The following is a 265,119-nucleotide window of genomic DNA, read 5'->3' as shown; positions in this document are numbered from 1 at the left end:
GAACTGTCCAAAAATTACGGCATGGCTGAATGGCGAGAGGATGTGAGGAAGATCATGATGAAGGCAGGCCTTCAAAGTCTACCCAAGACCTTCCTCTTTGTAGACACACAGGTACAGGACTATTTGTATGGTGGATTCCATCTCAAAAAGAGTCAGAAACACATCTCTAAGCTCAATAAATTCCCCTACAGGGTATTAAGGAACTTGACAAAACCAGACACAACTTGTATTTCTTCAGCAGCCCATATTCATCATCTTATAAAATAGCCCCAGGGAAACTAGAGGTGGTGCATTTATTGCTAGAGGGTCTGTAGAGCTGTGTGTGAGTGGGTGGAGTCTTCTCTTGCTCAAGGAAGCTTCTTTCAGCTCCATCCAAAGGTTTGGTAGGCACATAGATTTCAGCTGCCTGAAACTAAGCACTACTGGCCGCTGGTATTAGAAGTCCTAAGTAAAATTATTCTTTCCCTTTTCAAAAAGGGAGTAGATTTAGGACCTTACGCCTGATGGTTCCACAGGATAATGCTGGCTGTAAACTGTAACTTGCTAATGAGTAGGCCAATTTCCACTTCTGGAGTCACAGTTATGTTCCCCATAGGCTTTTTTACTGCCTTCATTATCATAGGAACCATTCCCTTGTGGCAGAGCCCTAAGCAGTGAGATGAGCATCAGTCAAATGCTACTTGTTCTTGCAGCCTTTTCCCTGCAGTGAGAAGCATATGTGGGAGCAAAGGGGCCCAGGAGGATGCATTTAGTCAAGGAGATGGATGTTGTGTATTTCTGATGTAGCAAAGGTGGAGAGGTGAATGTAGCACTGGAGGGAGATCGTCCCACAGCCTGTGACACATCCCTACAATTACTCTGTCTCCCACATTGATAAGCTTTATTCTAATAATGAAGTGTTCTGTGCTGGAGGAACGAAGACCTGGAGCAACCAAGGTGTCTGGGGTCTGGCTGCAGAGGCAGGGAAAAAAAGCCTGAGCTCAATTTGGCTGTAAGGAGACAGGGAATGGGCAGAAGGATGGTTGTTCTCAAACACAGCCTCCCACCCCTGAAATGGCTGAAATACGGCTTTTTAATTGGAAGTGCTGGACAAGAATCAGGGTGTGCCTTTCTGGAGCCAAATCATCACAAAAATTGTTTCTTTTAACTGAGGCTGAGGGCTGTATTTATGCAGAAATTATCTCCATGGCATGTGAGACATGAGTGTCTTCTGACTTAAGAAACTGCCTTTTCTTTTTTTTTTCTTTCTTTACCATCTACTTAGATTAAAAATGAATCCTTCCTGGAAGATATCAACAACTTGCTCAACTCTGGTGACATTCCCAACATTTACAGTCCTGAGGAACAAGACCAGATCATGACAGCTATGAAGCCCATTGTTCGAGATCTGGGCCAGCAGCCCACCAAGGCCAATTTGATGGCTGCATACGTAGCACGGGTCCGCAGCAATATCCACATGGTCCTGTGCATGAGGTACACTTCAGCCTACACCTCCATGCTTTGAATGCTAATTACTCCCTCCTTATCCTTTGCCTTTCATCACTGTGTAATGGGATCTTTATTTCCAAGCCCCAGCCTTTGGAGAAGGAGGAAGAATAGGAGATAGGAGTACGGTTTGCATAACACCTTCTCCTAGGACTAGAATTTTCTTTTTTTTTTTTTACTCTTTGCTGGTCTCAAGACTAAGTTTGAATTTTTCAAGAGTATGATTATGTGTGATTCAGATGAAACACAAAGTACCTCCTCCTCTCTGCACCACTGAGCCATTTGTTACAGACATATCTTGCTTGAATTTGGGGCTCAGTTGCACCACGTTTACTCATTAATCCAATGCATAGTCCATAACCAGCTTGCTCCCCTGCAGGAGGGATAACAGAAGGTACAGGGCATTCTCAGTGCAAGAACAAGTAGAAAAATCAGGGCCATGGTTATGGTTTGGTGATGTGATCTTTGCACGCACCTGCTTGAAATAAACTTCAGAACACATTAATTTTTTTATTCCTTAAGTTTGTCCCTAGAGAGGCACCCATAAAACATCACCCTACTACTATCTTAATACTTCCAGAATATCCTGAGCCAAGGAATGAGCCCAGACATGCACCTTTGGGCACACAGCTCACTGCCTGAACTGTCATTCCCCTTTTTCCTCCCTCCCTGGGTGTATTCCTGTCCCTCTTGCTCCACAAAGTATCAGGGTGGTTCTGCAGAAGCAAAGGTATTTTGTCCTGTCTGTAGAGCCAGCTGTAACACATCTTCTCTGCACGCCTTGCCCTCAGCCCCATCGGAGAAGTGTTCCGTGCACGCTTGAGGCAGTTCCCCTCTCTGGTGAACTGCTGCACCATTGACTGGTTCAATGAGTGGCCTGCTGAAGCCCTGCAGAGCGTGGCCTCCTCCTTCCTGAACGAGCTCCCACTCCTTGGCAGCGCCAATGAGGATACCAGCGGGATGGTACGTGCCACACATGAGAATACTCTGCTCCCATGTGCTCAGTGTGCTGTGTCTCTGCATACACCAAGGCAACAGATCCACGGCTTACCTTCAGAATTGTCCTACCCTGGAGCAGAAATGTCCCATGGCAGGATCATTCAAATGCAGAGCTGCATAGCTTTTGTATGCCTTGAAACAGGCTTGGCCACTTGTCTGCCCTCTGTGGCACTAAAGCCCACAAACACACGTGAGCTCTGCTGTGACTGCATGGTTTGGTCCTTCATAAGTCCCTTTTGCTCTCTCTAGGCATAACATAGATTTGCCCATCACATCTTCAGTACTGACTGTTTGTTTCCTTTCTCCTTGTAGATTCAAGTATGTGTAGCAATCCATCAGAGTGTGGCAAAGAAGTGCCAGTTGTTCCTAGCAGAATTGGGCAGACACAATTATATCACTCCCAAAAGCTACCTGGAGTTCCTCAGCATCTTCAGTTCCCTTATTGGAAAGAAGCAACAGGAACTGAAGACAGCCAAGAACAGGATGCAAAGTGGCCTAGACAAGGTTTGTCCTTCATACCCAGGAAGGTTTTGGGCCCACCCCTTATGCAGTGCGGCCACCCTCTGAGCAGTGTATTTACAGCTGCAGAGATGCAGTGAGATGTCCTACACATGTCCTGTGTAACAGGAAAAAGCTCAGGCTAAAGCAAGGGAGAGCTATGCCTTCTGCCAGGGCCAGGCTTTCTGAAGGTCTGAGTCTGTAACAGCTCTAAAGAGTAATGATCCCCAGTCTTTGGGGACCACAGGCCTCTGTGTAGCTCAGCTCTCAGGATGTTCCTTATTAACCTTGTAATTGAAAGCCCTCTAACAGAAACATTGTTCTGCTGCCTCATTGCCACCAGCTTTACGAAGTAATGCCTGACACGTGCAGGCAGCATTAGGGACTGCTGGTTGTAAGCACACCACAGTGTCAGATTGTTGCTTAAGCAGGAGCCAGGGCAAGACCTGTGCTTTGCACAGCCCAACGCCTGGCAGGGAGCACCCTCCAGAGCAGCACAGCCCTTTCCTAGGGCTTTCCATGGCTGCTGCCCCTGCTCTGAGCTCTGCTTTGCTCCCACAGCTCCTGCGAACAGCAGAGGATGTAGCGAAGATGCAGGAGGAGCTGGAGTCCTCCCGCCCTCTCCTGGCACAGGCAGCCAAGGACACAGAGGCAACCATCGAACAGATAAAGGTACTGCTGCAGGCAGCCCTGCACTGACTAACTGACTGGACACCTGGACACAGGTGGAGGGGCCTGGCAGGGATTGTGCAAAATCCTGCTTGAAGTAATGGCATGGCAGATTTTTGTGCAGAGCTGCAGGTACAGCACAAACTGCCTCCTGCTGGGGTCCTGCTCTGCTGCTGGTGAGCACCAGTTGCTGCAGAAGCAATGGCTCCCATGCTCCTGTCTGAAAGCACCACCCAGGGTCAGTCAGCCCAGGCCCTTGCAAGCACAGTCTAGCACCACTAACACAATCCTGAGGTGGCCTGAGCAGCTCTAAGCCAGGCTCATTCCTCCACATCCCATCCCCAGGGAGCTGCCCCAGCTGCAGCCTGACCCCAGACCTCAAGGACCATCACACAGCCACTCATGTCACTTCAGAAGAGGGAACTGTTCTGTGTTGGCTGTCACTGCCTTCTCTCCTTGTGTTCCTCCCTGCCTGTCTCCTGCTGTGAACAGGGACACTAACATAATACAGCTCTGAATGCAGAGTGGAAAGACTCTGCAACCACCTCAATTCCCACACAGCAGATAAGGATTTGGCTATATTCCACATTGTGCTTCCTGGTGGTGTTTTAACCCTTGGGGTATACAGAAGTGGCAGTTTTAGAAACAAACCCCTAAGCAGATCTTCCTATTCCTCCATCTCCCTACAAATTTTGCAACCCTTTGCATCCTCTCCTTGTGCCAATAGGAAAATGGGCAGAGCAGCTAATTCCTGCAAAACTAACATCATTTCAGGCACAGTCAGAGCTGGAGCTTGTGGATGGTTTATACAGGCTGACAAAAAGCTTCTCCCAGTATGGTGCAGGAAGGGCATCCCCTGCAGCAGTTAGGTCCCTGAGGTCTGCTGGAAGAAGACACACAAGCTGCCAGGACAGCTGTGATCCTTTCCTGGCAGTGCCAAGCCAAGCTCTGCCTCCAGCAGGCTCCTGAGGCTGTTTCTGTTGCAGGTAGACACAGCTGTGGCTGAAAAGACAAGAAGTGCTGTGCAGGCTGAGGAGGCAAAGGCCAATGAGAAAGCTCAGACAGCCCAGGCCATTGCAGATGATGCTCAGAAAGACTTGGCTGAAGCCCTCCCAGCCCTGGATGCTGCTCTTGCCAGCCTGAAGAACCTCAACAGAAATGATGTTACAGAGGTAACTGTGTCAAGGGAGAGGGTGGAAGAGCTGGGTCTGGTCAAGGACAGCCATCTCCCTTTGCAGCAATTCCCTTTCAATAGGCTTGCAACATCCCCAGCCTTTTCCTCCATCCATCCATCCATCCATCCCCCTGGGCAGCTGCCCATGCAGCTCCTCACCCTCCCTCCTTCAGAAAGGCAGTGAGTGGCCCCAGGGTATTTTTCTAGCATGTCCTGGAGAGGCTGTGGAGGAGGGCTCACCCCACATGCCTGTCCACAGGGGTAGGTACCACCAAGCAACCCCAAGTGCTGACTGCAACAAAGGGACAGAGCTGGCAGCACCCTGAACCTGCAGGCTCTTTGAAAAGGGATCCACCACAGGCAGAGGAGAGGCAGCAGGCTGAATTCAAGGAATACTGGCTTGAAATAGACTAGTGAGAGAAAGAAGGGTGATTGTGAACCTGCAAGCATCACAGCCAAGACAGCACACTCAATGAGTACAGATTTCACCACACAGGCACAGGCTTATTGCTCTGCAGTTGTGAGTAACAGGCCTTTTTATTCTCCCAAAACCACACAAAACCCCCTTACCAGAAAGTGGGGAAAGACACAGACAGTGTTGGTCCACTTGCCCCCAGCAGCCATCCTTTTGTAGAGCTGGCACAAGAAGTGTCTTGTCTATCCAAATCTTCCAATGCCACAAGATGCATCAATTTCTTACACGTCATCTAAACCAGCCCCCAGAAACTCTGTATTTAAGGATTAAGCTCCTAGCTTCTTTTAAATCCAGCTGCCAGGTCATGACACCAGAGCAGAGACCACTAGAGTTCTCTCCCAGACCAGAATTAGGGACCCAGCCCAAACAAAAGAGGACACCACTACTGTGGCAGGGAGCAAGGATCCCTTTGACCTACTCCTTTCCATAGGGCAGCTCCCTCGGGGGTCCCTTGGAGGAGGCTGATGCCTGCTTCTCCAGCTCCTCCACCTCCTGCCTCAGCCTGTCCTCATTACAGTAAAAATGCACATAAAGGCTGCGCTCTGCCTGCAGGATGGGGTCCTCCAGAGACCTGCGCTTCACCTCCAAGTCACTCAGGAGGTCTGCCAGCTTTTGGTAGAGGTCATCCTCCACAATGATCAACTGCTGCATCAGCTCTGAGATCTCCTAAACGACAGAGCCCAAACTCTTGTGAACATGGAGAAATAAGGGGATTTTCCTAATACCTGTGGAACAGCTCAGCCCCCCAAAAACAAACTACCCACCCAACTCTGGCCTCCAAACCCTCCCAGTGTAAGGGGCAGAGACACCTAAGGCAATCACAGTGGGACACCTAAGGCCAATCACAGTGAGAATCACCTTTGTCCCATAGCCAGACCCTGCCTCGCTGGAGGCTTTTTGGGACAAGGCAAGGATCAGGCCCAGCTCCCTCCCTTCTGTGGCTGAGAGGCAGCGAGGTGCCCCCCTGCACCCAGGGAGGATGGCAGGGGGTCCCCAGTGCTGGCCCTGCCACCCTGCAAGGCCCAGGGCAGGGGCAGTGCTCCTTACCGGCGAGGAGAGCTGCAGCTGGTTGGAGCTGCTGTACAGCTGGTGATAGAGCACTTCCATGGAGGACTCCAGGGCAGACACCTGGGGCAGAGGAGCTTCCAGCTGGGCTTCCAGTGCCCTCTTGTCCTGAACCAGCTGGGAGCACTTGGCTGCCAAGGCTGCATAGCTGCGGAAGGGCTGCTGCTTCTTCTGATCCTTCCCCATCAGCATGTCCCAGAGCCTGTGAAGGGGACAGCCAGCCAGAGCTGTGAGTGCAGCACCAGTACTGAGCAAGAACAGGGCTCTGTGGTGGTTGTGCACTCTAAGACTGGGATGCAAGCTGATGTGTGTCAGCAATGAGAAGACAGCCACTCCTGGTGAGCATCCCATGTCACAGAGCTCTGGGAAGAGCTCCCTAAAGGAGCAGGCTGGCTCAAGAGCCAGTGTGTGATTTCTTTTTGGCAGACAATAGCACCAGCTGCTCCAAAACTGTGTAGGGAAGACTGAGAAGACCCAGTCAATGCAGGACACCTAGTCAGAGAAAGGTTTTGCTCTAAGCAGCTTGTGGTTTCTTGTGGCCCAGCTCTCCTTCTCCATGGCTGAGGACTTGCCTCTACACTCTCTACCTTAACATTCTAGAAAACACTTCTGTTCTCTGTACTCATTCCATTCTCCAAGCCCACACTTTGCTTCATCAATCCAAGCCAGCCAGAAAGAAGCAGGTCTGGGGCATTTCACACCACCATGGAGTCACAGTGGCTCTGCACTGGCAGAACAGCACTGCTAGTCTATCTGGTAGCTTGGGTCTGCTCCCTGTCTCGGCCATTCCCACACCACTGTCCCTACACCCAGTTTGTTCTTCAAGCTCAGACCCCCCAGGCCCTTACCGTACAGCAGTGAGGTCTTTGGGGTCTATCCATTTGTGTGGATGACCCTTCTGGGAGGGCCTGGCGCCTCTGAAGTCGATCTGCTGCTTGGGCAGCCTGGTCTGGGATTCCTTCATGACGGATTCGATCTTCTCCAGCCAAGCAGCCTTGTGCTCCAGCTCCTTTCTCTCCCGTTTCAGCTGGAGCTCCAGCAGCTCCAGACGGCTCTGCTGGCTCAACAGCCACGCAGCCGCCTCCTCCTGCCTCCTGGCAGTGTCCTGGAGCCGGGCCACTTGCAGGCTGAGGTGTCTGTGCAGGATGGGCAGGCGCAGGCGGCGTGCCTCTGCCCGCAGCAGGGCCGGCAGCCGCTGTGCCAGGGCGTGCGCGATGTCGGAGCGCAGGGCGCGGAGCTGCCCGGGCAGCACGGCAGCCTGGCTCTGCAGCTCGGCCTCCACGGCCTGCTGGGCAGGGGACACAAACACACAGCCCGGTGACACTGCGCTGCCTGCCCCTGCCACCCCTCCCAGCTCGTCAGCAGGAGGCACAGGCAGACCCTGCTGCAGAGCATGTGGAGGAGTGGGGGCACTGGCCTACCTGGTTATCCTCAAGAGCTTCCAGAGTCCTCTGGGCCCACTCCAGCGCAGCACGGGCACCTTCCACTTTTGCTGCTGTGACTATAACCTCCCTCCTGGCACAGATATGAGCTGTCTCTATTTGGCTCAGCTCCTTCCAGAAGCTGTCTTGGTCCTCCAGCAGCTCATCTTCATCAGTCCCAAGATTTTTTGGGGTTGATGTTTTCTTGGTGTCCCTTCTCTCTGTGACTTCTTGACTGCCATCTCTCTCCTCACTCTCCATGCTCAACTTGTCTCTCTGATTCCCTCCCTCTACTAGGAGCTCTGACTTTGAGCCTTGGACCAATTTTCCCCAGCTTGCTGGTGCCCCCCCACACAGAGTTTTTGTGCATTCTTGATGAGGAGCTCCTCTTCGTTCTTCTGGTATTTCACAGTATGAGTCCATTTGTGTCTCAGCCTCCAGACCTTCCTTCAGGCTCCTCTCTCCCTGTGCACTGGCTTCCCAAACATCTGGAGCCTGAACAGTCTCTGGTAGGACCTGCTGTATGAAGCTCTCAAATGCATCAGTGGCCTGTTGTTCTTGCTCCAGGTAAGGAGCAAGATCCATCTGGCACAGCAGTGTTGGCAGCTGGCCCATCTCCATGTTCTCAGGACACTCTGACAGCTGCTTTGCAGCCTCACTGACCTGGCTCAGGACAGCTCTGGTTTTGAAGATCTTTGCTTTCAAGTCCATATGAGCCACCCTCAACTCCTGCTTCACCACTTTCTCTTCCTCCTCCAAATACTTCTTCTCGTGCTGCAGCTTATTTGTCCAAGCCAGCAGCTTCCTGTACCTCCAGAGCTGGCGGTCCCGGTGGTGCTTCAGCTCCTGAAGCTCCTGCTGCAGGGCCTCTTGAGAGGACCCCTCATCCACTATGGAGCTCGGGAGCTGCAGGACCTGGCAGCACATCTGCAGGGCCTCCTCCAAGGCATCACCTTCCAGGATGGGTTTGCCTGCAGCCAGCAGGGCCTCATAGGCCTCCACCTCAGCTGGGCTCAGCACGTTCTCCTCACCCACCGTGCTGCAGAACCACTCGAGGAACTGCTTTGTCTCAGGGCAGTCAAAGAGCCACTCAAAGTCCTTCTCACAGAGGGTGTCTGCGTGGGGGTAGATCAGCCTCAGCTTTGCCATAAAGTCTGCTGCTCTGTTGACAGTGTCCAGTGGGAAGGCCTGGGAATACCTCCAGCTGAACATGGCAAGGATGGTCAGCACTAGAAGGGAAAAAGCAGGAGTCATCCTCAGAGGTCCTGACACCCACAGTCATCCCAAGGGTGCTGCAGCAGCACTGCTAGGCGCCTGCTTGAGGGGAGACTCAAGCAGTCTCTCCACAAGTGCTGAAGATCAAATCATTGCTGTGGTGGGGTACAAGACAAATGAGAGCCCACAGAACAAGGGAGAAAGCCTGTGTCCCATTTCCATACAGCCTTCTCCCTAGGGCCATACAGATTTATCTCCTCTGCCAAGACATATTCAGCCCATAGGGACACACCTATTACAGTAGCAGAGCAGGCTTTTTCAGCCTATGTTTGGTTTGCTCCATGCCCTTTCTGATAACCAACTTTCCCTTCAAATGCCTCTCTCCTTCCTGCCTGTGTATTGCATCCTTGAAGTGTCCTGCCTCTGGTCCCAGTGTCCTCTGGCCCAGCTGAGAGAGGGATGAGCACCCCATCTCCCAGAGAATCAGGTTAACCCCCTGTTTCCCATTTGGGTTTTACAGGTACGAGCCCTGCAGCGGCCTCCCCCTGGTGTGAAGATTGTGATTGAAGCTGTCTGCATTATGCATGGAAAAAAGCCCAAAAAGGTGGCAGGAGAAAAGATAGGCACCAAGGTGGATGATTACTGGGAGCCAGGCAGGGCCCTTCTCCAGGACCCAGTGCAGTTCCTGAACAGCCTGTATGATTATGATAAGGTAAGCAGTGGCAGAAGGAAGCTGTGGCTGGGATCAGGTATTGCCTCACACACCTCTTCTCACAGCAGTAACAAACTGAGCTCCTTGTGGGCAACACCCTTCAGCATGACCAAGGACAAGGGTGTATTTGGCCTGGAAGGCGTCATGTCAGTTGGGTACACTGCATTGCCCTGGGCAATGGGACCCAGACACACAAGTCTTCACATTCTGTCCCCCTGCTCTTTTGTGGGAAGGAGCTAGATAGAAGTGGTATGGGAAAGGATTTACCCAGTCCCACAGTTGTGTCTCTCAGACCTCAACATGCAGTCATTTGATTCCTCTTGCTCCAGTATGATGCCTTGACCATCCTATCAGGTCCTGGGTCCTGCTGCCTCTGGGGGAAACTGTTAGGAGATCAGTGATGAGCATGCTAGAGATCTGACTGAGAAGAGTCTCCTTCTCTCCCACCGTTCCTTGCAGGACAACATTCCAGACAGTGTGATCAAGGCCATCCAGCCCTACATTGACAATGAGGAGTTCCAGCCAGCTGCCATTGCCAAGGTCTCCAAAGCCTGCACCTCCATCTGCCAGTGGGTGCGTGCCATGCACAAGTACCACTTTGTGGCCAAGGTCGTGGAGCCCAAGCGGGTAAGAAACTGTGACTCAGTTGCCTTTGGTGTTCAGGAACACAGCACTGGCAGCTCCCTTCTGCAGGAGCTGCTGGGAATCACTGCATTCTGCAGGTCAGGATGCAATACCTTCGTCATCCAGGGATTGGATTGACTGAGATATTGAGATATCAGTAGCTAGCACTTATCAGCAAGAGCTTTTAAGGAAAACCAACTCTTGCTTCAAGATCTCTGGCTTTTGGGGGAAGAGCCTGACCACATTCCCACTGTTTCCTTGTGAATGTCCCCAGCAAGCCTTGCGGGAGGCAGAGGAGGACCTGCGTGCCACCCAGCTGGTCCTTGACGAAGCCAAGCAACGCCTGAAGGAGGTTGAAGATGGCATTGCTGCCCTGCAAGCCAAATACGAGACCTGCAAAGCCAATAAGGAGGAGTTGGAGAGGAAGTGTGAGCAGTGTCTGGAGAGATTGGCCCGTGCTGATGTGGTAAGGGACAGTGCTAGCTTCTGCCTGCTTGTGTGAGGCAACTCAATTCCAGATCAAGCAGCACAGTGGTGAAAACATCCATGTGCCTGCAGCTCATGACAATCCTAGGCTGAAGCTGCCTGGCCTGATCCCAGCAGCTTAACAGGACTGGAAAGCTAAGCTAGCCAGGCACTGATGTAAAAAGCTGCTGTCCTCCCATGCACAGCTTCCTCAGCTAACAATAGGTCTCCAGGACATCTGAAAGCAGCCCAGTAATCCCAGGACTGAGTGCTTGAAGCCAAACAGAATTCAGAATGTGTCAGGGGCCACCCCAACCTCTGGTCACCAAAGTCACCTGCAGCATTACCCAGAAAGCAGCAGGTCCAGGACACAAGGTTAGACCTCAGAGAAACTCTCACACGTGCAACTTCTCCCACAGCTCATCAACAGCTTGGCTGACGAGAAGGTGCGCTGGCAGGACACTGTGGAGAGCCTGGATGACAAAATCACCAACAGCTCTGGGGATGTGCTGTTTGCAGCTGGCTTTGTAGCCTACCTGGGCCCTTTCACAGTAAGTGTGCAGTGGTCAGCATGCAGTTTACAGCTCTGCTGTCCTGGCCAGGGAGAAAGGAATAGGACACAGGGCTGCGAGATCCCTCCCGGATCTCTGTCCACTTGTGCAAGAGGCTGCACAGGGCCCATTTGAATGGGAACAGGAGGGTTTAGATACTCACAATAGACTGGGTACAACTTAAAGAAGGTCTGAGATGGTGTTTCTCATGGCAGGGAGACTACCGTGCAGCACTGTCCAAGGAGTGGATGGAGGAGCTGGCCAACAATGACATTCCCCACAGTGAGGATGCAAGCCTCATCAGCACCCTTGGAGACCCTGTGGAAATCCGCTCCTGGCAGGCAAGTTTCAAAAAAACCCAAACCAAACAATACTTGAGGAAGAAGGGGCCTCAGGTAAAGTCCAAAACTGTCAGCTCAGCACTCACCAGGATCCCCTGGACCAAAGGACAGGCCCCCACACCAAGCAGCTGGATAATGGCCACACTGCGGAACTGGAATTGCTGCTAGGCCTGGGCAGCAGCAAAAAGGGGATCAGCCTTGCCCTGTAAGGCTTGTCCTTGGCCATAGCCTGCCCAAGCCTGACCCCACAGCACAGCCCCACCCCAGGGCTTGGCTGATAGCAGAGGTACCTTCACCACCATGCCCTGTCCACCCACTGGAAGCACTCGGGGCCAGGACAGCAAGGGCTTCTCTCTGGTCACCTGTGTGCACTACCAGGTGTGCCAACAACTTTTTCTATTCTGTTAGATTGCTGGTTTACCCAACGATGCCCTGTCCGTGGAGAATGGGGTAATAACCCGGTTCTCCCTGCGCTGGAATCACTACATAGACCCACAAGGACAAGCAAACAAGTGGATCAAGAATCTGGTAAGAGCTGTGGGGAGGAAAGCCAGATCTGCCAGGACAGGGGAAACAGCTTTCTGTCATGAGCTGTGCAGAGCAACCTCAGGCTTTGGGCTCTAGAGCTGCAAAACCCCATGCTGTGCCAGCCCAGCCCAACCAGCACCAGACAGTCTCCACACCCACATTCATCCCAGGTGGATTTCCCTTCTCAGGGAAGGCAGCACAGGGCAGGAAGAGCCCTCATATAAGCAAACAAGGCAGCAAGCAAATCCCATTCCCACTCTGAGGGGTGTCCACTAACATTCTGGGAACCTTCACCTCACAAAACAACACCAGCATCTCCCAGAATGGTTTTCAGTTTTCTAGCACAGAGGGATGAGGGAGGCATACCTGGCTGCTGAGTACATTCCCTACTGCCAAAGTGCTGAAGACACTGACCAGCACCTCTTCTGCCCTTTTAAAGGATCAGGCAGGAAGCTGAGGCAGCTGCTCCTGTTTTGCTCCCTGAGAGCTTTTCCCACCCACCTGCTCTTACTTTGTAGGCTCTGACCTGAATTAGCAGTGTGAGGCTCCAGAGGGGTATGGCTCTGTGAAGGAGCTGGTCCCTATTTCCCCCTTTTCTGCTACCTCATTCAGCTGTCTCTAGTTCCTGCTGATGTGGGATAAACTTCCCAAAATGGCCAAAGTCTAGCTGAGCAAGAAAACCTATTATTTCTGCTGCCCAGAGAGTTAAATCAGGCCAGTGAGAGGTGTACTGTGCACCAGAGCTGGATGTGAAGGTGGCAGGACACCACAGAAACCCTGCCCCGCCCTGCTGCCTTTCAGGAGAGGGAAAACAGCCTGGAGGTGGCCAAGCTGAGTGACCGGGACTTCCTCTCCACTCTGGAGAACACCATTAGCTTTGGGAAGCCCTTCCTGCTGGAGAACGTCGGCGAGGAGCTGGATCCAGTCCTTGAGCCTGTCCTGCTGAAAGAGGTCTGGTGTCTCCCCTTGGCAAGGGGGGCAGGGGGTGCCTGGCTGAGCTGTAAGGGCCCAGCTGGCCAGGGTGCCATGGGGTGGGGTGCATTTGTAGGTCTCCGTGGGCAGACAGAACTCACATGGATGGGTGAGTCCCATGCCTTGGCCAGGGCTCCAACACCCTGACAGCCTCCTGCTCACACTGGTGCTCTGCCAACAAGCACCTCTGCTGGGAGGCAGGGCCATGAAACAGCTGCTGTCTTCATGTTTAGGCCTTTAGTTCCACAGGGAAGCTTGGAGCTCCTCTGTCCTGAGAGCCTTCTGACTCTCCTGACTGTAGAGTCCAGGGCAGAGCAGGATGCCTTCCCTCACAAGAGGGAGCCATCCCAGCTTTCCTGTATTTGTCCTTCTCTGGTACAGACCTTCAAACAGCAAGGCAGCACTGTGCTGAAGCTGGGGGATACAGTGATCCCCTACCATGATGATTTCAAGATGTACATCACCACAAAGCTTCCCAACCCTCACTACAGCCCTGAGGTCTCCACAAAGCTCACCCTCATCAACTTCACCCTCTCACCCAGGTACCTGCTTTTACCCCGTTAGTTGCCCATGCTGCTCAGCCTCATTCTGCGGTCCTCAGACCCTCGGGCATGTTGTCCCCTCACCTGCCACCCTCATTTCCATGGCTTTTGTTGCAGTGGCTTGGAGGACCAGCTGTTGGGAGAAGTGGTGGCTGCAGAGCGGCCTGACTTAGAAGAAGACAGAAACCAGCTAATTGTCAGCAACGCCCAGATGCGTCAGGAGCTAAAGGTGATAGAAGACCAGATCCTCTATCGGCTCAGCACTTCTGAGGGAAACCCTGTAGATGACTTGGAGCTCATCAAAGTGTTGGAGGCATCCAAGCTGAAGGCGGGAGAGATCCAGGTCAGAAGTGAAAGGTGCTGTCCCCCCTGCAGCTGTGCATCCCCTGCCAGCACTCCACTAACCATGACATCGCTTCTGTCCTCCAGGCCAAGGTGGCAGTGGCAGAGCAGACAGAGAAGGACATCAACATCACCCGCATGCAGTATGTGCCTGTGGCTGTCCGCTCGCAGATCCTCTACTTCTGTGTCTCAGACCTGTCCAACGTGGACCCCATGTACCAGTATTCCCTCGAGTGGTTCCTCAACATCTTCCTCCTGGGGATCCGTAACTCTGAGAAAGCAGGTGCCTGCCCAGAGCAGCCCTCTCTCCTCTCCTCTCTCCTCTCCTCTCTCCTCTCCTCTCTCCTCTCCTCTCCCTCAGCCCACATCTGCACCCGGTCTGTGTGTGAGAGCAGCATCTGTCCTTCCTGGGCAGGGTGTGGGTGTGCCTCTGTGACCAGGAGCCCAGAGGTGATGCGAGGGCACCCTCCACATCCCCCATGGCACCTGCCATCCTTGTCTGGTTGTTGCCTTTTTTTCAGACGAGCTGACGGAGCGGGTGAAGAACATCAACAACTACATCACCTTCAGTCTGTACTGCAATGTGTGCCGCAGCCTCTTCGAGAAGCACAAGCTCATGTTTGCCTTCCTGGTCAGTGCCCGGATCCTGATGAACGAGGGCAAGATCGATATGGTGAGCAACTCACCTCAGTCCTTGAGGGGATCCCATCAGGGCAGCTCGGGCACAGCCTGTTCAGCCCCTAGAACTGTGTGCTGGGTGGGAAAGGAGCCTTGTTCCCTGGGGTTAGTGACAGGCTTGGCAGCCTGCTGGACAAACACAGGGCCTCTGTCTTTATTCAGCTTTCCAACTGTTCTCTGTGTCTACATGCAGAGCTGCCTGAATCCCCTGCAGCTTTTGCCAGTTTGCTGCCTGACTGCTGCAAAGGTTAATGAGTTTAGAGGGAGCAGGCAGGGGTTAGCAGAGAGTGGCAGCTGAGCAGTCACTATGTTGATCTCACCAGACCCTCCAGCTCAGCTACTCCTTGACACACACACCTGGCAGGAGAGCAGCCAGAAGGATACTACAGGATTTTAATTGGATATGGCACCCTGTGCCGTGGGCTCAGGTGGGTGGGCTATTATCCATGACCAAATCCTATCCTGTTCCCAGGATGAGTGGCGGTACCTGCTGTCAGGAGGGGCCATAAAGGAGATGAAGGAAAACCCAGCTCCAGCCTGGCTGAATGAGAGAGCATGGGGAGACATCCTGGCCTTGAGCAGCTTGAAGAATTTCTCTGGCTTTGACAACGATTTTGCAGGCAGCCTTGAAGGGTTCAGGACCATTTTTGACAGCCAGAGCCCTCACAGGCAAGTGTCCCCTGCTTTGTCAGCTTAGGTCTACTGCCCATGACATCCCTGGGAGAGCAAGAGGAGCTGATACAGCCACAGTGCCAGCTCTGCTCCGAGTGCGGGGCCATGAAGGGAAAGGATGAGGCACTGCCTTGTCTTCTCAGGGGTGACCATTGCCCAAGGCAGAGCTTTATCCCAGCAGAATTTGCTGTTTCCCCAGTGGAAGCAGTTCTGGCTTGCCTGCTGATGGTTTCAGAGCTACAGACAACAACTTCAGCCAAGGGACTGGAAGGTCCTTGTCCCTTATGAAGCCCCAATGGCCGCTGCAGGCAACTTGAGTACTTCTTGTGGAGTGTGGGATCTGGCACATCCCCCCAAAATGCACCTAATTGCTTTGCAGAGAGCCTTTGCCTGGGAAGTGGGAAGATGAGCTTGATGCCTTCCAGAAGCTGCTGGTGCTGCGGTGTCTGCGTGGAGACAAGGTCACCAACGCCATGCAGGACTTCGTGGTGCGGAACCTGGACCAGCGCTTCATCGAGCCACAGGTAACCAGCCAGGAGCAGGTGCTGCTGGGGACAGGAATGGAGCAGGAGGCCTCAGGCTTGTGAGAAATGGGCCACCCATTGCAGTGAGGGTGCTCGTGGCCCTCTACAGCCACAGTGTTCCTCCCACAGCTGGGGAAATACCTGTGTCTCAGATGAGGGATAGCCTTTCTGCTGCCCACCAGTTAAACCACACCAGGAGGGGGCAGATACTGCAGGTGTACAAGGGAAGAGTTCAAATGACAGATGGGAAAGTGGTTCATGGTCTGACCATATTGCAGCCAGAGGAGAGCTCTACGTGGTTCTCACTGATCATGTTCCTGGCCTTGGCACCCAAGAGGACACTGGAGCCTCGGAGCTGGAGGCCAGGAAGGTTGAGGAGGTGCTGAGGTGTGTTCCACTACAGCCTCTCCACTCTAACTCTCAATTGCAGACCACTGACCTCTCAGTCGTGTTTAAGGAGTCCACTGCCACCACCCCCCTGGTGTTCGTGCTGTCCCCAGGCACTGACCCCGCTGCCGACCTCTACAAGTTTGCTGAAGAAATGAAGTTCACACAAAAACTCTCTGCCATTTCTCTGGGCCAAGGACAGGTAAGCTGTCAGTGCATTCCTGGAACAGCAGTGTCCTGGCACTCATATCAACTTCACCAAGCTCCAAGTAGGTCAAACACTTGCAGCACTATGAAAATACCCCCACGCCCCAGGACCCTTACTCACCAACCTTCTGCTTCTACCTCCTTGGGGTGGGAGCTGCAGCAGCTTGCACTACAGTGCCTTCTAACTTCCTAAATCCATCTGTAGTCCTTCTATTCCCTCCACCCTCCCTCACAGGCTTATAAAAGCTGTAAAAAAACATTGCTGTGCCATCAAACAGCAAAGGTCCAGCTGAGCCATGGGGGCAAAGCCAGGCCATAGCTCTGGACAGAGGTCCTTCCAGCCAGCTCCAGGGAGCTGCCTCCCTGTCCTGTTCAGCACAGCACAGAATGCCATGGGAAGGGTCTCCGAGCTCTCCCTTTCTGCCTCTGCAGGGCCCCCGTGCTGAAGCCATGTTGCACAGTGCCATGGAGCAGGGCAACTGGGTCTTCTTCCAGAACTGCCACCTGGCCCCCAGCTGGATGCCTTCACTGGAGAGACTCATTGAGGCCATTGACCCCAGCAAGGTGAGATGTTTAACTGAGCAGGTGCCCACTCTGAGGATAGCAGGCAGGAGGCTGGAGCCTGGGAGGAGCCCAGCTCTAGTTCAGACCCATCCATAGGCTCCTTGTAGAACCAGAGGGTCAGTGCAGGAGCAGCTGCAGGGGCTATGCCTGCACCCTCTGAGCACTTGCTGCCTTCTGGACCTCCAGGTGCATCCAGACTTTCGCCTGTGGCTCACCAGTCTACCAAGCAACCACTTCCCTGTGTCCATTCTCCAGAATGGCTCCAAGATGACCATTGAGCCTCCCCGTGGGGTCAAGGCCAACCTGCTCAAGTCCTACATTAGTTTCAGTGATGACTTCTTGAATTCTTGCTCCAAGGTAAGACCCAGATTGTGCTTTGGCTTGCTGTCCCCATTCTGTGCCTGCTCCAATCTATGCTTTCCACCTGGGAAGCTCCTCTCTAGGCATAGATCTTCCTCCCCATTAGAGAATCCATGTGCTAAAGGAGGTGTTTCTCATAAACTCACACCTGTAAAGAGCCACTTGGAAGTTTTACTTTGAGAAACAGAAGCAACAGTATTTCGGAGGCCTGGCATAAGGCACTTACAAGGAGTGAGTCATGGACTTCCCCAGCAGAGCACCAGTGACTGAGGTTTCCCCCTCTCCAAGCTCCAGTTGGCACTCCTGAATTGGCACATTTGCTCTGCCAGGTCCCAGCAGGACTCAACTCCCTCCAAGGATGTCTCCTCCCAAGCTGAGCAACTCTCCCTGTTTCCCACAGGTCACAGAGTTTAAATCCTTGTTGCTGTCACTTTGCTTCTTCCATGGGAACATGCTGGAGAGGAGAAAGTTTGGACCTTTGGGGTTCAATATCCCCTATGAGTTCACAGACGGAGACCTCCGCATCTGCATCAGTCAGCTGCAAATGTTCTTGAACGAATATGCAGAAATTCCCTACAAGGTGAGAGCTGCCCCTCCTGCGAGGGAACAGGCTCATGATGCAGACATGGATCAGAACCATGGATCAGAACCATGGTGGGGTCTCTTGCAGGTTCTGAAATACACAGCTGGGGAGATCAACTACGGCGGCCGCGTGACCGACGACTGGGACCGGCGCTGCATCATGAGCATTTTGGAAGATTTCTACAAACCTGAGGTTTTAAGTCCTGACTTTGCCTATTCAGAATCAGGTGTCTACAAGCAGATCAGTACCTCTTCTGACCTCAATGTAAGTACTCAAGTCACAAATTGCAGCTCATTGATCCAGGGGGATTGTCACAGTGCAAAGGGGATCTCTCCTCTCTGAAACCCATTGCACTTTCAGGTCCCTGGGGGAATATAAGTTTGTAAGAACCTAGGGATTTTCAGCTGATCTTGGTCCCAGAGTCTTTGTGGATTCCTCTCCAGGGCTACCTCCAATATGTCAAGGGCCTGCCTCTCAATGACAGCCCGGAGCTCTTTGGTTTACACGACAATGCTGACATCACCTTCGCTCAGAACGAGACCTTTGCACTGCTGGGGGCCATTTCACAGCTGCAGCCCAAGACCATCTCACTGGGAGGCCGCAGCAGGGAAGAGGTGGGTGCCCCAGTGCTGACAGTGCTCTGGCAGCCAGTGCCCAGCGTGGGCAGTGAGCATAAGCACCAGCTCTCAGCAGGTGCCACTCTGCCTGCTGGGTGCCAGCGACGGCACTGCCGTGCTGGCATTAGCTCTCCTCCTTCTCAGCAGCCCTGGGGCTGGATTAGAAGGATGCTGACACTTGCTGCTTTCCTTCCAGATTGTGGAGGAGACCTCCAAGGACATCCTGGCAAAGCTGCCTGACACCATGAACGTGCAGGAAGTGATTGAGAAATACCCGCTGCTCTATGAAGAATCCATGAACACAGTGCTGGTGCAGGAGGTGATCAGGTAAAGCTCCTGTGGGATCACGTCCTAGGGAACAGCAGAGATGTGCAGGCCCCTGCTGCCACCCACCTTTGGGGAACCTCAGTACTGAGCACAACAGTGGGGTTGGCAGTCACACTACCAACTGTGTTGTCCCAGCCACGACCTTTGGCTGATTGTGTCTCCATCTGTAACAGTCAGCAGTTTAGGGCTGGGGGAGCAGCTGTGAGACCCTGTTGAAGAGGATTGGGGCTGGGAGTTACATGGAGGAGCTTCACTTGTGTATAAAGATCCACACCCCCTCTGGGCAGACAATAGGTGATAAAACCACTGCAGAGAGTCACTCTGCTCCCTCTGCCCTTTCTCTGTAGGTACAACAAGCTCCTGGAGGAGGTTGCCTTAAGTCTGAAGGATTTGCTGAAAGCTCTCAAGGGCCTGGTCGTGATGTCCTCTCGGCTGGAGCTGATGGCCAGCAGTTTGTACAACAACACTGTTCCTGAAATATGGAATGCCAAGGTATGTACCCCAGCCAGCCCAGCTGCTGCCAGAGCTCACCCAAACCAGAGGAATGGGTTATCAGCTGCTGCTGGACTGGGCTGTCTCACATGGAGCTGGCTCTTGCTCCCCTGGCACGGAGGTGTCTCCTGCCTCGTGCAGCTCCCAGTTGTTCCCAGCCCCTGGGCTCTGGGCAGCTCTCAGAGGCACAAGGTCTAGGCTGTCCTTGAGTGCATTCAGCACCTCCCTCTGTGGGTTCCCCACAGGCCTATCCATCCCTGAAGCCGTTGGCATCCTGGGTGAACGACTTGGTGCAGCGGATTGAATTCCTGCAGAACTGGATCAGCCATGGGATCCCCTCTGTGTTCTGGATCAGTGGATTCTTCTTCCCCCAAGCCTTCCTCACCGGGACACTGCAGAACTTTGCCAGGAAGTCTGTCATCTCCATTGATACCATCTCGTTTAGCTTCCAGGTCAGTAAATCAGGTGGAGAGTCTGAATTTATTTGGAATCTCCTGCTAGAAAGCCACAAAGGCCACAAAGGCCCTGACCTGCCCAAGAGGTGAAGCCACCAGGCTACCCAGCTGCCTATGGCTCTATCATCCTCTTTGTGCTTGGATACACCAACCCACCCACATTGCCAGATACCTCCCCAAGGCTGGCAGAGGCTTCTGCTTCCAGACCTGCCCCCATGCCCCTCCACCAGCCCTGTCCCAGGCTGCCCCTCTGAGAGCTGTGGCACGCTCTCTTTTGGCAGCGCTGGCTTAACTAAGGGCTGCTTAAGAGGCTTCTGGGGGCTGAGCCGCCAGGGACACGCCTTGAGCCAGGGCCCGGCGGCCCCTCCCCGTGGCAGGTCATGAAGGAGTCGGTGAAGGAGCTGACGCAGCAGCCCAAAGTGGGCTGCTACATCCACGGCTTGTTCCTGGAGGGCGCCCGCTGGGACGCGGCCGCGGGTAAGCTGGCCGAGTCCCGCCCCAAGGAGCTCTACACGGACATGGCTGTCATCTGGCTGCTGCCTGTCGCCAACCGCAAGCCTCCAGAATCCGGCTCCTACCTGTGCCCCATCTATAAGACTCTCACTCGCGCAGGTAGGTGCACTAAAGGCAGACTTGCAGAAGCAGGGGAGCTGCAGGAGCGGCTAGGAGGGGCAGCAGGGAGTTCCTCCTACCATACATGGGCACAGAGAAGGCACTGCTGGCAGTGGCCAGCCAGGGAGAAAAGATTTCTCCTGCTGCGGTTGAGGAGATGGAGCAGCAGGCCCCCTGGCTCTGCAGCAGTGCCCATGGCCAGGCTCTGCTCAAGCCCACAAGCCTGCTTCCCCCAGCCCTGCCCAGCCAGTCACCGGGCTTAGGGTGGGGACAAGGGCTCCTGGGTGGGGGCAGTGTGCAGCAGCACCACCCTCTCACCCTTGCTTCCCCCATTACAGGCACGTTGTCAACAACGGGCCACTCCACCAACTACGTGATTGCTGTGGAGATCCCTACGGACAAGCCAGAGAAGCACTGGATCAAACGGGGCACAGCCTTGATCTGTGCCCTGGACTTTTAGCCAGAAAATGCAGTGAGCCAGCCCAGGAACCCACTGCAGCTGAGGGCCTGAGCTGGGCTGCTGCCCCCCTCTCCTCCTGCCCTCCTTCTGCTGAGGTGAGTCCTGCCCTTCCCCTGTTGAAGTGTCAATAAATGGAGCCTGGTATTGTTGCACACTCCCCATGATTACTTCAAATCTCTAGACCAGAGATGAGCTGCCAGCAGGGATAACGGGGCCTGAAGCTGGCACATGGTGCTCCCAGCCCCACTGCCCTCCACCTCCTTCCCTCACACACTTCTTCCATGGCTGGCCATTACAGACAGGATAGCTTTATTCCGTCAGATAGATCCATTATTTACAGCACTTGATATTAGACACAGCAAGAGACAGAAGGATTTTCTTTCCTTCAACAAATACCAAAAGAACTGTTTCATAGTCAAGATCTGCACACATATTGAAAAAATTCAGTCCTCTCCTGTGGCAGCTCCACCTCAGGACAGTGCTGGGGAGCAGTGCTCACCTCTGATATCTCATCTGATTTCTGCCAAGCTCCTGGGGGCTGGCAGGAGGCAGCCAGGCTGTACCAGCAAGCTCTGGTTAGCAGCCAGCCAGGGGGAAGAGATGTGGGGGGGTCCCTCTGCTGCTGCCCCCATCCCAGCAACCCTGCCAAGAGGCTTTACCAAGCCACAGCCAGAGTCCACCCTCATGCCATGCCCAGCACCTGATCTGTTCACAATTCACGGGATTTCTCTGGGGCCTGGGGCTGGTGCAATGCTGTGTGACCCATAGGCATTGCCAGGGCCACAGAGCTGGTTCCAGGGAGAGCAGCCAGGGCAGGAAGAGGCACAGGCCACTCCCAGCACTGCCACAGAGGGCTGGGGACAAGGCCCAGCTCCACAGATGAGTCTACCCACCCTCATCCAGCAACAGAGCTGCCATGGCCTTCTGGGGAGCCAGGCTACATGGGGAAGGTGTCACCACCCCCAGGAGCTCAGCCAGCACCAGGCACTGCAGTGTGGGGTGGGTGCAAAAGTGGCTCTGTCCTGGGGCCACCTTGTTAAGAATGGCCAGAGTCTAGGTTAGGACCAAAAATCAGTGTGGAGAAAGGAGGGAGAAGGATAGAAAACATGAACATCATGAAAACATGAACATCCCAGGGAAGCACAGAGCTGAAGGCCCGGACACAGGAGGACACAAGCCACAGCCAGCTGCGGCCAGCACAGCCTCACGTGGGCATTGCCAGCGTTCCCACAAGGCCAGACCCATCCCCAGCTGGGTGGGCTCCTTCCCTCCAGTCACAGTCCTCAGCCAGGGCACTGAGACAGAGGTGACAAGGTCTGGCTGCTGCCATGGCATGGTCAGGCAGCTGAGCACTCCAGACTCCCTTCTGCTGCAGGGACTCCTCCAGACAGGTTCTTGCCTTTCACAACTTAGGTGCAGAGAAAACCCGATTTCCCTTTGTCCCCAGGCTCCACCTGGGCAGAGGGCTTGTCACTGTGGTCCCTCTTCCTTGGGCAAAAGCTAACATAGATGCAAGTGCCAGTGCCCAAAGCCCCAAAGCCCAACTGCTGTTTGCCAGCCTTGGCTACTGGCGCTTGGCCTTGTAGGGGCGGGAGCGTTTCCGGCGGTCCGGCTTCCTCTGCTTGTGCAGGCGGCCGATGCTGACTCCCTGCCGCCGGCGCACCGAGATGTTCTGCTCCACCAGGCTGGCCAGCATGCCTGCAGGGAGAGCACACACACGGGCCTGGAGGGCTGGCACTACCCCTGCCACAGGGCAGCCCTGCCTCTCTCACTCAAAAGCCATCAGTGGGTACCTCTTGGGACTATAAAGTGGAAGGAGAAAGCAGAAATCTGTGGCTCCCGAGATCGAGCCTGTGCCCCAGGCCTGGCCTGAACAGGAAGCCAGGCAAGGCGAGCAGCCCAGGCTCCCAGCTGCTGCTCCATCACGCTGAGTGCCCCAAACCCTCTGCCCCATGAGCACAGCTCACCTTCCTGGGCCAGCATGGATATGAAGGTACAGATGAACTCATCATAGTTGTGGGTTCTCCTCTGGTCATCGATCTACAAAGACAAATCCACAAATAATCCACAAGCAGGGGGCAGGGAGACGGGAGAGTTTAAGGTTAACAGGGGACAAAGAAGTGGCATGCCTGGCACAGCCCATGGACTAGGGCGACTGAAGCAGGAAGGCACCCACCTCCCAGCCTCTCTTGGGCCAGTGCACAACTGGGACTGTCTCCATCCCAGTTCAGATGCCAGCATGTTCCACAAAGAGCAGCTGGGAAGGGGTGAAGGTGGACAGAGGAGGTATCTCTGCTGACTCTCCCAGGCCTCCTATCAGTGCTGGTGTCCATCCCAGCACTGTATCACCCTCCCCCAGGCTGCCAGTGCTGGCCCAGGGCTGTGGTCTGTCCTGGTAACAGCTCTGCCCCACTGGGCTGTTTGGTAACAAGGAAGAGACTCTGAATGTTCCTCATCACCATTCTCAGCTGAACCACTCTCCCTCCATTTTTACAAAAAACCACCCCAGACAAAAGCCTTTGGGAAGCTAAATCAGCAGTGCAAACAAGCCAGCAGCACACCTTGAATTTCTTCCTCTTCTCTACCTCCTCCTTCAGGCAGGCCTCGTAGTTTGCAATCTCTGCTTCCACACACTTGAGCAGTGCCAGCAGCTCCTACCGGGATCAAGCAGACCAAACATGAGCACAGACCCAACCACAGCCCAGAAGCCAGCAGGGTGAGCTGGCAGGTGCTCATCTCTGTGTTAGGAGAGAGATGATTCATCAAAGGAAAAACACTTGCCAGGGGAAAACAAGGAGATCAGTTCATTGAAGGGAATTCACTATGGCTAACCCCAGGCAAGGTGAGTTCTGCCCCAGCTCCAAGGTTTGGGACAGGGGAAGGGCTGCCTGTATCCCAGAATCCACCCCCTCACCCTCCACCCACAGGGCCTGCTTCCCCTCAAAAACAAAATCTGAAGACTTCCCTTTAGAATAGCAGTTTCTACCCAGCTCTCCTCCAGGCAGCCCTTGGTGCCCTTGTGCTGCCTGAGCCTGCTGGTGCCCCTAGCTAGAGGGCACAGACAGGCTGTGAGTTACCAGCAGGATGGGACTTGGGGTGCAGGATCTCACCAGCTCCTGGCCCAGAAGAGAGCATAGCAAGCTGAACGTCTCAGCTGCAGAGACAGGGTCTGTGCCCACTACCAAGGCAAAGGTCCCCGAGATGACGCAAGGCACAAAACCTGCACTGCCCTGTGCCTCGAGGCACAGCTGCGACGACACGCGAGGGGACACCGTGCACATGCAGTTCAGTCACTGCCAGCGCTGCTGCGCCTCCGGGTGAGCTCCACGTTCCCAGGGCTGTCGCAGCACAAAACTCACCTTGGGAGAATACTTTTCCCCCCCAGGGTGATCACTGGTCCTGCCAAGTCCCACCTTCTCTTTGCTGTCACTGGCCTCACTGCCCTCCTTCTCCTCCAGTTTGATCGCAACCGGGGCCTCTTCACCGGGTTTGATGGAAGAGGGGGAGTTTTTCCCATCTACACACAGGGGAAGGAAGCATTAGGAGCCACCACAAAGGACTGGCATCACCCCCGAAGTCAAAGGACACTGTCCTGTCAGCCCAGGCAGGACACCAGCCCCTAGAGCAGGCAGTTACCTGCAGCAGCCAGCGGGCAGAACACGCCATCCTCGGTGAGGTGCAGCAGGCCGGAGCTGACGATGGGCCCCAGGTCCCTGACGGCGCGGTTGTAGCGCAGGCAGTCGAGGCGCAGCAGCCCGTCCTCCTCGCCGAACAGCACCTTGGAGATGTGCGAGGTGACGGGGCTGGAGGGGCGTGTGGGGTTGGCCGAGCGGATTGGGGAGCGCAGCGGGGAGTTGAAGGCGCTGCCGATCTCGGAGGCCGTGTCCGTGCTCTCGTTGCTGGGCGTGGGGGACGGCTGGGAGTGCGTGACCACAGCCACGGCGGCGCCCCCGCCGCTCGTCTTGATGGACAGGGGGATGGAAAGATCCTTCTGAGATTCCTTCAGCTTCTCAGCCAGGACGTTGATGGTGTTGGGCTGCAGGACAGAGAGCTGGCCATCTGCGGCCCCTGCCACATGCTCTTGCTTCACTTTCCTCTTGTACCTGCCCAGAAACACAGCAGGGGAGGTGAGTAGCTGGTGGAAAGAGGTGGGGGCCCACCAAGGACACTGCCAGCTCTGTGCTCAGCAGTCCAGGCTGCCTGCTGGCACAAAACAAGGTCTGAAACATTTCAACATCATTCCCAGTGTCACCAGCTTCTCTTGCAGCACCTCAGCACCACTGAGCCACTCAGCCCTGGGGATCCCTACACTGCTGGGGGGCACAGGGTGCTCTGTACCCCCTGCTCTTCTTCCAAAGTCCCCAAAGCTCCCTTGCTGCGACCCCAACTTCCTGGCCTCAGAAGCAGTCTAAGCACACCAACACTGTCACCAGGAGCAGAACTGGCAATGAGCACTGTGGAACCAAGGTTCTTCAAAACCCCAAAGCCTGCTGCCAATACACAGTTACTCTCAGGAAGCTGAAATTCAGAGTTGGCTGTAAAGAGCTACAGAAGAACTTTACAAAACCCAGTGAGTGAAAAGTAAAATGGCAGGTGAAGAGAAGAATGGAACTATCAAGATCTAAGGAAGGAGGTTAGGGAAGTCCTTGCTGATGGTTCTGCAAATGTCAGCTCCCAGCCCCCACCCACAGCTCAAGCTGTCACCTGATGGCTGAGTTGGTGTTACGAACTTCCTCCTCATCATCATCATCATAGTCATCCTCATCATCCGAGTACTGCTGGTGCTGTCGGACTGGGACCCGGTTGCGACCCACTCCTGCTGCAAGGTCTTCCTCCTCCTGCAACACACCACTGCTGAAGGCCTGCTGGCAGCAGGGCAAGGAGGAAGAACCCAGAGGACTCGTCCTCAGTCCAGCCCAACACCAGGACTTGGCTCTTTTGAAACAGGGACCCTTCCCCATTTTTGTTCAGTTGATCCACATTAAGGTAAACCTCCTTTGTCAGGTCAGTCTTTATTTACCCTCTCCCCTACCAGCCTGGGTTAGTGCTGGGCCAGGGTGGCTGCAAGGCAGGGCCAGGCTTAGGCCAGCTGACAGCTGTGGTCCCACAGAGGGAGGGGGTGCAGGCAAAGAGCTCAGCTTGAATCAGCTGTGCTGCTAGCCTGGCACTCCAGCCTACCTGCATGGGGGACTTGGCATAGTTGTGGTTATCCAGGAAGGCTGGCAGTCTCTGCACAATGGGGTTGGGGTTTGCTGGAGGGGCCCCATTGATGCCGCTTGCTGCTGTCTTTGGCACCGGTTTGGATTTGCTGGGCGGGCTCTGCGTGGCCGTGGGGTGGCCCTGGCTGGTGGCTTCATCAGTGCCATCTGCCACACAAGCACAGCACTGCCTTTCATCACCAGCACTGTCCCCTCTTACTCCTTTACCGCCCCTTACTCACCCTGGTGAGAGAAGAGCTCTTGCACTCTCCCAGACCACCACAACCACCTCCATCTGTCACCACTGTCCCCAAACTCCAGCCCTCCCACTTTCAAGATTCACATCCTCCAACACAGCCCCAGGCACACAGGCATCACCATGCCCCAGGTGAGCCAGCTGTTGTCACCACCCTGCACTCACTCCATGGCAGGCCAGGCTGGCAACACTGCTGGTACAAGGCCCTACCTGGATGAGTGCTCTCTGGAGTCACGGTCTTGCTGCTGGCTGGCTTTGCCTCTTCACCAGGCTGAGACTCCTGAGACTTCTGGGTCTGGATCAGCTCAGGCTGAGTTACTCGGATAAGCTGTAAAGCAAATAACAGAGAAGCTGCATGCTGGACCAGCAATGACCCAAACCACATCCTTCCCACTCAGGCACTGCAGAGCTCATGAGGGTGAGCCAACACCAAGTGCCCAGGCACACAAAAGACACAGGTGAACCACCTCCCAGGTGAGCAGAAAAAAAAAATGGCCAAGCAGTGAGGCTGGCTATGTCCTCTTCCCACAAGATTTTTCCCAAGGCCAAACCAAACCCCTAACACCAGGGCCCTGGCAGCACAGGTAGATGCCCTGACAAAGCCTATTCCCCACAGCAGCCCTGCACTCCCTCAGGGGCTGGGCTGTCCTACCTGCTGCAAGGCCTCCAGCACAGTCTGGCGGTTCATCTTCAGGATGTGCAGTTTGGACTCGTATTTCATCCTCCGGTCAGGCACCACGGCCATCAGGTTGAAGCGGATGTCATGGTACGGCTCCCTGCAGGAAGGGCAGCAGCCCTCAGCCACAGGATTATGGTGACAGCCCCATCCCCACCTCCTGCCAGGCACTGAACACCAACACACCCATGGCTTCTCCCCAAAACTAGGTCAACCTCACAGTGGCCAGTGAAGCAGTACAAGGTTTCTTCAGCTACCACACAAAACACTCTCAGAGTCACAGGTTAGCTGAGGTGGGAAGAGACCTATGAGACTCATCTGCTCCAGGTCCTGCTCCAACCATTATCACCCAGAGTTAGTCACAGGACAACATCCAGACAGCTTCTGAATAGCTCCAGAGATGGAGATTCCATCTTTAGGCAACCTGTGCCAGTACTGTCAGCCTCATGCCCAAGCATCCAAGAGGCCCAGCTCAAGACCAGAAGCACCACTCCTTCTCCTATGGACTTGAGCTAACACAGACCTAACCAGGCCACTCCTAACGCTGTGCAGCATTTGCAGGGACTCTGCATCATACAGGGAATGCATGCTCTGCAGGCAAGAGAAAGCAAGGAGCAGAGCACCTGCACCTCTCCATAGGCAACCTCCACCTCCATTTCCACAACCTGCCACTCAGAAAGCATAGGACAAATAATCCAGGGGAATATGGCAAGGGGCCAGCGCTTGGCCCATGTGCCAGGACATTACCCTGCAGTGGCCAGGCCAATGCGCTCCATGATCACTCTCCTGGCTTTGTCCGTCCATTCCTCATCATCTGCCCACGGCCCTGTGATAACAACACACAGCTGGACTTAGCAAAGCAGGCCATGCTGAAGTAAACCAGGTACAGGAAGTGGGTACCTTACCAAAGGGACTGACAGACAGAAACCTGGCAGGGATAAATAACTGCCTGAATGACAGAACTGAGGGGTCAAGTTGTAAGAGAAGGGAGTAACCTGGGCAGCCCAGTGGGATCTGTTTGGACCAGCTGTCTCAATACATAGTGGTTATTTGGCACAAGGAGATAAATTCTCCTTGCTATATGAAGTTATTTCAGAGCTGAAGGACCTTATGGCCCTGAGCAAGTGGGAGGAAAATGGCAAGGCTGGAAAAACAAAAGCAGTGCATTTAGAAATAGCTGCTTTCTAGGCACAGTCCCCAGCACACAGGCTCCAAAATTAGCTGTCAAAACTCAGGAGAAATCTGGGAGCGATTCTCCACCAACACCAGTTAACACTAAGAAATGAAAAACAATACACTTGGACACCCCAGGGTGCTATTCACCTGTGTCAGCAGGCAGGGCCAGGTGGCTCTTACCGTGGTCAATGGGATAGACCTTCAGCCCATCGAGCTCAAAGAGCCGTCCCTTGATGGGCACGTAGCTGACAAAGTGAAACGCCTCCATGGTCCGCACGGCGCTGATCCCGTTCTGCTTCTCCGGCAGATGCCGTGGCTCCGGCCTGCGAGGGACACAGGCCATGGAGAGCCTGCCTCCTCCAGATGGAGGCAGCTGCAGGCCCCTCACTCACCTGGCATGGCTGTTGTGGGCCTTGGCCAGCTCCGGGGCGTTGCCGATGGCATAGCCTTTGCTCTGCAGCCAACAGCAAGAGAGGAGAACAGCTGAGAAGTGACAGGGAACAAATAAAATGCTTCATCTTCCCACTCCCTCCCTCCATCTACCCACAGGAGCAGGACAAAAACCCTCAGGCACATCCTCTACTCTTCTGAGTTACAGGTAAAGTCCAAGATGGAAAAAGCACACCATTTCTACTGAATAAATTACAGCTGGAGAAAAACAGACTTCACAATTGGTCTGAAGGGAGGAGGACTTTTGCTTACAGGGAGTAAATGACAGAAGGCTCAGAGCTGTGCCCAGCCTAAAGAGACCAAGGCTCTGAGCACAGCAAGGCAGGAATATGAGAGAGAAGAGGCAGTTCTGCTACAGTGTGCAGCCACAGAGGCAGGGAAGGAGCCAGCTCATGAAGAGCATCACCCCACAAGGGGAGCAAGAGGCAGAACCACCTGTGCCACCCCTGCACAGCCCTGCCCGACCCTGCCCCTACCTCAGGGCTAAAGCCTTTGGTGAAATCCTTCATGCGGCTCAATGTGGGGCCCAGGTCAACATTGTTGCAGTTCAGGAGGACGCTCAGCAGGGCATGGGTGGCACAGGAATTGGGGATCAGCTAGAGAGTAACACAAAGACCAACTTAACCAGCAGAACAAGGCAGCCTTTCAACAACCCCTATGTTGACAATAATCAACTGAAAGCACTGATGCAAGAACCATCAGCACTTGTGAGAGCAGCAACCTGACCTCAGCTCTCACAGGAAGGAGGGAAATCAGTATCACTTAGTGAGCCTCACCATGCCCCATGAGCATCTCTGCTCATAGTGCAGGCCACAGCCTCCCAGCCCTCACTGGATTGCCTCCAACCTGGAGCTCAGGAAAGAGATGCTGCCTTCATGACCAGCAAGATCAGTGCAGCCTGTCAGTCCCACACTGCTTCCCTGAGGTGTCACAGGAGACACCCCACATGCACCTTCCCCCTGCCTGGAGCCTACCTGGTGAGCAAAGAACATGTTATTGACGATGTCATCGTCGATCACCGACGTCTCGTCCACCAGCGTGGAGACCTTGCGGCGGGAGCGGCGCTCCTCAATCCACTTGAACAGGAAGATGAACCCATACACAGGGCTGCACAGAGAAAGCAGCAGAGCTCTGCACCAGCCACACCACTGGGGCTGCTCTGCCCAGCATCAGAAACCTCTGTTTCACAGCACAGCAAAGAGAGAGGAAAAGCAGAACAACCAGTGCCATCTTTCTGGCAGTGACCATCCCTGCCACAATCCCCCAGCCCGACACTACCAAGGACACTCCTGCACTGATGCTCCTGGCTCAGCCTACAATCAAGCTTGAAAACTTTGGAGATTGACAAGTCTTAAGAGGCTGAAGACAAAGAAATGGGAAAATCCCCTCTGGACACTGACTGGCCACTGAATGACCCTCCTTTTACACTCACCTTGGATTCATTTCTGAGAGGCATTCAGCAATGGCTTTTAAGAAGTGACAGCCTCAAAGCCTTTTCACAGCACCAGGACAGGGAGAAAGCCCACACTGCAACCACACCACCTCTGCATGATGACAGAGAGTTAAATCCCTTGGATTCAGCTGCCCCAAACCTGAGGAAGGCCTCCTGGTCCATCACTTACATCTCAGATCTCCATGACAGACAAGCCCACACAGCCCCTCTGAACACCTGGCCATGAGTTCCCAGGCCCACAGACCACTCTGCTCAGCACAACTCACACTCTCAGGCCTCTGACTCACCCTTGGCATTTGCTCTGCAGATCATAGATCTCCTCTACCTGCACTCCCTTGACCCCTGCAGACAAAGGAGAGAAGCTGGTGTAAGGCCCACCAGGAAGGACAGGGTAATGTCAGGCACAAAACCAACTTCTCAGAAAGGTTTCTAGGACTTACCAAAATCTTCAACCAGGAGTGTAAAAAGACCTGAAAGGAACAAAACCAACAGGTTACTTCTGTCTGAAGAGAGCAGAGAGGAAATCCACTGCCATCATCCCCTGAGAGTCCCACATGGTCCCAGGCCAAGGCACAGCCAGAGAATCCACAGCAGAGTGGCACCAGGATCACACCCAGTCCCAGCAGTGAGGCTGCTGAGCTCAGAGTGCTCCAACTCCCTTCATCCCTCCATCCCCACTGACCATCCTCTTCCTCAAGAGGACCTGAACCAACTCTTTCCTGACAGAGCCCACTGCAGCTGGCCTGCCAAGTGAGCAGCAGGGAGCACCTAATTCACACACATACACTTGTAACCAGAGAAATAAATGACTGAAGATATCACAAGATACTTTAAAAAAAATATCATTTCTGTTCATGTTAGTGAAAATCATGAGGGGAAATCCAGATCACAGCAACAGGGCTGCAGGGAAGTCCAAGGGCTGAAAGAAGCTCATCTTCATCTCCCTGTCTCTCTGGGGGGAACCAGATCCAACAGCCTGTCTCTAATGGCTACAAAATTCAGGAGGACATAATCAGGGGCACAGAGACAACCACAAGCAAACAAGGATTATCAGATATCTGAGCAGCAGCTGCCCCTCTGATGCTGGAGCAAAGGCAGTCAGCCCAATTTTCAGGCAGTCACTCTGCATGTGGAGGAAGCGAGTTCGAGACTGGAATAACAAATCTGCTTTTTTAGCTCCCTTAGAAAGGCTGCTGAAAGCCTGGGAGGAAGTCCAGGGAATACCAATAAGAAGGATTAAATCCAGAGAAACATGTCTGTAAGCAATGAATTTAAGGACCCTGATGTATGTGACTCAATTAAGAAGAGCCCAAGGGGCTTCCACACCGAAGCTGAAATTATTAAAACAGGAAGGAAACTCCTGGGAGCAAAAAATCTTCATTAATTGAGCAGAAAACATTGTATTTCTTACAAAATGCTCAGTGAGAAGCAGTATGCTGTGGAAATAGCATGCTTCAAACCAGTGGGAGGCCAGGCCATTACACCACACCCCATCACCTTCCTGGCCCCTTCCAACCCCACTTTTTTCTCTGGCATATTTCAGCATTTCATTTTTCCTCAGCACCCACAAGAGGCACAGCCCTGCTGCTGACAGCTCTCCTGGAACACTCCAACACCCACACCACATTATATGGCTTGGCTGGACACATCCTGGTGTCCCCAAGCTCACATAACACTATGCCAGCAGCCAGGATGTCCCCAGGGCTCTCTTCCCCACCCAAACCTGGATCCACCGACCCTTCCTGACCAGTAAAGCACCCGCAGATTCCACCCCAAGCCCTACTCAGAGCCAGTGGGGAGATATTCACCTACTGGGATGTGCTGGAAGCTGAGAGCAGCACATGGGTCACTCCTAACATCTGTCCCAGCTGCCACCTCTGCATCCAGACTGCCACATAGCCAAAAAACCCTGCTTGTGCCCAGAGAGACTGTCCCCCAAGCAAATAACCTTCCCTCCCAGCTGTGGGAATCCAAACCATGTCCTGGGACATTTTTCCAAGATGAAGGCCAAGAGGGGAATGATTTCAGCCTCTTCCAAGTACCAGTAAAGAGAATAAAGGACAGCAAAATTGGGGGTGACTGGGACACCGACACCAGACAGAATCCTTTGCCGAGTGCAAGAAACAAGGATAACTCCAGAGGTCACATTTCTTCACCCACAGCCCCAAAACCTCACCACCCCATCCTAGAGAGCAGCTCCCAGCCTTGCACAGGACAGCCCCATTCCACACTACAGGGACTCAGTTAAAACAACGGGCTAAAACTACATTTCAGACAATACCAGCATCGGCCCTGAAATCCCAACCCCTGAAACAACTCCATCACTCTGCCACAGCATCCACCCCAGGGCAGCGGGAAGGGGACACCCCTGATTTGTGCTCCCGCACCACCCCAGCCTCACCAGTGCACCCGCAGCCCCAGCCCCCCAGAACTTCACCTGCACACCCCATACCCGCACCCCCGCCAAACTTTACCAGCTCACCCGCATCCCCAGCCCCCCCAAAACTCCAGCCATACACCACAAGTCCCACCGCTAGCACCCCACACGTGCCCCCACACCCCCAGCCCGCCCCTGCAGCCTCCCCGGCCCATCTGCCACGTCCCCCCCACCCCGGCCCCGCCGCCCGCGTGTCCCTCAGTGCCCCTTCGCCCCCCCGAGCTGTGCCTCGGCCCGTCCTCAGCCCCGCCCGCTACACGGTGCCGTGCCCGCGCTCACCGGGGTCGCTCTCCAGCTCCAGCCAGCCCTTATTCATCTTCCCGCGGGCCGGGCCGCGCCGCCATGTCCGGGCCCCACTGCGGGCCCCGCCGGCGCTCGCTGCTCTGCGTCATCGCGCGCCGTGACGTCACACGGCCGCGACACGCGGACGCGGGGGGACGAGAGCGCGCGCAGGCCCGGGAACGGCCCGGGGATGGTCTGGGAAACTGCTCAGAACAGGGGCCCGGAATGGCCCGATGTTCCCTGGAAAACTGTTCCGAGCTCTTACTGCTACCCATACATACTGTAATGTTGGTTTTTCGCGAATATTAAAATGGATTTTACATGTGTGGTGTTAAAGCAACTTTGTTGTAAAGATACAGTTTTAACTTCTGCTGTTAATTGAGCTTGGTGAAATAGCTGATGTGAGTGTGCCTTTGTTAAACTCCCTGCTGGGATGGGATAACATCCCATGGACACAGGATGAGGACACCTGTACAGATGTGCCAGCCATCAGCACTCCCCTTCTGAAGGCACTGTGGGCCAAAACTGCAAGTGGTGATAAAATGGACCAAACCCACAGCCAAGGAATACACGTGCTCTAAAAGGGTGGCACTAAGGAGGAGCCATGCTAAACAGTTCTTGGAATATGTAAAATAGTTCAGGGAAAAGTTTACTATGTATAATTGTTTATGCATATGTAACAGGCTGATGCCATAGAAATGGTACATAAAGGGTGTTTCCAATAGAGCAGGTGTGCTCTTGGCTGAGACATGCCCGGCCATAACAATCTTTGCTTTATGGGCTTTGTCTCCTATTGGCCTTCATTAAACTGTTTAAAATTTCACAGGACAGTGAACGTGTTTTTCACATTCTTTCTGGCGCAGGGTGTGCAGGAAGGATGGATGTCTGGAGCTTATTGCCTCTAGAGCAGTAGGGTTTGTCACATCTCTCTGTGATTCCTGGTGACTGATTTCCAGCCTCTCTTCTCTCCCTTTCCTCACTGTATGCTGCTACTTCCCTTTATTGTCTGGGGAGTTCAGCTATTGGCACATGCTCGTCAGCTTTATGCCTGCAATTCTCCAGACATTTTGATACTCAGTGCTTGTTCAGTTCTGCCCTGTGCCTCAGGGACCCTCTGCTCACTGTGACACTCCACAGCACTGCTGGGGGACAGGCCTCCCCCAGAACAGCAACCTGCAGGGCTGCAGGATGGAGCCCATGGCCAGTGCTCATAACAGGGGCTCTGAAAATGTACATGTTGGGAGGAAAGAAATAGCAAAAATGATAATATGGGTGCATCTGCCTGGTGGAGTTGTTTTGTCTGTGGGGCTGTTTGGGGATGATGATGGTGATGGGGCTCAGGCTCAGCAGCCCGGGCTGCCCTGTTGATGAAGGGCTGCACTCCCCAGCCTCTCCTCCCAGCAGCTAAAGAAGGATGAGAGGGACACAGTCTGCAGCTGCACCGGGGGAGGTGTTGGACATCAGGAAGAATTTATTCACAGCACAGGTGATCAGACCTTGGAACAGGCTGCTCAGGGAGGTGTGGGGTCACTGTCCCTGGGGGTGTTTAAGGCAAGGCTGGCTGTGGCACTCGTGCCATGGTCTGGTGACACAGCGGTGATGTCGGTCACAGGTTGGACTCGGGGATCTCTTCCAGCCTGGGGGCTGTGATTGTGAACCGAGGTGTGAAGGCTGCTGGTGAGCCTGGGGCCAGCCCTGCCTGGCCAGCAGCTCCACCGTGGCCGCCCGGGAAGCTGGCAGGCTGCCAGGGCGAGCGTGCGCCCCTGGATGCACTTCCTTGGGAAGCGGGATAAAAATAGGAGTGGCTTTGTTCTGGGGCCGTTCCCACGCCTGGCCGGCCCCAGGGATCCCCTCACCCACCCTGCCCCAGGACAGTGCCCAGCCCAGGTGGGACTGCTCCCCCTGCAGAAACCGGGGTGCCCGGGGTGCTGGACCTGCCCCGGGTGCTGCCTCCTCCCAGCCCCAGGTGCATTGTACTGCACGTGTGTTGTATTGCACACGGATTCTTACACATGTGGGTGTGCACATGGCTGCCCAGCCCCTCCCTGGAAGTTTCTAGGGTCACAGGTTGCCTCAGCTGGCTGGTGATCACCAGAGACAAGGCTGCAGAGTGCAGCCCTGACAAAATCTCTCCTGCTCCAGCCTTAGTGGTAAATCTACCCAGGAGGACCAGGCTCAGCTACCCCAGAGATTTACTGGGAGCAGGGACAAAGCACCCCCAAAAGGAGGGACTGTTTGCTCCTGGTGTCTGTTCCTGCTCAGTTTGAAGCCTTGCTGGCCCTGGTGCCACCTCCAGCCTGTCACAGCTCACCTCAAGGCCAGGTCCCAAAAGCAGCAGAGCCCTCAGGGCCCCTCCAGCTGCCTCCCCCAGTGTGGGCAGCCCAGCCCCTGCTCCATGGGGCACAGGGGTCACTCGGGGCAGAGGGGTGCACGGGTCAGTGCAGGCACTGCAGAGCTCTGTAATCCAGGCCCTGGGGAATCACACTCCTGTCTCATTCCAGGCTTTTCACCCAGGTCCCTCCCTGTCTCTGCTTGCTGGCTGTTGTTCACCTGTGCCCCCCAGGCCTGCAATTATCCAGATCCACGTGCTTGGCTCCTGTCTGGCCCCATAAATCAGCGCCACCCACACCACTCTGCTCCCTGCAGAAAATGTCCCAGCCTGCCTGCCCCACCACAGCTCTCCCATCCCAGGAGGTTGCAGGAGAGGTGGGACAGGGAGCAGGAGAAGCTGGAGAAGAGGGCCAGGACCCCCAGCCCATCTCTGTGGGATGGGGCCGTGCTTCTCCCAGGGAGCCACTGCTGCAGCACAAACACACACGGGGAGGAGAGATGATATCATGACCTGGCTTTGTGTGAGCTATTTAGGGCCTTTTAATTATTATTATTATTATTATTTTTCTTTCCCGTTCCTCCAGCTCTGAACAATGCCGGTCCCGGCGGGGCCGTGGTTCACACCATTGTGTGGGGCTGCCCTGCCTCAGGAAGGGGCAGATCTTTATCACCCCGGGCTGACTGAGTGAGCTCATGTCGGCTGAGGAAAGCAAGGAACACCTTGCTGGCAGCCTGGAGGTGCCCTCCATGCACCTACCCCCAACCCCTGCGTTTGGGGGAGGCCCTGGGTGCTGCTTTAGCTCCACCAGGCAGCAGGAGCCCACCCAAACCAGCCCTGCAGGGCCACCCACCAGCAGAAACCACCCCAGGTGTGCTGCAGCCCCCCAAACTCTGCTGGGGCTGCCCTCTGCCTGTCCCTGCTCCCACCTGGGCACAGTGACAGCGGTGGCATTAGTGCCTCTCCCAGTGTTTACCCAGGAACAGGTCTAACCTGCCCACAGCCGTTTGCTTCTCTCCCCAGCCCTAAAACTGTGTCTGTGGGGCGGAGAGAGGGGAAGTGGGGAGCTGCACCCAGAACAGCTGGCACTGCTGAGTGCGTCCCAGTGCCAAGGGAAGGTAGGCAGGAGCCCCGTCCCCCAGGACATACCCTGGGTGGCATAGCACAGCTCTGGCTCCCCAGGCACAGCATGTGACAGAGCTCCTCCTGCACACAGAGGCTTTTGGGGATGATGCTGGCTTTCCCCCATACAGATGAGCAGGCATCATCTTCCCCAGGCTCTGTGCTGGTGTGGGAAGAGCCTGGAGCCATCAGCCGCTCCCCATGGCACCACACATGGCCCCAATATTCACAGAGGGATCCAGGCAGCACCTGGGTGACAGCAGGGCCCGGGTGGCACGGTGCACTGTGCCCCAGCCCACCCAGGCACCACGGCCCCCACCTGCTGCATCACCTGCAAGAGCAAGGGGGGCCAACGTGTCCCACCTCACTGCCTGTCTGTGAAGTGACCCTGCAGCCCCTGAGGGTGACAGGGACCTGCCCATCCACTCCAGCCAGGGGGATCAGGCTGGCAGCACTGCAAGCCACCCCGCAGCAGGTGAAGAGGCCCCAGCAGCAGCACAGGGAGCTGGTCCCTGCCCACGGCTGCCCCACGTCTGTCCCCTGCCGTCCCTAAGTGGCCGGTGCGTGCCGGGGCACACGGTTCCTCTCGCTGTGGGCTTTGCCTGTCCGTCCCTTCTTGGCCACGTCCACGCCGGCCAGGACCAGCTTGGCCTGGGCCAGCTTGCTCTTGCGGTGCTGAGGGCGGCTGCTGCACCAGAGGCGGGCGCAGTACTCCTCCACGCGCCGTGGGTTTGGGGAGCTGACCAGGTGCATGATGTCCTTGAACCAGCTCTTGGGAGCCTGTGGCAGCAGCCGGGGCTCGGGGCACAGCAGGGGTGGGAGCTCGTCCCCTGGGCCCCGGGGGAAGGAGTGTGCCAGCTGCTGGCTGGGGATGACCCGCAGGGCGGTCTTGGCCACGGTCTGGGTGAAGCCATGCTCCAGCGTTTTGCAGTAGTAGGTGCCGGCGTCGTGCCGGTGCAGCCTGCGGAACAGCAGCCCCTGCTCCGTCTGCAGGATCCGCTCGTCCGTCTTCACCTGCGGGCCACCGGGGCGTTGGGAGGGTCCAGGTGTGCCCCCACGTCCCTCCCGTGTCCCCACATCGGGAGCAGGGCAGGGGAGCCTCACCTCGTCCCGCTGCTCGTCGGGCGGCCTCTGGACAAACCACTGCACGCTGGCCTGCGGGGAGCGAGGCACGCACTCCAGGAAGGTGCTGTTGTCCTCTGCCCCGTAAAGCACCTTCTCCTCAACGCTCTCAAAATCGTCCACTAGGGCAAACACAGGCACAGGCTCGCAGGGAGGGCAGAGCCAGGCTTCCACCTGCCCAGGTGTCAGCCCCCTTTGGCCACTGTGTGGCTTCATTCCCTTCTCTCCCCGTGGCCAGCCCCAGCCCCAGCAGCACCCACCTTCTCTCAGGGCATGCCCTGGTCTCTGAGACAGGCAGATGAGGGTGCCCACATGGAAGGGCCACAAGCCCCTCTGTGTGCGAGGGCTGCACATGTCAGGCCATCTTGGGGCACTGGGAGGAGCCCCCCAGCCCTGGGGTCCCCAGTCTCTCACCGGTCAGGTTCTGGTCCAGGCACTGGTGGGCAGGGTTGGGCTGGCGCGTGTCCTGGCGGCGCTGGCGGCGCTTGCCCGAGGGCTGGTAGTGGGTGCAGGCAGTGCCATCCCAGGCACAGTAGGGATCCCTGGCCAGGCAGCACTCGGCACAGGCAGTGCCATAGGACTCACACTGGTGCAGCCGCACCTGGGCCACGCCCAGGCTGGAGCCCACGTAGAGCGTTTGCTGGGGGAACAGCACCAAGGTGGTGAGGTTGGCAACCCCCATGGGCTTGGCGCCTGGGGGCCCAGCCAGGACACACCAGGGCACACATCACGTGGCTTTCGGAGGCTGGTGACCACAGCTGGACACCTGCCTGGTCCCCAGCCCCATGGCCAAGGTGTGTCTGTACTCACACGTTTGACAGAGATCTCCATCTGGGTGATGGGCACAGGCATCTGTAGGGGAGGGCAGTGGACATCAGGCTGGCATAATCCTCACCACAGACAGCCCAGCTCATTCAGAGCCACCAGGGCTTGGCAGAGCATCAGGAATGTTTTGGGGAGGGTGAAAATACCCCCAGCCGGCCTCTGCCCTCACAACCCTGAGACCTGCCAGTGATCAACAATGCAGTGACAGCCCTGACCCTCCATCCCACATGTCCCCAACCTGAGCCCACCCCATTGCCCCCTCCCTTGCGAGTGGGGCAGTAAATGTCACCTTAAAAACCTGCAGCTCCTCCAGGATGACTTCTTCAGTCACGGCTGAGCTCGTCTTCTGCATGACCACCACCTTCAGCACTGAGCCAGCATCTGGGGGCCAAGGAGGATGAAGGTGTGAGCACCCTGCATCTCAGAGCCCGGGGGGTGCCCACTGGGACCCCCAGCTCTGCGGCTCCTTCCTGCACTCTGCCCCTGCTGCTCACCTGTGCCGAGGAAGAGGACGTCGTGCTGCCCGTCCTCGGCCTCCACCCTGTCCACCACGAGCTGGCGCAGCCGCTGGGGCAGGTCGGTCTTCACCAGGAGGGGCCGGCGGTGCCGGGGGAGCACGGGCTGGAACATGAGGGGGTGGGCACGGGCAAAGTGCAGCACCTCGTCAGGGAAGTCCTTGGTGGTGCCGTACTGCCGCCGGGGCTGGTTGGTGGTCTTGCTGGGACACTGCAGGGACAGGAGGGGACCAGCTTAGCCCAGACACCCCAGCACCCATCACTCCTTCCCCCTCCCTCACCCCTCAGAGATGTCTTGGGTCCCCTCTCTGCCTTCTAGTTTGGCATCATCTCTTCCACCCCTGTGCCAGACCTTGGCAAAGCACCAGCTGACCTCTCCAGCAGATGAGAAGATGGGGATGGCTCCATCACCACCCCAGAAGAGCAGCTGGAGGAGGAGAGGGACCTGGAGCTCCAGGGAGTCACTCACCACGCCCGGCCGTGGGTAGGGCACCCTGCCCTCGTAGGCAGCCCACTGGTGATGGGGGCTCTCCCGGTGGGCAAAGGGCCCGTTGAACACCTCCCGGATGTCGGCCATGCGGTACACACAGACAGCAGAGCCCCGGAAAACGTGGCTGCAAGGGGACAGAGAGTGGGTTGAGCAGAGCCATGCTTGGCACTGCAGGCAGCAGGGACACTGACATGCCCAAAAGACACGGGGAGTAGCCAGCAACCCTTGGTGACAGTGACAGTGAAAGGGCAGGTCATGGGCAGCTGCAGCTGGATGTCCCCAGAGGCTGGAGCTGGATCACCCACCTGACAGTGCTGAAAAGGGCATAGATCTCCGGGCTCTTCCCATCCTTTGTCCTCAGCAAGAAGACATCCTCTGGAAATGAAAGCATGGGCTTTTTCCTGAAATCCAACTAAGTGACTAGCCCCAGTGAGATACAGCTCCATCTGTACAGAGCTGTATCTCACTTACCCAGCTCACACCTTACCCAGCTCATCAAAGTAGGTGTCAATGCCATCAGGGCCAGGGACCGAGCACACCAGCCGGGCCTTGTTGAAGGTGCTCCACTTGTTGACCAGCACCCTCTGGCCACCAGCATCATTCTGCAGGGACAGGGAGTATCAGGGCCACTGCTGTGACTGGTGCATCCCTGTTCCCCACGTCCCCACCAGCATCCTACCACGCAGACACGCCCCACACGGCTGACAATGGCGTGCTCCTTGCTATCTGCCTCCACCACCTTCTCCGTGAAGAAGAAATAGGCTTTGTCATTGTCCCGGTCATTGTTGTCTGGGATCAAGTGGGCTGCCACAAATTTGGGATCTGCAAGCAAGAGCTGGTCATGTCAAGTGGGGAGAGAGGGCACAGCCACCAGCTCCAGAGCCCCAGTCCATGCTGGGGCTGGATGCCAGCCAGCAGCACCCCCAGACCTTGCTGTCCTGGTGCCTGTCCCTGCCCTTAGCTGGCATGGGGGATGCTGCAGCATGGCCACAGATGCTCTGGCCACCACAGGGTTGGTGGTGCCTGGCTGGGGGAGAGGGAGGGGCAGAGGGCAGCTGTTACCATGCAGTAAGCGCTGGTCCACCTCCGTGCGCAGGGCGGAGCGGGTCCCCATGCTGCGGAACACGCCGGGATCACGCCCCAGGAAATCTGCCGTGAGGCCGGCGTACAGCTCCCCTCCTGCAAACACACCCAGCTGCTGCCACAGGAACCATCCCTGGGACACCCTGAGGCTCCCACATCCCGAGGAGGGCACCCACCGATGACGGTGCTGGCGAAAGCGCGGCTGGGCTCGTGCGGGCACCGGCCCCGGCCGCTCTCCACGCTGGCAGGGTCCAGGCTGAAGGTGTGCTGGGGAGAGGAGCAGGCAGGTGAGCCCTGGGCCATGCAGGGGCCACCTTTGGTCCCTGCCCAACCTGCACCTGACTCAGGGCACCCAAAGGACCATCTGGAAGCAGCATCCACGCTTTTTGAGGCAAGACTGATCCCACAAGGGTGTACAGCAGCTGAAGGGGACCCGCCAGCCCCATTGCTTGCTTGCCTGCCTGGTCAGAGTCATCATGGTACAGACAGGGCCAGGCTGTGGGGAGGGCTCTGAGGGGTGTCCTGCCATTCCACCCCAGCCAACTTGATTTGTGAGCAGTGAGCTGGAGAGGAGAAAATGCCACCCCCACCTCAGCCCCTGGCAGGACACCAACCCCTGGGGACACGTCTATAAAGGGGATCCCAGGCCAGACATGTGGGAAAGCTGGACAGGGAGTAGCAGAAGGACAAAGGGACAACAGGGAGCTGGTTCCTGACATTTCCCCCCCCACCAGTATTCAGGTTAGAGCAAACTGCACATCCAGCATCCCCATGCAGTCCCAAGGCCCCTCGGGAGAGAGGCAGGCAGTGGGGATCTGTATTCCAGGGCTGTCCTGCTGGGGATGCTGCCCTACCTCACCACGGTGCCCCACGTAGACGAAGGTGCACATGGGGTGGAAGGCGCCTGTCCCGCAGGCCAGCAGGTGTGTCCGGTTGTAGGGATGCAGCACACGGACATAGTTGGCACAGTCAGTCTGGGGGGACAGCAGGGACAGGAAGGGTCACTGGGTATTGGTGCTGTGCCCACCCCAGCTCCCTGCCTCAGCCTGGGGCCCTGCCACAGTGGGTGAGCCCCAGCCCTGGCTCCCTGAGCTCCACCCAGGCTCCCTGCCTCCCCTGGGGCCAGGGATCTGTGGTGGCAGCTTGTGCCCACTGACAGGGCTTGTATGGACTTCATCTGGGTGGGCCCCAGCCCACTGCAAAACAACAGGGCTTTTTACTGATCCTCCTGCTGCCCAGAGCCTCCCAGGGGAACCGCACAGGATCCAGCTGCCACCTGGGCATCTGATGCCCACAGGCACCTGTGCACTCACCCTGTGGCACAGTCCACGCTGGCCAGGGCAGCAATGTCACCTGCCCTGCAAGCTGCAAACCCGGCCCCGAACCCCTGGCACCCAGGACGTGACCAGATGCAGGGACATCCTTCCCCGTCACATTCCTGCTTAGGCCAGGGATGAAACAAAAGGAGGAAACAGTGGAGACAGACAGAGACCCACAGGCATCCTGGGCTGCCTCCAGAACAGCCCTGGTCGCTGCCATCTGGAATTGTCCCCTTCTCTGAGGGACGGCAGCAATGACATTCCCAGGGCTGGAGACCTGCCACCTCTGACTTTGTGCATTTTCTCCCGGCAGTTCCCATTGGAAAAGGGCTCCCATCCTTCTCCACCATTAGCTTGGCAGCTCCCCTGGCCAGCACCAGCCCTGCCTGCCCTGCATTGTCCCCTCCACAGCGGGATGTGAGCCCCTCCTCTGCTGGGAACACCGCTGCCCAGCCGCCCCGGGGGCTCCCAGCCTCCTGCTGTTTATTTTCCCTTTGCAAAGAGCCTCTAAAATAGCAAGGGAAAAAAAATATACGTTCAAGAAAAATAAAAAGTTGAGCCTGCCCTGGCTTGGATCTGTCGGTGAGAGCTGGTAAAATAAACACAGAGAGCAGAACAGGGACTCCTGGGAGCAATTTGTCTGGGCCAGGGGAGCCTTGGGGACTTTCTCCCCGCCACAGTCCTGTTCCATATCGGGCAGGGGGATGCAAAGAGGGGTAAGGTTTAAGGAACAAGGTCACCAAACCTGAGCCAGTTACAGATTTCCCACCATCAGGGACAGCCAGGATGGGGCAGGCAGTGTTGCTGGGGTCTGGAGCACAGCATGGGGGTTTGGGTCCCTCCAAGCTCCAGTTCCAGAGCCCAGCTATCCCTGCCTGCTTGTGCAGCCACATTGGGACACACTGGCCACCACTCTCTGGCCACAGGGCTGAGCAGAGCAACTAAGACAGGATTTCCAGAGCCTGGAGCAAGACTATTGCATGGCCAGGACTGGCCGCAGATTCCCTGCCTCAGTTTCCCTCTTGCACGAGGATTAACTGGCCCCTGAGCCCCAGGGCCACCCCTGGCAGGTGACATGGCACAGCCCCAACATGGGAGGAACCATCTGTCACAAGGGGACCCATCTGGCATCCCCCAACTCACAGCAGAGCACACATGGGGAGAGACTCACCCCTGGGTCCTTCCCCTTCTGGAAACACTCCTGCGTCTGCCCAGGGCGGGGTGGCCAATAGATCTGGAACACAAAGGGTCTGTTGGAGCAGGGAGGGGGGACAGCAGGCACCCAGCCATGCAAATCCACATCCCCAGGCTGCCAATGGCAAGCAGATAGAGAGAGGGACAGAGAGAGGAACCACAGCTCCCTGGAGCCCACCCAGCCCGGGACTCCCACCCTACAAGCCCCGAGCAGGACCCTTCCTCCTGGGCAGATGCATCCTGGCAGTCACAGCCCACAGCTGGGCTGGATTTGGGTGGTCATGCTGGGAATGGCTGGAGCTGGCCTGGAAGGGGGTGGGCTTGTGGGTGGCCTGGGGAAAGGGTGCCCAGGGGACAGCAGGAATGATGGAGTCCATGTCCCCCACAGCCTTTAGCAGCTCTTGGACTGAGGGCAGCTTGGGTACACAAGCCCTTGACCCCACTGCAGTGACCCAGCTCGTTGAGGGGCACTTCATTTCCTCCCCTCCTCTCTTCAGCTAGAAACAGCCCAGAGCCATGTTTGAAAAACAAAAAGTCAAAGTGGAGAGGGTGAAAGAGGAGGGGAGCCACCACCCAGCACCATCATTCTGGTCCATCATCTCTCCCACCAAGGAACTAGGAGAGATCTGGGGGCTTTGCCAGGTGAACCCTGGCACAACTTCTTGCAGTGATGGATCCCTTTAGCTCCTTGTCTCTGCAGAGTTTCAGGTGAATATGTGGCCTGTGAAGGGAATGCCCAGATAGGGATGGGCATCACTCCATCTCCCAGTGGCAGTTTTTTAGAAGAGGGGGGTCCAAAACAATGCTCACTGCCCAGGAATCACTGGTGAGCTGCACTACCAGTCTCCTAGGCTGATGATCATGACTAATTACCAGCTAATTTCCCTCCAGCCACCTCAGCCAGCCTGCCCTTGCCAGGCACTACAAGTTTACAGAATAATTTCGAGGCACTTGAGATGAGGCCATGCCCAGGGCAGGCCTTGCTGCAGAGTGACTTTGCCCGGCTCAGTTGGACACTGACAGGTCCACAGGGGGCCAGGGTGGGGACAGACACCCCAGATGCTCAGCAGCACCCAGCTCACCTCCTTGGCATCTGCAGTGGCCCCATCCAGGAGCAGGGAGTAGAGCACATCCTTGCCCCCGAGGAAGAGCCGGTCGCGGTACTCATCCAGGTAGAGGCAGCGGAAGCCCAGGGAGCCGCGGTGGCCAAAGAAGAGCACGGAGCGGTTGGAGCCTAAAAGCTCTGCCAGGAAGAGGTGAAAGCATCAGCAGGAGCCATCCCAGCCCCAAGGGTTCCTCGGAGCTGCTGAGTACCATGGAGCTGTGCTGGAGTCAGCAGAGCTGCTCACAGCCACTCCAGCCTGCAGCATCTGCCTCATGGGCATCCCAGCCTCAACCTGGCTGGAGTGCTGCTCTCCCTGCCAGCCAAGGACAAAGCTGCAGAGCCAACAATCAGCAGCAGGGTCCCAGGAGAGGTTGCCACCCCCAGCAAGGTTTGGCTGAACCACCCCAGACTCCCACGGTGGCCGTGCCACAGCAAGCTGGGCAGTGCCAGCAGCCCCAGGCTGGGATGGAGGCGAGACCGGACACGGGGTGGGTGCAAAGCAGGTCCTGTCCCTGCTGGGTGCCAGCCAAGGACACAATAGCAGGCACCCAGCCAGTGCCATGGGGAAACTGCCACGCCAAGCCCGCTGCTGCCAGTGCCACCAGAACTCATTGACAGGATGGCTTCCTCCATGGCACACACAAGGCACCTGGGGAGAGGCACCAGCATGGGGGTATCCCAGGGATGGACATCACATCCCAAACAACAGGGTCTGACAGTCAAAGCCCCCAGAGCAAGTCCAAGCCTGAATCTCGTGCAATGCCTCACAGTGATGACAACACGGGGGCAGTGGCTCAGCTGGTTTCCAGTAGGAAATTACTTTCAGGGTCATCGAGCCAGCACAGTGGTGCCCACAGAGCTGCCACAGCTGCCAGAGGGAGAGGGCCAGAGGGAATGGCTCAGCTTCACAGGGCTCTGAGAACCCACCCCAACCCCAGGCCAGGCCACTGTGCTTGCCAGACAGAGAAGGAGAGGACAAAGCACCATTGATGAGCACAGCTCTGTCCCCAAACACCCTCCAGCCCGGAAGACTGCCAGCCTCTGCAGCTGACCCCAGGGTAAAACCCAGCCCCAGCATCTCCCACACATGTCCCCAGAAGAGAGGAGGTGGTGCTGGGACAAATGGAGCCACCACAGGTCAGGACACTGGGCTACCAAGTCCTGCTCTTGCTGGGGGGACATTTGTCACTCCAGCAAGGAGGTGGCCAATGACATAATTCCCATTCTGGTGGAAATGCCTCTTCTAGGCCCTGCAAGGGAGACAAGGTCCATCCCTAGCAGGGGACTACAGACACCTTCAGCCCACCACACACCCTATCCCTGCTCAGGGGCAGTCCCAGTGCCCTGGCTGGTGGTGGCAGTGGCACGGGGGATACAGCCCCAGCGCTCCATCCTCATTGGAAACACCCCTGTGCCTGCAAGCAGAGCTGGCTCCAGGCAGTGGTGGTCCCTCCACCCAGTCTGGCACCCTCCTCCCTGTGTCCTCCCAGCACCAGGTCCTCCCATATCACCGGGGCCAGCCCAGGAAAACGCTGTCGTCTCCTTCTATTCTTGCCCAGCAAAAACATTTTCCCAGCTCAAAACAACACTGGCAAAGTCGGCAGGCTCCTTTTATTGTTTCAGGCAAGGCTTCCCCTTCTCCCCCAGACCTGGAGAATTCCTCCTGCGCCTCGGGTTACACTGGCTCAGGGCGCCTTCCCCTCCAATCCCCAGGGACCAGCCCTTTGCCATGCCCCATCCACCCCTGGGACACCTTCACCCCAGGGTGGGGGTCCCTCAGGACAGCAAAGAGCGCAGGGCAATGCTTCTGGTCCTCACAACAGCAAAATGCTCTTTCCCCTCTCACATGAGCCACTGCTGGAAGTTGAAACAAAAGGGAAAGAGTGGCTGGAAGTGTGAGGGAGAGCTGGGTACACAGCCACCACTGCACCCACAGCACAATGCCTGTCCCTGTCACCCCACAGAGTCACCTCACAGAGCCAGCAGCCACACAGAGCCCAGGTCGAGGAGCTCTGCACAAACAGCTTCAGCTCACCATGGTTTTAATTTCAGAGACTCTAATGTCTTTAATTGACATTTTCTATTTTTTTTTCTTCCCCCGGGGAGAAGGCGGTGGCAGAATTTGTTTCATGGGAAATTTCAGTTGCTGTTTCCAATTTGGAAAACGAATGGAATAATCAGCTTAAGGGGAAAAAAAAAAAATTAAAAAAAAAAAAAAAAAAAAGCAGCTTCCAAAGGTGGCACACTTCCCGCGGGAGGCTGAAGAGCTTCCACCCCGCCCCGGGCAGCTCCTCACACCTGGGAAATGGACTTTGTGCTAGAGAGGATCAGACACTGAGCCAGACATCGAGCCCCACGATTCACCCCTGCTGAGACCCCAGATGTCCTCACCCTGTGCCAAGGCCAGCCTGAGGACACCGGGTCGCATCCCGGGGCAGAGCCATGAGCCACGCCGGGCTCCCAGGATGAGGGGATGGGGGGCACTGTGTGCCTCAGTTTCCCGTTCCACACACAGAGAGGCAGCCCTGGGGTCATCTGCTGTGCCCCAGGACAGAGCAAGGGATGTAAAAAACCCAGGAACCCCCAGCCCAGGCAGCAGAGGAGCAACTTTCCCTGGCACTGCAGCTCCCGAGGCTCTGCAAGTGCTGGGCTGCCCAGGTCTTTCCCCCTTCTGGGAAGGAATGGGGAAGATATACATGATGTAATTTATTTTATGTTGCATTTTTTAGAGCAGGTTATTGCTTGGAGGCCGGGAGGAGATTGGGGCGCCCCAGGCTCTGTCAGGTTTGGCTGGAGCAGCCCGTGGATTAAGCTGGCAGAGCGGGGGATGCGGCGAGCCAGAGCAGGATCACAGGGAGAGTTTTAATTAAACCCGAGCGCTGCCCCCGCACCCCCGAGGGGCCCCGGCACCCCGGCACCCGCACCCCAGGGCGACGGGGCTCGGAGGGGGCACCGGGACCCCCAAACAGCCGGGGGCAGGGTGCTGAGCACCCAGCCCGCTGGGGACCACCCGCGCACCGCAGCGCCCACCCGGCACAGGAGCCAAAGCGTGCGGGGCCAGAACAGCGCCGTGCCTCAGTTTCCCCGCACGCCGCGTGGGAGACGAGCCCCCACGGGCAGCGGCGGGGCTGGCGCGGAGCCCGGCGGCACCGGCACATCCCCTGTCCCCGTCACCCGTTCCTCTCTCCCTCCTCCTCCTCCTCCTCGGGGGGCCTCTACGTCCCCGTGGGGAGCGGAGGGTGCAGAGCAGCCACCCACGAAACCCCAGCCAGCCCGAGCCCCCAGCACAATTTGCCCACAATCAGCACCAAAACCCCGCACTGGGAGCAGCTCCCGCAGCTGAGGCTCCCCAGGTCCCCAGCCTGTCCCCGAGGGGGCACCCTGAGCACGCCCCTCCCTGGCCAGCCCCTGCCCGTCCCGCAGCAGGTGCCCCCGGCCCGGCTCACCGCGGTAGGACAGGCGCAGCCGGGGCAGGCTGCGCCCCGCCGCCCAGAGCCAGCACAGCGACAGCGACACCGCCACCGCTGCCCGCATCCCGCCGCCGCGCCCTCCGCCCGCCGTGGCACCGAGCCTTTATGGGGCCGCCATCCGACCGCCCCCGGCCCGCCCCGGCCCGCCCCGGCCCGGCCCCGCCAAACCCCAGCCCTGGGCGGCGGGGATGCGCGGGGGGACGGCCCCATCTCCCGGGGGGACCCGGAGAGCTCCGCACACCTCAAAGTGTCCCTAAAGCAATGCTTTAGACCTTACTGCAGTCCCCTTCCCCTGAAGCGACCCTGCCAGCACCTCGGGCTCATCCCTGAGGATGGGGAGCAAGGCAGGGAAGCTCTGGTCCCCCAGCCTCGCACTGCTGGAGGAGTAGGAGAGGCCATACAGACCTGCCCCCCGGGAAGGATGCTCGGCGTGCTGTGATCTCCCAGCATGAGCAAGCACACAGCTGTCAGTCCCATCTCAGTGCCAGGCAAGCTGGGCACAGCAGGCCAGCTGGGGAGGGGACTGAGTAGGGTCGAGAGGGGCAAAGGGTGCCACAGGTAGCCTGGCACGCCCACAGGGCAGGGGAAAGCAAAGGTGCCAACACCCTGGGCAAGGATCCTGGCCAGCAAGGACCCCACGGTACCCACACCACTCTTATGCCATCCTCCCCCAGGGCTGCTGGGTCACAGGATGTGGTTGTATGACACCTCAGAGAATCCACGCTGGCTTCCCCTGGGAGCCTCATCACATAGCAAGTGTGTCCTGCACCCAAAAATGTTGGACTTTCCCCTGCACTGGATGGAGGGGAAGGAGAGGAGGAGCAGGTGGCTTCTCCCTCAGTGCTTCATCACCATCAGCCTCATCTCTTCTCCCAGCCCAGCACAGGGCACCCTCATTATCCCCAGCCCCCCAAGGGTTCCAGCAGCTTTTTTAATTAAAACAGAGGTCAGGAGCCCTGGCTCACCCCCACCTTTTGTAATGGAGCAGCTCTGGCAGCCTCCTGAGCAGTGTAAAACCACCCCAATTCGCTTGGCGGGCCCTTGGTTTCCCCAGGAAGCCGCACGGCTGGGACAGATCCCACACCCCAGGGCACTGAGAGCCACACAGGGCTGGGAACGAGCAGGGAGGAGGAGCAGCCAATGCAGCTCTGGCAGGTGAGCAGAGGTGCCTGCCCAGACCTGCACGCTGCCTGCCCTGACCAGAGGGTCTGTGGAAGCAGGAGAAGCTCGGGAGGGAGGGAAGGAGGGAGGGAGCAGGATGAGCCCCAGCGCCCGTCCCCCGAGGCTGATCGGGAGCAGAGGCCCTCAGCCTGCCCGGGCAGGATCCTGCCTGCACTGCTGTCATGCAGGCAATGAGCCCAGGGCAGGAGATGCACCCCAGCAAACTGCACTGCACCAGGAAATCTGCAGTGCCTCGACCCCGTGGGTAGCACCAGCATGGACAGACAGACACACTGCCCTGCTCCAGGCTGTGCTTACCAAGATTTATTGATAGGGAGAGTGGGCAGCACTGGCCCCAGCTCCCCCAGCAAGCGGGCAGGGAGGCAGGACAAGGCATGGGGAGGCAGAGTGGGGCACTGGCCAGCCCCTCACCACCCAGCCAGTGCAGCCAGAGATGGCACAGGGAGAGGGGGAGGCACTGACAACACCAGGAAAGGCTGGAGGCACCTGGGTACGAGGCTCTACTGTCATCTGACCAAGAGGGGCACAACCCTGTGGGTGTCCCCATCAGGCCAGCCCTGAACACAGCCAACATGGAACGATGCCATTACATCCCCAGCTCCGCAGCAGGTATGTGCTGTGCCCAGAGCCCCTGCCCCTGTTTTTAAAGCCTTGTGTCTCTCTGCTTGGCACTCCCTGCCCCTCGCCAGGCGCTCAGCCCTCGGCGGGCAGCGGGGGCACTGAGGCCAGGGCAGTCAGGAGGCGGGCGTAGATCTCGATGCCCCGCAGGAAGATTTGCTCGTTCAGGAACTCGTTGTGGTCATGGAGCAGCACCGGCGTGCGGTTCATGGGGGAAAAGCCAATAGCAGGGTGTCCTGCCTGGAGATGGGGACACACAAAGTGAGGTCACAGCTGGCACGGGCACCATATGCCCCCTTTCACCTGCACACAGCTCCTGCTCGGGGCTGTGGTCCCAGCCCGGGCGAGGCCCTGTGGCAGGCTGGCAGCACACTCACCGCTCGGATGTAGCGGCTGTCGGTGGCAGCTGGGAAGATCTCCAGCTTGAGCTGCAGCTTCCTGTCAAGACAGACCCTGTGTCAGCACAGACACACGGCCAGCCAAGTCCCCTGTCCTACTCATACCCCGTGGGCAAAAAGACTGTGCCAGGACATCCCTCAGCCCTGCAGGACACTCAATCCCATCCCTTTTGGGGGGCAACTGCGAGATGCTTTGGCAAATCCCCATCCCAGCCCCTGACATGACCTCAGAGACCCCTGGGGAGAACCTGGCTTCCAGCAGAGGATGTCCCTGCCCTTCCTAGGGACATTACTTACATGTCCCTACAGACCCCACTGAAGGCCTTCCACCACGGGTCTGACTCCTCAGTGGAGGTGATGTGTTGGTCCATGCATTTCTGACAAGAGGCAGAGGGCAGATGAAGGGATGAGGGGGTGGCATTTGACAGGGGAGGGACAGGGGAGGCCAGGTAGCTGAGATCCCTCACCTGGTGGAACTCACAGGTGACACCTTCCCCAGCATCACGGCACCACGTGGCCACCTGCTTCTCGAAGGCCTGGGGCAGAGACCAGAGGAGGGCTGTGAGCAGGGTACCCTCATCCCACTCCTCTCCTGGGTGGGGCTGGCACGGTGCCCACCTTCAGGTCCACGGTGGGTGGGATGCGGATGTCAAAGCTGGCAGCCATCTCGGAGGGCACCACGTTGAAGGAGACACCCCCCTCCAGCATGGTCATGTTGAGAGAGGTGACATCCCCCAGGGTCAAGTTGGAGTCAGACTTGAGCCTTGGGGGATGCAAGGGACACTCACTATCTGCCACCTGGGGAGATGTGCTTCCCTACCCTGCCATCACCCAAAATGGGGAAACTGAGGCACAGGGCAGCAGCACCAGATCACAGCTTGGCTTGGGATCCCAAGAGCCCCTTCATGGACTGAACTAAGCCACTGCCATCCTGCTGCCCATCTCCTACCTCTGCTTCTCGCTCTCCCTGAAGGCCAGGAAGGAGTTGATGACTTTGTGCTGGGGAGGGAAGGGCAGCGGGTGAGGACCAGCCCCATGGGCAGGGGCCTGGCAGCCCAGGGCAGGCATGGGGGTGCACAGGGGGTACCCCCTCTCTTACCATCTTCTCAGCCGCCGTGTTGCTGATGAAGCGGGACCCATGCCCGGGGCTACCCGTGCACTTCACCTTTATCCCTGCAGCAGCAGGCGTAGAGGCAAGGGTTGAGCAGAAAGCCTGGGATAGCATCAGTGCCCCAGCACCCAGCAGAGCCAAGGACAGGGCAGTGGACACACAGATACTCACACCATGGGCTCCTCTCTCCATAGAAGACACTGAAGGTGTCAGATGGGCTGGCCAGGCCTGTGGTGGGCACAGACAGAGGGTCAGTGGAACATGGAGGTACCAAAATGCTGTTCTGTCCTAGCAGCATTTTCCTCCAGACTGGCACCGTGTCCATTCCCCACTGCCCAGGGGAAGGATCCCCCAAGGGGGTCCCTGGAAGCATGTGGGGTGCTGGTGCCTGGGGAGTGATGCCAAGAGGAGACACATCCCAATGCCAGCCCTACCAATACTCACCCTCATCCATGGCAAAGCCCACGTTGAGTGCTTTAAACTCCTGGCGCTGCACAAACATCTCCATGCCCTTGTGTCCGCCCACCTCCTCATCTGTGGGGGAGAGCCTGGCATGGAAGAAGGAACTGGGGCATCCCCCAGCCCACCACCTCTAGTCCTCCTTCCATGGCAGCCTGGACGCCATCAGCACACCTGATGTCCTTGGACATGGAAACCTCTCCAGCCTTGAGCTAGGAGAGGGCAAAATCTGGGGAACCTGGCTGCCATGGGAGACTCCACAGCACCACCCAGCTGCCAGCCCCTCTGTACCTCCTGAGAGGGGACAGCCTGGGGACTCACCAGGCACAAAGGTGAGGTGGATGGTGCGGGCAAAAGACTTCCCTTCTGTCTTCAGCCTCCGGATGGCCTCCAGGTACCTTGCAAGGGAAGGTAGTGTACGGTCATTGTGGAGGAGAGGGGCTTGTGTGCTCTGAGCCACCTCAGGGCAGAGGTGGCACCTCTGGCCCCAGGGACCCTGGGGATAGTTGCATCCTGTCCTGCATCACTCAGGGGCACCACCAGCACCGTGCTCACCCAGCAGGTGCAGAGCCCTCCACTCACTGGATGGAGACGCACTTCATATCCTGGGCACCCCGGGCGTAGATGTTGCCTTGTGAATCTTTAACTGCCTCGAAGGGTGGGTAGGTCCAGTGCTCCTGCAGGGAAGAGCATCCACGATGGCAGAAGGGCACAGAAGGCTCCAGCTCCCATCCACCCTGCCCTCCTCTCCGTGCCCTTCCCACCCCTCGCTCTGCTCCAGCACCTCGAAGACAGGCACAACGTCAGTGTGGGAGTTGAGGAGGATGGAGCGCAGGCGGGGGTTCGTGCCCTGCCAGGTCAGGATCAGCACCACACGGCCCTGGCACACCTGTGGGACAGAGGCAGGATGTCACCAGGGTCCAGGATCAAGACAGGAAGGCTTGGACCAACAAGCTGGAGCCAAAAAGCATCAGCTTGGGCAAAGTTTCTGGATACCACCTGCCACCCCTTTCTCCGCTGGGAGAGGATAAGGCCTGCCTGAACCCCCACAGCCAGACAGAGCCTGGCTGCAGGTGCCAAACCTGGCTGAAAATTCAGAGGAGGGAAGACAAACCCAGCATCTTCCCCTGGTGCCTGGGAGTCTCCCAGGACAGCCAGTGCTCAGCAGGAAGGATGGCCCCAGCCAAGGTGACGCTGCCAGCTCTCCTGCTAATCATAGCACAGGCAGCTGCAGAGGTCAGCAGGGAGCAGCCGGAATACCGGCTTAAGGAAGGGCTCAGGTCAGCAGAAGATTACAGGCAGAGGGGTTCACTCCTGTCTAGCTCTGGGTGCAGGCAGAGGAACATCTTGGTCACTGAGGACCCAAGCACAGGTGGATAGATGGATGGATAGGTGGGTGGACAGACTGAAGGCTGCTTCTCGGCTTGCTCACCTCCACTTTTTGGCAGGCCAAGCCCAGCTCAGTGCCGACACGTTCCAGAAACTGGACAGCTGCATCTGGGGAAGAGTGGGGATGCCCACAGTTACACTGGGGTCTCCCATTGCAAACCCCCAGGCACCCCAAGGCTCTGTGGGGTTCCCAGAGCAAGGAAAGAGGTGACAAAAGTGGACAGGTGCTGCAGGTCCTGGACACAAGAAGTGGCCATGAACAGGGATGGGAGCAGCTCATCACCATCCCTTTGGGGTGAGGACTTGGGAAATATGAAAAGAATAAAAATTGAATGGGGGTGGGTTCAGGGGAAATGTTTCTCCAGTGGAGTTTAGGGAGCTCCTCACCAATAAAATGCACTTTAGCGGGAAGACATAAATGTTAACAGAAGGAGATTTACACAGGAGATCACCCGTCCCAGGGCAGCACGGAAAGGGGAGCAAGGGGCACAGGGCTAGAACAAGCAAACAGCAGCTCTGAGGGCACTTGAGATGTGCCTGCCCCAACCAAAGGCACCAGCAGAGATAAGGCACAAGGAATTCACTCCTTAACACCACAATCAAAACAGCCCCAGTACAGGACTTGGGCACCCAGGTCCAAAGATCAGAGCTGCAAAGCTGCATTACCCAGACCCCACATGGCTCCCCATCCTGTCCCCCCATCCTCACCATAGTCAGGTTTAGGGTGGACAGTGTCAATCCTCAGGTACTCCCGGAAAAGCGTAACCGAGGGGTTCTCTGAGGCCCCTGTGCTCTTCCCAGGCTTCCCAGGTGCCATGTCTGGGAGCAGGGCTGCAAAGCTCTGGGGAAAGAGCTGCAAGATGGTTAATCACCCACCAGCCCCTCCAAAGTCCGCCTGCACGCTTGGTCGTCACAGAAACCGAAGGGAGATGGGGCAAAGGTCTCCACCATGGGACTCCTGGGACACTGCCACCATGGGAGAAATCCCCCCCACTTGGGTACAGCGCAGGAGGGGGTGTGCCCATCATTCATTCTTCCCCCAAAACACATGTTCCTGCCCCAAACACAGTGCCAGGACAGGCTATGATGCCCAGGCAAGGGGTGAAATCCAGGGAAGGGCTAGCTGGGAGGAAAGGGGGGCAGCTAGGTGGGGGAGTATGTAGAAGGGTAAAGGGGAAGAATGGTATGTTGGGTAGGGAGATGTGGTAGTTGGGATTATCCAGGGGTTAGAGGTTTGTGGGAGTGCTAGGGCATGCAGGCAGGGAAGGCAGGATGCTGTGTAAGGGGGTGCAGGTGGGGAAAGGGGGCTACTGCCTGGCTAGGGGATACAGGAGAGCTGCAAGGAAAGGCTCTGGGGGTGCAGGGAAATGAGGATGGGGAAGGGGGATTGAGTGTTAACAGAGGATAGAGGTACTGGGGGACCACATGAGGGTGACAGGCTAATGTGGGAGCTGTTTGGGGAAAGCTGGGTGGCTGGGGGAGCAGCAGGATGTGGGGTGCTTAGGGGCACATGGGGATTCAGCAGGAGGGGTCAACGGGGGGTATGGGAGCAGGGGGTGCACAGAGGCCATGAGGGGTGCAGTGGGACTGTGGTTAGGGGGGCAGGGGTACGGTGGCTGGGGTGCCAAGGGGCACAGGTGGGGTACAGGGGTACCATGGCTGGGGGGCAGGCAGGGGACACAGCGGGGTGCAGAGGCACTGCAGCTGGGATGCAGGGACACCATGACTAGAGCTGTGGGCAGCGCAGGGGCACGGGCAGGGCAGCAGGGGTACTGTGGCCAGGGGGGTACGGGGTGAAGCAGAGGGCAGGCAGGACACCATGGTGAGGGCTGCAGCAGCTGCGTTCCTGGGGTGCAGGCGTAGAAGTTACTGGGGTGCATGGGCAGAAGGGCAGAGGGGTGCTAGATAGCGTGGTTAGGAGTGCATGGGGTGCAAGACACCATGGCATGGGGTGCAGAACAGCGCGGCAAGGGAGTGCAGGACAGGAGAGGAGGGGTGCAAAGGGGGGTGCAGGGTACCTCGGCCCGGGTTTAAGGGGGGCGAAGGCACCGGGGCACCCACCCGCGGGGTGCCCGGCCCCGCTGCTCGGCCCCCGCCGCCCCGGCCCTACCTCAGCGCTGCCGCCGCCGGCGCTGCCCGCCCGGCCCCGCTCCGCCCGCCGCGCTCCGCCCCGCTCCGCCCCGCTCCGGCAGCAGCGGGCAGGAGGCGGGCAGGGGCGGGCCGGGAGCGCAGGAGGGGCAGGGTGCACGCAAGGGGCACGGGGCACCCTCCTGGCCCCACACTCGCGGCAGAGATGGGGCTGGAGCTCGAGGAGCCCCGCGGCGCTTGGGGACACACGCAGAAACCAGAGCAGCATCAGTTTATTGGCCTCGTGACAGACGACACCCTGTCCTGCCAGCAAGGGACACCTCCAGTCCCACCCCAGTCATCCTGGGGATACCCCAGGAGGGAACAGCATCCCTCATGCCAGCTGTCTGTGCCTCCCAGCCCCCCGGACGCCCCTCTGTTGGCAGGGAGGAGGCAGTGCTCACTTCAGCTGGCGCAGGAAGCCCAGCAGGGCCCGGTGGAAGTCCTCTGGCTTGTCCAGGTAGCAGGCATGGCCAGCACCAGACAGCACGGCCACACGGTGCTTAGAGAGGTGCTGGAGGTTCTGCAGGGCCTGGGGAGCCAGGCTAGTGTCACGGTCACCATACAGGATCAGGGTGGGCGTCTTGGTAAGGGGAGAGAGAAAACAAGAGCAGCTGTCAGAGGGGTAAACGGCCACCACACCGCCCGGGCTGTGCCCACCCCCATCCATCACCACGGGGGGCTGCAAAGCTGAGGGGAGGGAGGTGCCAGTATCCCCATGAGGTGGGGGTCACAGATCCCCCTCACTCACCCCAAAATAGTGCCACCCTCCACATCACCCTGCAGCCAGCTGGCCCACAAGGCTCACCAATACCCAGGACAGCCCCCAAGAGCCCAAAAACCCACCTGGACTGCACGGTATTGCTCAGCAGTGAAGTCCTTGGTGCCCACGGGTGCGATGGGCACAAAGCCGGCCAGCCGGTCCCCGTGTGCCAGGAGGAAGGGCAGGGCAAAGCGGCCGCTCATGGAGGGGCTGATGAGAACAGGCCTCTGCATGCCCAGCTCCTGCAGGACACGGTCCAGGAATGCCATCCGGCCCTGTGCTGTCAGCGCCATCTCCACTGGGGGAGAATCCCCATAGCCTGGTACAGGGAAGATGGCATGGGGTGGTCAGGGGGCATTGTGCAGCCTGCAGTGGTCTCTCCTCACCAGGGTTCAATGGCTTGGCAAAAAATGGACCCTTGATCAAGCCCCAGGGTTCTACAGTCGCAGCAATCAATGTCCCAGGACACAGACAAATCCCAGGCACAGTGCCCCAGGGATCACCAGCAGCTACCCAGACCCCTCCTGGAAGAGATCCAGAGCCCAGCAGTGACTAAGGCAAGGGACTGCAGCTGCCCAAAGAGATCAGCTAAGCACAGTGCCATGCTCCTACCGGGCAGATCTATGGCAACCGCACGGTAGCCCTCTCCAGCGAGCAGTGCCAGTGTGCCCAAGGCCTCCCACGTCTTGGAGGTGAACGCCTGGCCGTGCAGGAACAGGACATCAGGCCTGCGGGGGGAAGACAGGCGGGAAGGGGTTCAGGAAGGCTGCCGTGCCTGCAGCATCCAGCGACCACGGGGGCTGGTGAAGACCGGCTCGAGGGCCTGCCACCCCCACCTGCCGGCGGGCTGACCCACCTCCCGGGGCCCACAGCTGCTGCGGGAGCCTCCCTGTAGAACACGGGGGGTTCTCCCGCAGCCATCCCCGTCCGCACGGTGCCGTTGGCCGCCCGCCAGGCCCGCTTCCCCTCGTCAGGCCGTGAGCGCCGGGCGGCCGGGAGCAGGAGGTACAGGAGGAGAGTGAGGAGGGCCCCGAGGAGCAGCAGCCCCAGCCGGCTGCGGGCAAGCAGCATCTCCGCTCCCGTTGGAGGAGAGCGGCTGCGCGGGGCTGCGGGATCCCAGTCCCGCTGCTGCGGGGAAACGGTCCCGGTCCCCGCTGCTCTGCTCAGCTCCGGTCCAGCCCGAGCCCCCGCCCCGCTCTGCCGGCCCCGCTCGGCCCCGGCCCTGCCGCCCCCGGCCCGCCGCGCACGGCGCCGTCGCGCCCTCGGGCCCCGCCTGGCGGCAGCCCGCAACACTACTGCCCCGAAGGACACAACGGCCGGGGCCCGTAGCGGAGCCTGGCAGAGCTCGGCAGAATTCGGCTATGTTCGCCAAGAGCTCGGCGGCTCTCGGCACAGCTCGGGCAGGGCTCGGGTTGGGCTCAGTACTGCAGGGTAGAGCTCGGGCTCTGGTCTACAGCGCTCGGCTTGGCTCGGTAGAGTTCGGGTAGGGCTCGGTTTTGCTCGGCAATTCTCGGCTTTGCTCGGGAAAGCTCGGCTTCGCTTGGCGGGGCACGGCCCAGCCCGGCGCGGCCCCAGCGGTTCCCGGGGCCGCCCCGGACCTTGCGCTTCATGACGCGGTGCCGCCGTTCTCTCGCCCGCCCCGCCGCTCTTTGGCCCCGGGGCGCGGCACCCCCAGTCCCGTGGTGCGGCGGGGAGGAGGCGAGCGGCGGCCTGCCCCGTGTGCGGAGCAGCAGGTAAGGGCTGCAGGTCCAGCGATGGACGGAGAAACTGAGGCAGGGGCGGGCCCGTGAGGCCACCTGGCACATCAGTGACCCCGGTGGTGCCACCACAGTAAGGATGATGCCGGTGTGACCCTTCACAGCCCTCTTGCCTTCCTGCCACCACCGGGCCTCGACAGGGCAGAAGGGCCGTCAGCCATCCCGTTCCCACCTGTCACCCCAGTTAACAGCGCCCCGGCCTCCAGGCATGGCCACCCCGCGGGTCACCGAGAGCACCGTCACGGTGCAAGGACAGAGCCTCTTCTACCGCCGAGCTGAGCCAGCCCAGGCAGTGCCCAGGCTGACCGTGCTGCTGCTGCATGGCATCCGCTTCTCCTCCGAAACCTGGCTGCAGGTGGGGACACTCGCCACGCTGGCTGAGAATGGCTACCGAGCCGTGGCCATCGACCTGCCGGGTAAGGTGTGGTGAACACAGCCCTAGAGTCAGGTGGGGTAGCCACCGGTTTGTGGTGGCAGGATGGCAACCCCGGTGTCCTGCTCTGCTGTGCTGGCTTCTCCCTGTCATTCAGGCAGTGTGGAGCCTGACAGGGCCACTTGTGTCTTGCACGATTCAGGGCTGGGGCGCTCGAAGGATGCTGTAGCCCCAGCACCCGTGGGCCAGCCAGCACCGGCAGCATTCCTGAAGGCAGTTTCAGAGGCTCTGGACCTGGGTCCAGCTGTGGTGATCAGCCCATCGCTCAGTGGCATGTACTCGCTGCCCTGCCTCTTAGAGCACAGCCAGCTGTTCAAGGCCTATGTACCTGTGGCACCCATCTGCACTGAGAAATTCACGGCGCAGCAGTATGCCCAGATCAAAGTACGGCCTGGAAGGGCACTGGGGAGGGCAGGGAACTGGGAGGAGATGGTGCAGAGGGGATCCTGGCACCGGGGTTGAGCAGGGGAAAGGCCAAACAGGCCAGGAACCCTGTTGCTACTGAAAGAGGAGAACCTGATGATGAAGGAATGTAAAGGTGGGGTAGTGGGAGGTAAAGAAGGGACAACTGGAGACCCAGGAGTCTGAGCTTCAGTTTCCCTTTGTCATACTGGGTGGGGGAGAAGGGCAAGTGACTCCCCTCCAGGGTGTCCCTGGCAAGGAGGAGCAAGTGCCTGCCTGGGTGATACTTGCAGGCTCAGGGTGCTTTCCCCCTCTACAGACCCCCACACTGATCGTGTACGGGGACCAGGATGCAGAGCTGGGGCAGACCAGTCTGAACAACCTGCAGCACCTCCCTGAGCACCAGGTGCTGATGCTGGAGGGTGCAGGACACGCCTGCTACCTGGACAAGCCAAATGAGTGGCACCATGGACTCCTGGCCTTCCTGCAGCAGCTGAAGTGAGCAAGATGGGACCACAGAGCAGGAGGATGTGACCAGCCCACACACCCCTCTGCCTGCACATGCACCCTTGTGCCAACCCGGGCACTCACACTGCACTGGCCCACACCAGCACCCACCTCTCTTGAGACCAAATAAAACCCCAAGTTCTGCCACTGCTTTGCTGCCACCTTCATCCTGCTTCTTTTCCACCTTTCCCACCTCGTTCTCCCATCCCTACCTCCATGGCTGCTCTTGCACACAGGTTTGGGGGGTGACAGCAGGGAAGATGCAGCCACTGAGGGATGGTACACTTAGGGATTGTGGATGGGTGAGTGCCAGCCTTGCTGGAACCCACCCATCACTCCTGATGGGACCCCCATGAATCTCAGAGGGTTCCCAGGGAGCCCTGGGGCTGTGTTCAGGGACAGGTAAGTCCCCCAAGGCAGTGACATCCGTGTCCCCAGCCGGCCAGCCTCCTCTTCATCCTCCTCTTCCTCCTCCTACCCCTCCTGGCACGCACCCAAGTCCAGGGTAATCCACAGGGGCTTAAAAGGGAGCTACCAGCCCTGGGAGGCTCCTGCCCATGTCCAGCACCCAGGGGAGGTGGGGGGTGATTTACCAAAGAGTGGCTGCCATGGACAGAGGAGGGGGCGGGCAGGGAGGCCTGACAGACAGGGGACAAGACCCCTGCCTGCCACCTGCCTGCTCTGCCTTTGGTGCTGCTGCACCGGGCACTCGGGGGCACAGATGGAGCCGGCAGCAGGGTGCCCCCCCAGTGCCCCCCCTGCCCCAGGCTTGCCTGGGCTTTAGCTGCTTACGCCAGGGCCCAGGAGGATTTAGTGGGGGAGGTAAGGGGGGGGGCACTTTTCTGTGGGTGCAGGATGCCCGTGTGGGGGACACAAGGCAGTGCCAAGGGTGCAGGAGCTGGTCTCTGCCCTGGCAGTCTGGCAGCACCCCTGTATGGAGCATCCCTGGCCCCCCAGATGGCTCAGGTCCCCTGTCGCTGTCCCAACCCCCCCATTCACGGGCACCTCCTGCCCCTCCAGGCACCACCCTGCAGCAGCAGCCCGGGGTGCCAGCGGGCCTTGGGGTGCCAGCTGCCCCATCCCTGCCCGCTCCGGTGTCCTTGAGCCCTCGAGCTCTGCCAGCTGATCGGCTTCCAGGAAAAAAACCACGCAATTACAAAGAGGGGCGATGTGTGAGCCAAAGGGAGGGGGGGCCGGGGGGGCCAGGAATGTCCCCAGCGGTGGCAGATGGCCTTACCCAGGGTGCATTGTTCCTTTTAGTGTCTCTTATCCGCTGTAATAGGATCCCGGAGGGAGGGATGTGGGAGAGGGGAAGAGCGAGGGGGGCCCCGGCGTGGACCGGGGTGGGGGCCGGGGCTGCCAGCTTGGCCCTGGCCTGTCAAGCGGCTCATTGTTCCTGCCCCGGGTGTCACTGGGCGCCGCCGGGGACAATGTGGCACTGAGAGGGGCGGCCGGCGGTGGAGGGACGAGGCGCACGCAAAGGTACCCGCCCGGCCCCACTCCCGCGGGGACCAGGGGGCTTGGGGCAGCCGGGAGGGCGAGAACAGAGAGGTTTCCCCAGGGACGGGGTGGGGGCTTCCTCCTGTCGTCCCCCCTCCCTTTGTCACCCGAAGGTGCCCCGAAGGACGGGCGGTGCCCAGCTTGGTGGCTGTCCCAGTGCCAGCCATGGCAGGTGGCCTGTGCCCATCACCGGGGCCTTTGCCGTCCCTGCCAGCCTGCCTCACCTGGGGGAGAGCCCCCCTGCCCGCACACCCCCCGGGCGTTGTCTGTGGCAGCGGGGGGACACCCGTGGCCCTGCAGCGTTCCCCCGTCCCATCGCCAGCCTCATCCCTCTTCCCGCGGCGGGGTCTTTGTCCCTGGCGGATTCCTGCTGCCATTCATCCCAGGGGGACTGGGGACCCTGGCCGTCCCTGCGGGCACCCCACACCTCTCCGGCTGCCGCGGGCAGGGTGCATCCCTCCCTCGCTCCCCCTCCGCCCCACTCCGGGCTCCCCTGCACCAGGATCGGCAATATTCCCTCTCTGGCCCTCCACCTTTCCCCAGCCCGCGGTAACGAGGGGGTGCAGACGGGGCGCTCAAACCCCCCGGGGGTGCGGGGCACAGCGCTTGGGGGCTGCGCCCCCCCGTTCCCCTGATGCAGGAGATGTGCTGTAGCGGTGATGAGTCCTGCCAGCACCTAAAATAGCCGCCCCCCCCCGCCATGCCCGCGGACGCGGCCCCAGCCTCAACACGGGTGCTTTGTTTCAAAGCTGCTTGGCATCGCCCAGCTCGCCGGGAGCCAGCGGTGCCGCAGCCGCCCACCCGGGCCTGCACACACACTGATTGTCCGGCTCCCAGGGGCCCTGGCCGCCCACGGCCGCCCGGGCACAGGGTCCGGGGGCCCTGGGGTGCTCCAGGAGGGGACACGGCGTCAGTCAGCAGGCATCATAGGCATCATGCTGTGCTTTGGTTGGGGTGGTCCCCGTCTGGGAATTTGCATCAGTGTTCCCTGGGACTTTGTGCATGGGCACGGGGAATGGGGGGAGGAGGAAGAAGGTGGCTTGCATAGCCCGTGAGATCATCCAGGCCACCTCTGTTCTCCCCACTGTTTGCATTTGCAAACAGAACCCTATCCCACAGCCACGCTCCACATGCCTTGCCTCCTCCCCCTGTATCCATCCAGTTCTGACTTTGTGCAGCTCAAGCACACACATAGCATGGGGTCCCTTTTGGGGGTGCAGGGTGCCTGTGGGGTGCCATGGGGCCATGTGAGCCTCTCCTGCCAGAGGAGTGCTGCCTCTGCCTCAGTTTGCCCATTCCCCAGCCATAGGATATTGAAGCTGCAGATCTGGGGGTGGGGGGTTAGCTGGGGCATGTCCCCTTTCTGAAGACCACCATGTCCCACAGGCTCATCTTGCCCTCCCGCCATGGCATCGCCGGACGGAGCCAGTGGCGTGGGCGGCAGTCCCGAGGAGACAGAGCTCAGCATCACCCTGACCCTCCGCATGCTCATGCACGGCAAGGTAATGGCAGGGGGCTCAGTGCCACTGAGGGGACAGCGATGCCTGGGCTGAGGGGCCATGCTGGAGCCCCAGCTCCTCACCATGCCCTGTTTTCTGTGCCCTGTTTTCTTCCCATGCTCCCAGTCTCCCCTGGGAATAGCATTCCCAGAACGATTTCTCTCCCCATCCTAAGCCAGGGAGGGGCACATTCCCATGCCCCAGTGTCACTAGTTAAGCCACCAGTGTCACTGGGGCACGGTCTGCCTGTTGCCAGGCTGTGGGCAGAGGAGGGATGTGGCATGCAGGGAGCCACCTCCTGACAGTGCCACTCTTCTCTGTCTTTTCAGGAGATTGGCAGCATCATCGGCAAGGTAAGATTTGGGGTCCTGTGTGTTGCCAGCACTTGGCTCCCCTGGATCTGACCACCCACTCTGTTCCTTTACCTGCAGAAAGGAGAGACCGTTAAGAGGATACGAGAGCAGGTAAGGGCATGCTGGTGGGCTGCCAGGTCCTGCTGCCTGTCATGCCTGTACCTGGCAGCTCCCACGTGCCTGCCCCCCTAAATCCCAGGTGGAACCAGGGAAAACAAAGCAGCACCCCAGGGAAGGCTGCCAGGGGCAGGTGGGAAGGCATCAGTATCCCCCTGTGAGGCTATCCCTGGGGGAATTCATGAAGCACAGGGCTTATGATGTCCCTAACGGGGTGTGACACTGTCCCCAGAGCACTGCACGCATCACCATCTCGGAAGGGTCCTGCCCCGAGCGCATCACCACCATCACCGGCTCCACCGATGCCGTCTTCCGCGCTGTCTCCATGATCGCCTTCAAGCTGGAGGAGGTAGACAGCCCTCCTAAATCCCCACCAGGTGCCCCCACACCCGCGGGATCCTGGGGTCTGACGCTGCATCCCACATCCCTCACAGGACCTGGGAGCAGGGGGCGATGGGGTGTCAGCAGGCAGAGCCCCGGTGACCCTGCGCCTTGTCATCCCCGCCAGCCAGTGCGGCTCCCTCATCGGCAAGGCAGGAGCCAAGATCCGGGAGATCCGGGAGGTGAGCCTGAGGGGAGCCTGGAGGGGAGATCCCCTTTTCCCCCTGGGGGCACAGAGCCCTGGGTGTGGGGGCTGACACAGTCCCACAGGGGCTGAGGGAGGTGATGCAGGAGAGGGAGCGTCACCCTGCAGGTCCTGCAATGGTCCCTGGGGGCTCAGGAGGGGGACAGGGGAAGTGTGAGGTGCTGGTTGGGGAATGCCAGCATCTCTCTGCTTCCTGCAGAGCACAGGGGCACAGGTGCAGGTGGCTGGTGACTTGCTGCCCAACTCCACTGAACGGGCTGTCACGGTCTCGGGGGTGCCAGACACCATCATCCAGTGCGTGAGGCAGATCTGCGCTGTCATCCTGGAGGTACCTGCCAAGCCCCTTGCCCAGCCCAGAGGGCATCTGCTACCCACCTCCCCCTCCCTAAGGCTTCCCATGCCCATCTGGACCCAAACACCAGGGTTCCCCTGTGTGGAAACCCATAGGAGCACCCTGCCTTTGTAGTGCTGGGGCTGTGCCCAGCTTGATGGGGGCATAAGGGGGCAGAGGGTCCTTGGGGCTACAGGGGCATTCAGCTTCATCTCTCATCTCCTCCACCTCCTTCCTTCTGTCTCTAGTCGCCTCCGAAGGGGGCCACCATACCCTACCACCCTGGTCTCTCCCTGGGCACCATCCTGCTCTCTGCCAATCAGGTAAGAGGCTACAGCATCTCCGAGGGCATGAGGTGGCCAGGAGGGAAGCCTCTACCAGCAAGGGGCAACTCTGGTGGGCTCAGGGTAGTCTCTCTGCCCCAAGGTGGAGTCATCTGAGACAATGGTCCTCACCTGGCTCCCCACTGATGCCCCATTTTTCTCTCCCCAGGGCTTCTCCATGCAGGGCCAGTACAGCGGGGTCTCTCCTGCAGAGGTGAGTCTGTCTGTGTGGCAATGGGGTCTGTGCCCACCAGGATGGGTGCTGCTGGGAATGCCTGTCTTGGGAGGCACTGGGGCACAGCTGACTCTGCCATCACCCCTAACACCACCTTCCTCCTCTTGGCACTGTCTGGGCAGGTGACGAAGCTGCAGCAGCTGTCAGGGCATGCGCTTCCCTTCGCCCCCCTGGGCCATGCACCCACCATGGTGCCAGGTGAGCATCTCCCATGCTCCCCCGAGGCTGGGTGTGCCCCTCCTGATCCACCCTGACACCTGGCCCCGACGAAGGGGTTTCCCTCCTCTGCACCCTTTCCAGTCCCAGCCCCCCCAGCATGTCTATCTGCCCCTCCAGCACAACCTTGTCATTGTTTTCCTGGGGTCACTGCACCCACCAGTGCTCCCCAGGCCTGCAGTGGGAGAGCACCAGCACCAAATTATGACTTGTGTCTGTGCCCTGGCCTCCCTTCCTTGCCCCAGCAATCCTTCAGGTTTGTCCCCAGGGCCACTCACCATCCCAGTATGGGGCTGGGGTAGGGGCACAGAGCTACTGGAGAGCTGCCCTTTCCTTGCTGACATCACTGTCTCTCTCTTCAGGTCTGGATGCCAGCTCCCAGAGCAGCTCCCAGGAGTTCCTGGTGCCCAATGATGTATGTATTGATCTGGGAATGACAAGGTGGACCACAGCTTGTCCCCACCCATGTGGCACTTTCAGAGGCCAGCACCCACTGATGTACACAGTGGAGGCTCTGCCAGAGCTTAGGAGCAGGAGGGAGTAGCTGGGGCAGAAGAAAGGGAAAACTGAAAAACAGGACAGTGGGAAGAGTTTGCCAAGGAAAGGCCTTGGCATGTGGCACAATGCCAGCAAGAGTGAGACCAAAAAGCAGGGTTTGCCCAAGGAAAGCATTGTCCTGTCCTCCCAGTGCCTTCCACAGTTTCACCTCTGAGGTGTAGGTGGTGTCTGGGTGAGGCCCTTGGAGCTCCCTGCTTGGCAAGATGCCCTGGATGCTCCTGGCCCATCCCATCCCATCCCATCCCTGCCCTTTCAGCTCATCGGCTGCATCATTGGCCGGCACGGCAGCAAGATCAGCGAGATCAGGCAGATGTCAGGTGCCCACATCAAGATTGGCAACCAGACCGAGGGCTCCAGTGAGCGGCACGTGACCATCACAGGGACCCCTGTCAGCATCACCCTGGCTCAGTACCTCATCACAGCCTGGTAGGTGTCAGCCTGGGGGGGACTCATACTGGGTGCTAGTGAGGGGTGGCTCTTCACCAGCACCCCAAGGCAGCTTTTGGAGGATCCACATCATCCTCAGGAAGAATGAGCTGGGTGGTGCTTTGAGATCCTGAGGTGGTAGGTGCAGGACCCGTGACCCACCAGATTTGAGGCCCAGTTTTTTAACCCAGGATGTGCCATGGATATGTGTGCCAGAAGGGATGGGGTGCGCAGCTCCTGCACGCTAAGCTTGTGGTGGGAGAAGCACTCTGTCATCATGGTATTCACCGTCATCTTTCTCTCTTTCTTCCCCAGCTTAGAGACTGCTAAATCTACCTCCCAGGTGCCACCAGGCCCTGGCTCCATGGACCTCGGCATGGGCTTCTCCCAGCCCCTCGCCCCAGGCTCCGGTGCGGCTCTTCCTGCCGTCGCCCCAGCGCCCCCGGCCCTGCTGGGCACCCCCTACGCCATCTCCCTCTCCAACTTCATCGGCCTCAAGCCCGTGTCCTTCCTGGCACTGTCCCCGTCCTCCGTGGCAGGTCCCAATGGTGGCACCACCACCTACACGACCAAGATCTCGGCGGCCAATGGCACCAAGAAAGCTGACCGGCAGAAGTTCTCGCCCTACTGAACCCCACTGGTGGGTGGGCCAGGGGGTCCAGGGTGCTGTTCAGTAGCAGGGACACCTTCCTGCCACCCACCCTGACCTCAGCCTCTGCCAGGTGCCCCATGTTCCCCACCCCAGGGAAGGGAAGGGTCTTCCTGGTGGCGATGCCTGCTGGAGGAAGGGGCAGTTTTGTTGCCTGCTGTCCATCCCAGCAGCTCTGTGCCCCCCTCCCTGATTTTCTGCACAGAGACCATGTGTCCTAGTATTGGGTGCGGGGGAGGGCTGTCCCTGCTGGCCTAGGGTCCCTTCTCCCAGTGCCCTGTGCTGGTGTGGGACCCCTACTTCCTGCTCCTCACCCTGCCTCCCCTGCCATCCTGCTCATGCCCACACTCCATCTGGCACCAAAAGCCAGGTCCCACTGGATGAAGACTGCCTGGCCTCTCCAGGAGTCCCACTTCCACTGGCTGTGGTGGGGGGCCCTCCCTGGGCCACCCTGGGCCAACCCCATCCAAGAGCCAGTCCCTGCTGGCTTGGAAATGCTGTATATATATGAGTCTATATTTTTCCTCCTTTGTAACTTATCAATGGTTTAATAAAAAGATAAAATTTACAAGAAAATAACAATAATAATAATAATAATAATATTCCCCACCCTGGGTGGAGACTTCCCCCAGAGCAGAGGTGGACCCAGCTCCTGGGTACTTGGGTGGTGGCTGGAAGGGCATCCCTGTGTCTAGGGGGGGATGCTGGCCTTCAGCCCCATCTCTCTGGGAGTCTTCTTGGAGCCCCTCCCTGCCACAGGGCAGTTAGAGAGGCCACAGGGCAGTTTTTCCTCAGGCCTTCAGTTACTTCTGGAGTAGGACATCTCCAACCCACCATGCCAACACCATCCCTGGGACCTTTGTGGGCAGGCAGAGGGGGATGTACCCCTTCAGCATTCCCCAAAAGGGTCCAGTCCCCTTTCCAGCAGTGGGGGGGGGACCCTATGAAAGTCCCCAAGCCCTTCAAAAGCAATGAGACTGAAGAGGAACAGCAGTTCCTGATCCCCTCTGGCTGCTGCTGCCCTGGGGCAGCCCCCACAGCCACCCCCCACCACCCTGTGTCACCAAGGCCAATCCAGCGTGCCCTTGGCTGGCAGCCCAGGCTGGCGCATGGCACTGCTCACCAGGCTTCAAACTGGGCAGCTGTGTCCATAAACAGCCCAGTATGGACCCCCTGACAGCCAGTTCCCCCCCCTCCCTGCCAGCTGAGAGGGACAGAGGGCATGGCCAGGCGTGGCCACGTGCATTGTATGCTGCCATGCCAGCAGGACAAACAGTGACACAGCCAGAGCCAGCCCTGTGGGTGTGTCCCCCGAGCAGTGTCACAGGGAGCAGAATCTCCACACAGACATTAGTTTTGGGTTAAACAGCCAAGGATGGAAGTCTCCGTGTCTGCCATCCAGGCTCAGCAGGGGCTGGGGCCCTGGTGTTACTGGTGTTAGTGGCATTAGCTGGAATGTTGCTCCTGGATAGAGTACAAGGGACATCGGCCCTTCCTGCCGGCCAGGCATGCTCCCACTGGAGCAATGGAGACAGAGGTGCCCCATCCCCTGCCCCTGTGCAGGAGCCCACTGGCACCCCATGTCTTGAGGAGAGCCCATCCCTGGAACTGGGCTGTGCTGGTGGAGACAGGGACAATTCCAGCCTGCAGAAGAGAGATGTGACTTCCTCAGATCTGCTACCTTCTCCCAGTGGAGAAAACATCTTTTAACATAAGCTCAGAGAGGAGGCAAAACCTGCACAAGGACCCCTCCAAATCCAAGAGATTGGGTCCAAGCATGTCTCACGGGTCACTGGCAGGTCTCCTGCCCAGCACCATGGGACAGATCCTCCTTCTCAGCTGCTCTCTTCAGGAACTTGACCTGGGGTGGGGAAGCTTGTTGTGGTCTGGTCCAGTCTGTTCCTGGGGCTGGGGCTGATGCAGCTGGTGTGGGTTTCCAGTGTGCAAGTTGCTCTCTGAAGGAACTGCAAGAAGTTTTCCTGAACAGAAGCCTCTGAGATGGAAAGACAGAGCTCCTGACCAAGTGGATGGTTGAGACAGCTGCGCCGGAGCCGGGCCAGCTCCTCGCGGATTTGGCGGTTCAGCAACCCATAGAAGAAAGGATTAACAGCAAAGGAGGAGTAGGCAATCCAGGTGACCACCATCTCCCCGTGCCCACCGCCCACAGTGGCAAGAGGGACAGAGGAGTGCAAGTGGAAAGCAAAGAATGGCAGCCAGCAGCACAAGAACTGTCCCACAATGAGGACCAAGGTGAGGATGGCCTTGTTGCTTCCCAGAAGGCGATCTGGGATCAGCCTGGGCAGCATCAGGATCCTGGCAGTGAGGATGGTCACCTGGCTGGCGATGGAGTCACATCGGTGTCTGGGTGCCACTGCCTGTGCTGGCACAGGTGCCTGCTGCAGGGACGCAGTCCGGGCCACGCGGTAGATGCTGGAGTAGACAGCGAGGATAATGATGGTGGGCAGAATAAAGCAGGTGATGCTGAAGAGGATCACAAAAACTTTCTTGTGGGCCCCGGGGCTCCAGTAGACCGTGCAGCGGCTGGCACTGGTGGCCCCGTTGCCATGAGGCCATGCCACTAGTGCCAAGATAGTGATGAGAACAGACTTGACCCAAATGAAAACCACTCCAGCCACTGCCAGCCTGATGGTCATCTTAACCTCATACCTCAGGGGGTGGACAATGTAGTAGTACCGCTCCACGCTGATGATACAGATGGTGAGAATGGAGGCACTGATAAAGCAGATGTTCAGGAATATCACGGCCTTGCACTCAGCAATGCTGTAGATAACCCAGTTGAAACAGGAGGAGCTGGAGATGATCCCCAGGGGCATGAGGAAAATGGCTGAGAGGAGATTGACCACGCAGAGGTGGCAGACAAAGATGAACTTCCTGAAAAGGGGCGTTTTGAGGATGATGACCATCACCACGATGTTGGCCACCAGGGCGGTGAGGGTGAGCAGGATCATGCAGAAGAGGCCCACTACCTCCTGGCCAATGGAGTGCTCGGGGATGGAGAGCAGCTCTAGGCTGTCCGTGGTGTTTGACCCCGTCCAGCTCGGCATCCCCCTCCAGGGCTAAGCCAGCAGCTCTGGTGCCTGGGCAGCAAGGGCTCTTCTCCTGTGTCCCAGAGAGGGTAACCCCACCACAACCATGGCTGCTACCTTCTCCTTGCCTGCTGGGATCAGGAGCCAGGTGTGAAGGGAACGAACCAAAATGAAGAGCCACAGAGAAACACAGAGACAACCAGCACACTTCCAAGGTGCTGGAGGAGGGAGAGGTAGCCAGTAAAGTCATATCACCCTGGCTCTCCCAAAGCTGCCACCCAGGCTGTCCCCAGCCTGGCCAGGGATAGCATAGCTAGGTCCTGTGGGCACCCATGCCAGGCACCCCGTCCCCCCTCTCCAATGGCACCAGTATGTCCTGAGGTGGGACAGCACAACTCGCCTGTCCCAACCCTCTTGCTCTGGCCACAGGGGACCCCAGGGTGGGTGGGATTCAGCGCACCTTTGCTCCTGGGGACATGGGCGATGCTCCTCTCCTCACTGGGGTCCTGCTTGCTGGTGTTGCTGGTTCTGTTGCTCCCGCAGCAGAACAGGGCTGCCAGCCCTGTGTGAGGCCACGCTCGCCCGTCCCCGCTCCCGTCACCACTCGTCATCCTGTTTGCCTGCAGCCCGCCAGCTGCGGATGGCACCAGCTGTCACTCCCGGCACTGCCTGCACTGCCTGCACCCGTGGCAGTCCCACGGGCACAGCTGCTGGGTCCTAGCAGCCGGCGGGGGCTCAGGAAGGGGGGATCGGGGTTCCTGAGCCCTGTGCCCCCCTGAATGGCCACCCACTGCACCATGCCTGATCCTTCCACAGGAACACCTCAGCCCTTCCTTGGGCTCAAGGGACAGAGCTACAGGCAGGTCTGCAGCAAATCATCTCCACTGGCACAGGGTATCACAGGGTGACTGATACCCAGGGGCATCAGGGTAACACAGCTGGGAGCTGGCCTTCCCTGGCAGCCTGAGCACCTGGACATGTGCTCAAGGGGCACACGTTAGCACAGAGAGGGGCTTGGCATGGGTGCCAGGCTGGGGCAGGACAGCAGACATGGCATGAGGCATGGCACTAGAGGGAGGGCAAGCACTCGCCCTCAGGATGGATGGATGAAATCGTCCAAGCCCAGGCAGGGCAGCAGATCTTGCTCATCCTCTGTAGCTCTGATGCCACAGGGTAGGCATGAGCTGTGTGCCTTGCTAAGGTGATGAGAGCAGTTGGCTCTCAAAGACACCAGCTTTCATGTGAAGGCTTCAGCCCCTCAAGAGCCACCCATGCCATCCCTTCAGGGACCCACTGACACCCTTCCCTACACCCGCCTTGCTGGGCAGGAAAGCGAGAGCAGCACCCGGTGCAAGGCACAGTGCTTTTATTGACAGTCAAAGCAAGCTCAGTCCCCATGCCAGCCTGTCCCTCTCCAAGCCCCAGGTGGGGTGGCCAGAGAGTCCAGATCACCATGGCTGATGAGTGTCACCTCCTGGTGCTGGGCCATGGCCAGGGTGCTCCCAGGCACCCTCAGAAGCGGAGCTGCACAAGGTAGCGGAGCCGGCACTGGCTTTCCTTGTAGATGAGGTACTCGCTCTGGCTGAAGGAGGAGTCCTTGTAGGCAGGCATGGGGATGGGCTTGCCCTGGCACACCAGCACCTTCTTGCCATCCAGCAGCACCTCGTCATCCTGTGCAGGATCTGGGCCAAAGATACCCAGCACCACATGAAACCTGAGATCTGGCCTCTCTCCCCCCTGCCCTGTGTGCAGCACAGCCCCAGAGCTGCCACAGCCCTCCTGCTCCCAGCTCACCCGGCTCTGTCCGGCCGCAGGCCAGGACACTGTCATAGCCAGCAGGTGGCTCACACAGCGTGGGGTCATCGCGGGTGATGCGGTAGGGCTTGCCCAGGGCCACCTCCGTCAGGAACATGATGCCGACTTTCTTAGATGTACAGCCCACTGCCATGGGAGAAAGGGATGGGAATGATAGCACCATCCCTGGCACTCCCATCTGGTTGTGCCCAAGCCATGCTGGACCACAAGGACCAATCACCATGGGAGGGAAGGGGTTTGGCAAGCCCACAGCTGCCTGGCAGGGGGTATGCAAAGGCAGCCAGACTCACACAGACCCTGTGGGCATCACAAGCAGCCCAGCCCATCCCAGGACCCTCACCATAGCTGGCTGATTTGCTGTTCTCAGAGGCAAAGTAGATGCCCTTGCCCACGCGGCCGCCGGAGTGGGGCATGATGCGCAGCCCGCTCCTCAGGATGGCCGCCACCACCGCCACGCTGGTGCCGTGCCACAGCAGCCGCCGGTGCTCCAGCCGCTCGTGGGCCTTGAAACGCTCATCCTGCAGAGATGCAGACATAAAGGCTGTCCACAGAGGGACACATGGGTGCACAGGGGTGGAGGACTGCCACCCACCTAGCCAGTCCAGCCCCAGTGCCCAGCTGGAGGGGCAGGAGAGTGGGTGCCTGTTTGGCCCTGGCCAGCTGGGCTGAATGTCCTCCTGGGTGGAGTAGCCCTAAAGCAATCCTGGAGTGCAACCATGGCTTCCCCACTGTGACATGGGAGAATCACCTCCTCCTCACCTCACCATCTCGGGCCACCTGCCAGATGTTGAGGATGTGGAGTTTGTGCCCAGTCTGCGTCACATAGTTCTGGATCAGCTGCCAAGGGGGAGGCAAAAAAGCTGTGTCACTCCAGACAGCTATCTCAGCAATGCCCATGGTCCCCCTGGGACTGTAGGAACCTTTGGGGTGCCCACAGGCCTGACATAATTGTTTCCCATTATGGGACACTGTGGCACAAGCAGCACCTGGTATTCCCGGGAAGATGGGTCAAGCAGGGAGAGCTGGCAGCAGAGCAGGGCGTAATCCTGATCCAGTGGATGGGCAACTTCTTTCTCCTCCTCCTCCTTCTCTTTCTGTGCCTGCAGGCTCTGTGCAAGCTCAATGTCAGCCAGCACCTGTCAGGGACAGAGCAGGGACATCCTCAGCACCAGTGCTGGGCACTGTGCTGGGGGACCGGGCAAGCCCAGCCTCCTGCCAGCAGCTCCTGCCCCACCAGGAAGGGATGTCAGGCACTGTGTGCTCTGGCATCTCACCAACAGCATGTCCTTCTTGGCACGCAGCAGCTCAGGGGAGTTGATGGTGGGCGGCCGTGCCCGCCCAAAGTTGTGTGGGACGATGGTGTAGAAGCGCGAGGAGAGTTCCTCCAGGCAGGTGGCCTGGGGGGGCTGCTCCCTCAGAGCTGCCTCCAGCTCCTCCAGTGCCTCAAAGCCCCTCGCGATCTGCTGCTTGCTCAGCTTCCCCAGAGGCATCTTCTTCACATCTACAGGGAAGGACAAAGTGAACCCATCCACCCCACTCGCCCTGCAGCAACCTCCAAGAACCTCCAGTATCACCATGGGCAAGTGTGGGCAGCCAGCATGGTGTGTCCACAGCCCCATCAGGTGCCAGGATATCAGAGGGGATGCTCTAAAAACCACCAGCACCTCTGCTCCGTTCACCTCCCCACCTGCACCCCCAGACAGAGCCCATGCCACCCATCAGCCACCACCTCCTACCAATGTTCATGGTCTGCATGGCATCCCGGAACATGTCACTGCTGAAGATGAGGGACACCAGGTCCTGCGTGGCTCTGTCCAAGGTGCAGGGCAGCACCCGCTGCTTGCACACCTTGTCCCCATCCATGGCATCCACCTGCAGACACCCCACATCAGCTGTGGGCCTGCAAGGGGCTGTGGGAGCACAGCACCAGGGCTGCCCACCTCTGTGAGGAGAGCCCGGTCCTGGGGCAGCAAAGCAATGGGCAGGTGCTGCCTCCACTTCCATGGCCACCCACAAGGCCATGTTCCTCATTCAGGATGCCCTCCCACTCCTTTTTAACCCATTAACCCCAAGTCTCTGTCAGCAAGCTGCTTCAGCAAGCACCCAGACCCCCCTCAAAACCCATCTCATCCTGCTGACCCTCTTGGATGTCCTGGTGTTCAGTGGGCCAGGAGTGCAATGAGGACCATCCCACCATGGTGACAAGCTCTCAGTACTCACCCTGAGTGTAGCCTCCACCTCCTGCCCAGCCCCTGGCTGCACATCAATAAGCGTGTACTTCCCTGGGTGGGCAACAAAATTCTCCCTTGTTGCCCAGCTGTTCTTGGTCTTCTCTCGAAACTTCTTCTCAAAGTCCTTCTTGGCAGCTTCCAGGGAGGCACAGGGCATGAGCTTGGACTGGCCTGGCTCTCCCTGGCAGTGGAGAGAAGTGGTCAGGACCTCCCCTGCATCCCTGCTCCACCAGCCCCATGCCAGTGGAAGCAGGCAGGCAGGAACAAGGGGGGCTGTGATCACAAGGCTGTGGGGCAGTGAGCAGGAATATGCTGAGCCACCAGCAAAGGAAGACACCCCAGGACTCTTTGCCGGGCTGTCACACTCACATTCACTGCAGGGAAAGGTGCCACATGCCCCAGACAGGCTGACTGTGTTGTGTGGGGAAAAGTCCTTGAAGCCCCCCCATTAAAGTGCTATAGCAGGACACTTGGGTGCTTGCTTTGGGACCAGGGACCACTGGGTTCACCCTCAATTTTTGGGGCTCTGAAAGCAGGTGGGGCCATCTGAGGTGCAGGGGATGAGTGTTGCCTGGGTGGACTCACCACACGGCCCCAGCGGCTCCACACACTGTAGGCACCATCATGCTCCAGGAGCTGGAGGATGTAGAACTTGTTGTTGTTGGCACTGATGTTGGTCTGGTTCAGGGTGCAGTCATAGTCCTCATAGACCTACAGCAAGTGACATGGCCTGGGCTGGCACCTGGGAGCGTTTGGGGAAGGAGAGGGTGCAGAAACGTCCCAGTGGGAACACATGGGGTCTGCAAGGGAAATTGGGGCTGCCCCTGTGTCACCAGGGCAGGGGCTGGTCTGAGACTGCCCCAAGCCTCCCACCCCTGCCCCTCTGAGCAGCTCAGCCCTGCTCTCACCCGGGCACCCAGTGCTGAGCTCAGGGGGCACAGCCCATCAATTGTGGCGGGCGGCTTCTCCTTGGGAGCAGTTTTCAGGGTTGCCAAGGTGGAGCTCCAGGTGTCATCTTCCTCTTCCACTTTCGGTTTCTTCTCCCTGCTGTCTGGCTGCTTCGAGGAGGAAGCTTGGCGCTTGGAAGCCATGACTGAGCCCCCCCTGCTGTCACCGGTCCGCACAGCCTTAATCCCCCAGAAAAATCCTTGGAGACAGCAGAGGGAGAGGTGGGAAATGCCATGCTGCCCTTCCGGGAAAGTCCAGTGGGCTGTGCCTTGCTTTCCCTTTGCTTCAGCCCACAGCAGGGCTGGAGGAGGGGATGGGACCTCTGGCCACAATCCTGTCCCTGTGTTCAGGGTGGGTGGAAGAGCCTCTCAGCACCCTTCAGCCCTTGAGGGAACCCAGAATGGAAAGAGCCCAGAGACACAGAGCTGAGGGGGAGCACAGGGGAGCTGTGCCCCCACCTCCCCTCACCAGGAACCCCCAATCCACAGGAGTGTGTCCCCAGGGCTCGGCCAGCTCTGTGCCCCCAGGGACATGCAAGAGGGGACATGCAACAATGCAAACACACACCACCAGACACAAAATACATCCCCCCAGTTGCTCTCACGAGCAGTGAAATGCTCTGATTTGGGCAGGAGGGGGCTCGGACAGCCCCTGTGTGCTGTGTCCCTGCCAGTCCCAGCTGAGGAGGACAGCAGTGGGGACAGGGGGACCGGCTGTGTCCTACCTGCTCCTGCTGCCCAGGGCTGCCTGCCGAGGAGCGGCCGAGAGCCTTCAGGCTGGCTGGGCAGCCTGCCCAGAGGAGAAACTTTTTCCTTAGGCAGCACCCAGGGATGACAGCGGAAACAGCTGAGACGCCTCCAGGCAGCGCATGCACCCTGTGACAGAGCTGCCTGTTGCTGGCTCCACTGCCTGTCTGCTTGTACTGCCTGTACTGTCTGTCTGCCTGCAGTGCCTGCATTGTCTGTCTGCCTGCACTGGCTGCCTGTACTGTCTGTCTGTACTGACTGTACTGCCTGTCTGTCTGCAATACCTACACTGCCTGGCTGGCTGGCTGTTTGTCTGTACTGCCTGTACTGTCTGTCTGCACTGCCTGCTCTGCCAAGCAGTCCGTGGATGAGGTGTGACCCTGACCCCACCCTTCTCTCCAGCCAGCCCCACTCTGCCATGCTCTGAGACTAACAAAACTGTCTTGAAAAAAAATAAAGATGGCACCATTTTGAGTGTTAAATATCCTTTATTGGGTCCCAAGCAAACTCTCAGGGCTAAGAGTCAGGCAGTGAGGAGGACCTGACTGCATTGAATGTGGTTTGGAGGGTTCTCAGCAGCCTCTGCCCGCTCCTGCCAGCACCAGCTGTGCTCCGAAAGGTCCAGGTCCAGGAGGAGCAGCTGTGCAGGAGCAGGGACTGTGCTGGTGCCATGGGAAGGGGGCAGAGGGGCCCTTGGTGCTGAGAATATGGAGAGGACAACGTTGCTGGGGCCAAAGTCTTGTTGGCTTTGCAGCTCCTGGGCTTGGCCATAAGAGCCCAAGCAGTGCAGGCGGGGGTACAGCCCCATGTCCCCCCTTAGGGACAGAAATTATTCACTTTGAATTGAGACAGGGGCTCCCCAAAGGGACCATAGGCCATGACAACTATTTAGCTGTTGACAGGGGTAGGAGCTGGGGTTCCCCACTGTGGGGAAGAGATGACTCCAGAGGGAGCTTAAGAGCCCCTTCCAGTCCTCAAAGGGGCTCCAAGTCGGCTTGAGAGGGGCTTTGGATGAGGCACGTGGTGATAGCACAAGGGAAACTGCTTTAAACTGACAGCAGTTTTGGATGGGACATGAGGAAGAAATGCACTGTGGTGAGGCACGGGGACCTGTTTTACACAGCAGTTGCGGCTGCCCCATTCCTGGCAGTGTCCAGTCAGGCTGGACGGGGCTCGGAGCATCCCGCTCCCATGAGGGGAGGAGGCCGCACTGCAGGGCCCTTAATGGCGGCAACGACCCCCCAAACTACATTTCCCGGCGTGCCGCGCGGCCACTGCGCCTGCGCCCCGATTGGAAGCTTCCAGTCGGGGCGCGAGGTGGCTGCTGGGTACAAGACGGGCGGTCCCTTAGGCGCCATTTTGTGGCAAGGCAGCGAGAGGGACTGTGCGGGTGTGCTTGGTGTGTGGTGCTGGATCGTGCTGTGCCAGGTGTCTGCGGATCCTGGGCGGCGGCATGGGCTCGGACAAGCGGTAAGCGGCGGCGGGAGGGGGAGGGGAGAGACGGGAGGAGGCGGGTAGTGGTGGGGGTCGCGGCGGGCGCTTCACGCTCTGAGCTCGGCCCGCTGTGCCCCGCAGGGTGAGCCGGACGGAGCGGAGCGGCCGCTACGGCTCCATCGTGGAGAGGGAGGACCGCGACGAGCGGGAGTCCCGCAGCCGGCGGAGGGATGACTACAAGAGGTCCAGTGAAGAGCGCCGCGGTGACCGCTACGATGACTATCGCGACTACGATAGCAGAGACTACGACAGCCGAGACTACGACAGCCGCGATAGCCGAGACTGCCGCGACTACGACAGTCGGGACTACGACAGTCGAGACAGCCGGGTCTGCCGAGACTACGACAGTCGCGACAGCCGCGATTGCCGAGACTACGATAGCCGAGATTGCCGCGACTACGACAGCCGGGACAGCCGGGACTACGATTGCCGGGACTACGATAGTCGGGATTGCCGAGACTACGACAGTCGCGATAGCCGAGACTATGATAGAGACTACGACAGCCGCGATTACGATAGCCCCGAGGTGAGCGGGGCCGGGGGCCGGGGCCGGCGCTGCGGGGCGGAGGGCACCGGGAGCGGGTTGGAGCCTGGAGCGCTGCCCGGGGCCGGCGGGCGGTGTCGGTGTCACCGTGCGTTCGTGTGGCACTGTGGGGACACTGCGAGGAATCGCGGTGCCTAACCCTGGCCGCTGGCTTCCAGAGGGAGCGGGAGCGCAGGAACAGCGACAAGTCGGAGGACGGGTACCATTCCGATGGCGACTACGGCGAGCACGACTACAGGAACGATATTAACGATGAAAAAGAAAGCAAGACCATCATGTTGCGTGGGCTCCCCATCACGGTCACGGAGAACGATGTGAGTAGCCGGGCAGGGCCGTGCCTTCCTTGCCCCCGGGCAGGGCCGTGCCGGAGCGGCTGCTGCCATTTTGTTGAGCGCTGCATCATGGTGGCCCGTCTCCAGCGCTGTCGCGCTGCCATTTTGAGTCCTGAAAGCATTTAAACTCCCAGTGTTAAGTAATAGAGGTCAGTTCAATGTTAAACAGTCTCTTTCAGACGGAACGAGCTGTGAATACTCGTTTTTTCACGGATGCTTGCCCTAAGAGTGGATTTTAAACTATCTGCTCTTTGCTGCTTTTCTGTATGGGAGGGAAGAGGCAGATTTTTTTTGCTGCTTCGCTCCACTGCAGGGAGGGGGGAGGGGGACAGAGACAAAGAGGTGGCAATCACCAGTTTTTCTGCTCTTTATCGAGGCCAGAACTTGTGACCGATGGGGTCACACACAGTCACCGAGCTCCTTAGCCGAGCACAGCCCCGCACAAAGCAGCTTTGTGTGGGCACAGCTGTGGGAGTCAAAATGGCTGCTGCCGAGCTGAGGGAGCAAGTACTAACGAGCTTGGTGCTTGCTTGTCTGACGTATTAATTAAAAAGATGTTAAAGCTTTAAGGTTTTCTTATGTATGATAACTTTTTAGGGTTTTTTTTCCTTACTGGGTTATTTTGGTTACCAAGCTATAAGCACTCCAGTGTTATTTGAGGGGTTGAGCTATCCCAGTTTGTTTTCAGTCAGGACTCCGCCTCTGCCTTCGATGTGTATATGCCTTAATTGCTAACACAGAGAATACATCTGCACCATTTCTACAATGGAGATTTTTTTCCTTTGCTTTTTCGTTGATTACTTGTTACCCTCCTGATATTGAGGGGTCCTGATCACCGTATAGTGCTCTAACATTTTCATGAGTGTTTGAAATCAGGTGTAGGTTCTTGCATACAAACGAGACAGCCCAGTCAGACATTACACAGAACACTTTAGAACAGTTCTTGTTTCTGAGATAATGGTGTAGCTCTACAGTTGTGCAATAACTGTAACATAATTTATAGGAATGTTTAATTCTGGACTCAGAGTGTACACAATGCATCTTGGTACGTAGAGTTGAATTCTTAAGTTAACATTAAGTTAACATTGTGTACACAATTTTTTTTATAATTTTTTGTAAGAAAATATCATTTGCATATCTGATATTATTTCCAGTCAGCATAAAAATGGGCAGCTTTAGATAAGCTTGATTCTGCTGAGCAGCCCTTTTGTATGTAATGTAGTTTGAATTCTGTGAAAGCTGCTGAAAAACCTTGTGTCTTCTGCTCTAGATTTTAAAAATTTGTTAGTGTTTGTTTTTTGTCCATGCCTCTGCACAGTGGCTGAGGCTGTCTGTGCCAAAGCAGCTTTGTTAGACTGCAAGAACTGACATTTCTTTAGCTTTTTCTTTGATGGCACGTTCTTCACAAATCTACTTTATCCTGAAAAACCAGTGGGAGTCAGCTAGAGGATGAGATCTTTAGCATGAGGCTTAGGAATACATTCATCATGGAGCTTTGCAGTGCAGGCTTCTTGTTTTTCATTGCTAGGAGCAAAGGGATACCAGCAGTGTTCTTCTTAAAATTGTGGGATCATGCACAGTCTTTGCCATATATATATATATATATATATATGGCAAATATATATATATATATATATATATATATAGCAAAGATATATGACCAAATATTGAGAACACTGACCAATAATCTGAGAACGCACAGTCGTAGGGATTCAGGTTCTGGATGATTCAGTGTCCTGAGCGAGGATTACAGTTATGGACTTGGATGCTCATCAGTCCACTGTTTGGTTCTCAGTAAATGTCATCTTTGTCTTTGAGATAGTGTTAAAAACATTGTTTTGTGTATTTCTTTCATGGTACTGCAAGGTAGGTGGTTGCTGTGACTTCTGTCTGCCAAGCTATGAAAATTTTAACTGTTGGATCAAAATCTCCTGCAGATTCGTGAGCTTATTGAGTCCTTTGAAGGTCCTCAGCCTGCAGACGTGAGGCTGATGAAGAGAAAGACAGGTGAGAGCTCTTAATCCAGTTTTTGACATCACCTTCCTCTTCCCCAGCCCAAAAGAGTATCCAGAATTGTCCCCAAACTGCAAGCACATGCAATAAAAAAAAAAAGGTTTGCCATGGCTAAGGAATGTGGCTTTTTGGAAGACTTAGATAGCTGGTCAACATGTTAAAAGAAGTCTGTCTACAGGGGGTTTTGTTAACAGGTATTGGTAAGTAATAATAGCGTAAACCCCATTTAATAGTATGTAGTGTGTTGCATGGTTACCCTTAAACATGGATCAGATGGAGTGAATGTAGCCAGTTAAGGCAGCTTGGTTCCTTGCCATGGCAAAATAACGAGCAGATCCCAGCAGTTGACGTCGCATTTGTAAAGCTGCTTTGTCATGAAGTAATGAAGCAGTTGGAGAGAGATTCACCTGTTTTAAAGGAACTGACTAACACAAGTATCCCGTCTATATCTGAATGCTGTCTCTAGGTGTAAGCCGTGGTTTCGCCTTCGTGGAGTTTTATCACTTTCAAGATGCTACCAGCTGGATGGAAGCCAATCAGGTTGCTTCACTCACCAAGTCTAGATATTCCTGAAAATGGAACAAGTCTGTACAGTTTAATGAGAAAAAAAAAAAAAGGAAAAAATAGAGGTGGAAGGAGTGGTTTGTTCCATAACAATGATTTAAAGAATAAAAGCTTTGTATATATTAAAATTTGTAATATAGAAGATAAAATTAGGAGAGAAAGTTTTACTTTGGTAAAAGGTGCCATTGTATTAAATGACTTGGTTTCCATTTAATTGGCTTATGAAGATTTGGCTAGTATTCATTAAAACATTCTAGCTTATTTCCACTTGATGTTTCCTTCTCTGTTGTCAGAGAAAGCACCACATCTCTGTGTTGCATTGGTATTAACCCTGAAAGAGAAGTGTCAGTTCTTGGCAATAATCTGTTACCCCAGTTAAAGAGGGGACCTGGCTCTTCTAGAGAAAAAAGCATATTCATTTTAACTAAATTAGGCAGACAGTGAGATCTCACATCTGTTAGGCTCGGTATTTTGGCTTTTTTGTTACTATGACTTGATAAGGAGCCAAAATGCAGTTAAATCCTCTTGTTTGTTTTCCTGTGAGATTTTCCTGTAGCACTGCAAACAGTTTCACTTGCTTTCGCTACTTTTCTGAGTATTCATAACCTATTTTAAGAAAAGAACTTAGAAATACTCTCAAAGCAAGCAAAGTGTCAAATCACAGATTTTTTTTTTTCTTGCACCTGAATACTTGATTCAGCGGTCCTATGACGACATTGACTGGTTTTCTGCTCTGTTGATGTTACAATAAAGAAATGGCACCATCATGGGATTCATGGCAGTTCCAGCAGATGGAAGTTGTCTATGCCTTGTGCTGGAATAGTGTTTCATATGTCCCACACTATGGATGAGATCCCCAGCCAGAGAGCAGCTTTCAAATTCTGTTTTCTGACACGCTGCTCAGTAGGGCAGATGGCTAGAGGGGAAAGGCCAATACCAAGAAATTAATGCTAGGCATATTTTCAGAAATTATTTTTTTTAATATATACAAAGCTGTACTGATGCATAATTTATTGAAATATACTCAAATTCACTCCAGTAAGCAACCACCTTAGTAGTAGGGAAAACATAGCCTGTCCCCAGCAGCCGGGTTGCTGCCTGTTAGATGACAGAACGATGTATTGCAACTATGCCAGCAGCCTTGTTTCTATGTGTGCACATCCAGTGAGTGCTGGGCCCTCCAACCCTCCCTCCTGCCGGTAGGAGCAATGGCTTTGCCCTATTCAGTCGTGCAGAATGTGAGAGCCTTATTCATGCTACGTGCTAGATCTGTGTCAGACCCTGTTATCAGAAAAGCCACTGGTCCTGACACTGATACTCTGCAGAAAGCCAACCTGCTATAAAAATGGTTCTGCCGTTGCAGTGTCTGGGGTGTGGCCTCTAATATGCACTTCCTCACATGTGCTTCCACCTGTTTGACCAAAATATGTTGAGAGCCATATTTTGAAAGGTCATTCTGCATACCCACGCTTGGCAAAGCGTGAGGCTGAGAGTCAAGGCTTCTTAATAGCTGTAAATTCCTAACTCCTCTGAAGTCAGAGTGAGAGGACATGCTGAAAGCATTATGAACTTTTCCTACCCTTGGAGAAGCTTCACGTGCAATCTAGTTACTCATTTTGGAGAGCTCTTGCCTGAATGAAGAACACAAACCTCTTGTGCAGGCTTCCAATTGAACTGATGCAGTAGTCAAATGAAACCACTCTTGAGTTATGTTTCAGTTGATGGCACTTGTAATCCAGCCTTCAAGAAGTCTAAGCAGGGTCCCTTTGGGAGGAATTACTGTATTTTCAAGGGGACACTTCTGAAGTGTGCTTGGAAAAGTAAATCCAAATGTGGTTAAAAGGTCTGGGGTGTTTGGAGTAGGGGACGAAGTGAAGCAGTCACCTAAGGACATGTTTAAAAAGTCTCTCAGTGCTATACCAGAAGTGAATAGAAATGTGGGGGCAAAGAGACTCCTAAAAATGTGTTAATCTGAATGCAGCAGATTAGGACTCTGTCTCCTTCGAGACACTTTCTGGTTCCATGTCAGCGTTTAGTGTTTGGCAGCTTTTTCTACACTCCCTGATTCTGTTTATCTTTGCTCCACATCCCATTCTCTTACTGCCCTCGTCCTCCTCTCTGCAGGATTGGATGGGCAGGGTGTAGGTGGCGGTGGTTGTCCTCCACATCCTCCCCATATGTTGTCCATTTAATTCAGGAGCACTGATTCCTCCGAAGGGTGCTCTGCCATGGGAAAATGGACATGTGTGTCTTGATACAGGAATAATTGAAACCACTTTTTTTGCAGAAAAAGCTGGTGATCCAAGGGAAGCAGATTGCAATGCACTACAGCAACCCAAGGCCTAAATTTGAGGATTGGCTCTGCAACAAGGTACAACACATGTTTCTGTGTGAGAGTTTGTCTTGCTCTAGAGCTCACTGCTTGCTCAGTGGTTTGAAGAAAGTGACACCTAAATCAAACCTGCTCCTGCTCTCCATAAAGTTAAATTATTCCCCAGCATGTGTTCCCTTCTATCACTGCTTTTAGTGACTATGTTGTGACTACACTTGGGATTGTAAGCCAAAGACTACTCAGTTAAAATAACTAATTTGGGATGACTAGGGAGAAAGTAGCTGGGATGTTCTGGAAAGCAGCTGTGGTGCAGATAAGGGTGGCTTTTGATGTTCTGGATTATTCTGGTGGGTTTAGCTTTGTTGTGTTACTTTATGTGACTGACTGGGTTTTGTTAGTGTACAGCAAATGCAGCATTACTAAAATTATCCAAGTTCTTACTGGGCTTCTCTTGTTTGTCACAGTGCTGCCTTTACAACTTCAGAAGGAGGCTCAAATGCTTCCGCTGTGGAGCGGACAAATTTGGTACGTTACCATCATCTCTTTCACGTTCAGTTTGTGGGAAACTCTCTGGCCTATGTAGGAAACTCTCTGGCCTACGTTCTGTGTAGGTTCTAGACTGGCTTATGAAATGCTGAGCTTGAAGTGAATGAACCATGTCCTGACTGAAATATTTTCTCTTCATACAAAGATTCAGAACAGGAGGTACCACCTGGGGCAGCAGAAGCCGTTCAGTCTGTGGATTATTACTGTGATAGTAAGTGATCTTTGACTTACTCTAGAATGTGAAATGTAAACACGCATACTAAAAATCCTTTCTGTACCTCAGCCTGCCAGCTGAAGGGCTTGAAACACTGCAAAGCCATGGTGTGCACTGCTAATGTCATCCTTTTCTCCTCAGCCATCATTCTTCGAAACATTGCTCCTCACACGGTGGTGGAATCCATCATGACTGCCTTGTCTCCATATGCATCTCTGGCAGTCAATAATATTCGTCTCATCAAAGACAAGCAGACTCAGCAGAACAGAGGCTTTGCATTTGTGCAGCTGTCTTCTGCCATGGTGAGGACTTTACTGGTGTTCTGGAGAGAAACAGCTGGTTAACCTCCTTCTCTCCCTTGCAGCATTTAGAGCCCTGAGCTGTCTGAAGGACTGTCCCCCTTTAAGGAGTGTTGATGGATGCAGTGTGTCAAAGCTGATAATATGTAGCTGCAGTTTGAAAGGTGGTGGGATGTTCCGAGCACATTGAAAGTCTATTTTGGTAGCAGAGTTCTGTTCTGGATTGCAGCCTTCATGCTTTGCAGAAGTACTGGTGTGGGATCATACTTTGTTGACAGATTCTAAGATCTGGGGCATACAGTGTGGGAACAGGTGCACAGAGTTAGGCTTCTTCCACCTTGAGAAGAGAGGAGGAGGCAGATGTTGCTCTTCTTGGCAGCATCCAGTGGGAGGGTGTAAGGACAGCAGAAACATTCTCAAGGATACATAGGATAGGGCAATAGGGAGCAGCCATAGATTGAAACACAGGAAATTGCAGAGGTATGAGAAAAGCCTCCTAAGTTTCAGGGAGGTCGTATCTGGTATGGGATCCGTTAAGGGCAGTCAGTCTCTGTTCCTGGATGTGACTCTGAGGGATGTGACATAGTGGTGGCTGGGTTAACCATTGGATTTGATTTTAAAGGTCCTTTCCAACCTCAGTGATTCATTGAGTCTGTGTATCAAACTTCAGCAGCAGTGTGATCTGTTTGCACCTGCTTTAATCAGAGGAAAGGTGGTTGGATTAAAACAGGTGCCTAATCTCAGTCTTTGCTGTTTTCCCATTTGGAGTAGTTTGTGTCTTGATGAACCTAAGCTTCTGGAACATATTTAATACTGACCCAGGGAAAGGCTCAGTATTTTCACATGGGCTAACAGGGGTCTCACTGTGCTCTTCTGCATGTGTGTAATGTGAGGAGATGGAGGGGGTTTTATATTTATAGCTCTTTTCAGTGGCTCTACATGAAAAGGTGGAGTTTGGGGGACTTCTCGATCCCCCTCAGTAAACTGCCCTTCATAATAATGAGTATTTTTTGTTGTAGGATGCTTCTCAACTGCTACAGATTTTACAAAGTCTTCAGCCGCCGCTAAAAATTGATGGCAAAACAATTGGTGTTGACTTTGCAAAGAGTGCCAGAAAGTGAGTGTGATAGCTGTCAGTTGCATTTTTGGTTTTTGCTTTTTTTTTTATTCACATAGCCACCCTTTCCCTTTATATTGGACAGTTTCTTCTTGTCACCCATGCTTTTATTAAGCTTATTCTATTCTAACTCCAAAGTTTTGCTTCCCATAAGTCACTTGTGTTGCATGCATCCTGCTCTTCACTGTGTACCAGGAGAGTCAGAGCAGTGTTCCTTCCATCCTCTGAAGATAACACTGTAACTGTTTGTGTGCACAGCACTTTTGTTTCCTTGGAGACTTCTGACTTGTTACTGACTCTACAACAATGAACCTGAAGTTCCTTTACTTGCCAAGCAATGTTTTGGCTCAAGTTATAAAACATTCCGAATGTTTTAACTGCCAAGGAATCCATGTGTGAGGGCAGACTCCATCTCCTTGCATAGGGAGACCCTTCAGTAAAAGCAGTACTTACTCAAGTGCCTGATTTTTGTGATTGCAGAGACCTGCTTCTCCCAGACGGTAACAGAGTCAGCGCCTTCTCTGTGGCAAGTACAGCCATTGCTGCAGCTCAGTGGTCATCCACTCAGGTATGATTTGGAGACTGTTACTCATTGTCCTGCTTTCCTGAAAATTAAAATGCAGACCGTGTAATTGCCCTGCTGGCCACCTGCTTGGTTAATTGTTTGATGGCAGATTCAGCCATGACAGATCTGGTCTGCACACAATCAGTTTGGAGCCTAGGCACTAGGGTGCATGAAATTATTTAATAAAGTTGTTTACCCGTCCCTGACAAATATTATCTTCCTAAATTTCAGCCACAGACTGGAGAGGGCAGCACCCTTGACTACAGCTATCTCCAGTCAGGACAGGATGGATACTCACAGTATGCCCAGGTTAGTAGTAGAGATGGTGTTATAAGCAGTAGGTTGTCATAATTCGGGTATGCAGATTATTCACCTTGTGTTGTCATTCATTTCCCTTTGCAGTATTCCCAGGATTATCAGCAGTACTACCAAAATCAAGGAGGAGTGTTGGACACAGACACAGCTACCATATCAGGTAGTGCTTCCAGCATCTTAGAAGCAGTTGTTTGTAATTAAAATTTTGCAGTAGTATTTTGCCTATTATTGTTTTGCTGTGCAGAAGACGACTTGGCTCATTTTGCTCTCAGGATGTCTGAATGAGGATGCATTACTAGAGAGCTATAACAGATTTGTTGAAGTGGAACCTCTCATGCAAGATGAGAGAGCAGCCTTAATTTCAGACTATTGACAAAGGCCTTGAACTTATGCTATCAGTGTAAGCAGCTCTAGCAAATGTTCAGCACTAAGAGCTGTAGAGGCCAGGAATTGCTGACTTTGGGAGCAGAATGTTTCCTCCTGAAAAGGAAACTATTCCTTGTCTGGGTAGAAGATACCCACTGTGTATCTATCTCCTTTAGAACGTTTATTGCCTTGTTTGGCTGCTGGAGCTGGAATTAGTAGCTGAAACTATAAACAAAGTAATTTCAGCCCTAGGATGCAGTAGTTTTATAAATTAGTTCGCTTATGCATTGCTGCTCTCTTTTGGCAGGAGCTCCAGTCACTACAACAACAGCTGCAGTCGTGTCCCAGAGTCCTCAGCTGTATAATCAGCAGACAAACTCACCTGACTCTCCGGTAATTACAGCACTGATGAGTCCTTGCTTTCAAAGCCTGGCATATGTGGCTTAGCTGTAGCCTTTGATTTTTTAAGTGGGTGGTACAGCAAAGCTGAGTGTCCGTGGGTTAGTCACCGTGCTTGTGGTCATAGGTCACCTGCCATTTCTTCTCTGGGATGGTTTTGTTCTTTGCTAAAGGTGAGTGCCAAGCATGCTGGTGAGGAGGAGTTAGCTGTCGTACGCGTAGGGTGTGCTGCTCACGCCTTGGCTCGCTGTCCTTGTTTTCTTGGTGACAGATTTTCTAATTGAGGTTTGTGGTTTGGGTTTTTTTCAGACACAATCAGCACCACCTACCACTAGCACTCAGGCACAGGCAGCTCCTCCGACTGGCGTAGTGCCTGGAACCAAGTACGGTAAGTGCTCGGGAGCTGCTCTTGGGGACAGGTTTCTGTCACTGTAGCAGTAAAGCTCAGCTTTGGCCAAGTGCTCCATCACCCTGTCATGGTGAAGCTGCCTCTGGAGAGCGTTGGCTGCATGAGCCCTTTACAGACGTGTCTGCCGTTGTGGCTGCTATAATCTCCGAATTTTACCTGAAATGTAGAAAGATACCTGTCTGAATTCGTCTGGAACGACCATGTCCCACGCTTTAATTTTTTTACAGCTGTCCCTGATACTTCCACCTACCAATATGATGAATCTTCAGGATATTATTATGATCCTATAACAGGGCTCTACTATGATCCTAATTCCCAGGTAAACACAAGTTCTTCCCACATGTCTTAACTGTTAAGGTCCATTAGTTTCCTATCTCTCATCATGTGAGTGACATTTGAAGTGCACAACATACCAAATGTTGCAGATAACTCTCAGCAGTGTGTATAGGGCTGGGACTTGATTTCCCTCTGGTATAGCCCTGCATTTTTCTCTCCTTTTCCTTAATTTTCCTCCACATTTGGCCCATATAGGATTAGCACTTGTCACAGCCACTGCAACTGAGCTATTTCGTTGCGGAGTGCCCAGCAAAGTGCACCCAGCTCTGGGCTCTGGTGGGTCATCTCTTGGGAGAAGCAAAAGATTCTCCATAGTGCTGTTGGGCAGAACCACCTGTGTTTGGGGACAGAGGCTTCAGCCACTTCCTGCCTTTCGACTCCTCTGTGGAGTCTGCAAAACTTGTTTGGACTCTACAAAACGCCTTCCCGTGTGGTGCAGTAGTGTGAATCAGCTTGTTTGGGTTTTCCCGTGGACACTGAGCTTGTGTGAGGTGTTTAACTGTCTGCTTCTCCTTCCCTCTGGCAGTATTACTACAATGCCTTAACCCAGCAGTACCTGTACTGGGATGGCGAAAAGGAGACCTACATGCCTGCAGCAGAAGGTGTCACGTACCAACAGACAGCTACCACAACCACCACCAAAGAAGTGAAAGAGAAGAAAGAGAAGCCTAAAAGTAAAACAGCCCAACAGGTAATGAGATCATAACTGGGATAAAGTCTTCTCTGTGGAAAGGGATATGTCTCTTTTCTCATGAGAAAGGAAATCCTAGGTTATTCAGTGGGGTGCATGCCTTCAATTTGCAGGCACTCTGGGGGGCTGAGGAGAGGTGGAGTTGGCAAGGCTTCAGTGCAGAAATAAGCTCTGCATAGGAGGAGTGCTTATGGAATCCTGCCAGGATCAGTGGGAGTATAACTGAGCCATCACATAGAGGATTAGCTTGATAAGAAGGGTTTGTACAGTAAAAGCAGCAAGCTGTGTTATCTTTGAACGCTGTATACAGGGAAACACCTGCACTGCATCCAGTGTTCTGTGGTTTAAAAATAAAAGGTAGTGGGTTGACTTGTTCTGAAACTGCGTGTGAGATTGAATGGGTGTCATAAGAGATTGATAGCTTTGAGAGGGGCTGTGTGAGCAAACCACTCTGCATTTCAGATTGCTAAAGACATGGAGCGCTGGGCAAAGAGTTTGAACAAGCAGAAAGAGAACTTCAAGAACAGCTTCCAGCCACTGAGTACCAGGGAGGAGGAGCGGAAGGAGTCAGCAGCTGCAGATGCAGGCTTTGCCCTCTTTGAGAAAAAGGTGAAGGTGCCAGCAGTGGTATGTGGTGGGGTTCCTGTGACAGAGAGCTCTGTTCTCATGGCATTCTTGTCTCATCCAGGGAGCTCTCTCTGAGCGACAGCAGATCTTGCCAGAGGTGTTGAAAAATGGAGATGATGAAAATCCACTAAAGGTGAGTATGGTAGAGGAGCTCAAGCCAAGACTTGCTTTCAAACCTGGATTTCCATGGCATTTCCTGTAAAAAGTGGTGCTGATGATTGCAGTGATGTGGTGCAAGTGCAATAGGTTGGGTGACTGAGATACACTGAGGACAGCTGTGATTCTTCTTAGCCTTGAGCTGAGTTGGGGTTTTGAGGCTTCTATGTAGGCTGTACTTAGAAGTATTGTTTGGCTAATGGGAACTGTCTTGCAGCTGCTGTGGTATGTACTTCTTGTGAGTTGCAATACTTCAAAGTGTGGGCCCAGTACTTACTAGGAGAGGGACCCTGCAACAGAGGTGGCAGAGAAGGCTGAACAACTTAACACCTTTGTTTCAGTCTTCACTGCCAAGGCCAGCCCTTAGGAATCCCTGACCCAGGGGAACATGAGAAAAAGAGCTAGCACTGGAAGGTTTCCTAGAGAGACTCCGGAGTCTCCTTTCCTAGACGTGCTCAGAGGTTATCAGGACACAGTCCCAAGCAGTATGTGCTGGGGGCGGACCTTGCTTAATCAGGAGGGCTGGACTGGACGACCTCCAGTGGTCCTCTCCAGCCTCAGGCATTCTGTGATTTCATCCTTAGTAATGGGAGCATGCTGTTCCTCGTGTAATACACATCTGCAACCTTTGTTCCCTCTTTATGCTCTCTGAACTGTGGCACTGTTGCACTCCCCTAATGCTGTCTTTGCTTTTCAGCGTGGCCTTGTGGCTGCCTACAGTGGTGACAGCGATAATGATGAGGACTTGCTGGAAAGAATGGAGAACGAGGAGGAAAAGCTGACTGACTGGAAGAAGATGGCTTGTCTGCTGTGTAGAAGGCAGTTCCCAAACAAAGATGCTCTGATTCGTCACCAGCAGCTGTCTGACTTGCACAAGGTAGTTACATTATGTAGTGAGGAAAACACTGGGGTTGTCATAAGTCGGTGTGTAAACCAAAACCATGAGGCATGTTGCTGTTTGGAAAACTGTTTTTCTTAAAGCAAAAATCTGCAGGTGGATTTTTGCTCTCCCAAAAGTCAGCTACTTCATTTAAGAAGAACTGCTGTGTATTTCATGTTGTTAAAGTGAATCTCTCTTGTTTCAGCAAAACATGGATATCTACAGGAGATCAAAGCTTTCCGAGCAGGAACTTGAAGCCTTGGAGCTGCGTGAGAGAGAGGTCAGTGTTGAGATGAGCAGATGAGTAGCTAATGGAAAACCTGTGCAGGTGATCTGTTGAGCTCTCCTTATCCTGACACACGTCACTTGAGATAATCCTTGTAAGCCAACCCCTTTTCCAGTCAAGGTTCAGAGCTGCCCTGTTAGATGGAGAGAAGTGTCCTGTGTCCCACAGATCTGGCTTAGCATGGAAGGCTCATTCCATGAGCCACTCTAGCTCAGGCTGCCAAACTGAGACTAGAAACCTGCAAGTCTCTTCCTGCCCCAGTGCTGGTTCAGATGGTGCTCTGGGGACTTGGGTCTGGGGCTCTGCCGTCGGTGGTGCTAGAATTAGTGGGCTGCAGTCTACAGCATTCTGTAGTAGCAGGCATTCATCTGACTCCCATAGCTCAAAGCTGAACAAAAGTGTCTTGAAATCCATGCTAACTGTAGTTGCTTTGTGTAGATGAAATACAGAGACAGAGCAGCTGAGAGGCGGGAAAAGTACGGCATCCCCGAGCCGCCGGAGCCCAAGCGCAAGAAGGTCTACGATGCAGGCACAGTGTACGTATCTGAGAGCTCCTCAGCAACTGCCTCAGTGCACCATGAGCAGTGGGGGTGGCTTGTTAACTCTTCTCTTCTTCCTGCAGGAATTACGAGCAGCCCACCAAAGATGGCCTTGACAACAGTAATATCGGGAACAAGATGCTGCAGGCCATGGGCTGGAGGGAAGGTTCAGGCTTGGGAAGAAAATGCCAGGGCATCACAGCACCCATTGAGGTAAGTAAAGAGGGATGTCTCCTTGAGGAGGTTTGGTGCCTTTGTTTTTTTTCTTGTTTAACCAGAAGCACTTACTGCTGAAAAACTGAAGGAATAAACTACCAGCCACTGCAAAGCTGCCTCTATTTATGTTGGCTCCTGCTCATGTTTGTCCCATCAGATGCTGAAGCTGAGGCAAGGCTGTGCCTTCCTCCCTTTGGCATTTGACTCCTGAGGCACTGTGGCCCCAGTACACCAGGAGGGGCTACCCTCCCTCCAGTTACTGCCTTTCCTGGCTTTGCCTGTGCTCCAGCTTGTGCTGTTAGGAGCTGATCTGCGCAGTTGGACTGGGGCCAGAGTAGTGTGAGGTATGGGGTATTACGTGTGCTCCAGTCTCTTGGTGCCCATGGTGGTATTTATGGCTGTAGAGATCCCCAGGGAGGCTTGGGAAGCTGGGTGGGTTGATGGGATTTTTGGTGGTGCCCTCATGGTGGTTTGGCCACTCACTGCAGAGCTGAAGTGTGTCCCTTCCCTTGCAGGCCCAGGTACGAATGAGAGGAGCTGGCTTGGGAGCCAAGGGCAGCTCCTACGGCGTCTCCACGGCGGATTCGTACAAAGACGCAGTGAGGAAAGCCATGTTCGCTCGCTTCACGGAGATGGAGTGACCCCTCTGCCTGCAAAGCACTTCTTGTTAGCAAGAACTGACTGTTAAACTCCATAGCCTTGGTGACCTGGCTGTATCCTGGCTTTGGTTTAGAGTTGACCATTTCATTCCCTTGGACGTTGTTCCCTGCTCAGCATGTAACAAACACTTCCATGAGCAGACTGTTTGAACTGACTCAGCTTCATGCTGGAGAGCTCCTGGTTAGACCAAAGGGGATGGCTGATCTTTATATGGTCGTGTATATAGTGTAATGTATTCTGTGTTCTAGCATGTTGTCCAGGTGCTGCTCCTGCCCCCTGGAGCAGCAGCAGGACCTGTTAGCTGTGCTTTCAAACTGTCTCTGCTCTCCTTTTGTTGTATTGTCTGTCTGTGTTTTTTTGGAGAATTTTCCTGTACATTTTGTATGATACATCTTTGTATAGACTTTTTGAAGACTTTGATTCTAGTTGCCAATTTGGCTCATTTCCAAATGAAATACATCCAAAAATTATCCTATTTCTGTTTCTCGGTGGGTGAATGAAGAATTAAGTTGCCAATGCTACTTGTCCTTTCTGTCATTCTGCTTCTTCCTTGATGAGACTTCATCCTGGAGTCTCTGTTCCATGCAGCTCTCCACTCGCCTCCCTCCTTTCATCCCTGTGCTGTGCCTTGTTCTCAGCATCTTTCTCACAGCTCCAGCCTGGATGGTGGCTGGTGGAGCATCAGATCTCTCTGTAGCCCTTCTTACCATCAGTGAGGAGCAGGAGAAGTGCAGCAGCAGTGTCTGCACTTGCCCAGAGCCCTGGGTGTTACCTGCTGGCCCTTTGGTGGGGAGGGAGGGGGGTGACATGTGTGGCACCTCTGGAAAGATTTGTGTCCTCCACCTTGGCTTCTGGGGGAGCTGCAGGCCCGGTGATGGGAGGATGAGGTTCCCCAGAGGTGTCCTGCAGCTGTCCCGTTACTGCCTTTCTGTTCTCTGCTGTGCTGTGCCTTGTTCGCACTCCTGTTCACAAGAGCCAGGATAATCAGAGCCCCTCTCAGCCCTGAGCTCTGCCTTTGCTGATGCTGTTGGCTGTGGGTTTTGCTCAGTCTCCACACAAAGCTGAGCCAGCAGTGGGCTTTCCTGCTGTCCAGGTGGGAATAGGAAGGGCTAGGATGAAGCAGGAGCAGCTTCACCATCCGTGCTTGGTGCAAAGCCCTTCGAGGGGTCAAGGCCAGCATTCTCTGGCTGCTTTTTGGAATGGGTTAATCCTGCTTTGCTGGCTGCTGCGGCTGCACCTCTGCCCCTGTTGCAGTGTCAGGCCGCTGCCTGATTTTTGAGGGGTGCCTGGCTTGGGATGAGCCAAACTGGGAAATGCCCCCACCCTGCATCAGGACCGGGACCGCAGGGCGTGGGGACCCTGCCGGAGTGGCCGGGCCGTTCCACCAGGTGGCAGGCGTGGCCCAGCTTGACAGTGTCTGTGCCGGGCTGCCGAGCATCGCTGGGGCTCCAGGGCTTCGCCCTAGCCTGTGGCATTCCCTCTTCGGCTCCACAGAGGAAGCCGGGTGGCTTGAAACAACCTAAAAGTGCGGCTGCATGCCCCAGCTTCCCCCCAGGGCGATGACAGGGAAGGCAGCCCTGGTGCAGTGCGATGGGCCCCGTGTGCCTCTGGCAGCCTCTCCCCATTCCCTGTGTGTCCCGGCTGGCCACTGAAGTGCTCTGCTGCTCTGGGCTGTAAATGGGGGGGTTTGTTTCCCAGCAGGTGGGTTCGATGGATCAATAAAGTGCATTTGTGTAGCTCAGCTTCTTCCCAGCCCATCGATCCCTGTCCCAGTGCATCCCCCTGACGAGGGGTGATGCTGCGGGCACGGGGGGAGGGCCTGCAGTGGGCACAGCACAGTGTTCTGTCAGATTCACTCCTTCCTTGCTGCAGCCCAGTGCTGCCCCAGTGCCTGGAGCTGAGCCAGCCCCAGCTGGTACCTCGTGCAGAACAGTTGCAGTGGGGAGCCAGGAGCATGCCATGGGGGCACAGGGATCTGCTGCTGGGGATAACTGCTAGAAGGGGATGCCCAAAGCAGGTCCCTTCCTGTAGCAAGGCTTTAATGGGGTCCTGGGCTCGCAGCCACCTGCTCTCATTAGATGGGTTAAAGCCCACTTTCCTGGGTTAGGCCACTGCTGCTGGGTGCCCAGGGAACAAGAGAAGCTGGGGACAGGGGGCTTTGCAGCCCCCCCACTCCCAGGCAGGCCCTGAACCCCATGCCAGGTGCTGGAGCAGGGCATGGAGGCACCACCGCCTGCCAGCACCTCCAATTTAGGCAGCACAGTGCGGCTGTTCGTGACTGAATGCACCGTGGCCCACAGCCTCCAGAGGGACATGGTGTCCCTGCCTCCCCGGGGACCGACCTCTGGGGGCGGGAGGAGAAGCCCTGGGATGGGGCCAGCCCCAGAAGTGTGCAGTGACAAGGCAGGATCCCCCTCGGAGCAAGGGGGGGAGCTGCCTTGGGCATGGCTTGCAGGGCTGCCAGTGCGCCAATCCCACTGGGGCTGAGCAGCTGAGCCTGAGCCAGGATGCCCCAAAAAGGTGCTGGGCCACTGTCAAAGTGCTGGGGTCTGAAGCTGGTCCCACCAGGAATGCAGAGGGACACAGCATACTGGAGAGAGGCCTGTGTAGCCAGGCAGGGGCAGGAGGAGGTGCACCTGAGTCCCTGGATGGACAGAGCTTCACTGCACGCCCATGCTTCAGTTTCCCTGTGGCTGAGCAGCCTCAAGGTCTCTCTGTGGCTGACAATGGAAAAGTGAAGGCACCAAGCCCCAGAGCTGGTGAAGACCCCAGGCTAGGGAGGAAGGGGGGACACTCATAGGGACCCTGTGCCCTTTGCCATGGGCAATAGGTACATGGGAGCAGGACTGCAGCCAGGGGCTCCTTCCAGGAGCAGGGCAGCTGCAGGATGACTTTTAGGGCCTCGGCTCCAACAGACCTGCAGCTCCTTCCAGCACCTACAATATGCAGAATCTAAGGCCCCTGTTGGAGTAGTTACAAAGTTTGGGATTTTTCTGGCTGGCTTTCAGCATTATTAATATTAAACTCCCAAGGCTGCTATGCCCTGGCTTTCCGGGAGGCCTTTGGAGCTCCTGCGTGCTAATTGAATCGAGGAATGCAGCCAAACCATCAGTGTGAACAGCTTTTCTCCTGAGTGTTCCCTAATCACTGGAGTTACCAACCCATGGCAGAGCTCAGCACTCTGCATGGCTAGCCCTAGGCCTGCCTGGCTCTCCTGCACCGTCACTGGAATTCTGCTTGCAGGCAGGAACACATCCTTGTGCCACTGTTTGGGGCTGCCAGAGGCTCCAGGGCTCTGTTGTGGATTGGGTTGGCTTTCCTGCATTCCCCCTGCCAAAAAGCCTCCTGTGCCCAGCAGGAGAGGCATGGAGAGAGCTGGGACCACGGGCTGTTCTCATGCTGAGTGTCAGCCAAAGCCAGGCACCCACAGCTCCATGGGGTTTGTATCCTGGTGCCAAAGGGACATCTGAAGGGGGAGGTGGTGTTTGCTGCCATGGGAGAGCCTGGGGCAGGGGGCACAGTCAGTGTTATGCACCTGTGTGTCCATGTCTATGCCCCTGCTCCTCTCCAGTGCCTTTCCCCACTTTGCCTCAGGCTGCTTCCCTTTCTCTTCCCCACCATGTTGGTCCATCCTCTCCTGAGTTACTAAATGTGTCCTAACTACTTTGGAATTGCCCTGGAACAGTTTTCCCTATTTTACCCAAATGCCCCACAACCACCTGGCTCTGGTTTCAGCTCTGGTGGGAGGATGGGCAGGGCCATGGTGCAGCATCCTGCCAGCACACCGTGGGTGCTGCTGTGGCACCCTGCCTGTGTGGGATGCTCAAAGGGCAGGAAAAGGTCAGCTGAGGGGGAGGGTGCACAGATAAAGGGGGTTGGGTTGGGAAGGGTGTGGGCACCCTGCTCCAGGTGCTCACTACACCAGCACCTCTCCTGCCCCTTGGCATGGAACACCTGTGGCCCTGCACCAGTGGCAGTGTCATCCTGGACACTCTTCCTCCCCAGCCCCACAGCACCAGGGAGGGTGAGGAAGGGAAGCTGTGTCCCTTATCCTCCCTTATCCCTTGACTACTCTACTTGGATGCTGTTTTGACCGGTTCTGGCTTGGGAACTGCATGGTCCAGGTTTCTCTGCTGGGGTGGAAAAAAAGGATGGAAAAAAAGGATGGTTTTAACTGACTTGCCATCTGCAGCAACGTGGACACCATTTGCAGCCCTGGGGGGTGGAGTGTGGGGGCTCTCGTTGTTGGAAAAAACTAAAACCAGATGGGGGCTGGGATCCTGGAGTCTGGGGCCTGTGGCTACATCCAGCATGCTTATCCCCTATCCAGGCAGCTCACACTGTCCTGAGCCCTTGGGCATCTTCCAATGCCAGGCTCTCCCAGGGGAGCCGCTCCAGCCTTGCAGAAATGCTGGAACGTGCAGATTTGGAGGGTAAAGAAACGGTTTTCCCAGCAGAGACTCTTCCCTGCCTGCGGCAGTGAGCCGTCCATCAGCAGCAGGCAGCCCCGGAGCCGCGCTGAGCCCCGGGCAGCGGAGAGGATGGAGAAAACGAGGGGGCTGGGCGGGGGCACCGAGGGGCTGCAGGCCAGTGCCAGCCTCGCTGCAGGCAGCCCTGGGGACCCAGGGAGAGAGCCAGAGCCTGGCGATGGGGAAAACCTGAGCCCCCGTGAGCCACACAGAGCCCGGCGGGCTGGCAGGGGTGAGCAGCTCAGGCCCTTTGCCAGGTATGGGAGTGGGGGAGGGAGGGGAGTCGATTTCATGTCAAAAACGTTTTCACAGGAATTTGTCACCACCTACAAAAATCTCTTTACCTCCACCCATTTTTTTTTCCCCTTTAGCAGCAACCAGACCTGAGAGGTGTGTGCATGCAGGTGCAATTGAGAAACAGAGACTGGGCCTTTTTTGCTCCAGTTCCTAAGAAAAATGTATTTGGTGTTTGTTCCCCTCCTCCCAAGCCTGGTTTGGGGAGAGAGAAACTGCTTCCTGCAGCACGAAAAACCAGGCAAGAGAAGGACTGCATTTCCCCAGCATATCCTATTGCAGTCCTCCCAGGACCCTGTCCTGGGCACCCCAAAACATCTGTCGGCTCTGGAAGCTGCTTGAAACCCACCGCCCCAGCCCCATCCGTCTCCCCTGCGGGATGTGCCCGCAGCATCATTAGCGCTCGTCTGGTCGCCGCGGCGGCGGTTTGAACCTGTTTGAAATGCACTTGAAAAGGGTGGATTTGATGGGAGGAATGTGACGGGTTTTTGTTCTCCGAGCCCCCCGGTTGAAGCTGTGCGTAATGAAGAGCTGTGACTTTCACTCGGGTTATTTTGGGATGGACTACTTTTTTTTCCGAGCTGGTGGAAGACCATCAAAGCGGCGCTTTGAAAAATGTCCCAGTGTATAAATAACTCTGCTGAGAGCAGAATATCGCGGGCTCCCGCGCGCGGCGCGCCGAGGCAGACGGCATCTGCCGTGCGACGTTGCATTATAAAAAGGAATTATTCATCCCTTCCTCTAATTAACTGGGTACAGCTCCCCCGCGCAGCAGCGATGGCCCGGCATGGGGAGCACTCCCGGCCATGCCAGCAGAGCGGATGCTGCTCCCGAGGTCCCTCCGTGTGTCCCCCCAGGCCCCCCACGCCTCCCAGCGCCAGCAGCGGGTGGGAGCAGCAAGCTGGTGCTGCCCTGCCATGGTGGAACAGCGAGGTGGGCGAGATGGTGCGGGAAAACCCGCCTGTCTGCGGGACTCACTGAGGCTGGAAAACACCTGATCTGCTGCCTCGGCATCCCTCCCACCAAACCCGAGCAAAGGGAGCAGGATGGGGGACAAGTCCTTGGTACCCTGCTAGCTCACAGCTTCCAAAGCTGGGGTTTTTGGTGCCTGCATCTTGCCGGGTGTGTGCGAGTGTTACATGGGGCATCCCCCGAGAAACAGCCTGCAGCCACAGGAGCCACAGAGCTCTGACAGAGACTCAGAGATGCACGGCTCAGTCACACCCAGGGGTGGGTTTTCAGGAGATATGGGAGGGATAGGACCAGCAAAGGGAGCCCTGCGCCCCAGAGGGAAGTGGCCATGGTGGCAGCAGCCAGGCAAGCTCAGCACCACGGCTGTGCCCTGGCAAGGACACAGTGCTTGGGACCTCCCGGGAGGGAAACTAATTTTAGGAGTGCTCCGGAGGGGCTATTTTGGACCCTTTGCTCTGCGTGAGTCACCTGCTATTTTTCAACCCCACTGGGGCTATTTCCGTGGCAGAGTGATTTACACGGACTGGGACAATGCTGCTGGCACTCTCCTGGGGTCTCGGAGCCCAAAGCAATGCTGGGTGCACAACCCACTCCCCAAACAGGGTGCAGAGAGGTCCCCAGGCTGCCTGCTGGAGCTCCCAGCAACTCCTGCAGTGCCAGGGATGCCCACAGCAGGATGGACCAATCTGGAGCCCATCCCACGACCCTGCCACCTTCTCCAAGGACTGCATGGTTGGGCTTGGAGCTCCTTATTCCTCTTGCTCCATTGTTTCTGAGGAGAGATGGACGGGGCGAGGTTGGAAATTGTGGTGGGGTAGTGACGCAGCTGCTGGTTATGGGGAGGGAGACGTCTCTGCCTCGGGTGCTCGGGGCTGAACACCCCTGCTCCTCACCCCACTGGGCTCCTCCCTCCCCAAAACCTGCCGCTTCCGAGCCCGCCAGGCAAAAACCTGTCTGTTTCGGGGTTGTCAGAGCAACGTGATGCACCTTTCAGTTACCACGGCAACCTCGGAGAGAAGTTTTTAAAATTCAGGCAAGGTAATTTCTCCTCGCGCTGCGATTTCGTTATCGCCTGGCTTGCCATTCCCCAGGGAAGCAGCGTCCTGCCTCACTCCTCCGCCAGCAAGGTGGGATCTCGGAGATAAGAAAGGCAGAGTGTGAGGAGGGGGAGAGAGCGGGTGCTCTCCCTGCTCCCCGTGAACAGCTCTGGCCCTAGAGACGTAGGCTGGTAATTAATGAGATTTGGGGGGGCAGGTGATGAGCACTCTGAGCTTAGGGAGAGCAGGGAGATGGGCGAGAGAGAGGAGGAGGAATGAAGGCAAGGGCGGGTGGTGAGGAGGGTTGATAGGAGAGAAGAAGGAGTGAAGGCAAGGGTTGGTGTCTGGTGGATAGATAGGGGAGCAGGAGGGATGAAGATGAGGATAGATGGTGGGGAGGATGCCTGGGTGAGTCATGCCAGGGTACCCTGCCTGTGGAGATGGATGGATGATGGATGGATGGATGGATGGATGGATGGATGGATGGATGGATGGATGGATATCTCCAGCTACCAACCAGATAATGGACAAAGAAACCATCCTGGGGTGGGTCACCAGGCCTGTGTAACCCCAGCAGTTTGCACTGCTGTCCCATCATTTCTTCCTGTGAGGAGCAGAGCTGCTGTTCTCTATCATGCCTTCGTCTCCCAGCCCTCAGCAGACTGCAGGCCTCTCTCGTGCTGCCCCAGACCTACTCCTGTAGGAGTAGGAAGGGGATCCTGCAGCACTGGCAAAGCCTTGACAGCCTTGTCCAGCCCAGCCCCCTCCTGCTTACCCCAGTCCAGAGGAGAAACCCAGGACTAATATTATGGTTTGGAGGGTCAGCGAAGCCATAGGGTTGAAGGTTCATTTTGTGAAGGGGAGGGAGAGGCAGGCATGAACACAGGGCTGCTTGTTCTCTGCCTGCACTGCCCCACGGGCTGTGTGGCTGCCAGAGAGCACATGGGCCTGAGGAGCACGCTGGCCTCAGCCCATATGTTGTTTATCATAAAGAGCTAACAAGCTTAATTAGGGATGTGTCTGTGATAAGGTTATCAACCCGTAAACACTCAGGTCCCCCTGACAGGAGCCCAACAGTTGCTGACTGAGCCCCTCATCAGGGAGCAGAGCAAATCTGCTCAGGGGGATGCTCACTGTGGAAGGTTTTATTCTGCCTGTGGCACTGGTGGCTGGGGCAGGGCATGCTGGGCTGCACTGATGGAGGAAGAGGCAGAAGGCAGAGGGTTGGATTCTGCTCCAGCAGGATCACATCCTGCCTGCAGGACAGGCTCTTGGCCCACCATTATGTTCCAGAGGGATCACCCTCTGGAAGGGACAGAAGGGGCATTCCCGGCCCTCCAGATGGAGATGCCCATAGGAGCAGCCAGGTTCCAAGGAGGGAGCTGTGGACACGTCTTGTGAGGACATGGCCCCCAGGGAGAGGCATGGCCAGCCAGAGAGCCGAAGGGGGAGGGAGGCAGAGTGTGGGAGCTCCTGGCTACGAAGGCGGGGAAGGCTCCTTTCCAGTTCTCTGAGTTTCTTGAGCGAGAATCTGACAGCCCTGAGCAAGGCTCCCCGTCCTTGTGGGCTGTTGGCACAGTCTCACCACGCTGCTGGGAGCCGGCTGTTCTGTCCCCTCTGCTGCATGCTCACTCTGGAACCTAATGGTGGGAGCTGAGGGGGCAGCTCTGACAGGGACGTGTCCCTGCTGGAAGGTGCTGTGGACAGGATGCAAACAGGGCTGTGCACAAGCCACCATCTCCAGGGCTGGGTATCCACTGTAAAGTCTGGCAGATTCATTCCTCCATGCCAGCAACAGCAATTCCCACTCCCTGGCTGCTTTTGCTAATGGAGCTGGCCCTGGGCGAGGGCTACAGCGTGTGGGATGCTCATCTTCAGCCATCTTTCCTGGGGACTCAGGCTGTCACTGTCCCCTGCAGGGGCTGCCATCAGCCCGAGGGGACAAGGCAGCATCTTGTCATCGGTACCTGCTGCAGTGCCTTCCTTAATGACGAGCTCTGCTTGCCTGTCCCCCCAATTAACTCTGCTGTGCCGGCTCATTAGGCGGCACACGCTGAGAAACGCTGCAGCAAAAGGGATGCTGCAGTCTCACAGGCGTGCAGTGCCCGCTCAGGGATGCACAGGGAGGTCTCTGTGTGTCTGCACCCTCTCCTGCTCACACACATGTGCTGGCACACGTACCTGTGTGCCTGGGCACGCACACCCTGCTGACCCCGTGTGCTCCAGCAGCACCCACACCCCACTGCCTGCTCCCCACTCCTCCCGTGATTGCAGCAATGAAAGGCGATGGAAACTTTACAGGGAAAGTGCCTGGAGCTGCTGTCTCTGGGCTGGGGCTCTGCAGGTCCCTGCCCTGCCCACCCCAAGCCGAGGAGCTGCCGTGGGGCAGGATCCGTGGGGCAGGGTGCATGGGGCAGGATCCATGGGGTAGGATCCATGGGGCAGGATCCGTGGGGCAGCATCCATGGGGCAGGATGCATGGGGCAGGATCCATGGGGCAGCATCCATGGGGCAGGATGCATGGGGCAGCATCCATGGGGCAGGATCCATGGGGCAGGATCCATGGGGCAGCATCCATGGGGCAGGATCCATGGGGCAGGATGCATGGGGCAGGATCCGTGGGGCAGCATCCATGGGGCAGGATCCATGGGGCAGGATGCATGGGGCAGGATGCATGGGGCAGGATGCATGGGGCAGGATCCATGGGGGAGCATCCATGGGGCAGGATGCATGGGGCAGCATCCATGGGGCAGGATCCATGGGGCAGGATGCATGGGGCAGGATCCATGGGGCAGGATGCTGCCTCGGGCGTCCCGCTGCCCCCCCTCGGGCCGGAGGACGTGCGGGCAGAGCGGCCACGTCTGGCACATGGGCGCTGCCCGAGGCTCTTGGCCTCGGTCCGGGAGGGCAGCAGGTGACGGAAAGCGAGCCCCGGCCTGGCAGGGGATGAAAGGCGGCTCGCAGCTGCGGACACCCGACGCCACCTGCCCGGGCGGGCGGGAAGGATCCGGGATGTCCTTGCTCCCACGGGCACATCGCCATCCGGCGGAGGCGGTGAGGGCTCTCCGAACGCTGGGTGCCCATCGGGCGGCACAGGAACCGCCTGGTCCCACCAGCTCCGGGGGCCGCAGATGAGCTGTGGCTGGGAATCCCAGAGCCACCACGTCCTGACCCACGAAACGGGGCCAGGCGCCCCCCACCCTGCCTCAGTTTACCCCCTGCCAAAGGCCTCCCCGCCCTGATGTCTCCTCTGGGGAGGACACGCTGATGCCTGGGCCGTGGGAGGAGAGGGGAAATCTGTCCAGACAGCCCCCAGTGAGGACGTACCCTGCTCCCTCCCTGCCGCTGAGCACCAGGGCGCTTTTCTGAGAGCAGACCTGCCCCGAGCCCCCTGCCGCCCGGCGGGGCCATCCTCATCGCCACGGGGGTAAATCCGAGCTCGGGGGAAGGCTGAGGAATTTCTGTGCTGGCCACCTGGGACTCACCCCGTCCTGCTCCGGCAGCCCTTTCCCCTCCGTCAGCGCCTGCCATGTGTGTCCCGCTGCCGCCGCCTCCTCCTGCCTCATCCCCCACTCCATAAATCACACACAGCCCCCGCCCCGAGCTGTCCCGCGGGGCTGGGGTCTGCCAGCGTGTTTGAAGTAGCCAAGGCATCCTCTGAACGAGTTGCCCCCAGCCCTCCAAGCCACGGAGGCCCCCCCAGCTGAAGCAGCACTGTCTGGTGCACCCTGTGTCGGTGTCTCCCCACTTCAGTAGCAGCAGCGGCTCTGTCACCTCCCTGTTTCTCACACCTCCATCCCAGGGCGCCAGTAAATCCCCTGACCCACAGCTGCCCTGGAAATTTTTTCCTACTGTGTCTCCTGCCTTCTCAACACGTTTGACTCCGCGGTCTCCGCTCCCAGCCCGTCTCCTGCCCGCCCTCAGCCCTGCAGGATGCCGGGGATCGGTCCTGCCTGCGGGCCCGGCTCCGGCATCCCGCTGCCGGGCCGCCATCTCCGAAGGGGAGCCCTGGCTGGTCATACCCCCACGCCGAGACATCCTGCTGCAGCATTCCCGTGCTTGAGGGGGCGAGCCAGGGGGGCGGGAAGAAATAGTAAGCCAGTTTTGAAGTCTGTCACCTTCCTGCAAAGCTGGACGAGTCTTAAGATAGCAATGCTGGGAGCTGGGAAATGTGTTTTCTCTGAATTTGTGGCAGGTTTGTAGCTCAGGTGAATGCTCCCGGCTCCGGGTGATTCATCCCAACTTAATTTCCCAGCTGGCTTTGGCACCGCTCGGTGCCTCTCAGCCCCTGACAGCATCTCCCCAAGACATGGAGCCCCCGGGATGTTTTTCTCCTCCATCCCTTCTTTGGTTGGAGGAGGATATTCGGTAAATCACATCCTTCCTTTGCCACGGCCGCCCACGTCCCTCCCACGCTCCATTCCGGAGCTGCCGGCCGGTCCCGGCTGCTTTGATCCGTGCCCTGCGGGGTCAGGTCCCCGCGGGGCGCCGGGACATCCCGCCCCCGCTGGACGGGCATCCCCGGGATCTCCCAGCTCCCCGGGGAACAGCCGGGACAGATGGACCCGTGCCTGCCCCCTCCACTGAGTGCTGTGTCACACCAAGTCCCGAGCAGGCTCTGCCTTCAGACTTGGCTGCTGCCTCCCAGGCATGCCCAGCACGCTGGGGGCAAAGCCCTGAACCCCTGCCTGAGCAAAGGGGGCCCTCTGGGGCAGGAGCCCTCCCAAAGGTGGTGGGGAGCACCTGCATTTCCCTCCACTGGCTCCTCCAGCCCGGCCTGGCGCTCACCTTCGGTGCAGCAGCAGCTCCCCCCACCAGCCCTCCCTGGTGGGTTGCATATTTTTAGCTGACAAAGACAAGGGAAAGAAAAAAAGAGAGAGAAGAGAAACAAAGAGGAAAAAGGCTCCTTTTTTGTGGGATTTTGAAAAAAATGGAAATTACCCTGCAGAGGAGGGGAGAAGGGCCAGGGGGTTTCAAAGCATCATCTTCTCCCTGGAAGTGATATGGAGAAGATGCTCCAGGCCATGTGGCCTTTAGAGGCTTTGAAGTTCAGGCAGCAGCTGGGGAGGGATGTGGTGAAGGGCAAAGCAGGGAGACAGCTTCCCACAAGGCACGTGCCAGCATCAGCTGCCTGAGCCTCCCCTGACCCTCAGCTGGAGCCTGACCTTGGAGAGGTGGCAGCCCCCCGGCAAGGAGCCAGCCCTGGGGTGAGGGGGCTGTGGGATGCAGGGAAGGGTCCCGGGTGCAGGAGGGATGGGTCTCGGATCCTGCATCCCGCTCCTGTTGGGCCTGCCGGTTGCCACGGCGACCCGGGAGCAGGAGCATCATTTCCACGGGATGTTGCTGGGAAAGGGAGACGGAGGTTGTGGTTCTGGGAGAGGGCTGGGGAGTCAGCAGGGGGCTCTCCCACATCCTTCAGTCTCCACAGAGAACCCTTTCACCAGTATTCCCACCACAAACACGGTCTGGGCTGGGCTGACCATCCCTCCTCCACCCCAGGGATGCTGGGGTTGGCTGGGCCATGCCAGGCTGGGACCATCCATCCATCTGTCCTGGCTGGAATGAGGCAGCCACCACTGGACACATCCCAGGGCAGGATCTTGGAGCTGAGCGATCGCTGAGTCATGCAGCCAAAAATCCTCTCCAAGTGCCTGGTGCTCTGTTATCCCTGTGAGCTGATCCAGCTCCCGGACCAACTTCTCTGGGAGGACCCACGTGCATGGACGTGTCCCAGTTTCTTCCAGCCCTTGAGCCATTCCAGCTGCCTCTGTCCTGTCCTTTGCAGCTCCTCTGTGCACGCCAATGCCCACAGCAGCACCACTGACCCACTTACATGGCACACCGGCACGTCAGGGCTGTGCCACAGAGCTGCTGGCCCCCACCCTCTGCCCACTTCCCTCCCCATGTCATGAAAGCCCCTGGACACCCCAGAAAATTGGGAAGTTATCTAAAAACTATTGAGTTATTCAGTTTTCCTTCTCACATGGACAACATTGAGCATCACCCTGTATTTGTGGGGGCTGGGAATGGCTCCAGGCTGCAGTGAAGCTCAGTCCAGGCACTCTGGATGCAGCCCTTGATCTGAGGATGCTGCTCCTCCTGGCCCAGTGGCCTGGCTCCCGGTGCCACCTCCTGCATGGCCACTGCAGCCACAGGACAGTGACCTCAGCCTCTCCCTAAAACAGGAAAAGGGTCTTGTAGCCCTCCAAAATAGTGGTATTCACTATTTGGTGTGCAGGGGGATGTGTTGGAGGGGACACAGCTGCATTGTGACACATCCCTGCCATCCTGTGCACACCCCTGTGCCCCAGTGTCCCTCTACATCAGCCCCCCCAAGCACAGAGCACCCCATGGCAATGTGGGGGTGTTGGGACTGGCTCACTGGGCCCAGAGCCACCAGTGCAGGGCTGTTTTCCATTGGCACAGCTCCTGCCCATTTCCATGGCAGCCTGTGGGGTGACACAGGTGTGGTCCCACGCCATGCTTTGGTCCCACGTGCATGTGAGCCAGAGGGCACCAGGAATCCTCAGGCATGGCCAGGCATGGGCACCATGCTGCTGCTGCTGCTGCAGAGCCTGGGGCTGTGCCCCTGGGGCCAGGCTGGAGGATGGATGAGGTGGGGCTGGCTTCACCCAAAGGCAGGTGATGGCTTCTTTCTGTGGAGCATGGAGAGCTGTGAGGATGGGTGACCTCAGCACTGCCAACCAGACTGCAGGAGTGCTAGGAGTGGGCATGCCACCTGTCCCTCTGGCTTAGAAACCATCATGGGGGCAGAGCAGGATGGGTACCACGGTCAGGCTTGGTGCAGGCAGCACCAGGCACCCTCTGCCCAGGGTCCTGGGAAGGGCTTGTGTGTCAGCACTGTCATCCCAGGCGTCCTGATGGCAGCTGGGAAGTGAAAAGCCTCAGTCCTGGGGGCAATGCTTACTTCAGCAGTTCCCGTTTCAGGAGTCTCAGCCTCTCCCAGCCCAATGCCTACCAGTACATCACACTGCAGACACAGCCAGGCACTCATCTCCCCCCTCACGGTCTCCTGTTGTGCCTGGGGACCCCAGCAGGACGCGACCCCGCCCTTGCAGGCGGCTATCGACCGCCCAGCGCCTCGCTGCCATCAGCAGGAGCTGCTCTTCAAACGCCTTTGCCGCCGGCGCTGGGCAGGACATCGATCGCCAGCCACCTTTCATGTCCTCAGTGCACCTTTCCCGGCAGAGAGGGCTCCCGCCGGGCTGCTCCCTGCCCAAGAGGCTGCTTTTCCCAGTCCTCAGCCTTTTTCCTCAGCCCCCTGTTCCATGGCCCCCCTGCCAGCTGCCCTCCTGCCTCAGTTTCCCCAGCAGCAGAGCTCAGGGCTTGGTGCCACCTCAGCGCCCGGGCTGGGGGCAGCTCTGCCAGCTGCAGGGCGCACCTGGATGGCCAAACCTGCTCTGCCAGGGCTTAACGGGCTCAGTTTGTCCCCATGTCCCCCTCGACACACCCACTGGGTGCCTCTGCTTGACGTCTCGCCTCGTGGGACCTCACTCTGCCCCTCGGGGTCAGACCCCTCTGCTGCTGCCAGGGGTCCCGCAGGGGCACCCGCTCCGGCACAGCCCCCCGGTGGTTTTCCCAGCTCGTCACGGTGCGAGGCAGAGGAGATGACATCCCTGCTCCTGCCAAGACAAACACGGCGCCTTCCAAACACGCAGGGCTTGGCAAGTCCCCGCCTCGGCCATCGATCACCGAGCGCGCCGTGCTGCAGCCCACAGCATCCCATCCGTGAGCAGAGCAGGGCAGGGCAGGGCAGAGGGGGCTTGGGGGGTCTCAACAAACCCCCCGCCTCTCCCCACACTGCCAGCTGAGGGGTGGAGAACCCACACTCGAGCCCTGCCTGGGGCTGGGGCTGGGGCTTCCCCCGGGCTCCTGACGCCCCCGGGGTGCTGGGCAATGCCAGGGGTCGGTCCCAGCCCTGGGCACGCAGAGAGTGCCCGGGCAGGGCCAGCCGGTGCCCGGGGTGGCTGTGCCGGAGGGTGCCCTGCAGCTGCTGGCTTAGCCCCAGGCAGAAAGTTGGCCAGAGCCAGCTCCAGGCTCTTACAATAATAAACCGAGCTCAGGCAAGCATTTGTCACTGGGCTGGAGCGGGAAAGGACCAGATATCCCAAACATCTGGGGGAGGGAGCGTGGGAGGCAGAGGGCAGCCAGGGAGGTCCTGGAGGGCCCGGAGAGGGTCTGTCCTCTCCACAGTGTCCTAAGATGGTGGCAGCAGAGCGTGGCATCACCACGTCAGCCCTTCCAGAGGGCTCAGTTCAGCCTGGAGGGGCAAATACTGCTCCTCCCTCGCATCCCGTCCCCTGCAGTGGTTCCTGAGCTGGGAGCTGCTGAGGTTTCGTGCGAAGCTGGTGTCTCTGAGAGCTGTGGAGGGGGGTACAGGCAGCTGGGGGGGACTGGGGGATAGAGGCTGCTCTCGTGGCATTGCCAGGCTAAGCCAGACTGGAAGAATAGTCTGTGGCACGGCTGTCTCTGTGCATTGAGGTGTGCCCATCTCAGGAGCCACCCTGGGGGGAATCCCGGGGCTACTGTGCCCTCCTGCTTCCTTTGCTGGCCCACATCTGCAAGGGACATGTGCAGCTGGAGCTCTCCCAGGGGCTGGGGCACCCCTAGAATTGCTTTCTACAGTGGGGTGGGAAGGGCAGAGGGATTCATGGGGGTGGGAAGGGCAGAGGGTGATGGGTCAGGGAAGGTCCAGACCCTCATCTCTCATCCCTCTGCCCGCCCTGCAGCCCTCGCAGCGTCCCTGCCCTGCAGTACAGCTCCTCTCTTCTCCCATCCTGCATCCACCATTCCCTACACCCCCCTGCCTGCATCCCCCAGAGCCTGCATCCCCCCGCCCTCCCCAGCCCCACCTCCCAGCTCTCCTCAGGGTGGGTGCCCAGGATGGTGCCAGGCTGCAGGCACCCTGGGGACCTGGGTGGCCACCACCGCTGCCCAGCCGGCCCTGGGGGCGCTGGCAGTGCGGGGGTCACTGCTGGCAGTCAAACCCGCGGCGGGCAGCGAGGGGCAGAGCCCCTTCCCTTCCCTTCCCTTCCCTTCCCTTCCCTTCCCTTCCCTTCCCTTCCCTTCCCTTCCCTTCCCTTCCCTTCCCTTCCCTTCCCTTCCCTTCCCTTCCCTTCCCTTCCCTTCCCTTCCCTTCCCTTCCCTTCCCTTCCCTTCCCTTCCCTTCCCTTCCCTTCCCTTCCCTTCCCTTCCCGCTGCTGCGGGACGAGGAGCGGGGCAGCAGAGGGTTAAGCAGCGTGTGGCGGCGGGAAGGGGACCGGGAGGAGGGGGGAGATGGAGGAGTTTGTTTAATAGCTGGAGACAAGCTATGCAGCTGTGCAGGTCGGACGGGCCCTGCAGCCCCCGGCCCCGCCACCGCTCCCCGGCCGTGCCCGGGCAGGCAGCACAGGCAGCACAGGCAGCACAGGCAGCACAGGCAGCAGGGCAGGCAGGCTGGCACGGGGCTGGCAGCTGGGGAGCCTCAGCAGGGTTATAAAAAGCAGGAATGCTTCCCCCAGAGCAGCACAGGGCAGGCAATGCCTGCCAGCCCGGCAGGGGATGGCGGCACCGCCCGGGGGGGACACCGAGGGCACCCGGGGTGCTGGGGGACACTCTGGAGCTGGGGCCTGACCCAAAGGGCTGAGCAGCTCCTCAGGTCCTTGCAGGATCCCTGCGGTGGGGGGCAGCGGGCTGGTCCCCAGCCTGGCTCAGACGGGCACCAAATCCAGTCCGGGCACTTCTGCAGTGCTCTGCCACCAGCAGTGCCAGCTCCCTCCTGGCATCGTGGCGCTCCCTGGGGACACCCACCCCGCTGCTCCCTGGCATCCCCGGCTGGGACAGGCCAGACAGGGACCCCTGGCCCCGAGGAGGAGGCGTGAGACGACAGGCAGGTGGGGCACAGATGGCCAGAGCATGGAGCTGGCACGGGCTGAGCCAGGGCATCCCAGAGCTGCCAGGGCCTCTGCACCGCCATGCAGCAGGGCCAGGAAGGACAGGGGACATGCTGGGAATGGGGAATGGGCACAGGAACAGGGATGAGGACAACGATAGGGAGGAGAATGGAAATTGGGACAGGAAAAGGGATGGGGATGGGGACAGGAATCATGGTGAGGGCAGGAAAAGGGATGGGAATGGGAATGAGGGCAGGGATAGGGATGGGAACGGGGACAGGAAAAGGGATACAAATGAGAATGGGAGCAGGTATAGGGATGAGAATGAGGTGGGGATGGAGATAAAGATGGGGATAGGAATTGGGACAGGAACAGGAATGAAGACATGGTAGGGTACTGGGTAGGTAGTGACTATCCACCCCAGGCCTGGCAGGGGCTGAGGAGGCAAAAAGCAGCTTGCAGGAGCTGGAATAGGCAGGCAGTCACCTCAACCATGGCATGGATGTGGCCACATCAACACTTCCCATCCCTGGTGCTGGGGGAAGAGCTCATGGAGTGGGGAAGGGTCCAAGGGTCAATGCACGAACAGAGGATGCAGTGACCCACCCCTCAGAGAGGCTTGGAAGTGTAAAGAAGCTGGGGGCCAATTAACCTCACTGGCTAATTAGGACAGGAAGCCACAGGCTTAAACTGCAGCAGGGGAGAAGGAAGTTACGGGAAGGCTGATTTATAACTATGGGGACTTGGGAGAGTTAATGGCTCAGTTCTGGGTTAATGATACACTGGGAGGTCCAGGACCCTTTCCGTGCCAGCAAGCCGTGGATCATGGGGATGAGAGGGGATGGTGGGGGCCCAGCTGCTCCTTTCTGGGTCTCCAGGACACCCACACCCGTTCTGGGGGCCAGGTCTCAGGAAGGTGGCCCGGGGTGGGCAGTCCCTCTCCTGCCTGGCGACACACCAATGCAGCTTGAGGGAGCACCCGCAGCCCCCCCAGCATCAGGCAGGGAGTGCAGGGGCGCTGAGAGCCTCTGGCTGTGGCTGCCCCACTTTAATTCACTGCCAAATGTGTGTCACCACCCCCAGAACTGAAACTGGAGGCTGCACCAGAGCCCAGTGGCCCTGGAGTGCCTGGGGGGGCCAGGTGATCTGCCACCACCACAGCCCTGTGTGTGAGGTGCCGGAGCAGAGGACAAGGTGCCCCAAAGCATCACCCAGCTCACCAGCTGCCAGGAGAGAAAGTGAGACTGGAAATTCAGGACAGCCTTTGTGTTTGGACCAGATCACGAGAGACTGGGGCTCCGAGGGGAAAATAAAACCTCTCCTTAGAAATTCTTTTATCCCAGGGAGCTCCCGCGTATCGTGTTTCGGGCCATTTATTTGTGCTGCTGACTGAGGCCAGTGCTGCTGCCCTCCCGCACACAGAGTGGCTGGTGATGAGAATCTGGTGACAAACTCCTCATTTTTCAGAGGAAGACAGAGCAGATGTGTGAGGGTGAAGGACGGCGCCAGCTTATTTCTGTGGAGCCATCCCTGGGAAAAGAAGAGGCAGCAGGGGGCAGATCACGGAGGGGCTGGGAGCAGACGCCCTCTCTGCCTCCCCCTCAAGCAGCAGCAGTGCCTGGGTGACAAGGTGACCCTGGCGGGATGGAAACCCTGCCCTGCAAATTTCCCCTCTTCCTGTGGGGTACCTAGGGGAATGGAGGGGCACTGGGACGGGGCAGGGGTTTGTGCTCAGGGGAGGAGTTTTTCCAGCAGCAGTGTCTGCTTGTAGGTGGCTGCTGCTCTCCATTCCCTGGTCTTTGTGCTGGAATGCCTTGGCTCCCCCTGCCCTGCTCCCATCCAAGAAGCCTTGGCTCAGAGGAAATGATGGGTCTTAGATCAGGGCACCTTCTGCTCCAGCACGCGTTGTTGTAGTTTTTCAGCATCCTTAACGCCTCATTACCCCATTTGGGAGCAGGTAAGCAGAAGGAGAGGCTGCAAACCTCTGCATGGATCCTCTTAGGCCAAGGGGGAAGGTCCTGTTGGGATTGGGGGGCATGGGGCCAAGCCCTGTGATGCTTGCAGGGGGCTGTACCCACATCTGGGTGAGGAGGCCCTGACAGAGGCCGCCAGCTTGGCAGAAAGAGAGCAGGGGAACTGAGACACACGCCTGGCACTTGGGGGACTCCAAGGTGTCCCCTTCAGGCAGGAAGGACCAGAGCAGAGCTACAGAGCTCAGCTGCACAGCACCTGCCCGTCATTGCCTTGGGTGTGCGGGGAGGACGGTGCTGGGCAGGGATCACCAGTGCCAGCCCGGGAGGGAACGGTCCCAGGAAGGGATACCCAGGAGCCAGCAGGTCCTGGATGCCAGGCACGGGTACTGAGCAGGCTCTAGGGCTGCGGGATGCCGTGCAACCAGAGCGGGCAGGGGTGACCGGCCTGCCCCGGGCTGAGGGCTGGGGTCACCCGTGGGGGTACCCGGGGTGGGGGCGGTAGAATGGGCGAGGTGGGGCTAGGGACGGCGCCCCACTCCCCGCATTTGGAGATGCCGTGTCTGGGAGACGGTTTTGGTTTCTCAGCGGAGCCGGAGCTCTCACAAAGCCGCCGACTCGCCGGGGCTCGGCTCCCCGCAGACCCCGCCGCCCCGGGCCGCCCCCCGCCGCGGCAGACAAAGGAGGGACGGCACTTATTTATCCGCCTCCTTCCCGGGACCGGCGGGAGGCTGCTGGGCTGCGGAGGTGCGGCGAGGCACCGGCGGGCGGGCAGGGCGCGGCGGGGCACCGCCTGCACCCCGCAACAAAGGGCCGGAGCAGGAGGTGAGCGGCGGGGGCGGCGCCGGGGCTCGAACCTGTGGCCCGGGGCGGTGGGAGGGGCCGGGGGAGGGCCGTGCGAGGGACGCCCCCCGCGGCGGGCCCAGAACGGGGCCCAGTGGGGGCCGGCCCCGCCCGGTGCCCGCCCCGCCCCGCCCGGCGCTCACGGGCCGGGGCCGCGGCGGCAGTGCGGCCGAGAGATGGCGGGGGGGCCGCGGGACCCCGGCGCGGCGCTGAGCCCCGCGCCCTCCCCAGCGCCCGGCCGCCCCGGGACCCCCGCGGAGGTAAGAGCGGCGGCGGAGCGGATGCCCGGCGCGGGGGGCGCCCCGGGAAAACTTTCCGCCGCTCGGAACTCGCGCGTGTGGGTCCCCCCCGCCGCGCGCTGCCGGTGAAGCGGGCAGGTGGGGCTCGGGCTGCTGCCGGCGGTGCGGTGCCGGGACCCCAGCCCCGAGCCGGCGGCGGCGCCGGGTGCGCTGGGGACCCCCGCTCCCCGCCTCGCAGCGGGGTTATACCGAGGCGGGGGGACCCTGCCGGTCCCCCTGCTCCCGGGAGCCGCGGCCGGGCGGGCGTGCTCCGGTCCCGCTCGGGGCGGGGGGACTGTCGCAGGGGACGGGGGCTGGTGGGGAGCCCCCGGGGCACGGGGCTTGCGGCAGGGCTCGGCGGCGAGCGGGTGCCCGGGGAGGGGGTGCCGGCGGAGACACACACGCCGGAGAACGCCCGGCAGCCGAAGCAGGCTGGGCTGGCGGAGCCCGCCCCGGTGGGACGCCAAGCCCCGGCAGGAGCCCGCGCCCCGGCGCGCTGGGGCTGCGCGGAGGGCGCCCGGGCGGGGGGCGCAGGGGACAGCCGGCGCTCCCTGGGGACAGGCCAGGCGTGCCAGAGCGCAAAGTTGTGCAAAGTTATTTCCCGTGTGCGCGGGGCCGCACTGGGCATTTAGCGTTATTGTATTATGTTATGTTATTTTTTTCCCCCCCTATTTTCCCCCCCTTCCCACTGATGGCATCGCGCGCCGTGGCCGGAGGTGGGCCAGGCTCCCCTCCCGCTGCCTGTCCTGCCTCTACTGCTTTTCCCTCCCAAAATGTTTCCTGCTCTCTCCCGAGGCCACGGGGAGCAGGCGTGCAGGCAGCCCCTACCCCTGGGTCCCCCCGGGCTTCTCCCGAGGCATCCCCTCAGCCCTCTTCGGGGCTTCGATCCCCAAAAGGAGTCCCTGTTCCAGACGAGAAAACCTTTCCCTAATTGCTTGGGCTCGGCGGCGCTGGGCTGACCAGCCTGGGGAAGGGGGGATAAAGCCGAGTGGGATTTTGATCTTCCTGCGGCAGCACAAGCAATGGCCAAACTTTAATTGCTAAAAAACTCCTCCGAGCCCAGACAGCCCGGGGGCTGGAGGGCAGGAATGTGGCCGCTCTCCCCTGGAGTTCTCCGTTTCCCCCGGGTGCAGATGACCCTGGAAATGGACATTTCCTGGCCAAGGTGCACTCCAGCGGCCCGTTTCCCTTTTTTGCTTCCTTGGAATTTGCCTTTCCCAGCCGGGTCTGTGTGCCCCCCACTCACCGCCGGCCCTTTCCCCTCTCCTCGCCCTGCGCTCGCTGCGCTCCCCTCCTCTCCCTCTTTTCCTTTGTTTGCCATCTCGCTCCCTGTCTCTGACGCGTACGCCGCTCCATCCAAATGCAATAGTAGGATTTGCCAGAATTATTTCCTAAAGCTGCCGGGGAGAGGGGGGAGGTTTGGATGGAGGGGGGTTATTTAACTGCAACCAACTGGAGTTTTGGCTGGTGGAGGAAATGGGGGTGCAGGCTGTCCCGGCCTGGCGCTGATGGGAAGGGCAGAGCCTGGGAATGGGTGGGAGAAGAGGGAAGGCAGCCTGAAAAGGGACCGAATACCAGTACAATGGAGCAGAGCTGGGTGTGCTCAGGGACAGAGGAGCAAATTGAAATATTTATTCATCCCAAAGGCAAGAAGGAGAAAAAAAATACACAGCCCCAGGGAGCAGCGGTGCCACCGCACTCGGGGTCTTGCCCTGCTGCTGGTGACAGTGCTGCTGCCCTTGCCCTGCTGGGGGCTGGCGGTGTGGCTGCTGTGCACTGCAGGAGAGGCCAGCCAGACCACCCGGGTGGGGTGTGGGATTGCTCCCCTTGCAGCTCAGCATCTCTCTCAGGGGCGCCCCAAAGGGTTCCCAGCCATCCGTCCAGCTCTTTGGGTGTGCCTGTCCCCTGCGGGGCTCTGTGGAGGCAGCTGGCAGGGCCCTGGAGGGCACAGCTTCACTGGGGTGTCACAGTGGGGACCCCTGTTCCCACAGAGCTGCCCCCCTTTGGCTGGGCTGGCTGGATGCTCCCCACATGCCTGAGCCCAGCTGGGTGCTGGGGCACAGTGCATCCCACCCCGGCGTGCAGCTCCCTGGGGACACCAGGGGCTTCCCACCACCCAAATCCTGCCTGAGGTGCCCTGCACTCCCCCAGGAGGGTGCTGCCTCGGGAGAGGGGCCTGACCCAGGGGATGTCCAGGAGGGGCCGTGGGGTGCATGGGGGGCACCGTGCCCCGTGCCGGGGTGCGTGTGTGGCTTGCTGGAGGCAGCTTGGTGGACTCTGCTCAGTGCCGGAGCCCCAGGGAGTCCAGCTGCCTGGCACACAGGCAGGGCTTTTTTTTTTTTCCCCTCTTCTTTTTCTTCCTCTTTTATTTATGAAAAAAAAAAAATCCTTTTTTTTTTTTTTTTTTTTTTTTTGTACGTTCTTGGAATAATGAAGTCCAGATTTCCTTCATGTTGGAAAGATTTGATCCCAGCTCTGCTTGCTGTGGCTTTGCTGGGGGCTGGGAGGAGAGGTGGGGAGGCAAGGGCTGGCAGTGGGACCCCTTTGGGTGCTGGGGCAGGGAAAGCCAGCCCAGTGGGGGGCTGGGGATGCTGCAGCTGAGGGGAGGAGTGAGGAGGGATGGAGGCATGCTCCTCACCTGGCCAGCTGGGGTGGAGGAGGGTGCTGCAGCAGCTCTTGCTGTGCTTGCCTCGCCCCGCGTGCTCACCAGGGAGGTGAGGCTGTGGCCCCCCCATTTGTGCAGTCTGCAGAGCGGGGTTCAGCCTCCCAGGCTGGCCTCCACTCCTCCCCGGAGGATGCTGCGGGTGATGGAGAGTGGGATGTGGGGCTTGTACCCCTCGGGGGGTGGTGGGTGCAGTGAACTGACCTCCCTCCCACGTGTGCCCTCCTTGGCAGGCTCGGCTCCCCCAGGCTGCCCTCGGTGTCGGCGCCCAGGCGTGCCCACCATGCCCGTGGTCGGAGTCCTGCTCTGGGCCACCCTGCTGACTCTGGGCTGGCGGGCTGCCCATCCCAAAGACCACGGCTTCGCTACCCCCAGGGTGCAGCTCTCCTTCAAAGGTAAGGGTCTGGTTGTTGGACTGGGGGGCAGGGTGGGACCCCAAGGTGGAGGAAACCACAGGCACCCCAGTACAGGCTCCTCCTCCTCCTCCTCCTCTTCCTCCTCGTTTGGGGGGCACCAGCAATCTGCACCCTCAGAAATCTCTACGGGGATCCATATTCAGGTGTGGCTGAGCTCCCAGTCTGCACCAGCACATGGTGCAGTCTTGGGGGGCTGGTAGCCTGCCTAGTCCCCCCAGTCTGCTCCCTGTTGTGGGTGGGTGGCTCCCTCCATCTGGCCGAGCTGGGTGCTGAGGTGCAGCAGCCCCCCCGGCAGCACCCCGGTTCCAGACAGCAGCTTGACGCCGCCCCGACCCCCCCAGCTGGTATTAACGCCTGGGAGCTGGCAGGGAGCCGGGAGAGGCAGCAGGGGAGGGTGCTGGGTGGGGGGAAGGGGCTTAACCCTTTCATTCCGGGGCTGCTTAGCCCACCCAGCCACTCTAGGAGCTGTGGGGGAACCCCTGGGTCAGCTTTGGGGTGCACATTGGCAGAGGGGTTTGTCTTGAGCTCCTGTTTTGAGGTTGCTGAGCAGGGCAGGCTGAGGCTGATGAGGCAGGTCCCAGGGCTGCAAACCTTGAGGAGAGGAATGGAAATTGTTCCTGCTGGGGGCTTGCCTGCTTGGATGTGTGTCAGGAGGTGACAGACACGAGGAGTCTCGTGTCTGCCTCCCCTTGGGGTTTGTGGGAGAGCTGGGGCTGTGCTGCCTGTGCCCTTCCTTTGCTGTCCCACTGTGCCTTTGCCCTCTGGTCACCTACTGAAGGTGTGAGCCCAGGGATGTGGTGGCAGAACTGATGGTGAGCACAGCAGAGCCAGGCAGGAGGGGCCAGGGGGCTGACAGCAAATGCAGTGAAGCAGCAATAGCCATGGGTGTTACAGGCTGGTCTTGACAGAAAAAATGGCTGGTATGAAGAGTCTGGGGACAAGTCCAGGCTGGAAAGCAGTGAGCAAGTTCCTCCCCAGAGGCAGGCGCCACTTTCTTCTCCAAGCAGTGTTTTTGGAGGGTTTTGGGGGCTGCTGGGGCACTTTAGCTGCTGTACAGATGCTTCTCCACCTCAGCTTAAAACACCTCCTCCTCACAGCTGTGGGGAGGGGAGGCTCCAGCAGTCCCAGCTGGACCTGGTGCCCACTGCCACGGTGTGCTCCAGGAGTGAGATTAATTCTGGATAGGCATGGTTAAGCTTGCTGTGCCACAAGTTAGGAGCTGGTTTGGGGTTGGTTTTTTTCAGCCCCAGCTGGATGGAGCAATGGTTCCTGGCTGTGCTCAGGATCTCCAGTCCTTCTCCCTCCTGCCTGAGGTGGTGTGGCAGGGCTCCCCCTGCTCTCACTGCCTAGAGGGAGGATTTGTGGTGGGAGAAGGGCTGATGTGCACTGGCACATGGAGAAGAAATGCCACTGGTGTGCTGGATCCAAGCACACTGGGGTTGGCAAGGGGTGCCCTTCACCTCTTTCCTGCCTCTACTCTGACTAGGGTGGCAGTGGTGGAGGATTCTCCCAGGGTTTTCCTCGAGGGCCAGCTGGGAGCCACACACCAAAGTGCTGGTGAGCAGCTTCCTGAGTTGATCTTCTGCATACAGCCTCCCTGAAGCCAGAGAACCATGAGATATGGGGTGACAGTGGCACTTGGTGGATGGTCCAGCCCCTTCTCTTGCCTGTAGAGGCAGGGATGATACCCAAATGCCCAGCCCCAAACCTCCCAGTGCAGACACTGGGGTGGGGTGTGATGGGGCTGGGCTGGGGACATTGCTGTGGTGAATTGGGCTGGGCTCTGCTGCCAGGGATGGCTGTGCTGCCACAGGGGACCAGGGGCCGTTTGTGCACCCACAGCTGCTGGGTTGGGCTGCAGGTCTCTAGCACAGCATCCCTCTGGCCAAAGCATCCCAGTGCAGGGGGGGATCAGGGTGCCCTTGTGGCCAGGCTGCTGGGGAAGGAGCAGCCATGTCCCCAGGGGTGTCCCCCGGCGCCGTGGCCGGGTGGCTGTGCTGCCTGGAGCGCTGCCAGCCGCGGGAGCGTCTCTGGGTTTGTTTGCCTTCGCTGTTATCGCGCGCCAGGGGTTTGTTGCAGCTCCCCGGGGCCTGCGTCATTCTCCACGGAGCCCCAGCGTCTGAAAGCAGGAAAAAAATACAGCTGTAAAATACTGAAGTGATAGGAAAGGGGTGGGAGTTGATCTGCAGTGCCCTGGTGCAGGGTCAGTCCTCCCCCCATCCCGTCACCCCTGTGGTCTCTTTACGTCTGTCCTCCTCTCAAGGCTTTCCTGTCCGTGTGTCGGCAGGAGGAAGGTGACCAGCATGGAAAGAACAGTGCTGGGAGCGGCTCCGGCACAGCTCCCTTTTGCCAACAGCTCTTCCCAGATCCCAGCCCAGTGCTGGCCAGAAATAGGGTGGATATTTTTAATCATCTCCGTGCTAACAATCCACTCACTCCCCACACTGCTGTACACATCCTGTGGTCCCCTCTGCTCTGGGCCTTCCTCCGGGCCGGGGGCTCGGGCACCAGAGAGGCTGGCCCATTCCCCACGAGGATGCAGGAGGTGATGGTGATGATGGTGATTCATCCCTCCGTGTCCTGCTCCCTGTCCAGCGTGGGAAAAGCGTGCGGGAAGGAAGGGTGGGCTCTGGCCCCGCATCAGGGCGGGAAGCCCTCGAGGTCAGGGCTCTCCATGGGGCTTCCAAACGGGAGCTGCTCCTGCAGCGAGGGAACGGCCCTGCTGGCACCTCTCGGAAAAGCTGTGGCTGAGCTCCAGCCGGGGGCAGCCCCGGCAGGGAGGGGTGGGGTGAGAGGCAGGGCAGTTCCTGCAGGGGAAAAAAATTACTTTAAAAAGAATGAATTGAGCGTGGAGTCTCCTCTGGGCTCCACTGCCAGCCCCCTGCGTGGCCTCGCTCCTGCCTGCCTCGTGCCTCAGTTTCCCCTCCCACCCCGCTGGCATCTCTGCTGGTGGCCAGGAGATACCGGCACGCTTGATCCGGGCCAGGGGGTGGCAGATGGCTGGAGAGGAGCCCGGACGGGGACCATGTCCTGGGGGCCACCCAGGCGCCCTCCTAAGCTGCTGCAGCTGTGGGCACTGCTTGGTGACAGCAGGATGGGATAAACAGGGGGGTGTGAGCAGGGCCAAAGGCTTAGGGACAGCCAGTGCTGGGAATGTGCTGGGAACACTGGCACTGTTGGTCTCCACCCTGGCCTGAGTGCCCCATGCTGCTCCTCAGACCCCGTAAAGGTCAGGGGATGCCACAGTCCCCTTTGCCGTGCCCGAAGGGGCGGGGACATGGGGCTGAACCCTGTGACCCCTAAGAGGATTTCCCTGGCTGGGACAGTGGGGGGCTGTGGCAGAGCCCCTCCACCCGCTGGGACCGGCTGCTGCTGGGGCTGAGCTCCCTGGCTCCGGCTGCGAAGCTCCATAAGCTCCTTAAACCCTCCCTCCCCCAAAAACCCTGCGCAATTTCAGCCCCCCCAAGCCTGTATCTAATAAGCTAGTTATCCCTCAAATTAACAATGCTCCTTATGGAACAGCATGGCCCTTCCCGGGGTCCTGGCAGGGGTGTTCTCCCCACCCCAGAGCTGCTCGGGCACAGAGCAAAGGGCCTGGAGCAGCCGCAGTTTCCACCCGGCACCGTGCCCTCCCCTCGGGGGCTGCGGAAAGAAATCACGTCCAAACATTAAACAAAAGAGCCCAAAGAGCAGTGGGTTGGGGCACCTCCGCTCAGCACTTTGCTTTTGGGGTGATTAAACTATTTTCTTCTGAAGCCAGGCTCTTTCCTGAAGGGGATTTCGTGCTGCTGGAGCATCCCCCGACCCAGCCAAGAGCCTGGTCTCCACTGCTCAGTGATGCTCGGTGGGGACGGGGTCCCCCTCGCAGCGCTGCTCCTTGGGGCACAGGCACACACCAGCGCTTGGGGCAGGCTGGCCCGGGGATGAATCAGCGGTTTCCGCTGAAAAAATGTGGGTTTTCTTTTTATTTTTTCAATTGTTTTTTGGCTTGCGCCCAAGAGGGCGGGCTGCGATGGCTGCGGGGAGCACCCGGCCGGCACCGCTTTCATCCCGAGGGATCTGTGCCGGGCGGCTGCAGCACCTGTCTGTCTGTCTGTCCTCTGCCGCGGGTGCCGGCACGGGGCGATGCTCCAGGGGGCTGGAGATGGCCGGGGCTGGAAGGCAGCAAGCGGGAGCAGGAGCTATTTCGTCTCCCGAGCCCCTGCAAGGCAGCTTCGGTTTCCTCCCACCTGTGAATCGGTTAAATGGGAAAAGAGCTTGGCTGGGGGCCACGGAAACTCTCTTATTACATGTAATTAGCTTAATTACATCATAAATAACCCATCAAGGGGTAGCGGAGTGACGCTCAAACAAATAAGCAATTCTGCTTTCATCGGACGACCCACCCAGCTCTTTGATCAGCCCCAATAACAACAAATGCTTTAACCACGAGAGGGGACACATCCAGCCCCCTATCCCTCTCCCGGCATCGCTCCCCATCCTGCCCCTCTGACGCATACCCAAAAAGCTGCATCTCAAATTCTGGGTAGGGAAAAAAATTAGTAGGGAACATAATCAAAATTTGGGGCACGCTTTTAAATTTGTGGGATGAAACGCTGCAGGATGGAGATGGGATTTATCCCTGCTGTGCCAGGCTCCCTTGGGATCAGTGCCGGGCTTCTCCATCGGCATTTAAAGTGAATTCATTCTTCCCCATGCAAAGAAAGGGCTCCCGAAAGGCGCTGGCTCCGCCAGCCGGGGTGGGGGGGGGTGGGAGTGCGGTTATTGAATATAAACACGCCGTGTAATTTACATGCTAATTATGTTGAATGCGCTACAAGCCCATAATTAGAATCTAATTAGGTGAGAGCGCCTGTAATTGGTTTTGGGGAATGCAGTGATGGTGCACCTGGGGAGGTGACCCGCGCGGGTTGTAATGGCATTAACTCTTCATGCGGGTGCCCTGGTGATGTTCGGGGGAGTCGGGAGGGTTTGGGGGACTGGGGTGGGGTGAGGAGTCCCACGGGTGCGCGGTTCATCGAGAACCCCCAAAATCTCCCTTTTGCTTTGGAGATCAGCGCCGGTCTCCGTGCCAGCAGGTGATGAATAGGGACCACTCACCCCTGCCCGACGGGGGCCAGTGCTGACAGCCAGCGATGGTGGACAGCTGCCGGAGCCGGGAATGCAGCCCGAAATTGGCATTGCAGGGGGAATTTGGCTTTGCAGAGCATGCAGCGGGGCGGTGGTGCCGCGGGCAAAGCAGAGCATCGCGCCTTGCTGCCAGCCCGGGGCTCCTGGCCGCCGGCATCACTCGAGGGCGCGGGGTAATTACAGCTCAGCGCCCCAGGACACGGAGCGATCGCGGGCAGGCGAGTCCCGGGGGGCTCGGTGGGGGCTCCGCGGAATGCTGTGAGGGAACGGTCCCCACGGAGGCCACCCTGGCTGTGATGCCGAGCGGCTCCTGGCTCCGGTGCTCGGCAATTAAAACAGGATTAGGCTCCCGGCCAGCCGGGGAAGCTCTGCCGGTGCTGGGATTGGCAATGGCGAAGCAGGAGGGAATTTGCTCGTTGGGGCGCATCGGCTGGGAGCGGGCTTCTCCAGCCCGGCCGGGGCCCCTGCCCCACTGCATCCCCAGGGACACGCCATGGCTGCGGGGGCAGCTCTGGGGGCACAGGGACACTGTGGATTAGGCAGGGCGGTGGCGGTTTGGGAGGTCAGAGGTTGTGGCAGGGTCTTGGCTGCCCCACCATTGTGTTTGGAGAGGGCGTTCCGGGGCAGCGGGTCCGGCACCGCCCTGCTTCGGGAGCGCCCCTCTGATCGCTGGGCCGTGGGGACTCAGTGGAGCCGCCGGTGGGGGGCCAGGGCCCTTTGTGCTGCTGGCCCTGTCCCCTGCCAAGCCCTGGAGACGCCCATCCGAATGGATGTGGGATACTTAGGGCTGTCACTGACACGGAACCCTCCACCACCCAGTGTCCCGGTGCTCCAGGATCCCGGGGCTGTTGGTGCTGGTATTCCCAGGCTTGGCAGGGATCACAGATGAGGGGCTGTCCTGGAATGGGGGTTCCTGGTCTCTGCCTGGTCCAGGTGTCTCTGTCCTGTGTGGGAAGCCTGGGCGTGCAGTTCCATCATTGGCAGCTGGGGACGAGCTCTTCTGCTTTGCCTGTGTCACTCAGTGCCAGAGCCACCCTGCCCTTCCCTGGCTCCCGAGCTCTGTGACACCAGCACCACACTGAGGGAGGCACCAGCACACCCCCAGAGTGTGGGGCACACACCTGTACATACACACACCCAGAGTGTGGGGCACACACCTGTACATACACACACCCAGAGTGTGGGGCACACACCTGCACATACACACACAGTGTGGGGCACACACCTGTACACGCACACCTGTACACACACACACAGTGTGGGGCACACACCTGCACACACACACACACACACGGTGTGGGGCACACACCTGCACATACACACACAGTGTGGGGCACACACCTGTACACACACACACAGAGTGTGGGGCACACACCTGTACACACACACACTCGGTATGGGGCACACACCTGTACACACACACAGAGTGTGGGGCACACACCTGTACACACACACACACACACACACAGTGTGGGGCACACACCTGTACACACACACAGAGTGTGGGGCACACACCTGCACACACACACACAGTGTGGGGCACACACCTGTACACACACACAGAGTGTGGGGCACACACCTGTACACACACACACACACAGAGTGTGGGGCACACACCTGTACACACACACACAGAGTGTGGGACACACACCTGCACACACACACACAGTGTGGGGCACACACCTGTACACACCTGCACACACACACACACACAGTGTGGGGCGCACACCTGTACACACCCAGAGTGTGGGCGCACACCTGTACACACCCAGAGTGTGGGCACACACCTGCACACACACACACAGTGTGGGGCACACACCTGTACACACCTGTACACACACACACACACAGTGTGGGCACACACCTGCACACACACACACAGTGTGGGGCACACACCTGTACACACACACACACACACACACACAGTGTGGGGCACACACCTGTACACACACAATGTATGGGCCAGTGGGGCAGTTTCAGGCCAGAGGACAGGCAGGGAGCAGCCCCAGAGTGCCATGGCACAGTCAGGGACCAGCACAGGACAGGCTGGGGACGCCATGGGTGGCATGTGAGCCAGCGCCAGCAACAGGGAGCATCTGGAGCCCAGATGGGGCAGGCAGGAGGAGGAGCCTGCCGTGGGTGGGTGAGCTGGCCCCCCATCCTTGGCACTGCTCCACTGCACCTCTGCCATGCTTCCCCTGCCTGCAGCCCAAATTCCAGCCCTTGTTCATGCCCACCATGCTCATCCTGCCGTGCAGCCCTGGCAGGCAGGCAGGCCCCGAGCCCCCAGGCCAGGAGGGGTTCCTGTCACAGCCCATGATGCCGTTCCCACAGCCAGCTCCCACAGTTCCCACTCCATGTGTGTGCTCTGGCCTCACTGCCGCAGCTGAGCGCGTCCAGATCTGCGCTGGGGCAGCACTGGGGACCATCAACAGCTGCCAGCTGTGGGACAGAGGGGCTGCCCTGGATGGGAGGGGACCCTGGGGGCGCCTGTGGGACTTTCCAGTCCCTTGTGCAGCTGGGAGGTCAGGGGATCTGCAGGCACTTGGCCTCATGCTGGGAATGGAAGCTGGCTGCTGGAGCCCTGCCCGGTGCTGCCTGGGAGCCAGGGTGATGCTTCCTGACGCTGACCTGCAGGACCCTGCTCTGCTCCTCCCCAGGAAGGGTCCCCAGAGCTGCTCCTGGTGCCTCCTGGGACACACTCCACAGGCTGAGGGTGCTCATTGGATCAGTGTATCCGGGATGTGGCACCCGATGGCTGTTGGTGACATCCAAAGAGGATGACAACGCCAAAGAGTATGGCATCGGGGGCAGATGGCATCCCATGAGGGTGACATCCAATGGCTGAGGATGGCATCTGATTGTTGTGGCATCCAAAGAGGGTGACATCTTTTAAAAACATGGTGTCTCCAAAGAGGTTGGCTTCAGAGGCTGATGGCATCACGTGGAGGTGGCATCCAATGGCTGTTGATGGCATCCTAAGAGAGCAGCACCTCCAAAAAGAAGCATATGGGAAAGATGACATCCCATGGGGATGGCATCTGATGGCTTGGAGTGGTATCCAAAGGGGTGACATCCAGGGCAGATGTCATCCCATGGAGGTGGCATCTGATATTTGGGGGTGGTATCCAAAGGGGGTGACACCTCCAAGGGGAGTGGCACCTCCAAAGAGCGGCATCTCCAAAGAGGTGGCCTCCAGGACAGATTGTATCCTGTTGGGGCAGGATGCTCTGTCTTTCTCGTGCCCTGGCCCCTGCTGCGTGGTTCTTGGCACTGGCCCACATCATCTGCAGCACTTCTGCCTTCCATCTGGCTGCCTCGTTGCACTTGTGAATATTCATGACCCTCATTATCCTCTTTCACTCCTTGCTCCCACACTTAGACTAAAAATAACTTTCCAAGGGGGGATGGGGTGTGCGGGGCGGGGGGGAGGCTCATCACCTCCCCTGGAGCTGGTTCCCTGGGGTCCCAGCTCTCCCATCCTAGGAGCCAGAGGCTTGGCTGGAACATGGGGTCACAGTGCAGGAGGGGGATGATGCTGGAAATGTTGAGAGCTGTGGTCTCTGGGCTGAGGTGGCAGAGAGCTCTGGCCTCCTGCCCCATCTCAATGGCATTCTCCACTCCCTGCCGTGGGGTGCTGGATCTCCTGAACCCAGGTTCTGATGATTTCTCTTCTGGCCACTCTTGGTTGTCACAGCTGGCTGTGAGCATCTCTGTCATTGTCCCTTGTCCCGCATAGAGGTGGCAGGATCATGGTGTTCATGGAGTGGAAAGTGGGCACCTCCTCTCACGGGCTGTCCTCCAGACTTGGACTCGGGGATGATACTGGGGTCCCTGGGATACTGACACCTTCCCCTTTCCCCTGTAGAGCTGAAGGCCACGGGCACAGCACACTTCTTCAACTTCCTCCTCAACTCCAGCGACTACCGCATCCTGCTGAAGGATGAGGACCACGACCGCATGTACGTGGGCAGCAAGGACTACGTCCTGTCGCTGGACCTGCACGACATCAACCGCGAGCCCCTCATCGTAAGGGCAGGGCAGGGCAGGGGCAGCAGGTGGAAGGGGGTAATGGGGCACTTTGGGGACCTTTTGGGTGCCAGGGCAGGAGCTCGATGGGCATAACTGGTGCTGGTGGGGCCAGGTGGGAGTCCTGGTCTCCCTGGGTTGGTGTTTCCACAGATCCACTGGCCCGCGTCCCAGCAGAGGATCGAGGAGTGCATCCTGTCAGGCAAGAACAGCAATGTGAGTAACCACCATGAACCCCTTTCTGGTAGTGGAGTGGGGCTGGTGCCTGGCACTGGAGTGAGATTCATGTCCCTGTATCCTACTCTGGAAAAGCCCCCCCCCCCCAAGCATGTACAGCTATGTCGAGATGGGGTGGCACTCTGGGGTGTTGCAGTGTCCTGTCACCCATTCTGTTCCAGCCAGGCAGGTCCTGGAGAGCTTTCTGGGCAAGTCGAGGCCAAACTCCCCGTGCTGCTTCCTCCTACCAGCCAGGGCTGAGCCCTCTGGCTTGCCACCTTGTGGTCCATGCCAGCCTCTGATCCATGCTGTCCCGTGCCACGTGCCATCCAATGACCTGTTCCATCCCATGCCCACACCAACACAGCCCCACAGCAATCTACAGCCCCTGTGCTTGAATTGATGTGTCCTCCTCTGCTTCCCAGGGGGAGTGCGGCAACTTCATCCGCCTGATCCAGCCCTGGAACCGGACACACCTCTACGTGTGCGGCACCGGCGCCTACAACCCCATCTGTGCCTTCGTCAACCGCGGGCGCAAAGCCCAGGTGAGGGGTGGGAGGGATGGGCTGCTGAGCTGGAGTCTGGCACAGGGGTGCTGAGCTGGGGTCTGGCACGGGGGTGCTGAGCTGCTGTGTGGCACGGGGGTGCTGAGCTGCTGTGTGGCACAGGGGTGCTGGGCTGCTGTGTGGCACCAGGGTGCTGAGCTGCTGTGTGGCACCAGGGTGCTGAGCTGCTGTGTGGCACAGGGGTGCTGAGCTGCTGTGTGGCACAGGGGTGCTGGGCTGCTGTGTGGCACCAGGGTTCTGAGCTGCTGTGTGGCACCAGGGTGCTGAGCTGCTGGCTGGCACGGGGGTGCTGAGCTGCTGGCTGGCACGGGGGTGCTGAGCTGCTGGCTGGCACAGGGGTGCTGGGCTGCTGTGTGGCACGGGGGTGCTGAGCTGCTGTGTGGCACGGGGGTGCTGGCACAGCCACCAGGGGACTGCAGTGGGGTGGGTGCTTGGCTCAGCTCTGCTGGCTGCTGGGGGAGGTGAAGGTTGTGGGCGAGGGCAGTCTGGGTGTGACCATGGCTAACAGTGTTGCGCTGCTGAGAGGGGCCAAGCCATCTCCACAGACCAAGGACTTCTCTTAATGCTGGAACTTGGCTGTACTCTGATGGCAGCCTCCGCACAACGTGCCCTCCCACCCTGCTGGCTGCAGCCACTGCTGGATCTCCACTGGGACGAGGGACATGTCAACCCAGCTTCCCACTTGAAAGGCTGCCAGGCTCCTGAGCCCCTCACCATAGATTCCAAGGATGCCAGCACCAGTGCTGCACAGGGAGAACCGTGCAGGGATTGTGCCAGCTCGTGTGGCCATGTCAGGAACATCCCCGGATGGATGTCACCCAGCACCAAGGACCACAATGTGCAGTGAGAGGGTGGCATCAGAGCTGCATGCCACCAGGCAGGAGGTGTGCAGACAGAGGAGCATTTTCAGGACAGCCTTGGGAGGGAGCTGATCTCTGCAAGTAGCAGCACAAGAATCCCAGGGGTCCCATGCCCTGTGAGGTGTCTGTCCCCTCTGCGCCGGAGTGACAGGTCCCAGGCTGTGTCTTCTCTTGAGGCTGGAGAGGGAGTCAGCAGCCCAAACTGATGGAGGATCACGGCGCTGGATGTGAAAGACAGGCATCTGCCTCAGAGCTCCCAAACCTTGCATGGGCTCTGAGAAAGGGGGATGCTGCTCAGACATCCCAAATTGGGATTGGATTGGGACTGAACTGGGGAGTGGCAGCATATGAGGAGGACCTAGGGTGCCAGTGCAGTTGAGGACAGCAGAGTCAGTGTTGGCCAGCAGAGTCAGTGGCAGTGTGGAAGTGTTCAGTGACCCCATGAGGCTGATAGCTTTGATGCTGAGGCATTGCTCATCAACACAGGAGGAACAAGGTGGCAGGTGCCATTTATGAGCCCCCAGGTGTGAGCCCAGCCTAGCTGGCTGTGGGCAACCATCTCTCCACTCTCTCCTACCCCATGCTAAGGGCACCCCAGTTCTCTGGGAGAGAGCAGGATCCATCCTGGAGAAGCTCCTGCTGGAGGCCAGCCCAGCCTGGAGCATGAAGGAGCCCAGGGGGACAGCAGTGCTGCTGCTCAATGGGCATCCATCACCCCATCTCTTGGGGTCCCCTGCTCACCCCTGCCCTGGGGGTCCTTCCCCTGCTGGTGCTAACTCTCTGCCCTGCTCCTTTTCCCCAGGGGTTCCCGCCGAGCCAGCCGGGAGGCCGGGAAAGCAGCTCCACCGACAGCCCCCTCAGCCCGAGACCAGCACAGAGCAAGGTGGGAACGGGTCTGGGAGCCCGCCTGGCACAGGGGCACGCCAGAGCCGCGGGCTCCTCCTCCCACTGGCATGCTTTGACCCTGGGCATGGCCGGGCGCCACCCCCTTCCCTCCCAGCACAGCATCTCCCGGCCCCGGCCTGGCGGCGGCTCTCCTTCTCTCACTAACTCCTTCCTCCCAGCCCATGTAGGATGCCCCCGTGGGGGACACTGTCAGGGATGGTGGCTCTCCACCCACCTCTGGCTTCGCCTACTCCAGGCTTGCTGTGTCCCTTGGAAGTGGGACCGTGTGTCGGCAGAGCCACGGGGCTTGGAATGATTCAGGGGAGGATGCCCAAGTCATGTGCAGAAGGTGTTTGGGTAGGGCCTACAGAAACATTACTAAGAGCTGCTTCACCTTGCCCCAAGAGGGGCTTAGGTCAGCCTGGCAGTCAAGGGCACTCAGGGAGGTGACAGCATCCCAGCTCCTGGGAGCACCCAGTGTGCAGCCCACCCTGACAGTGTCACCCCCAGCCTCTCCCCTCCGGACTAACATGGGTCAGTGCATGGGCTGGGGAGCATGGGGGACATGGGCACCCTGGTGCAGCCTGGGGCTCCCCCAGCTCCTCAGGTGGCTGGGGGCAAAGGGTGATGCTTGGCAGTGAGCATCTCCCAGACTGGGCAGCCCCTGCTGCCATTTTCCCCAGTGCCAGCTGGGAAAAGGCCATTGCCATTTAGCCCCCTCAGGTCACCCCTGCTGGGCAGAGGGTGTGTGTCCCAGCAGGAGCTCCCTGGGGCTGCCAGCATGTGCTTCCTGGCAGCTCTGGTGCATTTCAAGGTGTGTTAGCTTATCAGCAGTACCAGCCCCACAATGGCTCCTGTGTTGCCTGACCAGGAGGGTGGGATGGTGCAGCCAGTACCAGGGCTGTGCTGGAGAGAGAGAGGTTGTCCATGTGAGGTGTTTGCCCACTTCAGGAGTGGGGCCAGCGTTGTGCAGAGGCATTTGTGATGGTGATGGTGGCACAGTCAGCACAGTGCAGTGATGCAGATGGTGAAACGTGGCTGTGCCCATCTCTGGGCCTGGGTGCCCCAGGAGGAGCTGGTGTGAGCAAACCTTCCAGTGGGAGATGCCCACGGTGGGATCCCAGCTCCCCATCCTCTCTTGTTCTTCCCAGAGCCTGGGCTCCACCAGGACCCTGCTGGCCTCTCAGTGGAGGGTGGCTGTCACCATGTCTATCACCCATGTGCCAAAGCCAGGGCACAGGGCCAGTGGGCATCTGCCCAATTTGGTTGCTTAAGGTCCCTGCCCAGGCTCCCCATGGGTGCTCTGTGCTCCTGCTTTGTCTCAGCTGAAGGTGGTCCGTCTGCCAGGGTGAGGAGTGACCTGGCTGGGCCAGCCTGTCCCTGTGTGCCCCCAGCCAGCCCTGGCAGAGGGTTTTGGATGTGCCTCCAGAGGCAGCGTGGGTCTCACTCCTGGCTGGGAATGTGTGATGGTGCCAGGGATGGCCACGGGAAGGCAGAAGCGACAGTAGGGAGGCATCCCATGGAGCAGACATATCATCTCACCACGTGAAGAAAAGCACTGGAAAATGGCCCCTGGCGAGAGAAGTGCAGTGGGTCCCGCAGCCAAGCTGTGCTGAGCTGTGCTGCAGGCCAGACCCTGCCTGCTGAAGCTGCTGGAATCTGTGACCTTGCTGGGCAAGTGGCAATGTGCAGCAGCAGCACAGCCAGCTGGAGTGAAGAGGCAAGGGATGTTTTTCCAGACCTGGGGGATGGATGCCCCACTTCAGCCTGATGGCTCAGCCAAGTCTCCAAGTGGTGAAGGGCATGGAGAAGAACCCAGCACCTTGGAGGAGTCGCTCACAGGAGCTTCAGCTTCTCGGGAGACCTACAGACACCTTCCACATCTGTCCTCGCTGCTGTGCACCGTCCTGGAGGAGGCTGCCTCTCCTGGGGGGCTCTGGGAGCTGTCACATGAGTGGAGGGGTGAAAGTCTAACCAGCTGCTCTATTTGTTTCCTTCTCCAGGATTATATCTTCTACCTGGAGCCAGACAAGCTGGAGTCGGGCAAGGGGAAATGTTCCTACGACCCCAAAGTAGACACTGTCTCTGCACTAATAAGTGAGTCCTGTGGCTCCCTGGAGCCAGTGCTTCCTGCTCTGGGCAGAGGGAATATGCAGGCGGGATGGAACAGCTGCTCCCACCAGGAGCAGGGTTCCTGCTCCGCCACCCCTGCCTGCCTCAGCTGGCCAGGCACCTGGCCCAGCAGAGGAGGGGATCGTGGTTACAGACCAGTGCCAACCTCCAGAACTCTCTGGGATGGCCACAGGCAGTGGCTCTTGGTTGCCTGGCAGCTACTGGCCAGGTCTGGGGCTGGCAATTGAAGAAGGTGGGTGGATGGGATGAGGTGGGGATTCCTGGCTGACCTCTGCCCTCTGCAGATGAAGAGCTTTATGCTGGTGTGTACATCGACTTCATGGGCACGGATGCGGCCATCTTCCGCACCATGGGCAAGCAGACAGCCATGAGGACAGACCAGTACAACTCCCGCTGGCTCAACGGTGAGTGCAGGTGACACTGGCCCAGGTGCCCTGGGGACCTCAGGGCTCCAGGCCTAGAGATGAGACCTGTCATGTGGGACTGACTCCTTCTCCAGAACAGACAGGCAGCCAGCATGGGCGGGTGGGTGATGGATGGATGGATGGATGGATGGATGGATGGATGGATGGATGGATTGATCATGGGTGGGTTGGTGGATTGATGATGGATAGATGAATTGATGATGGATAGATGGATGATAAATGAATTGTACATGGATGGGTGGACTGATGATGGATAGATGGATTGGTGGATGGATGGATGAATTGATCATGGATGGGTGGGTTGATGATGGATGGATGGATGGATGGATGGATGGATGGATGGATGGGCGGGAAGGCACAAGAGCAGGGATAGCTGTGTGGGGCAGTGACAGACATGCCTGGAGCTTTGCTGGGTGGAGGGAGCAGACTGGTGAGAGATGGGGCTGGCCCTGTCAGTGTCAGTGCATGGGTTTGTGCAGCGCTGAGATGTCACCCGTGTCGCCTGCAGTCAGTGACCCCAAACGTTCATTCTGCCCCCTCGGAGCACCCCTGCCTGCGGGGCAGCAGCTGAGTAAACACAGCAGAGCAGATGGGATGATCCTGCCAGGCTGGGGAGCCAGCGGGGTGGTAACCTGAAGAGGGGGAGCTGTCAGCACAGGCTGGGCACGGGCTGATGGATGGCAGGGAGAAGCTTCCTGAGAAGCTTCCATGCTGTGTGGTTCCTTCCTGGAGAAGACTGGTTCCCACCACCTCGCTCATAGAGCTGATGTATCTCTTCAGCCTGTGGACCTCAGGAATGCTCCAGGGGCCCCATAGATGCTTCAAGCCTCTCCTGGTGCGTTAGAGATCACAAGAGACACTCAGAGATGTAGCTCTCACTTTGTGACTGCTTTTCCAGGAGTGAGGTGATGCTTCAGCAGAGGGGGGCTCAGCATCGTGCTATGGCATGGAGCAGGGGTGCCACTGGGCTGATGGTGCCATGCTGTGCTGTGCCATTCCAGACCCAGCCTTTGTCCGTGCCCAGCTCATCCCTGACAGCAGCGAGAGGAATGATGACAAGCTCTACTTCTTCTTCCGAGAGAAGTCGGCTGATGCCCCGCTGAGTCCTGGGGTCTATTCCCGCATCGGGCGCATCTGTCTGGTAGGTGTAGCAGAGGAGAGGCAGGGAAGCAGGCCAGGAGGTGGGCAGGGGGAGAGGCAGGGCTCAGCACAGGGGCCTCACTGTTGCAGAATGACGACGGGGGCCACTGCTGCCTTGTGAACAAGTGGAGCACCTTCCTGAAGGCCCGGCTGGTCTGCTCTGTGCCGGGACCCGATGGAATTGAAACGCACTTCGACGAGCTCCGTGAGTGTGCCAGGAAAGGGATGGGAGCCTTCTCTACCCCTGCAGGCTTGGGGGGCACCCTGGGCAGAGCTGGGAACACCCCTGCTGCCCCCTGCCTCTTGCTCTTCCATGGGTAACTGCTCTGCCTGTACCCTGGTGTCCCTGCCTACCTTCCCTATGGTGACGCCTCCATCTTTCTGTCCCAAGAGGATGTCTTCATCCAGCAGACCCAAGACACCAAGAACCCTGTTATCTACGCTGTGTTCTCTGCTTCGGGGTGAGTGCTGACTCTCCTGGCCCAGTGCAGGAGAGGAGGGGGGTCTCAGCTGGGTGGCTGTCCTGTCAATGCCATGACAAAGGGTGGCAGCAGGTCCTTGCCCCCAGGTCGGTCTTCAAAGGCTCTGCTGTGTGTGTCTACTCAATGGCTGACATCCGCATGGTCTTCAATGGGCCCTTCGCCCACAAGGAGGGACCCAACTACCAGTGGATGCCCTACACAGGAAAGATGCCCTACCCCCGCCCAGGCACCGTAAGTACCGCCCAGGGACCACAGACAGGTGAGCCAGTGCCTGCCAGGCAGCCAGCACCCTCTGACCTGTGCTCGGGCACCAACTCACCAAGCCCCGGTGATGTTTGTGCCACAGTGCCCTGGGGGGACCTTCACCCCATCCATGAAGTCGACCAAGGACTACCCCGACGAGGTGATCAACTTCATGCGCGCGCACCCGCTGATGTTCCACGCCGTGTACCCCACGCACCGCCGGCCGCTGGTGCTGCGCACCAACGTCAACTACCGCTTCACCACCGTGGCCGTGGACCAGGTGGACGCGGCAGACGGGCGCTATGAGGTGCTTTTCCTGGGCACAGGTACCCACGCCGCGCACCGCGGGAACGCAGCATGCTCCGCCGCGGCCCCGGAGGGCACGGGCACCGCCAGGGCTGGCCAGAGCACGGTGCCCTCCATCGCTAGGGCGGGGTACGGGGCTGAGAATGCCCCCCTGAGAGCCCTGCCCCTCCTCCAGGCTCCAGACTGGTCTTTCCCTGGCCCGATGCCATCCCACAGACCCTACTGTCCTGCCTGGTCCTTCCCTTAGCCCAGCTCCTCTCCCTGAAGCCGGTGATCCAGCATGATCTTCCCATCCTCGGGATTCTGCCGTGCAGCCTGGTCCTCCCCCCTTCCTGGTGCCTGTTCCAGAGGCCTCATCATCCAGCCTTATCCTTTCCTGACTTTAGCACCCACCCATTCCTATTGCCCATGTTAAGCCTGTCATCATCCAGGCTTGCGCCTTTCCTGCCCAGTTGCCCATCCCAGAGGCACTGACATACAGCCCTGTCCTTCCCAGACCTCAATGCCCATCCTAGGGCCACTGCCATCCAGGCCAGTGCTTCCCCTGCATCCCAGAGTACCCATGATCCATCCTGGTCCTTCTCGTGCCCTGGTGCATGTCTGCATGCTGCACTGGGCACTCTCTGGCACTCTGGTGGCACTCTCTAGACACAGCTGGTTACCTGAGCTGGCACACTCCACCCCAGACATAGCTAGCTGCCACAGCAGGAGAGAGATGGGGATGGGCCTGGGGGATCCTTCCTTTCCACAGGCCCAGCAGGGACACCCTTCACAGACAGGGAGGGCATGGGTGCCCAGGGTAGCACTGAGCACCTGGGCACTATGGTGTCTTGCAGATCGGGGCACCGTGCAGAAGGTCATTGTGCTCCCCCGGGATGACATGGAGACAGAGGAGCTCATGCTGGAGGAGATTGAAGTGTTCAAGGTAAGGGCTGGCATGTCCTCCACCCTCTGCTGAGTGTTCTTGACCCAGCCAACCAACCCCTTGGGACACCATCCAGCCCCTTGAGTTACCAGTCACTCCCTGGGACAGCAGCCAGCCCCTTGGGACACTAGCCAGTCCCTTGGGATACTAACTACCTCTTGGCCAGCTCTGGAGGGACTCCAGGCTTTAGTCCTCCTGCTTGCTGCCCGCTCACATCTCCCCCTGCCTGCTCTGCCTGCCTCAGCTGCCTGTGGGGGGGTCTGGGGTGCCCACTCCAGGGCTCAGCATCAGTCCAAGCAGTCATCCCTCCATTCTTCATTCCTGCTCTCATCCAGGTGCCAGCCCCCATCAAGACGATGACCATCTCCTCCAAGAGGGTAAGTCATAGCAGAGGCTGGGTGGGCAGATCCCATCCTGGTCCCAGGGTGGCATTGCCCGGCGTCACCACAGCACCTGAGCAAGGTGTTTGCAGGGGCCCTAATGTAGTGGGGATGAGGTAGGATCTCAGCCTGTCCTCCTTGTTCCCAACAGCAACAGCTGTATGTGTCCTCGGCCGTAGGCGTGACGCACCTGGCGCTGCACCGCTGTGACGTGTACGGGGAAGCCTGTGCTGACTGCTGCCTGGCCCGGGACCCCTACTGTGCCTGGGATGGCAGCGCCTGCACCCGCTACTCCGCCTCCTCCAAGAGGTACAGCATGGGCAGGGAGGGTAGGGAGGCACCCCCAGCCACAGGCTGCCCCTCTCAGCTCCCGCTTCCCCGCAGGCGCAGCCGGCGGCAGGACGTGCGGCATGGCAACCCCATCCGGCAGTGCCGCGGCTACAACTCCAACGGTGAGCGGGGCTGGGGCAAGGCTTCAGCATGGGACACCTGGGAGGGGAGGCTGAGGGCACAGGGTGAGCTGGGGACACACAGGTTCCTTGGTGGGGGGATGGTTTTGTGGGTGGATGTAGGGGAAGATACAGGGATGAATGGGTGAGTGGTGGATGAGTGGGTAGTTGTAGGGAGGAAGATGAACATTGATGAGTGGATACATTGGTAATGAGAATAAGCACAGATGAATGGGTTGGTTCATGGATGGGTGAACGGGATGGATGGATGGATACATTGGGAAGTAGGTTGAACATGGATGGATAGATGGATACACTGGGGATGGATGGATGGATGGATGGATGGATAGATGGATGGATGGATGGATGGATATGTTGGGGAGGAGATTGAACATACATGGATGGATGGATGGATGGATGGATGGATGGATGGATGGATGGACGGACACCCACCCTTGGAGACAGAGGGGGCAGGGCAGAAGTGCAGTAGGGTGGGGGTGACCTGGCTGCCCATGGCCCCCCTGCAGCTAACAAGAACACGGTGGAGGCCGTGCAGTACGGGGTGGAGGGCAGCACAGCCTTCCTGGAGTGCCAGCCCCGCTCGCCCCAGGCCAGCATCAAGTGGCTGCTGCAGAAGGACAACAGCGACCGGCGGAAGGAGGTAGGGCAGGGCAGCGCTGGGGGCACGGGGTGCTGGGTGCCAGCGCTGAGCCGTGCCCCCTGTGCCCCCAGCTGTGTGGGGTGCTGGGTGCCAGCGCTGAGCCGTGCCCCCTGTGCCCCAGGTGCGCGTGGAGGGCCGGGTGCTGCGCACGGAGCAGGGCCTGCTGCTGCGCGCCCTGCAGCTCAGCGACAGCGGCCTCTACTCCTGCACCGCCACCGAGAACAACTTCAAGCACACGGTGACCAGGGTGCAGCTCCGCGTCCTCAGCAGCCGCGCCGTGCACACCGTGCTGGTCCAGGCAGAGACCCCGGTCCCCGGCCTGCCGGGTGCCCCCACTCCCCGCTACCAGGACCTGCTGCAGCTCCTCAGCCAGCCCGAAATGGGACTCCTGGACCAGTACTGCCAGGGCTACTGGAGGCACACGGCCGCCAGCCCCCCGCAGCCGCTGGCTGGCCTCAAAGCCAAGGAGCAGCAGGAGCAGAAGAAGCCTCGGAACCGCCGGAATCACCAGCCAGAGACCTATGGGCATACATGAAACCATCATCAGGGACTTTGCTAGCACAGTGGTCTATTTTTCCCCCCTTTTAATATTAAAAATATCTATAAATAAATATATATATATATATATATATACATCCACGCACGCACACACACGCAGCCACACGCGCTCCCCCCTCCCACGAGAGGTGGTATTTATTTGTAGGCTGTACTTAGGCACTGGAGTGGTGCTGCCCCCACCTCCCCGCTCCAGGGAGGAGCAGGGACCCCTGGGGAGGAGCAGGGACCCCTGAGGTGGCTGCAGCCACCATCGCTGTCTTCCCCCCTGCCAAGGACCCCCAGATCCTGTTGTGCAGGGGCCGTGGGTCATCACAGCCCCTCTCCCACACAGCTGGGACACCATGCTGGGGGATGGATGTCCTTGTGTGGGAGGGGAAGATGCCCTGGGGAGGGCAGGGTGTGAGGCAGTGCCAGACAAGGGCTGCCCACTGCAAGCTGGGCATGACCATCACAGTTTTGTGCCTCAGTTTCCCCACAGGGTTATGGAGGAGCAAGTGCTTTCTGTGGGGGAGCTGTAGACCACCAAGCAAGCTGAGGAGAAGGGGCAAGGGTACACGGCTCTGTCCCCTCCCTGGGGGCTTGGCAGGGGTGAGATGGGACCTTGAGGTGGGATCGAGGTGTCCAGGCAATAGTGGGGGCTTGGCCCCAGGGTCGTTGGATGGAGAAGGGAAGGAGAAGGGCCCACGCTGGTGTAAAACCTTGAGCAGCTGCTGGAGCTTGGTGACAGTGGCACCCAGAGGTGTTTGGGGCACCCAGCCCATCAGCCACCCTCTTTGGGCACCCCGGTGGGTGTGGAGGGCTGTAAATAGCTGTCCATGGGAACACAGGGGTGGCCAGGGCTCAGTGTCCCTGCTGCCAGGGGTACCCCCAAATAAACGCTGGCTCTGGGACAGACGCGGGCGCCTGGTGTGCTCTGTAGGGGATGGGCCTGGCCCCACCACGGCATCCCCTGAGCCCTGCCAGGGCTGCCCCTGGGGCTCTGGGTCACTGTGCTGGGGGCAGCACAGGGGCTGTGAGGAGGTGCCACTGCTGGGTGGCACTGCTGAGTGTTGGGGTACACTGGGCTGGGCTGGTGCCACCACTGGGTGTTGCTGAAGGCACTGGGAGCACTCAGGGTCACTGCTGGGGGCACGGGGAAGTGCTGGGGGCCCTGAGGAAAGTTCTGGAGCACCAGGATATGGTACTGGGAGCTGCTACTGGCAGCATGGAGCAGGGGAGAAACTTAGCAGAGGGCACTGAGGGTGGTAGTGGATGATACTGGGAGCACCTTGATTGATACAGGGGTGGTACCAAGCTCCTCTGAGTAGTTCCAGGAGGACTGGGGGCAGTTCTGAAAGGTCCTGGGCTGTGTTGGATGTAGCACTGGGCACACTGGAGGTTGGTACTGGGAGGACTAGGAGAAGTACTGAGGCATTAGGGTGGTACTGGGGAGTACTGGGAGCAGTGGTGGGGAAGTGGTGATGGTTCTATAGGGTGGCTGGGGGTTGTAGTGGGCAGTACTGGGCTGTGGCAGGGCACTCTGTTCAGTACTGGGGCAATGGTGCTGTGGTCCTCTGGCCAGTCCTGAGAGGCTCTGCTGTGAGTACTGGGGGTGCTGGGGCTATGCTGGGGTCAGTACTGGGCAAACTGGTGGGGTGCAGAGCTGTACTGGGGCTGGTGCAATGCTGAACTGGGAGCACTGGGCTGTACTGGGAGCTGTACTGGGCTGTGCTGGGAGCTGCGCTGGGCGCTCCCGCCCTCTGGCGGCCGAGCGGGGCACTGCAGGAGAGCCGCCGTGCGGGGTCGGGGCGCGCTGGGGACAAAGGGGGGACAGAGGGGAACTGGGCTGTACTGGGGTCACTGGGGCAGCCCTGGCAAGGCCTGGAGCCACCGGAGGTGGGGGAACACCGGGGAGTTACTGCGGTGTTCCTTGGGATACTCAGTTTTGCTGTGGTGGCCACATGGTGGTGGCAATGGGGGGCCCGGTGTCACTGGGGACGTAAGAGGGGGGCACTGGGAAGGCACACTGAGGGACCCAGAGACGTTGGGGGGCCTCACTGAGTTTGGAGTGGTAACACAGAGGTGGCACTGCAGTGTCCCTGGGCGTTGGACAGGGTTTTTTTGGACTGGGGTGGGACATGGTCCCCACACAGGAACTGGAATTGCTCGGGAACACTGGGATTTCTTCCATAGTCACTGGGAAGTGTTACTGGAGAGGGTTTGGGAACCCTGTGGAGGGTATGCGGGTATCCCTGAGGACATGGTGCAGGTGTTGCTGGAGGGCCTGGGGACGCTGTGCAGGTGACACTGAGCTGGCCTGGTGGCACTGGGACTGTACAGGTGGGTGGCTGGGCAGGCTCACTAAGAAGTGCACCCAGAGGGCATGGGGACATTAGTGGAGGGTTCTGGGAGGGTCCCTGGGGACACAGGGTGCGGTGACGGAGGCTGGCATTCTATCACTGTGGGGAGTGCCCATGGGGACACTGGCATGGCTTAACTGGGGTGGGACAGTGGGCACTGCTCCAGAGCGGGGGGTTTGACCAGGTGAGATGGGGACAGTGGGGACATTAGCTCCCACTCTGACCGGCTCCCAGCAGACACACCATCCCACCCTGCAATTCCAAACCCCTGGGGTCCACACCAGAGCTGGAGATGGGCAGGGGTCCCACTTCCCCCAGGGTGGCCGGGTCACTGCCCCAGCCCCCGGGTGGAGGCAAAGCTGGGGCTGGTGAGGCCGGGGCACCCTGCCGGCAGAAGTGCTGACTCCGGGAACCTCGGGATTGCTGAGCTCAGCCCGCTGCAGATTGCAGGGGGTTTATCGGGGGGGCCCAGCTTAAGCCCCGGGTGCTGAGCGCAGCCCCCCGGCAGGCGGCCCCGCGGGACCTTGGCCCCGTCCTTGTCGCACACGGGCGGACGGCGGTGGCAGCGGCGGCGGCGGCGGGCGCGGGAGCGAGCGCTGGAGGCGGCGGGAGGCTGGAGCTCGCTGCCCATCCTGGTGCTGACCTCCAAGGAGCGGGTGCTGAACCGCAGGGCTGCGGGGCTGACCATGGGAGCCGGCGCCAGTGCCGAGGAGAAGCATTCCCGAGAGCTGGAGAAGAAGCTCAAGGAAGATGCTGAGAAGGATGCCAGGACCGTCAAACTGCTGCTGCTGGGTAAGGGGGACACAACACCCCGGGGGACGTACCCATCCCTTGAGCACCTCACCCTAACAGCCCACCCAATGCATCCCGGAAACCTACCAGTGCCCCTGAACCCAACCAGCACCCCTCAACCCAACCATCACACCCCAACCCAACCAGCACCCCCCAACCCAACCATCACACCCCAACCCAACCAGCACCCCTCAACCCAACCAGCACCCCCCAACCCAACCATCACCCCTCAACCCAACCAGCACCCCTCAACCCAGCCAGCATCCCCCACAACTGCCCCCAAACTCCACCAGCCAATCCAACATTCCTCTGGCCCCCAAATGGACCCGCAAACCCAAGCAGCCCACCCTCACAGTCCATTCAACTTTCTCCTGACTCACCCAGGACCCTTAAAACCAAGCATCCCGCCCCAACATCAACCCCATTCCCAGCAGCACTAAACCAAACCTCCCCTTCTCAAGAGCCCACCCAATGTTTCCCTGATGCCTCCAGCACCTTTAAACCAAACCAGCACAACCCAGGAGTGTCCCCAACAGCCTCCCACTCCCAGGCATCCCTAAAAACAACCAACCCCTCCCCATAAAACACCCAAAGTTTCCCTGGCCCCACTCTAAACCAAATCAATTCAACAGTCCCCAGGCCCCTGCTCCTAAGCACCCCTAAACCCAGTCAGCCCACTCTAACAGTCTTCTGACCCTCAAAGCACCCCTAAAGCCAACCAGTCAAACCAAAAAGCCCATTCAATGTTTCCTTTCTCCCTCAGCACCCATAAACCCAACCAGACACCCCAACAGTCCCCCCATTCCCAGGATCCCCTAAACCAGCTCATCCCAACTTGCTCAGCACACCTTACCAGGCACCCCAAACACAACAGACCATCTCAACAAGAAGATGAGATCCTGAGATCCTAAGGTCCTAAGATTTACCCAAAGATCCCCTGGCTTCCATATATCCCTCAACCCAACCAGCCCACCTAACATCCCCCCTCTCCCAGGTTCCCCAGCCACAACCAAACCACCTTAAGAGCCTTCACCCACACAACCTATCACCACCCCAGCCCATCAGCATCCCTGCCCCAATGCTCCTAGGGACCCCATGCAGCCCGTTCCACCACCCCATGCCTGTCCCTGGAGGCCCCTTGTGCCGTGTGTCCCTCCCAGTCCTTCCCAGTCTCCCAGTAGTGCCTGAGGATGGGGTGCTATGTATGTGGTGGGGCCGTGGGTGGCATCACTCTCCTCACAGCCTGGTCCAGGACACATCTGCCTGCACAGCCACAAGTTTGTGGCATTGGGTGTTGGGGTAGCGGGATGGCAGGGTTGCGATGTCACCACGTCCCCAACCCCTCCCCTGGGCTCCTGAGAGTGTCCTGGCTGAGCTGCTTCAGATCCCATTAGATGCAGCGGCTCAGGCTAACCTTAATGCCACTGGCACCAGGCTGTTAATCCCCCTGCACACCCTGAGCCACGGACCCAGCACAGCCAGCAGTGCCCGCAGCCACGTCAGGCACCAAGGTTCTCAATGAGCCAGCACAGGGCTCAGCTGGGAGTGCCCATGGCACCACCATGACCCCTGTTTTGTCCCCTTAGGAGCAGGGGAGTCGGGGAAGAGCACCATTGTCAAGCAGATGAAGTAAGTGCCAAGGGGGAGGGTCACTTGATGGTGCTCACCATGCACAGTGTCTGTCCCACACTGCAGCCATGGGACACCCCATCCCACTGTGCCTGACTGCCCCGTGCCACTGCCATGGGGTGCATCCATCCTGTGGCTCAGCTCCACGGCACCCAGCTCAGCCCCATGCCTGTGATCTTCCCCGGCCAGGATCATCCACCAGGACGGTTACTCGCTGGAGGAATGCCTGGAGTTCATTGCCATCATTTACAGCAACACGCTCCAGTCCATGCTGGCCATCGTGCGGGCCATGACCACCCTCAACATCCAGTACGGGGACACGGCTCGCCAGGTGAGGGGCATTCCATGTGGGGCAGGGGTTCCCCGCAGTCCCCAGGCCCCACTGACGCCCTGTCCCTCACAGGACGATGCCCGTAAGCTGCTGCACCTCTCGGACACCATCGAGGAGGGGACCATGCCTAAGGAGATGTCAGAAATCATCGGGCGGCTCTGGAAGGACTCGGGCATCCAAGCCTGCTTTGACCGCGCCTCCGAGTACCAGCTCAACGACTCCGCAGGCTAGTACGTGCTGGGCTCAGGGAGCGTGGCTGAGGGAGGCATCAGGGGGGTTCCAACCCGTGTCTCATGCCCACCATGTGCCTGGCCAGCTACCTGTCAGACCTGGAGCGCCTGGTGACCCCCGGCTACGTCCCCACAGAGCAGGATGTGCTGCGTTCCCGCGTCAAGACAACCGGCATCATCGAGACCCAGTTCTCCTTCAAAGACCTCAACTTCAGGTGGGGGCCAGGCCCCAGTGAGGGCTGGTGCCAGGGGGTGGGCAGGGAGGGGGGGTGCTGACCCTCCTTTGTCCTGCCCAGGATGTTCGACGTGGGCGGACAGCGCTCAGAGAGGAAGAAGTGGATCCACTGCTTTGAGGGTGTGACCTGCATCATCTTCATCGCGGCTCTCAGTGCCTACGACATGGTCCTGGTGGAGGATGATGAAGTGGTGAGGGACGCTCACCACCTCACACCCCCTCTGCTTTGCCCCAGTCATGACTTGGGTGTCACCATGGGGCTGTGTCCCTCCGCAGAACCGCATGCATGAGAGCCTGCACCTCTTCAACAGCATCTGCAACCACCGCTACTTTGCCACCACCTCCATCGTCCTCTTCCTCAACAAGAAGGACGTTTTCCTGGAGAAGATCAAGAAGGCCCACCTCAGCATCTGCTTCCCCGACTATGACGGTGAGTGTGGCGGTGGCTGGGGATGGTGGGGTGCTGCTGGAGGCCTGGGTGCCACCACCCCCGCAGGAGTCCCCCACCAGGTGTCCTCAGCACCCCATGCAAGTGGTGCTGCATGAGCCTTGCTGAGGGAGAGTGCAGGATTTGCCCACCTGAGGGAGCACTGGGTAATGCTGGGCCGGCATCTTGGCGGGGGACCAGCCCAGGAAGGGATCCTGCTCACTGCCCCACCACCAGGTCCCAACACCTACGACGATGCGGGCAACTACATCAAGCTGCAGTTCCTGGAGCTGAACATGCGGCGGGACGTGAAGGAGATCTACTCCCACATGACCTGCGCCACCGATACCGAGAACGTCAAGTTCGTCTTTGACGCCGTCACTGACATCATCATCAAGGAGAACCTCAAGGACTGCGGGCTGTTCTGAGCCCCAGCCGAGCACCCCCTCCCCTGGGACCAGCCCCGCTGCTGACCCCATTCCACCTCCACAACCATCTCCGCTTGCCCCAGACCCCTGGGATTTGACCTGCCCAGCTCCAAAGCCACCCCTGCTGAAGTGGGGGGGCTGGGGGGGGCGGGGGGCACAGTCTCACTCCCCCTCCCCACCCTCTCTCCCACTGTGGGGTCCCCAGCTCTGCTGGGGGTCTCTGGAGCTTCAGGTCCAAGGGGTACCTGGATGACCCTGGATACTTTCGGGTGCTGCAGGTCCCTGGGTTACCCTCAAAGCTGTGGGGGACAGGGGTTCCCTTCGGTGCTGAGGGTCCCTGAATACCCCTAGGAGCAGAGGGGTGTTTGGGGGTCCTGGGTGTCCCTAGGTACTTGAGGGATCCTGGGGTGCCCCTGGGTTCTCTTTAGGGCTGAGAGGTGCTGGGGTTCCCAGATGACCCTTGGCATTGGGGAGACTGGGGGATTTTAGGTGCCCCTTGGTGTTGGGAGTCCCTTGTACCCCTTGGAGCTGAGGGGTGTTAGGGGTTCCCTTGGGTGCTGGGGGGGTCCAGGTGCCCTCTGAAGCTCTGGGTGCTGGGATGGTCCCTTGGGTGCTGCTGGGTGTCCATGGGTGCCCCCCTGGAGCTGGGGGTGCTGGAAGTCTCCACAAACCTCAGAGCTGGGGGTCCTTTGGGTGTGGGGTGTCCATGGGTGATCCCTGGGGCTGGGGGTTCCTGTGGGCCGCTGGGTGCAAGGGGTGCTACATCTCCCTCTGGGCTACAGATCATTGGGTGTTCCTGGGTCCTGCGTGACCCCAGGGACTGTGTGATACTGAGGCTCCACTGTGCCACCATGTCACCGCTGCAGAGCCAGGGGCTGGTCATGTGTTTGTTCCCCCCCCCACCCCACAGCCCCTCGGGGTAGGGCTCAGCCCCGCAGCAGCATCCCAGCTACACCCCCAAGGGTCCCACCACTGCCCTCACCTCCCATGAGCAGGGGCTTCTCCTGACCCCAGGGGGATGCCAACCCACCTTGTGTCCCTCTCCCACCCCTGGGGCCCACCCCAACCCTCCCGCAGAGGTGAAGCGCCCCTGCCCACTCCCATGTCACACAGGGTGTTTCAGTACATATAATGTTTCTCTCTTTTTTTTTTTTCCTTTCTACATTTTATTATTTCAAACCATGTGAACAGTTTGGTAGAAGATCCTGTGGGAAAAGCGAGGCCGCAGGCACCGGCTGGAGGGTCCCCCTGGGCTGGGGGGACAGCGGGGGCCGCTCTGTACAGCGGGCTCTCCTCACCCAATGCAACAGCTAGCCCTAAAAACTAGGCTTAGAAAGAGGGGGGGATAGAGGCAGTGGGCAGCACCCCCTGCCCACCCTCCTGCCTGAGCTGCCCATCGGGATGAGGGCAGGAAGGCAGGGTGGGGTGCAGACCCTCCCCCCCAAAGGCACACGGTTGGGGGGTGGGCTGGCCACGGAGGATGGCACCACCACGTAGCACTTGATGCTTTTAAATAGTCTGGTAAAAAGGTTTCTTTAAAAAGTAACCTGTGCCCAACCGGTGTGGTGTGGTTTTTTTTGCATGGTTTTGGGTTTGGTTTTGTTGTTTTTTCTTTTTTTTGTTTTTTTTTTGTTTTTTTTTTTTCTTTTTTTCTTTCTTCTTTCTTTTCTGGTTTACTAAAAGGAATGTCATCGGTCGTGGTTGTGGCTGGGTGGGCATCCCCGAGGGGACCCTGTGCCCCCTGTGCCAGCAACACTTGCAATGTAAACAGTGAGAGCTCCAGGGCTCAGAGTGAATGAAATGGGGGCTGGAAGGGCTGAGGTGGTACAAACCAAGATTAAAAACTTGTCTTCCCTGGAAGGGCAACGCCGGCGAGGAGGAGGACAATGGTGGGGAGCAAACACGGCCAGCAGGGGTTATGTGGGCCCTGCCACCATGTTGACATTTTAAAAGTCTCTTTATGTGGTGGGCAGAGGAATGAATCTGAAGAGAAGCAGGAGTGGGAGATGGAGTGGTCCTTCCTTTGCAGCTCCTAGGAGAGAGAGGTGGTGAGCAGGGGAGGGTCTGGGGACAGGGCAGCCTGCAGCTGAAGGATGGTCCATGGCCACCACCCACCTGAGCCTCAGAAGAGACCACAGTCCTTCAGGTTGTTTTTGATGATGACGTCGGTGACGGCGTCGAAGACGAACTGCACGTTCTTGGTGTCCGTAGCACAGGTGAAGTGGGTGTAGATCTCCTTGGTGTCCTTTCTCTTGTTCAGGTCCTCAAACTTGCTCTGTATGTAGCTGGCTGCCTCGTCATACTTGTTGGCCCCTGGGCAAGAAGAGACACTGGGCTGCCCCACAGTTGCCCACAGCCACCAAAGGGTTTGGGCTTGGCCCTCCACAGCCACTGTCCTGTTGCCAAATTGAGGCTCCAGAGGCAGAATGACCTTCAGATAACCCCCCTTCAGGACAGCTGCCCCTTGTGTTGGGTCCCCCCACATCTCCTGGGGCAACCCAAACACCCATCACACCCCACTTGCTGCCCCAACCCACTGCTCCTGCCAGGAGGGCAGGGGGCACAGAGGGTCCCAGTGGTACCTGTGTACTCAGGGAAGCAGATGGTGAGGGAGCTGTGCACAATCTTCTCCTCAAAGAGATCCTTCTTGTTGAGGAAGAGGATGATGGACGTGTCTGTGAACCACTTGTTATTGCAGATGCTGTCAAACAGCTTCATGCTCTCATGCATCCGGTTCTGGCAGGGAAGATGGCAGTATGAGCCAGGCAGGGACCCCCAGGCAGCACCCACCCCACTGCTCCCCAAACTGCCACCCCTCATGCTCCTGCCTGCCTGTGCAGGGGATGCCAATGGCCCTGCAAGGCTTGGGCAACACTGCCCAGGGCCCTTGTGGCCACCAGAGGCAACGGCTCATGGCACTGGTTCCATGCCCATGACTCACCATCTCCTCATCTTCAGCCAGCACCAGGTCATAGGCACTCAGGGCCACACAGAAAATGATGGCTGTCACCCCCTCGAAGCAGTGGATCCACTTCTTCCGTTCCGAGCGCTGGCCTCCCACATCGAACATCCTGCAGCAGGGGGGTGACACGGGATGGATGGCAGCTCCCAGCCCCACCACCCTCACCCCATGCCCTGCCTCAGTGACCCCAGCTGCTGGAGCAGGAGCAGCACTGTGCAGACAGAGCACAGGGCCTCTGCCAGTACTGAAGATCGGCCCCAGCTCCTGCTGCCAGGACAGTGCCCAGGCTCATTTCCCAGCCAAAGCAAATCCCTGACATGAGCTGGGGCAGGATCAGGCCACCTTTCCCAGGGGCTGTCAGTGTCATGTTCCCCAGAGACCTGCCCCAGGGCAGGCACAGCAGGGCTTTGCCAGAGACCTTGGGCCAAGGAGAGCCAAGTCAGTGTGGGCTCAGCAGGATTGTGGCAGCAGCAGGGCTCGGGGATGATCCAGATGCACCATGTGCCTCTCCCTCCACGGGCAGCAGAGGATGCCCTGCCTCCATGGAGAAGAGGCCAGCAGCAGCATTCCACATCCACTGCCACGCCCATTGCCAACTGCTTGGCTGGCGGGAAGGCTTCCCCACTGGGACACACTGCATTCCCCCAGACCACCCTCACTGCCACCCCGAAGTGCTGCCCTGGCAATGCACAACCAAGTGTCTCCATTCTACCAGGGTGGCATCGGGGTCCCTGAGAGCCCCCTGCATTCAGAGAGGACCCCAGCAGATCTTTCTGACATCAGCTCTGTTGCCATGGGACCAAATCCCCTGGGGATGCGCACAATGGCAGCTTTTTGCCTCCGAAACTGGAGCCCTTATTATTTCCCGTGGGTTTTCAGTGGAAAGCAACCACGGGGTGCCAGCAGGCAGCGCTGCCACTGCCTGACCCCGAGCCCCCAGCTCCTGCCCAGCGCCCTTCCTGCAGCGGAAGCAGCGTCACAGCAGCGGGAGGAGGGACGCCTTCCCCCTGCCCTCCTCGCCAGAGCCTGGATCCGCCCCCAGGCTCAGTTCTGTGAAGTGTTTTTGAGGCTGCTCCAGCTATTTCAGCGGTTTCCGCTCTCTGAGGCAGCAGTTCCCGCCATGAGCAAACCAGGAGGTGGGGAGAACTGAGTGCACACAGTGTGCACCCATGCTCCATCTGAACATGGGGAGGAAGGGGGTTTTTTTGCTTTCAAAAAGGCAAAAGGGAAAGATGTCAGACATACTTGAAGTGCAGGTCCTTAAAGGTGAAGTGAGTCTCTACGATGCCCGTGGTCTTCACCCTGGTGCGCAGCACATCCTGCTGCGTGGGGATGTAGTCAGCACGGGCTATCCTCTCCAGGTCGTTCAGGTAGCTGGGGACAAAGAGGAAAGGTGCTGTGGGAGCTGGACCATGGGGCACGACCCACCCAGATCCCATGGGACATCCCCACACTGGCCCAGAGTCCCCTGTGCATCTCCCAGCATTGCTCAGTTGAGGAGGGCAGTGCCAAGCTGGGACGCACAGCAGAGTCCCCAAGTGCATCCTGGGGTAACCCCATGTCCCTGTCAGACACAGGCAGGGCAGGACACCAGTGGCCAGGGACACACAGGACCGAGGGACTGGGGGCAGTGTGCTGGCACTGGGAGCCCAGCAGAGGATGCAGCCGGGGCTGAGGGGCTCACCCTGTTTCCCTGACTGTTTGCACGGGGGGAAATGGCAAGAGGAAAATATTCAGTGCTATGGCAACCAGCCGCAGTGCTGGCGGAAACAATCGATGGCGCCATGCCATTTATAGTCAAAAATACAAAGGGACGGCGTCCTGGGAGGAAGCAGGAGGTGGGAGGCTGGAGAGACAGGGAGCAGCACCGTGGGGGGCTGCAGGAGTCCCGAGCCCCCCGGGAGCATCACCTGCCCTGCTGCCTGCATGGCCACAGGTGGTGGCCGGGTCCCCAGTGTGCAACACCCACCAGCACTGATGAGGGCTGCCAGGGGGATCAAGGCAGGTTTTGATTTCTCCAGCTCACATTGCTTTAATTGGGTTACTACAAATGGGCTCCTTTAAGCAAATTAGGCTTGTCTTAATTAAGGCATTTGTGGCCCTGTAATCTGGTGAAAGCCAGATTACAGCCCGCGAGGCCATAGGGATCCTTGGCTCTGACTGCAGCACGGCCACTCGCCAGCTCCTGGGAAACCCTGCAGCGTGTCAGGGCAAGGCCAAGGCTGGAGGTGCCCCAGGAGCCTGCTGTGGGTGTGAGGGTGGGGGACCTGCACGTTACTGCTGCAGAGCTGCTCAAAAACAGCCGGAAACACACATGGCCTCTGGCTACGAAAAACAGGAAACGCCACAGCAGGGCCCTGCGCAGCACCACAGGCTCTTGGACATTGCATCAAGCCCCAGGGTGCTGGTGAGCACCACCCCGGCACTGTTGGAATTCCCAGAGGCAGAGGGGGAACAGGACAGGGGCTGCTGTGCTGCAGAGGGCTGGGGCACAGGTGGGCTGTGTGCTGGGCACAGCACAGCGCTCCTCATTCCCATACTGTCCTGTTCCAGCAGCACCATGGGCACATCATCCCTGTGAGATGGGCACGGGATTGGCCACTGCACAGGCATCTCCACAGGGCTGGAAAAAGGCTGGAGCAACAGCTTGAAGGTGCTCCTAATTAATGGTTGTCCAACCCCCACCATGTGCTAAACACTCCATAATGGCACTGACAGCGACAGGCACTTGGCAGACACTGTGCAGACACACCTGCTCCAAGTGTGTGTGCAAGCTCCCTGGCACCTGCTGGGTGTTCTGTGCTTCCAAACCAGCACCCACTGCCAGGGAAATGCCAGGGCTAGCTGGGGAGTGATGGGGCTGAGCAGACAGGGGCTGGGGAAGGTGGGTGTGTGCCTGTCGGGAGGAAGTGAAAGCTGCGGGTGCTGGGGGAAAGAGCTGACAGGAGCTTCTCCAGGTTTGGGGCTTGCCAGGAGCTTTCCAGCAGTCTCTTCCCCACAGTGATCTCCGTGCAAAAGAAGGACCTGACACTGCCGTGCATGAGGGGACAGCTGGGATGGCAGTGAGTCCCAAGTGTGCAGGATCCCAGGCAAGGCCAGGCTTGGTGGGGTGTTCCTGGCACACCATGAGCTCCCCCCACACTGCTTTACCATAAGGGGTCTGGGTGGAGAGGGTGGGAGGGCACTGTGCAAGCTGAACAGACTCAGCTGTGTTGCTCTCTCCAGCAACGGTACATTAGGCAGATTAACTTTATTTATTAATCTCTTCAAAAATAAACCCAACCAGCTGCAGCAATCTACCTAAACACCAATTTGCTGGGTAATGCACAAGCATAATGCCAAGTCTTTCTGTATAAAAACAGTTAAAAGAAAAAGAGAAGCCTTCTGAGCATCCTACTCATCCTCTTCAGACCTAAGTGTCCCCAGGGCTTTCCTTGGGAATTTTTCCTGCTTTGACAGCCCATGAAGGGTGATGAGGATGGGCTGTGCTCATGAGTGGGCAGCCAGTGGAGAGCATCTCCTGGAGAAGGGCAGAGGGGACAGAGCAGTGGCAGGAGGGGGATGCCCCAGTGCCCCCCTCCCAGGGTACACAGCACCCCACCAGAGAAGGAAACAGCTTTCGAAACATCCGCCTTCCCAGTTCCGCTCGGGCTCAGCCCCAGCACCATGCGGGAAGTGGCAGCACCAGCTCCTAAGCCTGGTGAGGTTGAACAGCAGCCCCTGGGGGGATTTTCTGCTGCTTGATAAAAGCACTGTGGCTCACAGGGCTCAGCTGAGCTGGGGCAGAGGAGGGGGCACTCACTAGGCAGCAGAGTCGTTCAGCTGGTACTCCCGGGAGCGGTTGAAGCAAGCCTGGACCCCGTTGTCAGCCCACAGTCTCCGGATGACGTTGGCCAGGTCCTCAGGCATGATGCCCTGCTCCTCAGCAGTGGAGGAGAGTGCAAACAGCTGCCGAGCATCATCCTGCAGGGATAAAACAGCTTGAGCATTGGTACAGACTTACTGAAGCTCACTCACTCAAAGGACCTGATGGGAGCCCATCAGGGAACAGCAGGGCTTGGGCTGAGCCACCTTTAATCCTAGTCCAGTTTTAGGCACATCTGTTTTAGCCACCAAGAACCCCCCTTCCTGCAAGGCACAGTGGGAGAAGGAGGGCACTCACCGCTCTGGAGGAGTCTCCAAAGTCAATCTGCAGGTTCCCCATCGCCTTGATGATAGCCATAATGGACTGGATGGTGTTGCTGTAGACCACAGCTTTGTACTGCCGGCACTCCTCCTCTGAATAGCCATCCTCATGGATGATCCTGGGGCAGGGAAGAGACACAGGCAAGGTCAGCCCTTTGTGGGGTACCCCAGGATGCTGCTCCCCATCCATGCTCTGTGGCAACACTGATTGGGAGCTTTCTCTGTCAGCCACTGGTTTTGGAGCCTGTGGCCAATGCCTGAGCAGTGTCAGCCACAGTGACAGTGCAGGGACCACTCACTTCATCTGTTTGACGATGGTGCTCTTCCCAGACTCGCCAGCACCTGTGGAGAAAGGAGAAGGGATGAGGTCCTGTGCAAAGCCAGGAACCCTTACCCTACTGGGACACCCGCCCAGCCCACAGAGGGAATGCAGCAGGTGCTTCAGCCATTGGAGAAGCAGCATTAGCCAGAGCAGATGACTGGATCTGCACTGAAAACGTCAGGACCAAAAAAAGAGGGAACAAAAGTAGAGCCTGGGGGGCCCTCGCAATAGGTCCCAAGGGAAGAAATGACACCTGCTCTAGGCTAGGAAAATGGCATCAACACACTAACATTTTCCCCACAACCCTAACATGCCACAGCTGACAGGCAATCCTGGCTTTGGCTGGACCTAGGGACTCCCTGTGACAAGGGGGCCAAGCTCTGCAGAACCTGAGATGCCACATCCCACATCCCCTCTGTGCTGAGGAAAATGGAGCACCAGCCCCAGCACACATCCACAGCTGGAGGCAGCAGCAGCCAGGACGCAGGGATGCTTGTGCCACAAGGTACAGGCAGGGAACTCGGGAATAAGTTGCCACCTCCAGCAGCCAGCTCAAGCGATCCCAGCGGGCTCAGCCGCCCCCGGGCTGGTTCTTAAATAGCGTGCACTTCCCAGCCTGCCGAGCACTTCCCAGCCTGCCGGGTCCTGAGCCCCAGCCTGCTGCAGAGGCGGCTGCCAGCAGGGAGAGCCGATGGCTTTTGGGGTCGTTTTGTTTTCCAGCATCCAAAGGCAGGGTTCTGTGAATTCAGCGAGACAGCCAGGGTGCCTAAGGTTCTCCTTCCCCCACCCTGTCCCCCCCTAGGGACATCACCCCACGCAGGCAATGTGCAGCTCAGCCCAGCCCTCCCTCCACTGGCTGAGAGCAGGGAAGAAGCCAAGTCACCCCGGCTGCAAGAAAGGGGAAGCCAAAAGGGGAAGCTGAAAGAAAGAGGCATGTCCCTTGTCCCCTCTCTGTGCAGGGAGTGTCACGAGATGGATGAGTGCCTGGCTCGTCTTGCCCCAGGACCCCCAGCAGGATGAGGCCCCTTTGGCTGGGGACAAGTGTGGTCTCTGCCTCCAGGTGTGAATCCCAGAGGATCTCCCAAGCAAAGTCCATCCCTGTATCCTCTCACAGCCCTTTTTGTGGGTGCCCCAATGCTGCCCTTGGCCATGGAGCTGCCCTTACAGGGGGCCCCAAGCAGGATGGTGCCAGCACGGCCACAGAGGGGGCAGAGATTACAGAGGAGGTTTAAAAAAATCAGGAAAAAAAAAAAAAAGCAGATTATGCTAAAATTAACTGGGAAAAACAGGGTCCATCGTGCCAGCTGAGACATGGTGGCAGGGAACAAACTCCTTGTACGCTTGTCACCAGCCTGAACACCACCAGGTGACAGGCATGCACCCTCAGGGACATCACTGTGGGCAGTGCTCAGGGCATGGAGCGCCCTGATGCTGGGGCCATACTGAGGCTATAGAGACCCTGTATTTCCCACTCGAGCACCTTGCTCCGTGGTTCCCATGCTGTATGTGCCAAGGGAGGGGCTCTGCTCAGCTCAGAGGTCACTGCCCAGCACAGCAGGGGCTCTCAGCACTGCTGACCCATCCTCCCCCAGGATGCTGACGCGGCACCCGGCACAGCCCGGCCAGCGCTCGTGGTCAGTGCTGGCAACTCCTGCCTGGAGCCGGGAGCAGGGGGGAAGGACTCGGCATAGCCCTTCATTTTTTCCATTAAATATCTCTCGTTTCTAACACCATCCCATAGCACTGGGTCTGGTGGCCAGTGGCATTCACTCAATCCTTTCTCAGAGGGTGCCTGGACAGGGAAACTGAGGCACGTGGCAAGCAAGAACCTGGATTATCAGCATCTCTGAGGTGAGGTGCCAGACAGCCATCCCCGGCTCCTCCTCTCTCTGACCCTGCCTGACATTTTCTCCCCGCCAGGAGGGAACAACCCTGCCGGGGCCTCCTGCTTTCTCCGGGCTGGGTGACAGTCACAGGGTGACCGTCACCAAGGCTGGCTATTTCCTTGCAAACTTCCTCCACATCTCCCGGCTCCTTCCCATCCCCCTGAGGAAGGCAGCCATGTTCCAAGTCAGCACCTCTGCCTCCCATCAGACGCTTGCCCAGCACAGGAGATTGTACACTAGCAGTGAGCAGGAATTTGGATGTGAATTAACAGCCCCCCCTCCCCACGCGGGGGACCCTCCCCAGCCCCCTCCATGAGTGCAGCGGAGGGGAAGGATTTCCAATCCCCGGAAAACCCCAGCTGCCGCCCATTCAGCCCCAAAACAATTCCTGGGCTGGATGCCAACTGCCAGTTCCCACCCTCCAGCCCAGCCCGGGCAGGATGAGGCAGTGTCAGAGGAGCTCTGGACTCCTGTGCCGGCATATCAGGGGGAGGGTGGAGACCCCCCTGTAGCATGGGCTGACCCCAGGGCTGTGCTTCCTCCAGCCCTGCCTCTCTGCAGGCAGTGCTTGTTCCCAGGGCAGTGCCTGGCAAAAACAGGACGAGAGCTCTCTCTTGGGCTCATTTCCTCCTTTCTTTGTTAAAAATAATCTCCAAAAATTTAAAATAAGCACGCAGCTGCCTGGCTCCAGAACTCCCTGCTAATCCACTGGCAAAAACTTTATTGAGCCAACATATATATTTTGCAGCCCATGATTTATGATGCTTTCTGGGCAGCAGATATTTAGTGCAATATATGCACATACTTCTGGGCAGCACCTATGTAATCCCTGTATTTTAGGAGCTGGCCACAGGTTTCACGATCCACCTCACCCCACATCACTGACAGGGGATTTTCCATTTTTCCACACGGCACCATCCTTTCAAATATTCAGGCAGAGATGGAAGCAATGCATAGCTGGAAAATTCTCATTATGGAGGAAAAGCTGAAATTCAATCCACCAGCAGGTCCAGAGCCACCCCCCATCCCCAGCACCCAGAGGCCCATCCCCTGCTGCTGTCCCGGCAAGCTTTCCCAACCTGGCAAACAGCAGCTATGATCTGAGCATGGATTTACAGATGGGTTTTAGCTCTGAACAAACCCACCAATCCCTTTCCCTGCAGGACAGACAGACAGCAGGACAGAGGGACGGCTGCAGAGCCCACTCCCCTTGGCACCTGCAGGATCCCCACCATCAAATGGGACAGACAAAGGGGTGTGTTAAAAGCAGAGTTACCCTAAAGACTCTAATAACAAAAAGAGATTCCCCTCGACATTTTCCTCCCTACCCAAAATAGATGGAAAATTGCTGTAAAAATAATTACATTTTTTTAAAACCCCACAGTGACACAGGGCGTTTTTCCCAAGGGCCATCCCATTCCAGCACAGGGCTGGCTGCTTCCCAGAAGGAGCCATGCATCGTTGGCTGGTGGAATGCCACGTCCTCAGGCAGGACCTCAAAAAATTGGGGGGTGCAGACCCCCTGTACAAGGCAGCTGATAGAGATGCAAAAAAGAAAAAAACCAAACCCACAAAAATATATAAAACAGAAATAAATTGGCAGCACGAAGGATGCTCAGGGCACACAGGGAGGAGGTGAGCTGGGGAAGGTTTCCCAGGGGGAGCATGGAAAATGCACCCCCGGTGCCAACACGGGCCGCCGGTGTCCACAAGCTGGACAAAACTATCCTTGTGCTGGGCTTTTTCCAGGAATCCTGAAACTTTGCTGCTTTGTTTCTGCCCCTGCCATGGCCAGAGTGCTCCCTCTCCCCCTGCACCACTGCTGCCATGTGCCCCCAGGCCTGGGTGCCATTATCCTGTCCACCCTGCCCTGACAGGATGGGGCCTCACCCTTCGGCACAGCCGGGATGCTGCCGGCACCCAAATCCCCCTGGCTGGGTTTTCCACACCCGAATCCCCCCGGCTGGGTTTTCCACACCCAAATCCCCCCGGCTGGGTTTTCCACCAGGGATGGAGGATTACTCAGCTCCCCTGGCTCCGGTGATTCAAGCAGTCTCCGGGCCGGAAAGCCGCGCTCCGGCCTGGAGCAGGAAACCCGGTGGCTGCAGAAAGGCCAGGCCAGCCCTGGCTGCAGCAACAGTGCCTGGGGACACCGTGATCCCAGCCCTGGGCAGGCTCAGACCAGGGGACACCATAAAGCTACACATATATATAGGTGAAGATAGATATATATATTTTTTTATGTGCTTTAAATCAATGCATATGTTGCTCCATAAAAAAGTAAGATAGTGTGTGTGTATATATATACACAAACACACCAAAAAGTTAAAATATAAAATGCATTTCTAATGTACATCTGTAAAAATAGATGTTAAACACATACATATATGCCTGCTTCTTCCCCTGGGCAAAGTCTAAGTGCTCATCTTGGAGAAGAGGACAGCTGCCAGCCCCTAGGACATCACCAGTGGGGGCATTGTAGTGACCCATCCCATTCCAGCCTATCCCAGCTAATACACTAGCTTCAGGGATTGGATGTCAGCAGATCCCTCTGGATCTAACAGCACTGAGTTCTTCCCTGGTCCCCCTCACTGTGACACCTCCTAGCCCATCACAAAAACAGCATTAGGGCTCCCAGTGTCCCCACTGAAGGGAGAACCCAACCCCTCCAACAGCCAGGACTGAGGAAGGAGTGGGGTCAGAAACAACCCCCACGACAGGACCAAGCACAGCAAAGGAGGCGGCTCACACAGAACCCAGGGCAATTCTGGAGCCACACAACCTCTGAAAGTCACAGCTGGTCCCTCCCTTCCTCTATTTTTATGCAAGCCCAAAAAAAAAAAAAAAAAAAAGCAAAAAAAAAAGCTGCTTCCGAGCCCTGCCCAGCCACTGTCTGTCCCAGGCAGGATCTGGTACAGGCAGTTCCTACATGACGTACCCTGGTGCCACCAAGGGCAGTGTCCTCATCCCAGGGTCTGCACCTAGAGCAGACCCCAGGGGATTAACATCATCACCCCACCAGTGCCTTCTCCACCTCTAACGCAGCTGGGAAATCCTTCACTTTCCTAATCCTCCAAAGCTAAGGAATAAGGGGCTTTGAGCACAGCAATCACCTTCCTGCTGCCAACCCTGAATCCCCCTGGAGCATCCCAGCTCCCACAGGCAAGGAGGTGGCTTGGCCAGAACACTGCTGCCCAGCAGAAACAGCCACTGACTGCAGGGCTTTGTGTGCTAGGGATGGTGAGGAGCTGACAGTGGCACCAGGAGGTGTTGGAACCATGGGGCAGATGTTCCAGGTGCTTTTAGGTGTCAGTGATGGCTCCTGGCTCCTCCCAGCACCAAAACCGTGGGAGAATGGTGGTTTCCAGTAGCAGGGAGGGACACATTCTTTGTTTGGGGGAATTGCTTTGCCTGGGGGATATTGCCTCATCTGGGTCTTTTCTCTATCAGAGACTGGAGCTTCAAACTATCTGGCAGACACTCACTTTGCCAGAGCAAACAGCAGAGGAAAACCTGAAGGCATGGACAGGTGCCACAGCAGGAGCAGAGCTGTGCCCACACCTGCAGAGCTGTGTGCCACTGGGGGGTCCTGGCTGTCCCCACTGCCCTGACAGGGTGTCCATTCCTCCCCAGCTCACCCACCACGGCGGAGGAAAGGCAGGAGGCAGCTCATGGCCACATACAGAGCACAGCACAGATCTGAGGCACCGGCAGCAGTCAGCCCCAAGCTTTCTCTGCTCCTACACTGCTGATGCCATCACCACACACCGAGACCAGTGCCTTCCACTCACACAGTGCCCTGCCTGGCCGTGGTGCCCTGTGGGACACCATGAGTTGACACCAAAAAATATGCCACGCTTGGAAGAGACATTTCCTCTTCATGCCGTAGGTTGATGCAGCACAAAGGGTGAAGCTGCTTTGCTCTTTAGTTTTTGCCTCCCTTTTTCTGGAGGAGGCGAGAGGGCTGCAGCCCCCATGGAGGACCCGGGAGCTCTGCCTTGCTGAGAGTGATGAGGAGCTGTGGTGCTCACCAAAAGACATGTGAGGCTTCAGGTCTCCTCAAAGCTTCCCCTGACCATGGGGAAAAAAATAAGCCATGCAAAGGGTGAGCAGCAGGGAGGTGGGAGCATCCCCCCAGCACTGCGGTCCCACCTCACAGAGGGGACATGTCACAAGCCCCAGGGGGACAGTGCTGGCCACACCTGCCCAGCAGCTCCCTGCTGGCTTGGGAAGATTTTCTGGCCAAGGCTCAGCTCGGAAATGGGCAGTGCTGACCCAAGGCTCTGGTGCTATTGACACCTGAACAGCTGCAAGGGGAAGAAAAAGCCATTTTTTTCAAAAAGAGCCATTTTGCTCTATTTTTGGCTTTAGAAAGCAGCTGAGATCAGAACTGCTGCTCGTAAACACCGGCCCCAGCAGAAGGGAGTGAGGACATCCTCTTCCTCCTCCTGCCTCCACTTCAGGACAGAGCAAGACCCAGGAAAGGGACGTCAGCCAGTCAGCCTACAGCACAATCCTCATCATCCAGCGAGCCCCCAGCTGTGCCTCGGTGATGCTCAGCACCAACAGGATGGGCCCTCCCCACCTGGGCACCCAGAGCTCACAGCACTAGGGTGATACTGCCTGGAGAGTCCCAGGAGCCTCCCGAGGCTGGAGGTGCCAAACCCCCTTGGCCAGTGACCTCCCCATTACTCCTCACCAGGCACTGGGCTGAGAGGAGCAGACCTGGCAGCAAAGCCAGCACGGGAGCAGCTCACAGCAAAGAGCCACCACGTGCTCCTCCACTATCCCACGGATTCCACTCCCCTCACTCTGCCTTCCACAGAAAAAAAATGGGGCAGCGAGTGTGCCCGACCATGGAGCCCCCCAGACAGCACAGACCCCCTCCCAACATCCCCAGGATGGGTTTTGTTGCCAGCACTGCTCGTGCCAAGGCAAAAAGAATCAAAATAAAATAAAACAAAAAAGAGCTGCGCTCTGATAAAGGAGCATTTTAAGGCGTTAATTACGTATTTCTCAAGGCAGGCAGGGGTTGAGCAAATAAAGGCCTGCCGGATTTCAGCGTGACTTCCTGCTGCTGGCAGCTTCCTCTGCAGACAGCAGATGAGTCCAAAGACATTTTCTGTCAGGGTTCCCTCTGTCCCGCTGCCCCACGGAGCCATGGGAGCCTCGCAGCTCCCAGCTCGCACCTGGAGGGAAGCCCTCCCTGGGAATTTCGCAAAGGGAACAAAAAGCCCAACTGGGAGTCATTAAGAGAAATAATGAATTAAAATAACGAAGTGCTGCCTTGCCCGCAGGCACAGGGCAGGGCTGTGAACGCCCATGGGAGCATCACCAGGGTGCTTTGAAGAGGAAAGCGGCCCGTTATCAGTACCCAAATCGAGTGTCCGTGAGGCAGAGAGCCCGTGGGCTGTGGGGGGTCCTGCCCACGGCAGGCAATGGCCCAAGGCCCCCAAACCCCCACGGAGAGGGCAGGGTGATGGAGAGGCTCGGGCTTGGCCCAGGGCTCCAGTGGGGAAGGCACGGGGCAATGGGTGCCTGTCAGCCCCGTTATCTCCAGAAGCCAGGGTAAGAGCAGCCCATGGAGGAGTCCAGGGATCCTGGGCAGGTGGGACGGGGTGCCAGAGCTTGCAGGACCTTTGCTGGGGGGACACACCCAACAGCTGAGTGGGGATGCCCCCACCTTTGTCCCAAAGGGATATGTCCAGACTGGACACTGACCATTTGGGGGGACAACACCATAGTGGGGTGTCACTTCGGGAGGGATCCTCATAGCCCATGGTGGGGTGGCAGCCTCTCTGAGGGGCACCCAAGGCTTGCTGTAGGGCCAGCACCCCACTGCCAGGGGGATCCCCAGGGCTGGCATCCTGCTCACAGAGGGGTGGGGAAAGAACCCCAATGTGGAGGGGACGCAGAATCTGCTGTGGGTACAGGGCTCCATTCCTGTGGGGAAACCCTGGGAACTGGGATGGGGTCAACACCCCACTCCTGTGCGGAGAGACACTGGGAGCTGGGATGGGGCCAACATCCCATTCCTAGGGGGGGTGGGAATCCGTGGGAATTGGGATAAGATCAATAACCCACTCCTGGGAGGGAATCCCTAGGATTTCGGATTGAATCAACATCTCACTCCTCGAGGGAATGCCTGGGATGGGATCCACACCCCAGTTCTCGGGAGGATGCCTGGGACCTGGGATGGGATCAACACCTCACTCCCGGGGGGGATCCCTCGGACCTGGGATGGAATCAACATCCGACTCCTGGGGGAAACCCTAAGGCCTGCTGCTCCATCGGTGGGGGGGAACCCGGAAGCCTGGGGCGGGGCAGGCCCCGGTTCCCGGGGACATCCCCGCGGCCCGAGATGGAGCCCACAGCTCACCGTGGGGAGAACCCGAAGCCTGGGCTGGGGCCAGCATCCCACTGACGGGGGATCCCCGGGGCGGGGCGGGGCACTCCGGGCGCTGGTACCCAGGATCGCGCCGGGGCAGCGGGGGGCGGAGGCGGCGAGGCCGCCCGGTTCCGGCAGGGCCGAGCCGGGCGAAGAAGCCAAGATGGGGGGCCCGGGGGTGGGGCCCGGGGGGGTCTTACCCAGCAGCAGCAGTTTCACCTCCCGCGCCGCCTTCTCGCCGTCCTCCCGCAGGTTCTTGTCGATCATGCGAGAGCGCTCGGCGGCCGCCTTGTCCTCGGCGCTCACGGTGCAGCCCATGGCGGCGGCGGCGGCGGCTGCTGCGCGCCCGCGGCTCTGCCGGCCCGGCCCGGCCCGCCCCGACAGGCCCCGCCCCCGGGCTCGCAGGGCGGGGCCTGCCAGGGCGGGGCCAATGGGGCGTAGCCAATGGGCGGGGTGCTGGCGGGGCGGTGCTGGTGGGCGGGGCTTTCGGGGCGGGGCCCCTCGCTGTCGGCGCGCGGGCCCTCAGGCGGCGGCGGCCGGTAACGGCGGGGGATGGGTAGGGGGACACGGGCTGTGAGGGATCGCAGGGAGCAGGGACACGGGGTGTCCCGGGATAGACATGGGAGGGACACGGGGTGTCCCCGGATAGACGTGTGCGTGGGACACGGTGTGTCCCGGGACACACATGGGGAGGGAGATGGAGTCTGGGGGCTGCGTTTTGGGGCCCTTTGGGCGCAGAGCAGTGGGTGCAGCCCTGGGAACAGTGGTTTGGGTGATGCTGTGTTTCAGGGCTGCCTTCTGTGGAGTCTCGGTGTCACAGGGTGGTGGCTCAGAGCTTGGGCATCTCTCACCCCTCTGTGTCCCCTGCCACAGCAGGAGGGAGCTCCTTGGCAGGTGCCGGGGCTTGGGATGCCTGTGACAGGGAATGGGTCAGGATGGGACTGGGCAGGATGGGGCATCTCCAGGTTTCTCCCAGAACCGGGGCTCCCTCAGGCACTTGTCCTGTTGCCCTGTCCCCCATCTCCCAGGGCTGCTCCCTTAGGAACCAGAACCCCTCACAGTTCCTGAGGAGGGGGCCAGGTGTGCCCACTGACCCAGGTGTGCCCACACCCCATGCCCGGGTAGCCACCCTCACTCCATGCTAGCCCCACAGCATTGCCTCATGCCTGCCTAGGCCCTGCAGCCCCTCCACACACCCCCACCGGCACCAGCTGAGCAGGATGAGAGCAGCCAGGGATGCTTTCCACTCAGAATGTCAGGGGAAGGGATACAGCATCCCCTGTGGGGTCTGCAGGCCTGTGCCCGTGGGCCTGGTGTGGGGGAGCAGGGCTGTTCCCGTGGGAGCGGGCTGCTGTGCTAATAAGGCTTTGCTAACGAGCTGGCACTGAGCCCAGAGCTGGGGCCAGCTGAGGGGAGCGAGGGGCCAGGACCGGGGGGGCTCACCCCCACTCCACACTGTGCCATGGGCGAGGGCTGGGGGCTGGCACTGGGGGCACTGGGGGCACCCACTGCCCTGGCACCTGGCACGAGATGCCCCAGTGCCACTTCCCTGGAGCCCTGCCTCCAGAGCAGCCCCCCTCTCTAGGGATACTACTGCCATGGCACTTGCTGGGCTCCTGCTCCCACATATGCCACTCCTCAGGGCTGTGCTCCCACTCATGTCCCATTGTCCTGGGGATCCTGCTCTCACAGGTGTCCTGCTCCCCAGGGATCCCACTCTCTCACGATCCAGTTTCCCCAGGGTCTAACTCCCACAGGGGCCCTGCACATCCATGTCCGTGTGTCTGTGCTGTCCTGCTGTATGGCCATGCTGTCTGTCCTGCTGTTCACCCATGTGCACTGACCCTGCACATCCTGCTGTCCTCACGCACGTCTGTGCACCCGTGTGGCTCATGTCCGTCTGTCCATGGCACCTCAGGATGCCGTGTGTGAGGTGCCAGCCTGCATGCCAACACCTTACCCGCGCCAGTGATGCCCGAGACCTGGGCACATTCACATCTTTATTCTCACCTCTGGCCTCCTGCCACCACCAGCATCACCCCCAGCAATAATTTACAGGTGTCAGGGGTGGCCCTGGGGCAGCCAGGCTGGTGACAGGAACAGCAGGGCCACCCTGCAACTGGTGAGAGTCCAGTGCCCCCCCATGTGATATGTACATTATACAGAGCTACCCAGAGCAACACAACACATTAAAAAAGATCTACTCTTATGTACAGTATTTATAAAAAGCATCCCAGCCTCCACCACCTCATAAAAAAATACATCTCTTATGTACTTTGCCGCAGGACAGACCCCCCCAGCCCTGTGCTGCCCACCCTGCCGGGCTGCCCTCCGTACTGGAGGGGAGGTGGGGGGTGGGAGAGACACTCTCCGGGTTTTGGCATGTTTGGATAGATGGATCCCAGCGGCATGGATGGATGGATGGGTGAGGGCTGTAGGGGTCTGAGTGCTGGCCCAGGGTGCGAGGCGAGCAGGAACAGCTTGGGTTGCTGGGGTGCCCATCACCCTGGCATCTGGGCATGCAGACAAGGGTGCCTCCAGAGCCCTGAGCTTGCCCCCAGTGAGTGCTGCCCCCAGCCCGCCCCCAAATCCCCCTCATGCCCCTTGGGTGCACCGGGCCCCCAGCAGCCCAGCCGCAGCATGGGCAGGATGCCAGTGCATGCAAAGCCCATGGCGTGCATGCCACCTCCCTGGAGCAATGCAGCTGTCCCCCCACCCTGTACATGGCCCAGGGGTCAGCAGGGTCCCGTCCGCAGGCACCCAGAGCCAACAGTTCCCCTGGCAGGCTCAGGAGCAGCAGGCTGAGCACCACCAGCCACAGCATGAGGGCCACGTTTGTCCACAGGGACCAGGGTGCCCCTGCCATGCCAGGGCAGTGGGTGGCATCTCTTTGGGGACGGGGGGATGGCAGGGGAGAGGGCGGGTGGCTTGGGCACAGGTGCTGTCACAGGTCCGACCGCCCTGCTGGATTCCAGCCCCCACGGACACTGTTCATCAGGCTCTTGATGCTATCTGGGGCAGGCCAGGGAAGTGCCCAGCCTTGGTCCCCACGGCAGGCAGTGCCCTGCGCCCCTGGCAGTGCCTGCTTCTGGTGGCTCTTGGGGTGCAGAAGAGCTCCACCTGACAGCCAGCTCCAGGTGAGGTAGGGCAGTATTATTCTCCCCATTTTACAGATGGGGAAACTGAGGCGCAGAGCAGGGAAGGTGCCCACTGGAGTGGCTGGGGGGCACAGGACCTGCCCCGGGCTCACTGCCCCATCCCGGACACAGGTCGAGGAGTCTCCATGCCTGCCATGGCTCATGCCCTCTCACCATCACCACAGGTGACGGGCAGCAACAGCGGAAGTCCCCAGGGAATCCTGGTGGGGCTGCAGCATGGGGGCTGAGCCCAGGGTGGGCTCTCCCTGGGGCACCGGGTGGGTGGGGGCGAGGTTGGCTTGGGCACCGGCAGTGGCTAGTGGCTGCCGCCGCTCTTCCCCCCACCCGTGGCCCAGTCGATGATGATGAAGCTCAAGCTCATGATCATGAAGACCACCCCGAGGAGGGCAAAGCAGGCAGCCTGTGGGGACAAGGAAGGGACTCAGGCATGGCCAGGGCAACAGGGTTCCCCGCCAGGCTCAGAACCCCACACCTGTCCCCATCCTTGTACCCCTGCCCATGCTTACCAATATTTTGGGGGTGGAGCGCAGTGGCTCCTTGTCCTTGGGCATGATGCGGATGTAGAAGATGGCAGGGAAGATGAAGATGAGGCAGGGAGCGGAGGTGGCACCTGGAGAAGACAAGGACAGAGTGGGCAGGGGCCTCCCACCCTGCAGCTCAGCCCTGCCAGCCCCACTGCCAGGACAGGTCCTGTCCACCCCCACCCCCTCCTTGCCCTCCCCAGTCCTGGCAAAGCCTTCCAGGAACCCAGGGACGCAGTGTGCTGGCACTGTCCCCACACCCCTCCCGCAGCCCTGGCACCGAGCTGAGTGCTGAGGGGGGGGAGCCTGGCTGGGGGGATCAAGGGAAACATGCAGGGAAGAGCAGTGCCGGCACTGCGCTCTGGGAACCGGCCTGCCAGGACAGCGATGGGATCAGCCATCCACGCAACCACCTGCTCCTGGCAGGGTGACCGGGGAAACTGAGGCATGGCAGGGTCAGTCACAGCTGAGCACCAGTCAGGACAGGGGCTGGCATGCTGCTGCAATGCTCCATGATCAAGGAGGGACAGGAGCAGGGCGCTGCCACCCACCAATCAAGCCGAAGATGCCGAGAATGGAGGGGGCAAAGATGACGAGGAGGTTGATGAAGGTCAGCAGGATCACAGCAATGGAGATGTGGCGGATCCAGCTGAAGTCTTTCCCTTGGAACAGCATCTGCTGGATGGCCCGACGCACCTGGGGACAGGGACAGGGTACCACACTCCATCCTCGGAGCCAGGACCTGTACCCTGACACTATGGCCCCGCAGGTCACCATAACCCCTTTCCCTTCCCAAGCTCTCACCCTGATGCCCCACTGGTTCCTGTCACCCTTTCACAGCCTTGTCCCTGTGGCCCTGCCTCTGCCCCATCAGCCCTGCCTCTGCCCCAGTCCTGCTCCTGGCACCCAGAATGTCCTGTTCCCCAGTCCCTATCTTCATCACTGCCTCAGTTTCCATTCTCAAAGCCTGGTGCTGAAGCCACCTGGGGGGTCACTCACCGGGAAGAGGACAATGGGGACGGTGAGGGTGACAGCCGTCAGCACAGCCACACGCACACACAGGATGAGCACATCAAAGGGATCCACCTTGTTGTACGTGTGCAGCAGCTCTGACTCCACACGGTCTGTGAACACCATCAAGGAGCCCCTGGGTGAGCCCCAGCAGCATCACCCCCCTGGCACAGGTGTGCCAGCCCCAGTCCCCTCCCCGAGGGCTCACCGTAAAACGTGAGGTAGCCAAAGAGGGCAGCCAAGAAGTACATGAGGTACATGACCATGATGGAGATGTTGGAGATGCACTGCATCTTCTTCTTGGAGGGACTGCAGGACACAGTGGGCTCAGCACAGCCCCATGGCACCCACTGACACCAAGCACCCACCCAGTGAGGAGGGGTGATGCCAAAACACTCTGGGGTGTGTGTGGGATGTGCAGAGAGAGGCTGTGTCCCCCTTCCTGGGCAGGGTGGCACCAACCAGCCACCCACCCTCTCTGGGTCACAGCACCCACCTCCCAGGGATCACACCACCACCCCTGGATCATGGCACCCACATCCCAGGGGTCATACCATCCCTGCACCCATTCTGAGTCATATCACACACCTCCCAGGGGTGATAGTGCCCACCCAGGGTTATATCACCAATGCCCCAGGGGTGATATTGCCTACCAGCCACCTGCCCACCTACCCCAGATTTTATCACCCACTTCCTGAGACTGATATCACCCATCCCAGGTCCTATCAGCCACCATGCACCCACCCACTGCCCCACCCAGGGTCATATCACCCACCTCCCCGCAATGCCCCGGCACAGGTCCCACACATGGATGGCACTGCCTTTGGGTGGGCACCAGATGAAGCCCACCCCTCCCCATGGGTGCCCCCACCCAGGACTCACTCCTTCAGCTCAGTGTAGATGGGCAGGACTTCGGGGTGGCAGACGAAGGCGAAGGCCATGATGGGGATGGTGTAGGCTGTCTGTGCGAGAGGAGCACGACTGACTGCTGGGGGCCCAGAGCCTGGTGCTGCCAGCACCAGGACCACCCATCTTCACTGGGTGCACGGGGTGGGGGCTCACCCAGAGCCTTAGGTCCTTACCTGTGAGTTCAAGGTGAAGAAGCTGGGTGTGCAAGTGTCCTGCTCAGGGGCCTGGAGGACGGTGTAGCCATTCTGGTAGTCACTGGTGCTGACAGTGGTGACATTGAGGATGCCCGTGATGTTCCCCTCCTGCTCCGGAAGTGGGCAGGGGATCTGGAACTTCTTGTAGATGACCTAGGGTGGGGGGGGACATGGGGCCAGTCAGTTCTTGGCGCCCCCAGCTCCCAGCACACATTGCCCATATGCCCAGCAGGAGAGTGACCCTGCCAGGACCCCTCCTAGGGACACCCTCTGCTAGTGCTGCCCTGTGGCAATGCTGCTCCCCCAGCCTGTCCCTGTGGGGATGAGCAGCAGGACAGAGTGAGGCAGCAGCACGTGGAGGGGCCACATGTGCAGATGCCCCTCCAGCACCTTCCCCCCTCTCCCTTTCCACAATGTTCGGTTCCTTCAGCCGAAAATAACCCAGCAGCTTGACAGCCCTGCCACAGCGTCTCTGCAGCCCCGAGCACCCGCTGTCCCTGCTGCCTCTGCTGTCCCCACAGCAAGCAGCCCAGCCTCACACCCCGGCAGGAGGGAGGCTCGGCACCCCAAGGCACTGCCAGTGCCAGCGGGCGCTCACCGAGATCAGGAAGAAGACCATACAGCTGAGGGAGAAGCCGCTGGCGTAGCCAAGGTAGCCTGGGGAGGGAGGAGAGTGGCTGCTGGGTGCGGGCGGGACCCTTGCACTGGCTCAGTGTCCCCTCCTTGCCCAGCACATCCAGGCTGGCACCATCGCCCCGTGGGAGACCCAGGGTGCCAGGCCCCAGTGCCATGGGTAGCATCTCCCTGACTTACCCAGCTGCTTCATGAGGGCCAGGGGCAGGATAATGGTGACAGAAACCAGGATCACCAGATAGTTCCCATTCATGTACCAGTCCCTGGAAGGAGAGGGCCTGCTCACCACCTCAGTCTGCTGGGCCACAGCAGGCAGAGGCAGCCACTGTGGGGGCTGTCTGCCATTCCTAGGGACCCTTAAGCTGGCAAATGCCAGGGCACTGGTGTCCCCTGAGGCTGGCATTCCTGCTCTGCTAACACCCTTGGGGACCCCTGAGGCCAGCATCCCTGGGGGCCCTTGAGCTAGGGTTCTGCCTACCCCCACAATGGTGCACCCACAAGGGCTAGAGTTGCTAGTGGGGATGTGGGGATGTGGGCATGGGGTGGGGGGACCAATACCCAACCAGACCCCCACCCTGCAGCCCCAGGTTCTGCTCAAGGAGGAAAGCCTGATCCCAAGGGGATGTGAGGAGCAGGGATTGGAAGTTCAGCTCGGTTTAATCTCACCCAGGGGCTTATTCAGCACTGACAGTTATCAAAAATAGTAGTGGCTTAATGATAGTAAATCCCTGCCACGGGCTGCACAGCTGGAGCCAGAGCCCCGGCGCCTGCCCAGGGAAGGCACGCAGGCAGCGTGGGCAGGAGGCACTCACGTGGTCTTCTCCTCCAGGTTCAGGAAGGTCTGGATGACCAGAGGCACTTCAGATTTGACAATGTACAGGTAGCTGGACATGGCTGCAGGGCAGAAGGAAGTCTTGGTGCACAGTGTTCTCTGGTCCCACCCCGTCCCCAGCCCTGGCGGGTCCCCCACAGCTCACCCCCGATGTTCTGCAGCGTGATGGCGATGGCCGCAGCCAGCTTCCCCGGCGTGCCGAACGCTCGGTAACCCAGCTGCTCATAGGCACGGATGCCTGTGGGACAGGGAACAGTGGTGGTGGGTGAGAGTCAGGGTGGGACCCCCAGCACGGCCCTGCTGAGGACTTGGCACTCACCCACAATGCCTGAGGATTTGAGCAGCAGGTGGATGGAGTAGCTGGAGAGCAGGGCCACTGCTGTGAGGAGGAAGCTGCAGGGGGACAGCACAGTTACCAGTGGGTCACAACACAGGGCTCAGACATGGCTGTAGGGCAAACCCCATGCAGATGTGCTCTGCCTGTCCTGGCAGGATACCATCCCCTTGCCTCAGCACTAGCTGGGTGTTCATGGGGCAGATTCAGTCCATGTCTTCACACTCAAAAGGAGCCATCACTCACGTCCTTCAAGCTACTTTTGAAAATCTGACTTTGTCATAAGGAAGACAAACCTTCACCCTCCTCCTCCTCCCCCCAAATGGGGCACAGCACTCAGGCAGACTTTCGCCAGCAATGGGCATTGTTCAGCCAGCAGGACACTGGTCCCTGCATCACCCCAAGCCAGAGACTTCTTTCTTGCCTGTACCCACCAATCCCCTTGGAGGAGCCCTCCAGGCCTGGACATCCCCCCCATGCCCCCATGGCACTCACAGGAAGAGGATGATGCCGGTGTTGGCCATGGCATAGGCCAGCCCCAGGATGCCGCTGCCCATGATGGCATTGCTCAGATTGAAGACGGACATCCCGAAAGACGTCTTCCCTTCAAACTGTTCACAGGACACAACAGGGAGGGGATGCACCAGTCACACTGTGAGCTTGCCCCATCCCACCCCCAACACTGTGCCCGTGCTGCTACTCACATCAGTGAAGTGTGTCTGCTTCTTCTCGGCACCGTGGGGCAGGAACTCCTCCATCTCTGCCACGCCAGTCTGGTTCTCTTCAAATCTGTCCATGGAGGGAGAGGAGTGAAGCCAAAGCAGAGACAGGGACCATCAGCACTGGTTGGTATCTCAAGGGCAGGGACCAGCTCAGAGGACCCACCGAGTCCCTGCCCTGAGTGCCCTACCTGTCACCCGCCAGTGAGGGGACAGTGGTGGCGGTGAGTGCGGCCGCGTGCTTCCCATTGGGCACCAGCTCCACCATCTCGGCCTGGAGGGGCACGTCCGTGGTATCCATGGCTGGGAGACAGCTGGGCTTGCTATGGGCTCTACTCAGGCTCTGCAAGAGGGAGGCAACAGAGGTCCAGCTCTGGGCAGGAGCAGCGGAGGGGCTGGCCTGGAGCCTCACAAGTCCTGCCTCCACCAGGGACACTGGAGCTGGGCTCAGCACCAGCGCTGGTGGCACGGCAGGGACAGGCGCCCGGGGATGGGAGGGTCACCGAGCCAGGCATCACGGTGGTGTGCTTCTCCCTTCTGCCCGCTCAGCACACAATGTCCCACAGAACTCAGCCCCTCAGCTCCACCCCCACCAGAGCCCCAGCGTGGGGGTGCCCTCTCGCCCAGCCAGACATCCCACAACCCACCCCGTCCCCTTGCTCACAGCACAGCACTGCCCAGCCCCAGAGTCCCCATCCACACCGCCTGCCCACCTCCACTCCCCTGCCCGCAGCTCTCGGCTCCATGACTCAGTTTCCCCTCCTGCAGACGGGTGCCAGCAGGCGAGTGGGGGTGTTTGGGAGGGCGGCTGAGGACGGGGTCGGGAGCTCAGGGACCCCCCAGCCGCCGTTATGTAAAGCCCGTGGTGCTGCCCGGCGCGAAGGGCTCACCCACGTCCCGCCGCTGCCGGGGTGCCAAGGCGGGGGGCTCGGGGGCACGTCAGGGCTGGACAAACGGAGCAGGAAAGAGCGCGGGGCCGGGAGACAGCTCCTTGGCAGGGGAAGGCGGCCGGGCTGCCGAGCGCGGGACGCCTTGGCACGCCGCACAAAGCCGCCTCTGTGCGAGCCCCGGCCCTCCCCGCCCCGCTGGGAAACGGCACAGGGTGGCTTTCTGGGGCAGGCTGGCAGCCGGGGCAGGGTCCCGCCACCCCCCACTGCCCCGAGGGGCTGGGGTCTTGTCCGGCTGGCCAGGGGGCTCCACACTGGGGCTATATCCAGCCAAAGGCTGCTGCCACCCAGCTGGAGGTTAGGCCTGGCTGGGATGCAGTGTGGTCCCCAGTCCCGGGAGGATGCTGCTGCCCCACCACCCCGCTGCCTGGGGTCGCCATGGGGTGAGCAGGGGACATGCCCATCTTTATGCTCCCAGGGGATTGGTGTCCCCAGAAATCTGAGGAGCCTTCCCACAGCACAGTTGGGTCCAGCAGTCCTGCTGGCACGCAAGGGAAGGATGACACGTCAGGGTGTGGGTGCCAGCACCTCCGGTCTCCTGAGCTGCTGCCCTGCTTGTCCCTGCCCATCCAGGCCACAAAGACCTGGCAGGGTCATCCCAGGCCACACACTGGCTGCTGGCACTGCCAGGGGGGCCGAGCCCCTGTGGTTGGCCCAGGGTGGTGGGCACGTATTTGGGCTGCCCTACCTGCAGCACCCAGCCAGGTGGGGAAGCTGAGGCAGGACACAGGCCAGCAGGGACCAAAATGAGAAGGTTCAGCCATGCGGGGGACGAGAGGGAAGCGCAGGGCGGGTTCTGGGTGATGATTTATCCCCTCCACTAGGCCTCCGCTTGGGATGGATCCAGGCATGAACAAGGCTGCCAGCACGTCCAAAAGCCACCGTTAACTCTGCGCCTTCCCACCATGGGCAGGCATCGCTGAACCCACCACTCACCCAGTATGGGACTGAGGGGGGGCACCAGATCTGTGATGTTCCAACACCTCCCTAAGCCCCCTGGTGCCGCTGGGCTGCCTGCGGGCAGGGCTTCACCGCATCCCGCTGGTGGCAGGCAGCATCTGCCCACTCCCCTGCCCGCTCCCCCACGGGCGCCAGGAAGGCTGGGCACTCTCGTCTGCAGCCCCTTTCTTCTCCCAGGTTATAATTACACCTCTCTGGGCAGCTCAGGAAATACCAACTTCTTCCCCCAAGCGTCTCTCGGAATAGCAAGCGGCACGGCTGGACTCATTCAGCATGCACCGGGCTTCGTGCTGCCACCCAGACGCTTCCTCCCGCCGGGCAGCCTGGCACAGCCCTGGCACAGCCCTGGCACGGGCCCAGCACCACTCACTGCCACTTCCCCAGCTGGCCCTGGCCTTTGCCCCCCGGCCAGGCTCTCCTGGTGGCAGTAGCCAGGGCAAGGGGGGAGATGAAAGAGGTGGGAGCATGAGACAATTCGATCGGGCAGTGTGAGCCCTGCCTGCTGCTGTTTGCCTTGCGATAAGGCAGAACAGCAAATACAGAGTGACGAGCGGCCCTAAAGGGGTGGCTTGGTTCCCCTCCAGGTGGGGTTGGTGGGTTCACCGCCTCACTGTGTGCCCACCTTAGTTGGGAACCCTCTGCTCTGGGGAAAGAGCATCTCCTCAGGGATCTCCTCCCTCAGGGTGCCACCACACAGATGGGATGCTGCCATCTTCACTGCCATGTTGGGTAGCCCACATGCTGCCTGGCATCATCCCACTCCTGACCAGCAGCTCCAGCGCCCGCTCGCCCAGCTGATGGTGTGGACCTGGCCACATGCGTGGGCACAGAACCCCCCCACGCTGTGGCACCCAGGGCCACGTTCCTGGGGATGCTGGGCAAGCTGCATCGATTTCCCAGCATGTGCCTCTCCGCTGCCTGACGGGCTCTGGGACACAAGGACAGTGCTGCAGCCAGACCTCCCACCTCTCCCAGGCTGCTCCCAGAGCTTGGTGAACCCCCACCAACACTGCGGGGTGGCCAGGCAGGCTGGGCCGGGCCCTGGTGCTGACCCGCAGCCCCGGCAGAAGGAGCACGGAGCCGGATGCGTGGGACGGCACGTCCCGTCCCGCCGGCCACGTCTGCGCTCCCGGGCAGGCTGCGTTTGGTCTCGCACGCTCGTCCCGGCCAGCACAGAGCCTGCCCGCCCTCGCTGCGATGGGGACACGTGTGTGGGGCGGCCCGGCTCCCAAATCCCTGCCCTGCTCTGGCAGATGGGCAGTCCTGGGCTCACCTCGGCCCATGGCCAGCCTTCCTCGGAGACCAGGGCACCACGGTGACGGTTTGGGTCCTGGAAGGGACCGCATCCCTCTCTCTGCCTCACACCTCTCTTCCACGCACCTCATTTAAAAGGTGGAAAATCCCAGCTCGAGGCAGGCACCGGCGGGAGCGGGGGGCTGGGCTGGGGAGCTCTGTGGGCAGTGCCAGCAGATATGTAGGATGGGAGGTCCATTGCATCAGGCAACGTGGCCAGCAGGATGTGTATCACCCTGGGCAAGCCTGGCTCCTGCGCTGTGCCCGTTCCCCGGGCAGGCCCCGGCCCGGCACGGTCCCCAGCAGCGCAGGCGGTGCCGGTGAGAGCGCAGCACACGGGGGGACAGGCGGCCAGTCCTGCCAGCCCTGCCTGTGCCACACAGCACCAGCCTGAGTGTCCCCACAGCCCGCAGCACCCGCCTGTGAGCACCCACGGCTCCCACCTGTGCCCAGCGCAGGCACGGGGTGTCCCTGGCAGCAGGTGGGTGCTCCCCCAGGCGGGGACCCCCACAGGGCACAGAGTCCCTCCCCATCTCCTCTCCTTGTAGATGAATCCTTGTTAATCCGGCCCAGCTGGAGCCGTGGGACTATTCCGGGTGGTAATCCGGCTTTAGCGCCAAGCCTGCCGCAGCTGCCGGCCTGCCCTGCGTGCTGGCAGCCAGGTATCCCTCCCCATCCCGCTGCTGCCGCCGCTGTGTGCCGGGGCACGGCAGCCCCCCCGGCCCTGCCCGCCCGCCCAGGTGGCCGTTCGGGTTTCAGCAGAGCTGGGCACACAGGTCTCATGTTCCCTGAGGCTGTGCTGATGACCGAGCCCTGCCAGAGAGATGGGCAGGGATGCCAGCCATGTTCCCCCAGTGCCATCAGCCCCAGCCCTGGGGTTCCCCCCAGCACTGTGCCCAGGGTGGCCCCAGACTGGGGTCCCTGGTCAGCCTCTGGCACTGCTGTGGGCACAGGGGGGTGTGGGCACAGCTGGGCAACAGCCCAAACCTGGGCGGTCCCTGGGCAACCCCTAGCCAGGGAAATTGACCCCAGCAGGGCACACAGCAGAGAAACCCCTCTCTCCTTGCCTTCCACTGAGAACTGCTCTCCACAGCTGCCCTGGGAGTAGGTCTGCCTTTCTCCTGAAGCACACACAGGCAAAGCTTTCCTCCAGCCTGTCTTCCTAAAATTAGCAACCCAAACCTGGTTTTAACCTGTGGTGTTCCACCCCCCACCTCCCAGCTAAGCAAAGGCAGTGCCAGGGTGCCACCTCCTCCAGAGGAAAGGGGCACCCAAAGGGGCAAATGCAGCCATTCAGGGGATGGCCAGGCACCTCACCTTTGGGGCAAAGGTTCTGGGTGGGGGGGTCACATGGGCATGGGAACCCCAGTAGCTGTGGGAAAGGACAGCTGGAGGCAAAACCTACCCGGTGCACCGGTGCATGGCTGGAGAACCTCTCTGGGTAGCCCTGCTGTATGTAGACCTTCCCCAAACAGATCCGTGGGAGATACTCCTGAGATAGATACACCCGAGATCCTCTGGAGATGACAGCCCCACCAGCTGGTCATGCCAGCCAGCCCCACTCATGTCCCCAGCACAAGGTGGGTAGACTAGGCACTGCTCCTGGGCTCACCTCACCTCTTTCAGCCCCAAATACCACACCATGGCTCAACCTCAGGTCAGGCAATTCCCCCAGTGCTCCAGCCAGGGCAGGACTGGCAGTAGCAAGTAGGAACAAGTGGCTCTGAAAGCTGCTGTCCTGGCTAGCAGGGCTCTGGCAGCTGCCTGGGCACTTCTGGCCATCTCTGTTACACCAATGTGGACAACAGTGTCCATCCAGGGTCTTACCTCTAAGAGCACAAGTGGCACCCCTCTCTTGGGGGACAGCTGTACCTGAGCCTGGGAATGGTGTCTGGGACACACCAGAGAGGGGAAAGGCACTTCAGGGAAGGGAGTGGTAAAACCAAACATCACGGTGAGGCCATGGAGAGGGTTTTCCAGTGCCAGAGCCATGGTGCAGCTCAGCCATGGCATCACCTGCCAGGCACACAACCCAGGATGGCTGCAGGTGTCAGCCATCACCATCCTGCCACATCCTCCAACATCCAAGCACCAGTACAAGGCAAGCTGGGAAAAGCAGTGAGGAAGCTGAGGCCAGGCAAGGGGAGTCATGTCCAGCATTGGGACAGCCCAGGCTGTTGCTGTCACCTGCCAGCTTGAGTCCATGTGGTACAAGGTCAGGTGGCAAGGACAGCTGGCAGCACGGGGATGGGGACAGGGTGGGCACAGCACGAGGCCGATGGCACTCAGTGTGGTTCTTGGGAAGGCTGGGTGAGACATTAGCTTGAGTCCAAAGCATCTCAGGGAGTGCTAGGCTGTATGATGAGTTTTGCTCTAAACTTCAAACTCTGCCCTCCAGGAACGCAGGGCCACACAGGGAAGGTGGTGGCACAGGTAGTGGCACTGCAGAGACTGATGGAGAGTGCCTAGAAAAGGACATGTTGGGTTTACTACCACACCTCTGGAGTTTTGTTTTGCCTTGGAAGCAAGATGCTTTCCAGGAGTTCACACTCCTCAAAACACAACTGGCCTTAGTGGGATGACAACAGCAACCCCTTAGTGGAGGGGCCAACAGCAAAACCTCCAAGGTACCATTTGCTGCTGGCAGTGCTGGGGACATCAGGAGGGACTGGCCTCAGCCACAGCCCCATGTGCCTCCGGCACCCCCAGCACAGCCTCCTGTGGCAATCAGGAGCCACGATTCGCCCAAGCCCCGTGGCACCACCACTGTGCCTGCCCATGGCACTCTCACCATTGGACCAGCCTGACATTTGCTCCACAGGGTCAGCAGGACCAGGCTGGGGGGGACCCAGCCAGTCCCAGAGCTGCATCAGCAGCTGGGGAGGCACGCGGCGGCTGAGACCCACGCGGCGAGGAGAGCCGGGGCACGGGGGTCCGTTCTGGCCCCGATCCGCCTCTGTTTTCTCAAGGGTTGCACTTCCAAAGGAGCCCGTGGGATTCCGCTCCTTCCCCCATCCCCACGCGCCAAGGAAAATAGGCTCTGCCGGCGCTTGTTTGTTTGCTGTGGCCGTGGCCCCGGCGTGTGATTACAGCTGCAGCACGGCCGGGTGCTGTGGGGCCCTTTGCGCCCCAGCCAGGGTCCCTGCGGTGCCAGCACCCCCGTGCCACCCCCGAGTGGAATGGAGTGTCCCACTGCTCCTGAGCCAAGGCATGCCAGCACGCCATTCTGGGACACGGGGCAGTGCTGCCAGGCACAGACGCCTTTCTCTGGGGTACCCCCTTGAAGCCACAGGGACCAGACAGGTCTAACACTTCATCTTGGGCCTGGTCCAACACCAGTGGAAAATTCCCCATCTCCTGCACGTCAGCTCAGCGCAGCCATGCCCTCCGCAGCCAGTCAGGGTTCTGCTTCCCTGCCATCCCACCTGTTGGGGACTTGCCAGGTCCCCTGTCTCACCCGTGCCACCACACAGCCTGGGGGCCCCTAGTCCAAGAGCCACCTGCTGTGGTTCAGTTTCCCTTGGGGAAGGTTTCTCTCCAGTGGGACTTTAGAGCTGACACGGCAGAGAGGGCCACCACGCCGGCTGGCACAGGACACGCGTGGCTGACAGGAACGCAGTGTCTGCCCAGCTTTCCACGCTGCTGGCCCGGGCAGCCAGGCTCTATTAATACCCCAGCCCGCGGACTCGCCGCACGCAGGTCCCAGGCAGCCCCGGTGCCCGTGACGGCCGGCGCCACTCTCCCTGCCCGTGCCCCCCGCCCCGGCACCCCGGCACCCTGACACCCGATCCTGCCCACAGCCGCTTCCAGCCTTCAGAAACATATGTCATTCCCACGGGCGATTAAAAATTAAAGCAGAAAACAGGGAAAGTAAAGGGAGTTTGGGGGTTGGTGGCACTGTGAGGATCAGCAGAACGATGCACGCCGAAGCCCCCACACCGCGCTCCGGGCAGGGGCAGTGTCGGGGCGCTGGGCTCTGCCTCCCCTGGCACCCGCGGGATCTGTCACCCACCCGTGGGAAGATGCCAGCCGCTGGCAAGTGGCAGGAGTACAGCAAAGCAAACAGCCCCGGGGCGCTAGCACCTGCCAGAGCTGCCGGGCCCCGGAGCCTTCCCCGTGCTGCCCGGAGCTGGGAGGAGGAGGAGGAGGAAACGGAGGAAGAGAGAGAGACGGGCTGTGTCAGGAAAGCGGGGCCGGCGAGAGATAGGTCGGAAAGGACTGGATGGGGTGCGGAGGAGAATTAGGGGAGCTGAGGGGTCCGAGCTCCCGGCAGCCTCCAGCCACGGAGCTTCAGGGAGGAGCGAGCCTGGGAGTGCGAGCGGCAGGGGAGATCGGAGAGACATACCTGCCCCCTCTCCGCGGTGCCTCTGCTGCGGGCTGGGGCAAGCAGCCCCCGGTGGCCGGTGCCGCGGATTAGAGACTATCCTGCGACCGTAATCCGGCGGAGCCCGAGATTAAACCGGACCCGATCCCGCCCCCAGTGCGAAGGCTCCCAATCTGCTCTCCGCCGGGGCACGGGAGGAGCGCTCGGGAGCGACCGCCCCGCATCGACCGACCCCTGCCCCGCCCCGCCCCGCCCCGCTCCGGCGGGACCACCGCTCCTCGGGCACGGCCGCCCCCGGGGCATCGCCGCCCCGCCGGGCACCAGTGTCCGCCGGGCATCACCTCCCGCAAGTGAATCACCCCCGCACCAGGCATCATCCCCCTCTGAGCGCCAGTGTCCAGGCAGCGCTGCCCTGTCCGGAACGGGGCAGTCACACAGCATCCCCACACACCGCACACGGCACCAGGTGTCTGTGCCCCTCATGGCACGATCACTGTATGGGGCATCCCTATCCTGCCAGGTATTGACACCCCACCGGGAATCCCTGCCTACAGCAGCTGAGGCTCCTGCAGGAGGCCAGGGGCTCCTTCCAAAGAAGCAGGGCTGGGGCAGTCGCTCTAATCTACCTGAAGGGATAAATCCAGTACATGCTGAGTGTGGGCACAGCGTTTTCTCCGTCTTGGACAGGGACAGGTCACCCAGCAGCACTCCTTCAGGCAGATTCTCTCCCTGGCCTGGGAAGCTCAGGCTGCTCCCACGTTAAGCCAGCCCAGCTGCCTGTCCTGCTCATGGTACCCGCTGCCCCCTCAGTACTCACCCCAGCATCTCAGCACACTGGGAAGAAACAACTCATGTGGAATCATCCCAACTAGACCCAGAGTAACTGGGACAGGCCAGCCCCCTCCTCCAGTCTCCATCAAACCTCCCCACTTGAGCTGAAAGATGTCTATTTTCATGAAGAAACAAATCCCCAGTTCCCCAAAGCAGAAATTTCTCCCAAGTGCATCCCATATGCTTTAGGGAGAGCCATGAGCTCTGAGGAGTCACCAGCTGTGTCCTCAAAGATTCCCTGTACCTTTACAAGGTCGGCCACCCCTAAACTACCTCCTGCTCCTCTGCTCCTCTGTCCTGCCCAGCTTTTGCTTCAGAGGAAAATTTTGGGGGTCCATGCTTGGGAGTGTGCTGAACTGCAAACCCTGCCCAGCTGCTGTGCATGGGCAGAATGGCTCCTCACGCTGCTGGAAGGTTTTATTTGTGTTATGCATATCTTTCATAAATCCTTGCGGAGCCTCGGGCAGCCTGGGATGGAAACGGCTTTGCCAGCCAGCAGCGAGCGTCGCCATCGGGAGAAGAGGCACCCTCTCTCTCGCCTGGACATCGAGGGATGTTAAATATTCAGTGGCAGCTCTGCCCTCCCGCTCCCGGCAATCCCGCGGCTCCTGTTACTGCCGCTCTCCTTTGGCTGCAGACATACATCCATTAACTAATTTCTAATAACAGCAGCATGCGTAAGTGCTGAACCAGCGCTGGCTGGCACGCCGGGGGACTGGAGGCAGCCAGGTTTGGCAGTGTGACGGGGGAGCCAGAGGCACCCAGAGGATGGGCATGGCTGGCCTCAAGCCATCAGTTTAACCCTTTCCCTGCTCTGGTGAAGGCGGGTGCAGCCACGTGGCACCTGCGGAGAAACGTCCCGGGCTGGGCGGCCACGCGTCTCACCCGGGCTGGAAAAGGCGGCCAGGAGCTCCCGCCCTGTGAGCAAACACAGCACAGGTGTTGGGCCTGGGGACAGCACTGTGGGCCCGTGGCACAGGGTGCAGCCACTGCCCTGGGGTAGCGTGCTGGAGGACTGTGGGAAGTGATTTGGAGGCTGTCTGCTCCTTCCCAGCCTACAAGTGCCCCTCTCCTGCTATTGGCACAAAAGCAGCCATGTCTGCTTTGTACTGTCCCCTCTCTCATCCAGCATGTGACAGCCTCACCTGTATTTTCACTTTCCGGATGGGCAGAGGACAAGGGCTCCACTGTGTCAAGCTGAAGCTTTGCAGAAAATCAAAGCAGTGAGGAGGAAAAGAGAGTGAAGATGTCCCCAGAACCTCCCAAAGCCTGTCCCAGCACTTGGCACACAGTAGCTGCAGGCTCCTGCAGCCAGGCTGGCAACACAGAGAGGAGCCATGAGAGGGGTGGGCTAAGACCCTGCTCTCAACCCCTGGGCCCTCTGGTCAACAGTGCTTCCCCAGTGCAGCTCTGGCCACTCTCACCAATGGCTCTGCTGGTGTCAGGGCTCCAGTGGATTGCAAAATTGCAGTTGTGCGGTTTTCTCCAGCTGGCTGGAAAGTTTGACGCCGGATTCCCGTATGTGAGGAGCCTTCAGGGGAGCACGGCCCAGCACGGCTCATCTCTCCAGCAGCCTCACCAATGGCAGGGAGCTGAGTGCTGTGCCAGAGCCCTTGCCCTCAGCACACCCCCGTGGGCTTTGCCTTCTCACCATTTCCCCCAGCCAAAAGCTGCCCTATTTCTTATCCTTCAGCCGTGCTTCGAGATCAGAGATTAAAGCGAACCCATAAAACCCTGGGCCTCAAATGCCACAGCAGGGACAAGGCCAGCCCAGGAGCCGGGCACAGAGCAGTGGGTGCTGTGTATGGCCAGGACACGCTCTCCTTGTCATGATCGGCTTCCTCCCCAGCCCTGAGCCTGCTGCCTGCTGCTGCCTGCCACTGCCCACTGCTCCCAGAGCCCAGATGGCAGGAAGATAGGGCAGAGATAATGCTGAGATTTGCAGCCCAAGCAGCGCTCCCCTCACCACCACTGTGACCTCTCGAGCAAGAAGTGTCCCAGAGTTTGCCCTTTCCAGGAACATTCCAGTGGGTGCCTCTGGTCCGCATCCCTGGGCAACCCACAGGCATAGAGCCAGCACACACAGGGGCTCCAAGACCCCCACTGCCCTCTTGACGCCATAACCATGAAGCTGGTGGGGCACAAAAGGAATGCTGACTGTAAGAGGAGAGGGATGCCTGTGGCCAGCAGCACGGGCTGGGTGGGCTCCAGAGTGACACCTGCCCCAGGCCATGTCCAGGGCTGGAGCCTTGCTCACCCCAGCCCTCCCTGCACAGAGGCAGCCTGGTGCTGGTCCCTGTGCCTGCACACAGAGGTGCTGGGGAGCAGCTGGTGCCCCCTGCCTCGCCCTTGGCTGCCTCCCTCGCGGCACATGCTGTCACGTGGCAGGGCACAACAACAACACGGGCTAATTGGTTAATGTGATTTCAAAACATGATTTGCAATTATAACTCACCAGAGAGCATTCAATGATCCCGCACATCGCAGAGTGGGTTTTTCTCCTTCGTTTGTTCCTGGAACCTCGAAACCAATTAACTTTACAGAAGCCAGAAGCAAAGCACTGCTCAGCAGACCTGAAGGGTGGGTTATCTCTGTGCTCAATCGCTCAATCTGGGAACCAAGGGCTGCAGGACGAGCCCCGGGGTAACCCCAGTGCTTCTCCTGGCACCACTGAGGGGTTTGGAGGGACCTACACAGGCTCCCCCAGCTCCAACCCATCAGGCACCATGGCTGCTTGGGAGCACCTGTGGACAGGAGGATGCTCTGAGCCATAAGGTATGGGAATAAACTGTTCCTGTTGGCATTGGGAAATTGTCCCTTCAGTTCCCTCCAGAGGTTCTGGCACCTGCTGGCAGCCTGCTCCCCTCTGCCACCCACACTGGACAGCTGTGTCCCCACCATCCCCACAGGCAGCACCCACAGCCCCACCAGGGCCAGGGGCTTTGTTTCTGTGGCTTGACAATCCTGCAGCAAAGGCTTAAATGCTGTTAAGGTAATTAAGCAAGGATTTAGCAAGGACTTGGATGCCTTCAAATGCCTTTCAAGCCAAACAAACCCAAGTAGCCGTGATGCTCCTGAAACATCCATCACCCAGTGCCCAGCTCCCCTGAGTCTTGGCTTGTTTCCCCAGTGACCCAAATTGCTGGGCTCTGTTGCTCCCCACATCCCTCTGGAAAGGCAGACATGGGGCCAGCAGTATTTTCTCTTGGGTAGGCAAAGAGATGTTGGGTTCCATCAGCTGCTGGAGGGGTGATCTGGCAATTATCCCCCAGGATGGTGACTTGGCTCCACTCTGCAGGGAGACCCCTGCTCACAGGGGAACCCTCCCATGTGCACAGGGCCTGAGTCTCTCCGGGCTGGGAGCTGCCTTCCATCAGCTCCCCAAGCCTCAGGGAGCTCAGCATTCCACACTGCAGACACCCAGGCTTCCTGAGGACAGGGAGGGAGCTCAGGCAGCTGCCAGAACCTCTGAGGAGGCACAAGGTGATGCCAGCAGTGCAGCATGGGGCAGTGCAAGGAAGTGTGGGGCAGTGTTGGGGGGTCTCCGGTCCCTGGGGAGGGGCTCTCCTGTTCATCTCCAAGCTCCCTGCAAGCTGTCAGGCAGTGTGGAGCTGGCTGGGAGCCCCTGGGGGATGCCAGGCACAGTGCCCAGGGCCTGGGCAGCAGGGTGGCAGATGGCTGGGGAGCTGGGGACTGGGGAGCAGGGGAGGAGCAGGGACACCTTTCAGCCCAGACAACTGTAGCATCCCTGTTTAGAGTTATTTATAACTGGGCCGAAAATGGAGACGTGGCCACAGCCGTGTCCCTCCTCTCCCCAGGGTGCTGTGGTCGGTCCAGAGCTGACCAAGGAGCAGATCTGGTCCCTGCAGCCCCAGTGAAAGGGCAGCCTGCTCTGGCTCCCTACAGAGGCACCCACAGGGCTGTCCTGAACCCCCTCACTGGCTGGGGTGACTGTCAGTCCCAGGGCTAGACAGTCCACCACAGGCTCCTGCCAGGTGTGATCCAGCGGGAGAGGGGATAAAGGCCCTTTCATGGCCCATCAGGGGAAAGGATTCAGCGGGAGAAGCACAAAAGGAGGTGCTGGCAGGACTGAGGCTGCCATGTCCCACAGCACCGGGGCTCCTGAGCTGCCCCAGGGGTGGATGTGGGGTGCCTGCCCCAGCCAGAGGGCAGCCGGGGAGCTGGGCCTTGGCAGGCACCCCTGGGTCCCTGCTGGCACAACCCAGCCTTGTGTTTGGGTGGACTAAACGTGGTGCTGTTTCAGGCTGGGCAGTGCTGGCATGGTGGCCCTCTCCAGGGTTGGGAAAGCCCAGGGGCAGCTGCCCCTCTCCCTCCCCTCCGAGCTGTACAACAATTGGCTGCCCGAAGGACGCCGGCCTTGATCCGCATTGCTGGCCGTCCCCAGGGCCGAGCAAACAGAGAGCAAAACAGCCCGGGCCAGCTCCTGCCACCACCGGCATGCGGCCAGCCCCGGCACCCCCAGCCAGGGCTCCTGTCCCCCAGCTCTGCCACCCAGCTCTGCCACCCAGCTCTGCCACCCTGCTCTGCCACCCAGCTCTGCCACCCTGCTCTGCCACCCTGCTCTGCCTGGTGCTGCCAGGGGGGCAATGGTACCCACCCACCTGCCCCACAGCCAGGAGTGAGCCCGGGGCTGCAGGGGTTGAGCCAGGAGGAGGAAACAGAAACCGGGATCAGCACCCACCGTGCTGGCAGAGGGGCTGTCCCCAACGGGAGAAGTGAGGCACAGCCAGGGTGGCGCTGTGACCACTGGCCCTGGGCGCGGGGTCGTCCCTCCTCGCCCAGTCCAAGGGTCAGCTCGCCCAATTCAGCCCTGTTTGCCATGGGGCTGGGCCAGTCCCGGGGGCTGCAGCCTGGCTGGGGCCAGCTGCTTGGTGGCAGGAGGCCAGCACAAGCCCAGGGCACGTGCCATGACTTTGCCCAGCCACCTCACATGTTTCCCCCACAGCCCTGAAACCTTTTCCCACCCGTAGAGCACGGTGCTTCGCAGAAGTCCCCCTGGCACCCTTCCCAGAGCTCCTCTGTTGGAGAGCCACCCCAGTCCCACCAGATGCCAGGGGGATACCTGAGGCCAGCTCCAGTCCCATTCCCCTGGGCACATCCCACATCACCCAAAGTCCTACCACCCGCTCCGTGGCACTGCTGGGACCCCCACCCTTCCCCCTGAGCAGCCCCACCCACACTCCACCAGACCGGTGGGTGGCAGGAAGCACAGATGAGTGCTGGGATGGCATGGGGAATGCCATCACCAGCAGGAGCAGCCACCGTGGCACAACGGTGACACCATCGCAGGGTGGGGATGGGGATACAGGCCCCCAGCTGCCCTCTCGGCCCCCAGCCGTCCCTGGGAAGGTCAGGCCATGGGTGCCAGGCCACGGGCGGCTGCTCCAGCTCCGCCGGATCTGCCTAGAGCGCTGCCCGCTCCCGCTCTGCCGCCGGCAAGGTCAGCGCGGTGCTACGGCAGTACCGGCCCCTCCATCCCCATCACCGGCCAGCCGCTCCCGGTTCCCACCGGCTGGAGGGACGGGCATGGCGTTGGTGACCCCACACCACCCACGCGGGACATGGCGGTCCCGTGACTCTGTGGGCTGGCGATGCCCTGCCCGGGAGCGCGGGGGGCAGCGGGGAACAGCAGGAAGGGCCGGGGGCAGCGGGGAACAGCAGGAAGGGCCGGGGGCAGCGGGGGCAGCGGGAAGCGCCGGGGGCAGCAGGGAGCGCGGGCGGAGCGGGCAGGGCCGGCACCGCTGCGCCACCGCCCTCTGGCGGCCGCCGGCGGCACAGCCGGGCCCACGCCCTGCCCGCTCCTCACGCCCTGCCCACACCCGGCTGCCGACTGCCCGCTCACTGCCCATGCCCTGCACACACCCTGCCCACCGCCCACACCCTGCGCACACCCTGCTCACTGCCCACACCCTGCACACACCCTGCCCACCGCCCACGCCCTGCACACACCCTGCCCACCGCCCACACCCTGCACACACCCTGCCCACTGCCCATGCCCTGCCTGCCCACCCACTGCCTGCCCCCTCCCACCCCCTGCTTGCCCACTCCCCGCCCCCTGCCCGCATCTGCCTGCTCTGTGCCTGCATCCAGCTCCCACTGGGGCTTCTCCAGCACCCCCTGCCTTGTCACACCCGTGTGACTCCAGCCCACGTTCCCCCAGATGTGTGTCCCTATAAGCCCTCTCCCCCCACGTGCACCCCAGAACTCCATGAGCCCCTCTGTGGGACAGCCCCAGTCCCTCATCTATCCCACGGGCAGTGGCGGCCCTGCTGCCTCACACATCTCCAGTGGGTGCCATCTGTTTCCTGAGGCCTCTGGCCACCCCAGTGCTTTCCATGGAGCCGAACACTGTGAGGTGCTCCGGGGTTTCACCTGGTACCACATGGCACAGCACAGTGATCCACTGTCACTTCTGGGATAGCATGCTAAAAGCCCAGCCCTATGGGGGCACTGACATCCCAGGATCATGTGCTCCAGCCCCTCTCCACCTGCATGGTCACCGCTGCCAGGAGGGAGGCTGGGGCTGGCACAGTATTGGCAGAGTCCCCGGCTGTCCTGAGCCCACCCCTCGGCAGGAGGGGCTCAGCTGGTGCCGACTGCTTGGGCACAGATCCTCATGGCTGGATGCTCTGCAGCCTCTGGCACAGCCGTGTCAGCACCTGGCCACTGCCACTGAAGAAAAACACATTCCCTTGCCTCCAGATAGAATTTCCTGTTTTGTTTTTTATCAAAATGGTGCCCATTGCTTCCCACGCTGGGAGGCACTGCTGAACAAAGCCTTGCTCCCTTGCTCTCTCACCTCATGCCCTCTTGGAGGGCGCACGGGCTGAGATCATCCTGTCCCTCCAGCAATGGGCTTGTGCCCAGCCCAGCCCAGCGCTGCCCACTCTGCTCCACCCAGCCAGCTCTGGGCACCCCAGCGTGTCCAGCCGCGACACGGACTTTCCTCCTCCCTCCTTCCCTGGCTGAGTGGCTCTTACTGCGATAGAGCCACTCAATCCCCTGCTCCCAGGATGCCGGGAAGGCAGGAGAAGTCATGCGGCTCAAACAGCCCCAGCCCAGCAGAGAACTTGTTACACATTTACCCCGCATTAATGAGGCGTCACCGGCTGCTCGGCCTTCGGACCGCAGGGCTGCTTCCCCCGGCCCCACGGCAGCTATGGGGGTTCCGGGGTGTGGGTCCCCCCAGAACCGGCACCATGGCAGCAGCCACATCCCCTTCCTCCCCCTCCAGCCCGGCTGGGCTGGACTTTGCCGGAGCAGATGAGGCACTGGGACGGTGATGAGTGCCTTCATCCTGGCACTCCTCCAAGGCAGGAACAGGACCGAGCAGGCAGGAGCGGGTGCGTGGGGACATCGGGATGTACCGTGGCTGTGATCGGGATTCCTAGGCTTGCTCGCACCTCTTTTCCCTTTCCAGCGCAGGCAGAGGGGGTGGCAGCACCCCGAAAGCCCTGGGCTCCCGAGGGGCTGTTCCCAAGCGGCCAGGCAGGTCCTTGGGTGCAGAGGGAGGACACACGACACAGTTGCCTTTTGTTGGTGCCGGCCCCGGGAGCAGGACCGGGGCTTTGCATCCCCTCCCTCCACCCCCGCCGCCGGCGGGACTGGCGCCCAGCACCGGGGATTTGGGGTTTAAAGAGCCGGCGGCAGCCAGAGCCCAGCTGACCCGCGGGGCGAGGAGGCAGGCGAGCTCCGGCAGAGCCCCCTGCTGCAGCACAGCAGGTGAGATGGGTTCGGGGCGCCGGGCTGGCCGGGGGCTGTGGCGTTGGGGACCTGGGACAATGGAGTTCCCAGGGAAGCTGTGAGGTCCCTGCGTCCCCACAGTGGGTACCGGGTGCCAGCGGGCTCGGACGTGGTGCTGAGAGGGAAGTGAAGGCATCACTGGGCAGATGCCACCTCCTTGTTCCTGTCACCCCACAGCTGAGCAGGAACCCCAAGCCCTGCCCCAGCAGGGGTGGCCTGGGTGATCAGCACCATGCTGGGAAGTTTCCCAAGCAGTGCTCCTTCCCTGGGCACTGGTTTATGGAAGGGGAGCTCCCCTGGTGGCCTCCCACCTGCTGCTCCTTGGCGGTACTCACTGGCTGGGTCAGGCAGGGGTTGGCACCTGGGTGAGCCCCGGGGCGATGGGCAAAGGGGGTGTCCTGCGGCTGGGCACGGGGCTGGGCAGGAGCGGGAGCGGGGCCAGCACACAAGGCCCCATTGTGCCGTGCCGGCTCGGCCCTCAATGGCCCCATTATGCTCGGTGGCGGCCCCCGCAGCCTTCCCAGCCGACACAGCCCCCGGGAGCACCGTGGGAGGCAAGCTGAAGTGCCTGTTGTGCTGGGGTCCAGGGTGAGAGGAGCAGGGTGAGAGGAGAGGGCAGGGTGCCGGGACTGCTCCACCACTGCCTGTCTGGGTGCTGCTGGGTGCCATGGAACGCTGTGCTCCCCGCTGCCACCAGCTTTGGGGGCAAGATGCCCACAATGGGGAGCAGGCAGGCTCGGGGGGCAGCTGGACACCCCCGTCCTCTCTTCCCCACCCTCACCATCCCACCAGGCATTGCCTGTGCCCAAGGTGGCCATGGCTGTACTGCTTTGCCCCAGGGCAGGGAGGAGCAAGTGGGCAGGGGCAGTGAGGGGCTGACATCAGCCCTGTGTGTGGATGCAGCGGGGCCAGCAGGAGAAGATGAATGGATCAGCATGCTTCCCAACAAGACACACCCGGGCTAAAATTACTGACCCCATGGCAGGGACACCAGCCTATTTTTAAAGCCTAAGGAGCTGGATGCCACTGGTTGGTGTGGCTCAGGGCAGGGCCAAAGGGACGTGGGCAGGACAGCAGGCAGGGGGACTCAGCCAGCATCTCCCACTGCCCTCCTGCTGGGGTGGGGAGAGTGCTTGCATGGTGGCACAAAGCCTGGGTGTCCTCCTCCTGCCTGACATATGGCTTTGAGGAGCTTTGGTGGCTTTCAGTGCAGGGCACATGGCCCCTCTGCCTGTCCCAGAGCCTGGCTGCTGGCAGACACGAAGCCAAGGACAAATGGTCATCTTGGGTCAGGAGGATAGGATCCTATAGGATGAGGATCCCTCCCTTTCCCTTTCCAAAAGGCCACTGCCCTGCACCTGGAGGATGCACATCCCCTTCTTCATCACCACCCCAAAGGTTCCCATGTACCTATGGCTTGGTGCCACAGAAGGGACAAACGATGGCAGCACCCCACAGGTGCTCAGGCACTGGGGTGCACACAACGCCCCCATTCCCTGGGCAGCCCAGATCAGTCCAGAACAGGGTTGGGACAATTAAAAAGGGATTAGCTGGGCTACACCAGCATGGCACTGCCGGGAGCCGGTACCTAATCCCAGCAGGAATGCACTGGGGCCACTGGGGTCCCTGAGGCTGGGGTCTCACCAGCCTGCTGTGATGGGGGGTGGACATAAGGTCAGGGTGTATCCACAGACAGGGTGTGAACCCAGAGCTGGTGTCGCCCTCGGACATTGCCTGCATGCTGTGCTACAAGGATGCAGCTGTCTCAGGCACATTTGCTTGCTGCCAGCCAAGCCCTCATGCTGGCCCACTTGGGATGCCATGAGCTCTGTCCCCTGCCTAGCACATCCTTTCCCTGTACCAGGAATGTGGCAGCCATGCAAGGCCTGATGTCATCTCATGGCCCAAGGTTATGGATGTGGACCACCACAGACAGACTCCCAAAGAACTCCTAAAGCCACATCTTTAGCGCCATCACAAATCACCAGCAGTTTTTTGGGGTGTCCAGACCCAGGGGAGACTAGCTCGAGCAGCATATCCCTGTGCTCAGGTCATGGGTGCAGGCTGGGCTGAGGATGCCACTCTCCTCCCCTGTGACTAGCTGGCAGTGTCACTGGCAGTGCTGGCAAAGGCCACCCTGCTGCACAAACACATCTCTTGGCTGGGGAGCAGTGCCGTGCCCAGCCCATGTGTCACAGGGATGCCTATGGCACCAGCTGTCATGGCACAGCTCACCCTGACCCTTGGACCCATGGATTTCCGTGTCCTCAGCCATGATGGCTCCACCCGGGCAGAGGGAAGCTCTCTGGGCCCCAGGGACATGGGGGACCACCCTGTAGCACCCTTGGGGGAATCACCCCACAGAATCACGGGGGTTCTTCTGGTGAGGTACCACTCCCATTTGGGATGCAGGATTTGTACCCATCCTGAGGGCTAGTGGATGCCAGCCCCAGCCCTCCTCCCTGCATGCAGGGTATCCAGCAGCCAGTGGTGCTGGTCACCCGTTCGATGGCACGGATACCTCCCATGCCCTGCTGGCTCAGCCCCGGCACGGGAGATGCAGGAGCCTTGGCCGGTGCCTGCTGCGGTGCCGCCCCTGGGCCCTGCGGAGGTGCAGAGGAGCCGTTTCCTCCCGCTGACACCGCCGGGGGCCCGGGCGCTGCCGGCCGAGCTACAGATGCTTGCCGGAGCCGGAACCGCCGGGGGAGATTTGGCCGAGGCAGCGATCCCCGGGTGCGGATCTGCCAGCGGCAGGGTCGGGATCAAAGAGCGAGAGCGGCAGCACCTGCTGGTGCCGTCGGCAGCGACACCCCCGCGCTGGCGGGGAGCCAGGCCACCGGCACCTGGCTGTGAAACCTTCCGCGGGCTGCGGAGCGCGGGGATGAGGGCGGGATGCCCATTCCACATGGGGACCGTCACCGTGCCAGCGGCCAGAGCCTCCGGGGCTGGCCAGGAACACCCCGTGGGGCGGGAAGGGGTGGCCGGCGGGCGACGTGGCGCATCCCTCCCGCGCCGTTTGTTCCGGGATGGAAGCCCGGCCCTCCTGACGCTTGATGGTTTCTCCAGGCGGAGCCGCTCCCAGCAAGGTCCCCTCAGGGCTCCAGGGCTGGGGCGATGGTGACGTCACCTGGTCACCTCGCCACGCTTGCCGGGAGTGGCGGTAGTTGGAAAAGTTCCAACTGGGTGAAGGGAAACTGAGGCACGGTGCTGGAATAGCACAGGAAGGTGCCATTGTGCAGGGCTGGGCACGACATCCCCGTCCCCACCATCTCAGCGCCGTCCTGGTAACAGTAGGCACAGGGACGCCATGCCCGTGTGAGGGCCACCCAACCCAAAGTCCTGCTGGTGCCTGGTCAAAGTCTTACAGTACAGTAACCCCTGCCGTACCGGTGCCAGCTCCTCTGCTGCTCCACCCGTCCCCTCGCTGTCTCTGTCCTCCTTACTGCCCATAAAGCTGGGCTGGGCTGGGCTGGGCTCGGCCGAATGCCACTCAGCACCGTGGCACAGCCAGGAGAAGAGCAAGTTGTGGTGCTGGAACAGAGCCTGCCAGCATGCCAGAGTTCCAGGGCTGGCAGCACGAGGGTTACTGGCGCTGGGACAGAAGGGCATTTCCCGGGCACCCTGCCTGGCACAGCTTCTGCCTACTGCACGGCTCTGGCTTCCTGCTGAACCCACTGCCTGCCTGTGCCTGCACCTGCACCTGACCTGCCCGCACCCGCTGCCGGCCCGCCCGCACTCCCTGCCAGCCCACCTGTGCTCGCTGCCTGCTGGCACCCACTGCCCGCACCTGCCCGCACCCTCTTCTGCCCGCACTGCTGCTCACCCTGCACCTGCCTGCACAGCCTGCACCCCTGCCTGCACAGCCTGCTGCCTGCAGCCCTGCCTGCAGCCCTGCCTCCCCACGCATTCCGCACCTGCCTTCCTGCACTCCTGCACCCGCAGGTAGGGACCGTCAGGGGCACGGGGAGAGCGAGGCAGGTGCGGCCCCCAAGGCAGCTCGTGTTCGCCCGCCCCGAGCCCTGCCCGCCGAGGCACGCGTGGCCCCGCTGCCGGCACCACTCGGCACTTGCTATTCTTGGCAGCGGCAGCTGGAAAATGGGAGGCAGCGGAGGAATTTTGTTTGCTCCGGGCTGGGCCCGGGCCAGACATCTGGGCTGCAGCTGAGCGGGGCGCGGGACCGGCCCCCGGTACCCCCGGTACGGCCCCGACACCCCCCGCCCCGGCCCCCACGCTCGGGCAAGCAAGTGCCTGTCCCGGCGAGGGGGAGCCCCGGCACCGATCGTGGGCTGAGCCACGCGTGTGCTGAGCTTGGCATCCTCAGCTCTGCCCCGGGGGCCGCGGGTGTCACCGTGGGTGTCCCCGTGGGTGTCACCGTGGGTGTCACCCCGGGCCACTGGGGTGGCAGCACGGCTCTGTGTGTGTGTGTGTGTGTGTGTGTGAGGGGCCGCGGGTGTTCGCCTGTGTGCGTGTGTGTGTGTGTGTGTGTACATGTGTGAGGTGCCCGCGTATCCGTTTGTGAGCGTGTGCTCGCACACTCGTGCGCGTGTCCCTGTGCGCGCCCCCGGCCCCGCCCCGCCCCGCCCCGCGGGGCCGCCCCGCTCCCTCCCGGAGGACGCGGCGGGCGGGGCCGGGCCGGACCGAGCCGAGCCGGGACACAGGTGGGTGCCGGGGGCCGAGGGCCGGCAGGGTACGGGGGTGGCCGGGGAGTGTCCCGGGGTGACGGGGTCTCTGCGCTGCCGTCGGGGGGGCGCCCCGTGCTGGTATTGGGGGCTCGCGGCGGGGTCCGTGTCCCCTCCGGCAGCGGAGGGCACCGGAGGGCTGGCGCCGGGGTTGGCACGGGGAGTTTCGCGGGCTGGATCTGCCAGGGTTGGCACCGAGGGTCTGTGGTGCTGCCGCTGCTGCCCGCCCCCCGCCCGCCCCCCGTGCCAGCCGGGTCGGAGCCAGGCGGGTCCGTGCCCGGGGGTCTGCCCCGGCCGCTCGGCCAGTGAGGGCAGGCGGGAGCCCCCCGTGCCCCGGCACGGCCCCGGCCGGCGGCAGCCGTCGGGGCTGCCAGAGCCCGGCGGGTCCCGCGCCTCATCCCGGCGCCTCTGTAAATGCCATTAGCGCCGACCGCCTTCGTGCCGGGACACCGGGCAGCCGTACCCGGCTCTGCGCCCAGCCAGGCCCTGCCCGCTGCCCGCCCCGGGCTCACCGGCCAGCCTGGAGGGGGCTGCCCTGCCCGCAGGAGCCCCTTCCGTGCCGTGCGTACGTGACCGTCCTGGCCAGCATCCACCAGCTCCCAGCTCAGGCAGGGTAGCAGAGCCTGGGGTGATTGCACCGAGCCCCGCGGCTGTGGTGGGGCTTTGGTTGTCACTGGTGTCCTGGTGAGACCCCAGTGGCTGTGCCACGGGTGAAACCTACAGGGGCTGATGATCAGCTTGGCTCAGTCTGTGCCTTGCACAAGGCACTGCAGAATGGCCAAGAGGCAAGGTGGGATCTGTGTTCTGGCACAGTGCCCTGATAACCATCACCTCCCACTCTCCAGGGGAGAGGTGCTGCTGCCAGAGTCAGAGGAGGACTTTCCTACCTCGTGGTGTGCACCCATCAGAGTGGCAGACACACCAGCATAGGCCCCTCTGGTTATTGTGGGCACCTGCTCAGCCAGAGTCCCCAAATCCTGCTCCCATTTGCATGGTGGTACAAGAAAGGCCAAGGACTAATGGTGGGGCTGTAGCAGTGGGGGAAACTGAGGCATGGGACCCCCTGACTACCATCGTGGACAGCTTGCCCAGTGCTCAGGAGCCCACTGACTGCCCAGCATGCTCTATCTGGTTGCCACCACTTCGGTGGTTGCTCTGTCCTTGTCCCCATTCCTATAGCACAGCTCCGTGCTTGCAGGCAGGAATGGGCAGAGCCCGGCACACTCCTGCTGATGGGCTCAGACAGGCATGGGCAAGGCTGGATGCTGCTTGGCTGGGCTGCCTCTGTTTCCCCACGGGCAGGAGCAGTGTTTCTGAAGCCCATTATGCTTGGGATTAGATTAATGGGGACTTTAAAATAGGGAGGGACGTTGCTGGCTCGCATCCCCTCCAACAACGAGGTCGAGCCCAGTGGGGGATCCCCTTGTGCCGCGCCTGGAGTTGCCCTGTGCTGATGCTCAAGGCTCTGCAGACACTCGGCAGCATCGGGGAGGGATCGTGGTCTGGGGGCTGTGGGGAGGGGGCTGTAACCCGAGCTGAGGTCTTGTTTCTCTGCCCCAGCCGCGGCGCCACCAGCCAGACCCCGGCCATGAGCCGCACGCTGCTCCTGCTCCTGCTCCTGCTGCGCGGGCTCGCCGCGGGCCGGCCCCCGGCCGCTGCCACCCCCCGCCTCAAGCTGTCCTTCCCCGGTGAGCACGGGACACGGGCTGGGTGGGGGTGTGGGGTCAGCTCTGGGCGCACTGGTTCCGTGTCAGCACAGCCAGCATCATCAGAGGGACGGGAGGATCCTGGGGGGCAGCACGGTGCGGTGGGTGCAAGCCCCAGCAGGGACACGTCCCTAGCGCTGCTGCCGCCCTCCCCGCGGGCTATCAGGTGTTGGCACTGTTCCTTACCTGATGCCAGCCCAGCCAGGCCACCTGCCTGTCCTTGGGGCCATGCCTGCGCTTGGGACCTCGCTCCCAGCCCCCGGCATGTGCAGGCACAGGTGCTCCATCGCTGTGTGCACCATGGTGGCACTCCCTGGCCTCAGCTGTGCCATACCTGTTGGGAATGTTGTGCCAGCTGGAGAGCTGCTTCCGTGTCCCGACCGGCCACTCCAGGGGCTCCAGCACGGCGCAGGGGGCTTTGTCCAGCGGCAGGGCTCAGCAAGAGCTCTCCTCGCAGCCTGACAAAGGGCTGTTTGTTCCCGCCACGGTGGGATTAGCTCCGCGGGGCAGGGAATGGCCCTTTCTCCCCCGCTGCCGGGTGAGCGGTGCGGAGATGGGTGCCGAGGGCATGGGAATCACTGCTGAGCGCTGTGATGAGTCTCGGGGGACACGGGGACGGGTGTGGGGCTGGCATGGGGAAGAATGCTGGGCAGGCAAGGGCTTGGTGAACCTAGTCAAGCCAGTGGGACAGGTTTGGGGGAGGGGATGGCATGGCAGGGGGCCGTGGCCTGACCCGGGCTGCCTCGGAGCGTGTCCGGGGCAGTGGAGATGGACAGGCAGTGGCGGGGCCGGGCTGAGCAGCGCCGCTGGGTCCCGGCAGAGCTGCGGGCTCGCCACGGGCTGCACCACTTCTCGCTGGAGCACTCCTGCTGCTACGAGGCCCTGCTGCTGGATGAGGAGCGCGGCCGTCTCTTCGTGGGCGCCAAGAACCACCTCCTCTCTTTGGCCCTGGATGACATCAGCCAGCGGGGCAGGAAGGTAACGGGGCGGGGGGAACACACTGGTGGGGCAGTGCTGGGTGCTCCAGGTGCGGTGAGCATCCCCTTCTCCACCCGCAGATCTACTGGCCGGCTCCCGTGGAATGGAGGGAAGAATGCAACTGGGCCGGCAAGGACATCACTGTGAGTGGTGGGGAGCGTTGTGGGATGCCAGGACTACACCAGGGATCTGCCCCAGCAGTACCTCACCCTTCATTCCCTCCATCCCCAGGCAGAGTGCATGAACTTTGTGAAGATCCTGCACCCCTACAACCGGACCCACCTGTACGCCTGTGGCACTGGTGCCTTCCACCCAGTCTGTGCCTTCATCGAGGCTGGCCAGCATGCAGAAGTGAGCCTCCCCTGGCACCACCACAGCCTCCAGCTGCTGCCACCTGCCCACCTCCCATCCTTACCCCTCTCCAGGAGCCCGTTTTCAAGCTGGACCCCCACCACATTGAGGATGGCAAGGGGAAGAGCCCATATGACCCCCGGCACACAGCTGCCTCTGTCCTTGTGGGTAAGGGCATTCTGAGCCTGGCGCTGGGTGCAGCGTGGCACAGGGGTGCCGGGGGGGCCCCTATAACACTTCCCTCGGTGCCTGCCAGGCGAGGAGCTCTACTCTGGGGTGGCCACCGATCTGATGGGCCGTGACTTTACCATCTTCCGCAGCCTGGGCCGGCGTCCCTCCATCCGCACGGAGCAGCACGACTCTCGCTGGCTCAACGGTCAGTGCTGGGCACTGGGAGGGTGGGGGCCAGGGGGGCCACTGGCAGTGACAGTGCTGCTGCCTGGAGGCATCAGGGCAAGGACTCCTTCAGGCTCAGATATGTGTTCACTGCCTCCAGAGGGTGATTTCAGGGGTTCATATGTCACCGCCAGACCCTCAATGTCTGGTGGATTCCCATTCTCACCCTGCTCTGCAGCTGGGCAGGGCTGGTTCTGCACCCTCCCCTGGGACCCCAGCAGGTACTCCAGGGTTCCTGGGGAGCACAGCTCGTGGAGGCATTGGAAGCACCACCCCTCTGTCCCCAGAGCCCAAGTTCGTGGCCGTGTTTTTGGTGCCAGAGAGTGAGGACCCAGACGATGACAAGATCTACTTCTTCTTCCGTGAGACGGCGGTGGAACGGCAGCAGGGGCTGGGCAAGACCAGCTTCGCCCGCATCGGCCAAATCTGCCGGGTGAGAGCGTGCACAGGCAGGGGGTCTGGGGGCCAGGGTGCCCAGGGGTGCCACCTGCTGCTGCTGCTGCTGACACCGGCGTCCTCCTTGCCCTGGCAGAACGACATGGGCGGGCAGCGCAGCCTGGTGAACAAGTGGACGACATTCCTGAAGGCTCGGCTGGTGTGCGCTGTGCCAGGGCCTGACGGGGCAGACACCCACTTTGATGAGCTCCGTGAGTGAACGGGGATGTGACCCCAGCAGTGTAGCTGTGGGCAGCACTGCAGCACTGATGCCTTCCCTGCTTGCAGGGGATGTTTTCCTGTTGCAGACAAGAGATAAGCGCAACCCTCTGATCTACGCCATCTTCTCCACCTCCAGGTCAAGCCCCTTCCCCAGGACCCTGCACACATCCAGTGGTGCCCCCCTTGCCCCCTCACATCTTTCCCCTCTCTCTCCCACCAGCTCTGTTTTCCAAGGCTCAGCTGTCTGTGTCTACACCATGGCTGACATCCGCCGGGCTTTCCTGGGCCCCTTTGCACACAAGGAAGGTCCCAACTACCAGTGGGTGTCATACCAGGGCCGTGTGCCATACCCCCGCCCTGGCATGGTACGTGGAGTAGAGGTGTCCTGGCTGCTGCCACCAGTGGGATGCCACTACGTGGGGTGGGGACAGTGGGCTGTGAGACCCTGCTTAGCCAGTGCTGTCTCCCTGCAGTGCCCCAGCAAAACCTTCGGCACCTTTGGCTCCACCAAGGACTTCCCAGATGAGGTGATCCAGTTTGCCCGTCACCACCCACTGATGTATAACCCTGTCTTGCCCCATGGCCAGCGCCCCCTGTTCCTGCAAGCCACCGTGCCCTACACTTTCACCCGCATAGCTGTGGACCGTGTCACCGCTGCTGATGGCCACTACGACGTCCTCTTCATTGGCACAGGCACGTGGTGACCCTAGGGATGGGGCGGTGAGGGAGAGCGGGGAGATGCTGGGGCTGGGACCCGTGGCCTCACCCCTCCCTGCCTGCAGATGTGGGCACAGTGCTGAAAGTGGTCTCAGTGCCCAAGGAGAGCTGGCACCGCATGGAGCCGCTGCTGCTGGAGGAGCTGCAGGTCTTCCAGGTGAGGGTCAGGGTTCCACATCCCACCAGTCAGACTTCCCCGCAGCATCCCCATGTGCTGTCCATGCTCTGGGTTGTGCCAGGGCACTGCAGCTGCCCAGGATGTGGGAGCCAGGATGCTGCATCTTTAGGCTGCCCCATGCACCCTTAACTCCTGCCCATGCTCTGCCCACAGGATTCCTCCCCCATCATCAGCTTGCAGCTCTCCTCCAAGCGGGTAAGGGGGGACCCCTGGGCATTCCCAGGTCCACCATGGCTCTGCCTAGCCCCGTGCCACAGCACGGAGGTGCTCAGCTCTGCTCTTCCCCCAGCATCAGCTCTACGCTGGCTCAACCACAGCGCTGGCCCAGCTCCCCCTGCACCGCTGCAGTGCCTATGGCAAAGCCTGTGCCGAGTGCTGCCTGGCCCGGGACCCATACTGTGCCTGGGATGGCAACACTTGCACCCGCTATGTGCCCAACACCAAGAGGTAGGTGCCTTGCCGTGCTGGGGATGCAGTGCTGGGGCAGCCAGCCTGCCCTGAGGCCATGGTGAGGAGCACAGGTCAGGCTGTGCAGCCCCTGCTCCTCCATCACCCTCCCACAGGCGTTTCCGCCGGCAGGACGTCCGCAATGGTGACCCCAACGTGCTCTGCTCTGAAGGTGAGCTGGGAGCCAGCCCGAGTCTGGGGCTGCCCTGCCGTGGTGGGGGCTGACAGCCAGGCTGTGTCCTTGCAGATCCCAGGCGGGACACCGTGCCCCAGAAGCAACTCTACGGGGTGGAGGGAAGCACCGTCTTTCTGGAATGCATCCCCAAATCCCTGCAAGCCCACATCCTCTGGACATACCAGCGCACCCTGAATGATCCCCAGCGAGAGGTAGGCTCTCCCTGACCAGGTATGGCCAGTGGGGCCGTGCTGTGCCGTGCCGTGCCGAGCTGACCGGCCATCCCCGCGGGTACTGCAGGTGCAGATGGACGAGCGGGTGGTGCGGACGGAGCGGGGTGTCCTGCTGCGCAGCGTGCAGCGCTCCGACGCCGGCCTCTACCTCTGCCACGCCACCGAGCACGGCTTCACCCAGCCCCTGCTGCGGCTCTCCCTGGAGGTGATCGGCGCCTGGCAGGCCACGGGCGTGGCGTCTGCCGGAGACCCCCAGCTCGCCGTCGGGATCCCCGGCCGCAAGGTCTGGTACCGGGACTTCCTCCAGCTGGTGGAGCGCCCGCCGCTGGGAGCCACGGACAAGGTGTGCCAGAGGCTGTGGAGCCGGGGCAGACCCCCGGCACCGGCCCGCAGTCCCGCCGGGCCCCCCGGCCGCGGGCAGGGCGAGGAGCCGCGCAGGGCCCGCCGCCGGCGCACCCACGAGGGGCCGCGGGCAGAGCGGGGGCCCCGCAGCGCATCCCCCTGGTGACCCGGGGGCCGGCCCCGGGCGCCGGGCTCTGCCTAGGAGCGGGGCCGCAGGTGGGGCACGGCCTCGGCCGCCCTGCCGGCAGCACTGCGGGGGCACTGCCGGGGGGGAGGCTGCAGCTCCGGGGCCGCAGGAGGGCAGCCGGCCTGAGCAGCCCCCGGAGGGGCTGCCGACCGCCCTTGCCGCCGGCTCCAACACCGGTGGGGACCCAGCCGGCTGCCGGCATCGCAGAGTCACCGAAATATTTATTAACGACTGTTACTATGAATGTAAACTGCGGGGCCAGGCAGTGCCCCCCCCAGCATGGCACTGCGGGAGGACGGCACAGCAGGGTCACGCTCGGGTTCCAAAAGGGCCACGGGCAGCAGTGGGAGCACGGAGGGGCAGCACAGGCACTGGTGGGACGCAGGAGGAGGGGGGCATAAAGGGGAGATGTTGGGGGGCATAAAGGTGGCACCCACTGCTCTGGGTGTAGAACAGTGGCACAGGGGACCTTGTACTAATTGAGCACAATAAAGCAGATTCAGCCGCCCAGGCTCCCGCGTCTGACCCAGAGCCCCAGAAGCGCTCGGGGGCAGCCCGGTGCCCCACAGCACAGACCCACTCTGGCACCCCAAGCCTGGAGGGGTGGGATGCCTGTCGACACTGGAGGGCTGAGGGGAGACAAGACCTGCAGGGACATTGCCAAGATTGATGGGTTTTCCCCAGACTTCCTTCTCCCCGTGCTTTCAGCTCCACTTTGCTTTCTGGAAGATGAAAACCAAACTTCCCCGGTGCCAGCAGGCAGCAATTAAGGCAGTGACCGAAGGTGACCTCGGAGTCTGCTGCCTCCTGCTGTCTGTGCTGGCATCAGGACCCCTGGTGGCACTGGCCACATCCCACGGCCTGCAGTGAGTGACACCATGCTACCAGCACAAGCCACGTCCCAGCACTGGTTGCCCCCCAGCATGAGCACAGGCAGGCAGTGGTGCAGGCAGGAGCAGGCAGATAAAGCAGCTGATTTTTTCTCCTCAGGGCTAGCTGGTAAAAGGCTTGCATCCTTCACCCCACCAAGCACCCTGGGGTCAGGGAGCACTGCTTTACTGCACCTCTGTGTCCCTGTGCCATCCCTGCAGCTTGTGGCATTGAGGTCCCCCCTCAAAGTGTTGGCAACCCCAACCCCTTTGACTACCCCATGTGACACCTGTCACTGTCCCCAACAGAGCAAGCAGCACAAGGATCTAGTAAGTATTTATTTCCAGCATGACAGGAGGGTACACAGGGACATGGGCTGGTGCTGAGGGCAATGCTCAGGAGGGCAAGCAGGCAGGGAGCTGGGGGAGCTGGGGGCCTGCACCCCCTCGGAGCCGCAGGAGCATGTAGATTGTGCTCATGGGCCTGATGTCGTAGTGCTCCAGCCTGTGCTGGTCCTGCAGCTCCCTGGAGCCATAGGTCAGGCGCTGCTCGTTGGCAGAGGGCCCCTGCCGGGCCTGGATCTGCTCCTTCAGCTGTCGGACAGTGTCAGTGGGCAGCACCGTGTAGGTCGTGGTCCGGTTCTTATCATCCTTGACCAAGACCTGCATCCTCTGGGGCTCGGTCTGCAGCAGCACCAGCGTGGTGTTGTAGAAGATGCCGTGCGTGGCCAGGGTATCGCTGTCCTGTAGGGTGATGCTGTTCCTGCCTGGCTCCTGCTGTGCCAGGCGCTGTGTGTATGGTGAGATGCCCCAGTTCTGGTGGATCATGTCCTTCAGCTGCCCGATGGTGGTGTAGGGGCTGACACGCTGTGTCAGCCTGGTGCCTGACAGCTGCATCACCTCAATGGTCACGGGCCGGGCTGGCTGCAGGGACAGGAGAGCGGGTGGGCAAAGACAGCAGGGATGGGGCGGGGGACATGATGCTCACAGGCTCAGGCAGCCTTACCTGCACATTCCAGGGCTGGACGTTTGCAAGGCAGGGCAGTGAGCGGCAGTAGATGGCAGCTGCCTGTGCCATCAAGTTCCAGTTCTTATCTTGGCCCAGGATCCCTGTGGGGTCAGCAGGGTCCAGAATGACAGGGCTGCAAACACAGAGTGGGCATTGCTGTCAGCCCTGGGCAGTGGCACAGGGCCAGCAGGCACAATCCCACTGGGCACGGTCCTCACCGGGGACTGCGCAGCAAGCCCTTGACGTGGGCACCAATCTCTCTGTGCTGGAGTGAGTAGTACTTCTCCCAGTAGACGCAGATGTCCCGGTGCCGGCCCAGCAGCTCCAGCACTGTGCGGAAGCCCTGAGCCATGTCAAAGTTGCTCAAAGAGCCTATGCCCTCCTCCCAGGCATAGATGGTCAACAGCTCCAGGGCATACTTAGGGGGCAGATGTGCACTGGGGTTCTGCAGATTCACCTGGGGAGAAGAACAGATAGAGGTGAGAGCTGGCTGGGATGGGTGTCTATTGGGAACTGGGAAAGCTGGGCAGCCCTCACCTCCTTGTACCAGTACTTGACCAGGCGCAGGAGGTCCTTCAGCTTGGCAGGGTAACGCTTCACAAACATCTTCTGCAGCTCAGTGAAGCAGGGGGAAAACTCCCCAGGGTGGCTGCAGGCATCCAGGAGCCTCACATACACTTCTGGGTTTGGTGGGGCATCCTGGGTCACCTGCCCTGTGGGGTGAGAAGGAGGGTGAGAGCCATCCCAGCACTGACACCACTGCCTGTCCCTGTGCCAGCCTGCAGCCCTTACCCAAAGCATCATAGGCAGGCAGGATGTCCACATCAATGGACTCTCCAGTCTCCCGGGAGGACAGAGTAAGGCTGAGGGAGCGTGGTGTGCTGCCAGGACCTTTGTACCTGGGCTCACCAATGCACACATCAAACTGCAAGCTCTCCCTGCAGTCCTTCAGCCTTATCATGATCAAATCCAGGATTTCCTTTCTGTTGTTCTTCTGGTCCTTGTAGCTGGGTAAGCAGCTGAGGAAGAGCACCACATCAGCATCAGAGTTGTTCTTCAGAGCTGTGCCCTTTCCTGCTGATCCACCCTGCAGAGAGACACCCTGCTTGCTCAGCACCACTGCCAGCACCAGGATCGGCTGCCACCACTCCTGGAGCTGCCAAGGGAAACTGAGGCCGGGCAGGAGCTGGAGCATGGGACAGTGGGAAGGGTGGCAGCAGGGGTGTCAGCTGGCCCCCAAGCCAGGCAGCACTCACCTTGACGGTCTTTTGGACATGGATATTATCCTCAAAGCACTTCCTCTTCAGGAATTCACAGATTTGCCACACTGTCCCCTTCACCTGCATGGAGAACTCTGGGCTGGGCTGCAGGGTTCTGGCGATCCAGCCATCCAGCTCCCTGGCAGTTACTGTTCTCAGTCCGTTCATGGATGCCGCCGGGTCCACATCCATGCTGACAGGTATCGCTCCCTTTGCTCTCTTCTGACTTGCCGCCTCCTACGTCTCCTCCCGCCCACAACACTCCACCCCGACAGGCTGCGTCTATCTGCAGCAGCTTTTAAACCTTCCCGGGCCACCGCCCCGATGCGTCACTGCTGGGAACTTAAGGTGGCCCCTGGTCGTTTCCCCGGGATTGCTCCCCCCACCGCTGCGGGGGCTGGGAGGGGGCAGGAGTGGCTGCGGGTCACCCTGACATCCAGCTCGGCTGGCGGCGGCAGAGAGGCAGCAGCCTGCAGGCCGGCTCCGGGGTGCTCACAGCCCCGGTGCCTTCGGTGACACAGGGTCTCCCCCGAAAGGCAGAGCCCCAGTGTCCGGGCTGGGGCACAGCCAGTGCTGGGACACGGCTCACGCTGTGCCGTGGTGTGAGCAGGGGCAATGGGTGTGGCAGTGCCACCGTGGGCAATGGAATGAGGCTGTCACCAGTGCCAGCAGATGCCCCGGCATCGCTGTAGGCAATGAGATGCAGACATAGCCAGTTTCACCGAGGCTCCTGGTGCCAGCACCGTCGGTGGCACAGCCTCCATCACCAGGGAGGCTGTGCCCTGCCCTGCAGTGGGATGCGGCCGGTGCAGCATCAGCAGAGCCCCCGGTGCCCCTCGATGCCGGGAGCAGGAGGCAGCAGGGAGTACGCGCAGGATGTTGCAGCCCGTGCTGCCTTAAGCTGGGAGATCGGGAGTTTCGGTTTCTGTTCCCGACGCAATTTCAGTTTCTGGCTCTGCCAAGCTGGAAACGAAAGTGCGAAGGAGCCCGCGACTGCCCCCGTGGCCCAAATAAACTGGGAAGAGCCAAATGACAGAAACACACCTGGGAACTCGGCTCGGGGCCAGGCGGATGGGCGGGGGCTGCAGGCAGGGCCGGGTGTGCTCCTGGAGCAGGGGTTGGAAGAGGAACAGGAGGGGGAATAGGGGCAGGAGCAAAAAGGGGCAGGGAGTCAGGACATGGGCAGGAGACAGGCAGAGGCTGGGGAGAGGGAGAGAGGGAGGGAGGGGAAGGGATAGGGACAAGGATGGGGCAGGGAAAGGGCAGCAGGAGGGGCAGGGATATGAATAAGAGGGAGATAGGGGTCAGGGACAGGGATAGGGGTACAGATGGAACAGAGGAGAGATGGGCAGTGTTACAGGGATACAGTCAGGAGCAGGGACAAGGACAGGAGTAGAGACATTGGATATTAGGAAAAGTTTTTTTACAGAAAGAGTGATAAAGAACTGGGGAGGTGGTGAAGTCACCAGGGAGGTAGAGGAGTCACCATCCCTGGATGTGTTTAAAAAACGACTGGATGTGCCATGGTTTAGTTGAGGTGCTAGGGCTGGGTTGAACTCGATGATCTTAAAGGTCCCTTCCAATTCTGTGATGTTGTGATTGGCAGCAGCAGCAAACGGTCAGGGATGCAGGCAGGAGCAGGGATGGGTGTCCCCTGATACTGGGTGACAACAAGGCAGGAATACAGGCAGGGGCAGGGATATTAGGAGGAGAGGCAGGGAGGGGACCAGCACTGGGGACAGGGTTACAGGCAGGGGCAGAGCTGTGGGCAGGGACAGGTGTCATGAACCTTTCACACCTGAGGAGCAAGACCAGGACACCAAGATGAGCATGACAAGAGACATTCTTTATTCACCCAGGGGGTGTCCCAGCCAAACTGAGGCACCCCAAATGTGGTTCACATGTGGGTCTCACACCCTTCAAGTGTTGGGGTACAACAAGGCTCCACAGATTGCCTGCTGTTCCCATGGCTTTGTAAAGCCAGTGCAATTGTGTGGCTTTGGCATCCTTCTTTCCTCATTCTGGAGTCAGTCTCACCATGTCAAGGGGTACTTATCTGTGAGGCCAGATGGTGGGAGGGCCCAGGCTGTGGGCCTTATCTGCCTGCCTGCCCAACCACAGCTATGCAGTGTACAGCAGTACAGGGGGTATATAGATCTTAGTAAGGGCCAAACCATTTCATACTAGAAAGACTAATTGGTACTTTACTTAGGGAATGAGATTTTCCTAATGAGATGCAGGCAGGGGCAGGGACAGAAGAAGGGTTACAGGCAGTGACAGTGATAGAGCCAGGGATGAAGATAGAGCCAGGGATGAAGATAGAGCCAGGACAGAGAGAGGGCAGGCATGTGCAGAAAATCACATAAGGAGAAGCCAGTGTCCATAAAGGGGCAGAGCAGTCCTGCAACTTTGTTTGAATAAAGAGAGAGACTCCACTGGGCGAAATCCCCACGGAATTTCTCTCCCGACGTTCAAGATGCAGCCTCCTTTTATCCTAACTCCCGGCTGCATGTTGCCCTCTTCCTTTCCCCATTGGCTGAGGTACTAGGAAGGCACAGCCTTCCCGAACCGCCTACCACGTTTCCCGCCCTTAAACCTGTCATTTGCCTCTGAAATTCAGAAGTTCAGGCTGAGTTCTGCAATAGACTTTGTGCTGACCCTTTTATCTATTGCCCTAAAGTTCAGGAATTCGAGCTATAGTCAAACTGTCTGGATTCTGTACCAAACCTGTGTGGCTTGAGCTTACTAGAGATATTAAGACCCCTTTGAAAGACATGAACACCCATTTCTCCTAAAGACCCTCACCCATCGAATTGTTTGTAAAGACATCAGTAGCCGTCTTTCCTATGAGGGACCAGGGACGAAGATAGCGTCAGGACGGGGAGAGGGGCAGCGATACGGGCAGGGATACTGAGGAAGCAGGGATGAACATAGCGCCTGGACAGGGAGAAAGGCAGGGAGAGGGTCAGAGAAAGGGGCAGGGAGGCGAGCAAGGACAAGGAGAGGGACAGGGACAGGGACACGGACACGGGACTCGGGCAGCTCCGGCGGCGCATGCGCAGATGGTGGGGGCGCTCTCAGGGGGCGTGTCGGGGGCGGGAGGGGGCGTGTCGGGGGCGGGTCCCTCCCGGCGGGGGCGGGGCGCGGGGTCCGCGCGCGCCGGCCATGCCGCGCTCACGCCGCGCCGCGCGCCGTGAGTGAGGGGGGACACCGGGAGAGGGGCGCGGGGATCGGGGCCGCGTGTGACAAGGCCGGGCTGGCAGCGCCAGGCTCACACGAGTCTGCTCCCAACCCCCGCAGGCGGCACCGGCAGTGCCCGGGCGAGCTCGCCCGGCAGCGAGGAGGAGGCCGGCAGCGAGGTGCTGAGCCACTGCAGCAGTGCCAGCGAGAGCGCCGGCCCCGCTGAGGAGGGAGCAGGTGAGACACGCGGAGCCCATGGTGACCCCCACGTGGGTCGCGGTGTGCCCGCCCTCGGCCTTCCCGGCTTCACGTGGTGCCGCCCGGGCAGGGAGCGAAGCGGCGAGTGAGCACGGCCAGGAGGAGGAGGAGGCGGAGGACAGGCTGAAGGAGCACATGGACACCCTCCTGGACAAGAGGTGAGGAGCGGCTGTGCCCCCGCGGGCGGGCACTCCGGGCGCTCTGCCCAGCGCTGCCAGCCGCGGGCAGGGACGTGCCCCGTGCCGGGACAGCCCAGCCCGTGACGTTCCGCGGTGTCTCGCAGCGCCAAGGCGCGGCAGGCGGCACTGCAGGGCCTGCGCCTGGCCCTGTCCTCCAGAACCCTGTCCGAGTTCCTGCTGGAGCGCCGCCTCACGCTCACCGACTCCCTGGAGAAGTGCCTCAAGAAAGGTCAGGGTGCGGGCGGGCGGGCGGGGGGCGGCGGGGCCGGTGGGCCGTGTCTGAGGCACGTCTCTGGTGCTGCCCACAGGTAAAGGGGAAGAGCAGGCACTGGCGGGCAGCGTCCTCACCCTCCTCTGCCTCCAGATGGGCTCCGGCCCGGAGGGAGAAGAGGTGTTCCGCAGCCTGAAGCCGCTGCTCGTCAGCGTCCTGACAGACAGCACAGCCAGCCCCAGCGCCCGGCAGAGCGTAAGCCTGGCCCCTTTCTTCCTGGGGACACCTCCGTGCTGGGGAGAGCCCAGGCAATGCCTTTGGGAGCCCCTGCAGTCCCGGGAGGGTGACAGGATTGGGTGCTGTGGGGTGCACTGGGGCAAAGCAGGGGCACCCCAACCCGGCTGCCCCTTGGCTGGGTGCTGCGTCAGGCCTGGCATGATCCAGCTGGGCCTGATCTGACTGTGTTTCCCTAACTTCTCTTGCCAGTGTGCCACGGCCCTGGGCATGTGCTGCTACATTGCTGCTGCTGACCTCGAGGTAACTGCGCCTGGGTGTCGTCTGTACCCCTGCAAGAGGGCACCCTGGGGCTGCCATGCCACCTGCCCTCAGCCCACAGTGCTAGAGCAGCCTGGAGCTGAGCTGGAGTAGGGGTACGGGGACATGAGTGACAGCCCAGCCCCCTTCCCTGGGCAGCCTGGAGCTGAGCTGAGGGGAGCCAGCAGATGGGGTGCTGTGGGTGGAGTAGCCTCCCCTGTCCCAAGGGGCTCCTGGCACCCCTTGGTATGGTGGGTCCCCTTTGGTCCCCAGTGCACAGCTCAGTGTGGCGTCTCCATGGCAGCTGTGGTCTGACTGGCACAGTTTCTCTCCTCCAGGACCTGGTATCATGCCTATCCTGCTTGGAGGGCGTCTTCAGCCCCCCCAGCACAGGCGAAGGGGGCTCAGCACCTGCCCAGCATGGGCCTCTGCACTGCAGTGCGCTCCAGTCATGGTCCCTGCTCCTCACCATCTGCCCCCCCTCCCACCTCAGGAGCATTTTGGACAAGTGAGTGGGGTGTGAAGTGAGTGGAGGCTGGTGTGGGGCAGCCAGCTGTGGAGCACAGAGCCCTTGGGGCAGTGCTTGGCCCTTGTGATGCCCTCTTGCCTCTCTGTCTCAGTCGCTGGCTGCAGCTGCCCGCACTGCTGACCAGCAGCAGCGTTGCCCTGCGCATCCTGGCCGGGGAAACCATTGCGCTGCTCTTCGAGCTAGCCCAGGACCTGGAGGTAAGGCATGGGCTGTGGCAATGGGAGCAGTGGGTGGGCACTAAGCAGGCAGCAGGGAGGGAGCTGCTATGACACCCTGACATGCCCCAGCTGAGCTGGCATTGACCAGGCAGAGGGGCTGGCCCCAGTGATCCCCCAGCCCTGTCCTGGCCATGGCAGTGGGCAGTGCCTGGAGCTCATCCCTCTAAATCCCCTGCTTTTTGCCAGGAGGACTTGTGCCACCAAGATACAGAGTTCCTGTGTACCCAGCTCAAGGTCCTGGCTACTGAGAGCAACAAGTACCGAGCCAAGACAGACCGACGGAGGCAGCGATCCATCTTCCGGGACATCCTGCGCTTCATCGAGGTACCGGAGCCTGGTGCTGCCCTGCTCTGCCCCCGTGTGCCTGCTTCCCAGCTGCCTGATGATTCCTCTCTGGAGAGCCAGGGGACACACAAGGCTGGTGCCCAGGTTATTGGTGATGTCCCTCTCTCTGCTCAGACTGGAGAGTACCAGGAGGAGACCGTCCGATTTGGCCTGGAGTGCATGTACCTGGACAGCTGGGCACGCCAGCGCACCTACCAAGCCTTTAAGGAGGTGCTGGGCTCCGGCATCCATCACCACCTCCAGGTATGGGCTGGGCAGATGCACCAGGGAGTGCTGGGCTGGTGCTGGTGGGCATTGACAGACCCCTGCTTTCACAGAACAATGAGCTGCTACGGGAGATCTTTGGCCTCGGGCCCCCCTTGGTGCTGGATGCGGCTGCTCTGAAAGCCAGCAAGGTCTCCCGCTTCGAGAAGGTGGGTGCCGCCTCCCACATTTGTGCCCACAGTCCCCTCCTCTGCCACCGGGGGCTCCAGCTGAGTGTGGTGGGTGCTGCTGGGGAGGTGGGCAGAGGGGCATCCCCAACCCTAATCTCTCCTTCCTTCTCCTTGCAGCACCTCTACAACTCAGCTGCCTTCAAAGCGCGCACGAAAGCGCGGAGCCGCGTGCGGGACAAGCGGGCGGATGTGCTGTGATGGGCATGGGGGGCAGAGCCCCCAGCCGACCCAGACTGCAGACCCAGCACTGTGAGGGGCAGGTGCCCCCAGCCCTCGGGCTTTTATTCATGTACAGCAGAGTATTTAATGCCTGGAGCTGCCCCAAGGGGGGGGCTGCCCCCTCTTTTATTTTTTTAACCAAAAAATAGGAAGGATAAAAGAAGAGCAGGGGGAGGTGGTGGTGTGCTGCCGTGTGCCTGCTCTGTGGCTGGGGATCCATGTGGCACAGTGGGAGGGTGTCTCACCCAGGCTCCTGCAGCCACTTTCAGTGGCAGGGCTTGTGTTTACCCTCCCTAGTCCTGCAGGGGCACCAGGGTGGCCTGGCACAGCCTGAAGAGTGGGTGCGAGGGCAGAGCTGTGCAGGGCTGCAGAGCAGCTGGTCCTGGTGTCTGTGCCTCTGGCAGGAGCGTTCTCCCCACCCTTCCATGCTGGGTACAGCCCCTGCCTCCCCAGCCAGCCTGGCATCAGTGATGGTGGCAGAGCAATGTGGAGTGGGAAGCTCTGCCCAGTCCTGCCAGCTGCCTGCCTACTCTCAATCCTTTTCCAGCCAAATGCTTTATATGAAATAGTAATCTTGTGGGAAATTAATTACGGGGGGGCCACTGCCCAGGCGGGCATAGGGCCATGCCAGTTGGCAGTGCCTGCCACCCTGGGAATGTATCTATCATGGTGATTTTCTAAGACTTTGATTGTAAGAGGTAATTAAAAGGCTAAATAAAGTATGCCTTCTGCCTTGTTAAGAGGAAGGGCTGTCACTGGGGCGGATGCAGGTCCTTACACCCCAGTTTCTTTCTCTCACAGCCTGGGACAGGGTCTGGGATTGCCCCTGTGCCCCAAGGGGCAATGCTGCCAGGTCTCAGCGGGTAAGGCTGCTCGCTCCCCCCTCCTGCCCTTCGGTGCCCCTTCCCGTGGCGGCCCAGAGCCCATGGTGGGGCCAGGGGCAGCTCAGCGGTGCCCGCCCAGCTGGGCACTGGCGTTGAGGCGAGCCCAGAGCTGCCTGCTGGCTGCCCGCAGCTGGTGCACGGCGTCCTCCTGGCTCTGCAGCCACTGGGCCAGCGCCCGCACCGACTGGCTCTGCAGGACTGCGGGGACAGGACGGGAACGAGCTGAGCGGGGGCAGTTTGGTCCCCCAGAGTTCCCCATCTCCCCACCCTGCCAGTGCCACGTACCACTCAGGTAGATGGCCAGGGTGGCCAGGACCAGGCTCGACAGTGCCAGGAGCGCCAGCAGGGCCAGCAGCAGGGGGTGGCCAGGGCCGAGGCAGGGGCAGGGGCTGGCGGGAGGCACGGGGCGCAGGGTGGGCAGGAGCGGCGGGGGCACGGGGGACACGGGCCGAGCTGAGGGCCGGTGCAGGCTGCTGGAGGGAGCCGGGCCATTGCCTGCAGGCAGGGGAGAGAAGGCGTCAGAGCCTGGCCACGGGCACAGCTGGGCCTTGCACAGCCCCCCTGCCCCCTCTCACCCTCTGTGCCCTTGTGCCCGCCCGAGGCCCAGTACAGGTCGCTGATGGACTCCACAGGGCGCAGGCTGATGGCTCCGGACTCACTGCTGTCAGGGTCCCCAGGCTCTGCTGGTGCAGCACCCTCGGCCCTTCCCATGCTGTCTGCTGGAACAGAGGCAAAGGGTCAGCCTGTGCCCTGCCCTGGGCACCTCAGTGGGACCAGAGCCCTGCCGGGGGGATCTCAGCCACGGCAGCCCAGTGCTGCACAGGGCAGGCAGCCAAGGCTGATGCTCCCTTGGCCCAGCCCTGCAGCCACAGTGGGCAAGCACTTGCTCTACCCCCCGGCCCCACCGCTGTCATCGCAGCAGTTAGCGGGTGCCTTGTTAGTGGGGCTGGAATCTGGCCCTGGCTTGGGGGCAGGAATGTGCCACCCCCCAGCCAGGATAGCCCTGTGGGACTGGCTGGGGCTCCAAGGGCCAGCTGGAAGCTGGTGGGCAGGTGCAGGGCAGTGCCAGTCTGCCATGTGGCCTGGCTTGCCCCGCAGGTACTGTGCTGCTTGGGGGTGCACAGATGGAGATGTGGGGTGTATGCTGTGCCACGGGGCCCTGGTGCCTATTGTGCTAGTGAGCACGTCACATGGGACTGAGAGAGCTTTTTGGAAGTAGGCATTCCTCCAGCACTGTTTTGGGAAGCAACCATGCCTGCATTGGGGTAGATGGAAAAGATTATTTTCTAGGTGTTTGTGTATTTTTGAGCAGTGGGCAGGGCCCACGCACTGTGCCCTTGGCAGAGCATGGCAGGCTGGCAGTGTGCCCACTCCCAATCCCTCCCGGGGTCAGTGGCGTGTCGCAGGGCAGCGTGGCGCCGTGCTGCTGCTGTCCAGACTGTGTGTCACCCACAGGGCTGGCAGGCATCAGGGCTAGGGGGTCTCAGCCGCTACCCAGGTCCCCCTCAGACCCTCCCCACAGCCCTACCCTTGGCCAGGGACTGCTCCACAGATACCCAGATCACCCCTGCACCCACTTGCCCCAGGTGGGGGGGCACAGCTGGTCACGTAGGTTTGCTGCAGGGGGCTGTGTGTGCCAGCTGCCTGTACCCTCCCCAAACCCTGCTGCCCTACACCTGCAGCCCTCCAGGACCCCCTTCTTCCCTGGGCAGGCATCTCTGCCCACAGCCCCCATGGCAGAGGGCACCATCTGTCCACTGCTCCCATGCCAACCCCACAGCCTTGCATCACCCAGTATCCCCTGGGGTGCTAGAGCCCCTGCCAGCCCCAAGCCCACTTCCCAGAGTACCTTCTGCAGCCTCCCTGGGCATGGCTCCCTGTGCCTGGGCAGCGTGAGCGGGCAGTGAGGTGGTGCAGGGCCCCCAGGAGCTGGGCACTGGGCTCCCGGTGCGCCAACTGCGCCGCTTAAAATAGGACAGTGAGAAACACGGTTGGGGGGCGATAAAAATAGCTGTGGGGAGGGGGGCCTGGTGGCGTGGACAGGGCTGCTAGCAGCACAGTTCCAGTGGCAAAGGGACAACAGGTTGTGGCAGTGCCCCGTGCCCCCTTTCCCAGGGTAAAGCAGCTGCCAGCTCACAGGATCAGGGCAGAGCCCATTCAGGAAAACTGATGCACTGCTGGACCCATCCAGAGCCAAACTGGGTCTGTGCTGCCTCTCAGCAGCAACGGCAACTGAGCCCAGCATGGGAACACCACAGAGTCCCCCAGCTTTGCCCACAAAGACCATGCCAGCTGTGCCAGGAGAATTTATTTAGGTTAATGAGACCATAGGAAGTGCCAGCAGCAGCACTGCTGGGGTAGGAGACCGTCACCAGCCCCATGTGCCCTGTGGCAGGCAGGTGTCAGAGGATGTGAGATCCTTGTGCCCATAGAGGCTGTGAGCGTGGGCCTGGCAGGAGGTGGCAGGGCTGAGCCATACCCGCTGGGCACAGCCCTCCCCTGCCCAGCCACGGTAGCAGTGGCAGCGGAAAGCAGCCCAAGGGCTGGCACCGGGGCCGAGGTGCAGGAGGCTGCCCAGCTCGTGGGGCTGCCGGCGCACACAGCGCCCGTGCCCATGGCACTGCCCATAGCTGCATTCTCGGGCTGCCGCTGTAACGTTGGCCACGTAAGGACCCAGGGTGGACATGAGGTAGTGGCGCAGGTTGGCACAGCTTTCCTGGGGAGGAAGGACCAGTGAGAACCTGCCCCAGCGACAGAGACCTGGCCAGCCCTCCCTGGTGGGCACGGGGGATGTGACCAGCCCATATATCCCATGCCATCTCCTGCTGCCCACAGCCTCCAGTGATGCAGGGACCATACTCACAGCCGAGCGGGAGTACGACAGGTCTCCCCAGAGCACGAGTCCAGCCGCTCCCAGCGCCGCGCTCTCCCCGATGGTGTGCACCAGGTCAGCCTGCCAGAAACACAGAGGTGACCTGTCTGGGGGACACAGCCTGTGTCCCTGTGTCAACCAGAGCCCCATGTCACACCCGCAGCCAGCTCCAGCCCCACAGTGCTCACCAGCTGCAGGAAGCGCGAGGAGCGGCGGAAGGAGAGGCGGGAATAGGCGATCACGGGCAGGAGGCCGTGGGTGCTGAGGGCGGCCACGCGCAGGGCCTCGCGCAGCCGGTGGTGCACGAAGCGGCGGCGCAGCGCGGGCGGCAGCGCCAGCGGCAGGTAGATGCTGGGGTACAGGGCAGAAGAGGCGGCCCAGAGCCAGCCCAGACGGTTGTTCCGCTGCACCTCCGCCGGCTGGCACTGCCCAGTGTAGTTTGCCTCCTTGGCCCAGTTGCTGTTGAGGCAGTCGGGAAAGCGGTAGAAACCCCAGAGCCCCCCAGGGCGCAGGGCTCGCCCCACCAGAAGCGTCTCCTCCATCAGAGCCTGTGCTGCCTGCTCGAACTGCAGCTGGGCCAGCCGGAGCTGCTGCCGTGCCGGCAGGATGCCGTGCTGCTCCCGCACCCACTCCTCGGAGGCTGTCCGGTACATCCTTTTGGCTCCCCAGTTCTGGGCCCACAGGGGCCTCCACTCCTCCCAGTCCACCACGGCCAAGCCATGGAAAGCAGGGCGCAGGAGGAGGCGGATGTCCTTGACCACCCTGTTGATGTGGGCGTCGAGGGAGACACGCTGGGGGAGGCCCCCGTTATGGGGGACACCGTGCTGGGACAGGTAGGGGTACAGCCCAAACTTGTTCTTGTAGAAGATGGTGATGTTCTGGCCGGCAAAGTGGCCACCCTGGTTCTCCACGATGCCGTAGTCGCCGAGGGGCAGCCCTATGCCAAAGCGGTGCTGGCAGCGCTCGGTGGGGACGTTCCACACCACGGCAAAGGGCTGCCCGCCTGCCAGGGGCTCGGGTGCTGGGCTCTCCTCACTGGCTGTGCCCAGTGCCAGGCAGGCCCACAGTGCCAGCACCAGCACCATCCCGCCTCACCAGCTGCCTGCGGGGCCAGCACCCTGTGAGGAAAGGAGAGCTGTGGGGATGAGGCTGTGGGACGCAGTGGGCATTCCAGCAATGCAGGCACTGCCTCCTGGCACATGGTGGACTAGGAGCTGTCCTGCAAGCACATGCTGCCCACCCCAAAACCTGACAGGACTGGGTACACTTGGGGGTTTGAGATCACTCCTGCCTCAGCACTGCCAGTGTTACCTCTGCCTGCTGCTCTCCCTCTAGTGCTGGGATCCTGCTTGCACAGCACAGCCATGGCACAGCTCTGGAGTGGCACTGCAAGCCACTGACCCTTGTGCCTCAATTTCCTGCTGGCTCCCAGTCCTGCCTGTAGTGGAAGCACCAAGACTCCCTGGTCCCCATTTCGGCACAGTGCTGAGCCGGGCTGGGTGACCTGCTGAAGGACTGAGTCCCCCCAAGAGGCATGCTGGGACCAAAGGGACAGCTCTGTCCCTCACAGCCCAGGCAGGGCCAGAGGGGTCTGGTGCCCCTGCCCAGCACTGGCCAGCTGCCCAGAATGAGGGGATTAGGCAGGGAATGGGCCCAGGGCCGCGTGACACAGCAAGGACAGCGCTAATCCCTCGCTGCCAGGCCGGACGCTCTCTCTGACCTTCCCGCTCCCATGCCTCTGGCCCTCACTGACACCAGCTGCCTTAGGGGGGTTTGGCCACCCGCCTCCCTCACTGTGCAGTGCAGGGGACCCGATTCTGCAGTCCCAGCACCATGACCTACTCCCACAGTGCCCCCCACAGCCATCCTATGCCTCAGTTTCCCCAGACTGCTCAGTGAGGACAGCTGTGGCCATGCTGGAGGCCACCACTTTCCGTCAGCCCCAGCTGCCCCACAGCAAATCCTGAGTGGAGGACACAACTGGTGGGACTGGGCAGTGCTCCTGGGGACTAGTGCCAACCCCACAGCCTGCAGTGGACCTGGCTCTCCACCATGCTGGTGGTCTCAGAGCCCCCGCTAGGCGAGCTGGGGGCCAGGGTGGGAGCAGAGGCAGCGTGCCCAGGTAAGGCGGGGTACAGGAACTCTGCCCATTCCCTGCCCCCAGCAATGGGGCCAGGGTGAACCATGGAGGCTGGGGGAGCTGGTGCCAGCCCTGAAGAATGGCAGGCAGTCAGGCAGTGCTGCGGCGGGCAGCTCCCACCCGCACTGCTTTAATCACTGGCTCGGGGCCCTCAGATGTCCTTCTTCATCCAGAAGATGGGGAGCCCTTTGGCATCGCGGTGCGGGGACTGCAGGAGGCTCTGCTGCTCGCTGCCCTCAGCCAGGACACCCCTCGCCCAGATCACGGTCGGTGGGGGAGGCGGTGGGGGCACAGTGAGGGGTGGCGGGGGCGGCAGGGGGACAGCGGGTATCCGCGGCCTGGTGGTGGTGGCAGCGGCAGCCCCAGAAGGGGCGGAGAAGAGCCGCAGCACCTCAGAGGATATAGCTGGGCTGAGAAAGGCCACGCTCTGCACCGGCTCACCCAGGACATAGCCCAGGTGGGCATAGAAATGCTGCTTGTCGTGGGTGGTGAGGCGCAGGCAGCGAAAGCCCCGGGCCCGGGCCCACCGCTCAGCGGCCTCCATCAGCCGCCGCCCATAGCCCCGGCCCCGCAGCGCCCGCGCCACCACCACGCTCTCCACGAAGAGGTCATGGGGACGGCTGAGCACGCGGGACAGTCGGACGTGGCCCACGAGCTCGCAGGGCCCCTGCCGGGGGCTGGCTGGGCTGTCGCTGGGGCCCCGGCTCCGCAGCAGCAGCAGGCAGGTGGGAAAGGCGTCCGAGGAGCGCTGCAGCGAGTGCAGCCGCGACGCACGGCTCTTCCCCCACTCCTCGCCCAGCAGCTCCGCACAGGCTTCCAGCAGCTCCGGCCTCTGGTGCAAGGGGACCAAGCTGAGCTCCTCTGACACAGAACCCATTCTTCTCACTGACGGGAAACCAAGCAGGTCACAGCTTAGAGGCAGTAAGGCACAGACCGTGCGTGTGTTCCCCCCAGCCCACCACTGGCCCCAGTACAGGCACGGTGCCCCAGTGGCACAGCCAGATGAGTTCATGGAGGTTTGGCAGGTCCAAGGTCAAACAAGAGACTCATGGCAGGGAGGTGGCACATGGTGCCAGCTCCAGGAAATCATGCCATGAGACCTGCAGAAAGGTCTCGTACTGCCAAATCAGCTGAGGGGCAGGAGGCACAGTGCTTCCTCCCCAGCCCCTGCCACTAGCTCGTGCCACCTCAGCACCCATCAGACCAGCTAGCTCATCACACATGTCCTCAGAGTCAGGGTTCTGAGGAGCCCAAAAAGCCTCAGAGGGGTCAGAAAACCCCTATCCCACAGCATGCCGTGGGGTCCCCTCTCTCAGCCTGGCAGTTCCCCTTGCAAAGGAGAAGCTGCAGCCAGAGGGCAGGAGCAACCACCACACCAGTTGATTAACCAGGATTGAGCAAACTGCCCCACTTCCCCTCTGGGGGTTGGGGAGGGCCTGAGTCTGCCCTCCCACACCCTAGGTGCTCCCAGGAGGCATGGTGGGGTCACCCCTCTAGCTCCAAGACTCCTGACCCACAGCCCAGTCTGCACTGTCCCCTTCAGAGGCCAGACCCCACCAGTACTCCTGAGGAGGCGATGGTTTTCTTCTGCCTGCCCAGCAAAGCCACTCCAGGACTCCAACAGCATCTGCCTGCCACCCACCTGCCCACACTCACCCTGCCTTCACCCACCCACCCAGTCTGCACTCACCCTGCCCACAGTCACCCTGCTCAGTCACTGCTCACACCCACCCTGCTCACAGGTGTACCCTGCTCACGCTCACCCTGCTCACACTCACCCTGCCCGCTGCTGCTGGCTCCTTTGCCCCGGGTGCCAGCGCAGCAGGAAGCAGCCCAGGCTCATGACCAACCACAGCGCCTGGTTCTGCTTCCCCGGTGTGAATGACACGTCTGTCCGGGCCCCACACAGCACCCCCCACTTCCCACGCTGCACCCCCACACGGGGCACTCAGCCTGCCTGCACCCCGATTGCTCCAAACCACACGGCACTCGCACACAGACACTGGAACGGCATCGCCCAGCTGATCGCTGCTCCCACTGCATGGCTGCACCTCCTGAACACGGATCCCCACCCCACCGCTGACCCTCACCGACCAACACTGAGCCAACACTCACCTCATTACTGACCTGTCGTTTGACCTGCCATTGACCCCATCTCTGACCCCACTGCTCACCCATCACTGACCCCCCACCAACCTGTTATTGACCCTATCAGTGACCCCAGCATTGACCCATCACTGACCCCATAACTGATCCACCTCTGACCCCACCACTCACCCATCACAGACCCCAGCACTGACCCCACCACTGACCCATCACTGACCCCATCACCGACGCCTCCCACCAACCCGTCATTGACCCTATCAGTGACCTCAGCATTGACCCATCACTGACCCATCACTGGCCCATTCCTGGGGCACCGCCGAGCCCCGGTCCCCGCCCGTCTCCCCGCTCTGTGCCCTGCCCCAGCCCGGTCCCGCCCGTACCGTTCCTCGGCCCCGCCGCCGTCACTTCCTGGGCCCGGCCGGGCCCGCCCGCGCTCTCTGGCGGCCGGAGGGCGCACGGTCCGTGCCCCGCTCTGCTCGCTCGGCTCCGGGCGCTCCCGCACTCCCGCACGGACACACCGACCCATCCCGGGCCGCCGCAGGACGGCGGAACACCCTACCCGGACCCGCCCAGCCCTCCGCGGGCATAGGGACACCAAGCCCCACTGGGCAAACGTGCGGTGCTGCAGTTCAGCTCCGCTCCCTTCTGGAGCCCGAGGCTGTTTTGGGGATGTCCATCTTCACGCCCTCCCTCCTCCCCAAGGAGTGATACACTGCACGGGAGCTCTCCATCCGGCTCCTTCAAGTCGTGATGGGGCTTACAGAGGGCAGCATCAAGAAGATGATGAAGGAGGAGGTGCAGGACAGCTCCTTCACTTGCATGACCAGGCACAGACGAGGCCAAGGTGGGATTCCCAACCTGGCTCTGCCTTTTGGGCGCTGCAGTTTGGACCCTTCCTGTGTGTCCCTGTGCGTTCTAGCGTGCTCAGTTCCTAAGCAGAGCTCCCCTCCATGACCACAGCTGCCTTTCTGCCCCAGCTGCCCGGATGGATGGAGGGTGGGTTCTTTGTCCACCCAGCTCCTTCTGCACTGCCCCTGGCATGGGCTCCTGCAGCCTCAGAGCCTGAGCAGCAGCTCCACAGCGGCCTGGGGCCACCAAGACCAAAATTTCGTAGCCTTGACAGGCTTCCAGCCAGAGAGGGTGGCTCCTCTTGTCATGCCCTGGGGTGCTGAGCCTGGGGGCAGCATCACTCCCCACTAGTGCATTCACTTGCCCAGGCTGGGACAGGCTCTCCCTAGGTCTGTTGCCTTGCAGAGACCAGTGCAGGGCATTCCCACTGTCCTTCCCTGACTCCCCCTGTGCCAAAGAGAAAAGAGCTTGTTTGCACATAATAAAATTTCTGCACAAAAGTGGTTTTTAGCTCTTTAGAGCATCACCCATCCCAGACAGACAGACGCTACCCCAGCATGGCCAAGGACGGGTCATGGGAAGGGAGCAGAGGCCATGGTCGGCAGTGGAGGCTGGTTAAGGGTCCCTGAGGGGCAGAACGAGCTGATCATGGTTTCGGAAGCACCAACCCACTATCACTGTCACCACGGGGGCTGCCAGCTGCAGGACTGGGCCCGAAAGGCAATGGGGGCAGAGGATGCAGCGCTGGGGGCCCTGGGGTTCTGACAGCCGCTCCGGGGCAGCGGGTCCCCGGCACGAGTGGCCGATCGCGGGCGCAGGGACCCCCGGCACCGGCACCGGAGGGGCAGCGGCAGGGGCGTGGCCAAACAATGAGGGCGTGGTTATGGGCAGAGGGCGGGGCTGGTGCGTGACGTCACGCTCGAGTGACAGCGCGGCCGTCGGACCGGGGCAGGGCAGGGCGCGCTTCCGGGACCGGGAGGCGGTGCCGCGGGGCCAATGGGAGGCGGGATTCTGCCGGCCACAGCCAATAGGCGCTGTCGGGGGCGTGGCCTGAGCCCCGGTGGCGGCCGGGGGCGCCCACGTGCGGCGACAGCATGGCGGCGGCGGCGGGCGGCAGGCGGGCCAAGGCCCCGCGCGGGGCGGCGGCGCGACGGCGGCCACGGCCGGCGGTAAGGACCGGGCTGGAGGGAGACAGGGAGGCGGGCGAGGAAGGGCTGCCTCGCCAGGGTCGCCGCCGTGGGGCTTTCGCTGCGCCCGTCCCCATCCCCATTCCCGTCCCGTCGATCGCCCCATTTTGTTCCGCAGGCACCGGGCGCCGATGGGAGACCGCGGGCGACGGCCGGCCGGCCCGCCGACGAGGAAGTGTCCAGCGACTCCGAGACAGAGAGGTAAGGGCTGCGCCTGGGGAGTGCCGCTACCGCGGCGGGGCGCCGGTACCGGGGGATGCCTGTACCGGAGAGATCCCGGACCGGGGGATGCCTGTACCGGAGGGGTTGTCTGACCGGGGATCCCTGTAGAGGGGATGTCAGACCAGGGGATGCCTGTAACGGGGGCCGTGCCGGTACCTGCGGGGTGCCGGTACCGATGCTCACGCACACGTGTCCCCGCAGCCCGTTGTTGGGGCGGCGGCGGCGAGAGGCAGCGGAGGAGGAGGTGGAGGAGACGCCGCAGGAGAAGAAGCTGCGCTTGGCCAAGCAGTACCTGGAGGAGCTCCGGCAGCTCGGTGAGTCCCGCCCGGCGCCGGTGCCCCGCGGGGCGGCCCCGGGCGGTGAGCCCGACCCTCACGCACTGTCCCGCCGCAGAGGAGGAGCGGGCGGAGGACGAGGAGGAGCTCGAGCCGGCGGATCTCATCGGCGAGCGCCTGAAGGAGGACGTGGTGAGCGGGGAGGCGGGCGCGGCCTCTCGGTCCCCTTGGCGGCAGCGGGCTCTGTCCCATTCCCGCGGGACCGGGACTGAGGCCACCCCCTCTGCTGAACGTCCCCCTTCTTCCCCAGCTGGAGCAGAGAGGCCGGCTGCAGCGCCTGGTCGCCAAAGATGTGAGTGCCGGGGTGCCAAACTGCCAGTGCCAGCCTAGGGGATACTAAGGCACGGCCAGCACGCTACACTCCTTCTCCCTGGAGAAGTCAGGGTGCTGTGCTGGGGTGCTCCTGGGCCTGGGGAAGGGTCCTGGGCAGCCCAGCTCACATCCTGCTCTTCCTGCAGGTACAGCCTCCAGATCCAGCCAAGATCCGTGTGCTGCGGGGACACCAGCTGCCTGTTACCTGCCTCGTCATCTCTCCTGATGACAGATTCATTTTTTCTGCTTCCAAGGATGGCTCCCTCATCAAATGCAAGTGTTCACCTGGGGCTGTGACTGGCTGCTGCCAAGCCCAACCCCTGCAGGGACCCGGGTGCCCTCTGAGGTGGCTTGGCCCTTGGCTATTCTTAGATTGCGCATAATTCCAGGCTCTGTGGAAGGCTCATTGACACTTTAGGGAGTGGTGGGAGGCTCCCAGAGGCTGATTGTGACGATTTTCCTGCAGGGGAGGTGGACAGTGGGAAGAGACTGTGCGTGGTGCCCGGGGGGAAGAAGGGCACGGAGGAGCGGCACATGGGGCACGCGTCCCAGGTCCTTTGCATGGCCATTTCATCGGACGGCAAGTACCTGGTATGGGCACAGGGGTGGAGAGATGGCCCTGGGGAGTGTTCTCCCTGGATCCTGGGGGTACAGCCTCATGCCCAGATGTGCCTTGCTGGGTTAAAGGAGCCCCTATCCCCTGCTGGGTCAGGAATGGGTCCCTGGGACAGCCAAAGCCCATGGAGTGGGAGTGGAGGCAGGGGTGGGCTGTGGGTCTCCAGGGGGCAGGTCTCAGGTGTCCCCTGCTGCCTGCCAGGCTACAGGAGACAGGAACAAGCTGATCATGATCTGGGATGCAGCCACTTGCAAGCGCCTGCACATCTTCACGGGGCACCGTGACGCCGTCTCGGTGAGCTGGGGGCATTGGGCACAGTGCCTGTGGAGCCAGGCAATTGTGTCTTGCTGGGCATCCTCATTGGTGTGCCGTGTCTGTTCATCTGTCCCAGGGCCTGTCCTTCCGAAAGGGCACACACCAGCTGTACAGCGCTTCCCACGACCGCTGCGTCAAGGTCTGGGACGTGGCTGAGAACGCATACGTGGAGACCCTGTAAGACCTGGGGAAATCTCACTGATCCCTCCAAGGGGTGCCCAGCAGCCCTGAGGAGTGAGGAGGCAGAGGGCCCTGTTTGCCACAGCTGCTTGTCATGTCCTTGTGCAGGTTTGGACACCAGGACATCATCACAGGGCTGGACAGCCTGAGCCGGGAGTGCTGTGTGACAGCGGGGGGACGGGACGGCACCGTGCGGCTCTGGAAAATCCCTGAGGAGTCACAGCTCGTCTTCTCTGGGCACCAGTAGGTCTGGGCTGGCAGAGGGTGCTGTGGGCAGGTGTGTCCAGCTGGGGCAGTGCTGTGTGGGTGCCAGGTGCCCTGCAGGATCCCAAAGCACACCTGTAACTGCTGACCGTGACCTGTTCTCTTCGCAGGGGCTCCATCGACTGTATCCAGCTCATCAACGAGGAGCACATGGTGTCTGGTGCAGATGATGGGTGAGCACAGGGCCAGGCTGATGCCTGGGGTGGGCAGGGTGCCCCCTCAGCCCCCTCATCCCTCACATCCCTGCAGGTCTTTAGCCCTGTGGGGGCTGACGAAGAAGAAGCCGCTGGCGCTGGCTCGGCAGGCGCACGGTGAGCAGGGCACTGAGGGCCTGCAGCAGCCCTGCTGGATCTCAGCCGTGGCTGCCCTGCGCAACAGTGACCTCCTGGCCACAGGTGTGTGGGGTGGCAGCCTGGGGGGGAAGCCAGTCCTGCTCCCATCCCTGGGCTGGGGTGCATCACAGGCTCCTCTCTGCACCCCAGGGTCCCACAGTGGCAGCGTGAAGCTCTGGAAGTGTGGTGAAGGATTTCGGAAGCTGGAGCACCTCTTGGACATCCCCTTGGTATGGATGGATGGGCAGGCTGGGACTTCTGGAGCTGGGCTGGAGGGTCTCTCAGCAGGGACTGCCCTTCCTGGGCAGCAGGAGAAGCCTGTGGGAGCCCCTCACCCTGCCCTGTCCCCTCCAGGTGGGTTTTGTCAACAGCCTCAAGTTCTCAGCAGCTGGTGATTTCCTGGTGGCTGGCATCGGGCAGGAGCACCGGTACTGTCCCCCTCCCTGGTGTAGCTGCCTGCAGGTGCAGCTTCCCTCTCCTCGGGGTCTTGTTGGAGGGTGACCCCCCCCCCATCTCTCTCACCCACAGGCTGGGACGGTGGTGGAGAATCAAAGAAGCCAAAAACAGTATCTGCATCATCCCCCTGAAGCAGAAGACCACAGCTTCCAGCCCTGAATCCCCTGGCAGCTCCTAGCCCTCTGTCCCTGGAGCCACTGGAGCAGGTCATTCTGTCCCTGGAGCTGTGCCCCCCATCCTTGGTGCAGCCACCTCTGTGCTCTGCAGGATGTGACTGGGGGTTGTCACAAGGCCCCTGATTCTGCTGGCCCCCATGTCTTGATGTGGCTCTGCCCTCTGCGAGGGTCCGTTCCCTTCTCTCAGGTTTGGCTGTACCTGAGCTCTGGAACAATCCATTTTGTAAAAAAAAAAACAACACCAAAACCACTTTATTTACATAAATTACAAAAAAAAAAAATCACACTTTTGTTCACAGAAAAAGTCTACTGTTAAAAACTTGGTTGGGCTCAAATACCTGGGTCCTGTTGCTTGCCCTGAGCCTCCAATGCCCCCCACCGGGCTCTGCAGGGGCTGGGGTCAGCAGGAATTTGTCTGCCCCCACTCCTGCCTTGTCCCAGTATGGGATGAGAAGCGCCACACCCAGTGAGGGAAGCAATGGGGAGAGGCTTAGCCCAGCCCAGCCACACTCGGTGGCTCTCCTGAGGCCAAAACCAGGAGGAAAACATGAAAATGCAAAGCACTGGGGAAAGGGTGATTGGTCCAAGGCTTGGCACAGGGCGTGATGGGAAAGGCATCACTGGGAAGCTGGGTGGGCTTTGGGGCGAAGGCAGTGTGTGGCACCACAGCAAGGGAGTGGGATTGGTGCAAGCCAAAAGCAGGAGGTGGAACGTGGCTTGAGAGGGAGTGGAGGTGTGCCCGGGGGCTGGGGACAAGGGGCAGGGGATGTGTCTGCACCAGGGCTCAGTGCAAGGGACAGGGACAGGGTATTTGTGCACAGCTCAGTGCGAGGTCCGTGCCATGTGCACCACGGCTCAATGCAGGGCTGGGGGACATGGGGACATTCACCATGGCTCAGTGCAGGGCTGTGGGGGCACGTGGCTCAGTGCAGGTGATGCAGAGGGACGTGCCATGGCTCAGTGCTGGGGACCTGGGGACGTGTGCCGTGGCTCAGCTCAGGGAGGGGGATGTTCAACCATGGCTCAGTGCAGGGTGTGGAGGACAGGGTACATGTAAGGTGGCTCAGTGCAAGGGTAGGGTGACACGTACCATGACCCGACATGTGGGATGTGTACCTCGTGCTGGGGCAGGGACTGAGCCTCCCGGCTGCACCTGGCACCTCAGCAGGCCGTGCTGCGGGCACGGCTCTCCCTGGGGAGCAGTGGGGGTGCTCTGTGGCAGCACCACAGCCTGGCCCCCCGTCCTTCACAGGGATGACGTTGTGGAATCCACCACCTCACGGCCATTGCACACCGTGGGCACGTATGGCGAGGCTGAGCCTGCACAAGAAGGCAGCAGTCAGGGCTGGGTTGGGGTCTGTTAGCAGCACTGCCCAGCATCCCATGGCTGTGGTGCCCAGGGAGTTGGGGTGGTGGGTGCCCAGGATGGCCATGTCCCCCTGGGTGCCCAGGGTGGTCCTATTCCCTGGAGCTAAAGGGGAGAGTGCCTCGGGTAGTGACAGGCACCTGGGGGGCAGCTGAACCCCCTGTGTTGGGGTGGAGAGTGTCCCCTAAGAGCAATGAGGGCCCCGCAGGAGCAGTACCCCTCTGGCAGCTGTGCTGTGCTGGGAGATGAGGCACTGGGACAGAGGACAGGGAAGAACCCCTGGGGACACATCCACCATTTCCCCCCATTTCCCGCTTTGCCCTACCCCACACCCCCCTTTTCTTCAGGAGCCCATGCTGGGGTGCCCACACACACCCCCCAGCAGGAAAGGGCTGCTGTCCCCCAGCCCTGCCCCAGCCCCAGCGTGCTCACCGTGGGACTGGCTGGAGCTGGCTGCTGCCACGCTGAACCGAGCGGTGCCCACGCGGTGGCTGGCCACGTTCTTCTGCGGCTGGAAGAGGATGATGTGCAGCTTGGGGGTGAAGAGGCAGCCGAGGACCACGGTGCCGCTGAGGCTCACCGAGATGCACATGGTGGTGGTCTGGACCTGGAGACAGGGGTGGGCATCAGGTGCTCCACCCGTCAGCCCTCTGCCCCAAGCAGGGCAGGATGAAGCCCATGCTGTGGCACTGGCCAGCCCCACTGGGCACAGGCTGCACCCTGCAGGCACATTCCACCCCACACCCCATCCCTCTGTCAGGGTGGTCCTGCAGGAGACCCATGGGCAGAGTGTGGACACTGCCCTGGTGGGGACAAGTGGCCCCTGCAAAGCAGGTGCACCCCAGCCCTGCCCACATGCTGCTTTGTGGCACTGCCCAGGGCCAGAGCCTGCACTCCCCCACCCTGGTGCCCACCCTCTCTGGGGCTGCAGGTCCTCTCTGGAAGCCCCTGACTAACTGCCCCCACCAACTCCTCAAGACCCACGTATTTGGTTGTCTGTGCCAGGATGCACCCCATGCTACCCAGTTCCTGGCCCTGCTTCCAGCCCAGGGACCAGGCTCGCCCTGGGGCTGGCATTCATGCCCTGGGCTGTGGTGTCTGGATGAGCCAGGGGCTGTCTCATGCTGTTGTGTCACCAGGCTGAAGGATGACTAATCATTGCTCCATGATAGTCATGGCTATGGGGGATCTCTAGAGGTCTCAGGACCATTTCCCATCCTCATCCTAGCAAAGGAGGTAGAGGGGCAGATCCTCTCTCCAGGACTCATTGCCCCATTGGCCACAGCCCTTCAGGACCCTTCACCTGGTCCTGAATTACCCAGTGCAAAGGTGACCATCACCAGGTGTGTGGATGCAGACCCTTCTCCAGGCCCATGCATCTCCTAATCATGGACCCTGCATGGCCCAGATCTCCAGGACCACTTAGATCAAGCCCTGTCAGAGCCCCTCAGAGATCCAGCTCTTACACGGTAGTCGCTGGAGGTCACGTAGAAGATGGGCAGGAAGGCCAGCCAGATGATGCAGGTCGTGTACATGGTGAACCCAATAAACTTGGCCTCATTGAAGTTTTCAGGACATTTCCGTGTCTTGAAGGCGTAGACCGTGCAGAGGACAATCAAGAGGACATTATAGGTGAGCGAAATGAGCATGTTGGAGTCACGGTTGTTGCACTTGAGGGTGACAATGTACCTCTTGTCAGGCTCAGTCTCCTTGCCTGTGCCAGGGGTCTCCACCAGCAGCCAGATGATGACGATGATCAGCTGGCAGGAGATGAGGGCCATGCAGATGACCACCTGTGACGTTGGGCTGATGAAGCGGGGGCGCTGGACGCCCTCCTTCACCCCGCTGAAGATCCTGGCGATGCGATTCGTCTTGGTCAGGAGGGCCGAGTAGCAGACAGCGAAGGAGGTGCCCAGCCCCAGGCGCCGCAGCGTGCACACCCCGGTGGAGGGCTTGGCGATGAAGATGAAGGTCATGCTGTAGCACATGAGCACCCCAGTCAGCAGAATGTAGCACAGCTCTCGTCCAGAGGCCTTCACGATGGGAGTGTCGTTGTTTTTCACGAAGACCCCAATAACGAAGAGGGTGGAGATAAAGCCCAGGCAAGAGATAGTGACGGGACCGATGGCCCAGACATCTTTCCAGCGGATGTACTCTTGGGGCAGCTCGTAGCAGCCATTCAGGGTCTCGTTGGGCCAGTAACCAAGACCGCAGTCCATGCAGGTGAACTCATCCAGCAGGTACTCGTAGGGCTGGCAGGGGATGCAGATCCAGCAGCAAATGTCTCCGGGCTGCATGCTCTTGATCTCATTTTTCTTGCAGGGGTCACTGCACTGGGACACAGGAATGGAGGTCTCAGCCCAGGGGATGAGGCTGGTGTCCAGCATGAGCCCCTCTGCCCAGTAGCCCACTTTCTGGTACCGGTACCGCCCGTCCATGTGGTGGTAGTTGAAGATGTTGTAGCGCCCGATGCCGTCGCCGTAGCGGTCAAACCGAACGACGCTCTCCGTGTCCGCTGGCCTGAAAGGAGCTGCAGGGAGGAGAAGGGGAGACAGTCACTGCCCCAGGGCAGGAGAACACTCACTCCAGCCTTGAGGCAGGGCTCATCCAAAGGGTCACATCCCACCATGGCCACAGGAAAATGCCCAACCTGTTTCCTGCCTTCACTCCCATCCCTGCTGCCTGTGCACATGTCAGGGGCAGGAAAGCAAAGGTGGAGAACTACCCACCTGCCTGAGAGCCTGTGAGCCCCAGCCAGCTCTGCAGGGGCAGAGGGCAGTTGTGCAGCCTCCATGGCTCTCAGTGACTCCTGATAGCCAAGACATCCTCAGCCCAAGTCATAGAGGACGTGCTTCTAATCACCCCAAACTACATGGGTCCCTGATCAAGGGTATCCCACCAGTGTAATCCCTGAAATGTGAATAAATCATGATGATTGCAAGGACCCCTGTTCTCGAGGGTCCCTGAGGCTGGGTGGGGCTGGTCCACAGCTTCTCCACATGTTTCCACTGGGAACAGAAGGCCTGGATTTCCTCCCAGTGATGATGGTGGGCTGGCTGTTGGCACCTCAGGACAACCACAGCCCTGGGTGCGGGCAGGCTGGAGGAACTGGAGGGTTTTGGGTCAAATTTGGGCCTCCTCGTTCCTATCCTCCACCCATCCCTTTCCAGTTTGGCAGCCAAACCCCATCTCCACTTTGGACTCACCATCAAAATTAACATTGAGTATAAAGTCCTTGTAAAACCTCTTGCCATTGACAGGCTTCATGGCATCACAGAGCTTGGTGGAGTTGGGGCACAGCGTCCGGTGCATGTTGTGCAGAGAGTGAGCCATGGCATAGACTGCATTGACCACAAATGTGATCTTGGACTCTGGCTCAAACTTGCCTGTCTTGAGGGAGTACCGGCTACAGTCCTGCGTGTGGAAGCTGCACCTAAACTTCTGCTCCCAAAACTCCCGGAACCAGGGATTTCGGCTGTTATTGTAGGGGTGGAGGCTACGGAAGTAGGAAGCAAACTCCTTGATGGGGTAGGCTGCCAGTTCTATGGTGATGGCTCCCTCGGCCACTGCTTCGCTGCCGGCCACCACGCTCTCCAGGGCTCCCCACCCATCACTGGCCACCCACATGAAGGACACGTTGGCTCTCTGGGCAGCTGCCAGCAGCTCCCGGGCATCTTCACTTCGGGTGAACAGCACGACCACTCTGGCATTGGGCTTCTGCAGCAGAGCCCGCACCACTCCATCATAAGTCTTCTTGTTCATGGAGCGCCCCACCTTCTCCGAGGTGGCGATGCAGATGTTGCGCATGCGGGCTTCCTGCTCAAAGGCCTCAATCCCCGTCTCCCCGTAGTCGCCCTCGGAGGCCACAGTGGAGACGTAGGTCCAGTTGAAGAAGCGGAGGATCTCTGCCATGGCTTTGGCTTGGTAGAAGTCTGGAGGGACTGTGCGGGCGAAGTAGTCATAGCGGGACTTGTCACTGAGCTTGGCACTGGTGGAGGCATAGCTGATCTGTGGGATCTGGAAGAGCCGCAGCAGGTTGGCCACCTGCATGCAGGAGGAGAGGTTAGTGCCTGAAGGGGTGGCCAGCAAGGGACATTCCTGTGGGGGGACCCCCGCCCTGTACCCAGTGATGCACGATGCTCCCAAACACAACCATTGGGCTGAGGAGCAACCATCCCAACCCAGAGCATCCTGATCTGTGGAGGGACTGGACAAGAATGGATGGCACATTCACAGAGTGCCTGAGCCCTCAGACATGCTCATTTATCTTTATTTTTATTTTTACTTTTTTAGTGTTTCAAGCACTCCACTCTGAAATTCAGGTCCGGGGAGGGGACAGAAGCAGAAAGTCTGCCATAGGTGACCTGTGGGAGATTCTCAATGGCAAGGAGAGAGCCAGGATGCCTGGTAGCCCTACAGCACAGGGGGAAAGGATTCTAGGGGCTGGGAGCCAGGTCAGAGTCCCCCCACCAGGCTGGGGGATGCTGCAGAAGTGGGTCAGGGGAGCGGCGCCTGCGCATCCCACATCAGGAGCTCAGTGGGACTGGCACCTTCCAGCACTCAGCAGAATCCCTCGTTAGCTTCAAAGGGGAAAAATCCCCACTAATGAGGCTGTTAAACCCAGGCTCTGGGGGCAGCAAGGGGACCTCAGGTGTGCCAGCGGGGCTGCCAAGCCTGCCCACATCTCACTGCTCCCCAGGCAGGAGATGTGGCTTAATTAACGTGGACAAATGATCTTGACGACAAATTCCCCTAATGGCAAGAGTGTCCCCGAGCACAGTGATGCTGCTGCCTGTCCTCACCATGCATGGGAGCTGCCAGCCTGCCATGCCCCTCCAGTGCCCCCTGAGCTCCCCAGCCAGCCCACATTCTGCCCCTGCTGACACCTGCCTGCCCAGGGCTGGGACATGGGGACATGCTGCCTTCCCAGCAAGGGAAGGGAAAAGTGCCCAGGTGAGCTGGGATGCTGCCTTCATCGCACAGTCCCAGCTTCTTCCACCCCATGCTGGGGGAGGCAGGGACCCCAGGGACCAGGACACACAGTCTGTCACATGCTGGGGACTCATTAAATCTCAGCTAGCATGTGGCCCACCAGCCACCCCTGTGACTCAGCTGGTCCTGCTGAGTCCTGCATCCTCAGGGGATGCTCTTCCCCCTGATAAAACCAACCTCCAGGTCCACACTGAGATGCACCCCAGCCAGGGTCACAGCCAGGTTTGAAGCTTGAGGTGCCTGTTCCCGTGGGATAACTGGGGACACAGGGGCACTTGTCCTCTGAGCTCACCCTGCCTTAGCCAGGCAGCCCTATGGCTGAGCCCCTCAGAGGTGCATGTCCCTTGCAGCACCTCATGGGCTGACCTCTGGGGGGGAAAGGGGGACAGTGCCCCCTCACTGGTCTGCTCTGTCTGGCACAGTCCAGACATGAGCTGGACTGAGGAGCTGCACTTGCTCCCTTGAACCCAGGAGAGGAATAAACACCTGTCCCCATGTGAGGCTTGGCTCCTACAGCTAGTGAAGTGTTGGGGAATTCATGCAGCCCCCAAGGGGACCCTGGGCACATCCCCCACAACCACAGAGAGATGGCTTGTTCAGGTGCCCACCTAGCATTCCCTCCCCATTGGAGAAGGGGGCAGAGCATCACTGTGAGGGATGAGTGAGCTTCCCTGTGCCACACTGGCAGTGGCATCACTGCACTGCTGCCAAGGTTTTACTCTCATCCCCCACTTCAAACCCCCAGCCCCATCCGAGCCCCTCTTGCCTGGGAGATACCTGGATGGAAACGTCACTGTAGGAGCCGCCGATGACACCGGTGATGGCAGTGGGAACATCATCGTGGACAGCGTAGGAGCCATCGGGGCAGATGTGCTCAGAACCATCCACCCTGGTAAGGGAGGCACGGACGAAGTCAAGGGACTGCTCTAGGGCATAGGTGTCCTTGGAACAGGTGTCCAGGATGTGAGCACCCAGCTTCACCCCCGGCAGGATGCTCCCGTCCTTGTTGATCTCGTCCAGGGCGAAGAGCATGGCCTCCAGGCGCTGGATGCCCCGGTGCTCGTTTATCTTGCCGCAGTCTTCACTCCCCACTCCTTTCTCATGGACGGGGAAGAGGCCCCCAATCACCAGGTCCCCATCCATGCTGATCTCCTTCTTGCCAGCCATGCCGTGCCCAGCAGCCAGACAGGTGGCCAGGTGCATCAGCCCCAGCCAGGCGGCCAAGGGCACCGCCATGGGGTGTGCTGGTGCTGGCTGGGGGACCCACACCACCCCGTGTCACCCGCTGCCACCCGTCAAGGCGAGGGCAGGCAGTCCCCAGGCATTGGGTGGTGGGGGGTGGCACGGCGTGGTGTCGATGGGAGAGAGGTGGTGCCACCCCAGCAGAGCCCTCGGCACCTGGAAAAGCAAAGGGAAAAGCTGCTGGGTCTGCAAGATGCAAGGCATGACAGGACAGGGACAGTCAGTGCTGCACAGGAGAGCCAGGCCATGAGCCTGCCTGTGCCCCCCACCTGGGATGCCCTTAGGAAGAAATCCCCTGCAGAAAGGCAAGATAAAGAGGTGCAATAGCTCCCACAGTGACCCAGAACCCCCAGGACACACACAAGTGGCACAGATCCCAGGGCACATGGAGGGCCACAGGGACAAGCCTCTCCTCAGCACTCCCAGGGACACAGTGGCATAGGGTGGGCACAGAGCTGGCCCCTCTGGCAGCATCAGGCAGAACAGCCTGCAGGGGGACAGCTTGACAGCCCTAAAATATCATGCAGAGGGAAAGAGCCAGGGATGTCACCTGGCACAGGGAGACCAGGCTGGGCAGACAGAGCCAAGGCCGGCTCCAAGCCGAGCCCCCGACCCACGCAGCAGCATCAGGGGTGCTGACAGATCCCACCCTCCAGCTGAGAGCACTGCCAAAAGCAGCCAGCCATGAGCCCACCGTGCCCACAGAACCCAGTGCCCACAGTATTTTAATCTCCATCCCATAGCCATGGGGCTGCTGCTGCCTCCAGGGCTGTTGGTGGCACCGGGCTGGAGCAGGGACTCTCCACTGGCTTCACCCTCACACAGCACGGCGCAGGTTCTGGCAGTCGCGGTGCTTCAGAGTCTGTTCTCTCACCACCGCCCCTTCCTTCCCTGTATACTAAATTCAGAGATTTCAGTGAAAGTAAGAGCCAGGTTTGCTGACTCCCTCTGCAGAAAGCACGGAGGCGCGGGGGAATCAAAGGCTTTTGCAGCAGGCAGGCCTTGTTTTGGCAGAGGATGCAGTCCCCTCCGAGATTGGTTGTCTTTTCCCAAATCACAGGAGAGATTTGTTTCCCATTTGAAGCTGACTGCTGAAATCCCACGGGGCTGGCATTTCAGGGACCATGGGAGAAGGAGACCCCTTGGCAGTCCAGAAGCCTCAGGCTGCTCTGGAACAGGAAGCTGCTGATGCTGTGACTGGACCACGGCCTCTTCCACAGCCCAGCAGCGCTTGTGGGGGCACAGAGGGTGGGAGGGGGATGCCAGGGAGTGCTGGCCCCTGCAGTTCCCTGCAGCCCATACTGAGGCTGCTCTCCCTGAGCAGGAGGAGGGGACCCCTTGATGCCCCCATGCTGCTCCCAGGCAGGTGATGGCTGTGCTGGGGGAGCTCTCCAGCAGCCAGAGCTGGCAGAGATGCCCAGGGGGCTGCAGTCAGCAGTGTGGCACAGAGCCTAATGGGGTAGGGTGGGGTGACACATGCTGACCTCCTCCTCTTCCTCCATGCCCCTAAGTGCCTGCTCTCAGGTGCTGTCTGCTGCTGCTGAGTCCCCATCTGTCTCAGGGCATCTCCTACCTGACCCCCCAGTGTGAAGGACTTTGGAGATGAGAGAAGCAAGGGCCCCTGCCTTATTTCAGGAATAAATGCTTCTAAGGGACCCAGGGTTCCCTCAGGCAGGGGAGAGGCCACAGGCACATGGATTATTGATGGAGCTCATCAGTGGCAGGCTGAGCCTGGCACAGGGGTCCAGTGGCACTGGGAACACAGGTTCCTGTGGTCCAGATCGTTTGGGGCAGCCGACAGGACCCACCAGATGAAAGGCACCTTCAGGCCAAGCTGCTGTGAAGGGCAAACCACCACCCACCCGGCAGCGAGCCACGATGGACAGTGAGCAGGGCTCCCGCCATTCCCGCAGCTGCTCCGCTCGGTTGGTTCAGTGCCGAGGGTTTGACAGCCCGCGGGAACCGCTGGAGAACGTCCGGGGAATTGAAGCACCGGGTAGGGCAGAGCCAAGTCCAGCCCGACAGCCACGGAACGGCGGGAAGCTCCTGCCAGCGGCGGGCAGCCTCTCCTCGCACCGCGAGTGGGGTGGGCGAGAAGGGGCCGCGACTCCTCCGTGCTCGGAGCGCTTCCCACCCGTGCCAGGAGCCCTGACCCCTCCGACACCACATCCCAGGGGCCTTGCGACACCTGGGGGACACCGCATCCCAGGGGCCGTGCGACACCTGGGCCGTGTGCGAGAGCGGCGGTGCTGCGGGGGCGCAGGGACAGTGTCGCCTCCCGCGGAGGTCCCGGAGGTCCCACCGCCACCGAGCTCTGCCAGGAGCCCCTGGCTGTCCCCTGCTCAAGGGCTGCCCGCCCGAGACCCGGCGGGGCCGAGCCGCCTCCCCGGGGCGCTCCCCCGCCCCGCGGCCGCCCCGCATCCCGTCCCGAGAGCGCCCCGAGATCCGGCTGCGCACCCACAGCCCCCTCCAAGCCCCGGCTCTCCCCGGCCCGGACAGCCGGACAGGAGACCCGGGGGAGCATCAGGGACCGGGGTCTGTCCCCGCCGGGCCGGGAGGTGACCCCGCGTCCCTGCCCCGGTGCCGGCGGGCAGCCCCGGCCGGGAGCGGCGGGTCCTGCTGAGCGCCACTGCGGGGCCCGGGGCTGACGGATCACGGGGAACGAGAACCCCCCAAGCTGCTCTCCCGGAGCTCCGCGTCTTGCGCCGGGCAAGGGTGAGCGGCGGGAGCAGCCCCGGTGCCACCCCGACCGCCCGCATCCCCGGCCCCGCCTGTGCCCGTGCCCGTGCCCGTGCTCTGCTCTCGTCCCGCAGCTCCGGGAGTCCCGGCACCGGGCACCGGTCTCCGAGCCCCGCCGTGGCGCGACCCCGACGGCAGCGGGGTATCGCCGGTCTCCGTGCGGCTCCACCGCCGGCACCGGGGCTCTGGAGACGGAGACGCGCCGCCGGGGCACGGCACGAACCGAGGTCACGGCGATGGGAGCGCCGGGGTGGGACCGCAGCCCTTACCTGGGCCCGGCGGACTGTGCCGGGAGCCGGTGCCAGTGCCGGTGCCGCGGCTGTCTCGGAGCTGCGGCTGCCACCGCCTCCCGCCGCCGCCTCTGACACTCCGCCAGCCCCAGCAGAGCGGAGCCGCTCCGCCCCCCGCCCGGCCCGGCCCCGGCCCCCGCCCCGGTCCGGCCCGGTGGGCAGCGGCACCCCCGGGGCCGCCCCAACTGCCCCCCGCTCGCTCCGGCACCGGCTGAGCCGGGCAGGGCACGGCCGGGGCCGGGGCAAAGCCGGGGGCAGATGGCCAGGTCCGGGCAGAGCACGGGCAGGACACGCACAGGACATGGACAGAGAAGGTAAAATACAGGCAAGACACAGCCAGGTCCAGCAAGGGATGGTCAGACTGAGCCAGAGCATCGTCAGGATGCAGGCAGGACACAGCCAGAGCGGGCAGGAGCTGCTCTGCATGCCGGCAGACCTGGCAGGGCACAGCTCGGCACCCGCTGCCCCAGCCCCAGAGCCCCCAGCTCATTCCCGGACAGTGAGAGGGGACCCAGCCCCAGATCAATTCCACAGCCACCAGCTGGTGCCCCAGGGTTTGTTCGCCCCTTGCCTGGCCTGCCCCCAGCTCCCCAAGTCCTTGGGAGGAGTTGAAGTGCCTGGCATTACCCCACTGCCCACCTCTGCATTCCACACTGCCCCAGCACTCCCCGGCAGCCCAAGCACCCAGCTGGGGAAGGCCTTGGGCCACACCAAAAGAGGCACGGGCAGGGCAGGGCTGTGTCCCAGATCTCCACCAATTGCCCAAACTCTTCCTAGAGCTGTTCAGCTGCCCAGGATCCTGCAGCGCTGCATCCCCAGAGCTCCATCACTCAGAGACAAGAACGGGACAGGGGATGACACAGGGGACAAGGGTCCTTCTGGGCACTGCCCCGAGTAACCACCTCACCACCGTGTGCCTCAGTTTCCCCTCTGCCAGCCTCTGCACTCGCAGGCTGTGGGTTAAGGGCACTGCAGTGAGTCAGACACTGCTGGACTCCCTTCCCCCGGCAATCCTGGTTTGGGGAGGGATAACTCAGAACATCCATGGCAAGGACCCCAGACCCCAGCGGCCCTGTCCTTTCAAGACTGTTGGCACAGACGGCGTGGGACACTGGGGAGAGGAGGGTGCCTGGGCTGGGGGAGCTCACCACTGCAGGCCAGGGTGGACAAGGTGACGAGGAGGACTGGAGCTGTGCTGTGCCAAGGGATGTGGCAGTGCCGTGGTCCCATTTTCCCCCAGCAGGTGGGTCCTGGCTCCAGCCTCACACACACCTTGGCACTGGCTGCTGCTCCAAAATGATGGCAAAGCCCCCTGGTGCCCAGCTTCAGTGGGGTTAGGGGACAAGCACCGTCAGTATCCATCCACTGCCTGGCTCCAATCCCCTGGGAGCCTCAGCCAAGCATAAATATTTCAGGGGGCTTGGCAGTTTTGTAATAACCAGCAACAAAGATAAACACCGGGAAGAGCAATATTTTTCCATGTGGGCTGGAGGAGTTTAATATTTTATCACTCAGAGCACAAAATATTTATGAACAATCTCATGTCAATCACTGGCTGAGGACTAATCATGACCTTTCCAAGCCAGGGAGGACATATTCCCACCATGGAGAGACAGTCAGACCTCCCCTGGCCCTGACACCCCCACCCCAAGCCCCAGTTTTGGGCTGCCACGTTTGACCACCAGGAAACAATCCCTGGGCTGCTGCAGGCACCAAGGGCACTCAGCAGGTGCTCTGGCACCTGGCATTGCCCTGTGGCACCGTGACCATGATGTCCAGGCTGTTCCCTTGTCCCAAGCTGAGAGACAGGGAACAGGGACCACCACAGGCAGCCCTCCCTGCCTGCATTCCACAGCAGCAGGACAAACAGATGGGATGTCAGGGAGGCACAGTGCAGGCAGCCTGGTGTCCCCTGCCACCAGGAGAAGGAGGCCCAGCAGCAGCTTTATATCTGGCTTTATACTGGTTTTACTCTCCACAGGTTCCCAGGAGGAGTGGGGATGCCACCTCCCTCCAGCTCTGCCCAGCTCAGCACAGCAGCTGGGACCCTTCCTTCCCCCCTTCCCCTGCAGCCTGCACAAGCTGGACACAGACCCCGTGCCCTGCTGGGTTGCTCAGGCAGGCAGAAAGCCTGAGCAGCAGGGATGCAGAGCCCCTGGGCAGCTCTTGGTCTCAGCTGAGGGCTGTGGGGGCAGCTCCCATCCACAGTCCACTCCCCACCATGGGACAGGATGGCACAATTGGCCAAAGGACAAGTCAGCAATGCACCAGCCACCAGTGAGGAAAAGCATCCACTTTATTATAGATCCCAAAGCACCTGTGGCAGTGCCAGGAGGACCACATTTACACGGGATGTTTCCATTGTTCAGCAAGGGGAAGAGAAGAGGGGAACAAACCCAACTGACCCAACTCACAGCTCTTTGGTGCTAGAAAACGTGGTGGTGCAGCAGAGAGAAGCTGTGGGTGAGAGGGGCACCAGCAGAGACGAGGGGGGACATCTCTGACATCCACCACCATCTCCAGACACCTGCAAGGATCCTGCCATGTGCCTGGACACACACACACAGCAAATACATTTCACTGTCCCCCCAGCCTGCACCTAACCCTGCGCCACCAAGCACCACAGAAATCCCCCCCAACACCTCCCAGCACCCCCAAAAACAGTCAAACACCCTTTCTGCAAAGAGGGAGAGCAGGTCCTGGGGGGAATCAGCAGCCAAAATTTCTTGGCTGGAGAGGAAAGAGGTGGGAAAGGCAACTGGTTCCCAGTAACTCAGACCCCGGTGGGAGGTGAGGCAGCCGGGTCTCTGTTCACTCCTCTCCTCTCTCAGCAGCAATGGGCTCCTTGGTCCACTTGTCTGTGAGCTCCTGGCTGCCCACGTCAGGCAGCAGCCCCGGGGCTCCCTCCCCGTCGCCGGCAGCCTCCAGGTCCAGCTCCTCGAAGGAGGAGCCGCTGGCTCCCGACTCGCTGTAGCTGTGCTCGCTGCGCGTGTCCGCCTCCTCCCGGCCGCGGCTGCCTGCCAAGGGCAGCAGGATGGACGTGGCCACCGAGGTGTCCCTGCTGTCAGTTGTGGCCTCCACGCTGATGGAGCTCGTCTCGCTCATGGTGTCGACCCCTGGGATGGAGAGAGAATGGGGAAGAGTGAATGCTGTGGGAAGGAGGCAGTGGGGATGGGGGCCACAGCCTTCAAAGCCACCAGAAGCCTCTGAGATATCAGAGACCAGCTCCTACCTCATGTCACCTCCTGTGCCATTGAGATGTGACCAGGTCAACCACAGGCTGAGCTCAAACTGCTCCCTGAAATCAGGAATCCCCAAACAAGCACCATCTTCCAGCCATACCCTGACCTGGCCACACCATGGCCCCACAGCTGCTCCCCGTGCACACAACAAAGACCTCTAAGCCCTTTCTTGGGGAGAATGCATGCCTCTCTCTGGTGAATGAGACAAAGAGCTGGAAGGACTCTGTGCTGTGAGGGTGATGTGGAGCTGCAGCATTGTTGAAGCACTCAAGGGGATGATGGTACAAGTGCAAATCCTCAGATGTTCTGCTGTCAGAAATAGGTATGGATGTCCAGCCTCATGCCAGGGCATCCTGGTGCCTTCAGCACTTGACAGGCTGCTCCCACTCCCTCCATGGCTCCCCCACAGCTGGCAGCTCTGGCAGCAGTGTGAAGACAGGCAGGGGAGCAGCAGGCAGGTCTTGGGGTGCCAAAGGATAGGGGGAGCCTTCCCAGCTCATTCTGTGCTTCTCCACATGACCTGGCTGCCAGCCACATCCCCTCTATGACCAGGCCCCCCAGGGCTGTCCCTGCCTGCCCAGGTGGCCCCCTTGGCCCAGCTCCTCCTCCCCAGATCCCTGCCTCATTAGCTCCATCGACAATACAATTAAGGAGTCCACAAGGAGAGGAACGTGTCAGATTGAGACCAGCAGCTCGGTGCTGTTGCCAGAGCAACCGGCCAGGAGACAAAACCCTCCTGTTAAACATTAATTATTGTTAACTATGACATCACAGATCCATGTGGTTTATTATGACATCACAGATCCTCATTGTTAATTATGATATGTCTGCAAACGCTGGGCAGGCTCTTCCATCATGGCCCTCCCTGCTCTATCTCCTCCCTGCCTGCCTTGTATCAGTGGGAAGTGAGTGCCAGGCTCTGTCACTTCCCAGCACCTCCACCCAAGCTGGACTGACCACCCCTACTGAGGATCATGCCCCACAGCAGGAGGGAAACCAGGAGGAGCCCCACTTAGCAGCAGCACTCCTGGAGGACTGGGGCTTGCCACCAACAGGGCTGGGAAGTGGCAAAGGGGAGCCTCTCTGCAGTCATCACCATCCTCGGTGGGAGAGGAGAGCCCTCTTCTCCACATTGTCTCCTGCTGGTGCAGCTCCATCCTCAGCTGCTGGCATGGGGCTGCCTTGGGTTTCCACAGGCATTTCCAGCCTCCTCCAGCTCCTGCAGCCAGGCTGCCCAAGGCTGGGCTGCTTGCTCTCCTGCAGCTGTGTGGCAGCCACTGATCTCCTGAAGGAGATTCACCAAGGAGGGAACTTTCCTTCCAAACATCCTTAAATCCTTTTTCTGTGCTGTTTTTCTTCCCAGCCTGGGCAGCTGCCAGCAGAGCTGCTTGTAAATGGCAGAACTCTGCCTCCTGAGCAGCAGCATCATCATCCCACGGCCCTGCGCCTGAGTGACGGCTGCTCCCAGGACCCAGCAGTGGCAGCAGGATGAGGGGCAGCCAGAAAAGATCCACAGTGCACCCACTGCTTCATCCCACCTGGATGGCATCTTGGCTTCATCCTGGAAAGGAACCTGAGCCTCCACTCGGCAACCCTTTGGGCAGCTGGCAAACCGAGCCCTCGGCCCCTCCCCAGGCAATGCCAGGTGACCCCTCCCATGGAAAGGAGGAAACAAACCACTGCCCACTAACACACAGTGCCTTTGCTGCAGCATCAGGGAGCAGCTCGACATGGAAACTACATTTACTCTAAGTTAAAAAGGATGTTGTGCACGCTGCAGTGAGGCGCTTGCTGAAGGGGACAGCAGCCACTGAGTGGGCAGCAGAAAGGTGGGAGATGCTGTCCTGTCCCACCTGACAGGACCTCAGCAGGGCACTGGGTCAGCAGGGAGTCTCTGGGAAAACTGAGAGCTGTGGGGGATGAAAGGGAGATGAAGACCCTGAGCCTTGAAGACAAATCAGGGCTTGCAAGGTCTTTAGTGGTCATCTGAAAAGAAGAAATAATCTGATTTGGCCAAATTGGTGTCCTGAGGTGACATGGACATGTTCCCACCATGGCTTCATGACAGCTCATGTCATGTGTGGCCATCTTGTGTCCCTCTAAGATCCCAGGGGACAGGAGTGACACCAGCCCCCCAAGCAGTGCCCTTCCTGCTCAGCACCTCTCCCCTGGCACCCCAGGGAACATTTTGGCTCAGAAGTTGTCATGAAACCCCATGACACAAAGCAAAGAAGCTCCTGAGGAGGAGCAGCTCAGGAAGAAGAAGAAGACAGGGATGAAGCTGACCTACACACTGCTCCAAGCCACCACTGTGGGAAAGCACTGCTGTCCTTGCTCTCATAGCCACCTTCCTCTCCCTTGCTCCAAGGGTGACAATAAATCGAGTCCTGTTTCCCTTCAGCCAGGCACTTTGTCACTGCTCTGTCACTTCTGATCATGGTCGAGCAGCCTCAGCTGGCAAATCTGCCCAGTTCAGCAGCCTTGCTCTCCTCTGCACAGGAAAAGGGTGGCTCTGGCATGGCCACTCAGCCTGGCCAGGATAAATGTCTGGGGTGGGCAGGGCAACAGAGCTGCTGCTGCCAGGGACCATGTGGGGTCAGCTCTGACAGGGGAATGTGGCAGGAACACCCAGCTGTCCTGACAGGGAGGCCAGGAAGGCAGTGCAAGGGTCTCTGAGAGGGCAACCAAAGCCCTGTGGGAGGGCAAGCAGGGATTCAGCCCTCATCTCACAGGCACACCCTTCCACCCACCTGTCCATCCTCCCACACACCTTGTCTGGTACTCCCATGACCCATTCCTTGCATCCACCTTCCCAAGGCTGGTCCTTACACCAGGAACCAGTCCAGCACCCTGATCCAGCATGGCTTTTCCCCCTGGCACATTGTGAGGCAGCAGCCATCCATTGAAACTCACCCTTGACCTTGCTCCCTCAAGGATAGCAGAGCCATCCCACTGCACTCTCACTCAGCAGGAACATGGAACCCAGGAGTTTTCCTTTGGGAAACAGAGGCACAGCCTGGGGTGAACCATGATAGGGTGTTAAGGAGTCCCCCAAAAGCCAGGAAGAAGGGATATCAAGCAGCCAACTCCAAGAGGCCAGCCAGGGAGGGGTGCAATGGGAACCACTCACCCCACACTGCCAACGAGCCTGGTGGGGAGCTGCCTCCCCAGACAGTTCAGCCCTGTGCCATGCCAGGCACTGACATTCCCAAATCCAGAATGAGGGCAGGCTCTCCTCCTGCACCACCCTGTGCCACTCTGATGCCTGAGCAGAACTCCTGGTGCTCCTGGGCCCTTTCCTTCCCCTCATTCCATCAAATACTCATCACCCCTGAATACAGCGTGCTCCCAGGGGGCACAGCTCATCCATGACTGCTGAAGCTCACCCACAGGCCACCAGGAGAGGGACTGGGGCCCTTCCCAGGATGTAGAGTCGGGCAGGAACAGGCAGGGCTCTTTGAAGGATGGAAGCAAGCAAGGATGAGGCAGAACACACCAGGAAAGTTGCTCCTCCGTGGCACTGGAGCTCAGCGTGTGATGCCATCAGTTGTACCTGAATGCTGTGGGACAGACTCTGCTCCATGAAAATGAGCACCTGAGGTTCTGGGCAGAGCCACATGCTCGGGAACCATCTGTGTTCATGCCAGCCAGCCCGTGTGGAGAGGCTGCTTTTGTTTGCTTCCACCTTCCAGGCGCAGCAGCGGGGTCACTGCAGAGCGCCGCTGGGAGGGAGCCGGCAGCGAGGACCCGCCCCAGAAAACAATTAAGCACAAAACAACTGATCCTGATTGACACTGGCGCCCTGCAGACCCATCAGCCGCCTTCCTAAAACCTTCCTGTCTTTCCAACGACCCTGACCATGGCGAAGAAGGGACTGAATTGGTGCAGAGGCAGCCACAGCCCCCGGCCCCTTCCCTGTGTGTTGAGCGTGTCTGTCCTCAGCAGAGCTGCCAGCACCCTGCTCTGTGCAGAGCAGCACAGAAAGCAGAGAGCCCAGACCATGTCCCACAGCCTTTGTGCCACTTGCTCACAGCCACAGGCACCAGCACCTCCCAGGGTGAGCTCAGGAGCAAGGACAGCAGGTGACAGCCTAAACAGAGAGATGAGCTCCAAGGTCAGGAGGCTTGAGAAAACAAATCCAAGCTTTTCTTACACTTTCAGGTCGCTTGGTAGCGTCTGGCACCAGCCACAGTGACAGGTGAGGAGAAATGGCAACACCTTCCACTTGGAACTTCTCAAGTCTTTAATTCAAAGAAAGCATAATCCAGCTGCTGGTGGGGAGTTTCTTGAGCTGTGAGTGACCAGTGGTGTGTTCACACAGAGTGTTACTCAACATAATGTCCATGCTGAAATCACACTCAATGCTCTTATCTCAGTATTTTGGGAGGGGGAAAGAGGAGGCTTCTTTTGCTACCACATGAGGACACACAGCCCAAAGCTTCTGTGCACAGAGCAGCCTCAGCTGCCTTTGGGAGAGGAAATGAGGCTCAGAACCTTCCCAGTCTCCACTTATCCATTGAGGCACAACTGGGTATCAAAGATCTACACCTGGATTTGTGCAGCTCTGGCACAGCCAGAGGATCTGACAGCCACCATCAGGGACTGCCACCTGCCCCCACTGTCCCAGGAGCACTTTCTGAGCCTCCAGCAGAGCAGGACCATTTGAAACATCCATTCAAACCTGAGAAGGATCAAGAAATAACCCAAATGGGGTTGAGCAGAGATCATGCTGACAGGCAGGTGGTGACATTGCTGTGCCCACCCTCCAGTTGGCAGAGGAAAGCTTGAAAACTGTCCTAGACATCCTGGGATCTGTTATCAAGATGTCATGTCCATCATGCCTGTTGAAGGGGCTGTGACTAACTGGAGCTTGCTTCTAGAGGGACTGCCCAGGGAGGAAGGCTAAAAAAGGATGGGAAAAGAGGATTCTCTTTCTCCAACTCAGAGGTGGTTGCACAGATCCCGGCACATAAAATTGTTGGGAAGGAAGGATCAGTCTCATTCCATAAGGTGTAATCTTCTGGGACCACCAAAGCCCTCAGGCAGGAGCTGCACAAGCCACCCATAGGCTTGCTGTATGCTCAGCCAGAGCAAGGATGTGGCACCCCATCAGATGTGGTTCTGCCACTGTGCCAGTGACAATCACAGTGCAACATCCAAGCCCAACTCTTTAGTGTTGCAGGCAGAGCCAACCTCACAGGTATTATTATTTGAAATTGGTTTTGTGCAGACTCAGCAGATGGCACTGCATCAGACTGCACTGACAAAAGTTCATCTATGGGCCTGGAAGGGAAGGGGTGGTGGAGGAGCTGGCCCAGAGCTGCTGCTGGGGAGCCTGGCCCAGAGTGAGAAAGTCCAGTGTAATTTACCTTCTAAAACTGGGAAGACCTTCCTAGTCCTTCTTCCAGCAGGGCAGAGGACTCCCCCACTGTGGGCATGCTGGCAGTGGCACCCCAGGGAAAGCAGTGAGGCAGCCACAGGGCAGCGGCTGCTCCGAGCACCCCTGGCTGTGCTCTGGGATCTTGCACCCCCTGAGCAGAGCACATGAGCACACACAGCTATGGAGGCACCACCCTTGAGCTGCTTTTGCTCCCATGGATCCTGCCATCCCTCTCCAAAACCAAGGGGAAGCTGTCAGAGTGAGTGGGCTTTGGGGCACCTCTCTCGGCCCAAGCAGGGCTGGTGCTGCCCCAACACAAGGCAGACAAAGAGAAGAACCCCAACACAAGGCAGACAAGTGAGCACCGTGCTAACAGGGGCCCTGGAAGGGCTGGGAAACAGCTCCAGTTAGACTCCTCATTGCAACACTAAATGGACACAGCTCCCAAAAAGCAATTCCCAGGCTTGCTTTTATGTGATTAAGAATTAAAGCGACCCAAACCTGAAGATGTGTTGAAGCAAATGACCCAAGTGCCCGTGAGGCGAGCACAGCCCTCATGGTTTTTTCATGCCCATTACACAAGCATGGGCAACCCGTGGGGCAGGGGGGAGGCCCCTGCCAGCAGCCAGCTCAGATGTGCTGTCCAGTGCCTGGGAATGCTTGGACAGCCAGCTCCTACATCTTGCAGGCACGGGAGCATGTGGGCTGCTGAAGGCAACTAGCATTTTGGGTTACTATAGCACTGCTGTTCTGCGCCTACAGCCATTGTGGTCCCTTCCTGTATGAATACATCCAGGCTCCAACAAATCTTGCTGAGCAGATGCTCTCAGGCAACTCCACCACGAGCTACAGCAACCTGGTATTTAAGCTCTCTGCAATCCCAACATGTAACAGATGAAGATGAGATCAAGGAAGATGTATATGACAAAGAGAAAAACAAGCCCAGCTGCAACTAAAAACTGTGAGATCCAGCTCTGTGCTGACAACAGTGGGCCAGTGGCTTAACCCAAAACTGCAAGGGCTCCTGGGTGCTCCCCAAGGCATGCCATGACATCTCAGGGGATGTCATCTCAGATCCTTGGGCTGAGGGGAAGAGACACAGGGTGAGGGGGAGAGGTGTGCTGAGACTCCGGCTGGGTACCAGGTGGGCACAGGCCAGTCCCCCTCTGCCCAGGCAGCAGGACTGGGGATACCAGGACCCCACCTCTGTGAGGGCTGATGAAGATGGAGCCTGTGCAAAGCCATGGATACCTGTGATGTCTGTCTGGGCGTCTTCAGCCACAGCTGCAGCAGCCCTGCTCTTCCTCTCCAGCTCTTTCATTTCAGGCACATAGAAGTCTCCTTGGCGGGCAAGGGGACACACGAAGTAGATGCGGTCCTGCTTGTAGATCTCGATCCGGGGGTGGGCACACAGCTTCCTCTCCTGGAAGACACAAAGTAGCCATGGGCAGGATGTGTCCTCACCCCCCACCCCAGCAGCTCCCCCACCTGCCAGCCCGGCCAGATCAGCCTGATCCTCTTTGCCCACAGGTGTGGAGGTCTAGGGAGGAGCAGAGGGTGCCATCCCAAACCATGATGCTGCTTTCCCTACCACAGCAGCCCCAGGGCAGGCAGGTTTGGCCCAGAAGGTAAGCAGGCAGCTGGGCTCCAGGAGGAGATGCTGAAGAACCCCCAGCTCAGCCGTGGTTTTGATGTGCTTATTTTGGGCTGGAGTGAGAGGTTCTGGGGAGCCAGGCAGCTGCTTCACACAGACCTGCCAGATCTCCAGTTCCTGCTGGCAGCACAGCCCCACAAACAGCACAGCCCCATGAACAGGCACTTCTCTGCTAATTAGTATAATCCAGAGCCGACAGCTCAAGCAGCTCCTTTAAGAACCACGAGGGCAGGGGGAGTGGGAGATGAATCCCTGGCATTTCAGACAAGTCCCCCTCCTCCTTTTCGTCACCCCACCCCCCTGGCAGTGCCCCTCAAGACCCCAGCCTGTCAGGGCCCCGTGACAGAGGCATGTCCCCTGGCTGTGCAGCCCGTGCTGAGCCGGGGCTCTGGGGACTCCTGGGGTGCTGGGGACAGGCGAGGAGCAGCTGGACCCTCCTGCCACCCCCTCCTTGCCCGCCCGCCCGCCAGCTGCTCGCTGGCAGAGGGGGCGGCTGATTACAAGCCGGGTGAGAAAGGAGAGTGTCTCTTTAGCGGGTTTTCTTTTTATTTCTTTCCCCTTTTCAAATCACTGACAGCTTTTATTTAACCCTGCAACCACCTTGGTTATCATCCTCCTCCTGCTCCTCCTCCTCCCTGCCCCAGCTATTCTCTTCCTCCCTCTTGCCCTGATTATCCTCTTCTTCTTCCTTGACCCAGTGATTTTCCTCTCTGTCTCAACTATTCTCCTCTGTCATGGCCTGCTGGTGTGGCTTGTTTGCACATCCTCCAGCAGGGTCCACATCCCTCTGGGGCTCTCTGTTGCCAGAGCTGGCCCCACACCAAGAATGAGCTCTATGGACACATCAATCATGACCTTACAAAAACCTGACTCCTTTCAGCCCTGGGGATGGACCAATGTGATTTAAGAATAATTTATGTCCCAGACTAATGGTGGCACCAGGCAGGATCCACAACAGACATGAGCCAACACTGACCCTCTCCCCAGTGCTGGCTGCTGTACCACCTGAAGAGCCACCTCCATGCTGCCAGGATGCTGTACAAGAAATACAGGCAGAAATCCCACAGGAGCAGTTTTTGGGTCCATCTTCCTGGGAAAGCCTGCAGGATCTGGCACTGCAGAGGCCCAGTTTACCCAGAAACACCTCAGTGGCAGAAACACGACCCCAAGAGAAGCTTCACCTGTCCCATCCCAATGCCTTCTAGCCTGAATTCCAGCAGTGCCTCCTCCAGCCGAGGAGGAACCACATTTCCCGTCCCATGCTGCAGGGACACGCAGGGACGCAGGCGGGCTTCCAAGGCACTTGGAGTTTGGAGTTCCCACTTGCAGGCAGGTGAAACACTGGGGCCTGCAGATCAAAACTGCATTAAATAACAACAAGCTGGGTTGTTTTTAGCAGCAGAGCAGAGGCGGCTCATATCACTCCTGCTTTTTCAGCACCAAGGCAGACAAGAGCCCTCCCCGCCGCTCTGCCCCTTGCTCTGCCAACCACAAGCCCATCCACCAACCTCCAGCTCAGCTCCCTATTTTAGGTTACTGCAACACACACCAGAGATAGGTACCTCCAGGATTTGCAGGGTTTTTTGGACAAATCCAGCTGGCCCTCCACCACTTCATGCAGACAAGGACAACTCAAAGGGTCTTAGAGCAAAGAGACCTTCATTAACTTCATGTGAGATCTCCAACCAGTCCAAATCCTCAGGGCTCCAGTCTGGCCTTCAAAACATCCCAAGGTGACTTTCCAAAGCCCCTCCTAAGGTTCCAAAAGAGTGGATCTGGGACATATCCTCTCCATACAATCTACTCTAGGCTGCTACAACTTCCAACTATACAGACATAGAAGTGGCACCCCCAAAACAAAAACAACACCCTCTCTGCCCATACAAAATGTGGGAATCTTGGTGCTTTAAGGAATAAAAATGTGCACACAAATGAAGAGCAGGACTGGCTCTTGAGCCGAATGCTGCTTCACACTCAAGATTATCCTATAAGAAAGACAAGGATGTTCCACCCTGCCAGGAGCAGCTCTGTGTCCCTGAAGCCAGAAGAGCCCAGGGGTCCAGCCCAAAGCCCATGGCTGGGGACCATGGTGGGACCATGCCAAAGTGGCTGGACACTCACTGTCAATACCCATGCCTGCCTCATTAGGGACAGCTACAATACTTGATTTCTTCTCAGTTCATCCAGGGTTTTTCCCAAAATGAAATGGAGGGAAACCAGAGCCTGGGGCTGCTAGTTTATGTCTGTACAAATTAATCTGGAAGCCAGGCTAGTGAGCTGGCCTCTGCTTCTATGCTTCTTCCCAGAGAAACCCAGCCTCTGGCAGGGCTGCTGCAGAGCTCAGCACTGGCAGGTGGGCTCGGGAGAGGACAATGTCCCCAAGGAGGAGCAGGGATGTTGCAGCTGGGGATGCTGTCCTGTCCAGCCTGGATGAGGCTGCATAAAGGCTTGAGAAATGAGCAATGAGGTGGGGAGCCATGACAGTGGAAATGGATAAGGGGATCATCTAAAGGGGGTGGGAGATCAGCCTTGTGATCATACCAAAGGAGATTAGGAAGCAGGCAGAGGCCAGGCACAAATAGTGCAGCAAAGTGCAAAAGAGGCTGGTGACACAGTGAGTTTGGGATTATCCCCATGGAGAGAGACACTGCAATGAAAAGAAACAACCCAGAGAGACTGGAGAGCAGAGCTCAAAGGCAAAGGTGTGGGAAGAGAGCGAATTAGCAAAGGCTCAACAACATGGCAAAACAACAGAAAGGCTCAACAGGCAGTATAGCACTGCCACAGAGAAGGGAGCCCCTGGCTGGCTGTGCCACCAAGCCAACAGATGGAGCAGTAAGGGGAATGTGGAGTTTGCAAGGCAGAGCCCTCCAGTCACATCCAATGCAGTCTCACACGGGTGGAGGAGCTCAGCGAGAGCTGAACAGTGGGACACTGTCAGTGTCAGGCTGCTGGCTGTGACAACAGGACCAGTAAGTGGGGCAGGAAAGAGGACTTGTCCCTTTGCAAGGTCGTGCAGTGCCACCTCCCTCCTCAGCCTCTGCCAGGAGCTCTCCCTTCCTATGGCCAGCAAAGACAGAGGCAGCAGTGCAGCAGCATTCAGGGCTGATTTCTATGCAGGACCCTCCCCATGGCACCTGAAACAGGGGATTCATTGCACATAATCCATACAGCCCATCTACACACACAAATGCATCCAGAGTCCACAAGTTCAATTCTGACAGAAGAGCAGCTCCAGCATACTCCTGCCACATCAGACCCATGCTTCCCATGAAGCCAACTCCCTCTCAGCCCATCTGAGGAACGTGGTGGGGTGCTGCTCACCACCTTCTCGGGAGCAAGGCGTTACGTAAGGGAAGACTCTTGCACTCCTCTTTCCCAGATGGAACAGCACCTCACCCAATCTTTAACCTCGGGTTCCATATCACCTCCCACCACGTACTGACTGCAGGATTTCCTCCAGGTCACTCTCATCCTGCTAGGAATGGAGCATCCCCATGCCTCATGCATCAGAAAGGACAGGATTATGCAATGGCCAGAGTTTTGGGAGACCTTCCCCAGCAGCAGGAGGTGGCAGCTATTCGTCAGCACAAATCTTCCTCCCCCTACTTGTCCATAAGGTCACAATGTGTGCTCATGATATGGCTTGGGCACAGCCTCCCAGGGAGAAGATGCCCCCACTTTCCTGGGTGAGCACAAGAGCAGTCCCAGGGCTACAGAGGACATGACAAGGTGTCCAAGACATGACCTGCAGTCATTAAAATCCCAGCGGAATTGTGCAAAGGCAGAAGGAGGTGGCAGGGTGCTCGTGTCACACCATGGCCCTCAGCACCTGCTGGGAGGCAGAAGATGAGCTGGGGCACTGCAGGGACTGTCTTTGTCACTCTGCCAGGTTCAACTGCTCAGGAATTCAAATGTCACCAACTGGATTTGCTTCATCTCCCACTGCTGCAAGAATTCATCTTGTTAGGAGACCACAAATGAGCCTTGTGGATGCTCTCTGGATCCTTGCCATGCACGGGCACGCTGGCAATCAGGCTGCAGCTGAACCCACAACACTTCTAGTGCTGCCAGGAAGGCAGTGGGGAGGCAGCTGCTGTCCTCACCCCACTTCACCCCACAAGCTCTCTGTCACCCTTGACTCCTTACTGTGACCTCCTGGAATGACTTACAAGGTGATGGTTAAGTCACACCAGCCCGCTGAGTCCCTGTTTCAGGACTGATGCTGTAGGAGCAGTTGAGGAGAGGTTTTTCATGCCACCACTAAGCTTCCTGCTGGAGCAGAGCTGGAGGCTGAGCTGTTCATGCTGCCCAGCAGCTCCTGGCTCCTCTGCAGAGATGTCCACTTCATGCTCCAGCCATCTGTGTGCCATAGGTACACAGCCATTGCTTGTGCCTGTCACCCATCCCTGCAAGAGCACCTTCTGCCTGCAACACGTGAAAAACGTGCCTGTTAAACCCCAGCCAGGACTGGAAAAACCATGGGGAGCAAGCAGCTGGTCACCCATCAGATAAAAACCCTCTTCTCCCTTAGGAGAACCAGGCAGCCCTGAGCTGCCCTCCTGGCCACCTGCCCAGAGGCACTGGGAAAGCCAACAGTGCTGACAGTGCAGGGTCCAGCCTCAGCATTGTCTGCTCTCTGCACAGAGCCAGTCGAGAGAACAACTTCCCAGAGGGGCCAAAGGACACATGCCCAGGAGGGCCAGACTCAGGGAGAAGCTGTGGGTTGTTCACAGGGATTGTCTAAACTTCATTTTGGCACAGTGTGCCTGGAACTGCCGCTCACCCTTGCTCCTGTTGTGAGAGGATGTGCTGCTGCCATTGCAGGGAAGCATAAGGGCACATGGAGCTGGTTCCATCCACATCCTGCTGTGACACTGGAGCAACACCAACCACATGAGGAGCTTTTCCATAGGCAGCTGGGCTCAGTCCCTTCTGTTTATTATGCTGCCACACCTGAAGAGGGAATAGATGGAGGGTGCAAACACACAGGGGGCTTGTGACCATCGCTGGGGATTGCTGCCTGTTGAGGGGGCTCACCAGCATCCCCCCAGCCACCAGGGCACCACCACAGCCTCACTGCCACAAGGCTCCCCTTGCCTGTGCTGCTGGCACTGGGGCTGCTCTGGGCACTGCCAGCAAGTCAGCTGGCACCTGGGAGAGTGTGGGGAGACCCCCGGGCGACCCAGCAGCCCTGTCCTCACATGCCAGACAACACAACTCCCCCACACCTTCCTTCCAGCTGGAGGCAGCCATCCTCTCCATCTCCCAGCGATGGAGTCGGACGCTTCAGTCCCAGGGATTTTAAAGGAACAACAAAACTGCGTGGAGCTGAACGGCCCTAAATCAGTTGCTAAAATTAAAAGCTGAAACTGAGCCACCAGCTAGGACTGGGGGGAGCTGTGCTGTGTGCCACATCCTCCTCGCTTCCTCACACGCTCCATGCTCGGTGTGTCATCCCTGCTTATCTTAGAACACGGGTGCTAGGTAGTCCTGAGAGGCTTTGCAATTCATTTGCACAGCACTCAGCCCCCTTTGGTGTTCTCCTCCTTCTGGGCCATCCCTCTGTCCCAGGCCCAGACTGGGAATGTCCCTGTTTCCATTCCTCTTTGCTCAGACAGCAGCTTGAGGTTAGACACTGCTTCAAGTCACCCATGTGAGCTGATGAAAGCAAAACAGAGGCACCCCTTCCTCCTGGGGTGAAAGATCTCCTGGGCTGCACTACAAGTTGTGTGGACAGCAGCCTGAGGGGGATGTTTCCCATGAGTTCTGCTCTTGTAATTCCACCTGGAATATTGCCTCCAGCTCTGGGGACCCCTGCATGAGACAGCCATGGACATGCCAGGGTAAATCCACAGGAGGCCACAGAAACAGTCCAAGGGTTGGAACAGCTCTGCTGTGGAGACAGACTGAGAGAGTTATGGTTGTTCAGCCTGGAGAGGAGAAGCCTTTGAGTAGCCCTAAAGTGTGCTTGTAAAAGATGTAGATTTCTCACCAGGGCCTGTAGTGACAGGGCAAGGGGCAGTGGTTTTAAAGCAAAAGCTAGCAGGTTAGACCAGACACAAAATGCCTTGTGCTGAAGGTCGTTAGGCACTGGAACAGGTTGCCCAGAGAAGCTGTGGATGTCCCACAGGCATAGCCAGGAGTTCAAGGCCAGGCTGGATGGGGCTTTAAGCAAACTTCCCTAGTGAAAGACATCCCTGCCCACAGCAGGGGGGGCTGGACTGGATGACCTTTAAATATCCCTTCCACACCCAACCCAGATTCTGGTCCTCTCTGCTGGGCCACAGCCTAACAATGGGAGACAGAGATGAAGCCTGGGTGCTCAGGACTGTTCAATGAAGGGCAGCCAGAGGCTGGGGAAGAGCCATTGGCCTCAGAGACAGCTGGGCAGAAGCAAAGACAAATTGCTGGAGGGAGAGGCAGGCAGACATGCTTTACACCAGTAATACCTCAAACATCAAGGAAACCCCAACATCTCAGCTAGCAGCTCCAGCAGGGTGCACACGGAGCTGGGCAGGCCAGAGCCAGCTCCAGTGCACAGCACAGCAGCACCAGGCTGCCAAGGGCTGGGGAACAGCTGCTGCCTCCCAGCCTGGAGAAACTCACACTTCAGGGGTGGTGAGACTGCTCCCACGCACGTGCACTTTACTTTCAAATCCTCTGGGCTGGGAGGTGTTTCAGAAACAGAAGGTGATATTATTGCAATCAAGAAAAGGCCATTTCCATCAGCCAGCAGGAAGAACGAGTGCCACCACCAGCCCTATGGCAGCGGAAAACAAAGTCTCGCCAAAGGATAAAAAATCCTCCAGGTAGCAGAATACAGAGCCTGGCAATTAGCACCTCCCACACCATCAGCATCCTTGCCTGCCCTCAGCACACTTCCCCCTTCCCACAGCAGGCCCCCCGTCCTGCCTGCAACCAGGACACGCCGCCCTGCTGATGTGGCAGTGCCATGGCTCCAGGACAGGCAGGAGAGAACCAGCCCCCGAGATCCTCCCTGCAGCAGTGAGAGGGAGTGGGAGTGCATTTGGACCGTGGGAGCTGTGAAACACTGGGCTTGATAGCTTGGGAGAGTTTTTCATTTTCACCTCAGCGAAGGCAGCCCGCCATGCAATTTACACCTTGCCCGCCCGCGCTTCCCAGGCCGAGCCACCCAGCTGCTCCCCTGGCTCCTCCAGGCAGGACCTGCAGAGTGGCAGCTGCCAGGCACGGACAAACTGAGAGCTAAAGGAATGAGCCCGGGGCAGTTGGTGGGTTCAGGAGATCCCAGCACCCTGAGAGGGCTGGCAGGGACCAGGCACAGGCTCCCAGATCATGCTGGCAGCTACTGTGAGAGTCATGAACACTGTTCTCCTCCCTGGGATGGAGATTCCATCCTGCTCTCCAGCAAAAGGGAATAAGCTCCAGCCCTATCTCACTAGAGGCCCTGACACACTCTGGTCCTTTTCCTCTTCCAGCACCCACTTGAGGTGCAAGAGAAATCCTGCAGCACACAAGGAGGCATCCATCATCTTCAGAGATGAGCCAGGTAGCAAGTCCCAGTGAGATAAAGCCTCTCAGAAAGTAGCCACAGGCAGTCAGAGCCCCCAGTGTGGGGGCAGGACAAGCCTTGGACAAAACTGCCAGCCCAGACATGTTCAGGTACATCAGTCCGTGTGCTTCCAGGGATGGATGGTACTGCCCCCAACTATGGGAATGTCACCTGCAGAATAAAGAGCAGATGGTGCAAACAAACACAATTCATGGGGCTTGGGTCCCCCCTGGTGTTACAGTTATTTGTTGGTAATTAGTCCTGGGGCAGAGAGTTGCAGAAGTAAAGGAAACTTTTGCATTTAAAAAGTTAGTTTTCCTAAAGACTCAGTGCTTTCCACTTTCCCAAGTTCTGCCTTGCTCCTGTACCCACAATGGATAAAATGCCAGATGGGGAGATGGTACTCACCAGCTTCCCAGAGCTCCATAATAACGTTCTCACACTCTTCCTCCTACCCGACCCTACCACCTCCCATTTTCTTCTCCTCCTTCCCCATCACAGCCATGCACAAGCTCTCTGAAGAGGACTTTGATTTTAACCATTCTGAAGCTCAAACACCAGATTTTCATCACAAGACAAGGAATCTGTGTAAATCCACATAATCTCTCCTCTCCTGAGGAACCAGTGCTGGGTTTCTGTCTCAGTTCCTAGGAACTCCATCACTATGGGAGCACATGGATCAACAGCTGCACACAGAGGATGGATGGAGGAGGAGGAGGATGAGACTGTGGGAGAGGAGGACCACAGCTGGAGAGGGCTGCCTCTGCTTCAGAGAAAGGATCTCCAGGGACCAGCACACTCCTCCCAGCCCTCACAGGATGCTTCTTCAGCATTAATCACAATGCTGAAGGGGTTGATGCAATGATCTCTGCCACCACGGATGACTGGAGCAATGCTAAATCGCTTTGCCTGCTCTGTTGCCTTGGCAAGGCTGCCAGGAGCAGCAGCTGTGGCAATTTCTCTGTCCCCTGTCAAGGCAGGGCCTTTCAGGAAAGGGATCATCATCCAAGATCATCTCCTGCTGCTCTGCCTCAGCCAGGCAGCCCTCTGCACTGCAGCCTCCCACCCTGCATGGGACACCACACAGGTAAACAGAGCCTCTCCAAAACTTGTGTCTTTGTCATGTTCCTCACAGGGAGACTAAGTCCTAACCTAGAGTGAGCTGCTCACCCTTGTGGTGACAGATCTTCTTGCATGGATAGCTTGGAGAGCTCCTCATCCAGGTGGACATTCCTAACCCACCTTGATGGCTTTCTCTCCTGGGCCACCATTCACTTGAGGACTCGCCCTTCTGCAACAAGAATGCCCAGACAAGCTGGAGGCTTGTGGTTCACAGCCTTCTCACACACGTCCTCACCTGCAACGAGTCCTGCCATGAAATCCTCTTGCAGCAAAGCCAAAGCAACAGCCATGGAGCAGGAGCAGCAGAGCCTGGTGCCCACAGCACATGGGGGCTCTCAGTCTCCTGAGACAAGATCTGAGCTGCCCCTTCCAAACCTCAACCCTTTCCTCTTGCTCTTTGGACTGCAGGCATCTATAGCTGTTCTTCCACAGCCTCAATCACCAGGACAAACTCAGGTGTCACATCAATGGCCCCAGGAGGAAAATGGACAAGTGGCATAAATACCCTCCCTGTCCCTTCCTACCTCCTTGAACAACCTTGTCTTTCTGCAACGCCCCCAGCTCCCAGGCTTCATGGAATATATTTCACGATGAGCTAAGCTCAGCCTCACACCATCCCTTCACAGCTGAGAAAGCCAAAAAGGGAAGCTGAAGAACTTAACCTTGTTGAACTTGCACAGATAAAGCCACCAGCAGCCCAGGGCAAAGCCACGATGCAACTGCCTGATTCCCAGACAAAATAGTCCTCCCTCCCCACCCACAGGGACTTACTGTCAGGCTTGTTGGCCTCATTTGGAAGGCAAGGAAGATCCAGAGGAAGAGATCAAGTGGGTTTCAGCCTGGTTTGCTGAGGAGGAATAGGCAAGCTGATCACGACATCCCTAAGCACATCTCAATTACAACACTTTGGCAAATCTGATGTCAGAAAGCAAGTTTCCAGGACAGGAGGATCTTCAAAGCTATCAGTTATGTGCAGCCAACTATGCAGAAATATTGTCTGAGCTCTGGCTCAGGGAAACCCTGCACCCACAGGCTTGTCTTGGGTGACAGGGATCCCAACCAGGCTCTCTGTAGGGCAGACACTCATGGGGCACTGGTTACCTTTGGCTCACTGCCCCTCCTGCTCCTCCTTCCCTTGCCCCATCAATAGATATCTCCATGTTTTAAATGCAAGCCAGGGCTTGGAACAAGTTCCTTCCTGAATGCTTACAAATGAACAAGAGGCATTTCCCTGCAGGCTTCCAGCAAAGCCACCTTCAAACCCCCACATCCAAGAGCTTGCACCTCTCTTCCCCAAAAACCTGGCAAAGGGCAAAGAGACAGCGATTCTGGCGGGCTCCTGTGTGCTGACAATTCTGTGCTGACAATTCCCCGGGTGAGCTGGGCTAATGAAGCCCCCGGAGCCCGCAGCCGCTGCAGCCGCGGGCGGTAACGATGGCCCGGGGAAATCCCCAGCGCATCCCCAGCGCCGGCGGGCACGGAGCGAACAGAGACCGGGCAGGCTGAGGCTGCTGCAATGCGGGACGAGCCAGCAACACGGGCCAGGCGAGCAGGGGGTGTGAGGGAGGCCAACCAGCGGCACCGGGCAGATTCACCAGGGACAGCTCCAGCTGTCCCCAAACACGCCATTTCAGCGGCCACACGTGCTGGCCGCACTTCTCCATCGGCCCCGCTGCGAGGGGGCATGGCAAGGCGAGGTGAGGCTGCCTTTCCTCTGCAGCTTTCTCCTCCTCCTCCTCCCTGGCCCACCGGGGACCCGGTGCAGGTCCCAGTGGGCTCATTACCTTGGTGTGGAGAGCAGAGCACCTGCTGAGCAGCCGCTGCAGTGCCGAGTGTGGGGAGGCAGCGGCTGCGGGGCCAGCAGGGACACAAGCTGAGCACCTCCAAAGCCGGGCTCTGCTGACACAAGCTGAGCACCTCCAAAGCCGGGCTCTGCTGACACAAGCTGAGCACCCCCAAAGCCGGGCTCTCCTGACACAAGCTGAGCACCTCCAAAGCCAGGCTCTTCTAACACAAACTGAGCACCTCCAAAGCTGGGCTCTCCTGACACAAGCTGAGCACCCCCAAAGCCGGGCTCTGCTGCCGGCAACACAGGCAGCAGGGGAGGGGAGCAGCTGCTTCCAGCGACCTTTGCAGTCTGGCAACTGCTCCTCTGCCAGCACAGGATCGTGAGTTTGACTGTGCAGATCAATCAAGAGGAGAAATCAAAGCAGTTAGGCAAGGACAGAGCCCAGCCTGACTCTGTCTTTCCACAAGGATCCCATATGTTCCCAGATGTGCTCCATGAGCTGGTAATGCTCTGGAGATGCATCACACCACTCAGCTTTCCAGATCTTTCTCTCCTGGGAAGCCAACTCCCCATCTGTACCACTGCTCTGCCCCCCCGGGTACCCCAAACCATACACAGCCTGGTGTAACACCACTGATGGTAGCACAGCAGACAAAGCTGCAGCCACCAGAGCTGCCCCAGATCCTCATTAGTGCCCTGAGACCTGGAGGACATCCCTCCTCTTCCCAGTGCTGATGCCCCTCCTCAAACTCTGGGTACCTGGAGGATGGGGAGGCCTTTGGGGAAGAATATCTACACCTCTGTCCCATTCTGCCCTTCCCCAAGCAGCCACAGCTTGCCATGGGCAGGCAGTGTACTCTGCCTGTGCAGCTCTGTCCCAGGTATTGGTCCTGTGCCCCAGGGCACAGCAGAAAGCCAGAGCTGAGCCAATGCTATGGATCCCAAAGTAGCTATCCCCAGGAGACACAGCTTTGAAGAGGAACTCCTGGGAGATGAAGGCAGTGGCTTCTTGGGGTGGCAGGACCTGGGCGGGACAAGTGAACTTGGCTCCTAGAGATGATGTGAGAGAGGAGGAGGAAGATGCAAGAACAGAGAGAAGCTGATGGCTGTTTCCTCCACTGTGAGCCCACAACATCTGGCAGCTCCTGCAGCCACAGCACCATTCTGTTTTGCTCATTCCTGTACTGAGAAGTGCCTGAGCAAGTCTTTCTCCACACTGACCTCTTGATAAGCTTTTGCCAACTCACGGGCTGGTTACTGAATCACTGGGAGGACCTTACCCCAAGCTGTGAATCTGCACAGCGTGAAGAGCAGAGCAGCTGGCCCCAGCAGATGATAGATATCTACCTTCCTGCATGTCAAGGACCTGCCATCAGCTCCAGGCAGAAATAAAGCCCTGAGTTAATGACAGCAACCAGCCATCCAGTAGCAGGGAAAAAATGCAGGTGTCCACACTGGGAATGAGGCCATTGTTTCCCTCCCTGCAGCCTTCTCAGGGTGTTGTTATGTTACATTCCTACAGAGTGGGAATAGAGCCTGTCAGCAATGCTGAATGAAGCCAACAGGCAGCTGCAGACAGGGCCACTCTGTGATCAGCCATGGCACATTCTCTTCCTCCCCCAGGGCCAGGACACCCCTTCAGGTTTCATTTGAAAGGCAACAGCCCCCAGTGCCATGCTGGGACTGGGGCTCCCAGACCAACCACTCTCCCAGCTGTCTTAGAGCTCCATCTCTGACGTTCAAACAGCACCTCTGCTAAGTCCATCCCTGTGAGGAGAAGGGAAAGAGACACAGTAGAAACTTAAAATGTACTAGGAGATTTTCTGGTTGGTGGTGTGTGGAATGGGGGAACAGAAGCAGAAATTTCCAGGGGTTGTGTGATGCAAATGTGCCCATCCACAAGTTACCACTGTGATAAGCAGCCAGAGCCAGGGACGCAGAGCAGCTACTAACTTGCTGTCTCTACTGTACTGAGCTCTGTCACCCCTCTTCATCCCTGCAGGGTTGTTATAATTCCTCCCATTAGCAGAAGATACAGGTAAAACCATCTGTCTGTGGAGCAAGCACCTGGTGGTCATTGTACAAGCCGCCAAAAAAAAAAAAAATCATTCCAATTACTCCATAGTGACAGCAAGACCCAGGCATCCTTCTGCTCTGAGCCTTTGAAATGTAAAGCCACGCTGTTTGGTGTCATTTAATTTGGAGCTCAGCCTCAGATCAGCAGAGCCTTGCTGAGCTTTAGGAGGAGGCAGCCATGCAAAACATACATGTGCAAGATTCAGATGTCAGTGGCCTGGAAGACAAGCATACTCCAAGCTTCATCAGTAACTCCATTTCATGGCCCCAGCATCTCTCTTTTGCCATGCCAGTGCCAGAGGAGGCTGATTCTGTCCCAAAAGCTGTAGAGAGCCTTTGCTCCAAATCACTACTAGTTTCTCTCTGGTACCCAGGAGAGCTGACTTCTCATCATCATCTCCCCTCTTAGGAAGGTTTGTTCCTCTCCTCCATACTGGAAGCACATTCTTTTCCAGACTATGCACCCAGCCTAGCAGACCTGGCAGGGCAGAGGCATCCTACCTAAGGGAGAGCTTGTCTCTGACAAACCCAGCAGAAATGCACCTGCTCAAGCCAGGTGTGAGCCTCTGCGTCCTCACACTCACCACAGCACTGATGAGCCCAAGAAAGGTGAACGTTGGGTGGGCTGGGGACAAAGAAATGGGTTGGACTAGAGGCACCATCAGGTGCTGATCCACTCTTGAGGGTAACAGGTACCTTCCATCTCTTACCAACACCAGGCACTGCACTCAATCCTGAGAGAGATCAGCTCAAGGGCCACAGAGGATAACCACTGACTCATGCTCCCCAGGCAGACTGATCCCTCTGCCCACTGTGGTCTGACAGCAGGGGGACAAATGCCTTTCCTTGTTCCCATGCAATCAGAGAGGTGCCAGATGACCCACCCAGCACAACAGCCATCAAGATGAAGAGAGCTGCCATGACTCGTTGCTCACTTGGGATGGAGCAGGGGAAGCAGCTCAGGAAGCTTGGACATCCTGCCATGCTGCAGACCTCTATCAGCTGCCTCAGGGCAGTTCTAATCTGGAGTAATCCCTTCCAGCCCCAGGCACGAGTGGTGGAGTTAGAAACTGTCAACATTTCTATTACAGGCTCTGATTTTCCCTGGTGTGGCTGAAGCACAGGCTGAAATCAACTGCCACATGCTGGAAAAGACACAAAAGGAGTCCTAGAGCTGAGGGCTCACAGGCACTCTCCAAAAGCCTGCAAGGCAATAATTAAGCACAGCTCAACCTTCCTTTTTCAAGGAGCTCACAGACCAGTCTGCAAATTGCTCTGGAGCCCTCAACAGTTGAGGCAGCTGGATACGATGAAGATGAACCCAGTCCTGGCAAATCCAGAAGAGTTCAGAGGGCCAGGATTTGGCAGCCTGTCGGGACAATCCAAGTTGTCCTGACAATAAACAGGCAGTGGGTGTTTGCTCCTCAAAGCAGGATGGGATATACTGGCTGTGTGTAGGTCTGCACTGAACCATTGCACCTCTCCATACCCTGCATCCACTCCCCAAAGGCTCTGATTCCCTCTGGGTCTGGGCAGAGTGACGGCCATCAGGCAACAGCACAGAGGAAAGAAAAGCACATGCTGAGCCCATGAAGGCCTCCCCAAGATGTGAGCAGCTCCACAGAACTTCACACCTCTCACTCCACACCTGGCCTGCTGCCTCTGCCCAGGGCCACCAGCACACAGCAGCATCAATTCAACAGCATCCACAGGGCAGAAGCTGCTGCAGACAGGCAGAGCTGACAGAGCTCTGTGTGTGTGTGTGTGTTGTGTATCTCCCTGTCAAACAAAGAGACCCTGAGGGATTTCCAGTGTGACCCTTTGCTTCAGAGCAAACAGCTGGGCTCTGCCACCTCACTGGTGCCCCAGCCTCTGGTGCAGCCCCAAAGCTGTGCCTTGCCTATGGCACACATGCTCTAGGCAGGAGGAGGAGGAGGAACTGATTTTGTTCTTTCATCCCTGTGATCCGATCACCACCCAACCTCACAACTCATCCATCCATATTTTGACTCACTGCAGAAGGGAAATGTTTTCACTCTCCTGCCCTCCCCAAAGCGGGGCCTTTCCTACCGTTTTATACCTAACTAGAATTGAAAAAGTGCAAGTTAGTCATAGCACAATGGTCCCTTTTCTGGAGGTAAAAATGCCACTGCTTTCAAGTGTATTATCTGCCTGCTCCACAGGTTTCAAAGTGGGAGCTTCACAGCCAGGGAAACTGGGCCAACAGCATTTGTTGGAAAAGAGCAATATTTCTATGAAGCTGTTTCTCATTTGATCGGATTCATTTTGCTATTTCTTAAGCCTGGCACAGCTGGCAAGGTCTGGCTCAGAGGACTATGGGGAAGAACCTGTCCAGACAAAACTCATTAGGACTGAGCTAAAATAATTGCAGAGAGGCAGATCAATCTCATCCTTGAATTAATTGACTAGCTGTCAAGAAGGGAAGACCCCAAGGTTCAGGACACTGTCGCTGCTGGAAAGAGCTGGACACGTCTCCAATGCCTGACAAAGAAAACCTTTTGAACCGATTGCATCCTCTGGGATTCTCTATAAATACATCTGGGGAGAGCATACGTACAGATCAAGTCGATAAAGAGATCTGACAGAAAAGCACTGTAGTGTTTTACTCTCCCTCCTTGCCCAAGGCAAACCATTTCAGTTCTTCCTCTTCCTTGGACAGCCGTATGAAATATCCCCGGCTTCTCCCGTGATCATTAATCCTCGCTGCAAAGAAGAAGGGGAAGCAAATCTTTTGTCTAAGAAGATTCATCTCTGTGAGAATTTTGCAAGGTTGAGCAAGTCATTACAAGGCTGCTCTCCCAACTTTCCAAAGCAGCAGCTTGGGAAGGTGAGGTGGGTTCCTACTCCCTCCTGGGACCAAAATGCCTCCAAACAGGACCACTGAGTGACAGCCAACAGGGGTCAGGCCTTTGGCCATCAGGGATGCCCACACAGTTTGGCATGCATGGGAGGGCAGGCACTTGAAGTTCACTCTTCTTCCAGGAGCTGCCTTTGGAAATGTTCCTGAAAAATGAGCTGGGACAGCAATAGGGTCAAAATGCTGGATGTCACAGGAAAGTTCCCACTGTAGCAGAGATCTGGGGCTGATCTGCCAGCTGGAAAAGCCTCCACAGGAACGTGGTGGAGGCCCCATAGCCAGAGGCTTTCAAGATACAATTGTGTGCTACATAACCACACTCTCTTTCTCATAAAAGGCTGTACCAGACTCTCTTTGCATGCCCCTTCCAACCTGATCTGTTCCCATTTTGTGATCAATTAGAACTGGGAGGCCACAGTGGCAGGAGCCTGCATCCCACACCAGCTGCTTCCCTAGAATCAGGACTCCCCTTCCTGCTGCTAGAGCAGGCTCTTGCACAGAGTCAACAAAAAGTTGAGGAAAACCTGGGTGATTTCACACAGGTCACAAGCTGCAGAGGCAGGGAAGGAGTCTTTTTAACTACCAAAACTCAAAGCTGGTCAGCAAACCTTTCCTGCTCAAAGCAGCAATACTGTCAGAGCTGCAGTTTGCACCTGCTCCTGTGCAAGAGCCAAACAGCAGAGCTGAAGCAGAAGCTGCACAGTTTGCTTGCAGGAGGAAAGATGTGTGCAGGCACAGGCAGCAGGAATGGCACCAGCACAGGCTGGGAAACCAGCACACACTGACTGGTGCACACCGATGTGCCTGGCACAGGCAGCACTTAACATAAAGCATGGTCAGTGGTAATTCACAGCCTGCCTGCAAGGACCAGGGAGAAGGTGATAGCAGATGAGTAGTGGCCTGGGGCTGCCACATTCCTCTGGGGAAGGGACAGTGGGGCTCCCTGCTGCGAGTGGCAGGAGCCATGACGCAGAGCCCCGATCCCCATATGTTCCATTAGCTGCGCAGGAGGAGCGCAGTCCCTGCAGACACAGGTTAAACAGACCTGCCCCAAAGGCCCCACAGCACTGCAGAACCCTGCCCACCAAAGCCCCTTCACCTGGCTCAGTCCCCAGCCTGACCTCGTGGGCATCCTGCCCTCCCCTGCCCGCTCCACACTGAGGGCGAGGTCGCTCATGCTCGCGGGACAGAAACATCTTTGGGTGGTTTTGTCGCTAAAAATATTTAATAACTGAAAGTTGCTGCGAGCGTGAGAACTGATGTGATGTGACATCCAGCTGGGGGGTGCCAACCAGCAGTAAGCAGGCAGCCTTGCTGCAGAGAGCCCACTGAAAACCAGCTGTCAGTGCAGGTCAGCAAGAGATGAACGTGCCCACAAAGGCACAGACACCCCGGGGTCCCTCTCTGCTCCCTGCCATTGCATGTCACCTTTGGGACAGGCTGGAGCATCACAGTGCCCACCCCTCGCCTGCTCCTCCTGCCCTGCCTGAGATCCAGAGCTTCACTGCCTCCTGGCAGAGAGCACACACCAGCCAAGGGTGTTCTCCAGCACTGCACAAGCCACTCTGGTCCTTGTCCTCAACATCAACCAGGCTGGTGGACAACCAAGAATGGTCCATGAATACTGCACAAGCCACATGTGACATGACCTACAGCCCAGCTTGGGACCATGCAAGGGCTCCCAACACACTTCCCCTGGAGCCTGTATCCTCACTCCAAATATATGACAGCCCACAGCCAAGCAGCCTGTCACACTGTCAGCTCTGGTCTCGTCCCTGACATCAACAGAAGATGGACACATCAAATCCTCTATGACTCTCTAGGATTTTTTCCCCCGTTATTATTTGATGTGTGAGGATCACTTCCCAGCAGTGTCAGGTAATCTCCTGACTTCCTGGGAACCCTGAAGACCTATACCCATGAGCACATGGGCTTAAACTGAGGGTCATCCCACCCAGCCAGGCAGCTGAGCCACCACCCCTAACCCCAGCACCCTCTTTAAGCAAATCAACTCCCATAGTCACACTGGGGCATGGGAAAAAGGCAGGAGAAGGATCCAGGGCTCCATTTCCCAGAAAGCCACTGGCATATTCTGCAGGGTAACCCATTGATGCAAAGAGGAAGAAGAACATCAACTGGATGAGTCTTGGCAGACCCGCATGATGAGACACTGAGGGCAGCAAATCCCCAGGTTATAAGTTTTGGATAAAGGTATCCTGCTCCTCCTTCTCTCTAGAGAGATGGATATATGGCTTTGAGTGGCCCTGGCTCAGCAAGGGCTCCACCTTGGGCAGTAGTCTTCAGCCTCTGGTCCCCAGGGCTTGCAGGAGAGCCAAGGAGCTCACGAGGACAAATGAAGCTGTGGTCCAAGAACACAGGACTGAGCATCTGTTAGTAATTCCTGGGTCTCTGGAGGAAAATTCAGGCAGCAGTTGATTGGCTGAAGCTGCCACTGTGATCAGCTCTCACGCACGTGCAGACTGAAGCCTGAGCTGCTCACACACGACAAGCTGGCATTTAAAAATGCTTCATGCACAGAGCCCGGAATAAATAAACTAAATCATCCAGGAGAAAGAATTTAAGTGGAAAAACATCCCAATAATTGAGCCCTTTTTGTAAATGTTTCATCATCTCCCAACCCCCAATCCCAGCCTCCCAACACAGCCAAGCAAAAGGATGGCCTTTAAAGCACAGACCACCTGGGATGGGAACACAGCTCCACAGACCTTCATTTAAAACTGCTGGGAGAAAAGGATTTTCAACAGATCTGAGCAAAGGCAGCAGGCTCAGCAGCGTGGTCAGATGAGCCAGAGGGGAAAGATGAGGTGCAGCCTCACAAGGGTGCTGAGGCTCAGCTGCCATAAAGGATCATTTAGGCTCCCAGCTCCCCCCAGCCAGAAGTATCCATGTTCTGGAGCTGTTTGGGGCACTAGGTAGGGGAGAAGTGTCTGAAGGATGGCACAGATCCTGGATAGGTCAGCCAGGGGAAACCTCAGCAGCACCAGTGAGAAGGGAGGAGTGTTCACTGGGTATTTCTGCACTGAAATTAGGACAAAGTCAGACAACATGGGCAGAGGATGCGGGTGAAATGTTTGTTCTTCCATGACAAGATAAAACACATGGCTCGCAGGCCCAGATAACACACATTTCAACATGCTGAACTCCCTGCTGACAAGCTGTCCACATGTCAAAGGGTGATCTCTGGCCAGCTGGAGATGCTAAAAAGTCCCAGGAGAGACAGCAGCCTGTACCTGCCAACATTCAATGGGTAAATAACTGACTTGAACAAGCACAGACTGCCCAGGCAAAGTCAGCCAAGACAAAATACACGGATGGCTGCAACTGGGCCAGATCACCAGGAAGCAAAGGAGATCAGCATAATTAATGCCAACCAACACTCGTTTACAGCTGTCACATCCTGTTGGCAAACAGGATTTGTTTTAGTGGGGAGGGCGGGCTTGACTGATAAACAAACCAGCACTCGTGCCATTCAATCCAGCTCAGAGGAGATGCAGGACTTGGCATCGTTTCCCATCTTTAACTGAGGAACCACAACTCCATCAAAGGGCAGAGGCACGTGTCTGAAGTTGCTGTTAGCTGGCTCAGATCAAACCCAGGACTGGGGGTCTGTGGCAGGGGACAAGGTCTCCACCAGGGATTCATGTGCTACAACAATATGACCATTACTGAAATAAAGCATCTGTTTGAGCTACTGACAAGTCACAGAACTTTCTAAGCTGAAAATAGGTCCAAAAGAGAAACCAGAAATTAAGGTCAGAAAATATGGAAAACATTGGAAAATGTGGGAACTTTAAAAGGTTTTTGTATTTAGCTTAGCAAAGAGAGAGGCAAGAGGGGACCACATCCTAAACTGCCATAGCTGACAAGGGGAGAAAAGCTTGCTCCAAGCTGATGGTCCAAGGAATAACACATTTCCCTGGCTGTAAACAGGAACAAGCCACATCTTTCCAGCACCTTGTGGAGCTCCTTTTATGGGGAGATGAGGTGTGGAGGAACACGACAGCCTCTGTCAGGCAGGAGCCAACCTGACAGTTCCCAAATATTTCCTGGCATCACAGAGTCCATGCCAGCCATTCTTGCCTGAGATCTGCATTGTAAAGGAGTGATTCACAAGCCCATGGAAGTGGGAAACTTGTGATTACAGAGACCAGGGGAAGGAAAAAAGCTGAGAGTTTAGGTGAAGTTGGAAGATACCTTTACAAGACCATCCAAAAAGATAAAACCCCAGTTTTCCAAGTCAGCCAGAGTCAGAGCTTGAGGTCAGTCAGCTGGTGCTCTGGAGGGTGCAAGGCAGTCAGGATGATATTGGCATCCACTTCCACATCTGTCTTGGCTGAAGACCACAAAACTGACCCAAAAAAATCACAAAAAGAGGCCATGTTGAAGCAGGCACTTCTAGGGCTGTAGTAGGAGACACCTGCCAGCTCTGCCTTGGATGCAATTAGCCACCTCTCTATGCCAGAGGAGACCAACAGCCAGAGGTCCAAGCCCACCCACCTGGCAGTGCCCACTAGGTGCCAGAATGGATGCAGAGAAATGCAGGGACAGACACACAGCCCACCACAGAGAGCTCATTATACCTAAAGCAGAAGAAACACTCCTTGAAATGGCAGGAGGTTACAGGGGAATAACCTGCTCCCAGAGCTGTCAGAAAGGGTCCCCACCAGAGAAGAGTTTTCTCCCTTGCTCCCAGGAGCTGGGAGTGCCTGGTCTGACAGGCAGCTGTGTTGTGGCACATCCCAGGAAAGCAGGGCATACCTGCCTGGAGGCAGAGAGAAGCAACATCAGAGGTTATTAGGGAGGAAATGCTTTTAAGGGACACTAAATAACCCCAGCCTATGCCTTAAATAACCCATGTTCAGAATAATGAGCCAGCAGCCCCTCCTGGGCTCCTCAGAAGGCAATTCTAGCCAGTAAGTCACTGCCATTCCAGGGGAAGGATGTCCTCTTACCTGCCAAGGATGGCTGCAGCCATTTCCCCACAGCTCCCAAAAGCCAGGCCCGCACCAAAAGTCTCACAGAAATGCCAGCTCCTGTGCTCACAAGAGCCAGGGGGGCAGAGATGCATGCTGCAAGGACAGTCTGGACATGAGACCTCCTGCTCCATGCCAGCTCATCTCCCTTCCACCCTTAATGAAAGGAGACTATCACCCTAAAGCTCTTTTTAAATTCTTGTTATAAATTTGTTTTTAACTTTTCCTGTCCCTCCAAAGCCACAGCAGAGTGGGAAACACAAAGTTCAGACTGCCAAAAGCCAGCACCACTGCACTCCCACTGCTGGGGAAACATGAGCCACAAACATTCCTGGTAACTGCTGCACAGCACCAGCAAGCCCAGAGGGAGCCACAGGTCTCATCCACCAGCCTTTGGGACTAGATGTCCCCAAGTTAACCCCAGGGGATGCCAGGGAAGGCTGCTGGAGTGCCATCTGTGGTAAGGCTTCTTTCAACTCTGGCCCAGACTTCCCCCTCAGCTCTCGCTGCCCTGTTCCCTCAGCTGGACCCCAAACCCTCAGCTCCTTTGCTCAACATAACCCCCTCCAGTCCCCTTCTCCTCCCATTCTTCTTCTCTGTTTTTCAGCATCTCCAAAGCTTTCTCCACCCTCCCTCCCCACCTTGCAACTTTCTTCCTGCCTCCTTCAGCTCCCTCTCCATCCCCAGCTCTCCCACACCTTCTTTCTAGGACTAGGCAGCCATGTCATCCTCCCTCCACTTCAGCTAATTCCCTCTCTCCATGGGAGCCAGCATTTATCCCTGCCATTGAGTCTCCTTTCATGCCTCATGGCTTTTGCCTTCCGACCTCCTGAGATGGGAGAGCTGTGAGGGACCTGCTCTTGGCAGGCCTGACCCCCAGCTCTCAATAACAGCACCTTTCCCAAAGCAGGCACACAGGAAATAAATAAATAAATAAATAAATAAAGCAAATCTGTCTCGCTGCTCTCTCGGGTTGCTTAAGGGAGTTGGGCTCCGGGGGTGGGATGAAGGATGCTATTTGGAGAAGCTGTCTCCATGGCAACCCCCATTCCCACCACCGAGCGGGCACAGGTCACCTGTTTCCATGAAAGTTTCCCCCTTCCCTCCCCATCCTTCTATCCCAGGAAGTGCCAGCACAGCCCCAGGGGTGCAGAGAGTCCAGGCTGAGGGAGAAGCAGCAAAGACACAGAAGCAGCAGGGATGCTGCTGGCACGGCTGCAAATGACCTCCTGAGTGCCCTGTGCCACACTGGAGAAAGGCAGGGCATCCCCAGGGTGCAGTGTGCAGGGAGCAGCAGCACCCACTCCCCTCTGCCCCTCCCAGCATGGCAAATCCACCCTCCCCCTGCCTGTGTCCCCACAGTCAGTGCCAGACGGGCAGGGGGCTAATCCTGAGTCCTGATCCCATTGTGCTGCAGGACATTCAGACAGACACAGGCACCCTGACCCCTGTGCTGCTGGGACCGGGGCAAGATCAAAATGTGTCCCCTCCCTCTGCAAGTGCCTGTGAGTGTCTGTTTCCCTATGATTTCAGTTATTGTAAATGGAAATGGACTGCTCCCATGACGCACTCCCAGGTGCTCCCAGAGCAGCCCGTGGTTCCCTTTTGAGCTCCAGCAGCTCCATTTCCCATGTGACAGATGTGCTGCTGGGCCCTCTCCCCAGCTCAGGCAGCCTCAGCCCGGTGTCTCCGAGCACTCCCGCGGCCAAGCTGCCGCTGCCGCCCGCTCAGCCCCCTCCATGCACGCCCGCCACAGGGCTGGCAGCACTGCCTGGTGCCCCCACAGAGAAACGGGCACAGCTCCAGCAGGAGACACAGGATGGAGCCAGAGGATCAGAACAGGGGACTGGTTCTGCTTTCCACAATGGGGACAAGCAGCAGTGCTGGTGTCACCTACTGCCAGCACTAATGCACGCTCCCCCAGTAGCAGCGGGCAGCTCTCTGCAGCCGGGGTGGACAAGAGGGTCGGCAAAGAGCCCCCAGCTGAAGTTCCAGGATTGGCACCCAGGCAGCCATGCTGCAGCACAGCGCAGGCTGGAGGGATTCACACGGTTCCCCCACAAGGCTGGGAGTTTCGCCAGGAAAAGCAAGTTTATAAATAGTGTGTTTCAACACGAACAAACCAAAGCGTCAGAACTCGACAGTCAGATAAGCCAAGGGCTGAGCATGGCCCCTCCACAGCATCCTCCCCCACTGGGAAGGACAGTCCCTTCCCTCCATCATCCAGCTAGCCAGGACCTTCCTTGCTCTCTGGAAAGCCTGCATCTGGAGGTGTCTGTGACAGATGTGCTGCTTGGGAACACCCTTGCCACAGCTGCTCTGGCAGCCAGAGCAAAGCAGCAGAGCTGGCTTCAATAGGACCACAAGCAGCAGGGATGGCCACTCGGCAAGGGCGAACACAGCCCACAGCAGCCAGCTGCCCAGCCAGGGCCAAGACCCACAAATTTCAATGTATTGCTTTAAAGAAAGTTTTCATAAGCCTGCAGGCCAGAAAGTTTCTAACTTCTCCTCCTGTTCCTGAAGAAGACAAGCTGCCCCACTGGTGAGGCTGGCACTCAAAGCAGAAGTTCCATAGCACGAAGCATTACACCGAAGGGCACATACCTGCCAGATCCTAACAACAAGAAAGAAACTCAAGGGGAAAGTCAGCTTTTATCTCTGCGTTAAGGAGAAAAACAGCAAGTTATTAGACAAGAACTTGTTTCTCATAAACACAAAACAGCAGAAAAGACACCCCTGTGCCTACCAAGTGAATGGAAGGACATCCCTTCTGGGGAACTACCTGCCAGATTGCAAAAGGAGGAGATCTTGATGGTAGTGCCCAAGGGAAAATATCAAGACATGGCACGTCAGAGCAGCCCCATCAGCTGTCAGGAAGAGAAGCCTCTGACAGCCCACTGAACACAGGCAACGCTCCTCACACCACACTCGCTTACCTTGATGTAAGTGTCAAGGGCTGGGTGGACACGGTTGACTGCCAGATGGATGGACAACGGTGTAGTGAAGGGGAAGGTCGCCATGACCACGTGGCTGGGAGCAGGGAAGCTGAAGATCTTGAAGCCATACTTCTGGAACCGTTTGATCTGCTCCTCCGACGGCTTCGCGTCTCCCTCGCTCAGGATGCGGCCTATGGCGAAGCGGCACTTCTCTGGAGACACCTGATGGAAGGGGACAGACAGACAGTGTCAGAAGAAGACAGAGGCTTGGAACTGGCCAAAACCTCAGCTTGCTGAGGTTGGAGGCAGGAGATTACCATAAACCAGTAAAAGCAATGGCCCAGTATGATCAGGCATACCAAAGCAGGTGCCCAGTCCTAACCCAGGCTGATCCAGGCCTAAATCATCTACACTCCTTCCAGCCTAAATGCACAGCCCAGTGGGGAAGGTGCTGCTCCTCTCCTTGGAGGGCAGAGAGACTTGCAGCAGAGAAGAGCTAAACCCCACCAAGATGCTCACTCAAACCTGTCCCAGGTGACAGTCCCTGCAGGAGTGTCTCTCCTGATCCCACATCAGACACCTTCCTATCAACAACTTGTCACAGCCATCCCCTTCTGCAGGACACCCCTGCAGCTCAGGGAGGGGGCTTAGAGATGTGATCCCAGCTTGCCTGGTTTGCCTCCACCCCACTCCTGAGGAAGTCCCCTGCAGCCATGTGCACATGCCACCAACCACCATGGGCCACTGGCACTAAGCTGGAGAGAAATCCAGAGGCTCCCAGGTCCTTCTAAGGTAGGCACACCCAGTATGGCAGTTTTGGGGTGGGGAAACTGAGGCAGGTAAGACCTGCATGCAGTCACCCAACTGTTTGCAATAACACAAAGAGAAATATATTCACTTCTATCCTGAACCCCAACAACAGAGGAAACCTAGAGCATGCTCTCTTTACAGATTTGAGGATGCCTCCCATTATGACAGGGGGTGCAGCCCAGCAATGGGGGTGCTCAAAGCCCTGCCACCAGCACAGGACTCCACCATCTCTACACTAAAGCTGATGACCCACAGGACTCCAACCATATCTACACTAAAGCTGACCCAGGCCACAACTTTCATTTCTAGTTTTCAACAGAATCCCACAACTTGAGTTCAAGCTTACCCACAGCCCTGGGCAGGAATGTGGGAGGGGGCTGGACAACATAGCCACTTTCCCTGATATAACCTAGGGGCACAAAGGTGTAACAAAACTCTCACAGGGACGATGTGAAGCAGACAGAGGATGCACCAAGGCCAGCGTTTTACAGGTTCCCATCCCCATGCAACACCACAAGGGGATCTGTGCTCCCTGATCTCATCCCTAACTCTGCTGTACTAAAGCCCACCAAAACTTCCTCCCGCAGTGTAATCACCCTCTCTTCACTCCCTGCCCTGCCTTTCCCTTAAACACCTTCTGATGTCGCAGGGCAGGACCATTCCAGAGAGGGAACACGAGCAGATGTAAGTGGAAGGAGGACAGCAGCCTGTGGAGCAGCATCCCCCAGGCTGGGGACAGTCTCACGGCTCGCTCTTGCCCTCCTGTGCTGCAAGAGGGAGCTGCAGACAGGGCTGTGCCCAGCATCCATCACTGCTCCGGGCACGAAAGGAGAAGCAGATCCACCCCAAAGACAGCAAGAGGCAGCCATAAATGGCATCCCTGGGAAAAGAGCCAGATGAAACAAGGAGATATGGAAATCTAGATTAAATTCCTTTAAACATTCAATCTCCATTTATGTCCTGAGCAAAGACAGCTCAATCCCAGCCCTGGAGCAACTGTCAGAGGGACCAGAGCTGCTGGAGTGGGCAGCAATGCTGGGCTAGGCATGTTTGCTTCCTCCCTCCTCCTTTTACCTTTCTTTTTCACAGCATGTAGCTCCACAGACATCTTTCCAACGGTAGCAGCAAGGCAGATTTGCCTTCTTGGAATGGAACAGGAAGGAAAGGAAAAGGGAAAGGGAAAAGGCGAAAAGGAAAAAGGCTCCATTTGAAACCAGCCTTTCCCTAACAGATTTGTCTATTCCAGTAGACAGGTGCTGATCAAAGCTTCTGGTCCCCCAAGCATCCTGACAGAGGAGTTCTGGAAATTATTGCTTAACCTATCCATCAGCTTTGCCAGTTGGAACAAAGCCTGTTTCTGCATTCACAGAGCATTTTGGTCTTATCCATCCAACATTTGGGCACGGGCTTGTGGCTGAGCACATGGACTGCAGGAAAAGTCCCTGGCATGTGCCCACAGCTATATGTGAGCAGGAGCTTGGCTGGAGCTGAGCACAAACCCACCCGCCACATCCACTCCTTGCTGAGGAGTTATTTTTGCTCCTGACAGAGGTGGGAAAAGGAGGGAGAAGTCCTCTGGGCTGCTAAATATTAAATAAAAAGGAAAAAAAAAAAAGAAAATTAAATTAATATTAATCTCATCCATTAAAACACATAAAACATGGCTGGCAGGGTTTTGGCAGCACTCAGGGAGCATCCTTGTGTGAATGTTGGGAGAGCCAGGAGTCAGCAGGGAGCCCCAGGGATGCTGGTGGCAGTGGCTGCCCTGAGGACTGGCATGACCCTGAGGCAGCCCACATGCTCCAGGCCATGGGGCTCCCCCCAGCCAAGAGCAGCATACTGCTGCTGCTCTCCAGCTCAGCATTCCCATCCTTTCTCCTAGCCAGAGCTTCCTTTGACCATGAGCCCACCAGCACAGTAATTGCCACATGGCACCTGGGGGCCACCAGCCCCTTCCTGTCCCAGTGTTGGGGGCATCAAACCCCCCAGCAGCCATGGCTAGGGTAGATGTCTGGCCAGAGCCCTCCAGTGCTCCACCCCCAACACCACAGGACGCAGGACTCAGCCAGCACCTTCTGCTGCCTGATGACAAAGGTCTATTTTTAGAGACAAGTCAACATCCGTGGCAAGTGGCCAGCTCTGGGCGGGCCAGCTCTGCCAGAGGGTGCTTCACCGAGGTCAGCAGAGCACTGAGAATGAGGAGGAAGAAGAGGAAATCATCTCTTCCTCCCAGGGGAAAGGCAGCCTGGGTGAGCAATCCCACCCTGTGGAACCTCTGGGAATGAGGAGCCAGCAGTGCTCAGCATCTCCCAAGCCATGGTGGCTCAGTGGATACGAGTACCCAGGGAGCCCCATGGGACACTAGGGTGTCTGCACCTGAGCCAGCACATCAGGTACAAGCATTGCAGTCTCCAGCCAGGAGACCAAGCCACAGCTGGCCCTTTCTTCACCTGCCCAGAGGCAAGAGAACCATCTGCCCAATCTAACTCGCAGCACCCTGCCTGGCCTGACCTGCCTGTGGGTGAGATGTGGATCTCTGTGGGGAGCCAAAGATCAGCACATGGAAGGTCCCACCAGCACCCCAGCTGCTCCAGCAGACCAGAGCTGACACTGTGCTTGTGGATGGCAGACAAGGCTCCTGTCACTATGCAGAGCTGCAGGCACTGCAGCTATACCCTGCACAGCCCCCCTGTGCCCAGCCACCACAGTGGCTACAGGGACAGGAGGCTCAGGCCAGTGTCACCTGCTCAGTGTCATGAGCAAAGGCAGCTGGTACAGAGAAGGGCAAGGTCCCTGGGGCTGCCTGCCAAGCCTTGGAGGGCAGGTTAGACTCTTGCACAAGGAGGAACAGTTGGCTTCCAAAACCCTGGATGGCCACCAGAGACAAGGCCTGCAGCCCCACTGCCTTCTCCAGCCACAGGGTGAAGGCAGAGATGCAGCAGGTGCAAGAAGAGGAGAAAAAAAGACAAGACCTGGAAGGGGAGGCAGTTTGACTGTGTATTGACAGCCCAAATTTTCAGGGTCATGTCAGAGTCACTCCTTTCTAGCCTCACCTGGTGCTACCAGGGAAAGAAAGCATTCACTGTGCCAGCCAGGGCAGGAGTTAGCACAAATATCCTTATCAGTATCCATGAGCCAGTACAGTACAGGCTTTTACTAGCCCAGGCTTTAGCAAACAAAGAGCCAAGGCCCTTGATACAATGTCAGCTGAAAGGCTGCAAGGCAACCACAGGCATGTGCACGTTACATCCCTGGAGCAGGACAGCACTGGGAATGGACACTGAGCCCTCCCACAGCACTGACTGCCTGCTCTGTGCCCAGAGACCACGACAGAACAAGCAGCACCATCAGGATTCTCAGCTCCAGGTGAGACCCTCAACACAAGGACACAAATTAGTGGCAATGAAATGGCCACTCTGACCACATGGGCACCATGGCTCTAGCTCCAAACATGACACTTCCTCCAGACAACAGTGTCCAAGCATGCCTAGTCAAACCTTGCCTCTGCCCAGCTCATCCTAAAGAGAGAAGCCATCCCTGCCATCATCCTTCCCAGGCCAGGAAGATGCACCACGGTGTCTTCTCTGCCTCCCATGATCCAGGTAGGTAGAGACAAGTCAGGGCACCACAGGACACAAGGTGGCTGAACACAGCAGGCTCCTCTGTGCACAGCCAAGCTCAGTGCTTTCTCACCTCCAATATCTTCCTGTCACAGCTCACTCAGCACTATGTTTTCATGGACAAGTTCTTCCCTCAAAGCAGGTCCAGTCCTTGGGAGAACCATCTTGCAAGCAACAAAATAAGGTTTCTAAAACAGGACAGACACCCCCAGAGCAGAAGCACTGGGTGAGAGCTATCAGCCCAAGCCCTGTGCCCTGCACCAGCCCCCAAACATGAGCCCAAGCACACATGCACAGCTGCTGACCACTCTTTTGTCCCTCCTCCCCACGGATTCCTCCAGGGTCACACAAGCTACTGCAGAATTACCAGGGAGCCAGGCTGTCTGCCCCAGACAAATGCCCACATGCCATTATTTGGAAACCCCCGAGTCATTCAGCATCAGCAGCCAGGTTCCACCCCCCCAGCAAGTTCTGATGCACTTTTGTTTGTTCCTTGTCTTTAACTGTTCCCATGGAGTACTGGGCTCTGGCTGGCAGCCACCAGGCAGTGTGCTTTCTGCTCACCTCTCAGCCCAGGAGCATCATGGAGCAACTGTTTCATCAGACAGAAGCCCTCAGCACGCAGCACCTGAGCTTTCAGTAAGAACTCTCAGGGGATGGAAGAACTACAGGGAAGCTCAGAAACACATGAGAACACTAGAAACAAGAGAAGGAGTATGGATGAGAACAGACCGAGCTTTTGAGAAGCGACCATCTGCTTTCAACCACAGAGCTGCAAGTCCAGAAGGAGCCTTGGCTGCACTTCCAAGGAACATGCCAAGGAATGCCTCACCTTGGGGTCGTGAACTCTGGTTTCTGTTCCATAACCAGCTCTGTTATCCTGCTGATACCCTGTTCAGCAGAGGCTATCAGAAGATACCAAGCTTTGCTCACCCAATGCTTTCAATCAGGATTATGCAAATTCTGATGCAAATTTCAGGTGCTTTTCCCCACACAGGGTGCTCTGTAGATCTGGGAGACCTTGTGAACCCCAGTGCTCCCCTAAAGAGAATGAGCTGCACGTGCCTGAAACACATTTAGGGAGCATCCTGAGAGCGTGCTGGGCACACCTTACCGTGTGGGGGTTGTCATAGTAGACACCGATGGAGCAGAGCTTCGAGGAGATGCTGCAGCCGTCCGTGAAGAGCTGCCCGGACTCTCCGTACGGGCCCACCCTGAACTTGTAGGCCAGAGTCATGCTGCCCACAGGGGGGGAGCCAGCACTCACAACCACCTCGGTGAAGAGCCCCGAGTAGACGACGAAGCCGAAGACGGTGAGCAGCAGCAGCACGACCAGCGCCGCGATCAGCCCCAGCAGCACCCAGTCGGTCATGATGGACACCTGGTGCACCATGGCTCCTCAGGCACTGGCAGCGAGAGCAGAGGAGAAAAAGAAGGGCAGTCAAGCTCCCACTTGGGCAAAGAATTGCTTTCTAAAATGATTTATTTGCAGCAAAATGCACTCTCTTGCAGTTGTTCTTATGTGTGAAGCTTAACAGAGTGGAAGTCCTCCAGAAGCCTCCTGTATATTAGTGGTACATTGCATCAGCCTGTTCCAATTGGTCACCAGGTACAAATTATATTGCTTCAGTGCCACTTGGGAATGAGGTGGTTTGGAAGAGAAGACAGAGAGGCATCATCTCCAGCTCCTCAAAACTATTCAAATCCAGTTTTGTATCCAGGAGAGACCAAAAAACCACCCTGGGAGCCTGCATCATGCAACAAATAACAAATACACAGCACCGGGTTAAGGATCAGGGAACCATAATAAAATAATTTATCATTTATGGGTATCAGGCCCACTCCAAGCAGGGCAGCCCCTTTGTCAATACATCCAGAAGCCCAGGCCTTCTTGCCATGATCCAAATGAGGACCACACCAGTTCAGATCCAGATTCAAGCACCCAGAGAGGCTCAGAGGAAGCTGAAAACACAGCTAGAAAAAGCATTTCCAACACAGGTACAATGAATTACTGGTATTCTTTTTAGATGGCTTTTTTTAAACTAAAAGAGTTTTTATAACTTCAACAAAGGCTTCCTGTTTTGTTTGGCGTCTTTTCTCTTGTGCTGACTGTGGGACACAGCAGCCTGGTGAATGCCTCCTGCTTGTTTTCACCCACCAAGTGCAACCACTCTGGGGAGTTGCAATCCAAACCATTCCAGCAGAGTTGTTTGTGTTTTATACCCCCTTGAGACACAGCTCTGGTCACACAGGGAACGTCGCGATGCTCCCCTGGGATTTTCACAGAAGGTAGGTTTGGAAGTGAGTGCTGAAGTAAACAATCCACCTTTACCTCTGTGTGTTATAAACACACTGTCCACAAAGTGTTGTTCACCGAGGCTGCTGCTTGTTCACTCAGCTTTACAAGAGAAAAGCCACATCCTGGTAGGAAGCGCAGGCGGCTCTGCTTTGGCCCAGCAAGCACATACACGGCAAAACCAAACCGTGCTGAGCCCAAACTGGGGCCGCGCTCCTGGGCCAGGCACCATCTCACACCATGACCCCACTCACCTGAAAAACCAGCTCAGCCCAGAAATGCTTCAAGACATCTGATCCACTGGGGTGCAGGATCTGTGGCGCTGCAGCAGGAAAAAATAAGGATCATTGCTTCCTCTCAACTCAAATAAGGATCAAACTTCCTCTCAAACGGGACCAAAGGCAACACAGCTGCGGCAGTGCAGCCGAAAGGCGCCCGGTCACCTCGGACCTGCTGCCCGCAGGAGGGGTGTTCCGAGGACAACCTGCTCCTGCAGGACCTCGCAGGCCAAGGTTTCTTCCCAAAACTCTGCGGCTGAATGCACGGGCACCGAGAAACATGGAAACGGGAAAGGAAGGGTGAAAGAGGACGATGTCCTGCCTCGGTTGGGTGTCCCAGCCCGGCCGCTCCAGGGACACCTGAGCCGCGGCCGGAGCCGCTCCCGGGTGCCCTGGCAGCAGAGAGCTCCCGGAGGGATTCACCCGCTCCCGCAGCGCCTCCGCTCCTCCCGGTAACCAACACAGACCCGGCACTTCAATCACGGCCCGGTGATTCCCCCGAGCTGCCAGCCCCACGCCCAGCTCCAGGGCCCTGATGGCAGCCGCCCCAGAGGAGAGCAGGGTATTTTTGGCTGTTCTTCCCGGTTCCCGTGGCTCGTTCCCCGCCGGCACTGGCAGGCACTGCCGGTTCCCCCCAGCCCTCCTCACGGGCAGGGGATGTCACCTCCCCTTTCCGCCCGGGATGCCGACCCTCCCGGTGCCCGTGCCCGGCCGAGGGTGGGGGTCTGCCCGAGCGGCCCCGCAGTCCGGCCTGCCTGCCGGGAGCCTCGGCCCTGGGCCCCGCCTGCCCGCAGGCAGCGCCCCTCGCATCGGCACCGGTGCAGCCCCCGCCACGGGCGTTCCCACCGCCGGAGCGCTACGGGACCCGGCCGGCGCCCTCCGGCTCCAAGCAGGCCGCAGCCTGAGGGGACCGAACCGGATCGGCGCGGCGCTGCCCGCCGGGCCCCGCGGATCCCCGCAGAGCCGCCCCCGCCGCGGTGCCGGGCGGGGTCCCCAGGCACCCCTCGCGCTCTCACCGGGGCTCCCGGCGCGGCCGGCCCGGAGCGATCCCGGCGCCGCCCCGCCCCGCCCCGCCGCCAGGGGGCGGCTGCGCGCCGGGCCTGGGGGCGGGGCCGGCGGGGTGGGTGGGGCGTAGGGCCGCGGTACCAGCTGGATGGGCGTGGCTTCCGGCGGGGGCGGGGCCTGGGTGGGGCAGCCCGAGGGTTTGCGCGCCCCGCGGGGAGTGCGCCCTCTGGCGGACGGGCGCCGGCACGGCCCGGCCTAAGGGGGGCTTCGATCCCCCCCGAGGCTCCTCACAGCTCCCGGCTGCTCCCCGAGCCTTCCAGCGCCTCCCCGGCTGCCCAGCCCTGCAGCCCGGGACCCCCTCCCTGCGCCGAGCAGGAGGGCTGTGGATGG

The 265,119-nt window shown here is 59.0% G+C and overlaps 23 protein-coding genes and 1 long non-coding RNA gene across 38 annotated transcripts in view; 9 read left to right on the top strand and 15 right to left on the bottom strand.

Annotated features, from left to right (window-relative positions):
• DNAH1 (dynein axonemal heavy chain 1) overlaps window positions 1–21,173 on the top strand; it is a 71,674-nt gene extending 50,501 nt beyond the window's left edge. For 2 of the 3 annotated variants that reach the window (XM_071439834.1, XM_071439835.1), the window contains exons 50-79: window positions 1–111; window positions 1,265–1,473; window positions 2,277–2,448; window positions 2,797–2,988; window positions 3,544–3,654; window positions 4,638–4,823; window positions 9,522–9,713; window positions 10,173–10,340; window positions 10,612–10,803; window positions 11,222–11,353; window positions 11,569–11,694; window positions 12,103–12,222; window positions 13,024–13,173; window positions 13,576–13,736; window positions 13,854–14,079; window positions 14,166–14,361; window positions 14,600–14,751; window positions 15,229–15,429; window positions 15,812–15,952; window positions 16,383–16,541; window positions 16,979–17,110; window positions 17,297–17,467; window positions 17,871–18,050; window positions 18,141–18,317; window positions 18,497–18,667; window positions 18,867–18,997; window positions 19,345–19,489; window positions 19,735–19,941; window positions 20,322–20,556; window positions 20,895–21,173. The exon at window positions 1–111 is cut by the window's left edge and continues 25 nt beyond it. In XM_071439834.1, coding sequence (XP_071295935.1) covers window positions 1–111; window positions 1,265–1,473; window positions 2,277–2,448; window positions 2,797–2,988; window positions 3,544–3,654; window positions 4,638–4,823; window positions 9,522–9,713; window positions 10,173–10,340; window positions 10,612–10,803; window positions 11,222–11,353; window positions 11,569–11,694; window positions 12,103–12,222; window positions 13,024–13,173; window positions 13,576–13,736; window positions 13,854–14,079; window positions 14,166–14,361; window positions 14,600–14,751; window positions 15,229–15,429; window positions 15,812–15,952; window positions 16,383–16,541; window positions 16,979–17,110; window positions 17,297–17,467; window positions 17,871–18,050; window positions 18,141–18,317; window positions 18,497–18,667; window positions 18,867–18,997; window positions 19,345–19,489; window positions 19,735–19,941; window positions 20,322–20,556; window positions 20,895–21,016 — 4,968 coding nt within the window. In that variant the 3' untranslated portion in view covers window positions 21,017–21,173. Of the gene's footprint in view, window positions 112–1,264; window positions 1,474–2,276; window positions 2,449–2,796; window positions 2,989–3,543; window positions 3,655–4,637; window positions 4,824–9,521; window positions 9,714–10,172; window positions 10,341–10,611; window positions 10,804–11,221; window positions 11,354–11,568; window positions 11,695–12,102; window positions 12,223–13,023; window positions 13,174–13,575; window positions 13,737–13,853; window positions 14,080–14,165; window positions 14,362–14,599; window positions 14,752–15,228; window positions 15,430–15,807; window positions 15,953–16,382; window positions 16,542–16,978; window positions 17,111–17,296; window positions 17,468–17,870; window positions 18,051–18,140; window positions 18,318–18,496; window positions 18,668–18,866; window positions 18,998–19,344; window positions 19,490–19,734; window positions 19,942–20,321; window positions 20,557–20,894 lie in introns of all 3 variants that reach the window. The other variant, XM_071439836.1, reaches the window with a different exon arrangement.
• On the bottom strand, window positions 5,394–9,040 carry LOC139595964 (HAUS augmin-like complex subunit 3). Its single transcript, XM_071439840.1, has 4 exons — window positions 7,787–9,040; window positions 7,214–7,653; window positions 6,348–6,567; window positions 5,394–5,966 (listed from the first exon to the last, which is right to left on the bottom strand). The coding sequence occupies exons 1-4, from the start codon at window positions 9,038–9,040 to the stop codon at window positions 5,715–5,717; spliced, it is 2,166 nt and encodes a 721-aa protein (XP_071295941.1). The 3' UTR covers window positions 5,394–5,714.
• A 135-nt stretch (window positions 21,174–21,308) lies between the features above and the next one.
• On the bottom strand, window positions 21,309–33,070 carry BAP1 (BRCA1 associated deubiquitinase 1). Of its 3 annotated transcripts, none has more exons than XM_071439837.1 (17): window positions 32,942–33,070; window positions 30,666–30,695; window positions 30,513–30,567; window positions 29,747–29,879; window positions 29,249–29,368; window positions 28,715–28,776; window positions 28,503–28,645; window positions 27,894–27,972; window positions 27,123–27,246; window positions 26,681–26,798; window positions 26,195–26,382; window positions 25,721–25,854; window positions 24,653–25,119; window positions 24,376–24,533; window positions 23,578–23,670; window positions 22,984–23,056; window positions 21,309–22,714 (listed from the first exon to the last, which is right to left on the bottom strand). In XM_071439837.1, the coding sequence occupies exons 1-17, from the start codon at window positions 32,976–32,978 to the stop codon at window positions 22,581–22,583; spliced, it is 2,148 nt and encodes a 715-aa protein (XP_071295938.1). In that variant the 5' UTR covers window positions 32,979–33,070; the 3' UTR covers window positions 21,309–22,580. The 3 variants fall into 3 exon arrangements, with proteins under 3 accessions (XP_071295938.1, XP_071295939.1, XP_071295940.1); XM_071439838.1 differs by having other exon boundaries at window positions 24,430–24,533; XM_071439839.1 differs by lacking the exon at window positions 29,249–29,368.
• Window positions 33,071–35,003: 1,933 nt separating this feature from the next.
• Window positions 35,004–47,585, bottom strand: SEMA3G (semaphorin 3G). The gene is made up of 16 exons (XM_071439833.1): window positions 47,495–47,585; window positions 44,026–44,186; window positions 42,921–42,983; window positions 41,285–41,404; window positions 40,607–40,697; window positions 40,410–40,526; window positions 40,027–40,169; window positions 39,835–39,949; window positions 39,653–39,722; window positions 39,327–39,471; window positions 38,837–39,068; window positions 38,632–38,723; window positions 38,328–38,369; window positions 37,932–38,157; window positions 37,500–37,639; window positions 35,004–37,409 (listed from the first exon to the last, which is right to left on the bottom strand). The coding sequence occupies exons 1-16, from the start codon at window positions 47,580–47,582 to the stop codon at window positions 36,945–36,947; spliced, it is 2,310 nt and encodes a 769-aa protein (XP_071295934.1). The 5' UTR covers window positions 47,583–47,585; the 3' UTR covers window positions 35,004–36,944.
• Window positions 47,586–48,988: 1,403 nt separating this feature from the next.
• Window positions 48,989–54,844, bottom strand: ACY1 (aminoacylase 1). Its single transcript, XM_071439828.1, has 15 exons — window positions 54,786–54,844; window positions 53,384–53,516; window positions 52,719–52,783; window positions 52,071–52,175; window positions 51,869–51,963; window positions 51,608–51,684; window positions 51,272–51,361; window positions 50,999–51,055; window positions 50,816–50,889; window positions 50,666–50,715; window positions 50,335–50,479; window positions 50,184–50,252; window positions 50,014–50,093; window positions 49,696–49,756; window positions 48,989–49,558 (listed from the first exon to the last, which is right to left on the bottom strand). Exons 2-15 carry the CDS (start codon window positions 53,490–53,492, stop codon window positions 49,394–49,396), a joined length of 1,242 nt encoding a protein of 413 aa, XP_071295929.1. The 5' UTR covers window positions 53,493–53,516; window positions 54,786–54,844; the 3' UTR covers window positions 48,989–49,393.
• Window positions 54,845–55,019: 175 nt separating this feature from the next.
• Window positions 55,020–56,844, bottom strand: ABHD14A (abhydrolase domain containing 14A). The gene is made up of 4 exons (XM_071439829.1): window positions 56,422–56,844; window positions 56,178–56,293; window positions 55,649–55,884; window positions 55,020–55,385 (listed from the first exon to the last, which is right to left on the bottom strand). The coding sequence occupies exons 1-4, from the start codon at window positions 56,634–56,636 to the stop codon at window positions 55,203–55,205; spliced, it is 750 nt and encodes a 249-aa protein (XP_071295930.1). The 5' UTR covers window positions 56,637–56,844; the 3' UTR covers window positions 55,020–55,202.
• A 218-nt stretch (window positions 56,845–57,062) lies between these two features.
• ABHD14B (abhydrolase domain containing 14B) lies at window positions 57,063–58,814 on the top strand. Of its 2 annotated transcripts, none has more exons than XM_071439832.1 (4): window positions 57,063–57,298; window positions 57,507–57,738; window positions 57,898–58,139; window positions 58,477–58,814. In XM_071439832.1, the coding sequence occupies exons 2-4, from the start codon at window positions 57,531–57,533 to the stop codon at window positions 58,657–58,659; spliced, it is 633 nt and encodes a 210-aa protein (XP_071295933.1). In that variant the 5' UTR covers window positions 57,063–57,298; window positions 57,507–57,530; the 3' UTR covers window positions 58,660–58,814. The 2 variants fall into 2 exon arrangements, with proteins under 2 accessions (XP_071295933.1, XP_071295932.1); XM_071439831.1 differs by having other exon boundaries at window positions 57,068–57,298; window positions 57,427–57,738.
• A 1,174-nt stretch (window positions 58,815–59,988) lies between these two features.
• PCBP4 (poly(rC) binding protein 4) lies at window positions 59,989–66,020 on the top strand. Its single transcript, XM_071439824.1, has 13 exons — window positions 59,989–60,146; window positions 61,551–61,666; window positions 61,993–62,016; window positions 62,095–62,127; window positions 62,366–62,482; window positions 62,568–62,696; window positions 62,919–63,047; window positions 63,299–63,373; window positions 63,543–63,587; window positions 63,731–63,806; window positions 64,187–64,239; window positions 64,639–64,808; window positions 65,124–66,020. Exons 2-13 carry the CDS (start codon window positions 61,571–61,573, stop codon window positions 65,437–65,439), a joined length of 1,263 nt encoding a protein of 420 aa, XP_071295925.1. The 5' UTR covers window positions 59,989–60,146; window positions 61,551–61,570; the 3' UTR covers window positions 65,440–66,020.
• LOC139595955 (probable G-protein coupled receptor) lies at window positions 65,953–69,744 on the bottom strand. Of its 3 annotated transcripts, none has more exons than XM_071439826.1 (2): window positions 68,965–69,744; window positions 65,953–68,635 (listed from the first exon to the last, which is right to left on the bottom strand). In XM_071439826.1, exon 2 carries the CDS (start codon window positions 68,520–68,522, stop codon window positions 67,293–67,295), a length of 1,230 nt encoding a protein of 409 aa, XP_071295927.1. In that variant the 5' UTR covers window positions 68,523–68,635; window positions 68,965–69,744; the 3' UTR covers window positions 65,953–67,292. The 3 variants fall into 3 exon arrangements, with proteins under 3 accessions (XP_071295927.1, XP_071295926.1, XP_071295928.1); XM_071439825.1 differs by having other exon boundaries at window positions 65,953–68,632; XM_071439827.1 differs by lacking the exon at window positions 68,965–69,744 and having other exon boundaries at window positions 65,953–68,349; window positions 68,445–68,610.
• Window positions 69,745–69,855: 111 nt separating this feature from the next.
• PARP3 (poly(ADP-ribose) polymerase family member 3) lies at window positions 69,856–74,604 on the bottom strand. Its single transcript, XM_071439823.1, has 11 exons — window positions 74,223–74,604; window positions 73,459–73,697; window positions 73,136–73,261; window positions 72,540–72,731; window positions 72,056–72,191; window positions 71,594–71,820; window positions 71,306–71,455; window positions 71,079–71,156; window positions 70,660–70,837; window positions 70,299–70,445; window positions 69,856–70,186 (listed from the first exon to the last, which is right to left on the bottom strand). The coding sequence occupies exons 2-11, from the start codon at window positions 73,639–73,641 to the stop codon at window positions 70,017–70,019; spliced, it is 1,587 nt and encodes a 528-aa protein (XP_071295924.1). The 5' UTR covers window positions 73,642–73,697; window positions 74,223–74,604; the 3' UTR covers window positions 69,856–70,016.
• Window positions 74,605–75,556: 952 nt separating this feature from the next.
• On the top strand, window positions 75,557–90,665 carry RBM5 (RNA binding motif protein 5). Its single transcript, XM_071439822.1, has 24 exons — window positions 75,557–75,714; window positions 75,820–76,264; window positions 76,441–76,596; window positions 78,552–78,621; window positions 79,094–79,167; window positions 81,479–81,562; window positions 81,988–82,048; window positions 82,215–82,280; window positions 82,425–82,585; window positions 83,602–83,699; window positions 84,180–84,267; window positions 84,496–84,573; window positions 84,667–84,739; window positions 85,253–85,338; window positions 85,654–85,732; window positions 85,981–86,072; window positions 86,616–86,780; window positions 87,243–87,389; window positions 87,469–87,540; window positions 88,261–88,440; window positions 88,649–88,723; window positions 89,168–89,265; window positions 89,352–89,481; window positions 90,000–90,665. The coding sequence occupies exons 1-24, from the start codon at window positions 75,698–75,700 to the stop codon at window positions 90,123–90,125; spliced, it is 2,721 nt and encodes a 906-aa protein (XP_071295923.1). The 5' UTR covers window positions 75,557–75,697; the 3' UTR covers window positions 90,126–90,665.
• An 18,760-nt stretch (window positions 90,666–109,425) lies between these two features.
• On the top strand, window positions 109,426–132,433 carry SEMA3F (semaphorin 3F). Of its 3 annotated transcripts, none has more exons than XM_071439820.1 (19): window positions 109,426–109,604; window positions 112,796–112,957; window positions 121,977–122,137; window positions 122,291–122,353; window positions 122,779–122,898; window positions 124,582–124,662; window positions 126,668–126,761; window positions 127,082–127,201; window positions 128,224–128,363; window positions 128,453–128,567; window positions 128,754–128,823; window positions 128,931–129,075; window positions 129,191–129,413; window positions 130,230–130,318; window positions 130,654–130,695; window positions 130,850–131,007; window positions 131,083–131,150; window positions 131,675–131,808; window positions 131,930–132,433. In XM_071439820.1, the coding sequence occupies exons 2-19, from the start codon at window positions 112,846–112,848 to the stop codon at window positions 132,341–132,343; spliced, it is 2,349 nt and encodes a 782-aa protein (XP_071295921.1). In that variant the 5' UTR covers window positions 109,426–109,604; window positions 112,796–112,845; the 3' UTR covers window positions 132,344–132,433. The 3 variants fall into 3 exon arrangements, with proteins under 3 accessions (XP_071295921.1, XP_071295920.1, XP_071295922.1); XM_071439819.1 differs by lacking the exon at window positions 109,426–109,604 and adding an exon at window positions 109,717–109,882; XM_071439821.1 differs by lacking the exons at window positions 109,426–109,604; window positions 124,582–124,662 and adding an exon at window positions 109,719–109,882.
• LOC139595701 (uncharacterized) lies at window positions 119,277–120,080 on the bottom strand. Its single transcript, XR_011681097.1, has 3 exons — window positions 120,049–120,080; window positions 119,688–119,725; window positions 119,277–119,347 (listed from the first exon to the last, which is right to left on the bottom strand). It is a non-coding gene; the product is annotated as an uncharacterized lncRNA (long non-coding RNA).
• Window positions 132,434–134,951: 2,518 nt separating the features above from the next.
• GNAT1 (G protein subunit alpha transducin 1) lies at window positions 134,952–140,777 on the top strand. The gene is made up of 8 exons (XM_071439818.1): window positions 134,952–135,497; window positions 137,084–137,126; window positions 137,316–137,457; window positions 137,530–137,687; window positions 137,774–137,902; window positions 137,984–138,113; window positions 138,199–138,352; window positions 138,587–140,777. Exons 1-8 carry the CDS (start codon window positions 135,392–135,394, stop codon window positions 138,775–138,777), a joined length of 1,053 nt encoding a protein of 350 aa, XP_071295919.1. The 5' UTR covers window positions 134,952–135,391; the 3' UTR covers window positions 138,778–140,777.
• Window positions 139,907–154,914, bottom strand: GNAI2 (G protein subunit alpha i2). Its single transcript, XM_071439816.1, has 9 exons — window positions 154,721–154,914; window positions 146,224–146,266; window positions 145,902–146,043; window positions 145,542–145,702; window positions 142,985–143,113; window positions 141,719–141,848; window positions 141,360–141,513; window positions 140,893–141,090; window positions 139,907–140,809 (listed from the first exon to the last, which is right to left on the bottom strand). Exons 1-8 carry the CDS (start codon window positions 154,836–154,838, stop codon window positions 140,900–140,902), a joined length of 1,068 nt encoding a protein of 355 aa, XP_071295917.1. The 5' UTR covers window positions 154,839–154,914; the 3' UTR covers window positions 139,907–140,809; window positions 140,893–140,899.
• Window positions 154,915–156,507: 1,593 nt separating this feature from the next.
• On the bottom strand, window positions 156,508–170,531 carry SLC38A3 (solute carrier family 38 member 3). Of its 3 annotated transcripts, none has more exons than XM_071439814.1 (16): window positions 170,377–170,531; window positions 163,023–163,174; window positions 162,817–162,901; window positions 162,608–162,723; window positions 162,098–162,171; window positions 161,924–162,016; window positions 161,759–161,840; window positions 161,127–161,209; window positions 160,912–160,970; window positions 160,293–160,466; window positions 160,093–160,172; window positions 159,419–159,519; window positions 159,199–159,323; window positions 158,751–158,895; window positions 158,185–158,288; window positions 156,508–158,078 (listed from the first exon to the last, which is right to left on the bottom strand). In XM_071439814.1, the coding sequence occupies exons 2-16, from the start codon at window positions 163,130–163,132 to the stop codon at window positions 157,974–157,976; spliced, it is 1,536 nt and encodes a 511-aa protein (XP_071295915.1). In that variant the 5' UTR covers window positions 163,133–163,174; window positions 170,377–170,531; the 3' UTR covers window positions 156,508–157,973. The 3 variants fall into 3 exon arrangements, with proteins under 3 accessions (XP_071295915.1, XP_071295916.1, XP_071295914.1); XM_071439815.1 differs by lacking the exon at window positions 170,377–170,531 and adding an exon at window positions 163,722–163,824; XM_071439813.1 differs by lacking the exon at window positions 170,377–170,531 and adding an exon at window positions 163,545–163,712.
• Window positions 170,532–183,532: 13,001 nt separating this feature from the next.
• Window positions 183,533–190,363, top strand: SEMA3B (semaphorin 3B). Its single transcript, XM_071439220.1, has 18 exons — window positions 183,533–183,608; window positions 185,190–185,317; window positions 186,156–186,313; window positions 186,394–186,456; window positions 186,545–186,664; window positions 186,739–186,832; window positions 186,921–187,040; window positions 187,348–187,493; window positions 187,593–187,707; window positions 187,784–187,853; window positions 187,938–188,082; window positions 188,191–188,410; window positions 188,500–188,591; window positions 188,766–188,807; window positions 188,902–189,059; window positions 189,176–189,231; window positions 189,307–189,446; window positions 189,535–190,363. The coding sequence occupies exons 2-18, from the start codon at window positions 185,218–185,220 to the stop codon at window positions 189,973–189,975; spliced, it is 2,280 nt and encodes a 759-aa protein (XP_071295321.1). The 5' UTR covers window positions 183,533–183,608; window positions 185,190–185,217; the 3' UTR covers window positions 189,976–190,363.
• An 826-nt stretch (window positions 190,364–191,189) lies between these two features.
• OAS1 (2'-5'-oligoadenylate synthetase 1) lies at window positions 191,190–193,418 on the bottom strand. Its single transcript, XM_071439806.1, has 6 exons — window positions 193,131–193,418; window positions 192,667–192,961; window positions 192,412–192,587; window positions 192,093–192,331; window positions 191,872–192,007; window positions 191,190–191,789 (listed from the first exon to the last, which is right to left on the bottom strand). The coding sequence occupies exons 1-6, from the start codon at window positions 193,323–193,325 to the stop codon at window positions 191,262–191,264; spliced, it is 1,569 nt and encodes a 522-aa protein (XP_071295907.1). The 5' UTR covers window positions 193,326–193,418; the 3' UTR covers window positions 191,190–191,261.
• Window positions 193,419–196,254: 2,836 nt separating this feature from the next.
• On the top strand, window positions 196,255–199,980 carry IFRD2 (interferon related developmental regulator 2). The gene is made up of 12 exons (XM_071439809.1): window positions 196,255–196,326; window positions 196,434–196,550; window positions 196,642–196,729; window positions 196,855–196,979; window positions 197,059–197,216; window positions 197,448–197,498; window positions 197,834–198,003; window positions 198,116–198,221; window positions 198,429–198,566; window positions 198,702–198,830; window positions 198,905–199,000; window positions 199,139–199,980. The coding sequence occupies exons 1-12, from the start codon at window positions 196,299–196,301 to the stop codon at window positions 199,217–199,219; spliced, it is 1,287 nt and encodes a 428-aa protein (XP_071295910.1). The 5' UTR covers window positions 196,255–196,298; the 3' UTR covers window positions 199,220–199,980.
• A 417-nt stretch (window positions 199,981–200,397) lies between these two features.
• On the bottom strand, window positions 200,398–205,087 carry LOC139595944 (hyaluronidase-3-like). 2 transcript variants are annotated; one of them, XM_071439808.1, is made up of 4 exons: window positions 203,185–205,087; window positions 202,988–203,077; window positions 200,700–200,840; window positions 200,398–200,619 (listed from the first exon to the last, which is right to left on the bottom strand). In XM_071439808.1, the coding sequence occupies exons 1-4, from the start codon at window positions 204,079–204,081 to the stop codon at window positions 200,413–200,415; spliced, it is 1,335 nt and encodes a 444-aa protein (XP_071295909.1). In that variant the 5' UTR covers window positions 204,082–205,087; the 3' UTR covers window positions 200,398–200,412. The 2 variants fall into 2 exon arrangements, with proteins under 2 accessions (XP_071295909.1, XP_071295908.1); XM_071439807.1 differs by lacking the exons at window positions 200,398–200,619; window positions 200,700–200,840 and adding an exon at window positions 202,418–202,840.
• A 142-nt stretch (window positions 205,088–205,229) lies between these two features.
• Window positions 205,230–207,762, bottom strand: NAA80 (N-alpha-acetyltransferase 80, NatH catalytic subunit). Of its 3 annotated transcripts, none has more exons than XM_071439811.1 (2): window positions 207,623–207,762; window positions 205,230–206,021 (listed from the first exon to the last, which is right to left on the bottom strand). In XM_071439811.1, exon 2 carries the CDS (start codon window positions 206,011–206,013, stop codon window positions 205,288–205,290), a length of 726 nt encoding a protein of 241 aa, XP_071295912.1. In that variant the 5' UTR covers window positions 206,014–206,021; window positions 207,623–207,762; the 3' UTR covers window positions 205,230–205,287. The 3 variants fall into 3 exon arrangements, with proteins under 3 accessions (XP_071295912.1, XP_071295911.1, XP_071295913.1); XM_071439810.1 differs by lacking the exon at window positions 207,623–207,762 and adding an exon at window positions 207,531–207,613; XM_071439812.1 differs by lacking the exon at window positions 207,623–207,762 and adding an exon at window positions 206,915–207,175.
• A 1,349-nt stretch (window positions 207,763–209,111) lies between these two features.
• On the top strand, window positions 209,112–212,575 carry RRP9 (ribosomal RNA processing 9, U3 small nucleolar RNA binding protein). The gene is made up of 15 exons (XM_071439803.1): window positions 209,112–209,260; window positions 209,397–209,479; window positions 209,702–209,814; window positions 209,894–209,967; window positions 210,086–210,127; window positions 210,294–210,420; window positions 210,614–210,738; window positions 210,965–211,057; window positions 211,155–211,255; window positions 211,367–211,501; window positions 211,633–211,695; window positions 211,772–211,917; window positions 212,005–212,084; window positions 212,209–212,282; window positions 212,383–212,575. Exons 1-15 carry the CDS (start codon window positions 209,186–209,188, stop codon window positions 212,486–212,488), a joined length of 1,437 nt encoding a protein of 478 aa, XP_071295904.1. The 5' UTR covers window positions 209,112–209,185; the 3' UTR covers window positions 212,489–212,575.
• Window positions 212,576–212,713: 138 nt separating this feature from the next.
• On the bottom strand, window positions 212,714–223,230 carry GRM2 (glutamate metabotropic receptor 2). Its single transcript, XM_071439802.1, has 6 exons — window positions 223,095–223,230; window positions 219,622–220,242; window positions 217,059–217,896; window positions 215,319–216,382; window positions 214,285–214,459; window positions 212,714–213,806 (listed from the first exon to the last, which is right to left on the bottom strand). The coding sequence occupies exons 2-6, from the start codon at window positions 220,078–220,080 to the stop codon at window positions 213,733–213,735; spliced, it is 2,610 nt and encodes an 869-aa protein (XP_071295903.1). The 5' UTR covers window positions 220,081–220,242; window positions 223,095–223,230; the 3' UTR covers window positions 212,714–213,732.
• Window positions 223,231–225,393: 2,163 nt separating this feature from the next.
• Window positions 225,394–264,875, bottom strand: TEX264 (testis expressed 264, ER-phagy receptor). The gene is made up of 6 exons (XM_071439804.1): window positions 264,741–264,875; window positions 263,701–263,768; window positions 262,265–262,556; window positions 256,721–256,942; window positions 232,989–233,160; window positions 225,394–226,231 (listed from the first exon to the last, which is right to left on the bottom strand). Exons 3-6 carry the CDS (start codon window positions 262,541–262,543, stop codon window positions 225,927–225,929), a joined length of 978 nt encoding a protein of 325 aa, XP_071295905.1. The 5' UTR covers window positions 262,544–262,556; window positions 263,701–263,768; window positions 264,741–264,875; the 3' UTR covers window positions 225,394–225,926.
• Between the last annotated feature and the right edge of the window lie 244 nt (window positions 264,876–265,119).

The sequence above is a fragment of the Agelaius tricolor genome, unplaced genomic scaffold, assembly GCF_023055355.1.
Source record: "Agelaius tricolor isolate 1412-34295 unplaced genomic scaffold, bAgeTri1.0.p SCAF_14, whole genome shotgun sequence".
NCBI classification, from domain to species: Eukaryota; Metazoa; Chordata; class Aves; order Passeriformes; family Icteridae; genus Agelaius; species Agelaius tricolor.
Note: the sequence above shows the minus strand (reverse complement) of the source record. Positions and strands in the feature narration are given on the sequence as shown.

What these genes read in the sequence shown, in the direction of transcription:
- LOC139595964 (XM_071439840.1), bottom strand. Translation starts at nt 9,040, where the DNA reads ATGACTCCTGCTTTTTCCCTTCTAGTGCTGACCATCCTTGCCATGTTC. An exon ending in AAGCTCTTGAGGATAACCAG is followed by an intron (nt 7,654 to 7,786) that starts GTAGGCCAGTGC and finishes TCCCCTGCCCAG; the next exon opens with CAGGCCGTGGAGGCCGAGCT. An exon ending in AGCTGCAGCTCTCCTCGCCG is followed by an intron (nt 5,967 to 6,347) that starts GTAAGGAGCACT and finishes TCTGTCGTTTAG; the next exon opens with GAGATCTCAGAGCTGATGCA.
- BAP1 (XM_071439837.1), bottom strand. Translation starts at nt 32,978, where the DNA reads ATGAATAAGGGCTGGCTGGAGCTGGAGAGCGACCCCG. An exon ending in ACTCCTGGTTGAAGATTTTG is followed by an intron (nt 30,568 to 30,665) that starts GTAAGTCCTAGA and finishes CTTTGTCTGCAG; the next exon opens with GGGTCAAGGGAGTGCAGGTA. An exon ending in TCCAGAGAGCACTCATCCAG is followed by an intron (nt 26,383 to 26,680) that starts GTAGGGCCTTGT and finishes CTTGTGTGGCAG; the next exon opens with ATGGCACTGATGAAGCCACC.
- SEMA3G (XM_071439833.1), bottom strand. Translation starts at nt 47,582, where the DNA reads ATGCGGGCAGCGGTGGCGGTGTCGCTGTCGCTGTGCTGGCTCTGGGCG. An exon ending in CCACTGCAGATGCCAAGGAG is followed by an intron (nt 42,984 to 44,025) that starts GTGAGCTGGGTG and finishes TTTGTGTTCCAG; the next exon opens with ATCTATTGGCCACCCCGCCC. An exon ending in GGACCAGCGCTTACTGCATG is followed by an intron (nt 40,170 to 40,409) that starts GTAACAGCTGCC and finishes TCTTGCTTGCAG; the next exon opens with ATCCCAAATTTGTGGCAGCC.
- ACY1 (XM_071439828.1), bottom strand. Translation starts at nt 53,492, where the DNA reads ATGGCACCTGGGAAGCCTGGGAAGAGCACAGGGGCCTCAGAGAACCCC. An exon ending in AGGGAGAGCGAGAAGCAGAG is followed by an intron (nt 50,480 to 50,665) that starts GTAGGAGATGGG and finishes GCATCCCCCAAG; the next exon opens with GCTCAAGTCTGACTCCAACT. An exon ending in CACCCACCGTGGACCTGAAG is followed by an intron (nt 50,253 to 50,334) that starts GTGGGCACCGTG and finishes TCTCTGCCCCAG; the next exon opens with GCCTTCGAGAAGCAGGTGGC.
- ABHD14A (XM_071439829.1), bottom strand. Translation starts at nt 56,636, where the DNA reads ATGCTGCTTGCCCGCAGCCGGCTGGGGCTGCTGCTCCTCGGGGCCCTC. An exon ending in GCAGCTGTGGGCCCCGGGAG is followed by an intron (nt 56,294 to 56,421) that starts GTGGGTCAGCCC and finishes TTCCCCCCGCAG; the next exon opens with GCCTGATGTCCTGTTCCTGC. An exon ending in AGCAATACCGTGCAGTCCAG is followed by an intron (nt 55,386 to 55,648) that starts GTGGGTTTTTGG and finishes CCCCTTACCAAG; the next exon opens with ACGCCCACCCTGATCCTGTA.
- ABHD14B (XM_071439832.1), top strand. Translation starts at nt 57,531, where the DNA reads ATGGCCACCCCGCGGGTCACCGAGAGCACCGTCACGGTGCAAGGACAG. An exon ending in CGTGGCCATCGACCTGCCGG is followed by an intron (nt 57,739 to 57,897) that starts GTAAGGTGTGGT and finishes TGCACGATTCAG; the next exon opens with GGCTGGGGCGCTCGAAGGAT. An exon ending in AGCAGTATGCCCAGATCAAA is followed by an intron (nt 58,140 to 58,476) that starts GTACGGCCTGGA and finishes CCCCCTCTACAG; the next exon opens with ACCCCCACACTGATCGTGTA.
- PCBP4 (XM_071439824.1), top strand. Translation starts at nt 61,571, where the DNA reads ATGGCATCGCCGGACGGAGCCAGTGGCGTGGGCGGCAGTCCCGAGGAG. An exon ending in GCGGGGTCTCTCCTGCAGAG is followed by an intron (nt 63,588 to 63,730) that starts GTGAGTCTGTCT and finishes CTGTCTGGGCAG; the next exon opens with GTGACGAAGCTGCAGCAGCT. An exon ending in TGCACCCACCATGGTGCCAG is followed by an intron (nt 63,807 to 64,186) that starts GTGAGCATCTCC and finishes CTCTCTCTTCAG; the next exon opens with GTCTGGATGCCAGCTCCCAG.
- LOC139595955 (XM_071439826.1), bottom strand. Translation starts at nt 68,522, where the DNA reads ATGCCGAGCTGGACGGGGTCAAACACCACGGACAGCCTAGAGCTGCTC.
- PARP3 (XM_071439823.1), bottom strand. Translation starts at nt 73,641, where the DNA reads ATGGCTTCCAAGCGCCAAGCTTCCTCCTCGAAGCAGCCAGACAGCAGG. An exon ending in AGGTGGAGGCTACACTCAGG is followed by an intron (nt 72,192 to 72,539) that starts GTGAGTACTGAG and finishes GGGTGTCTGCAG; the next exon opens with GTGGATGCCATGGATGGGGA. An exon ending in CAGCAAATCAGCCAGCTATG is followed by an intron (nt 70,446 to 70,659) that starts GTGAGGGTCCTG and finishes CTCCCATGGCAG; the next exon opens with TGGGCTGTACATCTAAGAAA.
- RBM5 (XM_071439822.1), top strand. An exon ending in GCGATTACGATAGCCCCGAG is followed by an intron (nt 76,265 to 76,440) that starts GTGAGCGGGGCC and finishes GCTGGCTTCCAG; the next exon opens with AGGGAGCGGGAGCGCAGGAA. An exon ending in ACTATGATCCTAATTCCCAG is followed by an intron (nt 86,073 to 86,615) that starts GTAAACACAAGT and finishes TCCCTCTGGCAG; the next exon opens with TATTACTACAATGCCTTAAC.
- SEMA3F (XM_071439820.1), top strand. Translation starts at nt 112,846, where the DNA reads ATGCCCGTGGTCGGAGTCCTGCTCTGGGCCACCCTGCTGACTCTGGGC. An exon ending in GGTGCTTTTCCTGGGCACAG is followed by an intron (nt 129,414 to 130,229) that starts GTACCCACGCCG and finishes GGTGTCTTGCAG; the next exon opens with ATCGGGGCACCGTGCAGAAG. An exon ending in TGACCATCTCCTCCAAGAGG is followed by an intron (nt 130,696 to 130,849) that starts GTAAGTCATAGC and finishes TGTTCCCAACAG; the next exon opens with CAACAGCTGTATGTGTCCTC.
- GNAT1 (XM_071439818.1), top strand. Translation starts at nt 135,392, where the DNA reads ATGGGAGCCGGCGCCAGTGCCGAGGAGAAGCATTCCCGAGAGCTGGAG. An exon ending in ACCATTGTCAAGCAGATGAA is followed by an intron (nt 137,127 to 137,315) that starts GTAAGTGCCAAG and finishes TTCCCCGGCCAG; the next exon opens with GATCATCCACCAGGACGGTT. An exon ending in TGGTGGAGGATGATGAAGTG is followed by an intron (nt 138,114 to 138,198) that starts GTGAGGGACGCT and finishes GTCCCTCCGCAG; the next exon opens with AACCGCATGCATGAGAGCCT.
- GNAI2 (XM_071439816.1), bottom strand. Translation starts at nt 154,838, where the DNA reads ATGGGCTGCACCGTGAGCGCCGAGGACAAGGCGGCCGCCGAGCGCTCT. An exon ending in GGTGAAACTGCTGCTGCTGG is followed by an intron (nt 146,267 to 154,720) that starts GTAAGACCCCCC and finishes CTTTCTCCACAG; the next exon opens with GTGCTGGCGAGTCTGGGAAG. An exon ending in CTGAACGACTCTGCTGCCTA is followed by an intron (nt 143,114 to 145,541) that starts GTGAGTGCCCCC and finishes CTTTGTCCCCAG; the next exon opens with CTACCTGAACGACCTGGAGA.
- SLC38A3 (XM_071439813.1), bottom strand. Translation starts at nt 163,577, where the DNA reads ATGGAGCCGAGAGCTGCGGGCAGGGGAGTGGAG. An exon ending in GGCCCTCATGAAGCAGCTGG is followed by an intron (nt 160,971 to 161,126) that starts GTAAGTCAGGGA and finishes CTCCCTCCCCAG; the next exon opens with GCTACCTTGGCTACGCCAGC. An exon ending in ATCTACACTGAGCTGAAGGA is followed by an intron (nt 159,520 to 160,092) that starts GTGAGTCCTGGG and finishes TGTGTCCTGCAG; the next exon opens with TCCCTCCAAGAAGAAGATGC.
- SEMA3B (XM_071439220.1), top strand. Translation starts at nt 185,218, where the DNA reads ATGAGCCGCACGCTGCTCCTGCTCCTGCTCCTGCTGCGCGGGCTCGCC. An exon ending in GCATCGGCCAAATCTGCCGG is followed by an intron (nt 187,494 to 187,592) that starts GTGAGAGCGTGC and finishes TTGCCCTGGCAG; the next exon opens with AACGACATGGGCGGGCAGCG. An exon ending in GCCATCTTCTCCACCTCCAG is followed by an intron (nt 187,854 to 187,937) that starts GTCAAGCCCCTT and finishes CTCTCCCACCAG; the next exon opens with CTCTGTTTTCCAAGGCTCAG.
- OAS1 (XM_071439806.1), bottom strand. Translation starts at nt 193,325, where the DNA reads ATGGATGTGGACCCGGCGGCATCCATGAACGGACTGAGAACAGTAACT. An exon ending in GCCTGCCTATGATGCTTTGG is followed by an intron (nt 192,588 to 192,666) that starts GTAAGGGCTGCA and finishes CTCACCCCACAG; the next exon opens with GGCAGGTGACCCAGGATGCC. An exon ending in TCCAGCCCTGGAATGTGCAG is followed by an intron (nt 191,790 to 191,871) that starts GTAAGGCTGCCT and finishes CTGTCCCTGCAG; the next exon opens with CCAGCCCGGCCCGTGACCAT.
- IFRD2 (XM_071439809.1), top strand. Translation starts at nt 196,299, where the DNA reads ATGCCGCGCTCACGCCGCGCCGCGCGCC. An exon ending in CCCCGCTGAGGAGGGAGCAG is followed by an intron (nt 196,551 to 196,641) that starts GTGAGACACGCG and finishes CCGCCCGGGCAG; the next exon opens with GGAGCGAAGCGGCGAGTGAG. An exon ending in AGGTCTCCCGCTTCGAGAAG is followed by an intron (nt 199,001 to 199,138) that starts GTGGGTGCCGCC and finishes TTCTCCTTGCAG; the next exon opens with CACCTCTACAACTCAGCTGC.
- LOC139595944 (XM_071439808.1), bottom strand. Translation starts at nt 204,081, where the DNA reads ATGGTGCTGGTGCTGGCACTGTGGGCCTGCCTGGCACTGGGCACAGCC. An exon ending in TGTCGTACTCCCGCTCGGCT is followed by an intron (nt 200,841 to 202,987) that starts GTGAGTATGGTC and finishes CTGTTCCAGCAG; the next exon opens with ACAGCATGGGAAGGGCCGAG. An exon ending in CGGGCACAAGGGCACAGAGG is followed by an intron (nt 200,620 to 200,699) that starts GTGAGAGGGGGC and finishes CCCTGCCTGCAG; the next exon opens with GCAATGGCCCGGCTCCCTCC.
- RRP9 (XM_071439803.1), top strand. Translation starts at nt 209,186, where the DNA reads ATGGCGGCGGCGGCGGGCGGCAGGCGGGCCAAGGCCCCGCGCGGGGCG. An exon ending in GGATGGCTCCCTCATCAAAT is followed by an intron (nt 210,421 to 210,613) that starts GCAAGTGTTCAC and finishes ATTTTCCTGCAG; the next exon opens with GGGAGGTGGACAGTGGGAAG. An exon ending in CATCGGACGGCAAGTACCTG is followed by an intron (nt 210,739 to 210,964) that starts GTATGGGCACAG and finishes GCTGCCTGCCAG; the next exon opens with GCTACAGGAGACAGGAACAA.
- GRM2 (XM_071439802.1), bottom strand. Translation starts at nt 220,080, where the DNA reads ATGGCGGTGCCCTTGGCCGCCTGGCTGGGGCTGATGCACCTGGCCACC. An exon ending in ACAGTGACGTTTCCATCCAG is followed by an intron (nt 217,897 to 219,621) that starts GTATCTCCCAGG and finishes TCCTGCATGCAG; the next exon opens with GTGGCCAACCTGCTGCGGCT. An exon ending in CAGCTCCAGCCAGTCCCACG is followed by an intron (nt 213,807 to 214,284) that starts GTGAGCACGCTG and finishes CTTCTTGTGCAG; the next exon opens with GCTCAGCCTCGCCATACGTG.
- TEX264 (XM_071439804.1), bottom strand. Translation starts at nt 262,543, where the DNA reads ATGGTGCACCAGGTGTCCATCATGACCGACTGGGTGCTGCTGGGGCTG. An exon ending in ACTATGACAACCCCCACACG is followed by an intron (nt 256,943 to 262,264) that starts GTAAGGTGTGCC and finishes CCCTTCCATCAG; the next exon opens with GTGTCTCCAGAGAAGTGCCG. An exon ending in CGCCCAGACAGACATCACAG is followed by an intron (nt 226,232 to 232,988) that starts GTATCCATGGCT and finishes TCTCCATCCCAG; the next exon opens with GGGTCGACACCATGAGCGAG.